The 288,358-nt window shown below is 48.2% G+C and overlaps 2 protein-coding genes across 4 annotated transcripts; both read left to right on the forward strand.

The window, feature by feature from the left end:
* The first annotated feature begins 14,950 nt into the window (after positions 1 to 14,950).
* si:ch211-276f18.2 (glucose-fructose oxidoreductase domain-containing protein 1) lies at positions 14,951 to 150,906 on the forward strand. Of its 3 annotated transcripts, none has more exons than XM_038797092.1 (2): positions 14,951 to 15,680; positions 147,280 to 150,906. In XM_038797092.1, exons 1-2 carry the CDS (start codon positions 15,428 to 15,430, stop codon positions 148,197 to 148,199), a joined length of 1,173 nt encoding a protein of 390 aa, XP_038653020.1. In that variant the 5' UTR covers positions 14,951 to 15,427; the 3' UTR covers positions 148,200 to 150,906. The 3 variants fall into 3 exon arrangements, with proteins under 3 accessions (XP_038653020.1, XP_038653023.1, XP_038653024.1); XM_038797095.1 differs by lacking the exon at positions 14,951 to 15,680 and adding an exon at positions 31,207 to 31,327; XM_038797096.1 differs by lacking the exon at positions 14,951 to 15,680 and adding an exon at positions 52,674 to 52,722.
* A 47,105-nt stretch (positions 150,907 to 198,011) lies between these two features.
* Positions 198,012 to 250,904, forward strand: smim13 (small integral membrane protein 13). Its single transcript, XM_038797097.1, has 2 exons — positions 198,012 to 198,328; positions 246,281 to 250,904. Exons 1-2 carry the CDS (start codon positions 198,253 to 198,255, stop codon positions 246,472 to 246,474), a joined length of 270 nt encoding a protein of 89 aa, XP_038653025.1. The 5' UTR covers positions 198,012 to 198,252; the 3' UTR covers positions 246,475 to 250,904.
* The last annotated feature ends 37,454 nt before the right edge of the window (positions 250,905 to 288,358 follow it).

Raw genomic sequence — 288,358 nt, forward strand, 5'->3', positions numbered from 1 at the left:
CTGGATGTTAGCGTACTTGAGATCATGGGGCTATGTGGCGGTCACCCTGAACTTTCGCCAACGGGCCCTTCCAGGTGCCGAGTGGGATCTCCCAAACTGTCGTGCACAGGTGCAGCCGCACCATGACAGATCCCCTCTATGCCCGGGCAGCACAGTAGATCACCTTCAATATGGACCCAGCCCACAAGTTTACCCAGGCAGGAGGATTTGCCACCATCACTGGCATGCCCAAGGTTCAGGGGGTGATTGACAGGGCACCTGTCCCTGATATGAGCACTGGCGCATGAGTGAGTGTCCTTCATCAATAGGAAGGGATTCCACTAGTGTGTGAGCACTTGATGCACATTATATAGATCTGCGCCCGCTTTTCAGGCAGCGTGCACGACGCCTTGGCCCTGGCACACTGACAGCTTCGAAGGGCTCCTTCGGATGATGGGTTACAGGGGTTATCTGCTGCCTGGTGGCTGATGACACCTATCTGGAGGCCCCATTCTGACACGGAGAACAGCTGTAATGACGCCCATACAGTAACCAGAGGCACCATTGAGCGATGCATCAATGGCTGGAGGTGCGATTCAGGTGCGTGGACCGCTCTGGATGGGCCCTCCAATACACCCCTAGGAGGGTCTCCCGCATAGTGGTGGCCTGCTGTGTCCTGCATGACATTGCGGAGAAGAGGGGCGGCATACTGAAGGAGGGGGTGGAGGAATGCCATGCCTCGTCCAATGAGAAGGGGGCCAGGATGGGCACGACATGGGCCCAGGGAGGCATAGGAGGCCATACGATGTGTGCATCAGGGCTGCCGCGCATGGGACAACCTGATCTCCAGGTTCGCCAACTAGGGGGCCTGGCTACCGGCAGCTCTACTGCCCTGCCCAGCCCCCCACCCCCCCCCCCCCCCCCCCCTCCCCCCCCGCCCACTTCCCAAACGTCCTGCACTCCATCTCCCCCACTCCAGGCTCTGACAAGTCAAAAAGCAGGTGTTTCAAAAGCGTAACACTGAGGGAGCATACATGAGGAAAGGGAAAGTGTTATTGGCTTGATTCTTCACTGAACTGTCTGGCCTGCTCCATCTGAGATGGCACTAACATTTAAACAGGTCAGACCAGGTTGAAGACCTTGAGCAGAGGGCCGTCTGAGATCATCATGCCAAGAATGATATTCAGATTGTCCAGGACTGGATAGGAAAGTTCAGACATGGGTCCCCTGTTTCGAGGGAGGATCCTGGGGTAAACCCCTTACCCACAGCCTGAGCTACCCAACCTCTACTTCCCTTGATGGCCCCTTCCTCTGCAGCCTGGCATTGGTAGTGGGGTACATGAGCAATAGGCTGACCTCCTTGACCCCACTTGGGGTCCATAGCGCAAGGCCATGGAGTCACTGTCAGGATGTCAGTACCACAGTGCCAGGATGCCAGGGAGTGAACCGTTGGCAATACCAGAGGGCGGGAACAGAAGTGGGTACTGAATGAGGACTAAAGGGGGTTGGCTGAAGGGTTGGCTCAAGGGAGCGCTGAAGTGGGGACTGGGGAGTCTGAGAGGGGCTGGGGGATGCTGAGGTGGGTTGAGGGGGTGGGTGGGGGTGTCAGGTCACCCTCATGTGTGTGTAGTGTGGAGGAGGATTGACCCGTTATTCCTGTGGTGGGGGGAGGGGAAGGATGCCCCTCCTTGATGAGGGATTGGGGGTGTTTGAATTGTCAGTGGTGGGGGGGGGGGGGGGGCAACATTTGCATTGTGGGAAGAAGGGGGCATGTTCCTGGACTCTGGGATTGTGGCATCTTTTCAAAATGGTGGCCCAATCCCAGTAACTGCAGGGAAACCAGCATGTTTGGTGCTTTATGTATTTGTGGTGAAAGTATTGCAGTAACCATTCACCATGTATGGAACTGTACCACGCTGCTGCCCATGAGGGCTCCACCTATGGACCATTGTAAGGTATTACCTGTGATGTATCATGTGGATGCCTTTGTGGGCTCCGCCCCTGGCTCCTCCCCTTGAGGGGTGGTATAAAGAGCAGTATCCCTGTAGGCAGCTCTCAGTAGCAGAGCAGTCGCAGGCAGGCACTGTTCTAGTTGATTAAAGCCACAGTTTACATCTACCCTCTGTTTCGCGAGAATTGATGGTCGCATCAGTATTTTTGCGTAGTCAAACCATGAGAAACCCACCCCGGTGATGCTTCGAGCACCAGCAGGACACAGTCCCCATTCTCCGTTGGCGGGAGAACTTAGAATCGGGAATGGAGAATCCCGGCATACATAGAACATAGAACAGTACAGCACAGAACAGGCCCTTCGGCCCTCAATGTTGTGCCGAGCCATGATCACCCTACTCAAACCCACGTATCCACCCTATACCCGTAACCCAACAACCCCCCCCATTAACCTTACTTTTTTAGGACACTACGGGCAATTTAGCATGGCCAATCCACCTAACCCGCACATCTTTGGACTGTGGGAGGAAACCGGAGCACCCGGAGGAAACCCACGCACACAGGGGGAGGACGTGCAGACTCCACACAGACAGTGACCTAGCCGGGAATCGAACCTGGGACCCTGGAGCTGTGAAGCATTTATGCTAACCACCATGCTACCCTGCTGCCCTGTTTTCTCTGTTTTCTCTGCATGGATCAAAATTACCTCAGGCATTGCTTGCCACTCCAAGCCACACATCTATTATAACCGCCCCCCCCCCCCCCCCCCACCCCCCCCAAAGGAAGGAGTCCCCATCGGGTTGCAGGATAAACAGAAGGTTTATTAAAGTTTGTTACAGAGACTTTCGTACAAGCTACACCTGCGAGTAAGTGCCGGCCGGTTCTGAGCCAGCCGACTTAATACCGATGTCCTCGGAAGCTCTGCCCCCTTTCAGCAAGGGCTTCTGGGAAAACCAGATCCCGACTCCGTATGGACCATTGTAAGGTATTACCTGTGATGTATCATGTGGATGCCTTTGTGGGCTCCGCCCCTGGCTCCTCCCCTTGAGGGGTGGTATAAAGAGCAGTATCCCTGTAGGCAGCTCTCAGTAGCAGAGCAGTCGCAGGCAGGCACTGTTCTAGTTGATTAAAGCCACAGTTTACATCTACCCTCTGTTTCGCGAGAATTGATGGTCGCATCAGTATATTTGCGTAGTCAAACCATGAGAAACCAACCCACCTCAGCATCCCCCAGCCCCTCTCAGACTCCCCAGTCCCCACTTCAGCGCTCCCTTGAGCCACCCCTTCAGCCAACACCCTTTAGTCCTCATTCAGTACCCAGTATATGACAATGCCATCCTGACTTGGAAATAAATCACTGTTTCTTCACTGTCGCTGGGGTAAAATCCTGGAAATCCCTCTCTAACAGCACTGTGAGGGAGTACCTACACCACATGTACAACAGCGGTTCAAGAAGGCAGCTTACCACCATATTCTCGAAGGCAATAGTGGTGGGAAATAAATGCTGGCCCAGCCAGCGATGCCCACATCCCATCAATGAATTTCAAAAATGTAAGTCAGTCGGTACTACAGATACAGTGAGTTAATGTCCTGGCCCCTGCGGCAGAATGAGACAAGGATAATCTTCATGGCTGGACTTCAATTTAAATTCTGCCGACTGTTGACCCCCGCCCCCTCCTACACACACACATATACACACACCCTGGGCAATACTTGGATGGGAAATGGTCGTCCACCAAGAGTGAGTAATTGGTGGGATTAGTTGCTGAGCTGTCCCATGCATGTGCTCTGTGTTCAAATGGGGCGGGATTGAAGCAGAGGAGGTCTATGCTCTCCTTCTGAGGCTCAGAGGATGCTCCACTGGGGTCCACAAGGAAAGTAAAATACAATTTAGAACCGTACCATTTTTAGCATCTTTTGGTCCCATTGACTTCAGTGTTGCTTTGTCTAACGGGGTCCACCATGCTGCTTCTCACAAAGTCTTAACTGTTAATGGAGTATTATTATTGTACATCTTCTTATTGAAATCAATTGATGATGTCATCAAAACGTGCTGTGACATCATCAGTTGTTGTTGCCTGTCTATATTCGTATTTAACTGCTGTTACTTCTGATTCGTTTCAATTACTGTTATTTCGATGTTTAGCTGCTCCCGTTTTTGAGTCTGTACGGTATTTTAAACTTTGTTATTTTATATATTAAAGAAAATTAACTTTATTTATTCACTTTATTATGTGTTTTCGACGACTTTTTTGTGGTCAAGTTACCACAAGGTCCCAAAGGTCAAAGGTTAAAAAAGTATTACACTGGCTTTGGGCAGGTGGCCTTGAACAGCTTAAAACTACTATATGTTGGTTCCCAGCATCTTCAGGCAGCAACATAGCTTGCACAACCTTTCAGTGTGTTTTCGGTGATGTCAGACTTTGCCAGTATCTGTCTTCTGCGTCTGACACCGTCTCTGTGTCAGTATTTGTTAGCGTCAGGTTCTGTCTGGGTCTGTGTGTCTGTGATAGTCACTATTTCTGTCAGTGTTTCTGTACGGGTCTCTGTCTATCTGTATTTGACACTGTCTCTATTGTCAGTACCTCCGTGTTGATCTCTGTCAGTGTTTGTCAGCATCTATATGTCAGCGTCTCTGTGCTCATGTCTGCTGCTGTTTCTGTCACTGTTTCCATGCCAGTGTCTGTGATTATTTCTTTGTCAATATCTGTCACAGTCTCTGTCAGTGACCCGTCTGTGACAGGACAGAAAATTAACGCATATTGACGTCACCCGGACTATTCAGTGAAAAACATCATTTTATTTTTTTGTAAATGGACAAGGTTTTCCAAGGTTAGCCATGACTCATAACAGAGGAATTTCAAACCATTAGAGACTCAGTATCTGTAAGGAGGTGCTAATGCCTTCTGTGGCTGGTGACAATCAAATTCGACAGAAACGCATCCAGCCAAACGCATTTCTAAAACAGGATTTTAGGCCTGGAGACAGGCGTCGGGACTTTTCTGCTTCTGTTCTCCTTGGACAGGTTTCGTGACGGGAGCGGAAAATCTCAGAAGAAGTCGAAATTGTGTTTCACGTCAACGTAAACATGTGACACGGCTGTTCCCTGCCCCCACCACTGACGTGGCATGGTTTATTTCCATGCATTAGCGTATAACTATCAGGGCCTACACCTGAATCATCGCCGCCGTAAGAAAGTCCATTCACCTTGGCGTGAGGGCAGACCGGCACAAAACCCAATTAGTCTCCCAAGGCATGCTCCTGGGGAGCAGACCTCCCAGAGGAGCTCAGGTAAATGCACCCATGGTGAAGGGGGGGGGGGGGGGGGGGGGGGGGGGAGTCATGCCCGGGCAATGCCAGGAGGCAGTGCCGGGGAAATGGACCGGGCAGTGCTGGGGGTGGGGGTTCCTGGTGATCTATTGTGCACTGGAGTGGCCTGTAAAAAACACACCCCTGTCTTCAAGAGACTAAGTTGTTGGTGGGGCCGGCTCAATCAGAACATTATATCATGGGATCTTCCCTTTGAGGTTTTTGAGTTGAAGTTCCAAACGATACGGGGGAGAAAGCCGCCATTGCTATCAGTGTCTTCAAAGCTACTTTTCCCACCAGCCTTTGCTGGTTTCCAGGAAAATTTAGTCCATTGTGTCTGTTCTAGCCAGCTATGGACAAAGGCAGTTACTTGTGACACCTAAAATCTCAATGGCTTAACCATTACCTGCTCCAAAACACAATGGCATTCAACCTTGTTAGTTACCCAAAAACATAATGCAACACGACTGGGACTTTAGCTGTCTGTATTATTTTAATTAATAAGCTGTTGGAGGTTACCTTCAGTTATTGTTTGACCTCCGCAGAGAACAGGCCACCAGGCAACAGCCAGGGGCAGCAGGGTAGCATGGTGGTTAGCATAAATGCTTCACAGCTCCAGGGTTCCAGGTTCGATTCCCGGCTGGGTCACTGTCTGTGTGGAGTCTGCACGTCCTCCCCCTGTGTGCGTGGGTTTCCTCCGGGTGCTCCGGTTTCCTCCCACAGTCCAAAGATGTGCGGGTTAGGTGGATTGGCCATGCTAAATTGCCCGTAGTGTCCTAATAAAAGTAAGGTTAAGGGGGGGGTTGTTGGGTTACGGGTATAGGGTGGATACGTGGGTTTGAGTAGGGTGATCATGGCTCGGCACAACATTGAGGGCCGAAGGGCCTGTTCTGTGCTGTACTGTTCTATGTTCTATGTTCTATAACCTACGCTGTCTACCAACTTACCATTGAACAGGTAGCAGTGAAAGAACTCTGGCCAGGTACAATTGCCTGGCTCTCTACAGTGAGAACTACTGGAATATTGGAATTGGTGCCTTCACATGTCTTCCTCCCCTTGTTGAATTCTCACTTCTGGAAAGATGGATTGGCCTGCGAGAGTCAACTGACCTACCCTCGGGGGTAACCCTCCAGTAGACTTTTGATTCTGGTTCTGGACTCACGTAAAACCATAACGTGTATTTTATTGTTGTCTGACCCTGTACCCCTTTCATTCCCTTATCCCTCTTTTATTGTATGAGTGAAAAAAGGGGCTGACGGTTCCCGCGCTTTGTGTATGTGTGAAATAAACCAACCCTTTTATTTGATCTTATCTCGAGTTTGGGGATTGGAGTTTGGAGCTAGAAGATTGGAACACTCTGAATGCAAGGTATGGGGAAGGTACCCCACCACTTATCCAGGGGGAAATCAAAAACAAAACTACCTTCTTGTTTATGGACGGGTAGTGAGGAGAAATCAGGGCAGGCATGTTACTGCCTCTGTGTCAGTACCTGTTACTGTCTCTGTGTCAGTACTTGTCACTCTCACTGTGGCAGTGTCTGTCACTGTCTCTGTGTTAGCATCTCTCTGTGTCAGTTTTGGTCACTGTCTGTGTGTCACTGTCTGCCACCATCTCTGTGCCAGCATCTTTCACTACCTCCGTGCTCGTAGCTGTCTCTGCCCCATGTCAGTGTCTGTCACTATCTCTGTGCCAGTGTCTGGTATTGATTCTGTTTCAGTGTTGCTGATAATGTCAGTCTATGGGGCTGCATGGTGGCACAGTGGTTAGCACTTCTGCCTCACAGTACCAGGGATCCGGGTTCAATTCTGGGTGCTCCGGTTTCCTCCCACAATACAAACACGTTTAGGTTAAGTGGATCAGCCATGCTAAATTGTCCCTTAGTGCCCAAAAATGTTAGGTGGGGTTATGGAGATAGGGAGGAGGCGTGGCCGTAGATAGTGTGCTCTTTTGGTCCACGTTTGTATCGACCAGTACTAAACGGCACCTGCTCGAGGAATCTCTGGGAAGGCCTTTAGCTCCCAGGCACCGGGAGAATCTGGCGCAGACATATTTAAATGAGCCATGTGATGTCTTGGGAGGATATGTTGAATCGCGTGAGGTGTCTAAAGCATCACAAATCTCGCGAGATTTAAAGGACTTGTCACATTACCAAGTCGGGCGCAATGATAAATCACGTGCTATGTATCAGTATCTGTCATTGTATTTCTGTCAGTGTCTGTTACTGTCTCTGTGTCAGTCTTTATCTCGCTCACCGTGTTCGTTACTGTCATTGTCTCTGCGTCAGTGTCTGTCATTGCCAGTGTTTGTCACAGTCTCTTTGCCAATGTCTGTCTCTGTCTCAGTGTCTGTGAATCAGTGTGGGGTTATTGTTTTATTTAAATAATAATAATCTTTATTGTCACAAGTAGGCTTACATTAACACTGCAATGAAGTTACTGTGAAAATCCCCTAGTAACCACATTCCGGCGCCTGTTCGGGTACACTGAGGGAGAATTCAGAATGTTCAAATTACCTAACAAGCGCGTCTTTCGGGACTTTGGGAGGAAACCGGAGCACCCGGAAGAAACCGACGCAGACACGGGGAGAACGTGCAGACTCCTCACAGACAGTGACCCAGCGGGGAATCGAACCTGGGACCCTGGAGCAGTGAAGAAACAGTGCTAAACACTGTGCTGACCATAAAACTTCACTGTCGCTGTGTCATTGTCTGTCACTGTTTCTGTGCCAGTGTCCGTCACTGACTCTTTCTGTCATTCTCTCTTTGCCAGTGTCTCTGTGCAAGTGTCTGCCTTAGTGTCTGTCACTGTTTCTCTGCCAGTGTCTTGTCACTATCTCTTTGCCAGTGTCTCTGTGCGAATCTCTGTTTCAGTCTCTGTCACTGTTTCTCTGCCAGTGTCTGTCACTGTTTCTCTGCCAGTGTCTGTCACTGTCTGCTTGCCAGTGTCTGCCATTGTTTCTGTGTCAGTGTCTGTGTATCAGTGTGGGATTATTGTTTTTTCACGACGCCAATAGTCTCTGTGTCAGTATCTGTCACTGCCTCTGCGCGAATCTCTGTCTGTGTCTGTCACTGTCTGTGCGTCAGTCTCTATGCCAGTGTCTGTCACTGCTTCTGTGTCATTATCTGTCACTCTCTGCGAGTCTCTGTCTCAGTGTCTGTCACTGTCTCTGCGCGAATCTCTGTCTCAGTGTCTGTCACTGTCTGTGCGTCAGTCTCTATGCCAGTGTCTGTCACTGTTTCTGTGCCACGGTCTATCAGAGTCTCTGTCTCAGTGTCAGTCTCTCTCCCTACGCCAGTGTCTGTCACTGTCTGTGCGTCAGTCTCTATGCCAGCGTCTGTCACTGTTTCTGTGCCACGGTCCATCAGAGTCTCTGTCTCAGTGTCAGTCTCTCTCCCTACTCCCTACACTGTCTCTGTGAGTCTCTGTCTCAGTGTCTGTCACTGTCTCTACACTAGTGTCTGTCACTGTCTCTTTGCCAGTGTCTGTCACTGTCTCTATACTAGTGTCTGTCACTGTCACTTTGTCAGTGTCTGTCACTATAACGTTGCCAGTGTCTGTCACTATCCCTGTGTCAGTGACTGTCACTATCTCTGTGTCAGTGTCTGTCACTGTCCCTTGCCTGTCCCAGTCTCTGTCCCTGTCCCAGTCTCTGTCCCTGTCCCTGCCCCAGCCTCTGTCCCAGCCTCTGTCCCTGTCTCTGTCCCTGTCCCAGTCTCTGCCCCAGTCCCTGTCCCAGTCTCTGTCCCAGTCTCTGTCCCAGTCTCTGTCCCTGTCCCAGCCTCTGTCCCTGTCCCAGTCTCAGTCCCAGTCTCTGTCCCAGTCTCTGTCCCAGTCCCAGTCTCTGTCCCAGTCCCAGTCTCTGTCCCAGTCCCTGCCCCAGTCTCTGTCCCAGTCTCTGTCCCTGTCCCAGTCTCTGTCCCTGTCCCAGTCTCTGTCCCAGTCTCTGTCCCAGTCTCAGTCCCAGTCTCTGTCCCAGTCTCTGTCCCAGTCTCTGTCCCAGTCCCTGCCCCAGTCTCGGTCCCAGTCTCTATCCCGGTCCCAGTCTCTGTCCCTGTCCCAGTCTCAGTCCCTGTCCCAGTCTCAGTCCCTGTCCCAGTCTCAGTCCCAGTCTCTGTCCCAGTCTCTGTCCCTGTCCCAGTCTCAGTCCCAGTCTCAGTCCCAGTCTCTGTCCCAGTCTCTGTCCCAGTCTCTGTCCCAGTCTCTGTCCCTGTCCCAGCCTCTGTCCCTGTCCCAGTCTCAGTCCCAGTCTCTGTCCCTGTCCCAGTCCCTGTCCCAGTCTCTGTCCCTGTCCCAGTCCCTGTCCCAGTCCCTGTCCCAGTCTCTGTCCCTGTCCCAGTCTCTGTCCCAGTCTCTGTCCCAGTCCCTGTCCCAGTCTCAGTCCCTGTCTCTGTCCCAGTCTCTGTCCCAGTCTCTGGCCCAGTCCCTGTCCCAGTCTCAGTCCCTGTCTCAGTCCCAGTCTCTGTCCCTGTCCCTGTCCCAGTCTCTGTCCCTGTCCCAGTCCCTGTCCCAGTCTCTGTCCCTGTCTCTGTACCAGTCCCTGTCCCAGTCTCAGTCCCTGTCCCCGTCTCAGTCCCTGTCTCAGTCTCAGTCCCAGTCTCAGTCCCTGTCCCAGTCTCTGTCCCAGTCCTTGTCCCAGTCCCAGTCTCTGTCCCAGTCTCTGTCCCTGTCCCAGTCTCTGTCCCAGTCTCTGTCCCAGTCCCTGTCCCAGTCTCTATCCCAGTCCCAGTCTCTGTCCCAGTCCCAGTCCCATTCCCAGTCCCAGTCTCTGTCCCTGTCCCAGTATCTGTCTCGGTCCCAGTCTCTGTCCCAGTCCCTGTCCCTGTCCCAGTCTCTGTCCCAGTCCCAGTATCTGTCCCAGTCCCTGTCCCTGTCCCAGTCTCTGTCCCAGTCCCAGTCTCTGTCCCAGTCCCAGTCTCTGTCCCAGTCCCTGCTTCAGTCCCTGTCCCAGTCTCTGTCCCTGTCCCAGTCTCTGACCCAGTCTCAGTCCCTGTCCCAGTCTCTGTCCCTGTCCCAGTCTCTGTCCCTGTCCCAGTCTCTGTCCCAGTCCCTGTCCCAGTCTCTGTCCCAGTCCCTGTCCCAGTCTCTGTCCCAGTCCCTGTCCCAGTCTCTGTCCCTGTCCCAGTCTCTGTCCCAGTCTCTGTCCCTGTCCCAGTCTCTGTCCCTGTCCCAGTCTCTGTCCCATTCCCAGTCTCTGTCCCAGTCCCTGTCCCAGTCTCTGTCCCAGTCCCTGTCCCAGTCTCTGTCCCAGTCTCTGTCTCTGCCCCAGTCTCTGTCCCAGTCTCTGTCCCTGTCCCAGTCTCTGTCCCAGTCCCTGTCCCAGTCTCTGTCCCTGTCCCAGTCTCTGTCCCAGTCTCTGTCCCAGTCTCTGTCCCATTCCCAGTCTCTGTCCCAGTCCCTGTCCCAGTCTCTGTCCCAGTCCCTGTCCCAGTCTCTGTCCCAGTCTCTGTCTCTGCCCCAGTCTCTGTCCCAGTCTCTGTCCCTGTCCCAGTCTCTGTCCCAGTCTCTGTCTCAGTCCCAGTCTCTGTCCCAGTCCCAGTCTCTGTCCCAGTCCCAGTCTCTGTTCCAGTCCCTATCCCAGTCTCTGTCCCAGTCCCAGTCTCTGTCCCAGTCTCTGTCCCTGTCCCAGTCTCTGTCCCAGTCCCAGTCTCTGTCCCAGTCCCAGTCCCAGTCCCAGTCTCTGTCCCAGTCCCTGTCCCAGTCTCTGTCCCAGTCCCTGTCCCAGTCTCTGTCCCTGTCCCAGTCTCTGTCCCAGTCTCTGTCCCTGTCCCAGTCTCTGTCCCTGTCCCAGTCTCTGTCCCATTCCCAGTCTCTGTCCCAGTCCCTGTCCCAGTCTCTGTCCCAGTCCCTGTCCCAGTCTCTGTCCCAGTCTCTGTCTCTGCCCCAGTCTCTGTCCCAGTCTCTGTCCCTGTCCCAGTCTCTGTCCCAGTCCCTGTCCCAGTCTCTGTCCCTGTCCCAGTCTCTGTCCCAGTCTCTGTCCCAGTCTCTGTCCCATTCCCAGTCTCTGTCCCAGTCCCTGTCCCAGTCTCTGTCCCAGTCCCTGTCCCAGTCTCTGTCCCAGTCTCTGTCTCTGCCCCAGTCTCTGTCCCAGTCTCTGTCCCTGTCCCAGTCTCTGTCCCAGTCTCTGTCTCAGTCCCAGTCTCTGTCCCAGTCCCAGTCTCTGTCCCAGTCCCAGTCTCTGTTCCAGTCCCTATCCCAGTCTCTGTCCCAGTCCCAGTCTCTGTCCCAGTCTCTGTCCCTGTCCCAGTCTCTGTCCCAGTCCCAGTCTCTGTCCCAGTCCCAGTCCCAGTCCCAGTCTCTGTCCCAGTCCCTGTCCCAGTCTCTGTCCCTGCCCCAGTCTCTGTCCCAGTCCCTGTCCCAGTCTCTGTCCCAGTCTCTGTCCCAGTCCCTGTCCCAGTCTCTGTCCCAGTCTCTGTCCCAGTCTCTGTCCCAGTCTCTGTCCCTGTCTCTGTCCCTGTCTCCGTCTCTGTCCCAGTCTCTGTCCCTGTCCCAGTCTCTGTCCCAGTCTCTGTCCCAGTCTCTGTCCCAGTCCCTGCCCCAGTCCCAGTCCCTGTCCCAGTCTCTGTCCCTGTCCCAGTCTCTGTCCCAGTCTCTGTCCCAGTCTCTGTCCCTGCCCCAGTCTCTGTCCCAGTCCGTGTCCCAGTCCCAATCTCTGTCCCAGTCCCTGTCCCAGTCCCTGTCCCAGTCCCAGTCTCTGTCCCAGTCTCTGTCCGTGTCCCAGTCCCAGTCTCTGTCCCTGTCCCAGTCCCTGTCCCAGTCCCAGTCCCAGTCTCTGTCCCATTCCCAGATCCAGTCTCTGTCCCATTCCCAGTCCCAGTCCCTGTCCCAGTCCCAGTCTCTGTCCCAGTCCCAGTCTCTGTCCCAGTCCGTGTCCCAGTCCCAATCTCTGTCCCAGTCCCAGTCTCTGTCCCAGTCCCTGTCCCAGTCCCAGTCTCTGTCCCAGTCTCTGTCCCTGCCCCAGTCTCTGCCCCAGTCTCTGTCCCAGTCCGTGTCCCAGTCCCAGTCTCTGTCCCTGTCCCAGTCCCTGTCCCAGTCTCTGTCCCTGTCCCTGTCCCAGTCTCTGTCCCAGTCTTTGTCCCAGTCTCTGTCCCTGTCCCAGTCTCAGTCCCTGTCCCAGTCTCAGTCCCTGTCTCAGTCTCAGTCTCAGTCCCTGTCCCAGTCTCTGTCCCAGTCCCTGTCCCAGTCTCTGTCCCAGTCTCTGTCCCAGTCTCTGTCCCAGTCTCTGTCCCTGTCCCAGTCTCTGTCCCAGTCCCAGTCTCTGTCCCAGTCCCTGTCCCAGTCTCTATCCCAGTCCCAGTCTCTGTCCCAGTCCCAGTCTCTGTCCCAGTCCCAGTCCCATTCCCAGTCCCAGTCTCTGTCCCTGTCCCAGTATCTGTCTCGGTCCCAGTCTCTGTCCCAGTCCCTGTCCCTGTCCCAGTCTCTGTCCCAGTCCGTGTCCCAGTCCCAGTCTCTGTCCCTGTCCCAGTCCCAGTCCCAGTCTCTGTCCCATTGCCAGATCCAGTCTCTGTCCCATTCCCAGTCCCTGTCCCAGTCCCAGTCTCTGTCCCAGTCCCAGTCTCTGTCCCAGTCCGTGTCCCAGTCCCAATCTCTGTCCCAGTCCCAGTCTCTGTCCCAGTCCCTGTCCCAGTCCCAGTCTCTGTCCCAGTCTCTGTCCCTGCCCCAGTCTCTGCCCCAGTCTCTGTCCCAGTCCGTGTCCCAGTCCCAGTCTCTGTCCCTGTCCCAGTCCCTGTCCCAGTCTCTGTCCCTGTCCCTGTCCCAGTCTCTGTCCCAGTCTCTGTCCCTGTCCCAGTCTCAGTCCCTGTCCCAGTCTCAGTCCCTGTCCCAGTCTCAGTCCCTGTCTCAGTCCCAGTCTCAGTCTCAGTCCCTGTCCCAGTCTCTGTCCCAGTCCCTGTCCCAGTCTCTGTCCCAGTCCCAGTCTCTGTCCCAGTCTCTGTCCCAGTCCCAGTCTCTGTCCCAGTCCCAGTCCCATTCCCAGTCCCAGTCTCTGTCCCTGTCCCAGTATCTGTCTCGGTCCCAGTCTCTGTCCCAGTCCCTGTCCCAGTCTCTGTCCCAGTCCCAGTATCTGTCCCAGTCCCTGTCCCAGTCTCTGTCCCAGTCCCAGTCTCTGTCCCAGTCCCAGTCCCTGTTTCAGTCCCTGTCCCAGTCTCTGTCCCAGTCTCTGACCCAGTCTCAGTCCCAGTCTCTGTCCCTGTCCCTGTCCCTGTCCCAGTCTCTGTCCCTGTCCCAGTCTCTGTCCCAGTCCCTGTCCCAGTCTCTGTCCCAGTCCCTGTCCCAGTCTCTGTCCCAGTCTCTGTCCCTGTCCCAGTCTCTGTCCCAGTCTCTGTCCCTGTCCCTGTCCCAGTCTCTGTCCCATTCCCAGTCTCTGTCCCAGTCCCTGTCCCAGTCTCTGTCCCAGTCCCTGTCCCAGTCTCTGTCCCAGTCTCTGTCTCTGCCCCAGTCTCTGTCCCTGTCCCAGTCCCTGTCCCAGTCCCTGTCCCAGTCTCTGTCCCAGTCTCTGTCCCTGTCCCAGTCTCTGTCCCAGTCTCTGTCCCAGTCTCTGTCCCAGTCTCTGTCCCATTCCCAGTCTCTGTCCCAGTCCCTGTCCCAGTCTCTGTCCCAGTCCCTGTCCCAGTCCCTGTCCCAGTCTCTGTCCCAGTCTCTGTCTCTGCCCCAGTCTCTGCCCCAGTCTCTGTCCCAGTCTCTGTCCCAGTCTCTGTCCCTGTCCCAGTCTCTGTCCCAGTCTCTGTCTCTGCCCCAGCCTCTGTCCCAGTCCCAGTCTCTGTCCCAGTCCCTATCCCAGTCTCTGTCCCAGTCCCAGTCTCTGTCCCAGTCTCTGTCCCTGTCCCAGTCCCAGTCTCTGTCCCAGTCCCAGTCTCTGTCCCAGTCCCAGTCTCTGTCCCAGTCCCTGCCCCAGTCTCTGTCCCAGTCCCTGTCCCAGTCCCTGTCCCAGTCTCTGTCTCTGTCCCAGTCTCTGTACCAGTCTCTGTACCAGTCTCTGTCCCTGTCTCTGTCCCTGTCTCTGTCCCTGTCTCCGTCTCTGTCCCAGTCTCTGTCCCTGTCCCAGTCTCTGTCCCAGTCTCTGTCCCAGTCCCTGCCCCAGTTCCTGTCCCAGTCTCTGTCCCTGTCCCAGTCTCTGTCCCTGTCCCAGTCTCTGTCCCAGTCTCTGTCCCTGCCCCAGTCTCTGTCCCAGTCCGTGTCCCTGTCCCAATCTCTGTCCCAGTCCCAGTCTCTGTCCCTGTCCCAGTCCCTGTCCCAGTCCCAGTCTCTGTCCCAGTCTCTGTCCCTGCCCCAGTCTCTGTCCCAGTCCGTGTCCCAGTCTCTGTCCCTGTCCCAGTCCCAGTCTCTGTCCCATTCCCAGATCCAGTCTCTGTCCCATTCCCAGTCCCAGTCCCTGTCCCAGTCTCTGTCCCAGTCCCAGTCTCTGTCCCAGTCCGTGTCCCAGTCCCAATCTCTGTCCCAGTCCCAGTCTCTGTCCCAGTCCCTGTCCCAGTCCCAGTCTCTGTCCCTGCCCCAGTCTCTGCCCCAGTCTCTGTCCCAGTCCGTGTCCCAGTCCCAGTCTCTGTCCCAGTCCCAGTCTCTGTCCCAGTCCCAGTCTCTGTCCCTGTTATTCCCCAGGCAGCAGTTCCCCACTCTCCCGCCATGGCAGGTTGTGCTCTGCCTGCGCTCGGATGGTTGGAGAGGGCGGGGAGACTGGCCCGGCAGCCGGGGAGGTTGGCCCGTGAGCCGGGGAGGCTGGCCCGGGAGCCGGGGGGCTTCCGATGGGTAGTCTGGGCAACAGCAGGCAGCTGGAAACCATGGCTTAGCCTTGGGCTCGGCAGACTGCTGCCCGGCTGCCGGGCGCGCCGGCTCCCCGCCAACACACAGCCTCTGGTACCCCTCCCCCCAATGAGAAGCGCTGCAGCAATCAGCAGCTCGCAGGCCCGGCCACTGGGTCTAGAGGGCGTTGCAGGAACAGCAGAAGGTGGCAAGCCTGTGACCAGCACTGCGAGTTCTCACACACACACACACACACAGTGCCGGCAGGAAGTGTGTGCCGGAACACAACTGCAACTTGTTGGCTTTCACCTGCATTTGGCAGGATCGGACCCCCCCCTCACCCTGTGAGACAAGGAGATGGGAGAGGTGGCTGAGGGCTAGCTCAGCTCTTCAAGCAGGCTGGCCTGCCTCAATGATGTTGCACTAGGTGCAGAGTGAGGGCTCCTTCTCAAGTCACCATGCTGCCGGGGGTCGGTGTGTTTGGCACCAGCTTGACGACCAGGGTCATCATCCCTCTGCTCCAGAACCAAGGCTTCCCGGTGAAAGCCCTGTGGGGCAGGACGCCCGAAGAAGCGGAGGAACTGGCCAAGGAGATGGATGTCCCCTTTTATACTAACAGGATCGACGATGTCTTGCTGCACCAGGATGTCGACCTGGTCTGCATCAACCTGCCGCCTCCGCTGACTCGCCAGATCGCTGTCAAGACCCTGGGTAAGTTGCAGCAGATAGTTTTGTTTTCGACCAAGGTTGTTTGTTCCATTTAAGAAGCTGGGCAGAGAGGGCGAGGCGAATCCGTGGTTGTTATCGAGCATTCCTCCTCGGCAGTTCATTTATCTGTCTTAATTTGTTCCTTTCCAAGATCGAATAGTGTAGGGGAGGGGATGTCTGTATCTGCTCGATTGTTATGGTGGTAAATAATGAGCATAAATATATTTGGGTAAATTAATTTGTCACCTACATCCCCAACACGCGCATATACAGAACCCCAGGAAGAATTCCTTGGTATATTTAGGGCAAGGTATTCTTCTGTGCTACTCTGTTGCCCTGGTTTCCAACCTGATTGTTCACTGTAGTGGCACATTAAGCACAAAGTAATGGGCAAGTCTAAGGAAGATTATTGATTTTTACTTGATGGCTGAGAAAGACCCCCAGAAGTCTCAAGGGACGTGGCTCATCATGTTAAATAGCCCTTTCTCACGAGCTAAGTAAACAGAGAATGTGTCACAGCCAGAAGCAGGATGCAATGTATTTTTTTTTGCCAAAATTGGCACTTAGATATAATCATGGGGGACAAAGCCACAAGTGAGTTATGATCCAGCTGATAGCGGGTATATATCCACTGGCTGTAACTTATTCTCTTCCTACAGTAGAATACCTAAATTAATTTATGTTTTGGCAACTAACTGTAGAGATAAGAAAATAGATTCACAGTTTGCAGGAACGTACATGGTCCAGGAAGTGATGTGTCACTTCCTCCACCTTATATTCAGTATATTTGTGTGACCACTTCAATGTAGTATAGATCATTTTATAGAAATCTATTTTAAATGATCACTAAAATGAGCAAATATTAATACGTTTATTTTACAGGGCCGTGACAAGAGCTATGCTAACATTTCCTTGTACATTTTAGTCAACCAGGAGTCTGTCTTGTATGGAAACACCACCATACCTAAGAATACCCAGATCGAACTATTGAGGCATAAGTAGATTTTCAGTTTGCCAACTTCCCGTATTCTACCTAAGTCCAGAGAATGTTAACACGAGTGGGCAGGAACAAAAGCTTAAGGGTCCTCAAAATGGCATGGATGCACTTCCTCCAAACAGAACTAAAACCCCATAACATAGAACATAGAACAGTACAGCACAGAACAGGCCCTTCGGCCCTCGATGTTGTGCCGAGCAATGATCACCCTACTCAAACCCACGTATCCACCCGTAACCCAACAACCCCCCCCCCCCCCCCCCCTTAACATTACTTTTTAGGACACTACGGGCAATTTAGCATGGCCAATCCACCTAACCCGCACATCTTTGGACTGTGGGAGGAAACCGGAGCACCCGGAGGAAACCCACGCGCACACGGGGAGGACGTGCAGACTCCGCACAAAACAGTGACCCAGCCGGGAATCGAACCTGGGACCCTGGAGCTGTGAAGCATTTATGCTAACCACCATGCTACCGTGTAGCAATTAATATTTGCTCATTTTAGTGATCATTTAAAATAGATTTCTATAAAATGATCTATACTACATTGTAAAGTTTTAGTAAACTTCCTGCCAGTTGACCATTTAGGACCATCCTGACTATGAAGGCTTTGACTTGCGTTGAAACTGACTGGAAAGAATCCTTAAGCTTCTTCACTGCAGGCTCTATTATTGAGGCAAGACGGCTGATGGCTGGTCTATCACCAACAGTCAGTAGGAGAACCACAGACATGATATTGACAGTCTGTCGTAAAGGATCAACATTCTGGAGCCACCTTGACCCACCTTATATGTAAAGTGAGAATGTCAACTGAAATTTTGAATGATTAATTCAAGACATGATGATAAAAGGCTGATAGCATGTTCTATTTTTTTTAATTCCACCGTTATATCGCAAAGGAACAGTTTCATTGTATACAGAGTACTGAATGTTTTTAACCTTGAGCACAAAAAGGAATATAAGGTGCCCTGACTACAATGCATTATCATTGAAAAGACAGACATGTTGCTGAAGTTTTTTGTCTTGCACTCAACAGGACAAAGACAAGAATGGCTCACCCTAATGTGCAGTTTCCCGAGCATCCGAGGTGTTGGGATCTATCCCCTTTTGCCTCAGAGAGCTCGCGCTGTTCAGTACTGGTCCCCACAAATGGGAACCAGACAGAACTGCACTTGTGGTGGTCTCCCAGAGGATCGGAGGCCCCCAGGCGCATGTCCTTTAGGCAGGGTGGTACCCTGGCACTGCCACGGTGCTCAGGTCACACTGCCAAAGTACCAAGCTAGCATTTTTTGCATGGTAGCAAACAAGCCAGGGGTCGCCTTTGTGTATGTTAGGGGAGGTGCGCGGGAGCCTGGCGACCCCCTCATAGTGAGTTGGGGATTGGGGGAGATTGTGGGTTGTGTCGGTGGCTCCAGAGATTAGGAAGCCATTTAAAAATGGAATCCCGATCTCTCAGTACACTGAGGAGTACCGGCGAGCGTCGCTCCTCAGTGCAGGAAATGGGGTTACATGCAGCCTTGGGTGTGCGTTTTCCTGCTGAGGCCTCCTATCTAACCCGAATGACGTTTTATTGTGCTGTGTTTCTTGGCGCTGTGAGTGCTGGGAAACACAGCGCTAAACGCGCTTGCCATGGGACTTTGTTCGCATTCAGTTAAATTGCACTCAACGTTTCTCAAATGTGTGGTAGGCAGAACTCCCTTTGGTCCATTTTATTTGGGGCTTTTTGTGGCAACCCGTATTTGGTGGGGGCTTACCGGCAGGAGCTTGTGAATGTTTGTGCTAATTTTATTAAGGTTTTGGATTTCTCCAGCTTTGTTCCCATGGTTTTTGCCTCGTCCATGTCTTTCCAATATACAGCGGTTATAAATGTATTCACAGAGATAAAACAGTGAAACATCCGGTGGGCCTTGCTGACAGTGCAGGACTGTTCACTGTATAAACATAAGTTGGGAAATTGGGTTCGTAGAATTTGAAACCTTTCAAACGGATTCTTCCCACTGCGATTTCCTAGTCTACGAAAATTGTCAGTCTAGATGGCCAATGCCGCCGCAAAAGTTCTTTTGTCAAGGCACAAAATAAAACATTTAGTGCAGCCGTTTCTTAAGTTTCTCACTCGGAATGTGCAAGATGTTTGCGATGCCATTGTAAAACAGACACTGGGAGGAAGACATGTTCAGGCAAATGAAATGGCACATTTCATTTGAATCATAAAATCGTGGAACGGTTACAGCGCAAAAGGGAACCCTTTCATCTGTCCTGTCCATGCTGACTCTCTGCAAGATGAATTCCACTAATCCCACTCCCCCACCTTTCCCCTGTATCCCAGCAACTCTTTCTGTTCAGATCATTATCCAATTACCTTTTGAAAGCCAAGATTGAATCTGCCTCCACAACCTCGTTTAACCACTTGCTGAGTAAAAATATATTTCTCAATGTCATTTTTAATTCTCTTGCCAATCATCTCTAATCAGGGTCCTCTGGTTCTTGACCTTTCCACCAATGGAAACAGTGTGCGGAGTTCTCCAATCTCCCAATCCCGTGTTTTGCTGGCGGCTGGATTCTCTGGTCCTGCCGTTGTCAGTGGGAATTCCCACTGATGACACCACATGCTGCCGAGAAGCCACCCGGAGATGGCGGTACTGGAGAATCCCGCTCCGGCGAACGGCTGGAAAATTCCAAACCAGTTTCTCCCCATCAACACTGTCCAGACCCCTCAAGTTGTTGAAAGCCTCCATCAAATCTCCTCTCAACCTTTCCTTAAAGAGAACAGACCTATCCTTTTTATCTGAGGGAGGCGGTGGCATTGTGGTATGGTGACTGGATTAGTAAGCCAGAGGCCCAGCTAATGTTGTAGGGACATTGGCGTAAAGTTGGGTACTGTTTGGTAGGTCTTAATGAAGTCCTTGCAGTTTAAAGTAGTCTAACAGTATTTATTTATTAACAATGAGAGCTATATAAATCTGCACAGTAAGGGGTTCAAGCTAGGAGTTGTCGCTCCAACACTAGACTGACCCCTAGGTGGAGGGTCATGAGTTCTTTCATATCACTGTGTGGGCTGTACTGTACCCAGTATCGTGTTAACCCCACATGTGCCAGGCCCTTATCCTACACACATGACTTTCAATCCTACCATGTCAGCTAGTGGAATTTAAATTCAATTAATTAATGTGAAGTATAAATCTAACTTCAGTAATGGCGACCATGACAATTATTATTGAAAAATTGATTATTGTAAAAAAAACCTACCTGGTTCAAAAATCTCCTTTAGAGACGAAAATCTGTCATCCTTACATGGCCTGGCCTACTTATGACTCCAGACTCCAGCCAAAGGGATGGGGCAATAAGTGAAACCACCTCCTTGCCAGCAATGCCCACACCTCATGAAAGAATAAAATTATCTATCCACATAACTGAGGTCCCTCATCCTTGGAACCATTTTCGTAAATATCAAAGAATATGGGGGGAAGACGGGATCAGGGTATTGAACTTGATGATCAGCCAAGATCATAATGAATGGTGTAGCAGGCTCATAGGGCTGAATGGCCTCCTCCTGCTTCTGTTTTCTATGTATATTTCTATGTAAATCTGTTCTGCAGTGCCTCCAATGTCTTCACATCCTTCCTAAAGTGCAGTGCGCAGAATTACTTTTTCAAATTCATTCATGGGATTCATGGGTATCACTGGTTAGACCAGCATTTATTGCCCATCCCTAATTACCCTTGAAACGTTGGTGGTGAGCTGCCTTCTTTAACCTCTGCAGTCTATGTGGTGTAGGTAACCCACTGTGCTGTTGGGGGGGAGTTCCATCATTTTGACCCAGCGACAGTGAAGGAACCATGATATATTTCCAAGTCAGGATGGTGCTCCCAGGATCTGCTGCCCTTGTCCTTTTAAATGGTAGTGGTCGTGGGTTTGGAAGGTGCTGCCTAAGGAGCCTTAATGAGTTACTGCAATGTATCTTGCAGATGGTACACATGGCTGCCACTGTGCATTGGTGGTGAAGTGAGTAAATATTTGTGGAAAGGGTGCCAATTAAGTGGGCTGCTTTGTCCTGGATAGTGTTGAGCTTCTTGAGTGTTGTTGGGGCTGTACTCATTCAGGTAAGTGGAGAGTATTCCATTACACTTCTGACTTGTGCCTTGTAAATAGTGGACAGGCTTTAGGGAGCCAAGAAGTGAGTTACTCATCGTACTATTCCTAGCCTCTGACCTGCTCTTGTAGCCACAGTATTTATATGGCATTTGAGCACAGTACTTGTGATGAAGCTGATCTAGAGATTTATAAACATCCACCATAAACTCCATGGGCAGAATTTTCTCCCAAAGTGGCAAGTGTCATGTTCAGACAGAAAACTAGCGTATTTCTCCCCAGAGAAACAGACAGGTTTCCTGATGAGATCTTCCCACATTTTGCCATTTTTTGAACAGGTTTTGCACTGTCAGTGGGGTGGGGGCCTAATTACACCGGCAAGCCTGGCTTCACAGTAATCAAAAGGGTACCTCGAACCAAAGTGAAATTAAAGAACTCCTCTCTCCCATGGACATTGGGACCCCCCCCCCTCTATTGATGGCATATTTTCCCCTCCCCACCCCGAACATTGATAGTCGGCCTGATACCCCCCAATTGGCCGTCCTTCATGCTCCTCGCATCAGGCCCTGCCCCTTCAAACCCCACCCCTTGAGGTCCAGTCCCTAGTCATTGCCCCCTGACAGTGCCAGGTTAGCACTGCCGAGGTGCCATGTTCCCAACCACCCAGGGGCTACAATGGCCTCTGAGTCCCCCCTCCCGGCATGGTCATCACATCTGATCTCTGTTTGTGGAGACCAGTCGTGATTCCCGCTGGCGCCACGTCATGCTGACAGATGGAAACGTAGTATGTTCCTGTAAGATTCGGTGTCAGGCCGGCTTTGCATATTAAAATTTATTCAAATGGATGGTAATCAGGTTCACGCCCTTGCTGGGTGGGAGCGTGATTACGTCGGCTGTGATGGCCAGGAACATTCCGAACTATTTGGCACCTGGCACAAATCCTGTTTCTGGGCTCTGGGTATTTTCCTGATATAATAACAATAATAATAATTGCTTATTGTCACAAGTCGGCTTCAATGAAGTTACTGTGAAAAGCCCCAAGTCACCACATTCTGGCGCCTATCCAGGGAGACCGGTACAGGAATTGAACCCGTGCTGCTGGCCTTGTTCTGCATTACAAGCCAGCTGTTTAGCCCACTGTGCTAAACCAGCCCCTATATAGCGGGATTTGCGCTGGGTGAAACGTGGCTGCAAAATTACCCTCCATGCTTTTATATTCTATGCCTCTATTTATACAGCCCAGGATCTCATATGCCTTATTAACAGCTTTTGCAATCAATTTTGCCACCTTCAACGAATGGTGCACATATAACCCCAGGGCCCTCTGTCTTGTATCCTTTTTCGAACTGTATCCTTTTTATATTGCCTATTTTGGATCTTCCTGTCAAAATGCCAAATCACTTTACATTTCTCAGTCACATGCCCGCCTATTCCAACAGCCTGTGTAGGTCCTCTTTAAATCTATCACTATCTTCCTCACAGTTCACAGTACTTCCAAGTGTTGTGTGATTTGCAAATTTTAAAATAGTGCCCTGCACACCCAAGTAAATGTCATTAACTAGATCAGGAAAAGCAGTGGTCTTAATACTGACCCCATGGACCTTCACTATAAATCTTCCTCCAGTTTGGAAAGCACCTATTCACCACTACTCTCTGTTACCTGCCACTCAGCCAAATTTGAACCCAGGCTGCCACTGTCCCTTAGACCAGTGCATCTCAAACTATCTGATGTGACGTACCGGCAGTTTTTTTTTTCAATGTGCCAGGGACTGGTGAGCGAAACAAGCCAATCCAGGATTACTGTCTCTTTCTTTTATGGAAACACTCCAAGTACCGGCAGACGATGGCTCGCGTACCGGCACCGGTACGCGTACCACACTTTGAGAAGCACTGCCTTAGACTACATCAACTGAATTACTCTGATCACTCATTAAAATATTCAGTCAGGTTTGCCTTGAACAAATCTGTGCTGGGTTTCCTTATTTAACAGGTTCAAGTGACTATTAATTTTGTCCTGTATTGTCGTTTCTAAAAGCTTTCCCATCCATTAGGTTCCACTGACTGGCCTGCTGACTTATCCTCTGTACTCTTTCTTAAACAGGAGTATAATATTTGCAACCCTCTCGTCTTCCATCACCACCCATGTAACTAAGGAAGGTTGTGGCCAGTGCCTCCAAAATTTCCACCATTACTTCACTCAGTATCCTCGGATAGATCAAATCCAATCCTGTTGACTCATCAACCAGCCTTTCTAACACTCCTTACGAATTTCTAGCCTACCCAGAATCTCATTGAAGTCGCAACAGGACTGGGTGAGGAGCTATCATTTCTCATAACACCTGCATCTGAAAATTGGCCGAAACCAATTTCTCTTGCAGAAAGTACAACTATCAGAAAAGAAGGAACAGGCTAAGGCCCTTTTCTCCAGAAAAACGGAAAGCTGAAAGATGACCTGATGAAGATCTTTAAAATTATTAACGGGTTTGATGATACAGGTGCAAAGAAGATGCTTCAACTTGTGGGGGTCCAAAACCAGGGGACGTATATATAGGATAGTCGCCAATGCTTCTACTGAAGAATTCAGGAGAAATGTCTTTGCCCTGATTTGTGAGAGGGTGAGACTCACTAGGATGTTCCATTTTGAATGGTTACAGCACAGGAGGCCATCTGGTCCATCCAGCCCATGCTGGCTCTTTGCAAAAGCATTACTCTGCCCATTCCTGCAGCCCAGCAATTCTTCCCCTTCATGAACTTACCTAATTAGTTTTTGAAATGCTGGATTGAATGTGTCTCCACCACCCTCAGGCAGTGCTGTCAAGATTGGAACCTCTTTCTGCATCAAATTGTTTTCCTCCGGTTGCTTTTGTTATTTTTTTGTGAATCACCTCAAATCTGTGTCCTCTGGTTCTCGGCCCTTCCACCAATTGGAAGTTTTTTTCTATCTACTCTGTCCAGACCCCTCATAACTCTGAACACATCGACTCAATCTTCTCTCAACTTTCTCCGCTCTGAGGAGAACACCATCAGTACAATCTATTCATCTATCTGAAGACCCTCAACCTGGAACCATCTCAGTAAATCCCTTCTGCGCCTTCTGGCACGCCTTCATTTCCTTCCTAATACCTGGGGCAGGATTCTCCGATACTGGGGCTAAGTGTTGACGCCGTCGTAAATGCCAGAGCATTTTACTCTGGCGTCATCTGGCCCCTAGGATCAGTGATCTTGCGCCACACAGGGGGCCAGCACGGCACTGGAGAGCCTCACGCTGCTCCAGCTGCCGATACGGGCATTAGCACAGGTGGCGCGGGTCTGCGCATGCGTGCCACAGCCGGTGCGAGTTCCCGCATGCGCGTGGGTTGCCGTCTCCGCCCTGGCCCCAACGCAACATGGCGGAGACCTACAGGGTCCCAGTGCGGAGGAACATAGGCCCCCACCGGGATAAGCCGCCTGTCGATCGGTAGGGCCTGATCACGGGCCAGGCCACCGTGGAGGCCCCCCGGTGTCGGATCCCTCCCCCCCGCTCCCCGGCAGCCAGAATGCCGAGGTCCCGCCAGGTAGGACCACACGAGAACAACACCGGCGGGACTCGGTCGAACTTGGCGGCCACTCAGCCCATCGTGCAGCCCATCCTCCTCCACCACGTCCAGTACGTCGCCATGTTGCTGTGCCAGGTTGTGGAGGACACAGAAGACCACCACAAAGCGGGCAACCCTCTGGGCGCTGTACTGCAGTGCACCACCAGAGCGGTCGAGGCATTGGAACTGCATTTCAGCAGAATCGCCAGGGGGGTCGCGGTAGCGCCTTTGGCTCCGATTCTCCGGTCACCGGAGAATTGGTGGACTGGCGTTGGAGCGGCGTCACGTGATTCGCGCCCCCCCCCCCCCGGGTGATTCTCCGATCCAAGAGATCATGGATGCCCTGTTTGCCCGGGCAGTTGATGATATGAACTTTGACATGGACCAAGCCCAACAGGATGGCCAGGCAGCAGGATTCTCCGCCATTGACTGGATGCCCCAGGTCCAGGGACGATTGATGGCACACATGTCGCCTTCTGCTCACTGGGCCATTTGGGAGTGCTCAGGAAGAGGTTCCATTCCCTGAACGTCCAGCTCATGAGCAACCACCACCTCAAAAGCACTGTTCCCAGGAAATGTGCACAACAGCTATATCCTGGGGCAGTCTGACATCCCCGTCCTCTTCGAGGATCACCTCAGGATGGCTGGTTGGCTCTTGGGGGATAACGGGTACCCACTGAGAACCAGGCTAAGGACGCTGATACGGAGACCCAGTACAATGAGGCCCATGCAGCCAATTTGTTATTGAACGGTGCATTGGGCTGCTGAAAATGCAGTTCCAATGCCTCGACCGCTCTGGTGGTGCACTGCAGTACAGCGCCCAGAGGGTTGCCCGCTTTGTGGTGGTCTTCTGTGTCCTCCACAACCTGGCACAGCAACATGGCGACGTACTGGACGTGGTGGAGGAGGGATATGTGGCCACCTCCGAGGGTGCCCTCTGGGGGCTCTGGGACTGGAGGACCCCTGCGCACTTGCCAGCGGCACATGCACAGACGTTCCACCCTGCTTGGGTGCTGACTGTGAGACGTGGCGTCATCAGAGGGGTAATACTCCGGGGAGCTGGTGGCCACCGTAGTCACTCCATAGGATGGGTCTGGATTAGCACCCAGTCCCCCCTCCTCCCAGTCGGTGCCCACAGGGCCCTGGGGTTCACTCGAGATGGAGTGGCAGCTGGACCGAGCCCCGGCTACCCCTACGTCACCTGGCTTTGCCAGCCCTGGCGGCTTCCCAATGTCTGCAGAACAGTGTCGATGCCCTCAGCGATGCTCCTCTGCAGCGCCCCAGCAATGCCCATCTGCGAGTGGGACAAGCTCTGCAGCACCTTGGCTATACCCATCTGAGACTACGACATGCCCCGCAACACCTCGGCTACGCCGACTTGAGACCGGGACATGTCCGAAACATCTCATCAAGGTCTGCCTGGTACTGGGTCAAGTCCCCAGCGAGTTGGACATTCTGCTGAGGTCCTCAGCCATGGTTGTCACTGACTGAGCCACACCTTGGACCTCTCCACTCATGCTGCTGACATCGTACACCAGGCTCTCCACTGTGGTCGCCACCTTAGCAGTGTTGGCCTTGGTGCCATGCATTGCTGGCACTATCTCCTGTGCTTGTAGCCTCTGGGACTCCCCCAATCGGCTATGGACCTGCTGGAGGGTTACTGACATCCCCCTCTGAATATCATGGCTGCACCTTATCGTCTCCATCAGCTCCGGGTAAACCTGGTCCAGAGGCATGGTGCTGAGCCATCCCAGATGGGACGGCGCTGTCGGCTGGAGGTACTGTGAGAGAATGGACATGTGGTCAATGGGAGGGATGGATCATTCTGTATGGCATTAACAGCTCATGTTTGCAGATCATCTGGGTGGGGCTGAGTTGACCTCACCTCTGCATCGACCTGCACATTGGTGGCCTCTCTGCCCAACTCCTCCAGGGCCTATTCCTCGAAGGTGGTGAAGATCCTGATGTCCGACACCCCACTGCCCGTCTGGGCCCTCTCTCGATGGTTGTGGGACAACTTGCCCTACGGGGACCCAGAGAGGGCATCGTTAGCCACATGCGTGGTTCACCGTGGGTGGCAGGAGTGGCTTGGGGGTTGGGGAAGGGGGCTTGGGGTCAGGGGGATGGGTTATGGTTCACGGGGGAGGGGGTGGAAAGTTTTTTTTGGGGCGGGGTCGGCGTGAGCGGCATGGATGGGCCAGGGCATGGTGCTGGCCGGGGATGTTGCCAGGCGCATTCCTGTGGTGGTGGGTCGGGGGGGGGGGGGTCAGGTGCCAACTCACTCGTGTGGTCGGTGTAGGTCGTTGACCTTCTTGCAGCAATGGGTGCCGGTCCTCTTGGTCACGTTGCCTGAATGGATGGCTGCTGCCACTTCCTCCCAGGTGGCACTGGCTGCCCTGTGGCTGACCCTCCAGGACCCTCGGGGGAACAGGACATCCCTTCTGTCCTCCACCGCTTCTAGGAGCCTCCCCAGGTCTGCAGCCCCGAATCATGGGGCCAATCGTCTCGGCCCCATGGCTGTGAGCTGAGTGGGGTTGGCTGTGCAAGAGCAGTTTAAGTGCTGCTCTATCTTGTTAGCGGGGGACTGGCGAGTGCGGTCCTGGCGAATAGGTTGGTGAGCCTTGATTTGCGGTGTGACGCCCGTAGGGCCTCCTTAAGTGGACCAATTAACGCTGGATTGCCGTAACAGTCTCAGTGGGCCGAGCGCCGGGAAGATCGCAGCAGTTCTCAGTCACTACCACACTGAGAAACATTTTGATTGAATTGCACCCACCTTTTAAGCCTTATTTAGTGAGATATACTTTACAGACATGCACCTCTTTACCCAACCACCACAGCTTCAGTCTGTTTCTGATTATAGGAGCCCAAGTTAATCCCTGCATACAATTAAAGAAAGTTAAATTACGGTCAGTGGGGCCCCTTTAAATAAAAATTACGTGTTAGATATGCAAGCAAAATTTCAAAGCAAATTTAATCAAAACTTTAATATTCTGTGCACAGCGTGACATGTTTCTGGGATCCCAGCCAATTTCTTCATTCATCAATTTATTTATCTAAAACAATCTTATAGTTGATGACATGCGTCCACCCATTTAGTTTTAAAGATTTTCTTTCTCTCTAGCATCTGCAAGGTCAATCTTCAACCTTTTGCCACTCACATATTTCTTGGAAGGTACTTTACCCACAAGGAACCATTAGGGCTTTTCTCACTGGAGCGAAGAAGGAAGAGAGGTGACTTGGTCGAGGTGTACAAGGTGATGAGAGGCATGGATAGAGTGGATAGCAGAGACTTTTCCCCAGGGCGGAAATAGCTGTCACGAGGTGATTGGAGGAAGGTGTAGGGGAGATGTCAGAGGTAGATTGTTTCACAGAGGGTGGTGGGTGTGTGGAATGCACTGCCAGCGGGGGTGGTGGAGTCAGAGTCATTAGGGACTTTTAAGCGACTCTCAGACAGACACAGGGACAGCAGTAAATTGAAGAGGTGTAGGTTAGGTTGATCTTAGATTAGATTAGATTAGGCAGCAGGGTAGCATGGTGGTTAGCATAAATGCTTCACAGCTCCAGGGTCCCAGGTTCGATTCCCGGCTGGGTCACTGTCTGTGTGGAGTCTGCACGTCCTCCCCCTGTGTGCGTGGGTTTCCTCCGGGTGCTCCGGTTTCCTCCCACAGTCCAAAGATGTGTAGGTTAGGTGGATTGGCCATGCTAAATTGTCCGTAGTGTCCTAATAAAAGGAAGGTTAAGGGGGGGGTTGTTGGGTTACGGGTATAGGGTGGATACGTGGGTTTGAGTAGGGTGATCATGGCTCGGCACAACATTGAGGGCCGAAGGGCCTGTTCTGTGCTGTACTGTTCTATGTCCTATAAGTGGTCGGCACAACATCCTGGGCCAAAGGGCCTGTACTGTGCTGTACTGTTCTATGTTCTATCCAATATAACATTCAATGAGCAAGCTAACTTCTGTGTGCCCACCTCACTTGGGAGGCAGTAGCTTTGTGGTATTATCATTTGACTAATAATTCAGCAACCCAGGATAATCCTCAGGGAACCTGGGTTCGAATCCCACCAAGGCAGAAGATGAAATTTGAAATCTGTAATTAAAAGTCTGATCACACCCATGACCCCATTGTTATAAAAACCCATCTGGTTTCCGTTCGGGAAAGAAATCTGCCATCATTACCTGGTCTGACCTACATGCGGCTCCACATCCCTGAAACAACTAAAAAAAACCAACAGATAGAATCCCATATCCACTGCCTCTACAAGATCCAATGTTTTGGCAGCCAGAGTATTTTGAATAATTATTTTTATTTTCTTAGCTTCCTCAACGAAAGGACAGCATGTTCCATTCTCACGCATCAGAAATATTACAAAAACAGCGGCATTACAATTCCAGTTAGGAAGATTAGCATGTGAAGCATCACTGAAAATGACCAGTTTCATGATTATTGGATCTCCAAAGCATTGCATTTCTCCAAATTTAAGTTTCTGAATGTTTTATTTGTCCTTAAACCATTGCCCACTATCGAATTTTTCATTGCCATACTTAACTCCAATACATCCAACAATGGAGTCTGCACATCCTCCCCGTGTGTGCGTGGGTTTCCTCCGGGTGCCCCGGTTACCTCCCACAGTCCAAAGATGTGCAGGTTAGGTGGATTGGCCATGCTAAATTGCCCTTAGTGTCCAAAATTGTCCTTAGTGTTGGGTGGGGTTACTGGGTTATGGGGATAGGGTGGAGGTGTTGACCTTGGGTAGGGTGCACTTTCCAAGAGCCAGTGCAGACTCGATGGGCTGAATGGCCTCCTTCTGCACTGTAAATTCTATGAAACATCAAAGCATGCACCTGTCCTAGTCTGAGTGCACAGCCAGTTTATCTGACCAATCAGGCTTTCCAATTGCTCTGTCTCTCTTTTAGATACAGAATCCCTACAGTACAGAAGGAGGCCATTTGGCCCATCGAGACTGCCAGCCCTTGGAAAAAGCACCCTACTTAAGGCCACACCTCAACCCTAGAACATAGAACATAGAACATTACAGCGCAGTACGGGCCCTTCGGCCCTCGATGTTGCGCCGACCCATGAAACCATCTGAAGCCTATCTGACCTACACTATTCTATTTTCATCCATATGTCTATCCAGTGACCACTTAAATGTCCTTAAAGTTGGTGAGTCTACTACTGTTGCAGGCAGGGCGTTCCACACCCCTACTACTCTCTGAGTAAAGAAACTGCCTCTGACATCTGTCCTATATCTACCACCCCTCAATTTAAAGCTATGTCCCCTCGTGTTGGTCATCACCATCCGAGGAAAGAGACTCTCACTGTCCACCCTATCTAACCTTCTGACTATCTTATATGTCTCTATTAAGTCACCTCTCAACCTTCTCCTCTCTAACGAAAACAACCCTATCCCCATAAACCAGTAATCCCACTGTTTTTGGATACTAAGGGCAATTTATCATGGCCAATCAACCTAACCTGCACATCTTTGGACTGTGGGAAGAAACCGGAGGAAACCCACGCAAACATGGGGAGAAAGTGCAAACTGCACACAATCACCGGAGGCCGGAATGGAAACGGAAACCCTGGAGCTGTGAGGCAACAGTGCTAACCACTGTGAGACCATGCCACCCCATATAACACAAACTTTCTGTGATGACCTAGCACAATTAACCAGGGCGGGAGCAGCACTTTCTGAATAAGATTTAAAGTTATTCCAGACATACTTGCTGAATTTCTAAACCAATATAATTAAAATCCTCACAAGCCTACTCTAATCTTATTAATAATACATTTCTCAAATTCCACAGTATCACCTATCAAGAAATCATCACTATGCATCATGAAGATTGTTGAAAATTTTATTTTATGATGCCGATAAAATATTGTGATATCTGTCTTCAGTTGAACACAACGTATTTTCAGCAAAGCAGATCTCACCGAAGAGTACCGTACCCTGGACAACATCCAGCCCGGATCACTGTGGAGTTTGCACATTCTCCCCGTGTCTGCGGGGGTCTCACCCCCACAACCCAAAGGTGTGCAGGGTAGCTGGATTGACCACGCTAAATTGCCCCTTAATTGGATTTTTTTCAAAAAGAATATGCGACCAACAGACCAACAATAAATAAGTTTATTTTTCTGGCTGTGGGACAATGGAATCTGTATCACCCAGTTAATCTTTAAAACACCTAGCAACTAGTCTCGATTTGCATGGATGTTTCAGCTACAAGCCCACCTGTGACAAAGATGGTTGACCCTTATCAGATACTTCAGAATAAACTGTCTTCAACTATCTAACGCCCTTTGTCGGCTCTTTTATTAGTCTATCCTCAAGTTCATTGTCAACCACTAAAACGTAATGTTCATGACAACTTCTGCTTCTAGATCTGTGACTAAAACTGTTTTTGGTTTCTATCTTATTGTCTAATCTATTCAAGATATGACCTCTATTTCCACTTCTGTATCGGTAGGGACTTATACTGTGAGATCTTCCTCTCTGTTCAAGCTGATTCAAGAGCCACTTCCACACTCACTATCAGTAATTGCATTCCGCTTTTCTACTTTCAACTCTTTCACCTTATTATGCATGGAACTTCTTATTGGCCATCATCCTGAACATTCAACCAATATTTGAACTTGCCATTAGCTTTTCCTGCACATCCCATAATATTCCACAGCCAGTTTTTATCTGGGAGAGGGTAGTGTGCCCACACAGCGTGCGACAAGAAGCAGGAGCTGGGTGTCCTGGAAAGGCCAACAACTAAAGGTTATCAACCCACTGGTGTGGCTAGATAAATACACACAGTTTGGGATGAAATTGGTCAATGGATTTCGAATCAATGAACATATAATGCTTTCTGATCAGCAGGTTTATGATGCGGATTGGGATAATGCTCATTTTTGGAGCATGGCCCAACCTGGAAACCACGGGTTAATTAAAACTGCCTCGGTTAATGGATAATGGATACGAGAACAGATGCTGTGAGGTGAATGGATTTTTATCTTTTTAATGTTCTAAGGCAAGACTTTCAAGATGTGTGCATCCTCCCTACTTTCCTGGAAGTGTGGGCCCTTGTGTCAGGAAACAATTCAGGTTTGGGATGTGTAAGTAGCAGTAGAATACTTTCTTTTTTTTTTAATATAATTTTTATTGGAATTTTTTACAGAAAATATAAAACGTAACGACAAACAATGAAATGCAACAAAATAACCCATAATAACTGTAACACCCCCAGACCGTATTGACGCATGTATCCCATCCCCCACCCCCCCAACCCCAATGAACAACAGAAGAACTTAAAAATAAATTTAAATTAAATAAACAAACATAGTCATCGTTCCCCCCCCCCCCCCCCACACCTTTTCCCTCCCCCTTCCCCGCCCACCCCCCCGGGTTGCTGCTGCTACTGTCCCCGTACCCTATCGTTGAGCCAGAAAGTCGTCCGAATGCCTTGCCTGCCTTTCCATAGCTAACCTAAATCTTATGATACTATGGTCTGTGTCCTGCAATGTTCCCTTTCTGATAATTGACCCATTGACCATCCTCATTCCCCAGACCAGGTCCAACAATGCCTCCTTCCTAGTTGGATCAGAAACATACTGATCAAGAAATTTTTTATCAACACACTTCAGAAATCTATTCTCCTCTCTGTCTTTGCTCTAATACTATCCCAGACTATATCAAGATAATTTAAGTTGCCCATTATTACCAGTACTCTACATCTTCGCAACTCTCTGATAATTTCCCTTCACATTTGCTCCTTTATGTCTTTCCTCCTAGTTAGTACACCAGTAGTGTAATGCACCTCTACAGTTTCTTAACTCTAACCAAATAGATTCTGTCCTTGACTCCTTTAGGACATCCACTCTCTCCAACATTGTAATATTCTCCTTAATCAATATTGACATCGCTCCTCCATTCCTCCCCATCTTTCCTGAGTATCCTATGTCCAGGAATATTCAATACTCAATCCTGTCCTCAAGCCAGATCTCCACTCTTGCTACAATATCACATTCCTGTGTGTTTTTTTTTGTACTTGCCACTCACCTACCGTATTTTGTGCATTTACATACATGAAAACCTATCTTTGACCATCTTTTATTTTCTCTCAGTCTGAGTCCATGAAATGCAATTTCTTACGCTACTGCTATCAATGCTTTGTGTATCATTGTTCCCCTTTCTAATGCTACAGCCTGGTACGTAGCCTCTTGTCGAATTAATTTAAACTCTGCTGCCATGGAAACAATGACCCTCCTCTCGAGGTCATTGGTCTGGCTGTATTAAGGTGCAACCCGTCCGGCATGTACAGATCCCACCTACCCCTCAACCGGTCCAAATGCCCCATCTACATCAAATGCTCTATCTTCCTACCTCTGTACTCACTGATGCATGGCACCAGGTACTATTTCAGATTGTTACCTTTGAGGCCCTATTCCCTGCAATCTGCCTACAAGACGTTTTCCTCATGCTATTGGTACTGATATAGAACCATGACCTCTATCTATTCACTCTGGACCCTTTGGAATGTTTTGCAGCTTTTCAGTGACATCCTAGATCCCACCACTAGGGAGGCAACATACCATCATGGAATCATGTTGTAGAAAAGTGCCTGTCTGTTCCCTATTGATTCTTTTATCACTATTGTGGTCTCGATCTACCTGCTCCCTCCTCACCCATAATGCCTTGGATATGGCTCAGTCTTTGTGACGATTAAGTCCTACCTTCACATTGGCTGAGATAGATAGATTCTTGTTCAGCAAGGGAGTTAAGGGTTATGGGGAAAGGGCAGGAAAGTGGACATGAGGAATGTTGGATTAGCCATATCCTATTGATGGTGTAGCAGGCTCAAGGGGCCGAATGGGCTACTTCTGTTCCTATTCTTATGGACGCCCAAATCCCATGAAAGAATAAAAAAATCTTTAGCTTATTTTTACCTCGCCTGCTGATATTTGCAGATGTTCCCGATTCTATGTTGCTGCACCCCAAAACTCTTTCAGCTCAGTGCTCCGTTCTAATGGACTCTCTAATTGAGGCCTATTTCCAGGGCCTCGCTCTTTATCCTCTGCTGCATCCCGTACTCCTTCAGCTTTGTGCTGACTAGCACAGAGGCATTTTAAGGGCATGCCAGTTAGGTACATGAGTAGAATAAAAGAAAGAAATAGAAGGATCTGTTTATGAGGTGAGATGAATTAAAGTGGGAGTAGGGGAGCATAAAAATTGTGTGGAGTATTAAACCTGCCTAGAGCTGCTGACCTTTTTCTGTGTTTGACTTTGTAATGACTAAAATCATTTAAAAGATTTAAATCAAATTATGTATATCAATTAGTTTGTGGGAAAATTGTCACACACTGCTAAATAGAGTCAACATTTTATGTCACTGCTGGTAGTTTGTTCTGCACCTGTACAAGAACAGTAAAATTTAATCCAGTTATTTGGTCAGCTGATCTATTGGACACAGTTGCTGTCTTCCGTGCTGCTGCTTAATTAGAAATATAGGGCGGAAATTTCCAGTCCTCCTGGCGGTGGGTTTATTGAGGCGTGGGGGGGGGGGGGGGGGGGGGGGGAAGCACAGTGTAGCGGGAGCTGAAAAATTGGTTTTCCACTTGCTTAAAATGATGAGAGGAAATTCCGCTCCCACCCGTCATGGTGATTTGCCACTGGCAGAGGCAGGTACAAAACCATTTTGCATCCACGGACGTGATTCAACGACACTTTGCTGTTTTTTGGCCTCGGTGAGGAATGGCCCATCGAGGTCACACTTAGTAATTTCCTGCATTGATGAGCTCAGTTTGCAGGAAGATGATTCGAGGATCGGGTAGTAGGAGTAATAGAGAAACTATCTGGTCCAGGAATACAGTTTATCTTGGGTAATGATGTAGCTGGAGCACAGGTGGGAGTGCTGCTTACTGTAGTTGATAAGCCAGTGGAAAACCAGACAACTGAAGTGTTGAAGGACGAATATCCTGGGATTTTCCCGGATTGTGTAGTAACAAGTTCGTAAAGTCACAGGTTAAGACAAGAGGAGAAATCAAAGAGTGAAGATGAAGTTGAAGTGCAATTATCAGAAACGATTTTTGATCAGATGGTTGAAAAAGAACAAGAACAGGTGGAGGATGAGGCGGATACTTTTAGTTCAGGAAAATTGGCGGAGTTACAACAGAAAGATATAGAAATAAACCGGATGATTCAGAAAGCATACACAGAAGAGAAATCTGCATGCATACCAGAGTGTTATTACCATAAAAGTGATGTCTTGATGAGAAAATGGAGACCTTTACATATTCAGGTGGATGAAAAGTGGGCAGAAGTTCATCAAGCAGTATTGCCGGTAAGGTATAGAAAGGGGATGTTGCGAGTTGTACATGAGGTACCAGTGGGAGGTCATTTGGGAATAAGGAAAACTCAAGCTAAAATCCAGAAACATTTTTATTGGCCTGGACTACATAATGATGTAGTTAAATTTTGTCAATCATGTCACACATGTCAAGTGGTAGGGAAATCTCAAGCAGTGATGAAACCAACACCCTTAACACCCATTCCAGCATTTGTGGAACCTTTTACAAGGGCCCTAATTGATAGTGTAGGACCGCTTCCTAAAACGAAAAGTGGGAATCAATACCTTTTGACGATATTGGATGTGTCTACTAGGTTTCCAGAGGCCATTCCAGTACGTAATATTACAGCTAAAAAGATTGTGGAGGAGTTACATAAATTCTTTACTAGATATGGACTACCGACAGAAATACAATCGGATCAAGGATCAAATGTTACCTCGAGGTTATTCAAAGAAGTTATGGAATGAAACAATTTACATCAACTGTGTACCATCCAGAATCGTAGGGAGCGTTAGAAAGGTGGCATCAGACATTAAAGACAATGTTGAGGGCTTATTGTCACGATTATCCAGGGGATTGGGATAAAAGAATTCCATTCCATGTTTGCAATTAGGGATGCACCTAATGAGTCAACCAAATTTAGTCCTTTTGAACTAATTTTTGGTCATGATGTAACAGGACAACTTACATTGATTAAGGAAAAATTGGTGAGTGAGAAATCGGAACTTACATTATTGGATTACGTGTCAAATTTTAGGGAATGATTAAATAGAGCAGGTGAATTGGCTAGACAGCATTTAAAAGGTGCACAACATGTGATGGAACGGGTAGCGGACAAGAAATCCAAAGTTTGGAGTTTTGCCTGTGGAGATAAAGTTTCAGTATTGTTACCAGTGGTAGGTGAGCCTTTAAAAGCAAGGTTTTGTGGACATTATCAGATTGAAAGGAAATTAAGTGAGGTGAATTTTGTGGTAAAAACACCAGATAGAAGGAAGACTCACCGAGTGTGTCATGTGAATATGCTTAAAAGGTACTTTGAAAGGGAAGGGGAGAAAAAGGAAGTTTTAATGATTCTAACTCAAAGGGACAAACCGAATCCAGATGACTGTGATTTTGACATACCTCAAATTAAATTGGAAAATGAGGATGTTCTTAAAAGTTGGGATAAATTGTTGAGTTACCTTCCAGAGGAAAAACAAACTGACCTGAAAGAGTTATTGATATCACGTGGGCAAGTTTGTAGAGATAAATTGGGAAGTAATAAAATGGCTATACATGATGTAGATGTGGGAAATGCTGTTCCAATCAAACAACATCCATACAGACTTTACCCTTTAAAATTGGCACAGGTTAACAAAGAGATTGAGAGTATGCTTAAAAATGGCATAATTAAAGTTGGTTGGAGCCAATGGAGCTCACCCATAGTGATGGTACCAAAACCAGACGGTACCCGACGGTTGTGTGTGGACTAGAGAAAGGTTAATGCAGTCACAAGGACGGACTCTTATCCTATTCCACATTTGGAGGATTGCATTGAGAAAGTGGGACAATCAGCTTTTATTTCCAAACTGGATTTACTTAAAGGTTACTGGCAGGTACCTTTATCCGAAAGGGCGAAGGAGATTTCAGCTTTTGTGACTCCAGATGGTATATACCAATTCAAAGTTATGCCATGTGGCATGAAAAATGCTCCACCACAGTTCAACGGTTAACTAACAAAGTTGTTTCAGGATTACCCAATTGTGCGGTATACATTGACGATCTGGTAATTTTCAGCCAGACATGGAAAGAACATTTGAAACATCTGATGGAGTTATTTGATCGACTTCAGGAGGCGGGTTTGGTGATAAACCTAGCCAAAAGTGAATTTGGGAAGGCCCAAGTCACTTTCCTTGACCATACAATACAGGGTCGAATGGTCACAGGGGATGTGAAACCAACAATTGTTGAGGAGTTTCCAATACCCTCGACACATTGGGGAATAATGCAATTTCTTAGCATGAGTGGATTTGATCGAACATTTGTGAAAAAGTTTTGTAGCGTGATGGCTCCACTGATGGACCTGCTGAAGAAACGTCGCAAATTTCAGTGGACAGCGGAGTTTCAACAGGCATTTGACTGCCTGAAAGCTGTGATAATCAAAGCTCTGTGTTGGAGAATTACAAGGGACTCTGCGATCAGATTGAACTAAAACAGTATCTGACTTGAAAGAGAAATGCCAAGGCAAAGAGAGATGGACGGATCATGCAGAGACCTTCTTGTTCAAAGAGACTATTAATCGAGAAGGATTTCATTTGGAGGAAGAAGAACAAAAAAAAATGGACGATATTATTATACTGGTTTGCGTGTGTTGTTTTTTTAAACGAAAAAGTATATTTACTGTGTGCATTTCCTAAAGTGTAGTGAAAAGATGAAAAATGAAACCATCTTGAAGTTGATGGTTTATTTTTTTTCTTGGGGGGAGGTGTCATGTGAGAGGACCTTTAAGAAATGGGTGTTTATCAGTGATGTCAGAGTGTGGGTGGAGCTGGGCTGTCTATCAGCTTTTTACTTTTGTTTTAAGCTGTTTTCTGCAGGGTGTGTTTTAGTTTTGTTTTCAGAGCTGGATAGCTGCAGTCACAGCCAGGTGTATTAGAGTCTCTCTCTGTAATGTAAAGCCTGTAAATCGATCCTTTGGTGATTTAAAACTAATAACTACTCTCAGTAGTGACTTTAACCTGATGTGCTTCTGTTTAAAGGTTTTTTTAAAAGCATTATGAATGTTAAAAGGACAGCTTAAATATTACTTAATGTTGTATTCTTTGAGGGTTGTATTTGAATTAATGGTTGCTTAAATGTTCACTGTATGTTTTAAAAAGGTTAACTTGAGTTCATAGAATAAACATTGCTTTGCTTTAAAAAATACTTTTCCATTTCTGCTGTACCACACCTGCAGAGTGGGCCGTGTGCTCCCCATACCGCAATCTATTAAAAGTTGTGGGTCAGGTGAACTCCATGATACACTTTGGGGTTCTCTAAATCCTGGCCCATAATACCTCCCTCAGCAGCCTCCAGAGCCCCCCACTGCACCCAAGCTACCTATTACGGGGTCCTCGTGCCCCCAACAATGTCCAGAGCCCGACCGCCTAGGGGTCTCTAATGGCCTGGGCAACCTCCTGCAGGTCCTGTTACAACTGTTCCACGTTTGTGGAATCCAGTACTAAACGGCGCTCTGGCGAGGTATCCCAGGTTCGGCCATTAGATGCCGGGTGCTGGGAGAATCTGGCACAGACATATTTAAATGAGATGCTTCGAACGCCGTGAATGTGCGAGATGCCTCCCGCGAGATTCAAAGGCCTCATCGTGTCACCAAGTTGGGCTCGACAAGGGAGGTAAATCGCGCCCCACATTTCTGATTCACTCTCACTGATTGCAATATTTACTCCTAGCTTTCATTCAGGGCTGCAGGCAGGCTTCAGAAAGATTAAAAAGTTGGGGATTGCCTTCATAATTAGGATTTTGATGTGAATTAAAGTCCAGTAAGCATGAGTTGTTCGCCTTTCTGACCATGGCTGGAAAGCTGCTGTGATTTGGATCCAGGGCCAAAACAGGCCCAGAAAAGTGATGTTTTGGGACTGAATTTTACTTTCAGGGCATGCCCGAAGTAGATGCAGGTGGGAGTGGATGTGAAAGCTGCCCACGCCCGAGATCATGTTATTAACCCGATAGTACGCTGGCTGACCAATTAATAGAAATCCAGAGTGAAACGTGCACTGTGAAAGGCCAGAGGAAGGCAGGTAGAGGGTGGGAGCTGAGAACAGGGAGTATGCAGGCTGCTGCTTCTAATATGCTCCCTAAGGGGGACAGCTGCTGCGGAGCTGTCTGAGGGAGCTGCTGACCCATTAAAAAGAAAGTCAGCGTGAAAACTATACCTCCAGTTTCTAGGCAGCACTCTCTTCCACAGACCTCAGTCCCCAGACACATTTGTTAATTTTATCTGAGCCTTGACTTTCATCCTGTCCTGGATCGAGGTTGTAGTGTCAACGTAAAGGCTGCCTTGCCAATGAGTCTATCCACCAACTATGAAGGCAGAGGCCAATTTAAAGTCCCAGTCAATGCTTAATTAATTTAAATTGTGCTTCTTGATTGATGGAGGACTTGCTTCTGTCTTTGCGCGTCAGGAGAAGCAGGAGAACTCCTCTGCATAGGCCCCAGAAGGAATTCTTGGCTTTCCTCTCCTCTTCCTGCAGCCACAATCCGATCATTCCCCTCTTGTCACCCATCTTGCCGCAGACTGTTATGACTGGCTTACTGACATGTAATTTTCTGCACCTGCCCATCGATCATTGTTCCCGCCAAGGTTTGAAAAATTAAAGTAGGTCTGGGAATTAAAATGGTCCTATCCTCCCTCTCTGCAGCTATCCGAATTTCCAACTGTTGCCTTTCCCATAGCTTCCGGCCTCAAGCTATCCTCAAGCACTGCAGCAAAAGGCCCTCTGAGATCTTGTGGTGACCTGAGTCCACTGTAATTCCACCAGAGGATGGCTCTTAATCTCCCTCTGCCGGTATGTGTCCCTTTGAATTAATCTCCTTGAAACATTTGCTGAGTCTCCAATAATGTATCACAGCTTCATTCATTGAAGATCACCAATGTGTCAACTTTATTACTTCATCCACCAAATATCCTTGAGCTGAATTCCATTGCCAATAAATGTCAAATTTGGAACAGTTTTGGGCTGCTGGTTAATGTCCTCCAAGAATGAAATTGGGGCTGATCTGAATTTGAATCTTGACCCCAAAGGTGATTGGCCATTGTTTAGCAGAAGATACATATGCTGATAGTTTGAATATGCAATAATGTTTTCTGTCTTCAATAATGGAACAGTTATTTATTTGTGGATGAAAGTCTAAATACATTTCCATTGAAGGGAACTATTAAAAACAGAATCAAAGAGGTGAATGGAACTATTAAACATTGATTAAATCCTTGAGTTAATTCCCCAAATGGTCTTCTCATAGAACTAATGATTGGGCTCTGCAATGGTCAGTCAGATTTAATTCCAATTGATCTTTCATGAAACTTATTTCAGATTTCCTGACACGCTGGCCCAGGCTGATAAATGGGACAGGATTTTACCGCAGGCTTCAAGACTCTAATGTCGGACTCAAACATTAAAATTCATTCACAGGATGTGGCATTACTGGCTCGGCCAGCATTTAATACCCATCCCTAGTTGCCCTTCAGAACGTGGTGGTGAGCTGTCTTCTTAAACCGCCACTGTTGCTGAGACATAGGTACACCCACAGTGTTGTTAGGGAGGGAATTCCAGGATTTTGACCCAGTGACAGCAAAGAAATGGCGACATATTTTCAGGTCAGGATGGTGAGTGACTTGGGGGGAACCTCCAGGTGGTGGTGTTCCCAGGTGTCTTCTGCTCTTGTCCTTCTAAATGGTCCAGAGGTTAGAACCAAGAATCTTGAACCTGTTGGGCAAGGGCAGGGGCTGAGTCTCCAGCAGTGCTACCTCTTGGATCTTTCTACATACCTCACTTGTAGTTACACCATTCTGTGCCTGACCACTGAACACATTCAAGGTAGTTAATCTAAGGTGTGTGAGTGTCTCCTGAAACACAGCATCCAGGTAACTCTCCTCCTCCCTGATACGTCGCAATGTATGAACCTCAGACCCCAGCTCATGAACTCTAAGCCGAAGTTCCTCAAACAACCAACATTTGCTACAGATGTGGTCACTATGAACCACAATGGGGTCCACCAGTTCCCACCTACTGCAGCTACAACACATCACCTGGCTCTGCATCCCTACTGATATTGGTCATTGATGAAGCAGCTGAAGATGGTTGGGCCATGATGGAGGGGCTGGTTTAGCTCACCAGGCTAAATCGCTGGCTTTTCAAGCAGGCCAGCAGCACGGTTCGATTCCCGTACCAGCCTCCCCGGACAGGCGCCAGAATGTGGCGACTAGGGGCTTTTCACAGTAACTTCATTGAAGCCTACTCGTGACAGTAAGCGATTTTCATTTCATTTCAAGGCACTACATCAGGTGCCACTGCAGGCTTCCCTGAGGAACTCCTGCAGTGATGCCCCGGAGCTGAGATAATTGAACTCCAACAACCATAATCATCTACCTTTACGGCAGGTATGACTCCAGCCAACTGAGGGTTTCTCCCCTGATTCCCATGGGGGTTTTGAGCAAGCACTTGCTGGCAATGTGACCAATCTTCCCCGAGGTGGCCGTCTAATTTGCTGCTTCACACTCACCACCCAATTAAGCATGGCGGGCGAGATGCTGTCCCATTCAGAGACAAGGTTTGTTCCCGCACAGAGTGATCCGGGAACAGAGTGCTTCATGCACTGAGTAAGTATTTCTGAAGTTCTAATTTAATTAGATCATGTTTGCCAATGCACAGAGTGGTCCGGGAACTGAGTGCTTTGTAAACCGAGTGCTACGTCAGGAATTTGCAGAGGGAGGAAGGAGTTGCTGCCTTTTGATTCTATTTGTTTTACCTCCAGTAGCTGGTGAGTGTTCTTTTGTCCCCAAACTAAGAGACAATCATTTGCTAATACTTGACTAAATTAGTAACTAGTTAACTAAAACAAATAAATAAGGTTAATTAGACATTGTGGGGGCAGTTGTTGTGCCGCGCTACTACAACATGTGGGAGTTTGTGCAATGCATTACAGTGCTAGGCAACCACATCTGTTGTGTCTGCAGCTTTTGTAAGCTGTTATGTTCTTGAACTGCCGCCCGGACAGCAGACAGTTTGGGGCATTGGAGTAGAGGAGAGTTATCTGGAATACTTCCAGGAGGCAGTTACACCTCATAGGAACTTAGTAGAACTTTAGAGTTGGTCAATGGTCAGGTGCAGAAGGTTGCAGCTGCAAGTCAGGGAGCAATGGGGATCCAGCAGGCAGTGTTGGAGGACCCACAGCTGTTGCCTTTAACCAACAGGTACAAAGTACTTGCTACCTGTGTGGATGAGAACAAGGCCTGTGATGGAATAGTCTCCACTTGGCTGGAGTCCCAATGGCATTCAGGAAACCCAACACCATCCAGGACAAAGCGGTTTGCTTGATCAGCACCACTTAAACTTTCACGGCCTCCACCACCAAATGACCTTTCTGTGTCCTTGTCCCACCCAGACCTTGGTAAAAACCTCTTACAGTTCTGATGAAAGGTCATCGACCTGAAAGACAAACGCTGTTTCTCTCTGCACAGATGTAAAGGAGATGAGTCTAATTTAAGATCACAGCTATAAGTGACTGTTATATCAATAATCATAAAATTCTGGGACAAGGTTGCTTGCCCCAGAAAAAGGTAGAAGAAAACCTAGCAAACCAAAAACAATTGCCAGCAAAGTTTGCTATTTAATTTCATCATGCATATCCTAAAAGCATCACTATGCCACAGATTCTTCAGTCTCAAACCAGATCTGAGTGAACAAAGGCACACAGCAAAATATGCTTCTAATTCAGCAAAAGCAGTTAGTACTCTGATGCAAGTGGGCATACAGCATGAATGGTGTAAAGTTATAGCCACTCTGCAGGGGACACATTGGGACTTAATAGAAGGAGCTTTACCCTGCATCTCATATCTCACCGAATGCTGTCTCGTACCTGACCTCAGAGAGCTTGATGCCTGGAATGAAAACCCTTCATTTTGAAAGAACAAAATTAGTATGTTTGGTAGCAAAAATATATGAAGAATGAATTGGTTAGGAAAGGGAAAAATTATTCATGTATAAAGGGAACACTATAGTCTTCAATATTTTCATTTTGCAGTTTACCTATTTTGACACTTGGAATACCTGTTTTATTGACCAGCACAATGTGCCACAGCACAGGCTTGGGGGCAGAGAGACGGAGTGAGGCCGAGACAGAATTCTGTAATATATTAAAGAGGAAGGAAAGCCAGTAACATGCAACATGCACAGCCTCTGTTTGCAGACAGTCCACTTTCAGGTAATCAAACAGTGATTCTGAGAAATGAAACCTTGTCGGCAAAACTCCAAGGGCGAGATTTCCGTCCAGCGATGCCCGAATGGTAAAGCACGTTTGGGCAGAGAATTGTGCGTCAGCCAAAAATCGGGCTGGTGCCCGGCACCGCACAGAATGCCGTGCTCCGGTGCCCCGACATCGGCGTTAATGTACGCCGGTGTGGGCATGCAAATTGTACAGTAAACGCTGTTGGCATATTAACGGACCCGCCCCGGCATTCTCCGGGCCCCCAATGATGCTCCGCCTCTGCCAGTCCCTCTGGGACTGTGTCACTGCCTGTGACATGGCCGCCCTGTCCTGTGCCTTGGCCACCACCCGCACAGGCGCTGGACATCCTGACCCATTCTCGTTACCGTTGCTCCCAAGGCCTCCTCTGCGGATGGCATCTGTGCGATGTTGGCCTGGGTGGCACGCATGGTCGGCACCCCGCAACCTGCCCCTGCACATGGTTGGACTCCTCCAACTGCACCTGTAAGTGCTGGGTGCTTGCCGACAGCCCCTCAGCAGGGAAGCTAACATCAGAGGGTAAAGGTGGACCTTTCCTTACCCCTTCTCCCCTTTACTTCCCCTTTCCCCTCCCCACATTTACATCTGTCACAGTTTACCCGCTGATGTTAGTTCCCCTGGTCTTTGGCCTTTCACACCTTTTGTTCTCTCTGGGGACTGCCATTAGCACTCTTTCCCCTTGGTTTCTGTGGCTATTAGCACCCCCTTTCCCTGGGTTTCTGTGGCCCTGACTCATCTTTCATTCTCATTCCACAGAATAAATATTTCCCACTTTCTCTGTCATCTGGACGCAAAACATTAGCTCTTTTCTCTCCCTACAGGTGCCAGACCTGCTGAGATTTTCCAGCATTTTCTCTTTGGTTTCATAGTCAATATGAATCTCTGAAACGCAGGCAGATTATTGAAGGACTGAATGGCAGCACTAGACCAGCGAGCATTTCACACATTCTTCAGCCTGACCGGACAACAGTTCTTCCGCCGCTTCTCATTGTACAGATTTACCGAGTCACTCCATACCTCTCCTCGAGTTCTTGTTTTTTGCCATATTATTTTCTAGGGCCGTGCTGGTGATTTGCTCCTCGTTGTACCAAACTCCCTGAATGCATGTTCAGATTTCTCCAAACTCAGAGCGATAACTCTCTGTAGGCCATCGATGTCATTACCAGTCGGAACAATAACAGTTGCGTCAAACCGACTTCCCACACTGACGGAACAATCATTGCCAGTTTGTCCTGTGTGATATTATGCTTCTTCCGATTGTGGTGTTTTGGCACTCTTCTCAGTCAGAAAAGAAATGGTTTATGCATAATCCCCATTACTCCCCTGTAAAGCTCATTGCAATAATTGGATGTTATTGGTGTTAGTGACCTCCCTGAGTGCGTTCAGTAGTGTCTGATGATGCTTCTGTAAGTGGTGGTGCAGAACATTTTGTTCAGCCATCACGGCTGATGCATGGAGCTGTTGTCTGTGTCTCAGTTGGTAACACTCTGGGTTCTGAGGGGCGAAGCTCTGGGTTCAAATCCCACTACAGGCCCGCCTGGATGGCCCGTTAGGGCTGTAGGATTGCCCTTCCTTGCCTGGAGCATGGTGTCTCAGGCTCCAGTGGTTCCTCCAGATGGCTGCAAAGGTGCTGCCTTCATACAGCTGGAGACCTCCTTATGCAGCAAAGGGGGTCTCCCAGCTGTTGGAAAAATCCTATGGCCGGGGAAAATTGCTCTTAATGGGGCATTTAATTATTTAAATTGCCGACTGCTTACTCCCAGCAGGCAGACGATCTATGTCCGGTCCCCCACCACGTTCCTGCAACACCCCTCCCCACACCCTCCCCCAACTGTTTCCCATTCCACCACCTTAGCGCTGAGAAAATCCTGCCCATGGAGTTCTCAAATCAGAACAGGCATCACTTTTAGTGAATTACTTATTGAGTGGCAAATGGAAGCGTTATGAGACTGTTGCAACGGAACATTTTTCTCATTGGATCTTTAAAGAGAACATATTAAAGCCTTTGGATTCAAGGACAGCTCGCTGGTCATAGGTGGAGGAACAAATTGATGTTACAAAACTAGCAAATTGCTCTGGTTAAACAGCTCTGCAGAAGGCAAAATGCATTGAAAACTTATAGCTGAATTGAATTCATAGATCATAGAATTTACAGTGCAGAAGTGAATTGAATCCTTACAAATTCAAATATGATATGGGAATATATGTGTCATCTATGTATTTTTCCTTCTTATGCACAGCACTTTACAATTTGCAATGCATTGTTCACCCTACTTGTATATTTAGACCAACTCTTCTGTAATTTCTGAGCTCCGTCCTCCATACAAACATATGGCCTCGGAACTGGAGCAGGCCACTCGGCTTCTCGAGCCCACTCCGCCATTCAATCGGATGATGGCTGATCTGATTATAACCTTAACTCCACATTCCTACTCCTGATAATGTTTCACCCCCTTCCTTATCAAGAGTTGATGTAGTTCTGCCTGAAAAATGTTCAAAACTGCTTCCAATGCCTTTTGGGGAAGAGTTCACAGACTCAAGACCCTCTCAAAGAAAAAAAAAATCCTCATTGCTGTCCGAAATGAGAGACCCGGGGCTGGATTCTGCGCCGTCGGGATGCTCCGGTTTGCTGGCAGCCCGGGGGTTTGCCGACGGCGTGGGGCGCCCCACAATGGGAACCCCATTGACCGGCCGGCGAAACGGAGAATCCTGCCGGCGTGCTGAACCAGAAATCTGGCGCTGCGGGACAGAGAATCCAGCCCCTCATATTTTGAAACAGTGGCCACCCTAGTCCAAGATGTTCCGACAAGTGGAAATGTCCTCTCCACATCCACCCTGTCATGACCCCTCAGTCCAAAGTGGACTTTGGGGGCTCGTGCTCGCCATCTTTGCGGGGCCCAACTTCAGAACCCGCTCCCTGGTGGCATGGTGCCCTGCCACCAATGATGTTGAGCCCCACCCCCAATGACATCAATGCCTTCCTGACCCTTCCCACTCCCAGCTCACACAATGCAAAGGTCAGAAATTCAAAACCACTATTTGACAGACTGGCTGCTTCACGCTCTTTAACTTACGAGAACAAGCCTGTACTATAATTACTAAATTAAGGTGCACAATATGCAAGGCACAGGGTACAGAAACCCCAATCACTGCTTTACAGACTGCCGTTGTGCCCTTAACTTATGACAACAACAAGCCGGTACTGTAATTGATAAATTGGAAACCAAGCCTGTTGTCAGCATGACGGTAGAGATGGTCAATATTGCAATCTGTGTGTCTTGAGGCAAGCAAACATGAACTGGCTGATAAGCTATGGAGAAATCAGCCAATTATATGACTGAAGCACAGAAGGCCAGTGCAGGACAGAATGAGCCAGAAAAAGTCCAGTGCATGAGCAAATACCCCAATGAAGTGGGATATCCAGTCCAAGTGTAATATCAATGGCTTTGCTGGCAATTGTCTGACAGGATTCTGTTCTTTAATTGTCCAGAAGTGTAAGAAGAAACTGACTGAAAGCTAGTAAAGAGCGATATATAGATACATAAAAGATAGGAGCAGGAGGAGGCCTTTTGGCCCTTCGAGCCTGCTCCGCCATTTATCACGATTATGGCTGATCATCCAACTCCTCAATAGCATAATCCTCCTTTCTCCCCATAGCCTTTGATCCCATTCTCCCCAAGTGCTATATCTATTGAATATATTCAATGTTTTAGCATCGATTACTTCAGCGGTAATGAATTCCAAAGACTCACCACTCTTTGGGTGAAGAAATATCTCCTCATCTCTGTCCGAACAGTGAGAACAATCCCAACCTAGTCAATCTCTCATATGGCGGTTACTCATCTGTTGTAACTGTCTGCATGTGACCACCAGTCATTATATGAGACCAGCATATGTTCCATCTTGAAGAACAGAATTTAGACTAGAGGAAATGGTAGAGGGACAGATTTTTTAGATACTCTTGGTTAGTCAGTTGTTTGCAATCCATGGCAATTTAAATGACTTTTCTTCTGCATTACTCTTCACAAAATCATCAATCACATCATCATAGATAAAGTCTTGCGAGGATGTATTTTCAATTATCAGTATTGCTGAACTTGTCAAATGTTCCTGACTCATCATAGATGTCATAGAATTTACAGTGCAGAAGGAGGCCATTCGGCCCATCGAGTCTGCACCAGCTCTTGAAAAGAGCACCCTACCCAAGGTCAACACCTCCACCTCATCCCCATAACCCAGTAACCCCACCCAACACTAAGGGCAATTTTGGACACTAAGGGCAATTTAGCACAGCCAATCCACTTAACCTGCACATCTTTGGACTGTGGGAGGAAACCGGAGCACCCGGCGGAAACCCACGCACACACGGGGAGAACGTACAGACTCCGCACAGACAGACTGCCAACACTGGGCTGGTCAAGTGTTTCTTCGGCACCGCCAGAAGCAGAGCCGTTAGCAACGATCTCAGGCTTGCCCCCTCCCAGACTCTGTTCCCATCCGGACCCTCAGCTCCTTCGATCCCAGCACCACTCGAGCACTTTTTTAGCATTTGCCGCCAATAACAATATTAAAAATTTGGCAAGGCCTAGCCCATACTCCTGATCCTCGGGCCTTTACCCACCCAAATTAACCCAGTCACCAGCTGGTCGATCTCTCTGAAGAACACCTTAGGCAGGAACACCGGGAGGCCCTGAAATAAAAGTAAAAATCGCGGCAACATCTTCATCTTAACCGATTGCACTCGACCTGCCAGGGGTAGTGGGAGACCATCCCACCTTTGCAGGTCTGCTTTAACCATTCCTATCAGACTTGTGTAGTTCAATCCTTGGAGTTTCTCCCAGTCCCTGGCTATCTGGACCCCAAATACTGAAAATGACATCCTGCTAGCTGTAACGGCAATCCACCTCTCTGCCCCGGTGCCCCAACACCAAGGATTCACACATTCCTACATTTAGCTTACAGCCAGAAAAGGCTCAAAATGCTGCAAGATCCCCATAATGTTTCCCACTGACGCCTCCGGATTCCTAACGTATAACAGCAAATTATCGGCATATAGCGAGATCTATGCTCCACCCCTCCTCTCACTATTCCCTCTCAAGCTTTTAAAGTCCTCAGCACCATGGAAACAACAAAGGGGGCATTGGACATCCCTGCCTGGTGCCCCTGTGTAGACAAAAGGCCTCTGAAGTCACTTTGTTCGTGCAAACACGCAACTGGGGCCGCATACAACAGCCACACTTACGTTACAGGTCCAGTCCAAACCCAAATTTCTCTTGTATCGCACCCACTCTACCCGGTCGAACACTTTCTCTGCATAAAGTGAAATTATAATCTCTGGAACCCGGCCCTCCCCCGAAGTATGTACCATGTTCAACAGCCGCCTTATGTTTGCCGTCAACCACCACCCCTTTACAAACCCCATTCGGTCTTTCCCCAGCACCTTCGGGAGACAAGTCTTACCGCCAGCACCTTTGCTCTACGTTTCGCATCCACATTTAACAGGGAGGTAAGACGATATGACTGTGGGGGTCTTTGTCCTTCTTCAGGAGCAGGGAAATCGATGCCTGCCCCAAAGTCTGTGGCAGAACACCTTTCTCCAAGGATTCCCTAAACCATGCCCAACAATAAAGGGACCAGATGGTCTACAAATTCCACCGGGAATTCCCAGTGCTTTCCTCGACTGCATCAATTTCAGTGCCTCCTTGATCTCTTCCAACTCCAATGGAGCTTCTAGTTCTTCCTGTAACTACTCCATCCCCACCTTGGGAAACTCCTCCAGGAACTCCACCATATACCTTCCACCCACAGCCGTTCGGATCTGTATAACCTTTTGTAGAAGGCACTAAATACCTCATTCATCTTCTACTGAGCCGATGCCAGACCCCTTCCCGCACTCTAATCTATACAATCTCCCTTTCTGCCTCCCATTTCCTCAGTTGATATGCCAGGAGCCGACTTGCCTTCTCCCCATACTCGTAGATTGCCCCTTTAGCTCGCCTCAACTGTCACACCGCCTCATCTGTAGAGATTAAATTGAACTGTATTTGCTGCTTTTTTCTCTCCACTAATAGCTCCGGGGATGAACTGTGCAAATACCCGTGATCAGCTTCTATAATATCGTCCACCAGTTTTTCCAACTCCTTCCTTGCCTCCACATCTACATGTGCCTTGAAAGATACAATTGATCCCCTAATTACTACCCTCAGTGCCTCCCACAGTATCAAGGTTGAGACATCCCCATTGTTATTGTTCAAAATGTAATCCTGGATAGCCCTTGCACAGAACCCCAGGTCGGCAAATGGACCTACATCTTACTGCCAACGCTAGCAACACCCCAGGCCTACCTCCAACTCCAAGTCCAAGTGGGACATGGTCAGAAATGACCACTGCCGAGTACTCAGGCTTCTTCACCCCACCAACAACCCACATCTCATGACAAAGTAATTAATCCTGGAAAACGGCGCCAGTTCAGTGCCGATGTCTTGGTAAATTCGTACCATGTTACTATCCCAGACAATGCTCCGTCATCTTTTGGCCCACTCCAGGACCTGCTCTTTCCTCTGGAAACTGAATGATCAATGCACGGTGTGGCTCATTTGGTCGCAGCTTCTGTCTCAAGGCCCGGTGTGCCCTGTCCAGCTCTGGTTCAGCAAACACCTTGTCGCTGCTTATCAGCTGAGAGAACTTTGCAGAAACCCACTTGGGGTCACTGTCCATGCGGAGTTTGCACATTCTCCCCGTGTCTGCGTGGGTCTCACCCCCACAACCCAAAAGGATGTGCAGGGTAGGTGGATTGGGCATGTTAAATTGCCCCTTAATTGGAACAAAAGAATTAGGTATTCTAAATTTATACAACCAAATTCAAAAAATGTTTTAAAACAGAAAAGTACTCGCTCGGCCTTGAGCCTTCGACTCCCTCCGGCAGATCAACCAGCCTCAGGTTCATGCGCCCGGACCTGTCTCCATATTATCATGTTTCGCTTGAGGCCCTTATTTCTGTCGCCGACCATTGCCATTTCAGCTTCCAACGACATGAGTCGGTCGTTGTGCTGAGACAAGGCCTCCTCCATGCCTTTCAACTTCTCAGCCTGCCCGCCTATCGTCTTAGCCGTCTTGCCCAGCTGGCCTTTGACCGGGCCCAAAGCCTCCTCCAGCATAACTTTAAATGATACTCTCATCTCCTGGCCATGCCTCAGGAATCACTCGTCCATCTCCCCACCGAACGTCTCCAGCTCTTTCGCCATCACCCGCACCAGCGCATTGTGGGGGTTAGGCACGGCCACTGTCCCCGCCACCTTTGTTGACTCATTGGGCTCAACTGCTCCCGTGTTGAAACAACAGTCTCTTTAAACTGCATTGTGAAATCAAGCTCTATGATGTTGAAAGAAATAATTTTCTGGGCAAGTAGTTGAGGGAAACACTTACCAGATATAAAAATACATTTTATGATGAGCTTAGTCCAAATAATTACTAGTCCAGACATGTTTTCACTCAGAGATGAAAAGATTGGTTAATAGTAGGAATGGACAATTCACATTGATGCAAAAGGTTGCTCTTTATGGTTAGGAGCTAAGTAAATGCCGTTCGGCAGAATGACGTTGTTGGGGCAAATTAGAGGGAGTTAAATTTGTAAACATCTGCACTATATTTGAACTTTATCTGAAGAATATTCCTTTCTGACAAGGAAGAAAAGCAGGAATTATCTCAGAAAGAGGTTTGATGTATTTGTTCCAAAATGCTATTAATATTGAGACTTCTCCCGGTATATTTTATCGTCACTGAGGACTATTACATAGAATTTACAGTGCAGAAGGAGGCCATTCGGCCCATCGAGTCTGCACCGGCTCTTGGAAAGAGCACCCTACCCAAGGTCAACACCTCCACCCTATCTCCATAACCCAGTAACCCCACCCAACACTAAGGGCAATTTTGGTCACTAATGGCAATTTATCATGGCCAATCCACCTAACCTGCACATCTTTGGACTGTGGGAGGAAACCGGAGCACCCAGAGGAAACCCACGCACACACGGGGAGGATGTGCAGACTCCGCACAGACAGTGACCCAAGCCGGAATCGAACCTGGGACCCTGGAGCTGTGAAGCGATTGTGCTATCCACAGTGCTACCGCGCTGACTAAAGGTGTAGCTATCTAAAATTCCAGAACTATGTCCTCTAGATGAAGCATCAATTTGCTTTGATTTGTAATCTGCAGTTAAATCAAAGTGCATCTGGTTTTAGGTTTAAAAAGTGTGCCTAATTTGGATATTGCTCAACTGTGTCGAAGCTTGACGCTTGAAGAAGAGGTTGGTCGCTGTCTACATGAAAGACCTCCTCATGGAAGCATGTGGAAATTCACCTTTGGACAGCCAATAGCTTCGCTCTTCAGAAACCAACTAGAACATAGAACAGTACAGCACAGAACAGGCCCTTCGGCCCTCAATGTTGTGCCGAGCCATGATCACCCTACTCAAACCCGCGTATCCACCCTATACCCGTAACCCAACAACCCCCCCTTAACCTTACTTTTATTAGGACACTACGGGCAATTTAGCATGGCCAATCCACCTAACCCGCACATCTTTGGACTGTGGGAGGAAACCGGAGCACCCGGAGGAAACCCACGCACACAGGGGGAGGACGTGCAGACTCCACACAGACAGTGACCCAGCCGGGGATCGGACCTGGGACCCTGGAGCTGTGAAGCATTTATGCTAACCACCATGCTACCCTGCTGCCCCAAACTGTTGACACTTTGTTCCTAACTTGTCATACAACACGGTAAAGAGCTGTGAGCTAACTGAAAATGATTTCAGGAAGTTCACTATTTTAACTACAGGTGACGTGCCAACAGGGTTCCATTCGCATCTCGCTGGCTGCAGTGGCTGCTCAGTGAGTGAGTCATGTGGTGTATTTAACTGTCACAGAAATGACCGTATGCAGCCTTGTCACATGGCTATTGCGCTCTGTGTCATGGGGCAGACTACTTGGCGGGAAATTCCAAAAGGAGCTAAAAGTGTGACCTTGGTTCAGTTGATTACACTCTTGCTTACGAGTCAAAGGAATGTTGACCCGGCTCTGGACATAAATACACATTCAAGCCTGACATTTCAGTATAATACTGAGTGAGTGCTAAATTCATAAAAGTGCCATCTTTCATACAATATGATAAACTGAGGCCATATTTGAATAGTTGGGTGAATAAAACAGTTATAATGTGGTAACCACAGCTGTACAGCATTCAGCTGTGGTCACCACATTATGAAGGATGTGGTCACACTAGAGAAAAAGAAAGAAAGACTTGCACCCTTCATGACCACCGGACCTTTTCAAGTGCTTTACAGCCAATGAAGTATAGTTAAGTCCCCATTTGAAGTTGCCCTATTTTCAGTTATTCTGCTTGAACGTGATGGATATAACGGTATGTGTACTTAGTGTAGACCAGGGTTTTTCAAACTCAGGTTCGCAACCTGAGGGTTACAGGCGGGTGTGGGGAGGGTCACGGAACAATCAGTTATGCCGCTCCTGATCGCGGGAAGAAGTCCCCAATCACCGCGACCGGTTGTAAAGATTGCCGGCCGCGGGCAGTCCCCAATTGGTTGCTGCGTTTGAGGGGGCGGGTGGCGCGAGGCTGGGCTGTGCAATGGTCACCGTGCACGGGGGGCCGGGGGGAGGGGGGGGGGGGGGGTGTCGGGGACTGGGATTGACGGGTGTCCATCAGGGCGCGCGATGCTAACAGTGATGGCCCCAGCTTGGAGCTCCGCTCTGGTACTCGACTTCTGCGACCTGCGGCTCCGAGGTCAAGCTGCTGAACAGCAGCGCAATATCCACTTGCACTTCCACAATGTGATGCACTGATTGGGAAGTGGTCAGCAGTCTGTCACTGGGGTGAATGCAGCTACTGTACAGTGAGAGGGAAGCCAGGCCAGGTTTGTTAGCCAGGAATACCGATCAAACGAGGCCAGTCAATATGGCTGACACATTTCCACACTGGAACAAGCCGATACAGTCATCATTTTGTGTCTCCACTCGCTGGAAACCAGGAAGTAAGTGCTTTTGGTAAGAATGGAGAAGGAGATGACTTGGATGTTTGGATAGTGTTATGCAATGGAACCAGTAAGAAACATTGTGACATTGCGTGTATTTGACAAGTTACATCATCTCGTCTAAAGTCATAGTTTGTAAAGTAAAAACAAGATTGTACTTTTTTCTATACTTGTTTAAATTTCAAAAGAAATGGATAATAAGAATAACATATATATTTAAAACAAAGTTTGTGTGTGAATTTAAGGATGCGCATCTTCAACTCAAATTGTTTAATTTTCAGTAGTAAAAAGTCATAAACTTGAAAAATCAGGTATTGGAAATAAAGGGTGGTATTGATCCCGGGAAGTCTTGAATCCCGCCCGCCGCTCCGATGCCGGCTGCCGTATTCTCCGGCGCTGGTTTTTGGCCGGGGGCGGGGATCATGCCGCGCCAGTTGGGGGCCGTCGGCAGGGGCCCCCCCCAGCAATTCTCCGGGCCCCAATGGTCCAAACAGCCGTCGGTTTTTGGCCAGTCCTGCCGGCGTGAAATCGGCATGGTTCCACACGGCAGGACCTGGCTGGTAGGCCGGCTGGTGTGGTCCTCGGGGGGGGGGGATCCAGCCCCGGGGGTCCCCCACGGTGGCCTGGCCCACGATCAGGGCCCACCAATATGCGGGCGGGCATGTGCCGTGTGGGCACTCCTTCCTTTTGCGCGGCCTCTATAGGGCTCCGCCATGACCGGCAAGGAGAAGATACCCCCCTGCGCTAACTTGTGCCAGCCCTTCGCCGGCGGTTGGCGCGGCACCAACACCTCTGGTGCCGGCCTAGGAAGTGTAGAGGATTCCACAACTTCCGGTTGGTCCGACGCCGGAGTGGTTCGCACCATTTTTTCTACACCAGCGCCGGGCTATCGGGATTGGGGAGAATTCCGCCCGATGTTTCAAGTAAAAAAAAAAGAATGCTGGCTGTAACCGTCCTTTAAATATGAACGATGGAGTCTCTCCACCAAAAACAGCGTGAAGAACTGAAGATGGATTATTTTGCAATAAGAAAGAAAGGGCCAGAGATACACACAGGCCAGGATCGCACAATTGAATCTGCCGGAGAGAGCTTTCAGGAGAGTCCATGGCAGGCCAAAACAGTGCTGGTGTGAGCTGTATCCAGAGCTCCAGGGCCTCTGTTGAACAAACAATAAAGAAGAAACTGAAATCGGGAACAAAGTAGTATAAAGATGATTTCTTGAGGTATGGCTTTAATTGTGCCAATGCAAATCAGGATGCAAAGCCCATGTGCGCCATATGAAGCGAAGTTCTGGCAAATTAAAGTTTAAAACCCTCAAATCTTCAAAGGCATTTTAAGACGAAGCATTGCAAGTTCTTGGACAAACCTCTTGATTTGCAGCAAAAACTTAAATCGTCAGCTAAAGTCCTTAAGAAAATGTAACATTGAATGACAAAGCTAGTGAGATTGTGGGGACCAAGCAGGCTCACCTGTAGCATCAAAAGGTAAATGATAACGGTGTGTCTCGAAGGTCGGCCGGCGTAGGTCATGGGTGGCGAATGTCAGCTCGCATGGGTCCACTGGTTGGTAAACGTGGATCCTGGGAAAAGAAGTTTAACAAACACTGGTGTAGACCGAGCAGTGACATGATGATGCGGCTACAAAAAGGGCCAAGTGTCGGGAGCGCAGGCGTTTCCCCCAGCACATGGGCAGAGTACAAGCATGGAGTAGCTACTCAGCTAGTGAATAAACTACTGTATGTTACAAGTCCTTCATGTCAGTGTTTGGGAACCCAGCATTTTTATATGGTACCAGGTTTTGGCAGTATTGCACAAGAACTTCGCTACACCGACCTGCTCGTGTTCGACAAAAATATTGCGGACAGTTGGGACAAGTTTGAGAAGGAGTGGCATGGTTACCATGGTGCTGCATTATCTGACAATTCAAAAAAAGGTACAAGTTTACACCTTACTCAGCTTAGTGGGTCCTGAGGCTGACTAGAAATTTGAGTCGTTTGTTTTCCAAATGGAGGAGGAGAAAGAGAACCCCGAAATAATTCTGAAACTGTTGAAGAACATTTGACTTCCAGTAAAAAATTTAATGCTTAACAGGCACGCGTTTAATTCAACAAACCAAAGAGCAGATTAATTAATGCAATCTTATACGGCAAACTAGAAAACCTTTGTGAAGAAATGTGCATTTGGCACCCTTACTGATAAGTTAGTCAGGGACCGAGCAGTCTGCGAGCTTCACAGCTGTCTTGTCCGTAAGCAGCTGTTTCGAGAGAAAGATCTAACACTACAAACAGCCATCAGAGTCTGCATGTGAAACGAACAATGAGAAAATAGCAGCAGAGATTTTAGGTGGGAAAAAGAGGGCGGGATTCTCTCAGCCCAGGCCGGGCCGGAGAATCACCGGGACGGGCGCGAATCGTGCAATGGAGAGCGGACAATCGGCGTCATTGGCGGCGGCCGGTTCTACGCGGCCTCCCCCAGCGATTCCCCGCCCGGGATGGGCCGAGTGGCCACGCAGAAAATCCGAGTCCCTCCGGCGCCGTCCACGTGTGGTCTTACCCGGCGGGTCCTCGCCGTGCATGGATCTGGGGGCGGCCTGGTAGGGGGGAGGGAGTTCCTACCCTGGGGGGGCCTCCGCTGTGGCCTGGACCGTGATCGGAGCCTACCGATTGGCGGGCTGGCCTCTCGGGCTGGGGGCCTCTTTTGTTCCACACCCGCCCCTGTAGCCCTACGCCATGTTGCGTCGGGGCCGGCGCGGAGACGGGAGCCACCACGCATGCGCACAATCGTACTGGTCCCACTGCGCATGCACGCATTGCCGTCGGTCCCACTGTGCATGCACAGACCCGTGACGCCCATCTGATGCCGGGATCGGCTGCTGGAGAGGCGTATGTTGCTCCAGTGCCGTGCTGGCCCCCTGTAGGGGTCAGAATCGCTGTTCCTGAGGCCATGTTGACGCCGTTGAGAAACGCGAGGCTCAGGATCAGAGAATCCCGCCCAGACGTTTTCTCAGTCAGTGCCCCAACTACAGTGGCCATCATCCTAAGAACAGAGCCGCACGTTTGGCATATGGTAAATGCTGCAATAAATGTGGCAACTGGAATCATTTCGCAAAGTGCTGCAGATTGAAACTACAGCAGCCTTTTCTTGCCCCCAGCCACGTTGCAGCCGGCCAGACCACCAAGGGTAGGAGCATCAGCATGGTGAATGAACTGGTGCTCAGTCAGAGCAACCAAACCGCTGAACTTCCAACAACACCCTATTGCAAGAATGTCAACACTTCCACAGGAAAGAGTGAGATCTTCAACAGCCTCAACATGATTTGCAGCAACGCAAGATAGAAGGTAAAGATTAACACTGGAGCAAAGTGTAATTTATTGCCAAAGCGGCGTGTCCTCACTTGGGAGGCTTGTGAGGTAATGCCCACATGTGTGGAGGGTGACATTGCCCGTGGTTGGGGGCTGTGGGGGACCCTCAAGCCCTCCTGTGGATTGGACCACAGTTTCAAAATGGTGGCCCCATATCTGAGGAGCCGGTGTGGTAGGCGAGTTCAGCTCCCCAGTGATGAAAATAGTTCTCAGGGCGCGTTCTACCCGAATAAGGACAGAGCCTTGCAGCATGCGAGATTAGCCGAGTGTTTCCCGGAACTCGGAATGCCGAGAAACACCCCGCTATCTAATGTCCATCCAGGTAGATCCAGGTAGTTTCAGTGGGGAACTCCCCGACAAGGCCGCACTTAGCCCCGTTTTTTGCGCTGTGGTGGTCTGCTCGCTTGAACTCCCCGGTGCAGCGAGATTGGCATTCCGATCTCTAGAGCCCCCACGCGACCTCCAAATCCCCACCCACAGCGCCAACTCACTATAAGGAGGCCCCTATGCCTCCCTGCACCCACCACACTGGTGTATGGCGCACCCTGGCCCGATCACCTCCGTGCAGAAAATGCCAGCTTGGCACCTTGGCAGTGCCAGCCTGGCATCCTGGAAGTGCCAAGGTACCCAGGTGGCACCAGCAGTGCCAGGGTACTACCCTGCACAAAGAGCATGCCTCTGGGGGCCTCCAATCCCTTGGGAGACCCCCATGACTGTGACAAAAAGGGTCATGTGTCGGGAGCAAGGGAGTTCTCCCCGGAGCGCTGGCAGAGTATCGGCTCAGCTAGTGAGTATTGTTTGTTACAAGTCCTTGTCGGTGTTTGGGAACGCAGCACTTGTACACTTAGCATAGGAGTTTCTATTTTAGCATTATTTAACGTCAGGCCGACGTAGCACGCGTGACCCAGCCAGTACCATTTTGGTTTGGCCTCTCCCACTGGCAAACCCTCCTACTTGATATCTCTTTCCTGCTCCCTGATCCTCTGCTCCCGACCTTCCTGCTCACTGATCCTTCTCCTCGCTGACTCCTGCTCACTGACCCTCCTGCTCCCTGACCCTCCTGCTCGCTGACCCTCCTGCTCGCTGACCCTCCTGTTCGCTGACCCTCCTGCTCGCTGACTCTCCTGCTCGCTGACCTTCCTGCTCGCTGACTCTCCTGCTCGCTGACCCTCCTGCTCCCGACCTTCCTGCTCGCTGACCCTCCTGCTCCCGACCTTCCTGCTCGCTGGCCCTCCTGCTCCAGACCTTCCTGCTCGCTGACCCTCCTGCACCCGACCTTCCTGCTCGCTGGCCCTCCTGCTCCAGACCTTCCTGCTCGCTGACTCTCCTGCTCGCTGACTCTCCTGCTCCCTGACCCTCCTGCTCGCTGACTCTCCTGCTCGCTGACTCTCCTGCTCGCTGACCCTCCTGCTCCAGACCTTCCTGGTCGCTGACCCTCCTGCTCCAGACCTTCCTGCTCGCTGGCCCTCCTGCTCGCTGACCCTCCTGCTCCCTGACCCTCCTGCTCGCTGACCCTCCTGCTCGCTGACTCTCCTGCTCGCTGGCCCTCCTGCTCCAGACCCTCCTGCTCGCTGACCCTCCTGCTCCCGACCCTCCTGCTCCAGACCTTCCTGCTCACTGACCCTCCTGCTCGCTGACCCTCCTGCTCCAGACCTTCCTGCTCGCTGACCCTCCTGCTCGCTGACCCTCCTGCTCGCTGACCCTCCTGCTCGCTGACCCTCCTGCTCGCTGACCCTCCTGCTCGCAGGCCCTCCTGCTCGCTGACCCTCCTGCTCGCTGACCTCCTGCTCGCTGACTCCTGCTCGCTGACCCTCCTGCTCGCTGACCCTCCTGCTCGCTGACCCTCCTGCTCGCTGACCCTCCTGCTCGCAGGCCCTCCTGCTCTCTGACCCTCCTGCTCCCGACCTTCCTGCTCGCTGACCCTCCTGCTCCCTGACCCTCCTGCTCGCTGACCCTCCTGCTCGCTGACCCTCCTGCTCGCTGACCCTCCTGCTCGCTGACCCTCCTGCTCCCTGACCCTCCTGCTCCCTGACCCTCCTGCTCCCTGACCCTCCTGCTCGCTGACCCTCCTGCTCGCTGACCCTCCTGCTCGCTGACCCTCCTGCTCCCTGACCCTCCTGCTCCCTGACCCTCCTGCTCGCTGACCCTCCTGCTCGCTGACCCTCCTGCTCGCTGACCCTCCTGCTCGTTGACCCTCCTGCTCGCTGACCCTCCTGCTCGCTGACCCTCCTGCTCGCTGACCCTCCTGATCACCGACTCTTGTTGTCGATTTATCTCTAATACTAGGTCTTATATGTGGCTCTGTTCCAATTAGGGCAATCAGTGAATTTGCCTTCTTTCTATATTGTCTATGTCCGAATGCTTAGAGTCACCAGGTATCGAATGATACCACCACAAGTTTCAACCGGCTATCGATCAAAGAGCCAAACACCAGTTAGTTAGTGCAAGGTCAAGGGTACTTTATTCACAGACATTCAATTAAGCAACATAAACACTCCTAGTTAACTCCACCTATTACTAAGACAACCTGTGCTTAACTTTGGGCACCCGGCTTAGGTCGGGAAACTGGCCGCTGTTCAATTCTGGATTCCTTGGTTTTGAAGTGGTAACTGCTGCCCAGCCGGGCTCATCTGTCTGGTAGTGGACGTTGAACTCGAACTTGCTTCTGGTGTTGCTGCAGTTGTCGATGGCAGTGACTGGGGTACCAAGGCCAAAAGAGAGCGAGCATATGGCGGACTCTTCCTTTATACTCGGGGGGGGGGGGGGGGGGGGGGGGGGCTTTCGTACTTTTTTGGGGGGTGCTTCGATTTGGGCCTTACTAATTGGGTGATCCCTGATCACTCCGTTCAATTCCTTAGCCAATAAGTGGGCGGGGTTCTGGATGACTGGGCGTGTCTCAAGTGGTCGTTGACCCCGTTGTTTGCGTTTCCTCTGGACAGGGAGTGGCGGCGAAATGTCTGGGACTGTCCCGTTTGCTGGAGTACCAGTCCTTTGTGTTGGGGCAGATGGGCCATCACCTGCTAATCGGCCTGACTAACATGCCAATGGGACGGGGTTTCGATACCGTCTGGAATTTGCTGACAAATATGCATTTCAGGCTCTGAGCCTGCCTGACTCTTGGCTTGTCCATTTTACCCATCAGTCTTTGCGAGTTGCTCTGTACCTAGTTGGAAGTGGCCATCCCAGATGGCTCCACTCCATCCTCTTGATCCACAACATGAATCGTGAAGGATCACAATACTGGGTCTTCTTCATTCTTTGGGGATGCCGGATACAATCCATAAACTTATGTTACAGTACGAAAAATATTCGATAGCAGCATCGCATTTCTTCCTATCGCTGACACTTACATACACAGAAAAATAAACTTTATTCAGAAAACAACAACCGCGGAATTTATTAAACAAAAGGTTCAGAAAGAGTTTGGGGTTAGCTGGAGTCCGAGGAATTGGGCTCCGAATGTATATACTGGGGGTCGGGAGGCTCTCCGTCTCCATTTCCGAATCTAATTGTCTGAATGATACTGTACTATATGGTTATTACTAGTAAGGCTTCCACTGTGTAGGACACTGAATACCACTTGATGAGGTTCTCACACCATGTGGGGGTATCAGTCGTTGGGTGTGTGTGCGGTGTAGTGTCCGGACTGGGGGTGTTGTGTTGGGTGGTCATGTTCGGGGCCTGTGTGGTGAGGGGGGTAGAAGTGGGTAACGCGTGCAACTGGACTATTCCAGCGACAATCATGATGCCGATTATCAGGGTCGTCTTCATCTTGGTTTGGTTTTCGTACCTCTCTAAGGGAACAAGCGTAGTATCGGTTATCATTGTGTTGTTTAACATCTCGTATTTCCGTCTGTGTCTCCTTAACGTCAATTCTCCCATTATAATCCTCACCATATGTGACTCCCTAATTTTTTGTTTAAACAATCATTTACGGAGACAAGACATCCCCAAAAAAATTCTGTGTCACAGCGCGAGCACTCTCGCAGCCTGTGGTCGATGAGCTGAGTGGGCGGACAATTTCTCCGTCCTCTGCAAACTTGTTTCTCCAACCAAGTGTTTCTTACGTGTAAATAGTATGTGGAGGAATAGCGACCGAAGGGTTGCCGGGAAGGGCAAAAGTAGTGGGAAAGAGCATTCTTTAAACCACAGGACTCAATAAAACAGAAAAAGAGTTTTGAAACCAAGTAGTTGAATGGGGTGGTGCATATGATCAGCGGCAGGGCAAGAATGGGTGGGATCCCCGGGTAGAGCGGTGATCAATGCCGTTGCTCCACTACCCGAGCTTGGCTGACCAAATGTATAGGGGGTCCCCAGGCAGGGCGGGGATCAGTGCCGTTACTCCACTGCCTGAGCGACCTTCCAAGAGCGGAACAAATTTGTAACTATCTGGGTTGCTGAAAAACATGTTTCACTAATTGCCATGTGGCGTCAGACGAGTAATTATGGCTGCATCAAGAATTTGGTGTGAGACCAAAAGAAGAAACTGTATCAAGAAATTCAGTGAGATCGACGCGAGTATTCGCACAAATAAACAAACATTCAACATTTAAAAATAACAAATTAAAGAGAAAAAAAAACGGGCAGGCTCCATTGGTTCCTGACTCTCATAATCTGGTCACCTCAAGATTCCATTTCAAAAAGATTTGCAAAGGGGTTACCATAGTGGGAGTCAGACTCGTAGCTGTCTCCATCTCCCAGGTGCCAAACTCTTTCATGGAGTTTGCGTGCTAATGCGGTGTGTGCCGATGTGGGATTCATTTTGTCATTTCTCATCAACCGACATGAATTGTCACGGTGCCAGTGCTTCATGGTCCGTAGGGAGATTGTCAAGGGGGTGTCGCTATCGTCGAGTGACGGGTCAGGTTCCGGATTGGGGCAGATAAATTGTTTCAGAGGGGCTGAGTGTATCGTCATCGGGTGTTTAGGCCTGTAGTGACTGCGGCCTGGTTCGAGGGATCTTTGTTCGGGTCTCTCAGGGGCTGTCGCTGTCGCTAGCAGCCAAATCGAGCGTCAGGGTGAAATTTGATCCTGGGGGCGTGGTCAAGGTCTTGTCTGTGAATGTGCTGCTGCTTCTGGGGGAGGGGGAACTCGGGTTGTCAGTGGGCGGGTCCTCAATGTCTGCCATCGCCAATGAGAGATGGTGCGAGTGGCTGCACTGCGTTCCATAAACCTTAAGCTGATTTACATGGAACCATCCTGATTTTCCGTTTGGAAACATGATTTTGTAAACCATGGGGCTTGCCTTGTCTTAAATTGAATAGGGTCCTGAAAATTTAGGGGAGAGGAACGAACTAGGGTTGTACAAAGTGATCATTACCTGCTGTCTAACTGTGTATTCTGTTGGGTGTACTGTTTTGTCAAAGTAGGCCTTACTCTGCTTTCGTTTAGCTCTATCGCGTATGGGGAGTGGGGATCAGGGGCTTGCAAAGCAGGGGCTGTGCTCAGGGCGGGTTTCAATGCATCCACGGCATCCATGTGCTGTGGAAACCATTTCCATGGTGCCTGTTTCTTTAGTAAATCGGAGAGCGGGGCTGCCTTTGTGGTGAATCCGTTGATATGGTCTGACAATAGCCAACCAGTCCTAAAAATGACCGGAGGGCTGTAACGTTTTGGGGCAAGGGCAAATTTACGATGGAATCAATCCTTTTGAGTTCTATTTCATGCTTCCCATGCGTGATGACTGTACCTAAATACGTGACCTTTTCCCGAAGAATTTGGGCTTTCTTGGGTTAATTTTGCATCCAATTGTTGTAAGGAGTTCGAATAATTCCAAAAGAAGCGAGATGTGCTCTTCCTTGGTTTCAGTCTGTCGGAGCAAGTCGTCCACATACTGGGCATACAAGGCATTCAGGGCGGGAAAATTTAGAAAAGCCGTTTGCCAATTGTCTGTGAAAAATGGAGGGGGAATTGTGGAAGCCTTGTGGAAGGCACGTCCACATGCACTGCTCTTCCTGGAAAGTGAACGCAAATTTATACTGGCATGCTTTGTCCAGTGGTATGGACCAAAAGTCGTTACTGATGTCTAATACCGAAAAAGATTTCGACTGGTGTCCCTGTCTCAACATGGTCTCGGGACTTGTGGCAATGGTGGGGGCTGCTAGGGGAGTTACATTGTTCAATTCTCTGTAGTCGATGGTCAGTCGCCATTATCCATTGGATTTTCTTACGGCCCAAATCTTACGGGGCATTATTTGTCGATGCAACGGGTTGAATCACGCCTTGCGTCAATAAGCTTTGAATTACCTTGGCTGTCTCTCCCTCGGCTTGCTGGGGGAAGCCGTACTGTTTCTGGGGCTTGGGATTGGGACCTATAATGTTTACAACCCCTGGGATTTTACCGCAGTTGTGCTTGTGCTGGGCAAATGCTGTCTGGTGTCTCTTCAAGACCTCTGCTTTGTCTGTGGTAATGGTTTGTGGATCAAACCAGCACTCCCCTACTGAGCTGATTCTATGAGCATAATCTCCTACTATGAGCGTGGTGGGGGCTCGTGCTGCTCTAGCTACTTTCCATATGCATCGGTTAACTGGGTCGAATGAAAGGTTGTGTGCACTCATGAAATCAATATCTAGAATGTGTTCTGCTGCCTGGGGTAAGTCTACTAAAACAACCAAATGTTTTGTCCTAATATTACCGAGCTTTACACCCACAGGCGCTGTGATGTGTCCCTGCAGGAGGTGACCTGTAAAGCTACTAAGGGTAATGCTATCCATAGTGGGCCATATCTCTTTCTGGTACATGATGGTTCGGGACCCTTCTGTGTCCCAAAAGAACTCTACGGGGTGTCCCTGGACTGTGCCTGCGACTACCGGTCTTCCAGACTTATCCCAAAGGGTATCGCAGACCCAAGTTGGAGAGCCCAAACACCGTCAATCTGTGCCATTTATGGCCGAATTATCTGGTCGGGCGCTAACGCTGTGAATGGGTTGGGTATTGTTTCAAGGGGGGGGGGGGCGTTTGGGTGGTGATTCCTTTGCTGCTTCAGGGGGGCATTGCACTCTCGGGCATAATGTCCTTCATGTCCGCAATTGTAGTATTCCTGTCTCTTGGGGTGCTGCGTTGTACCTCCATCTTCATTTACCCATGCGGGGTCTTGGTGTGCCCTTACTGGGTTCATGGTGGCGTCTACTCTCTCATGCTGTCTTTTTCTGTACAGACTGTTCCCAAGCTCTGGACAAATGTTTCAGAACCCACACTTCATTGTACGCTGGGTCTGAGGGGTCATAATTGGCGCAAGCCTTCTGTCCTGCCTCTGTGGCGTGGGACACTCACATACGGGTCCATTTGGCCGTATTGTCTGCTGATAAATGGGTGCGGGCTAACTCACCGAATACCGCAGTGAAATAGATCCAAAGGCATCCAGCAAACGCTGTTGGATGCTCTCCCTTTTTCTGCCCGCACCGGTTGAGTCCATCTACCGGATCTCCTCTGTTATATCCTATGGCGTCTAAGATGGCCATTTTCATTTCTTGGAGGCTACCTCCTCCTACATTTTGTGGGTCGGGAAGGGCTGAAATAACTGAGGGGTGTAGGCACATAACTATGAGCTTAACCTGCTCCGGATCGTCTAAACCATATATAAGGGTTTGTTGTTTTACTAACTCGAAAAAGTGATGTGGGTCCGATGTGGGGTGGAAAGTATCTATCTTCTCTCGGGCATCTTGTAACTGGGTGATCGATAATGGTCACCCTGCGCTGTGTGGTGATGGGGATCATTGGGTTGGGTGCTGCCTGTGCAGTTGGTGGGGTGGGTGCCTTTCTTTTCGGGGCCTGAGGGACTCCATTTTGATTCTCGGTCTCGCTTACGTACCGCTGGGCCGTTTCACTGAGTTCCTGCCAATCAGGGCCGTCTTCCTGGTCTAGCTGTGGGCCAAAGGTGTTTCTAAACCTATTTTGAACTGATAGTAGGGATTGCAACCTTGCAATTTGCTGCCTGCATTTGGCATGGTCCACCAAACTCTGCCTCTGTTCCGTGGTGGAACTGTGGAGTGCTCAGAGGGCTGCTTTTAAATCATCGCGTTGTATCTTTAAGATCTGTACCTGATTCTCGGTCTCTTCTCGTACCAGTACAGTACCCTGTGTGTCCTGGTAGGCTTTATCATATTGGATTTGGAAGCTGCTATGGTGGGCGAGACAGCATTGATGTGCCCTCTTGACATCATCCATTTCCTTGTCCTTCGTTGCTAACTGCTCCCGGAGCTGTACATTTAATTTTTGGCACTCATTTAAATCTCCCTCTCTACTTTTCTTTCTCCTCTAGCTGCTTACGCAGCGTCTTTACGACCTCCTCTGTGCCTTGCAATTGTGCCGGACAGGACACGATTGCCATCAGCTTATGAACCTTAGTCAAACTCTTTTTATGGATCTCGGTCAGGCTGTCCCACCAAGTCTGTCTTCTGCTGCCAGGACCTGTCTCTTCATTCGCGCAAAAGTCAGACCATAGGGACCATCCTTTCCCCTTTAGATACTTCCTGATCTCTTCTTCCCATACGGGACACTGTTCTGATCTATTGGTCGCTGCGACCTCGGGCTGTTGTGGATGCATAAGGCGTTCCATTGTCTTCATGGCCTTCCCTACAAATACTCTTCTGTCTCTTAACGGAAATTCGGAACAAGGGGGAATAAAGCGGTGCTGCAAACACGGGTATGGCTTACGCTATTTTCTGGTTTACGCAACTCCCAAAAGTTTCACGCAACAAAATCTATCGAATTTACCTTATATCCCTTTGTTAGTATGCATGCAAATTACACACTTCCAAATTCTGGATGTTTGATCGATACTGGTTTCGCTTGTGGTTTCTTTACTTTGCCAATTTGGATTCTAATTCAAATGCTTTGGTGGGTTCTCTCGGAGTGACACGGTCACTTCTGGGTCGAATCCCGCCAGAGTCGCCAATAACTGGTGTCGATTTATCTCAACTACTCGGTCTTATATGTGGCTCTGTTCCAATTAGGGAAATCAGTGAATTTGCCTTCTTTCTATATTGTCTATGTCCGAATGCTTAGAGTTGCCAGGTATCGAATGATACCACCACAAGTTTCAACCGGCTATCGATCAAAGAGCCAAACACCAGTTAGTTAGTTCAAGGTCAAGGGTACTTTATTCACAGACATTCAATTATGCAACATAAACACTCCTAGTTAACTCCACCTATTACTAAGACAACCTGTGCTTAACTTTGGGCACCCGGCTTAGGTCGGGAAACTGGCCGCTGTTCAATTCTGGATTCCTTGGGTTTGAAGTGGTAACTGCTGCCCAGCCGGGCTCATCTGTCTGGTAGTGGACATTGAACTCGAACTTGCTTCTGGTGTTGCTGCAGTTGCCGATGGCCGTGACCGGGGTACCAAGGCCAAAAGAGAGCGAACATATGGCGAACTCTTCCTTTATACTCGGGGGGGGGGGGGGGGGCTTTCGTACTCTTTTGGACGGTCCTTCGATTCAGGCTTTACTAATTAGGTGATCCCTGACACTCCGTTCGATTCCTTAGCCAATAAGTGGGCGGGGATCTGGATGACTGGGCGTGTCCCAAGCAGTCATTGACCCCGTTGTTTGCATTTCCTTTGGACAGGGAGTGGCGCTGAAATGCCTGGGACTGTCCCGATTGCTGGAGTACCAGTCGTTTGTGTTGGCGGAGATGGGCCATCACCTGCTAATCAGCCTGATTAAAATGCTAATTGAACGGAGTTGCGATGCCGTCTGGACTTTGCTGAAATGCAGAGCATGTCAGGCTCTGAGCCTGCCTGACTCTTGGCTTGTCCATTTTACCCATCAGTCTTTGTGAGTTGCACTGTACCTAGTTGGAAGTGGCCATCCCAGATGGCTACACTCTCCCATTCCCCAACCTTCTCATTCTCCTCAATTTTGGTACCCAGCCTTTTATATGATACTTTATCAAAGGCATTCTTGAACTCCATATAAACACCATCCATTGCATTCTCTTCATCAATCTTCTCTGCTACTCCATCCAAAAATACAATTAGATTAGTTAAGTGCCACCTGCCTTTTATAAATCCATGCTGAATGTCCTTAATTAACTTAAACCTCTCCAAGTACCGACTGTTTTATTCCCCTGATTATTGTTTTCAAGGCCTACCCAGTGATGTTAAACTGACTGGTTACTAGGAATGTCCTTATACCCTTTCTTTAATAAGGCTTGTCGCATTTGCCACTTTTCAATCCTCTGGCACCTCAACTGTATCTAGGGAAGAATGGAAATTTATGGAACGCCTGCTGCTACCTCATATCCCACTTCTTCTAGCAACCTAGGATGCAAGACACATAGGCCAGGTGCCTTATCCACTCTAACAACAGTCAACCCTCCTGGCACATCGTTCATTTCAATTTTCTGTTTAATTTTAGAATATCCAATTTTTTTTCAATTAAGGAGCAATTTAGCGTGGCCAATCCACCTACCCTGCACATCTTTTTTGGGTTTTGGGTACGAGACCCACACAGACACGGGGAGAATGTGCAAACTCCACACTTGACAGTGACCCAGGGCTGGGATCGAATCCGGGTCCTCGGCGGTGTGAGGCGGCAGTGCTAACCACTGTGCCACCGTGCCGTCCAAACCATTGTTTTATAGAGGTTCATCATTTTGGAAGTTCTACTTTAGGTTGTTCCTTGCTTTTCTCCATTTCTAATCTGAATTTATTGATGTAATGATAACTCTTACCCATGTCTTTCCCCATGGCGACTTGGTCCACTTGGCTCACCTTATTCCCCAGCACCAGATCCAACAATGCCTCTTTCCTAGTTCTACTGAGGACATACTGGTCAAGCAAGTTCTCTTGAACATATGCGAGAAATTCCTCCCCCCAATCTTTTCCTTTACTCTAACACGATCCCAATTGACATTGAGGTCATTAAAGTCCCCCAATATCACCACTCTATGGTTCCTTCACATCTCTGTGAATTCTCTGTAGAATTGTTTTTATCTCTCTCACTGTTTGGAGGCCTATCACCTACCAGCAGTTGCATGATCATCCCCTTTTGTTTCCCAACTCTAACCAAATAGATTCTGTCACTGCCCCTTTCAGGGACACCTTCTCTTTCCAATACAACAGTATCTTTCCTAATGAGTACTGCTATGCCACCTCTCTTTTTTTTCTTTTCCTATCTTTTCTGAACACTTTGTATCCTTGAATATTAAGCACACACTCTTCACCATTTTTCAGCCATGTTTCTGATATTGCCATTAGACCATATTCCCACACAGTTATTTGTGTTTACAAATCTGTCTTTGTATTCCTTGTGGTCCTTTCTGTCCTGCTACTATCTAACTAGGCCCTACTTCCTTCACTAGTATGACAACAATCCCACTCCTTTATGCACCTTACTGCTCTGTTCTAGCTATGATGCCCATCCTCCCACCAATTTAGTTGACCCCTCCCCAGCCAACTAGTGACCCTCCCTGTGAAGACATTGGTGCAAGTCCTCTTGAGGTGAACCTAGCCCTTTTGGACAGATGCCTCCTGCTTTCCTCCTGCACTATGCCTCAAGCTGTGAAGTGATCCTGGGAACATTCCACCCAATGTGTACAATTCATAATTTGCAGCCCTAAATTAATGCGGTAGATGACTCATCTCTGATTTTTCCTGCAGTTGAGCAGACAGAAGAATCTTAATGACGCAGTTATACAGGAGAACTATTTTAGAAAACCACAGTGAGGTGTTGATCTTTCACTTCTGGGACATGCATTGAATTCCAGCGTAGTTTAAGTGGATGGATGCCTCTTCTTTCTGATGTGAAAGCTTGAGAAGACTGAATCCAGCTCCCAGAGGCACAGGCCCAGCAGGAAACTGCTGCTAATTTGCCTCTGATTGAGAATTTTATTCAGCAAGGCCTCGGTATGAAGGTGCAGCAAATGGAAAACAAAGGCCACACTAGTGCCGGATAGAATCCTTTTCTGAGGTTGGGGCTGAGACACCGGGGCCGGGAATCCCCCTACCCGGTGGGGCGGGGGGTCCCGTCGTGTTGGAGTGGCTGGATCATGCTCGGATTACTGAGGTGGCCCCTGCACAGAGGCAGCTGACCCCAAATGTGCCATACCTGAGGAGTCAGACCATGGCCATCTAATGCACCAGACCAAGAAAGGCAACAACCTGCCTCCACCTCCACGTCAACATGAGGCACAGGAAGAGTACTCTGTATACAAGGACTATGTACCCTGCGTTCTCTGAATATTATTATTTTGTAACATGAAAATTTGTGTGATGAAACAACAGGGGCGGGATCGGGGTCCACCCATCTGCGGGCAGGCTTGTTCTTTGGGGGCACTCTTTTCTTCCGCGCCGCCGGTCCCTGTAGGGCTCCACCATGGCATGCGCTGAAACACGCCGGCCGGTCTGCGCATGCGTGGAATCACAGCGGCCGTCCCTTCGCCACCAGCTGTAGTGGCGCCAACACCTCCGGTCTCCAATTAGCTCCCGAAAATGCAGAGAGTGGTTGGCGCCGGTTCTACCGCCGGCGTGGGGATTTAGCCCCAGAAGTGAGAATCTTGGCCAAGGTTGTTGAAATGCAATCTATAAGAATCGTGGGCTGGATTCTCTGCACCCCGACGCCGAAATCGTGTTCGGCGACGGGGCGGAGAATCCAGTTTCACACATGAAATCGGGACCGTCGCCGGTTCCGCGATTCTCAGCCCCCCTGAAAAGCGCCATACCTGGCGAATACGCCGCGCCAAGTATCCACCATCTGAGGCCATTGCCTGAGGCCCGCCCTCCAACCCCGACCGGCCAAATTGGCCGCACCGGTGGTGTGGATCTAATCTGGTCCTGTGTTCGGGAAACTTGTGTGGCGGCTGCAGACTCAGCCCGTGGCCACCACAGTCGGGGGCGGGCCGATCGGAGGGTGGGGGGGACTCATTCGGGACTGGCTTTTTTTTTGTGCGGGCAGTCCTGGTCGGTCGAGTGGACGATCGAGGGGCTATTTCCTCAGCCCAGGTCCGCGGGCTGAGTCTGCCATGCACCACTGGTGGCCGCCGCTGTGCACATGTACAGCCTCTGACCTGGAGGTCTGGGGGGGCCGTATTTTTCTGCCGTAAAAGACCACGGGCTGGATTCTCCGTTTCAGGGATTATGTCCCCACGCCATCAAGGAAACTGTGGCCTTTCACGCCAGAAGAACTGCCGTCAAAAGGCCACATATTCACAGTCCTGCAGGGGGGTAGCAGGGGCCTGTTGTGAAGCTCGCAGTTCCAGCTGCAGATACGGGCCCCTGCACGTCCGGGTCAGAGGCTGCGCATGTGCATGGCGGACAGCCTCCAGTGGCCGCGCTGTGCTCCATGGCGGACTCAGACCGTGGAGCTGGACCGTGCAAATAGTGCCCCATATCGGCCGTGCGCCTGACCCAGACTGCCCGCCCCAAAATATCCTGGTCCCATATGAGGCCCCCCTGCCCTCTGATCGGCCCGCTCCGACCATGGCAGAAGCGGACTGAGTCCACAGCCGCCACACGACTATCCCGACCCGCAGGACGAGATTAGATCTACGCCGTCGGGACCTCAGCCCGTCTGGGGCGGAGAAAGCAGGGCAGGCCTCTGGCAATGGCCACAGGTGGGTGATACGCGACGCGTTTTGGAGGCCAGAGAATCAAGGAACCGGCGCCGGTCCTGATTCCATGTGTGGAAATAGATTCTCCGCCCTGGCGCCAGATGCGATTTTGGCGTCGGGATGTGGAGAATCCAGCCCCACAGTTTTCACGACGGCGTGCGGACATAGTCCCGGAAATGGAAAATCCAGCCGCGTAAATTTAGTTCATTGCAACAGTAGATGTGAACCAAATGTTAAATCAGTGACTGCCTGGTCTGTAAAGGCGAGTGGCTTAAGCATCTGTTTTGATAAAGGCCTTTGTACATAGTGGTCATGGACACACAGAGATGCTGAGAATCTCTGCTGACTAGTCAGGAACTATAGCCACACGTAAAAACATCTACTGACCGGAGGGTTGCAAATCTCCGTGAAGCATATGTCAGTGTGCTGTGACTTCCACCCTGGTATCACCACATCAACTTGTACCTGTGTAGGTGCCTCATGATCATCCTCCTCCTCTGAGGATGTGGATCATTCAGTATCTTCCCCTGGTTTCAGTGCAATGTGCAGCAGACAATGATGCAGGATACTCTGTCTTGAGGGTGTGTATTGCACTCCCCTAGATTTATGGAGGGATCTAAACCTGATCTTCAGATGATGGTGGTTTTTATAGTATATAGCAGTGGCAGTATACATCCTCTGCCTGTGTGTTGGGATTACATAAAGGGGTCAGAAGCCATTACTGCAGTGGATACGCCTCGTTTACCAGGATTCAGCCACAAAGGCCTGAAAAGCTGAGGCAATTAATTCAGAGTATTTACAGACAACTTGAACATTGAGAAAGTGGAACCTCTTCCTATTCACAGAGGTATCTATTGTTCTGGGGAGCCTTGCTGGCCAATTGAGAACAATCAATGATCCACTGCACCTGGGGAAACCCAAGCATGGCCTCAAAACTAACTGACCTCTTGGCCTGACTGACCTGATCAGTTGTGAACTTCATGGGCGGGATTCTCCAAAAATGGAGCTGTGTCCCCACGCCGGCGGGAAAACCAGCGCCAACCACTCCGGCGTCAACAGCCCCTGAAAGTGAGGAATTCTCCTATCTTTCGGGGGCTAAGTTGATGCCGGAGTGGTTGCCGCTGCTCCAGCTGGCGCTGAAGGGCCGGCGCGAGTTTGCGCATGCGCGGAACGGCCAGCGTGATCTCGCACTGTGCGGAACGGCCGGCATATTTCCACACATGCGTGGGGGTTCCCTTCTCCGCGCCGGCCCCAGGTGGAGCTCTACAGGGGCCTGGCGCGGAGGAAAGAAGTCCCCCCACGGAACAAGCCTGCCCAGACATTGGTAGGCCCTGATCGCCGGCCAGACCACCGTGGGGCCATCCCCCGGAGTCGGATCCCCCCGCACCACCCCCCAGGACCACCCCGCCCACTTAACCTGCCAGGTCCCACCGTGCGTGAGGTGAGTAATTCACGCCAGCGGGACTGGCCAAAACTTGCCCGTGACCGGTGTGGCGGGAATCCCGCCAGCCCCCGAAAAATGCCGCCGGAGAATAGGGCAGCCGGCATTGGGGTGGGGAGGGCGGGATCACGCCTCCCCCTGGGTATTCTCCGACCCAGTGGGGTTCGGAGAATCCCGGCCCATGTATTGGCCAGCTGGATGATACATGGCGCTTGTGCCCTCCTTTACACAGTGATGGGTTTATGACTCATACGACGATCTCCAGATGCTTCTTGGAATGATCGCTGGTGAAAATGTTGAGTGTAAACCTCAGCTTTAAGGTGGCTGGCAGTAACTTCCCAGTGGTCCCCATTATTCCCAGTGGCAGTAACTTCCCAGTGGTTCCCATTATTCCCAGTGGCAGTAACTTCCCAGTGGCCTCCATTATTCCCAGTGGCAGTAACTTCCCAGTGGTCCCCATTATTCCCAGTGGCAGTAACTTCCCAGTGGTCTCCATTATTCCCAGTGGCAGTAACTTCCCAGTGGTCTCCATTATTCCCAGTGGCAGTAACTTCCCAGTGGTCTCCATTATTTCCAGTGGCAGTAACTTCCCAGTGGCCTCCATTATTCCCAGTGGCAGTAGCTTCCCAGTGGTCTTATCATTCCAAATAGCTATGCCACCACCTCCCTGGAAAGGTGCCGTCTGCTTCGGCATTGATGTTCGGACATCCCGATCAAGCTGAGCCTCTGCCAGTATACCAACTGAGCTGAGTAGGTCCTTCCCCTGCCAGGCTGCCCTCATTGCCCCATGCGCCCTTCTCCTCAATATCTAATGGCTTCTTTCAGCTGGAGGAGTCAGAATCTGAAAACACGAACTATATCACCAGGCAAAGAACCTACTGCTTTGAGCCTCTGAGAAATCCAGTGGCTAATTAGGACCTGGAAGACATCTTTGCAGCAGCAGCAACTCACTTCAGCATCACCCTCTGCAGAGCCTCCAAATGCGACAGCTCAGCTTGTTTGAGGGCACATGCTGCATGCAGACAGCTTCACAGACCAGCCATGACTCTCTGCAACTCTGCCGGCGCTGATAGCTCGCCCGGCTGCACCAAGGCCAGTCTCTGAGTTGCTGGGATTCCCGTGCGCCGCTAGTAAGATTAGAATCACCTGGGAAAACCCTGGTCTATTGGGTCCTTAAGCATGGCAAGTATCTGCCGGCCTCTGATCAGTCAGCTGGTGATTTGCCGCATCCAGCCGCTTTTAGAAAAATGATCCTATGGTGGGAAGACACTGGGGCACTGGCTCAAACCAGGCACATGTTCTACCTGCAGCCCCACCCACCTCCGCGGGGCCAGTGAAAATCTGCTCCAAGACCCAGGGCAAGAATGGATCCGGCAGTTTCAGTTTATATAGAGAAATACAGCACAGAACAGGCCCTTCGGCCCACAATGTTGCGCCGAACTTTTGTCCTAGGTTAATCATAGAATTTTGGACAATTTTTCATGGCCAATCCACCCAACCTGCACATCTTTGGACTGTGGGAGGAAACCGGAGTACCCGGAGGAAACCCACGCAGTCACGGGGAGGATGTGCAGACTCCACACAGACAGTGACCCAAGTCGAAATCGAACTTGGGACCCTGGAGCTGTGAAGCAATTGTGCTATCCACAATGCTACCGTGCTGCCCTTAAGAAGTTAACCTACACTCCCTTATTCTACCCTAATCCAAGTACCTATCCAATAGCCGCTTGAAGGTCCATAAATTTTCCGACTCAACTACTACCACAGGCAGTGCATTCCATGCCCCCACTACTCTCTGGGTGAAGAACCTACCTCTGACATCCCCTCTATATCTTCCACCATTTATCTTAAATTTATGTCCCCTTGTAATGGTGTGTTCCACCCGGGGAAAAAGTCTCTGACTGTCTACTCTATCTATTCCCCTGATCATCTTATAAACCTCTATCAAGTCGCCCCTCATCCTTCTCCGTTCTAATGAGAAAAGGCCTAGCACCCTCAACCTTTCCTCGTATGACCTACTCTCCATTCCAGGCAACATCCTGGTAAATCTCCTTTGCACCTTTTCCAAAGCTTCCACATCCTTCCGAAAATGAGGTGACCAGAACTGCACACAGTACTCCAAATGTGGCCTGACCAAGGTTTTGTACAGCTGCATCATCACCTCACGGCTCTTAAATTCAATCCCTCTGCTAATGAACGCTAGCACACCATAGGCCTTCTTCACAGCTCTATCCACTTGAGTGGCAACTTTCAAAGAACTATGAACATAGACCCCAAGATCTCTCTGCTCCTCCACATTGCCAAGAACCCTACCATTAACCCTGTATTCCGCATTCAGATTTGTCCTTCCAAAATGGACAACCTCACACTTGTCAGGGTTAAACTCCATCTGCCACTTCTCAGCCCAGCTCTGCATTCTATCTATGTCTCTTTGAAGCCGACAACAGCCCTCCTCACTATCCACAACTCCACCAATCTTCGTATCATCTGCAAATTTACTGACCCACCCTTCAACTCCCTCATCCAAGTTGTTAATGAAAATCACAAACAGCAGAGGACCCAGAACTGATCCCTGCGGTACGCCACTGATAACTGGGCTCCAGGCTGAATATTTGCCATCCACCACAACTCTCTGTCTTCTATCGGTTAGCCAGTTTGTTATCCAACTGGCCAAATTTCCCACTATCCCATGCCTCCTTACTTTCTGCATAAGCCTACCATGGGGAACCTTATCAAATGCCTTACTAAAATCCATGTACACTACATCCACTGCTTTACCTTCATCCACATGCTTGGTCACCTCCTCAAAGAATTCAATAAGACTTGTAAGGCAAGACCTACCCCTCACAAATCCGTGCTGACTATCCCTAATCAAGCAATGCCTTTCCAGATGCTCAGAAATCCTATCCCTCAGTACCCTTTCCATTACTTTGCCTACCACCGAAGTAAGACTAACTGGCCTGTAATTCCCAGGGTTATCCCTATTCCCTTTTTTGAACAGGGGCACGACATTCGCCACTCTCCAATCCTCTGGTACCACCCCTGTTGACAGCGAGGATGAAAAGATCATTGCCAATGGCTCTGCAATTTAATTTCTTGCTTCCCATAGAATCCTTGGATATATCCCGTCAGGCCCGGGGGACTTGTCTATCCTCAGGTTTTTCAAAACGCGCAACACATCTTCCTTCCTGACAAGTATCTCCTCAAGCTTATCAGTCTGCTTCACGCTGTCCTCTCCAACAATATGGCCCCTCTCGTTTGTAAATACTGAAGAAAAATACTTGTTCAAGACCTCTCCTATCTCTTCAGACTCAATACACAATCTCCCGCTACTGTCCTTAATCGGACCTACCCTCGCTCTAGTCATTCTCATATTTCTCACATATGTGTAAAAGGCCTTGGGGTTTTCCTTGATCCTACCCGCCAAAGATTTTTCATGCCCTCTCTTAGCTCTCCTAATCCCTTTCTTCAGTTCCCTCCTGGCTATCATGTATCCCTCCAGCGCCCTGTCTGAACCTTGTTTCTTCAGCCTTACATAAGTCTCCTTCTTCCTCTTAACAAGACATTCAACCTCTCTTGTCAACCATGGTTCCCTCACTCGACCATCTCTTCCCTGCCTGACAGGGACATACATATCAAAGACACGCAGTACCTGTTCCTTGAACAAGTTCCACATTTCACTTGTGTCCTTCCCTGACAGCCTATGTTCCCAACTTCTGCACTTCAATTCTTGTCTGACAGCATTGTATTTACCCTTCCCCCAATTATAAACCTTGCCCTGTTGCTCGCACCTATCCCTCTCCATTACTAAAGTGAAAGTCACAGAATTGTGGTCACTACCTCCAAAATGCTCCCCCACTAACAAATCTATCACCTGCCCTGGTTCATTACCAAGTACTAAATCCAATATGACCTCCCCTCTGGTCGGACAATCTACATACAGTTTCATTCGGCTGCCTGCAGGCTTCAGTGGCAAAGACTAATATGATGTGTCAGCTTGATAGTACTCTGCATCAGACAGTTGTGGCTTCAAGCCGCACCTCAGAATCTGAGCTCATAATCTGCACTGTAGCACAAAGGGAGCGTTGTATTGGTCATCGTGTCATCTTCCAGGTGAAATCTGAAATACAAGAAGCTCTATCGACTTGATATGGTGGACATGGATCATGAAGAGGATTATCATAGTATCCTAGCTAACATTGTTTCCTCAATCAACATTGTTGTAAACAGCTTATTCGGTCATTCAAGCATTTGATGTGGAATCTTTAATGTCTGTAAATCGGTTTCTTCCAACTAACATAATAATCATATTTTAGCATTAAGCCAGTGGGGGTCCTGAAAAGAGTTATGTAAATATAACTTAATTCTTTCACAGAGGTTGCAAACATTATTTGTCACACTTTCTAGAATTTACTAAAAGGCTAAATCAGTGCTAATGATGTCAATTCTTTTTTTATGAATAAATGGAAATTGTGTGACAAATGGTATTGTTCAATAAGCTGAATCACTGAAAGAATGATCCAAGTTGCTAACCTAGGTCAACGGCTTCTTCCTGTTTAGTGCAAAAATTTCCAACAGCTGAGGTTAACCCTCATAAGATTGTATTTTCCACTGAACATAAAGTTTAACAAAAAAAAGTAGACTTGAGCAAAACCAAAAATGCTTGTTTGAATGTGGAGCGCAGGAGTCCTCCGTTGGTACTGGCACTGACTATCTTGTTCCCTTGTTGAAATATTTTCAGCAGTTAGGATTCAAAAAACTCATTAAGAATTATAGGGCGACAAGGTGGTGCAGTGGTTAGCCCTGCTGCCTCACAGCACTGAGAACCCGGGTTCGACCTCAGCCCCAGGTCACTGTCTGTGTGGAGTTTGCACATTCTCCCTGTGCCCCCACAACCCAAAGACGTGCAAATTGGCCACTCTAAATTGTCCTTGAATTGGTAAAAAAAAAGAATTGGGTACATTAAAAAATGTTTTTAAATGATAAATTTAAGGGCAATCAAGAGAAACTCATGCAGGCTTTTGTTCAGGAATTGGGGGTGGGAGAGAATAAAACCCCAAGAACTAAGTTAATCCTTCAGTCCTTCCTGGAGTTAACATTAAGAAGAGACAAATTACAGTTTCAAAAGGGCATGGAAATGACTAAACGTACTGAATCACTTTGCAAGGCTTTATTCCCAGTGTGAACCCACCCTAAATGGAAGCACCAATATAGAATCACTCACATCCGCACAACATTCCTCTTTAGATTAACAAGATTTTCATTTCACAGTAGCCACCATCTCATTATGCAACAGGAATTCCAGGGAGTTGGCCTGGGAGCATACGATAGCACACAACTCACAGTGAGAGTTACATCAGTGTTATGACCCCCTAGGGGACCAGAACCTACATTTTATCCGGTTCCCCTCCTATACCCTGAAGTACGAACTCCCCAGGTGATTGGGGTAGGCTGAACCCTTTGTTTGGAGGATCCCCACAGGATATAAACCCCGACCTGGGAGGAGAATTGAGTGATCAGTGTATCAATAGTTGCAAATGAACCGAGTTGTATCTTGCCTACCTGGTCTCGTGTGGAGTCCTTGCCTTCGGTCCTAACAATCAGAAAGTGCAGCAGGGTCAATACCTGGGTATGCCGGATGCACAGTAGCTGATCATGCTTAGGTTCATCAGGGAGGCTGCGAGTAAGGTGTGATACAGCATCTGCCAGTGATAAGTAGAAGTATCCGCTGACCTGAATGTTTACTCTTTAGGGACCTTCCAGGCATCCAGAAGAGCTGAGTGAAAGTTTTCCCTTTTGCTAGTTTTGCTTTTGGACATCTGCACAAGAAATTTAAAAAAAAAGGCAAATACATTAAAAGTGAAATTGTTTTATTTGGTAGATAAACGTTTGAACACATATGATGGGCCTTACTCCCTCATTCGGTGTTTCCAGTCAGGATTGGCGTTTGCAGGGACCATTACTCGGAAAGTCACAGACATACAACCCGATTTTTGATCTTTTAACTGAACTGGATGAAATCCAGTTCTTTCTTCCTGTGATTTCTTGACCAGCTCTCTTGGAACTGGGAGTGCCCAAAGCGGGAAACAGCCTTTCTGAATCTCCAGTGTGTTTTACAAAGTGCTTTACATTATCCCTTATGAGTGTTGTACTTATGCATATTTCTTGTTCTTGTGCTGTTCACCTGAATGTTCCCCTGAGGACGTACCTGTGGTGGATGAATACTGGGTCAACTTGCAAACTATCTGTGATTCGTAGGTCCAACTGCCTGAGTTCCTTACACCAGCACCAATTGCCTGAGTGCATTTCACTGAAGGTCTTGGATCTTTATTCCTTTCTGACACCATGCTCACAGCTGGTTGCACAGGACTGTATGGTGACTTTGCATTGTAACTGACATAACTTTCCATCAACTTTATTGTATTTTACAATGGTCACTGAGAATGGAATATTGCCATTGATGTTTTTCTGTTAACGCTGTTCAAGTGAGTCTTCACTGCTTCTTGGATCTTGGATGCCAAATTGTCCATAGCAGCAGTGTGTTGCATTTATTACAATGAGTGAGTTTTTCACAAGACCATAATGTTGAGGTTGCTGCATGCACCTTGGCCTGGATATTTGGTTCCGAGGTGGGTGGGTGTGTAGTGTTGGGAAATTTTTCAGCTTGCCTCACTCACCTTGGGAAAAAGTGCCCTGAACGACAGGATCTTCATTACTTGGTGGCGTGGGGTGTGGGTGCAGGCTGGAGTTGGGCCTGCCACCCCCAAATGAAGATCAGGGGCAGGATTCTCCGTCCCCCGAGATTCAGCGGGGGCGGGAATCGTGCCGCGCCGGTCGGCGGGCCCCCCGCGGCGATTCTCCGGCCCGCGATGCGCTGAAGTCCCAGCGCTGACAGGCCTTTCCCGCCGGTGTGGTTTAAAGCACCTTCCTGACCGGCGGGATTGGCGGCACGGGCGGGCTCCGGGGTCCTGAGGGAGGGGGGGGCGGAGCAATCTGACCCCGGGGGGGTGCCCCAACGGTGGCCTGGCCCACGATTGGGGCCCACCGATTGGTGGGAGGGCCTGTGCCATGGGGGCACTCTTTTTCTTCCGCCTTCGCCATGGTCTTCACCATGGCGGAGACGGAAGAGACCCCCTCCCCTGCGCATGCGCCGGTACGACATCAGCAGCCGCTGACGCTCCAGCGCATGCGCGGACGTACGCCGGCCGGGCTGGCGTGGCGCCAAAGGCCGTTCACGCTAGCCGGCGGAGTGGGAACCACTCCGGCGCGGGCCTAGCCCCTCAATGTGAGGGCTTGGCCCCCAAAGGTGCGGAGAATTCCTCACTCACCCTGAACGGCAGGACCTTCATAACTTGGCGGGGTGTGAGAATTCCGCACCTTTGGGGCAGCCCGACGCCGGAGTGGTTCACGCCACTTCAACACGCCGGTACCCCACACCCCGCCGGGTAGGGGAGAATCCCGGCCCAGGTGACCACAAACACTCGCTTTTGGAGCACTGCTCCTTCCTCGGGTGCTCAGCAGTGCTTCGAAAGCTAGAGTTTGAAACAAACCTGTTGGACTTTAACCTGGTGTTGTAAGGCTTCTTACTGTGCTCACCCCAGTCCAACGCCAGCATCTCCACATTAAAAAGGCATGACTGGGTAGAGAAGCCATCAGAGGTTGGAACTGACAAATAACTTCTGAGCTTTCTCGCCCACTCTTACTCGATGAAAAACCTCTACAATAGGAAGCTGACAATTGATTTTAGGCATTCACATAAACGCCTAATGATCATAGTATAGACATGAATAAACATTTCAGCTTTTTTGCCAATTACTGTGTTAACCAACTTCTATTACTAACCCCCAATTGCATCGTAAACAGCTGCAACTTCACTTGTCAAGGTTCTTAATTTGGCAACACTACCTGATTAGATGACTTACTTTTGTGACCTACTTAACACTGGGCTCATTATTTATACAGGACACGTGATATAGAGCGTTCCCTCCTTCAGTCTTGGGCATCAGGCAACAGATCATAAAGGACAAATATCTATTTTTTTCAAATGTTCTTTAATATTTCTGGCCAATTTCCTTCCTTCATTTCATTGATGTGCTGGGGTTGACGTTGTGGTATCTCTTCCAAATCATTATTATTGGGAACATAGACATGAACACTGTTCAGGCTGTTGTTCAACTAACGCCTGTTCTCCCTTTCCACACATTCGGGAATGAGAAAGTTGAAGGGCTAGTCTTTAGCCAAGCCTTTTTTGGCAAATATTTATTTATGCTTGTCCCTTGAATTCTAACATGTATAGATAAGCATATTAAAGAAGATGTTAATTGATATTGCTGCGAAAGTGAACTCAGCCCAATTCTGGCACAAACTGTCGGGATTCCAGCTTGTTGAGTTGTATGTTTGCTGAAATCATCGATCATTAATGCAATTGCACTTGGTTGGAACCAGCTGGTTATTTCTGGAAAGGCATCGTGATACTGGATAAGCCACTTCAAAGAGCAGCTCCTCCACCTTCAGGAACAACTAAGTTCTGCTCCTATTCTCAGAAATCATTGCAGAAGTGTGCACTTCATTTTCAGTCCTTGTTATTTTATCAATCAAAACTATTTAGATATCTTTAAAAAAAAAACTAACTCTGTCCCTTGGACTTTATTGTGTGGAACAATCATCCCTGGGCGGGATCCTCTAATCCTGCAGCAGAGTGTCCACGCTGTCGTGAACGCCGTCCAGCTCACGCCGATCCAGCTGCTGATCCAGGGGCGAACTGGGCGCCGGCGGCAACGCACGCATGCGCAGTGGCTTCCTTCAATGCGCCGGCCCCGACGCAACATGGCGCAGGACTACAGGAAAGGAGGCCCCCAGCCAGAGAGGCCGGCCCGCCGATCGGTGGGCCCCAATCACGGGCCAGGTGACATTGGAGGCCCCCCCCCCCACCACAGGCCGCGTCCTGACCCTTCCACGCCAAGGTACCGCCGGCTGAGAGCAGATGTGGACGGCGCCGGCGGGACTCGGCTTTATCACGACGGCTGCTCGGCCCAACCCGGGCCGAGAATTGGTGGGCCGGTCACATAGAGTGGCCCACGCCTGGCACCGCCCCAACCACGCCGGCGCCAATGGCGCCGATTCTCCGCTCTGTGGAGAATCGCATGCCGGCGCCGGGGTGGCGTGGCGCGATTCGGGCCGGTTGTGGGGATTATCCAGCCCGGCCCCGGGCTGAGAGAATCTGCCCCCTGTGTGGGGTCAGTAAATCACGTTTGATAAGTATGAGAAATGCTAGTTTTTATCATTGAGCAAAGGGTTGATACCTGTCTGCCTCTTCAGTTATCATTCACAACTAACTGTCTGCTGCTAAATTGAAATAATACTAATTTACTTTATTCACAATTATTGACAAATAATTTTGTTAACCATGTGTAGCTTATGGGAACAAATAGATGGTAATGAGTAGAAAGGAACAGTTAATATCAATGACAGAACAACAAAACTCACATTTTTATAGCACCTTTAAAGTCGGAAAATGCTGCAAGGTAGAATATTGATCTTTCTGGAACCTGGGCATATTGGACCACCGATTTATAGAAAGAAAATAGGACATGCCAGTGATATCTGAGTAGCAAAGTGACGAGCTGAAGCAATTAAAAACACAACAAAGTCGGCACGATAGCATGGATTCCTGGGAATGTAAATGTGGAGATGGATCAAAAAAAAGATTGGCAATTTTAATGGTGGCCCACAATAAATAGCTGAAACAGACTACGGCACCATTTGGCACTGGCATTGGAGAATTAATTTTAAGGTTTGGAAAAAGTGGAACTGCATGCTGTTCAGATTCTGGTGAATGATTAGGTCCTGTTGTTTAATTGTATAGGAAGAACAATCCTGGTGGGAATTTTTCCACTTTGCGCTCCTGGAAGGAAATCCCACCTGCTGGGAGCACAGAATTGACCTTAAATAGTTGAGAAATCCTGCACGGTGTGCGCTTGAAGTTCCAGTACGTCCACCTGGTGGAAGAGGTTTCCTCCTGGGAGTATGAAGTGGAAAAATGATTGCAGCTAATTTAATATGGATGACAGTATAGCACTCTGAATAACTAACTGCATCATATATTTAAAGTTAATTTGCTCTTTGGTTTCTCAGCTCTTCTAAGTTTTAAAGCTGTTATTATACAGGATATTATTTTTAAAATTCTGCCCATATAATGACAAAAAGTCACATTTTGCTCATTCTCATTTTCACATCCTTACAGATTCTTGCACATACACTGGCTTAAGCTAGACTTAGTTCCTCTGGTCCCATGGGGGACATTGGGCAGCAAGACTTCATCACTAGCCAATCTCTTTCACTTCAGCCTTGGTGTTACCGGCTCTTTCAGATCCTCCTTAAGTGTACTTTTCCAGGTCTTCTTTGGCTTACCCCGTCTTCTTCTTCCATCTGGCAGACCATCCGAAGTTAGTGATTTAAATCGCTTTTCGGATGGTTCCAAGCCCAGGGTTCCAGGGGAAGTTAGCACCTCTGAACAATTGCCCAGTAAACCCGTACCTGGGAACTTCTGAAAGGGATTCCCTGGCGCATCGTTGGGGTACCCCCCTCGAAATGCGATGCTGGGGAGCCAGGAAACTATGGCCCAAGAAAACTTTCTGTGATAACATTGCTGCTGCACAAAAGTGGTGTGGATCAGACAGATTTTCTGGTGCCCCAGGGGCCACTCTGCTTCCAGCCTCAGTGAGCTGAAAATCTACCCCAATGTGATATCTAGGATCACGTAATTTTGTGACTCTAAAATGTGGATCGATGTCTGGCTTTTTCCAAATATTATCAGTCCAATTATTCAGCTACCTTTTACATCAGTTACACACTGGTATTGTTGACTCAGAAACTGCTGTAAAACTGCACAGCACACTAAAGTACCAAATGAGATTAAGGTGCTTTAATTTATTTCCCGATATGACAATCACGTTCAATTAGCTTCTCATCCAAGTGTGAACATAGTTCTTTCATTAAGAACGGCTCCCAGTGTCCACCAGTTTTGTGAAGTGCTGACCTCCTGGCCTCAGCAAAACTAGTGAAAAAAATGATATTCCTCATATTGGGACCCTTGAGATGCTCATGGCTAGTGATTGCTGTCCCTCAGTTGCTACCAACATGGTAGCACAGTGATTAGCACGTCTGCTTCACAGCGTCTGGGACCTGGGTTCGATTCCCGGCTTGGGCCTCCTCGAACAGGTGCCAGAATGTGGCGACTAGGGGCTTTTCACAGTAACTTCATTGCAGTGTTAATGTAAGCCTACTTGTGACAAGAATAAAGATTATTGTTATTATTATAAAGATCGTACTCGAGAGAGAGAGAAATGAATCTGTTCATTTTCTATGAATGGTGCTTAATTGGATGCAGCTGGTTGGCGTTAACTGAGATTCACTTGTGTTCCAAAAAAAAACAGGAACAGAGATTGCTTCTCGGCCTTTTGGCGAAGATCAAGTTTCAGATCAAACCCGAGATCAGGGACGTGATTCTCCATGCCGCGCGTCCAGCCCCAGAGCCATGTTGTGTCGGGGCCGGCGCGTTCGGTAAAGCTACCGCGCATGCACGAGTTGGCGTGTCACCACTGCACATGCGCAGGTTGGTGCCGCCCCCAGGTGCGCGCCAGGAAGTGAGGCTGGAGCGTGAACCGCTCTGGCCCCCTGTGGGGACAGAATCGCTAGTACCCGCGCCTGTTTCGCGCCGTCGTGAAACGTGAGGGCGTTCACGAAGGCGTGGACACTCTACCCGCGATCGGAGAATCGCGCTCCAGTTGGAATGCCTGTTTTTGTCAGCTTGGATCTAGCATGTTAACTTTGTAGAGACCATGGGCGGATTCTCCGACCCCCCCATCGGGTGGGAGAATCGCCGAGGGTCGGCGTGAATTCCGCCCCCGCCTTCCTCCCAATTCTCCCGCCCCCCCCCCCCCTCAGTAACCAGCCCGGCGTGGGTCGTGCCGCCCGCCTCGGACAATGGCGGGGTCCGACACGACTCAATGGGCGCCAGGACCACCCGAATTCTCCGGCCCGCGATGGGCCGAAGTCCCGCCTTCCTGTAGCCGGTCCCACCGGCATAAATCAGAGTACAAAGAACAAAGAAATTACAGCACAGGTACAGGCCCTTCGGCTCTCCCAGCCTGCGCCGATCCAGATCCTTTATCTAAACCTGTCGCCTATTTTCCAAGGTCTACTTCCCTCTGTTGCCGCCCGTTCATATACCTGTCTAGATGCCTCTTAAATGATGCTATCGTGCCCGCCTCTACCACCTCCGCTGGTAAAGCGTTCCAGGCACCCTCTGCGTAAAAACATTCCACGCACATCTCCCTTAAACTTTCCCCCTTTCACCTTGAAATCGTGACCCCTTGTAACTGACACCCCCACTCTTGGAAAAAGCTTGTTGCTATCCACCCTGTCCATACCTCTCATAATTTTGTATACCTCAATCAGGTCCCCCCTCAACCTCCGTCTTTCCAACAAAAACAATCCTAATCTACTCAACCTTTCTTCATAGCTAGCACCCTCCATACCAGGCAACATCCTGGTGAACCTCCTCTGCACTCTCTCCAAAGCATCCACATCCTTCTGGTAATGTGGCGACCAGAACTGCACGCAGTATTCCAAATGTGGTCTCACCAAAGTCCTATACAACTGTAACATGACCTGCCTACTCTTGTACTCAGTACCCCGTCCGATGAAGGCAAGCATGCTGTATGCCTTCTTGACCACTCTATCAACCTGCGTTGCCACCTTCAGGGTACAATGGAGCTGAACTCCCAGATCTCTCTGTACATCAATTTTCCCCAGGACCCTTCCATTGACCATATAGTCCGCTCTTGAATTTGATCTTCCAAAATGCATCACCTCGCATTTGCCTGGATTGAACTCCATCTGCCATTTCTCTGCCCAACTCTCCAATCTATCTATAGTTTGTTGTATTCTCAGACAGTCCTCCTCGCTATCTGCAACTCCACCAATCTTAGTATCATCTGCAAACTTGCTAATCAGACCACCTATACCTTCCTCCAGGTCATTTATGTAGATCACAAACAACAGTGGTCCGAGCACGGATCCCTGTGGAACACCACTAGTCACCCTTCTCCATTTTGAGACACACCCTTCCACCACTACTCTCTGTCTCCTGCTGCCCAGCCAGTTCTTTATCCATCTAACTAGTACACCCTGAACCCCATGCGACTTCACTTTTGCTATCAATCTGCCATGGGAAACCTTATCAAACGCCTTACTAAAGTCCATGTATATGACATCTACAGCCCTTTCCTCATCAATTAACTTTGTCACTTCCTCAAAGAATTCTATTAGGTTTGTAAGACATGATCTTCCTTGCACAAAACCATGCTGCCTATCACTGATAAGTCTATTTTCTTCCAGATGTGAATAGATCCTATCCCTCAGTATCTTCTCCAACAGTTTGCCTACCACTGACGTCAAGCTCACAGGTCTGTAATTCCCTGGATTTTCCCTGCTACACTTCTTAAACAAAGGGACAACATTAGCAATTCTCCAGTCCTCCGGGACCTCACCCGTGCTCAAGGATGCTGCAAAGACATCTGTTAAGGCCCCAGCTTACCAGCGGGACCTGGTGGCACGGGCGGGCTCCGGGGTTCCTGGTGGGTCACGGGGGGCTCTTGTCCCGGGAGGTGCCTCCACGGTGGCCTGACCCATGGTCAGGGCCCACGAATATGAGGGCGGGCCTGTGCCTTGGGGGCATTCTATTCCTTCCACATCGGCCGTTGTGGTCCTCCGCGATGGCCGATGCGGAAGTGAATCCCTGTGCACATGCACGGGGATGATGCCAGCACGCGTTGGCGCTCCCGCGCATGCGCCGACTCGCGCCGGCCGGCGGAGGCCCTTCGGCGCCGGTTGGCGTGGCGCCAGGCCCCTATCCCACCGGCCGGTGGGGCGCTCGTCCCTCGTCGCCACATTCCAGCACCTGTTCGGGTACACTGAGGGAGAATTCAGAATGTCCAATTCACCTAACAAGCACGTCTTTTGGGACTTGTGGGAGGAAACCGGAGCACCCGGAGGAAACCCACGCATACATGGGGAGAACATGCAGACTCTGTACAGACAGTGACCCAAGCAGGGAATCGAACCTGGGACCCAGGCCCTGTGAAGCCATAGTGCTAACCACTAGAGGATATATGGTTGGTAGGCTAGTTTTAGGTTGAATTGAAGACCAATATTGTGAACAGTTTAGTTGAGACGAGACATGCTGCAAAGGGGAAAAGGTATAAATTTGGGGTCGGAGCTGAAGAGAATGGCTTCAGTATGTCCAGTGCATAACTGGTTTGTCCATGACTGAATATAAGATAGAACAACATTACCCTGGCAGTCCAATGATTGAGAGAGGTGGTGGAGCGGGAGAGGTACATATTGACAGCATATCTATGGAAGTTGACCCAATGGGCGCGATTCTGCGGAAAAATTTCAAAGTGCGGTAACGAGGGCGAATTGCCACGAGCCTCCCGGTGCTCGTCCTAGCAAAACCGGTAACGCAATTCAACATTAATTGGTATAACCTAACGAGGCCACACGGGCTTCTCGCCGCAAATAATGTGTTGCCAGGACCCCCCCTAACAAGGTCGAGCAGCACTTAAACTGTACTTGCTAAACCATCCCCAGCCAGCTCGCAATAACGGCGCTGAAGAGACCAGCCCCAAGATTTCTGGGATGCTGACCTGGGGAAGCTCCTGGATGCGGTGGACACCAGAAGGTACGTCCTGTTCCCCCGGGTGTCCCGGAGGGTGAGCCACAAGGCTGCCAATGGGATGAGGTGGCGGCAGTCGTTAGTTCGAACAGTATAACCAAGAGAATGGCCAGCAGTGCAGGAAGAAGGTCAATGACATACACCGGGCAGCACGAGTGAGTAGACACCAATGCCCCGCTATCCCCACCCCTAAGGGAGCATCCACCCCTCCAACTCTCCAAGTGACCCCCAGCCCTCCCTCCCCCCTAACCCTGCCTTCACACCCACTCTCCCGCCACTAAACCACGCATGTGGCTAACACCCTTGCTTGTGATATAGTTCATGGAAGTATAGGGTAAGAAACCACATGTAGTAATCCACGGGAGGCAGGAGTTCCGTCACCACACCAATATTTATTTACAATAACGATGTTACAGGAGCAGCTACAAACAGTGCTGCTAGCAGTCCAGTCAACTTAAGACTGGCTCACAAAGCCTACACGGTGCTTATATGGGCCCCCTCAATGAGCTATCATTGAGGGAGCTCATACTCCAATTGGCCAACCAATAAAGCCAATTGGAGTTCATTACACCACAGAAGATGGCAAAGTTGAAGGCGTGATCATGGATTAAAAAAGGATTTTGCTCCAATGATCAACTCATTTCAAAGAGCAGGACAATCAAGTGCATTACCATCTAAATAGCATTTGAGCAGTTGATCAAAATATAGTAAACTGAAGAAAAGTCTCGCCCATACCAATAAAAAACACTCATCACCACCTTCTCACGGGCAATTGGAAATGGCAATTAATGCTGGCCTTGCCAGAGATGTTCACATCTCATGAACAAATTAAAAAAACATTAATCTTTTGTCCTTATTCTTACCTTTTCATTAATAATTCCTATACTGGCAGAGTATTTTCACAGAAGTTCAGGATTGCAAATCTCTGAGAATCCCGGAAGAATGGATGCACGTTGAAGCTCGTGTAGCTGTCAGAAAATTCACAACTGTGAAATTTTCATGAATTTTAATGAGGCTCTTTCATTCTGATATGAATGTGCCAAAGCCGAGATCAGCATTAATTATAATGTGCCAGCCAGAACAATAATAACTACAATTTATTTTCCTCTAAACAGTGTTTTTATTGAGTTTCACAAGATATGATAATGCGATCGCTACAAAAGAACTGCAGTAAGGAAATGGATTATTCTTCAAAGTAACAATCAACATCACATTTTCTTTCCTGCAATTAAACACCAATAATTTAATATCTTGATATGGTGGCTGATTGAAAATTTATCCAGACATTCTTTAACAACTTAAAGGAAATATCTTAATGAATTCCTGATCTATGGTTCCAGAAAACAATGCTTCCTGCTGGGAGTGCAAACTCGAGGGAATTTCAACGCTCCCCAGTTGGCAGTGAGGAAGTGGGGGAGCAGGGGCTCCATTTCCCACTCTGCATCTTCTCTTCTATGATTTTAATGTCATTGGCAGGAAATGAGCCAGGCCAGCAGCACGGTTCAATTCCCGTACCAGCCTCCCCGAACAGGTGCCGGAATGTGGTGACTAGGGGCTTTTCACAGTAACTTCATTTGAAGCCTACTTGTGACAATAAGCGATTTTCATTTTCATTTCATTAATAAATGGTAATGGGGAGCCCATTGTGGCTATCCCACCAAGGTAAACCTCTCAGACTGATGAAGGTAAGTTTAAAAAAAACTTTCCCTAGTTGAGCGGGTACAATTTTGTCTTTTAAAAAAGCATTTAGACAGTTATATGGAAAAGCTGGGTACAGAGAGATATGGGCCAAATGCGGGCAATTGGGACGAGCTTAGTGGTTAAAAACTGGGCGGCATGGACAAGTTGGGCCGAAGGGCCTGTTTTCATGCTATAAACCTCTGTGACTCTATAAGTGTAAAAGAGTGATATCTGCTGCTCCAGGGTCCCCACCCCCAGCCCACTATACCCCCACCCCCAATCGCGACATCTTTGGAGAATGATTTTCCTGCACCCCTTTTCTTTTTTTTTATTTCTTTTTTTCCAATTAAGGGGCAATTTAGCATGGCCAATCCACCTACCCTGCACATCAGTGGGTTGTGGAAGTGAGACCCGCGCAGACCCAGGGAGAATGCGCAAACTCCAAACAGGGCCGGGATTGAACCCAGGTTCTTGGCGCCGTGAGGCAGCAGTGCTAACTACTGCGTCACCGTGCTATGGCCTTCCGTACCCCTTTTAAGACTTATCTTACTATGAGTAGCCTTCTGATGGTTTCAGATCTTAGTCCTCCTCCATTGGCCTGTTGCTGAAAATGGATAAGGAGCCGACAGGTGATAAGATAGTGTGACCCTGTAGTTAAATTCATCTGGGCTTCCATATCATACCCTCACACAGGATTACCATCTCCTCATGCAAATTCCTGCCAGGAATTAAATCTAGTCCTTCAAAACTGTACCTTCATTCCTTTAAATGAGAGACAGTAGTTCTTACCAACGTTTTGATCACACTGACAGGAGATTGATTCTGGATGCATGTTTGCTTTTGTTTTCAGTTCTGAAATTCCTTTTCAAGGAAACTACACAATTTGAGATACGCCATTAATTGGTTGAGTGTGCATAGTTCCATGGGGATATTTGAATGTTTCTGGGCCTCCCTCCAAGTCTGTAAAGCCTATATCAGCAGAGGATAAGATTAATTTCTGTAGCCAGCCAACAAGGTAGGCAAAATCCAGGACAGGCAATTTGTCATGTGTTTCTGCATTTATAAGCTGCATTTGCATTTCAGGATAGAGTGAGGGGAAAGAGGAACATTTTGTTCAGTATTTGTAAATAATCTTTCAGATGTGGCAGGGCTTAGCTCTTAGTTTTTCAACAGGATATGTTGCTCAAATATATTCTGAAATGTCTGTTCAGTTACTTATTGAAATTTGATTATATCAAACAGCAAATTGTATAGAGGTAATTTGGGGCTGTCCAGAGGGCCGAATCATAATAAGTGAGGAACACAACATTGAGCTGAAACTCTCTGTCAGGTGACAGTGCAACTAACAAGTCCAAAATTAAATTTGTTGTAAAATGATACAAATTAAAGGGAAGCATGCTCCTCCGTAGAGATCAAGTTCTAATAGCATTGAGCATGTGGGCCGGATTCTCCGAAATCCCGGTCAAGTGTTGATGCCGGAGTCAAAACCCGCGCGAGCGACACCGGCGTCGGAGGCCCAGTCATTCTCCCCTTCCCCAGGGGTTAGTTTTAATAACATCCAGTTGTTATAACATCCAATCAATGATCCAGGGTTCAAAGGTCTCTAAGTGTCAAGATAATTATCCGCCATCAAACTTATTGGGCGAGATTCTCCCAAAACGGGAGAAATCGTAAAGCTGCCGTAAAACCCGGGCGGGTTTTACGGCAGCGCGCCCCTTCCCGACCGGGGACCGATTCTGGTCCCCGGTCGGGGCTAGCAGCCCGACGCCGTAGGCTCCGGCAAGACGGGCTTAACGAAAATCGTTAAGCCCGCTTGCCGGAGTTAGCGCCGGCTGACGCGTCATATGACGTCAGCCGCGCATGCGCAGTTTGGAAGACTCCAACCCGCGCATGCGCGGGTGACGTCATCGCGTTTTTGCGCGAAACCCGCGCATGCGCGGTCCGGGTTGCCCCTCAGCCGCCCCGCGAATGGATACTGCGGGGCGGCGGAAGGACAAGTAGTGCGCGGGCATCGGGCCCGCTGCCCGCGATCGGTGCCCACCGATCGCGGGCCCATGGCACCCTTGGCACGGCCGTGGTACTGCCGTGCCAATCGGTGCCATGGTTATAAAAAGCGAGTTTGTGACGCCGTTTTTACGAACGGCAAGACCAGGTGTGTTTGCCGTTCGTAAAAACGGCGGAAAGGGCTGGGACTTCGGCCCATCTAACAGCTGAGAATCGCTGCCGGCCGTAAAAAAAACGGCGGCAGCGATTCGGGTCGGGACTTCGGCGGGGGGGTGGGAGAATAGCGGGAGGGCGGCAAAAATGTCGGGAAGGCCCTCCCGCTATTCTCCCACCCGTCGTGGGGGGCGGAGAATTTCGCCCATTGTTTTTTTTCTGATTCCTGGCACATTGGGACCAGTTCTGGGGGAGGTGGGACCTGTTTAAACTGGATGGGTTACACCTTGGTAGGACCAGGAATGATATCCTTGGGGAGGAGGGAGGGGTATTTTCTAGAGAGGTTGGGAAGGGTTTAAACTAATATAGCAGGTGATGGGAATCTATGGAAGGATTCAGAGCAGGGGATATCAAGGACAAGAGAAAAAGACAGCAAGGAGAATAAGAAAAATGATAGGCAGAGAAATCAAGGCCAGAATCAGATAAGGACACAGTAAAAGATAGTAGAAAAGGGACCAAGGAACATTAAAAGGGAAAGCCTCACAGGTGCTTTGGGAGGGTTAAGGAATCACGTTGGTGGGTCTTGAGATTAGGGGCGGAATTCTCCGATCCCCCTGGCGGTTGATGAATCGCCCGTGGCCGGAGTCAATCCCGCCCTTACCGTGTCCCGAATTGTCCGCCCCTGGAGATTCGGCGGGGATGGGAATCGTGCCGCGCTGGTCGGCGGGCCCCCCGTGGCGATTTTCCAGCCCGCGATGGACCGAAGTCCTGCCGCTGACAGGCCTCTCCTGCCGGCGTGGTTTAAACCATCTACCTGACCGGCGGGACCAGGCTGGCGGGCTCCGGTGTCCTGGGGGGGGCGCGGGACGATCTGACACCGGGGGGTGCCCCCACAGTGACCTGGCCCATGATCGGGGCCCACCGATCGGTGGTCAGGCCTGTGCTGTGGGGGCACTCTTTTTCTTCCGCCTTCGCCATGGTCTTCACCATGGAGGAGGCGGAAGTGACCCCCTCCCCTGTGCATGCGCCGGTATGACGTCAGCAGCCGCTGACACTCCGGCGCATTCGCAGGGATTTTCGCACCTTTGGGGCGGCCTGACGCCGGAGTGGTTCACGCCACCCCAATACGCCGGGACCCCCCCCACCCTGCCAGGTAGGGGAGAGTCCCAGCCCGGAGCGCTATTTTAAATGGCGCCCCGATCTCTTCCTGCACTGGTGAGTGGAGCCCGGGATGCCATACAAAAATCGCTCCAAACATTTCCGATCTTCCACCGGTATTCTCCGGTCCCCCGGCCGCATGTTTCTCGGTCGCAAGCCTTTCGCTGCTGTTGAGATTCTATCCTCCCGCCACTTGTCAGTGAAACCACCCCATGTCATTACGAAACCCGCTGACAGGGGTGTGCTGCCAGCGAGAAAAGTTAATCCTGACGACTGGAGAATTCCATCGTTCTGCTAATTTTGAAATGATGCCCATCTAAGTCATTAACGTATATCAGAAAGAGCAATGATCCCAAAATTGATCCTTGGTAGCTCCACTATAAATCTTCCTCCAGTCTGAAAAACAACCATTTATCACTATGCTCTGTTTCAGTCACTCAGACAATTTCTTATCCGAGTGCCTACTTGCCATTTTATTCCATGAGCTACAATTTTTCTCACAACTCTGGAGTGTGGCACCTAATCAAATATCTTTTGCAAATCCATACATACCACATGTATAGTGTTGCCCTTATATACTTTATCTGTGACATCCTTAAAAGACTCCAGCAAGTTAGCTAAATATTATACCAAAAAGAAAATGCTGGAAAATCTCAGCAGGTCTGGCAGCATCTGCAGGCAGAGAAAAGAGCTAACGTTTCGAGTCCAATGACTCTTTGTCAAAGCTATAGTTAAATATTATATTACTTTAAAAATCCACGCAGGCTTTCCATAATTAACACGCACTTTCCTAAATGACAATTGATTATGTCCCAAACTATAATTTCCAGAAGTTTCCCTACCACTGAAGTGAAACTGACTGATCTGCAGGTGCTGGCCTTACGCTTGCACCACTTTTTGAACAAGGGTGGAACATTCGCAATTCCCCAAACCTCTGGCACCAAAGCTGTATCAAAGGAAGACTGGAAAATGATAACCAGTGCCAATAATCAATAAACCGAACCCCATCACTCACCGACCGATAATCAATACACCAAACCCCATCACTCACCGACCGATAATCAATACACCGAACCCCATCACTCAACTACTGATAATCAATACACCAAACACCATCACTCACCCACTGATAATCAATACACCAAACCCCATCACTCACCCACCAATAATCAATACACCAAACCCCATCACTCACCCACCGATAATCAATGCAACAAACCCCATCACTCACCGACCGATAATCAATACACCAAACCCCATCACTCACCCACCAATAATCAATACACCAAACCCCATCACTCACCCACCGATAATCAATACACCAAACCCCATCACTCACCGACCAATAATCAAGACACCAAACCCCATCACTCACCGACCGATAATCAATACACCAAACCCCATCACTCTCCGACCGATAATCAATACACCAAACCCCATCACTCACCGACCGATAATCAATACACCAAACCCCATCACTCACCGACCGATAATCAATACATCAAACCCCATCACTCACTGACCGATAATCAATACACCGAACCCCATCACTCAACTACTGATAATCAATACACCAAAAACCATCACTCACCCACCGATAATCAATACACCAAACCCCATCACTCACCCACCGGTAATCAATACACCAAACCCCATCACTCACTGACCAATAATCAAGACACCAAACCCCATCACTCACCGACCAAAATCAATACACCAAACCCCATCACTCACCGACCGATAATCAATACACCAAACCCCATCACTCTCCGACCGATAATCAATACACCAAACCCCATCACTCACCGACCGATAATCAATACACCAAACCCCATCACTCACCGACCGATAATCAATGCACCAAACCCCATCACTCACCGACCGATAATCAATACACCAAACCCCATCACTCACCCACCGATAATCAATACACCAAACCCCATCACTCACCCACCAATAATCAATACACCAAACCCCATCACTCACCCACCGATAATCAATACACCAAACCCCATCACTCACCGACCAATAATCAACACACCAAACCCCATCACTCACCGACCGATAATCAATACACCAAACCCCATCACTCTCCGACCGATAATCAATACACCAAACCCCATCACTCACCGACCGATAATCAATACACCAAACCCCATCACTCACCGACCGATAATCAATACATCAAACCCCATCACTCACTGACCGATAATCAATACACCGAACCCCATCACTCAACTACTGATAATCAATACACCAAAAACCATCACTCACCCACCGATAATCAATACACCAAACCCCATCACTCACCCACCGGTAATCAATACACCAAACCCCATCACTCACCGACCGATAATCAAGACACCAAACCCCATCACTCACCGACCGAAATCAATACACCAAACCCCATCACTCACCGACCGATAATCAATGCACCAAACCCCATCACTCACCGACCGATAATCAATGCACCAAACCCCATCACTCACCGACCGATAATCAATGCACCAAACCCCATCACTCACCGACCGATAATCAATACACCAAACCCCATCACTCACCGACCGATAATCAATACACCAAACCCCATCACTCACCGACCGATAATCAATACACCAAACCCCATCACTCACCGACCAATAATCAATACACCAAACGCCATCACTCACCGACCGATAATCAATACACCAAACCCCATCACTCACCGACCGATAATCAATACACCAAACCCCATCACTCACCGACCGATAATCAATACACCGAACCCCATCACTCACCGACCGATAATCAATACACCAAACCCCATCACTCACCGACCGATAATCAATACACCAAACCCCATCACTCTCCGACCGATAATCAATACACCAAACCCCATCACTCACCGACCGGTAATCAATACACCGAACCCCATCACTCACCGACCGATAATCAATACACCAAACCCCATCACTCACCGACCGGCAATCAATAAACCGAACCCCATCACTCACCGACCGATAACCAATACACCAAACCCCATCACTCACCGACCGATAATCAATACACCAAACCCCATCACTCACCGACCGATAATCAATGCACCAAACCCCATCACTCTCCGACCGATAATCAATACACCAAACCCCATCACTCACCGGCTGATAATCAATACACCAAACCCCATCACTCACCGACCGATAATCAATACACCGAACCCCATCACTCACCGACCGATAATCAATACACCAAACCCCATCACTCACCCACCGATAATCAATACACCAAACCCCATCACTCACTGACCGATAATCAATACACCAAACCCCATCACTCACCGACCGATAATCAATACATCAAACCCCATCACTCACTGACCGATAATCAATACACCAAACGCCATCACTCACCGACCGATAATCAATACACCAAACCCCATCACTCACCGACCGATAATCAATACACCAAACCCCATCACTCACCGACCGATAATCAATACACCGAACCCCATCACTCACCGACCGATAATCAATACACCAAACCCCATCACTCACCGACCGATAATCAATACACCAAACCCCATCACTCACCGGCTGATAATCAATACACCAAACCCCATCACTCACCGACCGGTAATCAATACACCAAACCCCATCACTCAGCTACTAATAAACAATACACCAAACCCCATCACTCAGCTACCAATAAACAATACACCAAACCCCATCACTCAGCTGCCAATAATCAATACACCAAACCCCATTGCTCACCTACCGATAATCAATACACCAAACCCCATCACTCAGCTGCCAATAATCAATATACCAAACCCCATCACTCAGCTACCAATAATTACCATCAATTCTGATGCATATTTCACCTTCAAAGTTTTACCCTTCTTCACACTCGTTGCAGGTACAACTGCAAGTCTTAGCCACATCCCAAAGCTTGCTCACACTGCCAATTATTTAACCACGACAACCACATTACCTAAGCACATTGCACCACACTCACAGACCTTGTGCCTTTTACCAGAAAATGGCACATAACCAAATGCAGCAACACCAAACTGGTGAGTGTGTGACAGATATGACTACAGATGGAGGAGTCTGTACTCACCATGACTGGAGTCACCCTAACTGAGGTCTCATCAAATGCATATGGACAGGTTACTTTACATCCAATTTTACAGCATAGGAATAGGCCTCTGAGCACTAATGGCCTCTGTCTGTTTTAGGCCCTCAAATTCCCTGGCAATATATCCTTCAATTGCTTCCTCCATCGTACTCATGTATTAATCTCCATCATCTCGCCATTCTCCGAGTAAAGAAGATTCTCCTGAATTCTTCATAGGTTTCATTAATGACTGTCGTAAATAAATTGCCTCTCGCTTTGGACTCTGCTTTAAGTATGTGTGAGGTGGGGAAAAATGACACAAATAAATTGTCCCTGTTTTAGTTTTCTGGAAGGAGATTGAAAAAGAAAAGAAAACTGTTCAAACTCATGATGTTGTAAAAATTAATTTTAATTGATGGCTGCTTGAACCCTCTATTGCATACAGAAATACGAAAGGTCAAAAAACAGTCAACTGATATCAAAAGACTTTCTGCTATTCTGAATTCACAAGTCCTTTTTCTTTTTTCATTTTTAAACAAGTTCCTGCCATTTTTGTCTGCTGCTTTCTTGTTTTTAAACTGGAAGCTGGAAGCTGAGGTTTACTTGTGAAGTCTGTTGACAGCAGTGTTAGGTCATAATACCTTCTGGCTACATTACACAACTCTGCTGTGATTGGATAACAGGAAACTCAGTGACATGAAGTTGCTCGGTAACATGGCTCTGTCTCTGTCTCCTGCGATTGGTCTGAAGTGACATCATGGACTAAGTTTAGGTTAGGATGGTGTTCTGTACGTGTAACAGTATTTATTGTGAATAACGGCCAATATCTATAAAGCCCCTCAATTGAGAACAGTGCGGGATTCTCCGGATGTTGTCAGCCCAGTGACTGGAGAATCCCACCCGAGGTCAATGGAGTTCTCCATTGTACGCAGCTCGCCTGTGGCGTTCTTGCGGCGGGCGGGGTGGGGGAATCCAGCCCATATGTGTATAATGAGAATCTAGAGCTTTCTATTGCGCATAACAGTAATTGTATGATATAGAATCATAGAATAGAATAGAATCCCAATCAGTCCGCACCGACCCTTTGAATGAGCACTTAAGCTATTTCCATTCTCAAGTCCACCCATATTTATTCAACTTTTTAATTAAATTGATCCAATCATTTTACTTTTGATGTGTTGATTTCAAAATAGACTCATTTGGAAGATCATGGGCGGGATTCTCCGAGCCTGCGCCGGGTCGGAGAATCGTCGGGGGGGGGGGTGCGGGAATCCCACCATGCCGCTCCGACGCCGGGGGCAACCAGTCGGCAGGCGCACTCATTCCGAGGGGGGGGGCCTATGTTCCTCTTCCCCTGGCCCCTTACGGTCCGCCATGTTGCCCGGGGGCCAACGCGGAGATGCATGTGCGGACCCGCGCCGACTGTAACGGGCTGCCTTTTGGCGCTGGAGCAACGCACAGCACTCCGGCGCCGTGCTAGCCCCTGAGGAAGGGGAGAATGACTGGGCTTGGAGGCCCGTTGATGCCGGCATCGCTCGCGCCGGTTTTCGACACGATCTGCGGGACTTTCACTCGGCACCGGTGCTAGCCCCTCACCAGCGTCAACAGCGCCGGCGTCAACAATTGGCCGGGATTTCAGAGAATCCCGGCCCACATGCATTGCATAGTATGGCTTCAAACCTATATACTGAATGCAAAAGACTCACTTACCCCAAATTTGATTTAAAGTGGGGTAAAAGTCCTGCATAGCATGCAGGACACTACGCGGCATCCCGCATGCTCCTGTTTAAAATGGGTGTTTCAAAAAAGGTGAGGGTAAAAATATATTACGTTACTCGGTAGCTTCCTGTTCAGCTTCAGGCCTCCAACACTCAATCAATGCACTGTGGGCAAATATCTTCTGTGGAAAAGATTTTAAAAAGGGAATGCTTTAAGAACGGATAATTAATTAAATTTTGAACAGTTGGTGGTGGCAATAACCGGTGAACCTGGCATTATCTCAGGGCGTTGTATACCATGCTGCCAGCACCTCTGAATATGTTAAGTAGACGACCCTACATTATGGGATACTACCAGCAACTCACTGTGGGACTAGGAAGGTGTTCATCCCCATTTTCTAATTCAATCATGAACTTTAAAAAAAAACATACTTTGCAATAGAGTGTTTCCCTTAAAACTTCCCCTGTTATACAGCAGAAACTGGGCAGTACAACAGTGAACAATGAGGGGAAAGGCAGCCTTACCATGCACCCCACACGACCCTATCTGAAAATGGTGCCATAAATCCGATCCTCTCCCCCAAGTCAGGGACTCCAACTCCATAATTCTTGAATACTCCAATGGTGGCAGGAGTGATACCAGGAAAACAGGCCAATTTTCCTGACTACTAATTGAAATATTGCCAACCCCAAGTTATGTCAGGGAAGCTTAGGTGACAATGGGAAGGTGCTTAAGGTCCTGGTGGGAGGATAAGTTCAGCTAGTGGCTGCATCTCCCTATTCTGTCCCCATAGCTGCATCAAAAGTGGCCGTGGCTCATTCAGAGCCTTTCCTAAACTTTTTGAAGTGCTTCCACTGCCTTTACTCATGCCTCCTTCCCTGTGATGTTGCTGTGAGTGCTGCTGATTTGTGCCACTCCACAGTGATGATGTCCTTTTGTGTTGCAGAAATCCCACTGTGAGCCTTCCTCCCGCTATAATCAGACTCACCAGAATGAACTGCGTTCTTGGCACGTTTGAGTGGTGGGCAGTAGTTACGCCTCACATCTCTCGTATGAAACTGCCTCGGAGGAGAATTTAGCTTCTAAAGCACAACTGGAGCTGACAGGATATTTTTGCAAGTTGGCAGTCCTAACATGGGGCTTTGTTCAGTGGAATGCCAACATCCCTGATTTATAGCGCCCAGTATTCCAGTCATTAAACTTAATAATGACAAGTCTGGAAGGGATGCAAACTTGGTGCGTCACTCTTGCACCTGACTTTCCTACCAGCCCTGCCACCAACTGAAGCTTTGCATTGACCATATAACCTTGAAAAAAGAATGATGGACTGATCCATTTTGTAAGTAACTTTCCCGTTTCAACTCTTTCTAACGATAGAATTATGAGGAAGCAGCAAATATGAGTATGACCTAGTCAAGAGGTTCTATACAAATATGAATAGCATTGTGCATCATGATCCTGTCTGAATAGGATCATCGGTGTGTCTGCCAGTAGAGAGTATCGTTGTTATTTCACTTGGTTGGTCTTCCTGTTGCTGTCAGTACTATGGGCTGGATTTTCCGTTCCGGAGACTTAATGCTGATGCCAGCGAAGTAGGTGTGGACTTTCATGTCAGGAAATTTGGCGGCATCCCCTCACCGATTCCAATACTGGTGAGGGGCTAGCACCGGTGCCGAGTGAAAGTCCCGCAGATCGTGTCGAAATTAGCCGCCCCACCGGCCAACAGCATGGATCTCGGCCGAGTCTGGCTGGACACTGTCCGCAGCTAGAACGCCGGGTTCCCGCACGATCGGGACCACACGTGTCCGTACCATCGGGAACTTGGCCCATCGGGGCGGTGCATCGTTGGTGGGCCGGCCGATGACGCGGTAACGGCGCTAGAATGGCAAAATGGCGCATGCCACGGTGATGCCATTTTGGAGGGGGGCATGCGCATGATGTGGAAACAGCCAGATGAGGCCATTGAGGGAGGTGCCCACTTGTCACCCCAGAGGCCCATGCAGGGTGACTTTCCAGCTTCCCCTTGCCCTGAATGCCTCAGGCCAGCCTCAATATTGAGACCGGATGGGGAATGATCCTTAAGTGGGTGTGGATGGGGATGGCCTTTAAGTGGCCATTAATTTCCCACTTAAGAGCCTCATTTGGGACAAGGATGAGTGGGGTTGGCCGAAGAATCGCCCACCCTAGTAAAATAGTGGACAGGTTGTGGTGGGCAGGAGGGCAGTGGGAAGGCCTCCCCTGCCTGCAAACCCACTGGTGCTGACTATAAAATTCTACTAACATGTTAATCAACAATGAGAAAAGAAAAGACAGGTTAATATTTTGAATACATACATGTGAAAAAACGTGGAAGTCGAATGAAGCGTAATAACGGAAATTTTAGCTGATCTTTTCTGAGATAATACGGATACTAAACTATTATCAAATATTGCTGAAATATATCTTTCCCACTAAATTAGCAGATAACTGCTAGGAAGCAGCTGATTGCTTGAATCTATAAGCTTCTATGACAATGCATTTCATTTAGCTTATGGTAAGTGCCAGTTCCCCAGTGACGCGAGGAATTTGGTTGCTTTTAGTAGGCCCCAGAATTGTTGCAGTAGGAACAATTCTAGAACCACATCAAAATAAAGAAATTGCATTTCTAAAGCACCTTTCAAGACACCTCAGAGTGTCTCAAAGTGCTTTATGGCCAAATTAAGTAGATTTTCAAATATTTGTCACTGTTGTAATGTTAAAAAATGTGGTGGTCAATCTGCGCAAAGCAAACTCCACTAACAACGGATAATGACCAGAAAATCTCCTTTGTAGTGACGTTGGTTGAGGGATAAATATTGGGCTGGATTCTCCGATTTGAAGACTAAGTGCTGACGTCGGCGTGGGAACAGTGGCGTTTTATGCCTGAAAAAATGGCGCAAAATCTGCACCGATTCTCTATTTGGTTGGGGGTTAGCAGGCACGCAACCTAAAGCCTTACCTGCATATATGGCTGGAGAATTTCCGGGTCTGTGGCCACGCATGTGCAGCCTGCCAAAAACTGCCCCCCTGCAACCAGCCTCGCCACCCCTGGACCACCCCCTCCAGCTCCCAATGAAGGCCCCCCTGCCAGTAGAACGGCTCTACCCACAGTCCGCAGGTGCCATGCCGGGTTCACGAAAATAAAAAGGATAAGTGTTCCACGCCATCGGGAAGTCGGCCCATTGGGGGCGGAGCATTACGGGAGGGCCTCAGGTAACATCCTCTGTGAGTACACTGTTTTCGAGGGGATGGAGCATTGCAAAAGCGGAGCTGCCCCCAATTTCAGCGCAAACGGGGATTCTCCGGCCAATCGTCGAACGCGATCTCGGTGTCGGCAACTGGAGAACCCCGCCCAGAGTCTCACCTGTGAGATGGCACCTCGGAGTACAGCACTCCCCCAGTGTTTTACTAGGATATATGCTCAAGTCTTTGACGTGGGACTTGATTCCATAACTTTCAGGCTGGGGAATCTACCACTGAGCCTCAGGTGTCACCTTCAGCAGCTGGCATCCCGGCAGAGTTAAATGTGGAAAATGGAAGAAGGTAGAAGAAAATGGAAGACATATTATGCAAATAAAATCATGACCAAAAAGCAAGTGAGGAAAGAACAATAAAAAATACTCTGTCATCACATAAAAAGGCTGCTCTGAAAAGCTGATAACAAAAGACCAGTTTCATAATGATGAGACAATTATGATTTACCTTGCGATTTCTTTTTAAACTGTTTTGGGTATTCTGATAAAGAATGCTCAATTTACATGCCACAACTGGACTTGCCTTCAGAGAGAGCTGGGAGGGACGCAGAAAGCAAGGGCATGCCCCACCACCTTCCCACCCACCCCCCGGGCTCACCCCATAATCCTGAAAACACTGAAATCAGCAACTCGCCATCCATATGTGAATAGATAATCATGGGTCAATTAGGCTTTTTAGCAATAACACACTGCCAGTCTGTAACATGTTTGGTGTTGGCAACAGCCCAACGTTTTAAATAACATTCTTTCAAGGGCGAGAAGGAAGGGAGGGTTCTGTTTTCGGGGGCCACCCTTTGTAGAATGGGAGGGGGGGATGCATCCCCCTTAAAATAAAACACCCACTTTCCTCTTACCGCCTGCAGCATTACATGGTGAAAAATAATCGCCATTGTATTTCCGGGCTCCCAACAGCAGAAACATGCCCCACACCTTAGGCTGGACTTCTAATACAGGGTTGTGCTCCCAATGCCTACATTATTTCTGAGTCCTGACCCCACCTTACAATGCAATTTTAATATGCCCCTAGTTGGGCCAGAGGTGAGTTTGCCACCCTGTTGGTGTCACCGAGCACTCCCTGGATGTGGGCACTAGCTCTGGTGTACCTTGTTGAAAGACAAAGGCTGGCCATTGTCTGGTCTCGCTATTATCTGGGCTCGCTATTGTCTGGGCTCGCTATTGTCTGGGCTTGCTATTGTCTGGGCTCGCTATTGCCTGGGCTTGCTATTGTTTGGGCTCGCTATTGTCTGGGCTTGCTATTGTCTGGGCTCGCTATTGTCTGGGCTCGCTATTGTCTGGGCTCGCTATTGTTTGGACTCACTATTGTCTGAGCTCGCTATAGTCTGAGTTTGCTATTGTCTGGGCTCGCTATTGTCTGGTCTCGCTATTGTTTACGCTCGCTATTGTCTGGGCTTGCTATTGTCTTGGCTCGCTATTGTTTGGGCTCGCTATTGTTTGGGCTCGCTATTGTTTGGGCTCGCTATTGTCTGGGCTCGCTATTGTTTGGACTCGCTATTGTCTGGGCTCGCTATTGTTTGGGCTCGCTATTGTCTGGGCTCGCTATTGTCTGGGCTCGCTATTGTCTGGACTCGCTATTGTCTGGGCTTGCCATTGTCTGGGTTTGCTATTGTCTGGGCTTGTTATTGTCTGAGCTTGCTATTGTCTGGGCTCGCTATTGTCTGAGCTTGCTATTGTCTGGGCTCGCTATTGTCTGAGCTCGCTATTGTCTGGGCTTGCCATTGTCTGGGTTTGCTATTGTCTGGGCTTGTTATTGTCTGAGCTTGCTATTGTCTGGGCTCGCTATTGTCTGGGCTCGCTATTGTCTGGGCTCGCTATTGTCTGGGCTCGCTATTGTCTGGGCTCTCTATTGTCTGGGCTCGCTATTGTCTGGGCTCGCTATTGTCTGGGCTCGCTATTGTCTGGGCTCGCTATTGTCTGGGCTCGCTATCGTCTGGGCTCGCTATTGTCTGGGCTTGTTATTGTCTGGGCTTGCTATTGTCTGGGTTTGCTATTGTCTGGGCTTGCTATTGTCTGGATTTGCTATTGTCTGGGCTCGCTATTGTCTGAGCTTGTTATTGTCTGGGCTTGCTATTGTTTGGGCTCGCTATTGTCTGGACTCGCTATTGTCTGGACTCGCTATTGTCTGAGCTTGCTATTGTCTGGGCTCGCTATTGTCTGGGCTCGCTATTGTCTGGGCTCGCTATTGTCTGGTCTCGCTATTGTTTGGGCTTGCTATTGTCTGGGCTCGCTATTGTCTGGGTTTGCTATTGTCTGGGCTCGCTATTGTCTGGGCTCGCTATTGTCTGGGCTTGTTATTGTCCGGCTGTCTCTCTCTCCCACCATTCCATCCTTACTTTGAACATTGCAGCATGTATGGAAAACTGAGATGGCATCGGAGTGCTATTTTCAAAGGATGCTCGCATTCAAACTCGCCAGTAATGGGCATTCAAAAACACAGCCCCTCCATCTCCTCATTTCCTCAGCATTAGTGTTGGGGTCATTGGGTCAACAAAAACACCTTTCACCTCCTCGAACTACAACTGAATACATCACAAACAGACAAAAATGGGTCTGAACTCAGAGAACAATATTTTATTTAATTTCCCAGAATTTGCTGCATGCCACTGCCTGTAGCTTCTGCCAGGAATCTCTGCTGCTGTATTGGAACTTATACATTCACATTGTGAACAAGAATTAGTCTTAACTCAACTCTTGCCAAACCTGCGCAAACGTCTTCAAAACCTGTTCTCCTTCAACTTGTGAATACATAAACATACTCAACTAGTCTGCATGACTCATTTCATAAACTACAAACATGGATAAGGGCCGTGGAATGCAAAAATCCATGCAAGCTTCAAGCTGCCTGCTTGTTCCAATGATTGTGGCATGGAGCCTGGCTGCATACTCGACAGCAGCTTGCAGGGCTAGTACAATGCACAGCTAGCTTGCAGGACCCCCTGAAGACAACCTGCTCCTCTGAAGTAGGAGCTGCCACAGGAGCTGCAGCTTCAGGAAGATTGGCTGGGAGGTAAAACCATCATGTTTGCAGATCCCAGTGCTCTCGGAGCATGCAGGCTCTGAGCAGTCCAACAATTTGTCCTCCAACAGATCACTAGGGTTGTGAAAGGACCATCTGGGCTGGGGAGGAGGCAGTAGTTCTAGGAACCTGCAGTTCACCCTGAGGATGACAGCATTCGTCGTCCCACCATAGCCACCCTGCCACTACTGGTGTCAGATAGCGGAGGAGAGTCATGACCCATGTGTATTGTGGGTATCCTTTTTCAAATTGTAGTCAACCTCTGGTTCTTGGTGGGAATCCAAAGAAGTTGGGTACTGCTGCTGCTGCAGGATGAACGTGTCGTGGCTGTTGTCGGGATAGCTGGCATTCGCTATTGTCTGAGCGAATTGCAATCAGCATCGTTTCCCTGCTAACTTGGTAAAGCTTCTTGCTCTCTTCACTTGTTTTTCCCTGTCTGGTCAGTGAGAAACAATGAAGACCCCTCTCCTTGACAGGCCCTCTTTGTCATCTTCCTATTGCATCAACTGACAGCAAGCTGTGAGATGTTTATGTTGCCTGCTTCCACCTGGAACGATTCACTAAATTTAGCGTCATAGTTAATATGACGACAAATGACTGCGGGTCAAATTATAGGTTGTTTAGGTCGTGGCATGTTCAGTCACCACCACCTTGGTGAAGTGCAGGTGGCTCACACAGTGCTCCTGGCTGAGGTGGATGTAGAAGAAGTGGTTCCTAAAGATGCTTGGTGTGTGTGGCCTTCTATTGAGAACCTTCTTCCTTTCCCTCTCTGCACTGCTTCTCCTCCTTGCTGTTTGTGCTCCATTTTCAAATTATGCTGCAGCTCAAGAGGTATATTATAATTGCAAAATGACTGAATCAGACTTTCTCCTGACAGGCCCCTTCAACTTTTGATCTCCTTATCAAAATCCCTGAATCTTGCAAGTCTCTAAAAGTCTTGCAAAACTCAATGACACTGGGTGGAGTTCACTAACCCTGAACATCCCAAAAAAATTCACAGCACCTCACCTGTAATTGGATGCATCCCTCGTGCAGTTGAACATGTGTTCAGCTGGAAGTGGTTCGGAGAGGGTGCTGACTGGATCTACTTGGTCCCAAATGGCAGATGTGTGGGTGGCACGGTAGCACAGTGGTTATCACTGTCGCTTCACAGCGCCAGGGTCCCAGGTTCAATTCCCGGCTTGGAACACTGTGCAGAATCTGCACCTTCTCCCTGTGTCTGCGTGGGTTTCCTCTGGGTGTTCCAGTTTCCTCCCACAAGTCCGGAAAGACGTGTTATTAGGTGAATTGGACATTCAGAATTCTCCCTCTGTACCCGAACAGGCGCCGGAGTCTGGCGACTGGGGGATTTTCACAGTAACTTCATTGCAGTGTTAATGGAAGCCTACTTGTGACAATAAAGATTATTATTATTATTATTTAGAGGATGCTTGATGTCACAATCAGTCCATTCCCTGCACTTCCAGTGTTCATGGAAAAGCCATGCTCACTCTTTCAATGCTGTGCCAGAGGTGGTTGGAAGTAGGCTGGCTGACATTTTTACAGTTTCTGGCTTCCATCGAACCAGCATAAGTAGCACTATGAAACTTAATTTCATGGCCAGATAGCGCAATCAAGCCTATTAGTACAGCATGGTCCACAACACTTACTTTTCTAGGTATTTAAGTGATAAGTGATAAGCATCACTGCCTAAGCTGGGTCTATTTGTCAAATTACCCATGAAGCATGTTACAGCATCAATGGCTGAGTTCAGTTTTGCAATAAACCGTCTTCTCACATTACAGCAAAAGCATTGCATCAGGGATCGAATTTAATGCTGTCTGATGTTATTTGTTACAGAGTATTTTGTCAGTTTCATCATTAAATGTAGAATTGGCCGACAAACAAGCATTGACTTTGCAAGCACTATAACAAAGTTATAAAACTAAAGTAGATTGCAATCTGTTTCAAAAATTCCTTCAGTAGTGCAGCCTTGAAATGAAGCCTGCGTAAAAAGAATTAAGTGTGTTAAGTGCTTATGGGTGGATATTGCCAATCATAAATTCTACTCCGCTTTGTTAACAAAATACTCCGATACGGAGGACCTTTGAGAAGTACTTTGGCAAGGTGGATGGGAAAACAATTAACTTATCTTAAAATACTGAAACATCTATATCAACATGAAACTGGTATCTGAGGATGTTGTCTCATAAATATCCTGATTGTGTCATCCAGTCTTATCTGTGATATGTGGATAGAGTAATTGTTCAGAGTAACTGACTTTCTAAAAGTCAAAATATTTTCAACACATTTGCTTTTGTTCCTCATTTTCAATTGCTATAGGATGATTTAAATATCCCTCAGAATCCCAGCACTAACATTTCCTCGGTAACCTCATTGGCTTGGAAACTTTGCTAATCCCTAAATATGAGATGAAGCATTTTGGTAGATCAAATCAGGGCAGGACCTATTCAGGTAATGGGGGAGAGTTACAGAACAAAGAGATCTAGGGGTAGAGATTCATCGCTCCTTGAACATGAAATGAAATGAATGAAAATCATTTATTGTCACGAGTAGGCTTCAATGAAGTTACTGTGAAAAGCCCCTAGTCACCATATTCCAGCGCCTGTTCGGGGAGGCTGGTACGGGAATTGAACCGTGCTGCTGGCCTGCCTTGGTCTGCTTTAAAAGCCAGTGATTTAGCCCAGTGTGCTAAACCAGCCCCAGATGGAGTTGCAGGTGGACAGGGTGGTGAAGAAGGCATTCAGCATGCTAGGTTTTATTGGTCAGAATATTGAAAACAGGAGTTGGGACGTCTTGTTGAAGTTGTACAAGACATTAAGGGGCTGGTTTAGCACAGTGGGCTAAACAGCTGGCTTATAATACAGAACAAGGCAGCAGCGCGGGTTCAATTCCTGTACTGGCCTCCCCGAACAGCCGCCAGAATGTGGCGACTAGGGGCTTTTCACAGTAACTTCATTGAAGCCTACTTGTGACAATAAGCGATTATTATTATTATTAGTAGTAGTAAGATTACACATGGAATACTGTGTTCAGTTCTGGTCACCTATTATAGGAAGGATATTGTTAAACTATAAAGAGTGCAGAAGAGATTTACGAGGATGCTACCAGGACTTGATGGTCTGAGTTATAAGGAGAGGCTGGATAGGCTGGGACTTTTTTCCCTGGAGCGTAGGAGGCTTAGGGGTGATCTTATAGAGGTCTACAAAATAACGAGGGGCAGAGATAAAGTAGATAGTCAACATCTTTTCCCAAAGGTAGAGGAGTCTAGAACTAGAGGACATAGGTTTACGGTGAGAGGAGAGAGATACAAAAGAGATCAGAGGGGAAATTTCTTCACACCGAGGGTGGAGAGCATCTGGTAGAGGCGGGTACAATTTTTTCCTTTAAACAACAGTTGGACAGTTACATGGGCAGGGTGGATATAGAGGGCTATTGGCCAAAAGCAGGCAAGTGGGATTAGCTTAGTGATAGAAACTGGGCGACATGGACAAGCTGGGCCAAAGGGCCTGTTTTCATGCAGTAAACATCTATGACTCTATGACTCTTTATGGCTAGAGACACGAGAGGAAGCAGTGCTGGACAGTGAATCCCTGTAGGTACATTCTGCATCTGGTTTCTCAGTCGGAACCAATGATGGTTGGTTCAGGTGTGAATTGTCTCACCAGGGTGTGATATATTGACGGTGGGGGGCCTGAGGCATTTATAAAGGGGGATATTTGGAATAGTGAAAATAAAAAAAGGAAGCATTTGTGCTTATCTACAACCCAGAAAGTCATATTATTGCAAAACCCTGACTGTGGTGTAAGTGTGAGACGTTTTAGAGGAGTATGGTGTTGGAACAACCACAATCTGTGATCTGAAGAAACAGAAGGGCAAACTGTTAAAGTTCTATGCTGAAAGCGACGAGCAGAAGCTAATGAAATATAGAAAAACATTGCACAAGGTGAAAAATGAAGAGCTTGATTGTGTATTGAAAGAGTGGATTTGTCAGCGTTGGGAGAACATATGCTGCTTCACGGGAGGCTTAACATGAAACAAGCAAAGATCTATCATGACGAACTTAAAATTGAAGGTGGCGGAATATTCAGCAGGCTGATTGCAGAAATTTAAGAAAAGGCAGCATTACACTTTTAAAGATTTGTGGTGATAAAACTTCTGTTGATCACAAGGCAGCAGAGGAATTCATTGATGAGTTTGCCATGATCATCACTTTGGAAATCGAACAGCAGAACAAATCTACAATGCTGATGAGATATCGTTGTCCCAGGAAGACACTGACTACAGCTGATGAGAATGACTCTACAGGTGTTAAGAATGCCAAGGACAGAATGACTGTGTGGGATGTCCTAATGCAGCAGGTATGCACAAGTGTAAACTTGCTGTGATAGGTAAGAGCATGTGTCCTCACTGTTTTAAAGAATTGAAAACCTTACCAGTCCACTATTACATCAACAAGAGGGCATGGATCACCAGGGGTGATCACAAAGATTTTGTACCAGCAGTTCGTACCTACTGCAGGGAAGATGGACTGGATGTTGACTACAAGATTTTGTTATTCCTTCACAACATCCCCCAGCTGAACTTCTCGTCTGGAATAATGGCCGGGATTCTCTGCGATCGGGTCCGACGCCGGCGACCAGAGAATCGGCGCCAGTCGCACGCGGGATCGACGTGGCGCCAGCCGGGGGCTGTTGAAAGAGGCCCCTGCGGCGATTCTCCGCGGTCGACCGGCCGAGTTCCTGCCGGCGTGGTTCACGTATTGTTCCACCCGGCGGGAGCTTGCCGTCGTGGCTGCGGTGGCCGTCCTTGTGGGGGGGGGGAAATGAGTCTCTGGGGGGGGGGCCTCCACGATGGCCAGGCCCGCGGTCGGGGGCCACCGATCATTGGGCACGCGCATTCTGGGGGGCCTGCCTTCTTCCGCGCTGGCCTGCTGTTTGTGTCCGCGTGGAGCCGGCGCGGAAGCGACCGCCGTGCACATGCGCGGACCCGTGGCCAGTGCAGGGCTGCGAATCGGCAGCCGGAGCTGCGTGGAGTACTCTGGCGCCGTAGTGGCCCCCTGTGGGTCACGGAATCGCTGGGCCAAGAGGCCTGTTGACGCTGGCGCGAAGCACTCCTTTAGTTGACGCCGGCGTCAACACTTAGCCGCTGTTTTGAAGAATCCATGCCTATGTTTATGCCATCTGCTTCATTAATTCAGCCATGTGACCAAGGTATCTTTATCTTTAATGTGTCTTTAATGTAAGAAATTATCCTCAAGTTAATTCACAAATAAGGGAAAGGAAAAGAGATGCTGAACTGGTAGGTGGAGGTTAGGAGGAATGTCCCAAAGCTTGCTATTGGACTTTTAAAGGCGCAGAGTGTGATATTATAATTTAGGGTGATTGGTATGTTTAGTCAATTTGATGGTGTATCTCAAATCCGCATTTTTATGGGTCTTTCAGGAGCTGGCTTACAATGTACAATCAGATCTAGTGAAACAAAGTAAAATTTATTAAGTATGGGTAAATATTCTTCATAAAGTGCCGTGAAGGCTGCACGGATTAACCTTCCGAATGCTAACAGCATAGTCAAATTCTTTCTCTTCATTCTGGTTTCAGCCGTGTCTTCAGGGGAATTGTTACCATAGGAGCGACAATGACGTCCTGATAAGTTTGATATTTATCCTTAATTCTGAAAATCATTGTGCCATGTTTGAACATAGAACATAGAACAGTACAGCACAGAACAGGCCCTTCGGCCCTCAATGTTGTGCCGAGCCATGATCACCCTACTCAAACCCACGTATCCACCCTATACCCGTAACCCAACAACCCCCCCCCACCTTAACCTTACCTTTATTAGGACGCTACGGGCAATTTAGCATGGCCAATCCACCTAACCCGCACATCTTTGGACTGTGGGAGGAAACCGGAGCACCCGGAGGAAACCCACGCACACAGGGGGAGGACGTGCAGACTCCACACAGACAGTGACCCAGCCAGGAATCGAACCTGGGACCCTGGAGCTGTGAAGCATTTATGCTAACCACCATGCTACCCTGCTGCTCCATAGCTTGTATCTTTCAATTGGTTGAAAGTGAGATCACTTGCTTTCTCTTCATGGCTCAAGTCATGCAACCAATAACTGAAAGCAGTTCATCCTTTGTACTCAATGCCATCTCTTGACGTTACGTGAATTAGAAGTACAATTGACATTCCCATAAATTGTCTTGCCGCTTATCACAAAATTTGGCCAGTTGTCTTCTCAAATTGTTTACACACATGCATGGTGATTAGTCATGCACATCCTGAGAGCTGTTCATACCAAGATTAAGCAGTCACATTCAGGGTAAAACAATGACCTGGGATTTTCCGGGACGGACATTGCCAGGAGTGGAACGGGGCCATTTGGATTGGCCACTCCAAATTTTCTTGTACTGCCTGCGATGATGGCAGCTGTTGGCGGGACTGAAAATTCTGTCCTGAATATTTAAACGATCAACATGGTAGAAAACTACTCAACCTCAAAGGTATAAATGTTGATACTGTACGAACGTTTGTCAGTATAGGGAGGAATTAAGGCTGAGAATTCTTAGGAGGTCCTGAGTGTGACTTTAGCACAAAGGACGCTGTCTGTGAACACTCCGGAAAAACAGGCAGGTCAACTCTTATCACCAAGACAGTTCCTCACACTGTACTGATAGCCTTGAGTCTCACAGCTGCAAATTGCTAGCAGTCTGCTTCCTCAGCAGGCAAGAACTGAATAGTCAATTTAAAGTATGGTTAGTTTGAGATCTAAAACTGTTAGTCCTAATTAATATAAAATCCCCAAATTAGTAGATTGTGCCAAAAAGAAAAAGAAAGAAGATGAATGCGTGGCTCGAGAGATGGTGCAAGAGGGAGGGATTCAAATTCAAATTCCTGGGGTATTGGGACCGGTTCTGGGGGAGGTGGGACCAGTACAAACCGGACGGTCTGCACCTGGGCAGGACTGGAACCGATGTCCTAGAGGGGGTGTTTGCTAGAGCTGTTGGGGAGGGTTTCAACTAATGTGGCAGGGGGGTGGGAACCGATGCAGGAAGTTGGAAGGTAGTAAAACGGACAGAAGCAAAAGGAAGTAAGGGGAAAAGTGCAAGGTAGAGAAGACATAGTCAAAAATCAAAAAGGGCGACAGTACAAGCTACAGTGGCTGAGGGGAGCTCAGTGAATAGGCCCAATAATACTAAAAGGAATAAAACTGGAGATATTAAGATTCAAAACAGAGGTTAAAAAAAACATAAGTGTACTTTACCTGAATGCTCGTAGTATTCAGAATAAAGTAAATGAGTTGATGGCGCAAATCATCTTGAATGACTATGATTTAGTGGCCATTACTGCAACATGGTTAAAGGATGGTCACGACTGGGAGTTAAATATCCGAGGGTATCAATCTATTCGGAAGGACAGAGTGGATGGTAAGGGAGGTGGTGTAGCTCTGTTATTTAAGGATGACATCCGGGCAATAATAAGGGATGACATCGGTGCTATGGAGGATAAGGTTGAATCCATTTGGGTGGAAATCAGGAATAGTAAGGCGAAAAAGTCACTGATAGGAGTAGTCTAGCGGCCACCAAATGGTAACGTTATGGTGGGGCAGGCAATAAACAAAGAAATAACTGATGCATGTAGAAATGGTACAGCAGTTATCATGGGGGATTTTAATCTACATGTCGATTGGTTTAACCAGGTCGGTCAAGGCAACCTTGAGGAGGATTTTATAGAATGTATCCGCCATAGTTTCCTAGAACAGTATGTAATGGAACCTACGAGGGAACAAGCGGCCTAGATCTTGTCCTGTGTAATGAGACAGGATTGATTCATGGTCTCATAGTTAGGGATCCTCTCGGAAGGAGCGATCATAATATGGTGGAATTTAAAATACAGATGGAGGGTGAGAAGGTCAAATCAAATACTAGTGTTTTGTGTTTAAACAAAGGAGATTACAATGGGATGAGAGAAGAACTAGCTAAGGTAGACTGGGACTGTACTCATTGGAATTTAGAAGGATGAGGGGGGATCTTATAGAAACATATAAAATTATGAAGGGAATAGATAGGATAGATGCAGGCAGGTTGTTTCCACTGGCGGGTGAATGCAGAACTAGGGGACATAGCCTCAAAATAAGGGGAAGTAGATTTAGGACTTAGTTTAGGAGGAACTTCTTCATCCAAAGGGTAGTGAATCAATGGAATTCCTTGCCCAGTGAAGCAGTTGAGGCTCCTTCATTACATGTTTTTAAGGTAAAGATAGATAGTTTTTTGAAGAATAAAGGGATTAAGGGTTATGGTGTTCAAGCTGGAAAGTGGAGCTGAGTCCACAAAAGATCAGCCATGATCTCATTGAATGGCGGAGCAGGCTCGAGGGGCCAGATGGCCTACTCCTGCTCCTAGTTCTTATGTTCTTATGTATAGAAGGCTAGGGGTTAGAAAAAGACCATTTAGATGGTGATATAACTGGAGGAAATTATAATGGGGCAAGACCATAGAGGGTGCATTACAAATTTTGGTTCTGCTCCAGATATTCCCTCTGATTCACTGCTTCTCATGTAAGATGATCCACATGCCTTATGGTCAGGAATTCCTCATTACTTCCTGAAACTTTAGCCATGTGTTGGTGTGATCGTGGGTCAGAACATTAAAACCTCATGGTCAGGACTTTTAGGATGGTTGGCGGGGTCCACCCTTTGCCTCCCTACATAGTAGTTCACGTTCTTGCACTGTCAAGTGCCACCTCAAAGGAAGAAGTACCATGTCTGTGAGCATGATGAATGGACTGCAACTGTTGATGCCAGAACAGTGTGTCTGAACTCCAGGAGTAATAGCACCATAGAGGCAGCTGCCAACAATCAAGCACTAAAGAACAAGGCTTCATGACTAAGGACACTCTCGCGGACAAAGGGCAAGTGTCTGGATGACTGGAGGACAGCTGAGCACAGCCTCCCTAATGTTGCTGGCAGAGGACTGGGGTCTAGGGGTTCCTGATCTGGCTGAGAGTGACCATAACCACTTGAGTATTTCTAGCATTTTCTGCTTTTTTTTTGTAAAAAGATGTGGCTTCAGTCGAATAGCAAGAATGTTTCCCTTCCTCCTGCTATATATAGCTGCATTCCGTACTCTGAAACTGCTACACAAGCAGGTAACCATCACCGGATAAGATCAATAAATCTCTGGGAGATTGCCCTGTGAGTCCTCAATATTGATTCTGGACCCCATGAAGTCTCATGACACCAGGTCAAACATGGGCAAGGAAACCTCCTGCTGATTATAGGTCCACCCTCAGCTGATGAATCAGTACTCCTCCAGGTTGAACACCATTTGGAGGAAGCACTGAAGATGGCAAGGGCACAGAATGTACTCTGGATGGGGGACTTCAATGTCCATCAACAAAAGTAGGTACCACCACAGATCAAACTGACCAGGTCCTAAAGGACAAGCTTCTACATTGGGACTGTGGTAGGTGGTAAGGGAACCAACAAGAGGGAAAGACATCTTTGATTGTGTCTATGTATTTACATTGTGTATTTTGCCCTATTATGTATTTTCTTTTCATGTACAGAATTATCTGTTTGAGCTGCACGCAGAACAATACTTTTCACTGTAGCTCCGTATACATGACAATAAACCAATCCATACTCATCCTCACCAATCTGCCTGCCGCAGATGCATCTGTCCAGAAGTGACCACCGCACAGTCCTTGTGGAAACAAAAGTCCCGTCTTCACATTGAGGATATTTTCCAATGTGTCGTGTGGTATATTGACCGTGCTAAAAGGGATAGACTTCGAACAGTTCTAGCAGCTCAAGACTGGGCATTCATGAGGCAGTGTGGGCCATCAGCAGCAGCAGAGTTGTAGTCAACCACAATTTGTAACCTCATGGCCTGGCGTATCTTACCACCAAATCAGAGGATCAACCCTGGTTCAATAAAGCGTGCAGGAGGGCATGCCAGGAGAAAAACTAGGCATGTCTAAAAATGAAGTGTCAACCTGGTAGAGCTACAACACAGGACTACTTGTGTGCCAAAAAGCATAAGCAACAAGTAATAGAGCTAAACGATTCTACAGCCAACAGATTAGATCTAAGCTCTACAGTCCTGTCATATTCAGCCGTGAATGGTGGTGGACAATTAAACAACTCACTGGAGGAGGAGGCTCCACAAATATCCCCATTCTCAAAGATGGAGCATACCAGCATATCTGTGCAAAAGATAAGGCTGAAGCATTCACAACAATCTTCAGCCAGAAGTGCAGAGTGGATGATCCATCCCAGCCTCCTCCGGAAGACTCCAGCATCACAGATGTCAGTCTTCAACCAATTTCATTCATTCAACATCATGTCAAGAAATGGCTGAAGGCACCGGATACTGCAAAGACCATGGGCCCTGACAATATTCTGGCATTAGTCCTACAGATTTGTGCTCCAGAATGTGCCGCACCCATAGCCATAGCTCCAGTGCAGCTACAACACTGGCATCAACCTGGCAACGTGAAAAATTACCCAAGTATGTCAGGTACACAAAAAGCAGGACAGATGCAACCCGGTCAATTACTGCCCCATCAGTCTACTCTCGATCATCAGCATTCACCTGAGGAAGGAGTAGTGCTCTGAAAGCTAGTGTTTGAAACAAACATGTTGGACTTTAACCTGGTGTTGTAAGACTTCTTACTGTGCTCACCCCAGTCCAACGCCGGCATCTCCACATCACAGAGCAAAATGATGGAAGGTGTTGGCAGCAGTGCTATCAAGCGCACTTACTCAGCAATAACCTGCTCACAGACACTCACTCATTCTGGAGGTGAAGTGAGAATTACTGCCTTGGCACCAAGGCAGCATTTGATCGAGTATGGCATCAAAGAGCCCTAGCAAAACTGGAGTCAATGGGAATCAGAAGAAAACTCTCCGCTGGTTGGAATCACACCTGGCACAAAGGAAGATGGTTGTGGTGGTTGGAGGGCAATCATCTCAGTTCCAGGATATCATTTCAGGAGGTCCTCAGGGTAGCATCCTGGGTCCAACCATCTTGATTCAGCACTGACCTTCCCGCCATCATAAGGTCAGAAGTAGGGATGTTTACAGATGCACAATGCTAGCAACATTCACGACTCCTCAGATACTGAATTGGTTCATGTCCAAATGCAGCAAAACCTGGACAATATCCAGGCCTGGGCTGACAAGTGACAAGTAACATTCGCGCCAAATAAGTGTCAGGCAATGACCATCTGCAACAAGAGAGGATCTAACCATCAGCCCTTGACATTTAATGGCATTACCATTGCTGAATCCCCCACAATCAGCATCCTGGAGGTACCATTGACCAGAAACTGATCTGGACTAACCATATAAATACTGTGACTACCAGAGCAGGTCAAAAGCTAGAACTTCTGCAGCAAGTAACTCACCTCCTGACCTCCCAAAGCCTGTTTACCATCTACCATGCGCAAGTCAGGAATGTAAAGGAATACTCTCCACTTGCCTGGATGAGTGCAGCTCCAACAACACTGAAGAAGCATGACACCATCCAGGACAAAGCAGCTCGCTTGGTTTCTATTCCATCCACAAACATTCAACCCCCCCCACCTCTGATGAACAGTGGCAGCCGTGAAGGGCAGCACGGTGGCGCAGTGGTTAGCACTGGGACTGCGGCGCTGAGGACCCGGGTTTGAATCCCGGCCCTGGCTCACTGTCCATGCAGAGTTTGCACATTCTCCCCGTTTCTGCATGGGTTTCACCCCCACAACCCAAAGATATGCAGGTTAGGTGGATTGGCAATGCTAAATTACCCCTTAATTGGAAATAAATAAATAAAAATAATTGGGTACTCTAAATTAATAAAAAACAAACAATGGCAGCCATGTGTGCCCTCTACAAAATACACTGCAGGAACTCGCCAAAGGTTCCTAGGCAGCACCTTCCAACTTCATGACCACTACCATGTAGAAGGACAAGAGCAACAGATACCTGGGAACTCCACCACCTGGAGGTTCCCCTCCAAGATACTCACCACCCTGACTTGGAAATATATCACCGTTCCCTCAATGTCGCTGGGTTAAATGTCTAGAATACGTCTGAGACAGTGAATGTTGTCAACATCTCGGCATGTAGCGGAATGTGCTGAGGACACAGACTTGGTGGATGTTTTGTTATGCTCTTGACGTAGCATAAGCTGCTTCCTTGATGTGCACTCTGACAAAGGAAGGTTCAGACTTGGAGATAGCTTTAACACATTTATTAAACTGTTAACGATTCTCCTACTTGGATTCGACTCCCCTGTTAATTCTGCTATAGCTACTCAGACTATCTAACCAGTCTGCTACAATCCAGGTGGTGGGTGTGATGTGTTTCAAATCAACCCTGTGTACACACTGAGTGTCTCCACTGGAAAGAGGAAGATCATGTGTGCTGTGTCCTTTTTATATGGGTTGGTGTAATGCCACCCTGTGGTAGTGTCACCTCTGCGTGTGTCGTGAATGCCCATTGTTCATGTCCTATCTTACTGACCTATTGGTTGAATATCTGTGTGTCATGTCTCTGGTACTCCCTCTGGTGTCTAGCTAGTCTATGTGTTTATACATTAACCCCTTGTGTATTTACGGTGATACATATCACCACATCCCCCTTTTTTCATGTTACATATTTTCTGTACAGTGTTAAAAAAAATTGAACAAACTAGGTAGATAAGTGATGCTATGTACAAGTTATGATAACAGTGATCATTAAACAATAAGTCCAAATCATATCTATGAGTCCAAAATTCATTATTCTTATGGTCGAGTGTCTTTCTTGTTTGGTTGGTGAGGTGGTGATGTTGATGGTGGCATTGCTTTGTAAACGCCGTCAGTGTCCCTGTGCATAAGGAACAAAGAAGTGGTCACATCACTTCGTTGTTTGATTTGGAGTCTTTTTTTCTTCCAATGCTTGTGGTAGCGATGTATGCAATCTGTCCTGAAAGCCATGGGACGAGATTCTCCGCACTCCCGACGGTGCGGAGAATAGCGTGGCTCGTAAAATTTTACGGCCACGCTGTTCCGACGCCCTCCTGCTATTCTCCCCCCCCCCACGCCCAACTCCCGCCACGAATCGCTGCCGCCGTTTTTTTACGGCCGGCAGCGATTCACAGCTGATAGATGGGCCGAGTTCCCAGCCCTTTACGGCTGTTTTTACGAACGGCAAACACACCTGGTCTGGCCGTTCGTAAAAACGGCCGTAAACACTTGCATTTTATAACCATGGCACCGATTGCCACGGCAGTACCACGGCCGTGCCAAGGGTGCCATGGGCCCGATGCCCGCGCACTATTTGTCCTTCCGCCGCCCCGCAGTATCCATTCGCGGGGCGGCTGAGGGGCATCCCGGCGGGTTTCACGCAAATACGCGATGACGTCATCCGCGCATGCGCGGTTTGGAGTCTTCCAATCCGCGCATGCGCGGCTGACGTCATATGACGCGTCATCCGGCGCTAACTCGGGCAAGCGGGCTTAACGAAATTCGTTAAGCCCGTGATGCCGGAGCTTACGGCGTCGGGCTGCTAGCCCCGACCGGGGACCAGAATCGGTTCCCGGTCGGGAAGGGGGGGGCTGGCGTCAAACCCGCCCGGATTTGACGCCAGCCTTACGATTTCTCCCCATATGGGAGAATCTCGCCCATGGTGCTTGTTGATAGTGCAGCAAACGTGAATTGGTAAGATGCATCGTCCTGCCATGGTATGTCATTGTACTGAGCTGAGCAGTAACAGTGTCCCGCATTTGCAGAGTTATACCATGTCGTACCAGTCGTTGTTCCATTGTTGTTGTTTCTGTCATGCTTGTTGTCGACATTGTTGCCTTTGGCACGCTTCTTGTTATCGTTTTTGATGTTGTCGTTGTGTTTGGTGGTTCTGTTGTCGTGTTTGCTGCACTCAAGGACCACACTCTGGATAATACGGGTCCTTCACACAGTTGCTCGTGCCAGCGAGCTTTGTGGCATCTGCTGTTTCCTTGAGCGTGCCGTCACTGAGTTTGCGGCGCTCCCCGTCTGGAGTCAAATCCGGCTTACTTGAATCAGCTTTGGCTTGTGGATGCTCCCCGTCTGGAGTCTGGTCTGTTTCACCGGAGTCAGTTTTGGTTTGTCGATGCTTCCCGTCTGGAGTCATTGCAGGTTCACCTGAATCTTCTGAGGTTTCTTGATGCTCCACGTCTGGAGTAAAAACATTCAGGAATGCAGTTGCTTGTGGAGAGGCTCGAGCGAATGAGGTTTGAAGTAACGTGGTGTCACCGGAGTCACCAGTAGTCTCACTGTGATTGTCAAGTGCCTCTACACACTAGCTGATGTCTGTCACATTGCTCATCTTGTATGGGAAGTGGGATGTCATCGTCACTTGTCTCACATACAGTGGGTAGAGCCTCAGTGTCTTCTTGTTCACTTGAGCTGCGTAGACTGTCAGAGTCTTCTTCTGGTGGCTCAAACAATCTGGGTGGACTGTCATAGTCGCTTTGCTGTTCACGTGAGCATGGTAGACTGTCATACAAAGAACAAGAACAAAGAAAAATACAGAACAGGAACAGGCCCTTCGGCCCTCCAAGCCCATGACGACCATGCTGCCCGATCAAACTATAATCTTCTATACTTCCTGGGTCTGTATCCCTCTATTCCATCCTATTTGTGTATTTATCAAGATGCCCCTTAAATGTCACTATCGTCCCTGCTTCCACCACCTCCTCCGGCAGCGAGTTCCAGGCACCCACTACCCTCTGTATAAAAAAACTTGCCTCGTACATCTACTCTAAACCTTGCCCCTCGCACCTTAAACCTATGCCCCCTTGTAATTGACCCCTCTACCCTGGGGAAAAGCCTCTGACGATCCACTCTGTCTATGCCCCTCATAATTTTGTTGACCTCTATCAGGTCGCCCCTCAATCTCCATTGTTCCAGTGAGAACAAACCGAGTTTATTCAACCACTCCTCATAGCTAATGCCCTCCATACGAGGCAACATCCTGGTAAATCTTTTCTGCACCCTCTCTAAATCCTCCACGCCCTTCTGGTAGTGTGGCGACCAGAATTGAACACTATACTCCAAGTGTGGCCTAACTAAGGTACTATACAGCTGCAACATGACTTGCCAATTCTTATACTCAATGCCCCGGCCAATGAAGGCAAGCATGCCGTGTGCCTTCTTGACTTCCTTCTCCACCTGTGTTGCACCTTTCAGTGACCTGTGGACCTGTAACCTAGATCTCTCTGACTTTCAATACTCTTTGGAGTTCTACCATTCACTGTATATTCCTCACCTGCATTAGACCTTCCAAAATGCATGACCTCACATTTGTCCGGATTAAACTCTATCTGCCACCTCTCCGCCCAAGTCTCCAAACGATCAAAATCCTGTTGTATCCTCTGACAGTCCTCATCACTATCCACAATTCCACCAACCTTTGTGTCGTCTGCAAACTTACTAATCAGACCAGTTACATTTTCCTACAAATCATTTATATATACTACGAACAGCAAAGGTCCCAGCACTGATCCCTGTGGAATCCATATTCTTCTTGCTGTGCACTTGAGCATGGCAGACTGTCATAGTCTTTCTGTTGTTCACTTGAGCGTGACAGACCTGCATCGTCTGATGCTGGTTGCTCAGAGGAGGTTGCTAGACCCTCATGGTCTTGTTCATGCAAGGACTGCGCTCTGGAGTCTTGTGTTGCTTCTATCGTGGAGTCTGTCCATGAGTTCGCTTTGGAGGCTTGTGACACTGGAATCACTTCTTGTTCATGCAAGGACTGCGCTCCGGAGTCTTGCGTTTCTTCTATCGTGGAGTCTGTCCACGAGCTCGCTGCGGAGGCTTGTGACACTGGAGTCACTTTCCGTGTGGAGACGTGCAGTTGTCTCGCTGTGGAGTCTTTCATCGCTTTCTGCATGGAGGCTGGGACCCTTCGTGGTGCGTGGACCACTCTCTGTGTGGAGTCGGGGACTCTTTGCAGTGCGTGGGCCACTCTCTGTGTGGCAGCAGGCCACTCTCTCTGGGCTTGTACCGCTCTCTGTCTCTTGGCATCAGGCCGCAGCATAATCCTGCACTCACAAGTCGGGATGTCATATATGCTGGGCTGAAGATTCCGCAATCCGAAGAACTCGTCGTCGGGGTCTTCAATGTACAACACGTCTAGTTGTGGTTCGGATTTGGTACTTGGGTAGCCACCTCCCAAGGTGAAATCTTCATCTGAGTCATTGTCTTCCAAGACCATAGCATCACGTTTTGTGTCGGAGCTGGCATTGGGCTTGCGGTGTCCAAAGAAGAATTCAAGGTCTGAGTTATAGTCTTCAAGGACTGTATCACCTCTTTGGGCAGTGCTAACTGCTTGTTGCAGAGTTCAGCGGATGTTACTTTCAGCTACTGGTCGAATTTCAGGCATTGTGCTGTCGTTTCAGGTGAAAGAATTGGGTTTTATAGCTTTAAAACCTTTTTTTTTCGCATTTTGGGACATTTTCCCTTTTAAGTGGCGTGGTCCGGGGCCTCTGACATCTATGTTCTATGAAGCGTGTGACATAGGTTGTAGGAAGCGATTGGGCATGCGCTGATCGCTGTTCTTTTACTTGGTGCCTTTTTCTCAACTGCACATGTGCAGCTCCTTTTCCAAGATAGCCACCAATCAAAACTGCAGATTTCTTCAATGGAAATCCTACCTCCGCCTCATGGTGAATTGTGGCACGTCTTTTACTCTTTTTTCTTGTATGTTCCTTGCAGAATTCATGGAATTTGTCCAGTACTGCCTGGAAATCTGTCTTGTTTTGCCCCTTTGAGTATGTGAAGATCTGGAAGATTTCAGCTGCTTCTGGACCCACGATGGTAAGTAGAAGCTTTATTTTCTCTGCATCCGCCACGCCATCTAGGTCAGACGCTACCAGGTAGATCTCGAATCTCTGCCTGAACCAAAGCCAGTTTTCACTGAGATTGCCTTGGTACCTGAGCTGCTGTGGAACCGGAATCTTGAACATCATCTTGCCTGGCTACTGTTGCTGGTTGTCACTGTTCGCTGAGTTGTAACTATATGGATTTAAACAGGTCACTCCTGGGTACCATGTTTTGTTATTCTCTTGATGTAGCATAAGCTGCTTCCTTGATGTGCACTCTGACAAAGGAAGGTTCAGACTTGGAGATAGGTTTAACATATTTATTTAAACTGTCAACAATTCTCCTACTTGGATTCAACTCTCCTGTTAATCCTGCTATAGCTGCTCAGGCTGACGAACCAGTCTGCTACAATCCAGGTGGTGGGTATGATGTGTTTTAAATCAACCCTGTGTACACACTGAGTGTCTCCACTGGAAAGAGGAAGATCATGTGTGCTGTGTCCTTTTTATATGGGTTGGTGTAATGCCCCCCTGTGGTAGTGTCACCTCTGCGTGTGTCGTGAATGCCCATTGGTCATGTCCTATCTTACTGACCTATTGGTTGAATATATGTGTGTTACGTCTCTGGTGCTCCCTCTAGTGTCTAGCTAGTCTACATGTATTTACATTAACCCCTTGTGTATTTACAGTGATACATATCACCACAGTAGACTCACAGTTTGATGCTCTCACTAAGGTTTTGACTTTCTTACTCAGCTAGAACATGAGACGCCATCTTGGAAAGTGGGGCTTGTTGTCTTTCCCACTGAACTTTCGGCCACATACAGATCCATTTTTGGGCAGCATGGTGGCACAGTGGTTATCACAGTTACTTCTCAGCTCCAGGGTCCCAGGTGCGGTTCCCAGCTTTTGCCTGTGCGGAGTTTGCACGTTCTCCATGTGTGTGCGTGGGTTTTCTCCGGGTGCTCCGGTTTCCTCCCACAGTCCAAAGACGTGCAGGTTAGGTGGATTGACCATGATAAATTGCCCCTTAGTGTCCAAAAAGGTTAGGCGGGGTTACTGGGTTACGGGGATGGTGTGGGCTTGGGTGGAGTGCTCTTTCCAGGGGCCGGTGCAGACTCGATGGACCAGATGGCCTCCTTCTGCACTGAATTCTATGATAACAGCTGTACCTTTTGAGATGCAAGCGTTGATTTCAGCATCAAGTGAGGGATTGCTGGTAATTATGGAGTCCAAATGTATGAAGCTAACAACAACCTCCAGCGTCACATTGTTAATGTTGATAGATGGCAGTGTGGCAACATCCTGGACCATGACATTTGACATTAATCAGTTGTTGTAAATGGGTTAATCCAGCATTAAAAAATACCAATCTGAAAGCCTAGGATATTATTTTAAATGTCATTCTGCCACGAGAATATAGAAAGCTGTTCCCAGGATTTCACATTGATCTCTCTTCTTTATATTAATTTTCAATTTGTCCTTATGGTACTCAAAACTATCCAAGAAGCAGAAAGTGTATGGATTTATTTAGATTGTGTAGCTTGATTATAGTGTCAATCTTCAAATCGATGGATTAGTTTTATTTTTTGGCGATTGATACAAAATGATCAGTGAAAACCTGTGAGTTAACAGAGCACTGTCATCTGATGTACAATGGCTTTTGTAATGTGCTCTTTTCTAATCTGTGTATGGTGAATAGTTTTCTTTCTGTCCTGAACTACATGTGTACTCCTTGCCAGAGATCTGACATGTCTTCTTTCAACATGGCACAAGAGGACAGACTAAACAGGATGAATGTGGGAATACACCCTTGCCTAACTTTATTAATAATGGACAGAGCATCAGGCATCACCCCATTAGTAATCATTCCATCAAACATGTAGCTGGTGAATGACATTGATGTACCATCGATTGCACGCGAGGCGAGTGATTTACCAAAGTCTGGCTTTAATTAACTAGAACACAGCTCTGCGATCGTCTACAGTGGAAAGGGACGATCGTCAGGCGTTTGAGCATTTATACCTCGTTAATAGAGGCGTGGTTAACTCAGCCTCTCGGCCAATCGGTCGAGAGGCACATGACCGACCAGGGCCAATGGTAAGCCGACGTTCTGGCCCAATGGCAGACGAGTATGCAGATCATATCATCATATCATCACATTCACCCCTTACGGAGAAGGAAGGCGGGGGGGGGGGGGGGGGGGGGGGGGGGGGTTTGAACGAGACCCGGGGGGGGGGGGGGGGGGGAGAACTGATGATATGAGTAGCCGTCGGGAGAATAATTTTCTCTCCGTACCCTTATCGAATTTGGGGCTTGCCACTGGCCCAGACATAACAATATTTACAAAAGAAAGTCCATGGGGCTTAGAACTCTAGAAGGATTCGATCAGTCTTTTGGTGGTCCTTGACCTCCTGGCCGAGCGCCGTAGCGGAGGAGTTGTCGTCGGATCGGCTGATGGTCCTGCTGATGTCCTGGAGTCCGGGAGCAATAGACTTCGAGTAGTCTCCGTCACCTGAGCTGGCCGCGGAGACGCCATGGATAAGGGATGGGGAAGCTGAGTGGGGTGCTGGGGTGAAAAAGGGGAGGGGGGTCTGTGGTGGGGGGGGGCCGCACGCCGGCGGGTGCCAGGTCCCGGAGGGAGACCGTGTCCTGCCGACCGTCGGGGTACTCCACATACGTGTACTGCGGGTTAGCGTGGAGTAACTGGACATGCTCCACCAACGGGTCAGACTTGTGCACCCGCACATGCTTCCGGAGCAAGATGGGCCCGGGGGTGACCAGCCACGTCGGGAGAGGGGATCCGGAGGACGACTTCCTGGGGAAAACAAGAAGACGCTCATGGGGTGTCTGATTAGTTGCAGTACAGAGGAGTGAGCGGATAGAGTGCAGTGCATCGGGGAGCACCTCTTGCCATCGGGAAATAGGGAGATTTCTAGACCGGAGGGCCAGTAGTATGGTCTTCCAGATGGTACCATTCTCCCGCTCGACCTGTCCGTTACCCCGGGGGTTATAGCTGGTCGTCCTGCTAGAGGCGATGCCCCTGTGGAGCAGGAATTGACGCAGCTCGTCGCTCATAAATGGGGACCCCCGATCGCTGTGAATGTACGCGGGGTAGCCGAACAGTGAGAAGATGGAGAGTAGGGCCTTAATGACGGTCGATGTGGTCATGTCAGGCCAGGGAATGGCGAAGGGGAAGCGGGAGTGTTCGTCGATAACCGCCAGGAAGTAAATGTTGCGGTTGTTAGAGGGAAGGGGCCCCTTGAAGTCAATGCTAAGACGTTCGAAGGGGCGGGATGCTTTGATCAGGTGTGCGCGCTCGGGGCGGTAGAAGTGCGGTTTGCACTCGGCGCAGATGTGGCAGTCATGGGTTACTGACCTGACTTCCTCGATGGAGTAGGGCAGGTTGCGGGCCTTAATGAAGTGGTGTAGGCGGGTCACCCCTGGATGGCAGAGGTCTGCGTGGAGGGAGTGGAGGCGGTCTATCTGCGCGCTGGCGCAGGTACCGCGGGACAGGGCACCGGGAGGCTCATTGAGCTTCCAAGGACGATACAAGATATCATAGTTGTACGTGGACAACTCGATCCGCCACCGTAAATCTTGTCATTTTGGATCTTGCCCCTTTGTGCATTATCAAACATGAAGGCTACTGACCGTTGGTCTGTGAGGAGGGTAAACCTCCTGCCGGCCAAATAGTGCCTCCAATGTCGCACGGCTTCGACTATGGCCTGGGCTTCCTTTTCCACAGAGGGGTGGCGGAGTTCGGAAGCCTGGAGAGTTCTGGAGAAGAAGGCCACGGGTCTGCCCGCTTGGTTCAGGGTGGCCGCCAGAGCTACTTCTGATGCGTCGCTCTCGACCTGGAAGGGGAGGGCCTCATCGATGGCGCGCATCGTGGCCTTTGCGATGTCCGCTTTGATGCGGCTAAAGGCCTGGCAGGCCTCCGTCAACGGCGGGAAGGTCGTGGTTTGCATGAGGGGACGGGCCTTGTCCGCGTAGTTGGGAACCCATTGAGCGTAGTATGCGAAAAACCCCAGGCAGCGTTTGAGGGATTTGGGGGTATTGGGGAGAGGGAGTTCCATCAGGGGGCGCATGCGTTCGGGGTCGGGGCCTATCACTCCGTTACGCACTACGTAGCCGAGGATGGCTAGGCGGTCGGTGCTGAACACGCATTTATCCTTATTGTACGTGAGGTTAAGGAGTTTTGCGGTTTGGAGGAATTTCTGGAGGTTGGCGTCATGGTCCTGCTGGTCGTGGCCGCAGATGGTGACATTATCAAGGTACGGGAAGGTAGCCTGTAATCCGTACTTGTCGACCATTCGGTCCATCTCCCGTTGGAAGACCGAGACCCCATTTGTGACACCAAACGGAACCCTAAGGAAGTGGTAGAGGCGCCCATCAGCCTCGAACGCGGTGTACAGTCGGTCACTCGCGCGGATGGGGAGCTGGTGGTAAGCGGACTTAAGGTCCACAGTTGAGAAGACCTTGTATGTCGCGATCTCGTTTACCATGGTAGAAATACGGGGAAGAGGATACGCGTCCAGTTGCGTAAACCGATTGATGGTTGGCTGTAATCGATGACCATCCGGTTTTTCTCCCCCGTCCGGACCACCAGCACTTGGGCTCGCCAGGGACTGTTGCTGGCCTCGATGACCCCTTCCTTCAGCAACCTCTGGACCTCGGACCTGATGAAGGATCGGTCCTGGGCGCTGTACCGTCTGCTCCGTGTGGCGACGGGTTTGCAATCGGGGGTGAGGTTAGCAAACAGGGAGGGAGGGTCCACTTTGAGGGACGCGAGGCTGCAGACAGTGAGGGGGGGTATAGGGCCGCCGAATTGAAAGGTCAAGCTCTGCAGGTTGCACTGGAAGTCCAGTCCTAGGAGTGCCGGTGCGCAAAGGTCAGGGAGGACAAGGAATTTATAATTTTTAAAAACCTTCCCTTGGACCGTGAGGTCCGCGATGCAGCACCCGGTGATGTGGGCGGAGTGCGAACCTGAGGCTAAACCGATTTTGCGTGTTACAGGATGGACAGGGAGCGCACAGCGTCTTACCGTGTCAGGGTGAACGAAGCTTTCCGTGCTCCCGGAGTCCAGCAGGCAGTCCGTCTCGTGGCCGTTGAGGTGGATCAGCGTAGTCGTTTTGGCGAGCGTGCGTGGATGAGACTGGTCGAGTTGAACGGCCGCGAGCCGTGGAGAAAATCCGTCGTCGCCGTCCGAGTCGATGCTGGAGGGACCTTGCGTGGCAGATCTGGAAGTCGGTGGCCAGGATCCACATGTGAGGTCTGTTCCCCAAGATGGCGGCGCCCAGTATCCGCACGTGGGGTCGGGGCCCCAAGATGGCGGCGCCCAGGACCCGCACGTGGGTTCGGCACCCCAAGATGGCTGCGCCCAGGAAGCCCTCGTGGCCGCTGGTGGCAGAGCTAGCGTTGCCGGCGCTGTGAGCGGTGAGGCGCGCAGGCCGGCTCCAGGGGGTGAGTAACATGCATCAGCTGTGGGGATGCGGAAGCCGGCTCCAGGACGCCGGTTAGGTGCATCAGCTGTGGGGACGCGCAGGCCGGCTCCAGGACGCCTGTTAGGTGCATCAGCTGTGGGGATGCGGAAGCTGGCTCCAGGACGCCGGTTAGGTGCATCAGCTGCGGGAGGAGATAAGGCGCGCGGGCCGGGTGCGGGGGGCCGGGGGCGGGGGGGGGGCAGAGTCGCGCTGCGGGCAGGCAGGGACCGGGAGGGTCCGGAGAGGCGGGCCGGTCGGGCGCCGGGGCCCGGGGGCGGGGGGGAGAAACGTGGGCGGCGGGCAGGCAGAGGCCTGGAGGGGCCGAGGAGGTGCGCTTGTTGGCCGGCGGGGCGCGAGTCGGGAGCGGCTGGAGTGGCCCTGGGGGAGAGAGAGAGGCACACAGGCCGTTTGCAGAGGCCTGGGGGAGGGGGGGGGAGAGTGCTGTGCAGCTTCCAGAAGCGCTGCAGCCAGCGTTTTGGCCTGGCAGACCGTGGAGTAGTGGCCCTTCTTCCCGCAGCTCTTACAGAGGGCGGAGCGGGCTGGGCAGCGCGAGCGAGGGTGTTTTGCGTACCCACAAAAGTAGCAGCGGGGCCCCGCGGATTTATCGGGGCGCCCCGTGGCACAAGCCTGAGGGAGGCCGGGAGCGGCGGGTGGCTGGTGGGAAGCGTGTCAGGAGGCGGCCTGGCCAGGGTCATAGGTGCGAGCGCTTAGATCTGCGACCTCCAGGGAGGCGGAGAGAGTCAGCGTCTCCGTTAAACTGAGTTCGTCTCTTTCCAGCATCCGCTGGCGGATCACGGGAGACAGCATCCCAGCCACGTAAGCGTCTCTGATGAGTAGCTCCATGTGCTCTGTAGCGGACACCGCTACACAGGCGCAACCTCTCCCCAGGGAATAGAGGGCCCGGGCGTATTGGTCTAGAGACTCACCGGGGACCTACTTTCTGGTGGCCAGCAGATGTCGAGCGAATACCCTGTTGATCGGTTTGATGAATTGTCCTTTTAGCTTTTGTATAGCGTCATCAAAATCCGTTTCCTCTTTGATTATGGCGTAAGCGTCAATACCCACGCTGGAGTGGAGGACGTGCAGCTTCTGTGCCCCGGTGGGGGGGGGTGGTTGTAGATGCTAGGAACCCTTCAAGGCAAGTCAGCCAGAGTTGGAAAAGTTCTGCAGAGTTCGGAGTTTGCGGGCTGATGCGGAGGCATTCGGGCTTCATGCGGAACTCCATCTTCAAGGCGTAGTTAATTAAATTGATGTACCATCGATTGCACGCGAGGCGAGTGATTTACCAAAGTCTGGCTTTAATTAACTAGAACACAGCTCTGCGATCGTCTACAGTGGAAAGGGACGATCGTCAGGCGTTTGAGCATTTATACCTCGTTAATAGAGGCGTGGTTAACTCAGCCTCTCGGCCAATCGGTCGAGAGGCACATGACCGACCAGGGCCAATGGTAAGCCGACGTTCTGGCCCAATGGCAGACGAGTATGCAGATCATATCATCACAGACATAATAACCTTCACAACAGCCAGCCTTAGCCAAGAGCAACCACAGTCCCTGCTAAAGCCTTGGTTCAATTAATGGCACAAAAGCATCCCAGAGAATGTAACTACTGAGTCAGGGTCAATGAACATCATTAAAAAGGGCGGTACCGATATATTATACTCCTGTTAATTAGAAATTACTTTTTATTTGAAAGAAAGTGCATTATCCAGTAGTTTGAATTAAGAAATGTTAATAAATTGATTTAAATAACTTTGAGGTAAGAGCAATTTGACTTGTAGAGAAGGGAATTAAAATCTATAGATATGTGAATAGTCTGTTTGCTTTATTTTGATGGAAGGTGGGAGATGAAATTTTGTTTTCCTTGTGGACGTTGGGCAAGTCAAAGAGACAATAGTCATGCATGGGTTAGGCTTGGTGACCCAAAATCTAATTTTAGCTGAGGACTTTATGTTGTTACAAAGATGCCCGTCAGTAGAACTCTGTTTTTGATCTTTACGTTTCTGTATTTCCCTTAAAACAAAAATCCTGTCCCACACCATGGGCGGCATTCTCCCCTACCCGGCGTGACGGAGGGTCCTGGGGTCAGTGGGAATTCTCCCCACCTTTGGGGGCCAGCCCCCGCCGGAGCGGTTAGCACCAGAAGACTGGTGCAAAAAACCGGTGCCCCCGGTGCGGGGCTAGCTGAAAGGCTTTCGCCGGTCCGCGCATGCGCCAGCAGTGACGTCAGCGGCAGCTGGCTGCTGACATCACTGCCGGCGCATGCGCGATGCGGGGTTCTCTTCCGCTTCCGCCATGGCGGAGGCCGTGGCGGCGCAGAAGGAGAAAGAGTGCAGCCAGGGCACTGGCCCGCAGTCTGAGCAGGGGGCCCCGATCGCGGGCCAGGCCACCGTGGGGGCACCCCCTGGGGTTCGATCGCCCCCCGCCCCCCCAGGACCCCGGGGGCCTGCTCGCGCCGCTGAGCCCGCCGTTCCAGAGGTGGTTTAAACCTCGGCGGCGGGAGAGGCCTCCCAGCAGCGGGACTTTGGCCCATCCGGGCCAGAGAATCGCCGCAGGGGCCTCTCCGATCGGCGGGGCGAGATTCCTGCCCCCACCACTTCCCGGGTGGCGGAGAATCTCTGCCACGGCGTGGGCGGGATTTTAGGCACCCCCCAGGCGATTCTCCGACCCTGCGTGGGGTTGGAGAATTTTGCCCCTGGTCCCAGGATATTATTAATGATGATCTTGCATTCACTTGAGCGTTGATTGGCAGTGGCTGTAATGATATGTATATAGGCATAACACCTATGTGTTATTACATCTCAGTGTAATGTAAACACTAGAGGGCACCACCAATTCCCAGTATAAATATCAAAGCTCAGAGAATGTTGGGTAGTTTAGTGTTAGCAGAGGAGAGAAATAGATCACAACTCAAGGACTAGTTAGGTTAGAGAGAATTAGCACGTGTACTTCATTAGTTAATATTTAATCATAGATTATTGTTTAACAGACTCAGTATTACTTTATTAACTGTTAAAGCTCAGTAGAGTGTGCAAACTGTATTTACTTTAATCGTTATTCAATAAATCAGTTTTGCTTCAAGTTAAAGATTGGTGGTTTCCTGATTATCACACCATCAGACCATTCTGGATCACAAAGCAAAGAGTAACAACATGTTACCACAAAGTGTAATCTAACAGCTGTGACTTCCATCCTCTCTTGGAATGAAGATTTGCCCATGAGCGCTCTCGGCCAATCGGGTTGGTTGACAGCTCTCCAGCCCTGCCAGGCACAGCGTTTAGATTGAGGCGCCGCCTCCTTTCTGCCGAGTTGGAGAAATGTTTTTTTCTCTGTTTCCCATAATACTCACACCCACTCCTGCCAGCCTAAAATTTGAAATTAAAATTTCCCCCCTGCCTTGGGAGAGCAGAAAATTCTGACCTAGGAGTCTCAGACTGTTTCACATAATGTAATTTTCCATAACGTTGCATTTTCCAGGAACCAGTTAACAACGTTAAGCGATGGCTTCCTGCAGTCCCAAATTATGGACAGCTCTATGCTGTTTACTCAGGCCCATTAGAAATCAGGTAAGCTACCCAAAATAGTTTCCAATAGGACTTCTGTGTTAGGCCAATTTGTCACCCGGCAACCATGACAACATCCTCACATCAAGTGAATTCCTCTGGATATGTTTAATCTATGTTTGTGGGCATTTAGGGAATTTGCATGATAAAATTCATATCCAGACTGACTTTAACTCTAGTCATTCATTCAATTGTTACTAGCAGGCAGGATCTACAATGCAAGCTCCAATTTGAGCTGATTAAAGCATTCTGTGGATTTTTAATCATCTCTGCTCTCCTGCTCCAGAATAAAAGATTCATTGTACCATTTTCAGAGAGCAATATTGCCATAACTGTAGTCCCAGGCAATTAGTGAGTATGTCAAGGACAGTAAAGTCTGATAGTTGTGGGAAGAAATAAAGCTGCAATATATAAACAGTAGGCTTAAAATCAATGCCGGTAATCATTTACCGCATATCTTAAGTTCCATTATCATTTAAATGAACTGGTCATCAGCCAAACTCTCTTCTGCCTGACAGTATGGACGCCAAGCTCTAGGATTGCTACAGCTGAGAAATTGGGGAGCAGTTTCCAGGACTACCTGCATTTAAGAGACTTAAAATACCAAACTTGGAAGTGTGACAGTGAGCATGATACCGTTTAACTGCACAGGACATAGATTGTCTAACAGAATGGGCAAACAAGGGACAGGTGGAATTTAATACAGAGAAGTGTGAGCATCTGCATCTGGGATGAAGGGATAAGGGAGGCAATATAGACTTAATAGGTTGGATTTAATACAGCCATTGTGGCAGGGAACATGGCAGCTGGGCCCACTTATGGGAGAGCCCCCGTGTCAGCCTTCCAGTGGTGGGTTAACCTCCCCGACCAAAGTCGGAAGTTCAAAGGTGCTGACATGGAATTCACAGCCACTGGTGGTGGGATGTCAATTGAGATCATTAATGAGCTAATTGACAGCCATTATCCTTGAGGGAACCACTATTCAGGGGTGTTTCAGTGATTTAATTGGTGCTGCAGGGAGTCCCAATGCCTCAGAAGGCTGAAGCATCGGGGTGGAGGCTGGAGGGGTGGAGTGACACTTAAAGACATTCCCCTACCCTTATCTCCAACTCCTTGGCCCCTTCTCCTGCGACCACTACCTGCCCTCATTCACCTTTGCTTTGGGGTCCCATGGTGTCAGCAGCCACTTGCAGCTGTCGGCCTCTGATTGGCTGGCAGCAGCCACCTATGGGTAGAACGTCCACTGTCGGTGATCTGAATCATAGGGAAGGCCTAATGGTGGCAACGTAAGTACCTCAAACACACATGATTCTGTCAGGCCACTCAATGGAACTGACAGGGGTTCCCATGCTTCTCCAACCTGGTTCCAACCGGTGAATGAGACCCTCTGAGCCTCACAAAATCCAGTCTCATTTCACAATTCTAAATAGTGTGCAGGACCTGGGAGTTACTCTGCCAAGATCTTTGAATGTGGCAGGATTTACTGAGAGAGCAGTTAGGAAACTATATGGGGTCTTGGATCTCCAGGCGAGATTCTCCGGCCATGCCCACCCGGCGATCAGAGAATCCCGCCCGAGGTCAATGGGCTTCTCCATTGTCCGCCTCTCACCTGTGGCGTTCTTGCAGCGGGCGGGCGGAAGAATCTGTAGAGTATAAAAGCAGGGAAGTTATGCTGAACCATTGCAAAGCTGAATGTGAAGCTCAGTCTGCAGGATTACCTGCGTGTGAGAGATTGGGAAGCAATCTCCAAGGTTACAGGTTACAATCTCCAAGACTCCAGGTTCACCTACACCTGATGGATTGGGGATACATCTCCAGGTTTATCAGCACTGGTAAAATATTGTTTGAAAGAGATGCAGAAGCGAAAAGATGGGCAGATTACGTAGGTGAATTGTAAGTTGATTCGCATCAAGGAAGTTCACTAGGTTTAGAGACAAATGAATGACCAAACATTATGATATCAGAGGTACAAAATGCTTTGAAATTTGTAAGTACTGGAAAAAGCTGCAGGCATAGATGAAGCAACAAGACACCCAAAAGCCCTTGCAGAAACACAATTAGAAGTGATAACAGAATTTTTTAATTAAAAAAAACACAAAGATTACATTCCAGGTGACGTGAGACATTATCATTTGTTAAGTTACCTAAGAAACCTAAAGCAGCGGAGTAAAATCATTTTAGAATTAAAGGCTGAATTAATCAACTCATTAAAGTGATCTTTGGGGCAGTACGATGGCGCAGTGGTTACCACTGCTGCCTCGCAGCGCTGTGGACTCGGGTTCCATCTCATCCCTGGTCACTGCCCATGTGGAGTTTGCACATTCTCTGCGTGGATCTCAATCCCACAACCCAAAGATGTGCAGGATAGGTGATTTGGCCACGCTAAGTTGCTCCTTAATTGAAAAAAAGAATTGGCATTTTAAATTTAATAAAAAATTAAAGTGATGTTCAATATCAAAATTGAAAAAATAAGAATAAATTTGAAGCCGAAATTGTGCCTGAATTGGACCAGTAATTGGGCACGGTGGCACAGAGGTTAGCACTGTTGCCTCACAGTGCCAGGTTCAATTCCGGCCTTGAGTAACACTCTGTGTGGAGTTTGTACATTCACGCCGTGTCTGCCTGGGTTTCCTCCGGGTGCTCCGGTTTCCTCCCACATGTGCAGGCTAGATGTATTGGCCATGCTAAAGTTCAGTCCCCACACTGGTTTCTATTTTTCCTATTGTGATATCATGGCATCAACAAAGCGACAGAGATGTGTGGAGAGTCATGATTGGTTACCTTTGGATAACGAAAGAGGGAGAGATATTCAGAAATATTAGCATTATTTTTTGAATTTTGCTCTGTACAATTTGTATGCTTTGACAGCAACTATAAAAGTATATGCCTTCACAGATGCTTTTCCAGTCATTATAATTGTTATTATTATAATTTAGGAGCAAATTTCAAGCACCAGCTTCCATGTGGAAGAAATTTTAAACAATGCTCCTTATCTTACGCCAACAGAACTGCTGTTTTGATGAAAGAAGGAAGTATCACAAAGAAAAATGAATCCGGCAATAATTTCCCAATTGTTGCAGTATATTGAGTTACAATTTTGGGAAATCCCGGGCTGGATTCTCTGTGATTGGGACTATGTCCCCACACTATCCATTGTGGACTTGAACGCCAGAAAAACTGTCATGAAAGGGCCACATATTCCTAGCCCTGCAGGGGGCTAGCAGGGACCCGGCGTGGATCAAGTAGCTTTTGCTGCAGATATGGGCCTCTGCACTTCCGGGTCAGAGGCTGCGCACGGCGGTGACCTCCAGCGGCCATGCCGTGCTCCATAGTGGACTCAGACCACAGAGCAGGACCCTAAAAATAGACCCCCCCGAATCGGCCACACGCTCGACCCGGACCGGCTGCCCCAAACGTTCCCGGCCGCATATAAGGACCCTCTGCCCTTCGATCGGCCCGCCCCCAACCAGGGCGGCCGCAGACTGAGTCCGCAGCTGCCATGCAGATATCCCGACCATCTGGAGCACATTAGATCCACGCCGTCGGGACTTTGGCCAGTTGGAGGCAGCAGGGTAGCATGGTGGTTAGCATAAATGCTTCACAGCTCCAGGGTCCCAGGTTCGATTCCCAGCTGGGTCACTGTCTGTGTGGAGTCTGCACGTCCTCCCCCTGTGTGCGTGGGTTTCCTCCGGGTGCTCCGGTTTCCTCCCACAGTCCAAAGATGTGCGGGTTAGGTGGATTGGCCATGCTAAATTGCCCGTAGTGTCCTAATAAAAGTAAGGTTAAGGGGGGGGTTGTTGGGTTACGGGTATAGGGTGGATACGTGGGTTTGAGTAGGGCGATCATGGCTCGGCACAACACTGAGGGCCGAAGGGCCTGTTCTGTGCTGTACTGTTCTATGTTCTAATGGAGGGCGGGAGTCTAGCAATGGTCTCAGGTAAGGGGATGTGCGGCTTTTCCGGCCCCGGAGAATCAGGGAACCAACGCCGGTTCCAATTCCATGCGGGGAACTGGATCACCCACCCCCAACCCCCCCCCCCCCCCCACCCCCCCCCCCCCCCCCCCCCCCCCCCCCCCCCCCCCCCCCCCCCCCGGCGTCGGCCGCGATTTCGGCGTCGGGGTTTGGAGAATCCAGCCCCCCATCTCTTCAGTTACTTGTGATGTATTAGATTGGACGTAAGGGGGCACGAGCAGGGTCTGGGTAGGCCCGTGTGTTTGAATGAGCAACTTTGTTCTCGGTGTTGCAGAATTCTTTGACGCTAAGCAAGCCAATACTTTAAGGTCACAACTTTGAAAATAAAATATTTCTGAAAAATATTGTTACAATCCCCAAAAAGGCCAATAACTTTAAAAAAGATACATTTCCCAGCGACTGACCAAAATAACCAAATGTTTTGACTGTGACAAACTAAAATCAACATATATCAAACATTACGGCCGGAATTCTCCAGCAGTCCGCTGGCACCTGACCCCTGCCCCTGGGTTTTCTGGCAGAGTGGGATGCCTTCAATGGGAATTCCTATTGACAGCAACGGGAGCAGAGAATCCTACCGCCATGCTGCCAGTAACTTATAATAATAATCTTTATTGTCACAAGTAGGTTTACATTAACACTGCAATGAAGTTACTGTGAAAAGCCCCTGGTTGCCAAACTCCAGCGCCTGTTTGGGTACACTGAGGGAGAATTCAGAATGTCCAATTCACCGAACAGCACGTCTTTCATGACTTGTGGGAGGAAACCGGAGCACCCGGAGGAAACCCACGCCGACACAGGGAGAACGTGCAGTCTCCTCAAAGACAGTGACCCAAGCCGGGAATCGAACCTGGGACCCTGGCTCTGAGAAACAACAGTGCTAACCACTGTGCTACCTTGCCACCCTTGCCACTGAGAAACATGTGGCTGGGAGGCTAGAGAATTCCGCCTACATAACAGACAACTAATACAGTGAACTAAAGAAAGGTTACTGTTGCACTAACTAATGAATGCAACCAAAATATATCTTACAAAACTCTTTCACTGTTCACCGTACTTCTGGCTGATATGTAGCATTACAGCAACAATCCCACAGTTACCCCCTGCACTCCAGCAGGTTGTGCTTTCCCTGCCACACCAGGTTGAAACTTTCATTGTCTTTTCCAGATCCAATTATCACCAGCAAGGCGCAGCTCGCCCTGCTTCCTAAATGTTCAGGTGATTGTTCTGTTCATCTTCCTTTTCAACAGAAACCGAGCCCTCAGAAGCATCCTGCTTGATGGTTAACAGAAAACCGTTCACCTGCTTCCCCACAGAAGTAACGTCTTTGTCTCATCATCCCAATCAAAGAACAAATATCAAAGAAAAGTACATGACAGGAACAGGCCCTTCGGCCATCCAAGCCTGCGCCGACCATGTTGCCCCTGTACCTAAAACCTTCTCCACTTCTGGGGCCCGTATTCCTCTATTCATATTCTATTTTTGTCAAGACGCCCCTTAAGCATCACTATCGTACCTGCTTCTGCCATCTCCTCTGGCAGCGAGTTCTAGTCACCCACTCACCTTTGTCTTAAAAGCTTTCCTCGCACATCTCCTCTAAACTTTCCACTAATCAGTAGCTGTCTTTTCTGTGAGATGCTGTGAAAAGGTGCTAAATTGGCACCCGACTCTTCCCTTGGCAATCGGATCACATGGAACATTTCTCCAAACTGAGTTGTCTGTCATGACTTCACCATCCCCCTTGTCAGAATGTTCTTGTTTCACCTTAAGTTAAAGGTGATGTTCGTTCTGTATGGCTCAAGAATTGAATTCATGTTACAAGTCTTAAAGAAAAAGTAAAAGTACATTGTTTATTTATTTTAATCCTGTCTCTTAACATTTTCTCTTAATCCTGCCTTTCTTTCCCTCCATTTATTTCACTTTCTGTACATGATTTACAAATAAATAATTTAACAGAATTTTCCAAGAATTTGTCAGAGTATCATGCTCTGGTATCTCTCCAGATGCATAGCCAAGTTTTCAGACCAGACTCCCCACCACAAAGCTATATCGGACGCTCTCCCTCGCCCTGCCACCATGAAGGTATCGGGGGTCCTCCACCCCCATCCAACTGCACAGGTATTGGCACTATATCAGGACAGTGCCAACTTGTGCCAAAGGGCAGTGTCAGGGGACAGCAAGGGACGGGGAAAGTCGAGAAACGGGGAGAATCCCATTCCCCAACTCTCGTGGGATTGTGCGCCCGGGCCGCTGTTTAGGCACCGCCGCAAAATTGCCCCCATGCTTTCTGATATACTCCCTGGTTTAGTTAGTGTTACGCAGTGAGGGTTCTCAAATCTAATTGGTAAGTTGCAAGTTCACGCACTCTGCTGATCTATTGTGGTTGTGTTGGTTGAGGGATGAACATTTCTCAGAGTATGAGAACTGCACGCCTTCTTTGAATAGTGCCATGAGATCTTTAGTTTGCTCGAAGTGGAACTTTGGTTTAACACTTCACAGAAGGAAAACACCACCAATAATACAATACTCATTCAGTTCTACCTAGAGTGTCAACCTCAATAATGTGGTCATGACCCAGAGTGGAGTTGGAACTTCCAACTCAGAGGGCTTTTAAAAAAAATTCAGAGCTTAGAGCAATTGAGCCAAGCTTAGCCACAAGGCTTATAGTTTATGGTGCAAAATATATTAGATTTATTTTCTATATTTATCTTATGCTGGTGTTTTTAATGCTTTCTGAATTATAGACTGCATGTCCATACATATATTATATATTTGCCATTTCTAAAATAGCATTTATTGGAACTATGAAAATAATACTAGAAGAATCTGTCCATTTTCACATGGACAGTCGGTATTTTACTGTTAGTGAATGCTTATCTGTTTTTATTTATGAAAATCTATGTTGTGCCACATAACCCAAATCCAGCTCCTATTCAAAGCTACCGCAGTTTTGTAGAATGCAACTCTACTGCACCCTTTGGGTACAAATTCTTATGACGGTTTTGTCAGATAAATTCCAAAGTCCAGTGTACAACAGAGTTCTATCCCATAGAGCAGCTTTAACTTCAGATAGGAGTCAGAAATCATGGTGACGAATGACAGTACTAGGTTACCAGCTTAACCTAGGGAGTTGGGGGTGGTAGTGCTGAAGGTAGAAAATGGTGTTGTGAATGCAACAGATAATACAAAGAATAGTGCCACTATGAATTGAGAAGAAGAGGAAAGAGAGTGACAACTTAAATTGATGGCGTGATCTGGGATGAGATGCACTGAGGTGTTCGGGGGTCCCTGGGAGGGGTCCTTTAGTTAGGGGGTCTCTGGGGGTTTCTTTAGTTAGGGGGCCCCTGTGGGGGAATCTCCCTATTTAGGGCGTCCCTGTGTGGGGGTGGGGGGGGGGGCGGGGCCTTTAGTTAGCGGTCTCTGTGGGGGGTTCCCTTTTTCGGGTTCCCTGTTGGGAGTGGGGGGGTAGGGGGCTGCTTTGCAATGCGGGAGGGGGGTGTTGGAGGAATCATTTATGTTGCAGGAGGGCTGGCCTCGAGACTTGGCTATTGGGCTACCCACTCAAAATGGCGGCCCGATAACACGGCCCCCACGGAAATCCTTCTTATTGCCGCCATGCATAAATTTGAATGGTGAGGGATGCTAAATTGCTTTGTTGGGAGCGCAAACCAGTAGCAATTCTCCGGCGGAAGAACGCTTCCCCAGCCGCTTGTTTCTCGGCGGTGCGCCATTGTTGGCAGCGGGATGCTCCGTTCCCGTTGTCATAATATCCACTCATGTATATAATGAGATGTAGACAGGCAGTGATTGACACATAGGATGTCCAATGAACACACAACACAGAACAACCAATCACCAGACAAGACACCACCACTATAAAGCTCACAGGGCATTAAGACTCCCGCTCTTTTCGGGACCCCGACACTGAGACAGTCAGAGTGCACAAGTCAGTGGACATTATTGCCATGTGGTAGCTAGTACGTCTGGTCGAGCCAGTAAGAGGTCGTCAGTAGGATTAGTAGAGTGTCAACCCACAGCTGAACATGTACAGCCGTTCTTAGTTTAAATAAAACCGTGTTGGATCATCTCCGGTGTTCGACATTTGTTTCTAGCTTCTCTGCATCCAGTTGCAGTCAACGTCAAACCAACCCGCCTAACACATCATGGTACCAGAGTGCTATTAATCCTGCCGAACCTACCTCGAGTAACTCTGCAATGACCAGAAAGCGGCCATCCAGCGAAATGGAAAACATCCAGCCTCCTCCGCAGCTCTGCATCTCCGACAACCTCGCTGCCAATTGGGAGATCTTCAAGCGAAAGTTCCTCCTGTATATCGAGGCCTCCGACTGTGAGGCAGCATCGGATGCCAGGAAGATCGCGCAATTTCTCTCGACCGCGGGGGATCACGGCATCCATATCTACAACTCGCTTACTTTTGCCGATGGCGAAGACAAGGCGAAGTTTAAAACGGTCCTGCTAAAATTCGACAGCCACTGCGACATTGAAGTGAATGAGAGCTTTGAACGTTACATCTTCCAACAAAGACTTCAGGGTCAGGATGAACCTTTTCAGTCCTTCCTGACCCAGCTCCGCATCCTGGCGCAGTCATGTAATTACAGCTCGGCGGCTGATTCCATGATCCAGGAACTGGTTGTTTTCGGGGTCCGCTCCGATTCTCTGTGGCAGAAGCTCCTCAAAATAAAACAGTTAACTCTCTCCGTCGCTATTGAGACGTGCGTGGTCCATGAGCATGCCAAGAATCGTTACTCCCACATCAGGGCGGCGGAAACTGCAAAGCTGGCCTCCCACGAGGCAGAACGGGTGCAGGCCATTGAAAAAATGCAAGGCCTGAGCATCGAGGAGAGTGGCCGTTTTGCGCGCTTTTCCCGGGTCCTGGGTGGACGACGAGGCCGAGAACCCTCATGCGCAGGTGCGTACGTCGGCCGACCGCACTGCGCATGCGCGTTGGTGCACGGAATGCGCTGACGTCAGCGTTATGACGTGTCCGAATTGTGGCTCCGCCCATTTAAAGCGGCAAAGTCCAGCCAAAGGACGGCGATGCCTACAGTGTGGGAAGCCTGGCCATTACGCGGCCTGCTGCAGGTCCCAGACACTGAGACAGTCAGAGTGCACAAGTCAGTGGACATTATTGCCATGTGGTAGCCATTAAGTTTGGTCGAGCCAGTAAGAGGTCATCAGTAGGATTAGTAGAGTGTCAACCCACAGCTGAACATGTACAGCCGTTCATAGTTTAAATAAAACCGTGTTGGATCATCTCCGGTGTTAGACATTTGTTTCTAGCTTCCCTGCATCCAGTTGCAGTCAATGTCAAACCAACCTGCCAAACACATCACCCGTCGCTGCCCAATGGCATTTCCCAGGCGATGGTGTGCTGCCAGCAGAATGGAGAATCCTGCCAACAGAGAATTAACCCCATAATCTCCCAAACAGAATCTCACCCTTGTCTGCTGGGCTATTTTTAAATTGAATCACTGATAAATTACAAATTTTTAGCTGATGGATCACTTTTAGGAAACATCTTCACATGGTCATGACAGTTACAGTGACAAAAGTAAACATCCCTTGTCCTTTTTGACTATTCTGCAGCCTTTGACATGGTTGATTACACAATCCTTATCCAACACCTTTCCACTATTGTCCAGCAAGGTGACACTGTACCCATGTAGTTCCATTCTCATCTAACTAATCATAAGAGTATCACTTCCAATGGCTTCCTGTGCCACATCCTGCATCATTGGGTGGGATCTACCGGTCGCACTGCGCCCAAAAAGCAGCGTGACACAATGCGACCGGTAGATGCCGGGAAATCCAATTGTGCGTGCGATCATTTTCTGGAAAATCTGCATATTAGAGTAAGTCTCACTCTAATATGCGTTCCCGTGACCTAATCAAGATGTGGGATCTAACTCCCTTGTCTTGGAGACCTTGGGAAAGTGCCATTCAGTGTGGGTCTCCACAAATGCGGACCAGCAGGAACGACACTTGTGGGGGGAGTCTTCCAGAGGATTGGAAGTCCCCAGGTGCATGTCTTCTGGGCAGGTTGATACCTTGGCAGTTCTGACGTCACCTAGGCACCCTGGCAGTGCCACCTGGACGCTCTGGAAGTGCCAGGCTGGCACCCTGGCAGTGCCACCAGGGTGCCAGTCTGGCACTACCCAGGTGGCCCTGTCAGCTGGCAGGGCCAAGCTGGCATTTTTTGCACGGCATGAAGCCAGGTGTTGAGTGACCCTCCAGAGGTGATTGGCATTTTATTTGCTGCTAATGTTATCAAGCATGAGTGACAACTCAATTTAATTGTATGAGGCTGTGTCACCTCTGATACTGCTACTTGCATCACTGCCATTGAACACCATGGAACCTTAAGGGTTGGTATCCTCCAGTCGTGCATTGGGCTCCATTCATTGAATGGCCCCCTAGCTGTAACATTAACTGATCCTGTCCCTGAGTTTTCAGCCCTCTTAAGGAACAAGCTGCTTTAGGAACACCACATTGCCATTAAGCTCAGAAGACTTAAGAACCACAGCAAGAACCCGGAAGCAGAGAAGGCAGTTGGAGCTTGTGCTGTAATGGAGGTTGATACATTGGCCATCAGATGTTGAATAATGGTTGGGTTCACATGTGCTGCCATAAAGATGGACACCATTCCCACACTGGAAAGCATCGGCTCCAAGCTCTACGCCAAATTAGTACTGGACTTCTCCATGCTACTTAACATTACACACAAGCTTTCTGGAAGGTTTTCCAATGCAACAAGCATTGTGCTGTGCATGCCTATCAACCTTCTTCTGTAATACAAAACAAAAATGCTGGAAATTCTCAGGAAGTGGAAAGAGAAACAGTTAATGACCTTTCATCAGAACTTCTGTGGTGTGCTTCATCAAAGAGATTATAGGGCAGCATGGTGGCGCAATGGTTAGCATTGCTACCTCACGGCGCTGAGGTCCCAAGTCCAGAGAAATAGAGTGAGAGAACGAGAGAGAGAAAGTAGATGTATCTCACCAACCCATGCAAAATTGAAGCCTGAGATGAAAGGTAATATCCAACTGCTGCTCCCCATTTGGTGGTTTGACTTTATTCTATTTTGAGTCATATTTTAACATTAAATGACAGGACGGCACGATGGTGCAGTGGTTAGCACTGCTGCCTCATGGCGCCAAGGACCAGGGTTCAATCCCAGCCCTGGATCACTGTCCATGTGGAATTTGCACATTCTCCCCCTTTTTGCGTAGGTTTCACCCCCACAATCCAAAAGATGGGCAGGGTAGATGGATTGGCCATGCTAAATTGCCCCTTAATTTGAATAAATGAATTGAGTACTCTAAATTTATTTATGTTTTAAATCAAAGAGATGATATGGACCCTCTACAGCAGAACTCGTATGTGACCTTATGCTTCAAGAAGTAGGCACCTGTACTTGTATTGTCCCAAGCCATGGCTACAGACTACCTATGTCACCATGTGCACATTTGCCTCTAAGCTATTCTCTAAAGTAAAAATAGAGTTTGGCTGCAAGATTGAGTTTGAATGATGGAGTCTCTTTAACATTCCTGCAATCTTGCTCTTCCATCTGTTACTCTTCCATGACAGCCTGGCCACGTTGCAGGTTTTGGCAATCTGAAAGGAGAAAAGCACCAAAGTAGAGTTGTGAAGAGGGGACTGGTTGAAAATATTATGTAGATAAGAGGTAAATGGTTACACCATCTGCTGCTTGTAAATCAGAAGAGAATTTGGATGAGGTTATGTGAGATATGAGAAGGAGAATTATGTATGAAGATCTAGGGCGGCATGTGGCACAGTGGTTAGCACTGGGACTGCGGTGCTGAGGACCCGGGTTCCCGGCCCTGGGTCACTGACCGTGTGGGGTTTGCACGTTCTCCCCATGTCTGCGTGGGTTTCACCCCCACAACCCAAAGATGTGCAGGTTAGATGGCCACACTAAATTGCCCCTTAATTGGAAAAAAAATAATTGGGTACTCTAAATTTTTTTTAAAATGAAAAACTCTAATAAAAATATATGAAGATCTTCTATCATCCTCTGTTGTTTCAGTGCCACCTTGCCTCAGCAATGGCTGATCCATAGAACACAAGCATTGTGCCTCTTTGGGGGTCAGGGCATTCTGACATGACTGTCCCCTGCCAGTTAGGACCTGCTAGCTCTTGTTGCTGTATAAATGTGAGGGAAGTGTTTCAATGAGTGTGATACAATGTGTTTGGGTGATATGCATGCCACAATTGAATAGCCTTGACTAGACAGATATGCGTTTGAATTGCATCAATTGATCTTGACATCTCCTTTGGGGTCAATGAACGTTTTGCAGCACTGATTCCAATTTACCAGGCTTGACTCATGGTAATGACCAAAATGGCCACATAGTCCCAGTAGCTTCTTATGGTTTGTTTATTGGACCTTCCTCTGAAAACCGTAGAAACACGCTTTGATTTCCCATTTCAGTTATTCTGACAACTTCTCTGAGTGAAGTTTTCAATTTAGTGCCAACAACTATTCAGTTATGGGTAGCTTTCTGCTGTGAGCCCATTCCCACAAAGAGAGAAATAGTACTGCCTGTGTTCATTGAATTTGGAATATGGCAACTAGTATGGAGAGACAGAGAAAGAGACAGGCAGATAAAGAGAAAGAGCATAAGAGAACGAGAGAGAGAAAGTAGATGTATCTCACCAACACATGCAAATTTGAAGCCTGAGATGAAAGGTAATATCCAACTGCTGCTCCCCATTTGGTGGTTTGACTTTATTCTATTTTGAATCAGATTTTAACATTAAACGACAGGACTGCACGGTGGGGCAGTGGTTAGCACTGCTGCCTCACGGCGCCAAGGCCGGGATTCAATCCTGGTCCTGGGTCACTGTCCGTGTGGAGTTTGCACATTCTCCCCCTGTCTGCATGGGTCTCACTCCCACAACCCAAAAGATGTGCAAGGTTGGTGGATTGGCCCTTAATTGGAAAAAAATAATAATTGGATACTCTAAGTTTATTAAAGATAAACATTAATTTTTTTTTCTTTTAAATTTAGAGTATCCAATTACTTTTATTTTTCCACTTAAGGGGCAATTTAGCGTAGCCAATCCACCTAACCTGCACATCTTTGAGTTGTGGGGGTGAAACCCACGCAGACACGGGGAGAATGTGCAAACTCCACACGGACAGTGACCCAGGGCCGGGATTCGAACCCGGGTCCTCAGCGCCGCAGTCCCAGTTCTAACCACTGCACCACATGCCACCCTTAAAAAAGACAATAAATGACATTAACCCATTTCATCTTCAATTTATTGTGGTGATAATCCCAGTTTATAGCTCCACAATCACTTTTGTCATAAAGTGTAATACCCAAGAATCTTTACTGGCAGATGCTAGGGAGTTGATGAACATGTTAGAAAACAAGAATAAGCAGCAAAAATAACTTTGTGGGAGTTTAGTAGATGTGATTGTAAATAAAACACAACAGTGATTGATGGCAAAATTGGAGTAGCAGATTTGGGTTGCTGCTTAAAAATGCAAACACACAAAAAAAAATATTCAAAGTTCTATCCTTGACGTCATCTTAATCTAATTTGGCAAATTCTTTCTTTATGCGGGAATATAAATCAATTTAAAACAATATTTTTCTAAGCTGTTTAATGTAGTCTCTTTTTTTCTCATGACTTTTAATGATGTAGTCCCAAAGAGCCACATTAAAGGAAAAATGAAAAACAAATTGACCAGTACAACAGGTTCACAAAACAAAAATGCTTAGTTCATAATCCAGCATTAAAATAGGCCTTTGTAGTGTTATACTTCAATTCATACTGAGAACAGAATAGCTGAATAGCAGCATCTGAGGTGGACTAGACAAATTTAAATAGGATTACCTTGGATTAAAAAAAAATAATTCATGGATGCCAACGCCACTGACTGGGCCAGCATTTATTGCACATCCCTCATTGTCCTTGAACTGAGTGGCTTGCTTAGCTATTTCAGAGGGCATTTTAATAGTCAACCACATTGCTGTGGATCTGGAGCCACATGTAGGCCAGATAAGGATGGCAAATTTTCTTCCTTACATGCATTAGTGAACCAGATGGGTTTTTACAACAATCAACAATCATTTGATCATTAAACTTTTCATTCCAGATTTTTATTGAATTCCAATTTCACCGTCTTCCCTGGCGGGATTTGAACCTGGGCCCCCAGACCCTGCGTCTCTGGATTATTAGTCCAATAACAATACCACTGCCTCCCCAAATATACAGCACAGAAACAAGCCATCTCACCCAACCATAAATGCCAACATTTATGTTCAACTTGAGCTTCCTCCCATCTTTCCCCATCCAAATGTAGCATTGTTTTCCTCTATTCCTTTCTCCTTCATTTGCTTGTCTAACTTTCTCTTAAACGCGTCTATACCATTCATTTCAACCACTCTCCATGGCAGTGAGTTCCATTCTCACAACTCTTTGGGTAAAGAAGTTTCTTCTGAATTCCTGTTGGGTTATCTTATATTGATGGGCTCTTCCCCACAAGAGGAGACCACCTCTCTGTATTAACTCAATTAAACCTTTCATAATTTTAAAGACATCTATTAGTTAATTTCCCCCTCCACCTTTTTCCGAGGGAAAAGAGACCCAGCTAATCAATCCTTTCCTGATGTGTGTGCACACATTTCTGGTATCATCCTTGTGAATCTTCTCTGCACCCTCTCCAGTGTCTCTAGATCCTTTTTATAATATGATGACTAGAATGTTATGCAGTACTCTAAGTGGGTTCTAATTATGGTTCAATACAGGTGTAACAAAACTTCTTTACTGTATTAAACCATGGTCAGACCACATGTAGAGTGCTGCTTAAAATATTATTTATTTATAATTCTATTTCTCATTCCAGAAATAAAGCCTCGTGCTTCACTTGCTTTTTTGCTACCCCACCAAAAATTGCATCTTTCAAGTAATAAGTGACCTCCTAATCTTTCCGACCAACATGTACAATATCGCATTTATCATTTGAAAATGATTTGCCCATTCTGCAAGTTTATTAATGTCCTTCTGTAATTGGTTGCTGTTCTCAGAATTGACTCCCCCCTCCCTGCCAATTTTGCGTAATCAGCAAATTTAGAAATTATGTTTTTGATTTCACATGCCAGAGTGCCAGGCTGATGGTGCCAAGCGGACATTTTGCCCGCACCAGGTATCGGGCCCAGGGTGCCCTGCTAGTATGTGGTGGGATGTGGGGGGGCTAGAGGACCCCCCCAACATGCAAGTTTGGGCATTGGGGGAGGTGTCCAGGGGTCACATAGGTGCCCCGATCTCTTCCTGCATTGAGGTGCTCCGCTGTCGGAGTTACTCAGTGCAGGATATGGGGTGAAGTGCGCTCCACCGAGGCCTCAAATAAAACCCACTGCCTTTTTATAGTGGGGTCATTCCCAGCGCCACACGTGCCGTCCATTTACACCCAGAACAGACTCTATTTTTAAAAATTTAAATCATGCCGTATATTATGGTCACTATGGCCTAGATGCTCCCTCCCTTCTTCTCCTATTTACTCTGGTTCCTTCCCTGTTACTGGATCCAATAACCAATCTTCCCTTTAGCCTAAATTTAGCCTAATATTACAGAGTAATTATTTGTTACTTAGAAAGCAGTGATGCAAGGTGCTTTGAATATAATTAATATTGGAATTTTAGACTGTTACCCTACGCCAAATAATCGGTGTTCCAGACCATGATCAGTTGTTCCACATTGACTACAGGTTATTTCCTTAAGTTTTGTTAACATCTGAAATTATTTTTCCATATATTTCCCTTTATTCAAACACAGGTAGTACATTATTTACACTGTAAGAAGTCTTACAACACCAGGTTAAAGTCCAACAGGTTTGTTTCAAATCACTAGCTTTCGGAGCGCAGCTCCTTCCTCAGGTGAACGAAGAGGTAGGTTCCAGAAACATATATATAGGCAAAGTCAAAGATGCAAGACGATACTTTGAATGTGAGCATTTGCAGGTAATTAAGTCTTTACAGATCCAGTAAGTACTTAAGGGTAATAGGAAGGAGTAATAAGCTCAGCGAACCATGGATGACCAGAGATATTCAGGATACAATGAGAAGGAAGTGTGAGGCTTTTAATAAGTACAAGGGGGCAAATCAACAGAGGCATTAGTGGAGTACAGGAAGTTCAGGATGCTTAGGAAAGCAATTAGGAGAGCAAAGAGGGAATATGAGAAATCTCCAGCTGGTAGAAGTAGGGAAATTCCAATATATTCTATAAGTATATCAATGGGAAGAGGATAGCTAGGGAAAAAGTAGGGCCCATTAGGGACTAAGGTGGGAAATTTGTGGGTGGAGCCAGAGGATATTGGTAGTGTGTTAAATGAATATTTCACATCTGCCTTCACCCAAGAGAGGCGGGTGCTCTACGCTGCTCGGCTGCTAGCCCCCAGCCAAACGGAGGATCGGTGGCCGTTTTACACCCTATTTTCGGGCGTAAAACGCCACCGTTCCCATGCCGGCGTGAGGACATAGCCTCAAAATTGGAGAATCCAGCCCATCGGCCTTCAGTCAGAACCTAACACTTTGCTATTTTTTGAATAATTCCACCCACTATACGCATACATTGGTAGAATATAATGTATCTGTATACAAGGACTGCAATTTGTATATACACAGACTTCGGACATACTGTACACATGCAATACCTGTTCCTATTTTCACCGTTCTTACAAAAGCAACTTTTATGATATTTTATTCCTGTTGAATAAATTGTAGTGTGCTATTTTCAAAGCGCTTTCAGAAGTTAAATGCATTCATGTATACATTTTCTGCAGATTCATGCAGCCGTCTCAATAAAACGTCTTAATTTGGGATATTTACAAACCAGCCCTAAAGGGGCAATTGCTGAATCTATGAATAAGAGAACTTTGTGAAACCTAATGCATACCTTTCCACTATTTCAACATTTAACTGCCTCTGATCTGCATTTCAAGTCTACAAATAGCACTATTACATTGAAGCAAGAGAAGAAAATGTCATACGTTGTCAATTTTGCAGGAAAGTATGTACACAAATATTGTAACTGATTCGAACCAACTAACCATGATGAGAAGCCCTTTGATCTGCACTGCCTAAGATAATAAACATCAATACTGTAGCTCAAAAGTTTGTATTTGGATTTTTAAAAATCCCTTTATTACAGCGAGGAAAATGTGAACCAATGATTTCCTGCTCAGCTTGAAATTGGGTGTTTATCTCAGCTTTGCTGTGTATTTAGTACTTGATAGTACTTAGCAAATTGTTGGAATTGTGGGTTGACAGACTCCGGGTCCTGATGGATTTAAAAAGGTTTTAAAAGAAGGGACTAGTGAGATAATTGAGGTGTTGGTTTTAATTTTTCAAAATTTACAAGATTCAGGACAGGTTCCATTAGATTGAAAAAACTAAGGTAACTTCTTTATTAAAAAGGGAGGGACATTGGGAAAACCTTAGAAGCTATGATTAAAGACGTTATAGACAGAGTTAACATGATTTTGTGAAAGGGAAATCATGTTTAACCAATTTATTAGAGTTCTTTCAAGAAGTAACATGTGCAATGAAAACCGGTGGATATAGTGTACTTTAATTTCTAGAAGACATTTGAAAAGGTTCCATTTCAAAGTTTATTGCAGAAAATAAAAAATCATGGTGCAGAGGATAACATTTTGGTATGCATTGAAGATTGGCCAGGAAACAGAGATCGTGTAATTGGGTCATTTTCTGGTTAGAAGATAGTAATCAGTGCTGAGGCCTCAACGTTTAACAATTTCTATAAATGACTTGGATGAAGGGGTCGAAGGTTAGGTTGTTAAATTTGCTGACGACACAAAGATAGGTAGGAAAATAAGTTGTAAAGAGAACATATGGAGGCTATAAGTGGACATGGGTAGGTTAGGTGAGTGGGCAAAGATCTGGCAAATTGAGTATGATGTGGGAACATGTGAGACTGTCCATTTTGAACTGGGGGGAGGTTCATGGTAAAGGAGGAACGGACATGGGTGACTGGGGGGGGGGGGGGGGGGGGGGGGGGAAGGGGGGGCAGCACGCCCAACTTATGGCTATATACTCAATCCTATTGAGACTGATTTGCATTTTTGTACTGCCCTGTTTATGCCTAAAAATCAAATCAGCACCAAATGATAAAGTTAAAGTCCCCAACTTCATTTTCATCTCTCTCTAGTTTTACAACCTGCCTAAAACGTCCGTCGGTAGTACAAGTCAGAAAGCGATCATTTCCAATCAAACTTAAAGGCTGCAGTAATAGAATTATAGAGGCAGGTCTAGAACTCATCTTTACTGCAGTAATTTGAGCCTTCCAATTTCTCCACTGTGATTGAATTAGAGAAATCAATTGTTATCTGCTTGTGGTTAAACACTGTTGTTGTCAGTAGGCATAAGTACTTGTGACTGCATTGCTGATGTATTTTCTTTTCATTTTCAACTAGGAATTGGGAAAAACGTCATCTGCGACAGAGCTGCGACCCCTCTGGATGCGTTTAGGATGATGTCAGCAGCACATTATTATCCCAAACTAATGAGTATAATGGGTAACGTTCTCCGATTCCTCCCTGCTTTTGTTAAGATGAAGCAAATGATTCAAGAGGGCTACGTGGGGGACTTATTGATCTGTGAGGTTCAGGTTCACAGTGGGAGTCTTCTGGGTAAGAAATACAACTGGAGCTGTGATGACCTGATGGGGGGTGGAGGGCTACATTCCGTGGGAAGCTACATCATTGACCTTTTAACTTTTCTGACCAGCCAAAAAGCTGCCAAAGTCCATGGCTTCCTGAAAACATTTGTGAAGCAGACCGAGCATATCAGAGGGATACGTCAGATCACCAGCGATGACTTCTGCACCTTTCAGATGGTTTTAGAAGGTGGTGTGTGCTGTACTGTGACTTTGAATTTCAATGTCCCTGGGGATTTTAAACAAGAAATCATCGTGGTGGGGTCCACTGGCCGATTAATGGTAAATGGCTGCGACTTGTATGGACAAAGAAATAGTGCATCTCAAAAGGAATTGATTTTAGAAGACTCAACACCTGTATGTAACGCCCTTCTCCCAGAAAAAGCATTCAGGGATATCCCATCCCCATTTCTCAGGGGTACTATCATGATGGTTCAAGCCATTCGGCAAGCATTTCAAGACCAAGAAGATCGACGAACCTGGGATGGGAGACCACTAACTATGGCAGCAACATTTGAGGATTGTTTGTATGCACTGTGTGTTGTGGACACCATTAAAAAATCAAATGAGACTGGTGAATGGCAGAACATTGTGATTATGACAGAAGAGCCTGAGATTAGCCCTGCATATTTGATTAGTGAGGCTATGCGCCGCAGCCGAATGTCACTGTTATACTAACTGCTTTTAACAACTTCTTATGACAAGTAGACTCAGAATGTAAAAGGAATTAATACTTTTGGATGCTAATGCCACATCTCTGGGACTTCCTGGTTTCAATAAATATTGACACAGCTACAGAGTTCATTAGCAACATACCAAGTAAGCTTGAAGTGGTGTCTGGTAACAAAAATGTTATTAAAGCAAACAAGTGTTAATAACTACGGAGGACCATCCCATTTTCACTCCAGGCACAGAACGTTACAGAACTGGAGCACCTGTCCGTGAACTCGGAGATCTATTAATTTTAATTGACAGAAAATCCAGCCAGCCACAGGTGTGAACCTCTATGCATGAACACCTTCTGTGCATTGCCATTGTGCAAAGACCTGTGTGAGGAGTGCAAAATCATAAAAGTTACCTCTCAAAGATAAGTCTTTAAAAATAATCGTAACATTTTGCAGCCAGTCAGCTCCAGGTCTGACTTAGCAGTTCACTATGCAATGCATTTGCAATCTTAATTGCTTTTGCAGTGACGTGGCGGAATAGATTCCTGTAATGGGAAGCATGTAGATTCTTTATTGATTGGTCGAGGAGCATTATTGGTGAACAGTTGAAAGTGGGTTTCCAGGTTACCTGTTCAAAAGGTGCTTATTATGAGGGGACTCAAAGAAGGAAAGAATAAAGTGGGGAATTAAAAATTTAAAAATGCATTTTGAAAAACAAAATTGTTAAATAATATATGCTGTTGTGGTTATGTTACTGAACTAGTAATCCAAAGGCCCGGACTGATAAACCAGAGAATGTGAGCTCAAGCCACACATTGGTAGCTTGAAAATGTACTTTAAAGCAAATTCTAGAAACATGAAAGAAAGCAATGCAGGAAGCTGTCCAATTGTCAAAAAAAAAAACACATAGTTCACCAATATTGTACACAGAAAGGAATCTGGCTGAAATGTGACTCCTGTCCTACATCAGTGTGAGTAACGTTTAACAGCCACGCAGTTGGGCTACCGGAAGTTCAAGAAAAGTGTCTACCACCTTCTGTGGGCCACCGGGTATCGACAATTCCGAGAATGAATGACAAGAATCTGTTGCTGCTTTCCCAAGTATATGCTGTATAATTTCTCAAGCTGAAACACAAATATTACACAAGGCTAGGGTATGTATACAGAGATCACAAGTAGGCAAGGCTGATTGGTGTGTAAACTATCATAAACTGACCGACTATTTCAATCAACATAAATAACCAAGTAAACAAAATCAAATTAACTGATGGACAAATTGAAGGGGCAGTCCCTTCATTAACATTTGCATTTAGATTTCCCCAGGTGATAAATTGTTGGTCTCAATGGGGCTATTAGGAAAACCATTGAGCAATTGAGAAGGTGTGAGTCAAAAATAATCAGCAAGCATGGGTTCTGCTCAGGTCCATTCTCATCACTTCTTGTACTTGCAGCAGTGAGTTTTTAAAATAAATTTAGAGTACCCAATTCTTTTTTTCCAATTAAGGGGGAAATTTAGCGTGGCCAATTCGTCCTACCCCACACATCTTTTTGGGTTGTGGGACGATACCCACGCAAACGCGGGGAGAATGTGCAAACTCCACACGGACAGTGACCCAGACCTGGATCCTGGGCGCCGTGAGGCAGCACTTACAGCATTGATTAAGGTTTTTTCTTTATTTTTTCATGGGATTTGAGCATCGTTGGCAAGGCCAGCAATTGTTGCCCATCCTTGATGGATCTTGAGTAGGTGACAGCGAGTGAGTTGTGGCAATGCTGATAACTCACTTGATTATCCCTCCTGCCAAAGTCCACGGTGCAGCAAAAGAGGATAAAATCTCAAAGTTTAAATATATAACATAAATAAAAATTGTTAGGAGATTTAAGAGCAGAACTTTTAAAATCCAATTCCTCTATCCCTTGTCCACAAAAGCTTTTAATGCTGTTATATAAAGAATGCTAATGAGGTAATGGTTGTGATAGTTTGCATGACAGAAGATATCTTCCTTCCTTCTAAAGGAAACTTTTAAAAAAATCTTACGTTTCAGATATTTGGAACATATATAGTGAAATTTAATTTGAGTTTACAAGGTAGGGCTACTAGTATATTAGAATATGTTCAATGTATCCCCTCCCCTCCAGAATGTGTAGCCTTCCGCCCAGATACTGTGAGGAAAGCATGTAACTCTCCCTCCAATTTCCAAACCCAACCCCTACGAACCCTCCTTCACAGAGAAGATGCAGCTGCCAATCAACAGGAAGCATGTGTGAATAGGTGCCAGGGGAATAGGTGCCAGGGAACATTAGGCCGAATGACACTGAATATTTCTCCATGAGTCCAATCAAATTAGGAAAAAGGATTCATGCAACCTTGCTTCACCAGGAGGAAAAAATGGATGTAAATGAAATCAATACCACTGCAGTGCAGAAGTCAGTAAAGCAGACTGGTTTTACTTTTTTAAAAGTACATTTGAAATGCTTTCAGCCCTTAGCAGGACCTCTCAAATGATCCCTATTTTCAAAAAAATAAGGCCTACAATGTCAACAGAAGCAGATCCTGTCAAGTTGCAATACTTATTCCTATCCCACTCTTGACATTCTCCTTTCCCAGTCTCGGTGGCGCAATTGGTCTGTGCGTTTCGTTCCATGGTGAAACTATTGCTTAACATTCTACAAATCATGTGAAGTAAATTTCATCCTTAAAGTTGTCTTGCGTTGAAAAATAACAGGTATGTATGCTGAAACGAAAGGTAAAGGGAAAATGCTGGAAAATCTCAGCAAGTCTGGCAGCATCTGTAGGGAGAGAAAAGAGCTAACGTTTCGAGTCCGATGACTCTTTGTCAAAGCCGGACTCGAAACTAGCTGCCAGACTTGCTGAGATTTTCCAGCATTTTCCCTTTCGTTTCAGATTCCACCATCCACAGTAATTTGCTTTTATTAAGTATGTGTGCTGACCCTATCATTTGGAAATTCAGGTTTATTTTTTGAGGGATTTCTGTGCAGTCACAGAGGAAATCGCTAATCTTTCTGCTTTGCTAGAAGATGAAAAAATACAAACGTCATGATCTTTTCTCTAAGGCTTCGAATTTGTGATAGCACAAAAAGGCCAAAATGATATCCATGTTATTTCACCCGCCCGTTAGCACTGGTGCATTTGGAATGTACACGTAGGAGTAATTTTCATAATCTGTGCACCCACCATAGAGTTTCACCCCTCATTAACATATATCAACAAGTTGATTTGATTTATTGTCACATGTACCGAAGTGCAGTGAAAAGTATTTTTCTGCGGCCGAGGGAACGTACACAGTAAGTACATAGTAGAGAAAAGAATAATCAACAGAGAACATTGACAAATGGTGCATCGACAAACAGTGATTGGTTACAGTGCGGAACAAGGGGCCAAACAAAGCAAACAAAGCAAATGCATGAGCAAGAGCAGCATAGGGCGTCATGAATAGTGTTCTTACAGGGAATAGATCAGTCCGAGGGAAAGTCGTTGAGGAGTCTTGTAGCTGTGGGGAAGAAGAAGTTCCTATGTCTGGATATGCGAGTCTTCAGACTTCTGTACCTTCTGCTTGATGGAAGGGTGGTAAGAAGGCATGCCTGGGTGGGAGGGGTCTCTGAAAATGCTGCCTGCCTTCCTGAGACAGCGGGAGGTGTATACAGAATCAATGTGGGGGTGGCAAGCTTGTGTGATGCGTTGGGCTGAGTTCACCACACTCTGCAATTTCTTGCGATCTTGGAACGAGCAGTTGCCATACCAAGCTGTGATGCAGCCAGATAGGATGCTCTCTATCGCACATCAGTAGGCGTTTGTGAGAGTCGATGCATACATGCCAAATTTCTTTAGCTTCCATAGGAAGTAGAGACGCTGTTGGGCTTTCTTGACTGTTGCATCAATGTGAGTGGACAGGGACAGACTGTTGGTGATGGTGACCCCCAGGAACTTAAAGCTATTGACCATCTCCACTTTGGAGCCATTGATGCAGACGGGAAGGTGTGTCATGCTGCGCTTCCTGAAGTCGATGATCAGTTTCTTTGTCTTTCCAACATTTAGAGAGAGGTTATTTTAGGTACACATGCAACCAAGTGATTTATCTCCCTCCTGTAGTCTGATTTGTCGTTGTTTGAGATACGGCCCACCACAGTCGTATCATCTGCAAACTTATGGATGAAGTTGGAGTTAAATTTTGTCACACAGTCATGTGTGTATAGGGAGTACAGTAGAGGACTGAGCACACATCCTTGTGGGGCCACGGTGTTGAGGACTATTGTGGACGAGGTGCTGTTGCCTATCCTTACAGATTGCGGTGTGTTGGTGATGAAGTCAAGGATCCAGCTGCAAAGGGGGGGGGGTCAAGTCCAAGATTGCGGAGTTTGGCTATTAGTCTTGTTGGGATAATGGTGTTGAAGGCGGAGCTGTAGTCTATGGACAGCAGTATTATATAGGTGTCCTTGTTATCGAGGTGTTCTAGTGTTGATTTCAGGGCCAGTGAGATAGCATCTGCTGTGGACCGGTTGTGGTGATGGGCAAACTGCAGTGGATCGAGACCGTCTGGGAGGCTGGCAGTGATCCGTCTCATGACTAGCCGCTCAAAGCATTTCATGATAACAGACATTAGGGCCACCCGGTTGGTAGTCGTTGAGGCACGCTACCTTGTTCTTCTTTGGTACTGGTATTATGGTGGTCTTCTTGAAGGAAGTTCAGAGCGGAGGAGTGAGGTGGTGAAGATATCTGCAAATACCCTCGGCAGCTGGTCTGCGCAGGCTCTGAGTCAGCATAGAAAATTATGGGGAAGGGCCCAAATTCTTTCCGTTTGCTCCCAATTGGGAGTAAAAATTGCCCCACCATTCTAAAATGAATTAGAGCTAAAATTGCTTTCTTTGGCCATTCCGTACACCAAAGGCACATACAATCAAAGGCCAAAAAGAGCCATAAAGTAGGTAGGTATCCTCTAAATATTTATTTTCGTTTGAAGAGCAATGTAGAAAATAATCTGATTTGCATCCAATAATGGATTCTCAAAACGTCGGGCCAAAACTGGCATCATGGCAGAGGAAACCACTTCTCTATAGGAGAGTCACTGGGAGCTGCAATAGGAGGTAACTGAAAAAAGTTAAGAACAATTTATTTTGAAATATGACAGTACTTTTTGCCACAAAACTTAATTTGAGTACGATAATATAGCTTTGTGCAATGGACTCTTGAGGCGGAAAACACAAATAACTGGGTTGGAATTGCTGCTAAAAAGAAGTTACATCTCTCTGGGATGTTGTCGATGAGAAAAACATTGATGTAAGTGATTGGTAAAAGGCCCAGAGGAAAATCTCTTTTATGCAGTGAGTGCTTGGGATTTGGAATGGACTGTCTGAAAAGATGGTGGATACAGATACAGAAGGAAATTGGATAAATAATCAAAGGAAAATAAATTGCAAGGATTATGGCGAAGAATTGAGGATTGGGACTAATTGGATTGCTCTTTGAAAGCGCTAACATTCATTTGATGGGCTGATTGGCCTCCTGTGCTGTACTATTGTATTCTGTGGAAATTGTGTAATGATAAGCAATACTTAAAGGTGTGCAATAATTTAAAAAAACATATATGTTGGGGTGACAGCAACACAGTATTACATGCCACCCCTACTTAGATTTGGCTGGCTTTTACTCAGAGTTAGTATAAAAGGACACATTGATACTTAGTACCAGAATTATTAATCTAAGCAATGCAAATTGAGTAGAACAAAGCCAACCCCTTTCCCTCTTTGCATCTCACATGAATTAATCCAAAATATATTTGATCTGGATTCACTGTGGTAGGATCAAAACATAAATCCCAATTGAAGCTGTGTCATTTGTTTCTAAGACGAGATCCATTTTCTGACACATACAGGTCTGTACTATTTACAATACACAAAAACAAAAAAGATTTGTAAAACAAGCAATCTATGATAAATCAATGGCGAAATTAGGACATTAGATAAAAGTGTTTCCAGTTTTTTAAAACATCTTTTAGTTGGGAGTGAACAAAAAATAATATGCTCACTCAGACTGTTGTCTGCAATTGTACTTGAAATTAATTGTTGCTGATAAGATGTGAATCAATAATTATTACTAAATGTGTTCTTTTAATGTTTTTGAATGGTAGATATATGTACAGAGGAGACTTGTCTGTCAATTATTTGTGTTATTTATGGTAATGTATTTTTAGCATGAATATCTGTATATATACGCAGAAAAATATTTATCAAGGTAAAAATTCAAGTACTATAAACTATACAAAGTTTATATTTTATATAATAGATAGGACAGACAAAAACATACTTGATTTGTTAAAATAAATGTTCTTATTTGAAATATGCACAAAACAATTGGACTTTAAGATCCTAGTACTGTGAAGAGGGTTAAAGAGGTTTACTGTAAGCTTGATGTTTATGTTTGTTGGTCTCATGCCTGTTAGACGTAGCTTGTGTTGTTTATTTGGAATACTAAATGAATGTTGCGCTTGTTTGTCTGAGCTTTCTGGTATGTGCAACTTGTAATATGCAAATGATTGAGTGTGCACTGTCATTGTTCTGTTACTGCTTTTACAGTTTGTCCAACTGAGTTCATCTGTTTTTCTAATGCTACATGCCCTCAATTGCAACATAAGGAATAGCGCTCATTAAAAGGATTACCAGAAATTGTGTTATGTATTTCTGAAGAGGGTGCAATAATTGTATTGAAATCTATCTATTTTTACTGTAAATTGTACAAGCTGTTTATATCTCTCGGACATTAATTGCCTTATGGAAAATAGTTACAGACAAGATGTAGCTATAGACAAATTCTAGTAAAATGAGCACAATTTCATTGATTGCCTATTAATAGTTTATTATACTATAGGAGCTAAGAGAGTATCAGCAACTAAATAGGCTATATGTATACTATATAGATGTGTACTTTTTAAAAAGTAGTCCTAGTTGTGCAATGCGTAATATTCCTTTTTGTAATGACAGCATGAAGCATTACTTGGTCATATATTGTGTGATCAGTGATAAAGTTGGAACAATACGTTCTCCTCTGATAATAAAAGGAATTAAAACTTTTACTTCAAGCAAATTTATGTGGTCCTTTTAAAATATTAAGTTATGGCGATTTCGCCAATTCTCCTTCATTCGTTTCAAAACTTGACACTCTTGAGATGTTTGTGGGTCACACTGTGTCTATTCAGCTTTTCAATAATGGGTTCCAGCAGGACATACAAATCTTGGTTACTGCATCTAAATCTATTGATATTTCAACCAGCCGTTTTGAATAACAGCGGTTGCTGTTTAAATATGGTGCCCAAAGAGAGGTGCCAGTGAGCTCACAGCAGGACAGACATTTCAGAGACCACCCGACGTTTTTTCCTATGTGTGCATAATTAATGAGACGGCTAGCAGATGATACGGCGTTAAAACCCACCACTGTGGCTGGTGGGACTGATTTTCACATCCGCCACATGATTTAGAGTACCCAATTAATTTTTTCCAGTTAAGGGGCAATTTTGTGTGGCCAATCTACTTACCCTGCACATCTTTGGGTTGTGGGGGCGAAACCCATGTAAACACAGGGGGAATGTGCAAACTTCACACGGACAGTGATCCAGAGCCGGGATCGAACTTGGGACCTCGGCGCTGTGAGGCAGCAATGCTAACCACTGCACTACCGTGCTGCCCACCAGGGGGCATAGATTTAAGGTCAGGTGCAGGAGGTTTAGAGGGGATGTGAAGAAAAACTATTTACCCAAAGGGTGGTGGGAGTCTGGAACTCACTGCCTGAAAGGGTGGTGGAGGCGGGAACCCTCATAACATTTAAGAAGTATTTATATGTGTGCTGGCGATCCCAAGGCATACAAGGCCTTGGGATATATGGACCAAGAGCTGAGAAATGGGATTAGAATAGTTAGTTGGTTGTTTTTGACTGGTGCAAATTTGATGGGTTGAAGGGCCTTTTCATCGAATTTACAGTGCAGAAGGAGGCCATTCGGCCCATCGAATCTGCACTGGCTCTTGGAAAGAGCACCCTACCCAAGGTCAACACCTCCACCCTATCCCCACAACCCCACCGAACACTAAGGGGCAATTTGGACCCTGAGGGCAATTTATCATGGTCAATCCACCTAACCTGCACATCTTTGGACTGTGGGAGGAAACCGGAGCACCCGGAGGAACCCACGCACACACGGGGAGAACGTGCAGACTCCACACAGACAGTGACCCAGCGGGGAATCGAACCTGGGACCCTGGCGCTGTGAAGCATTTGTGCTATCCACAATGCTACCGTGCTGTGTGACACTCTGACTCTAAAGTCAGCCAAAACCATGTTAACTGGAACTAATACACGTAAAATGTGGCAGGTATTAACATGGGCAGCACGGTAGTATAGTGGTTAGCACAGTTGTTTCAGAGCTCCCGGGTCCTAGGTTCGATTCCCGACAGGGTCACTGTCTGTGCGGAGTTTGCACGTTCTCCCCGTGTCTGCGTATGTTTGCTCCGGTTGGTCCGGTTTCCTCCCACAGTCCAAAGATCAGGTGGATTGGCCATGCTAAATTACCCTTAGTGTCCAAAAAATGTTAAGTGGGGGTTACTGGGTTACGGGGATGGGGTGGATGCGTGGGCTTCAGTAGGGTGCTCTTTGTAGGGGCTGGTGCAGACTTGATGGGCCGAACGGCCTCCTTCTGCACTGTAAATTCTATGAGAGAAAAGTGTCATCTACAACAAAAGATTTGAATTCTGAATGACAACAAAGTATAATTGCACTGTGGCAAAGTGGTTAACACTGATGCCTCATAGCGCCAGGGACACGGGATCAATTCCGACATCGGGTGACTGTCTGTGTGGAGTTTGCACATTCTCGCCGTGTCTGCGTGGGTTTCCTCCGGATGCTCCGAGTTTCCTTCCACGGTCCAAGAGGTGCAGGTTAGGTCGATTGGCCATGCTAAATTGCCCCTTAGCATCCAGAATTTGGATGGGGTTATGGGGTTGAGGCAGGGGGGGGGGGGGGGGGGTGGACAAAGTGGGGTGCCCTTTCAGAGGGTCGGTGCAGACTCAAAGGGCCGAATGACCTTCTTCTGCACTGTAGGGTTACTATGAAAATGAAGATTAGCTGCATGTATTCTCTCGGCTATTTTTTTTTAAATAAACCTTTTATTGAGGTATTTATGGTTGTCTAACAACAGAAGAAACAATGTACATACATATATAAACATAGTGCAAAAACTGTCTTCCTCCCTCACAGATCCCACCTTTTCTAACACCCTACTCGAAACTAAACTAAACCCCAGCCTCCCCCCCCCCCCCCACCTCCCCGCCCCCCCCTTCTGCTGACGGTTATTTTTCCCCAAAGTCAACGAATGGCTGCCACCTCCGGACGAACCCGAACATTGACCCCCTCAGGGTGAACTTGATTTTCTCCAGAGAAAGCTAACTGTCAGTTAGCCAGGCCTCCAACTTCGGGGGCTTTGAGTCCGTCCAAGATAATAATATCCGCCTCCGGGCTACCAGAGAGGCAAAGGCCAGAACGTTTGCCTCTTTCTCCTTCTGGATACCTGGGTCATCCGACACTCCGAAAATCGCCACCCCTGGACTCGGTGCCACCCTTGTTTTCAGCACCTTGGACATGACCTCCGCAAACCGCTGCCAGAATCCCCTAAGCTTCGGGCATGTCCAGAACATATGGACATGGTTCGCTGATCCTCCCGCACACCTTCTAACCCAAAGAATCTGCTCATCTGGGCCACTGTCATATGAGCCCGGTGAACAACATTGAACTGTATCAGGCTGAGCCTGACAACACATGTTGTGGACGCGTTCACTCTGCTCAATGCATCTGCCCAGAGACCATCCTCTATCTCTTCTAACTCCTCTTCCCATTTGTGTTTCAGCTCCTCGATCTGTGTTTCCTCTGACCCCATGAGTTCTTTATAAAGTCCAAAACCCTCCCTTCTCCCACCCACATTCTGGAAACTACCCTGTCCTGTATCCTCCTTGGTGGTAGGAGTGGGAAGGTTGAGACCTGCCTGCAGGTACCTAAACTCGTTCCCTCCCGTCAATTCAAATTTCTCCTCCAGTTCCCTCAGGCTGCGAAAGCCCCCCTCTATAAACATATCTCCCATCCTCTCGATCCCTGCTCTCTGCCATCTCCGGAACCCTCCATCTAGCCTCCCCGGGGCAAACCAGTGATTGGAGACCAGACCGATGCTCCCTCTGCTCCCACATGTCTCCTCCATTACCTACAGATTCTCAGGGCCACTACCACCACGGGTCCGGTGGAGTACTGTGACGGCGGGAATGGCAGGGGCACCGTTACCAATGCCCCCAAACTAATGCCCTTGCATAATCCCGCCTCTACCCGCTCCCACACCAACCCCCCTCCCCCGCACCACCCACTTCCTGATCATGGCTATATTCACTGCCCAATAATAATTACTAAAGTTCGGCAGCGCCAGCCCGCCCTCCTCTAAGCTATTTCTAACCCACAAAAGTGAATTAAGATATAGTACGTGATTTTCCCATCCTGTTGTGCCTGGCGCCAATTCCGTTGCGCCGGGAGACTAGCAGGAGAGGCCAAAGTTGGGATGACCAAGAGTGGCTGGAGGACAAGCTCAAGGAGGAGCTGAGGATGCAGGACAGATGGCAGCAAGGGTCCAACATGCAAGGAGGACCAGGGAGATTCTCATGAGATGAGGATGTCCCCGTCAGTTCAACATCCCCACATCACACTTCCCCTTCCCCAACCTGCTCCCCCCCCTCCATGTCTATGTATCCATACTCCAGGGTGATGGGCAATGTCAGCGGGAATGATGATCACTTGTGAAGAACGCTCTGGTGCTCCTCAGGTTCCGATTAAGTCTCACTCCTGTCTTTGTGCTGACAGTGTGCTCACACCCATCCTCATGATGGAGTCTGCATCACTACATCGGGGGCTTTTGATCTTGGACCAGTGTGCCGAGGGGGACGGCGGGGTGGGGGGGGGGGAACAAGTGTTAGGGGTGTGGGTCGACCCCCGTGAAGATTAAAGTGACAGAGGCTTTGCATATATCAAGTGTGAGACGTTTTAATGGTGAACGTTTTACTGTGACATATTTCCATTCCCCTTAGCTACGGGATAGTGACCTCAGCAGTGCCAACTCAGTGCTCCTCACTCTTCCTGATCCACCGTGGTCTAGTGCTACGTCTAGGTGTGTCCCCAAGATGCACATCAGAGCCCTGTAGCCTTTGATGCCCTTGGCCTTCATCCTCTGCAGGATCTGCAGCCGGAATATCTCGCCTCTGCCAGTGTCACAGGCATTGCCTTGCTACCCTGTTCCACCTGCTGCCCTTGAAATTCACTGGTGTGAGGAGGGGGGATTCAGGAGAACTGAAGACCACCTTTGCCTCCTTGCTGTAAGGCCCTGGAAGAGCTCCAGCGCTTCATCCTCCCTGAAGGTGCCCGTAGAGCCCTGGGTGACTCCATAGAACAGAGGGACAGCTGGAATGAGCTCCAGATCCTTTGAGTCATTTGGCGCTGCCAGTTCTGGAAGCTCCACATTGTCTGCACCATGGTGTTGACAGCCTTAGCGATGACCCTCAATAACTGGGCAGTGCTCTGCAGGGCCGTGATGTGTTGGGTAAGCTGGGTCTGCGAGGACTGCGTTTACTGCAGTGGTGAGAGAGACAGGCTTCCAACACTTGAAGAAATTCAACTCGATTTTATTGAACTCTTAACTATCATACATGCTTTAACTGTGGGTTGACACTATGCTGACTTGACTGGAAACCTGAGGCTATCTTACTACCAGACTATCTTACTACCACATGGTGTATGTTCTAGTTGCTGCTCACGAGCTCTGACTGCCTCAGAGGCTGGATCCCGCGAGAGCAGGAAAACTAGTGCCCTCTGGCTTTATAGTGGTTGTGTCCTGTCTGGTGATTGGCTGCTCTGTTCTGTGTGTTCGCTGGTCATCCTGTGTGTCAATCACTGCCTGTCTACACACCATCATATACCTGTATGTATATTATGTCAGGCCTCAGCAATGTTCACCTGTGTCTGGGTCATGTCCCTCAGTGAATGCTCCTTAGCCATGGTCATCACAGACTGAGCAACCCCGTGGACACCACCACTCAAGGGATGGATGTCATGTTCCAGGTTTTCCACTGTGATTGCCACCCTTGGAGTGTAGGCCTAGGTGCCACCTAATGCCAGTACCATCTCTTGTATCAGAAGACTTTAGGACTCCTCCAAAAGGCCTTGAAGTCACTGGAATGTCACTGGCACCCCCCCCTCCTAAATGTCACAGCTGTATCCTATCATCTGCATCAGCTCTGGGAAAACATTGTTCAGAGGCTCGACATCTGGCTGGGACCCAGCTGAGTCCAGGCATCCAGCAGATCTCCGACTGCTATCTCCATTGGATGCTCCTGCCTCTATCTGATGTGTATCAGCAGCTGTGTGGTGCTCACCAGATTGTGCCCCAGAAGCTTGTGCACTAATGTTGCCCACTGAGGTGTGTGCCTCTGTGTTGGTGGAAGGTGCAGGTGATAGCTGTGAGGCCTCGCCGCTGTTCTCTTCAGAGCTCTCCTCCAAGGTGTTCTATTAGGTGGTGGGAGGGAACAGCTCTGGATGGCCCGGCCTCATCAGATGAAGATCTTGCAAGATAATGGACATGGGTTCAGTGAAAGAGAAGGATAATTGTGTGGAACATCAACAACTCATTTGAGACAGGTCATCTGGGCAGTGGATCCTCACCTCTCGGACTCAGGCCAACCTCGCTGTCAGTAACTGCTCTCTCCTCGGCCGACTCCATGATCTCCAGTGCCCGTTCCTCATTAGAGGTGAGGACTCGGATTTCTGAGGTTCCACATATCTCATCTTGCCCATTCCCTCTTATTATGGACTATATTCTCCTGCGGGGACAAAGCGAGGACTTTGTGAGCCGCACGCTTGATGGGTCAGGGGGGGTCTATAGTAGGTGGCATGTGTGGGCACTGCACCTAAACATGATGGGATTGTGATAATGGATGGCAGGGAGTTCTGAGGAACAAGCTTGCAGGTTGGATGGTAAGAGGTGTCAGCCAGTTGTTGGGAATTTGAAGGGTGGCAGGTGGGACTAATACCAGCAGAGAGGTGGTAATATATCCTTGCAGATTGTTGGTCACTCATCTTCTTCCAACATTGAACAGCGGTCCTCCTGGTCATGCTGCATGCACTCACGGCAGCTGCCACTGCCTCCCATGCGGCATTGCTGACTGTGCTGTGAGTTTTCTGACCCTCTCGGGTGGACAGGATGTTCTAGCTGTCATCCACGGCGCGAGCAGCCTGGCCAGGTCAGCCTCCCCAAAGCAAGGAGCAGATCTCCGCGCTGACATCCTTGTGTGTTGACTAGGAGTGAGTACTGAGGGAGCATTTAAAAGCAGCTCCCCTTTGTTAGCGACGAGCTGTTGTGGTACCGGTCGGACGAATCAAACGGTGAGGGAGTCAGGCATGGCGAGATTCACGTGGGGGCCCGTTTTTTGTACTAAATGCAGGTGAATTCAGGTCATGATCTTGCCAGTACAGCTGATGCAAAACACCTTGCCGTACTCGCCCATAGTCATTTTTTGGGTGAATCGTGCCAATAAACTCTGCTGCTATTGTTTCGAGTTTTGTCAAAGTTTCAAGTGTTCTGTAGTCTTGTAGCATGCTTCAATCTATGCAGTGAATGTTAAGCATAACAATCAGCATGATTTAAATTCAGTACAATTTACAATGGCATATGGCAGGAAATACCACTTAAGTAATGACACATTTTTAAGTTGTATTTGCAAACAGATAATGCAGGTGCAACCCTACAAAGTTTGTGGAGACCTGACTGGGAAGAAAATAATTAAGTAAATTATGTAATCCATTCAAAACCATTAGCAAGATTTACTGCCTAAATGAATCAGGGTTTCAGCAGTTTTCTGTGGATAGGCTGGGAGACAGGAAAGCTGGTAAAATGTTGATGGCAGGAGTAACAAGGCCACCCCAACATATTTCTGCCACATCAGAGTATTATGAAATACATTGGGTGGAATTTTTATTTTCAAATTGTTGTCTCTGGCAGAGGGAAAAGCAGAGGGTAAACCAATAGAATGACTGGTAGGGTATTATGCACCAGTTCAACAGCAGCATCTCTGTGCAATTGGCAATATTATTTTTCACACATAAGTTGGCATCTTGTTGTGTGTGCGTGTGTGGGGGGGGGGGGGAAGAGAACTGGGGAGGTAGATATACATTTGGGTGCCGGAGAAACAATAACAGGGGGTAATACGCGAGTGGGTCTGGTGCCAGTGTTGTCACTTGCTTCTCCCGGATGGATTTCGCTGCCATTATCGTCTCGCGCTCACCTCTGCTTCAGCCGTTCGTCCCGTCTTTCACTCAATTTCCTTGTGCTCTGTTCCTGTAGATGCCAAGTATTTTATCGTATCCCGTGCCCTCCTTCTGGTTATCATTCCCCTGCCTCCCCCCCTCCACCTCTCTGGTTCTCCTCTATTGTTCCCTGTCTCCTCACTCTCCCCCTCCCCCCCACTTCTCCCCCCCCCCCCCCCCCCCCCCCCCCCCCCGTCCTGTGGTTCACCTTTCTTTCCTCTTAGGTTTAGCTGTCGTTCCCCCCCCCGATCTATCCTTTCTACCAGTCGGTCATACATGTCTCTGCAGTTTCCTTTATCTAGTATGCATGCATCCAGTAACTCTTCCAGTAATGTCTGTCATGGTGGTTGTGGGTACGTCCTTGTCTCCTTTCGTAGGAAGTGTTTGAGTTGCAGGTACCTTAGTTTGTTCTCCCTGGCTAGCTGGAATTTCTCTGTCAGTTCGTCCAGTTTCCTTTGTCGGGTTTTCTTGCTGTATATTCAGACACTTCGGGAAAAAAATGGAAGCGGCAGGTCCCAGGATGTCATGCTGGCAGGATGCCAGCAACGCCGGCTCCTGAAAGATCGGGAAAAGGGCACCCCCATGAAAAAATAATTTTAAAAAGGAACAACCCCATTGACACAGGACCTCTCACGAGGGAACCCCCCACCCCTCACTTCACGGACATGGCCACCAATGAGGGAATCACCCCACCCTCCCCATTGACATCGAAACCTCCCCCCCCCCCCCCCCCCCCCCCCGGACATGGGACCCAGCTGTTGCACCCGGAAGGAAGCTCCTCCTCTGCCCTAAGGCAGTGCCGGGGGTGGGGGGCACCAGGGTAGGTGGAAGTGGGTGGTCAATTAAGATAATTGCTAGTTTATTAATTGCTGTTTTTAATCCAATTAATCTTTTTAACCTTTATTATTGTCACAAGTAGGCTTACATTAACACTGTAATGAAGTTACTGTGAAAATCCCCCAGTCGCCACATTCTGGCGCCTGTTCGGGTACACTGAGGGAGAATTCAGAATGTCCAACTCACCTAACAGCAAGTCTTTAAGGCTTGTGGGAGGAATCTGGAGCACCCGGAGGAAACCCACGCACAACGGGGAGAACATGCAGACTCCACACAGAGACCCAGCCAGGAATCAAACCTGGGACCCTGGTGCTGTGAAGCAAAAGTGCTAACCACTGTGTTTTATACTCTCATTGCTATTTTTGTGGTGTCAGAACTCTGCTTGAGGACTGTAGTTTCCCAATTGCTTCCCAGAAAAAGGTGGGAGTGGGTGCTTTGGGGCTTGCTTGTCTGACACCTAGTACTGGAAGAGGAGATTTTTTTTCCAATCAAAAACCATTGCTTTTGGTTCTGAACATAATTTTAGTTTCATACCCACCAATCCATCCCTCTCCTGACATCCTTGGTCTCATATTTGACCGTGAGATGACCTTCCAACCACACGTCCATGCTATTGTTCCTGCTGGACCTCAAATTCGTGCTGTCAGTAAGACCACCTATTTTCAGCTCTGTTACATCGCCTGACTTTGTCTTGTCTCAGTTCACCTAGTACTGAAACTCTCATTCATGCTTTTGTTACTTCTAGACATGACAATTCAATACACTCCCAGCTGGTCTCCCAAATTCTATCCACATAAACTTAAAGTAATAGAAAACTCTGCTGTTCATGTCCTAACTTCCATCAAATCCGATTCACCCCTGTGTTCACTGGCCTTCAGTTGCCGAGGTTCTTAGCTCTGGGGATTTAGCTCACCCTACATAGCACGGTGGCACAGTGGTTAGCACTGCTGCCGCACAGCGCCAGAGAACTGGGTTCAATTCTGACATGGATAGGTTGAGGGCATCGGCCTAGGTAGGGTGCTCTTTCAGAGGTTCAATGCAGACTCGATGGGCCGAATGGCCTCCTTCTGACTGTAGTGATTCTATGATTCAATACTGCTTTGTCTTTCCTTCTTGTTTTGCAAAACTAAGGTTTTGCTTATCTATCCTAATATCTCTTTATGTGGCTTGGTCTCAAAATTTGCTTGATAAAATTCCTGTAAAGTGCCTGGGGACATTTTATGGCATTAAAAGAGCTATGTAGGAGTTGCTGTTTTTGCATTACTAACTACATTACCCAATATGGAATTGAGTCATTTAAGCAAGAAAGTCACAATCCTTCGTCGGTGCTGAGTTAAGATGCCCTCTTTCTTCGAGTCTCAGAGCCAGAGAGAGAATAAACAAAACCTCAAGATACCCTCTGGATCCTATTTAACCACTCGTCTTAGAAAAGATGTGGTAAGGGCAGCACGGTGGCTTAGTGGTTAGCACAACTGCCTCACGGCGCTGAGGTCCCAGGTTCAATCCCGGCTCTGGGTCACTGTCCGTGTGGGGTTTGCACATTCTCCCCGTGTCTGCGTGGGTTTCGCCCCCACAACCCAAAAACGTGCAAGCTAGGTGGATTGGCCACCCTAAATTGCCCCTTAATTGGAAAAATGATTGGGTACACTAAATTTATAAAAAAAAAGAAAAGATGTGGTACTGGGTAAGGCAGAATCAGTCTGTGCTAGGATGATCCCTACAGCTGAAGAGCCTATTGACATTCACCAAAACAATACACAAAATAATTCTGTAATTTGTTTGTGGATTGTATTTGAAACACAATGCTTACTGGGGGTTGGATGCCAAATTCTTGTACAACGTTTGTTTAATACAGTGTTTGGTGTTTAGCCTGGAGCTAGATGCTTATTCTATTTTAATCGGCATAAATCTGCAGGGTAATGTCTAAAAAAAGGATCTGGTGTATGTAGAGCTGCAAGCAACCTTACATCTGAGAGTGTAGAGGTGACCTAGTTTTAATATTTGGATCTTGTATTCAAAATTCTGTGCCCTAGATTGATTATGTTCTGTTCTACACCTTCAAATTTTCAATCCAGAGCAGTTAGCAACACAATAATTTCGTTGCAGTTAAAAAGGAAAGTGATTTTACCTGAACAAGCAACAGACATTATTAAGGAGTGAAATGTTGGGCTAAATTGTGTGCTTCCGCCACCGGTAGCCAAGTTCCCTGCGAGGCGGATAATCCAGCGATGGAGAGAAAATGGGATTGGCACTGGGTGCTAATTTGTATCTGGCCCGCCGGCGCAGTATCAAAGATCGGGCCTGTGCATCAGCAGGAGGATGCAAATGGCTCATTAAGACTTAGTGGGCCGGGCACCATATTCTCCAGGCCCGTGTGATTCTCTGGTTCTCTGGGCGGGGGAATCACGTGGGGCGAGAATTACTACAGGTATGGACGAGCATGACCCTGACGTAATGAACATCGCAGTAAGGAGGTACGTCCTTTTTTTTAAAAAAAATAATTTTTATTCAAATTTTCACATTTTCACAAAATAAAACAATAACAGAAAATACGAAGAACATACTATATACAAAAGAGAAAAAATAAGTTAACGCCCGTCATTGGCAAAGAACAAATATTCAACCCAAAACAAAACAAAGAGACAACCCCCCGCCCCTCCCCCTAGATGCTGCTGCTGCTGACCTCTTTTTTTTATCGTTCTGCCAGGAGATCTAGGAATGGTTGCCATTTCCTGAAAAACCCCTGAACTGATCCCCTTAGGGCAAATTTCACCCTCTCCAATTTAATAAACCCCGCCATATCGTTGACCCAGGCCTCCACGCTTGGGGGCCTCGCATCCTTCCACTGAAGAAGAATCCTCCACCGGGCTACTAGGGACGCAAAGGCCAGAACGCCGGCCTCTTTCGCCTCCTGCACTCCCGGCTCGTCTGCTACCCCAAATATTGCAAGTCCCCAGCCTGGATTGACCCTGGATCCTACCACCCTCGATACCGTCCTTGCTACACCCTTCCAAAATTCCCCCAGAGCTGGGCATGCCCAAAACATATGGACATGGTTTGCTGGGCTCCCTGAGCAGCTAATACACATGTCCTCGCTCCCAAAAAACTGGCTCATCCTTGTCCCAGTCGTAGGGGTACGTCCTTAAGTGTTGCCAAAGTCCATCCGAGGGCCATCCTTCCCCTCCACAATGCAATATCAACCTTTTTATTTTAACAGACAATTTTATTGAGGTATTTTTTGGATTTGTAAACAGTAACAATATGCATTAGTGTGCAAATACCATTTACAAAAACATAGTGCAAATAACAGTTCCTCTCTCACAAATAGACCCGCCTATTCTTCCCCCCTACTTTACACTATTCCAAGACTCTCCCCTCTCCTACCTCACCTCTGGAAATTACCCTGTCCTAGATCTAGATCTAGATCTAGATCCGTGGGCAGCACGGTAGCATGGTGGTTAGCATAAATGCTTCACAGCTCCAGGGTCCCAGGTTCGATTCCCGGCTGGGTCACTGTCTGTGCGGAGTCTGCACGTCCTCCCCATGTGTGCGTGGGTTTCCTCCGGGTGCTCCGGTTTCCTCCCACAGTCCAAAGATGTGCGGATTAGGTGGATTGGCCATGCTAAATTGCCCGTAGTGTCCTAAAAAGTAAGGTTAAGGGGGGATTGTTGGGTTACAGGTATAGGGTGGATACGTGGGTTTGAGTAGGGTGATCATTGCTCGGCACAACATCGAGGGCCGAAGGGCCTGTTCTGTGCTGTACTGTTCAATGTTCTATGTTCTATCTCCCTTGGTGGAAGGCGTGGAAAGGACGGGACCTGTCTATGTACGAAATCCCTCACCTGCAAGTACATAAAGTCATTCCCCCTCGCCAGCCTGAACTTCTCCTCCAGCGCCCTTATGTTTGCGAAGCTCCCTTCCAGGAACAAGTCACCCATCCTTCCCACCCCCGCCCTTCGCCACGCTCGAAACCCGCCGTCCATCCTCTCCGGGACAAATCGGTGGTTGCCACATATTGGGGACCAGACCGACGCTCCCACTTCCCCCGCATGCTTCCTCCATTGGCCCCAAATCCGCAAAGCCGCCACCACTATAGGGCTGATGGAGTACCTGGCCGGCGGGAGTGGCAGAGGAGCCGTGACCAGGGCTGCCAAGCTGGTGCCCCTGCACGAAGCAGCCTCCCCCCGTGTGGTAGTATGACGAGGGGTATTACGGTACCTTAGAAGTGAGCTGCTATTGGTGTAGAGGACTCGCTGCCCATTGGCCCGGGTAAGTCATGTGCCTCTCAGCCAATTGGCTGAGAGGTAGGTAGCTCCGCCTACAAGGCGGGATATAAGAACCCGTGCTTCTCGGCAGTCGGCCATTCTTCTGTACGTCTGCTGCCGAGCACACATCTTGTGCATTAAAGCCTTTTGTTTGGATCTGATCTTCGTCTCGTGTCCATCAATTTAATGCACAAGTTTTAAAAGATGGAGCTTCGTATCAAGCCGGAGTGCCTTCGACTCAGCCGGCACGCAGCAAATGCAACAGCTGCACTTAAAAACTGGCTGGCGTGTTTCAATAGTTACTTGAGCACAGCCGTAAACCGCCCGACGAGGGAACAAAAACTGCATATCCTCCACTCGTGAGTTGGCACCACCGTGTACACGCTCATAGAGGACACATCAGACTATGGACTTGCTAAAAGGACATTTCATCCGGCCGGTGAACCAGGTCTACGCACGGCACTTGCTGGCCATGAGACAGCAATCCCCTGGTGAGTCTTTAGAGGAATTCTACCAGACTCTCCTTATTCTGGGGAGAAACTGCGCCTGCCCACAAGTTTCTGTGGCCGAGCACACCGAACTTTTAATTAGTGACGCTTTCGTTGCGGGTATTCAATCTTCCCAGATCCGCCAGAGACTCTTGGAGAAAGAAACTTTAAGCCTCACTGAGGCACGGGCCCCCGCCTCCTCTCTAGATGCCGCTAATCGCAATGCCCACACGTATGGTCCCAACCGCATGGCGGCCCCCTGGGCAGCATGGAACGCGACCCCCCTCACCTCCGCAGACTCGACACCCCCTCAGGCCTGTGTCGCTACTTTTGCGGCCAAGCCAAGAACCCCCGCCAGTGCTGCCCGGCCCGTACCACAACCTGTAAAAGCTGCGGCAAAAAGTGCCATTTTGCGGCCGTTTGCCAGTCAAAGGCGGTCGCTGCAGTCCCGAGCAGTGACCGCGGGTCTCCCTCCGCGCTCCTCACGTGCCCCGCATGGCCCGCGGACCTCGCTGCTCCCACCCCCCACCGCCACGAGTGATCACTGGGCGCCGCCATTTTGGGCCCCCAACACCATGTGCGATTCCTGGGCGCCGCCATTTTGGGCCCCCGACTCCACATGCGATCCTCGGGCGCCGCTATTTTGTTCACCCCCCACCACGTGCGGCCGATGGGCGCCGCCTTCTTGGATCGGCACCGAGGGCCCCGCAAATGACCACTCGCTGCCGGATGACGACTCAAGTTCCTGCCACGACTCGCCTCAGTAACATTGGATCAGTCACGGCCCCGCACGCTTTCCACGGCGACCACGAAGATCCTCCTCAACGGCCACGAGACAAGCTGCCTGTTGGACTCCGGGAGCACGGAAAGTTTTGTCCACCCCGCCATGGTAAGACGCTGCGCACTTCCCGTTTACCCGGTAAAACAAAGAATCGCTCTGCCCTCCGGTTCGCACTCGGTCCAGATCACAGGGTGCTGCATAGCGGACCTCACGGTCCAGGGGAGGAAGTTTAAAAACGATAAGATCTTTGTCCTTCCCCACCTCTGCGCGGCAGCACTCCTGGGGTTAGATTTCCAGTGCAACCTCCAGACTTAACATTCAAATTCGGCAGCGCTATGCCCCCCCCCTTACTGTCTGCAGCCTCGCATCACTCAAGGTCGATCCCCCTCACCCGGGATTGCAAACCCGTCGCCACCAGGAGCAGACGGTACAGTGCCCAGGACCGGACCTTTATCAGGTCCGAAGTCCAAAGGCTTCTGAAGGAAGGGGTTATCGAGGCTAGCAACAGCCCCATGCGAGCACAAGTGCTGGTGGTTAAGACCAGGGAGAAAAATAGGATGGTCATAGACTACAGTCAGACCATCAACAGGTTTACGCAGCTGGACGCGTATCCCCTCCCACGTATCTCCGACCTGGTCAACAGGATCGCGCAGTACAAGGTTTTTTTCCACGGTGGGCCTTAAGTCCGCCTACCATCAGCTCCCCATCCGCACGAGTGACCGAAAGTACACTGCGTTCGAAGCGGATGGGCGACTCTACCACTTTTTAAGAGTTCCTTTCGGTGTCACAAATGGGGTCTCGGTCTTCCAAAGGGAGATGGACCGAATGGTTGACCAACACGGTTTACGGGCAACCTTCCCGTATCTCAACAATGTCACCATCTGCGGCCACGACCAGCAAGACCACGACACCAACCTCCACAAATTCCTCTGTACCACAAAACTACAATAAGGATAAGTGCGTGTTTAGCACCGACCGTCTAGCCATCCTCGGCTACGTAGTGCGTAACGGAGTGATAGGCCCCGATCCCGAACTTATGCGCCCCCTGATGGAGCTCCCCCTCCCCCTCAAAGCCCTCAAGCGCTGTTTGGGCTTCTTTTCATATTACGCCCAGTGGGTCCCCAATTACACCGACAAAGCCCGCCCACTCATCCAGTCCACCACGTTTCCCCTGTCGATGGAGGCCCGCCAGGCCTTTAGCCGCATCAAAGCAGACATTGCAAAGGCCACGATGCACGCTATTGATGAGTCCCTCCCCTTTCAAGTCGAGAGCGATGCGTCTGATGTTGCTCTGGCGGCCACCCTCAATCAAGCGGGCAGACCCATGGCCTTCTTCTCCCGTACCCTCCACGCTTCCGAAATCCGCCATTCCTCGGTCGAGAAGGAAGCACAGGCCATAGTTGAAGCTGTGCGACATTGGAGGCACTATCTGGCTGGCAGGAGGTTTACCCTCCTCACAGACCAACGGTCAGTGGCTTTCATGTTTGATAATGCACAGAGGGGCAAGATAAAGAACGATAAGATCTTGCGGTGGAGGATTGAGTTGTCCACGTACAACTACGACATCTTGTATCGTCCTGGGAAGCTAAACAAGCCTCCCGATGCCCTGTCCCGCGGCACCTGTGCCAACGCAAAAGTGGACCGCCTCCGAACCCTCCACGTGGACCTCTGCCACCCGGGGGTCACCCGCTTTTTCCATTTCATAAAGACCCGCAACCTGCCCTACTCCATCGAGGAGGTCAGGACAGTGACCAGGGACTGCCACATCTGCGCGGCGTGCTAGCCGCACTTCTACCGCCCTGAACAAACGCATCTGATAAAGGCTTCCCGCCCCTTTGAACGTCTCAGCATGGACTTCAAAGGTCCCCTCCCCTTCAACAACCGCAACACGTACTTCCTCAACGTGATTGACGAGTACTCCCGCTTTCCGGTCGCCATCCCCTGCCCCGACATGACCACAACCACCATCATCAAAGCCCTCCACAGCATCTTCTCCCTGTTCGGTTACCCCGCATACATTCATAGCGATCGGGGGTCCTCATTTATGAGTGACGAGCTGCGTCAATTCCTGCTCAGCAGGGGCATTGCCTCCAGCAGGACAACAAGTTACAACCCCAGGGTAACGGACAAGTCGAGAGGGAGAACGGTACTGTCTGGAAGACCGTCCTGTTGGCCCTACGGTCCAGAAATCTCCCACTGGCAAGAGGTCCTCCCAGACGCCCTCCACTCAATCCGGTCACTTCTCTGTACCGCCACTAACCAAACGCCTCATGAACGTCTTCTTGTTTTTCCCAGGAAGTCTTCCTCAGGGACTCCGCTCCCGACCTGGCTGGCTACTCTCGGGCCCATTCTGCTCCGGAAACACGTGCTGGTGCACAAGTCAGACCCGTTGGTCGAAAGAGTCCAGCACTCCACATGAATCCGCAATACGCACATGTGGAGTATCCCGACGGACGACAGGACACGGTCTCCCTCCGGGACCTGGCACCCGCCGGATCTCGGCCACACCCCCCAACACCAGCCCCCCCCCCCAGCACCGACGCACCCACAGCTCAGCGGACAGGGACCCCCTTCCCCGGCCTGGCCCCCACTAACTCCAACCAGGGGTATGGACACAGAAACAAGATCATCGCACCCGGAATCACGGATGACCACCGCTCTGACGTCGCCGGCACCACTACGCAGGTCAAGCAGGACATCGAAGGCGCCCATTCGACTGATTGAATTGATTTGACCTACGGGTGGACTTCTGCCTGCGGATGGACTCTTGTTATTTTCTTTTGTTCTTTACCTGTTCACCCATTCCCCCCCCCCCCCCCCCCCCTGATTATGCACACTGTACATAGTTGTTGTTTTTCCCTTTTGCACATAAGTTACGGGTCAGTGGGAAGCTATCGATGCAACGGTACAGCCTAAACATCTCTAGTCATACTACCAGTCTCACGTACTCACGGGACACCACCCACCCTCATGCCCGTGATTTCCCCCCCCCCCCCCCCCGCTTCTTTTTCAACAAGGGGTGAATGTGGTAGTATGACTAGGGGTATTACGGTACCTTAGAAGTGAGCTGCTATTGGTGCAGAGGACTTGCTGCCCATTGGCCCATGTAGGTCATGTGCCTCTCAGCCGATTGGCTGAGGTAGGTAGCTCCGCCTACAAGGCGAGATATAAGAACCTGTGCTTCCCAGCAGTCGGCCATTCTTCTCAACGTCTGCTGCCGGGCACACACCTTGTGCATTAAAGCCTTTTGTTTAGATCTCATCTTCGTCTCATGTCCAATTGATGGTGCATCAACCCGCTCCCAAACCAACCCCGTACCCACCATCCATTTCCTTATCATGGCTATGTTAGCCGCCCAGTAGTAGTTGCTGAGGTATGGCAACGCCAGTCCCCACTCGCTACGGTTCCATTCCAGCATCCCCCTCTTTACCCGCGGGGACTTCCCCGCCCAAACAAATCCCAGGATGATTTTATTGATTCTTTTAAAGAAGGACTGCGGAATGAAAATAGGGAGACACTGAAAAATAAACAGGAATCTCGGGAGGATCGTCATCTTCACAGTCTGTACTCTCCCCACTAGCGACAGCGGGAGCGCATCCCACCTCCGAAACTCACTCCTCATTTGCTCCACCAGCCTAGACAAGTTCAATTTATGCATCTTGCCCCAGTCACGCGCCACTTGTATCCCTAAATACCTAAAACTTTCCCCAACCAGCCGAAACGGTAGCTCCCTCAGCCTATTCTCCTGACCCCTCACCTGGACCACAAACATCTCTCTTTTTGCCATGTTCAACTTGTAGCCTGAAAACCGGCCAAATTCCCCTAGGATTTCCATAATCCCGTCCATCCCTGCCGCTGGATCCGACAGGTACAAAAGCAGGTCATCCGCGTAAACCGAGACCTTGTGTTCTATTCTATCCCCCTCCCCCCGACCATTCCCTTCCATCCCCTTGCCGCTCTCAGAGCAATTACCAGGGGTTCTATGGCCATCGCAAACAGCAATGGAGAGAGGGGGCATCCCTGTCCTGTCCCGCGGTATAGTCTAAAATACTCAGATGTCATCCTGTTCGTCCTTACACGAGCCTCGGGGGCCTGATATAGCAGTCTAACCCTGTCCACAAAGCCTTCCCCAAACCCATACCATCCCAGCACCTCCCATAAATAGTCCCACTCCACCCGGTCAAAAGCCTTTTCGGCATCCATTGCCATCACTACCTCCACGTCTCTGCCCTCCGGGGGCATCATAATCACATTGAGTAGCCTTCTTAGATTGGCTACCAGCTGCCTGCCCTTTACAAACCCCGTCTGGTCCTCCACAATCACGTCCGGTACCCAGTCTTCGATTCTGGACGCCAGGATCTTGGCCAGCAGTTTAGCGTCCACATTGATCAGGGAGATTGGCCTATAGGACCTACAAGCTTCCGGATCGTTATCCCATTTTTATATCAGCGAGATGGTGGCTTGTGACATCGTCGGGCGTAGCACCCCATTGTCCCTTGCCTCGTTAAACACCCTAACCCGCACCGGCCCCACTATCCCCGAGAGCATTTTGTAGAACTCCACTGGATACCCATCCGGCCCCGGGGCTTTACCCGACTGCATGGCCTTCAGGCCCCCCATTACTTCTTCAGCTCTAATCGGGGCCATCAGCCCCTCTACCATCCCCCTGCCCACCTTTGGGAAGGTCAGCCCATCTAAGAAGCGCCTCATCCCCTCCGGCTCCGTGGGGGGTTCTAAGGTATACAGCTTGCTGTAAAAGTCCCTGAATACCCTGTTCAATCCTGCCGGGTCTCCAACCCGGTTCCCTGACCCGTCCACTACCGTCCCTATTTCCCTGGCCGCCTCCCTCTTCCTACGTTGCTGTGCAAGCATTCTGCTGCCTCTCTCCCCATACTCATACACTGCGCCCCTGGCCTTTCTGAGCTGCTCTACATCCTTCCCAGTGGATAGCGCCCCCAGCTCCGCCTGCAGTCTCCGTTGTTCCCTACGTAGCTCTGCCCTCGGGGACTCCGCATATTCACTATCCGTCCGTATCATATCCTGCACCAGTCTGTCCATCTCCGCCCTATCCGTTCTGTCCCTATGGACTCAGATTGAGATCAGTTCCCCTCTCACCACCGCCTTCAGCGCCTCACAGAACACCACTGCTGAGACTTCCCCTGTATCGTTGACCTGCAGGTAATCCTGCATGCATTTCCCCACTCTCTCACACACTCTTTCCTCTGCCAACAATCCCACCTCTAACCTCCATTGTGGGCGCTGGTAACTTTCTTTGCAGACCTGCAGGTCGACCCAATGTGGAGCATGGTCCGAAATAGTGATCACCGAGTATTCTGTATCCCTAATCCCCTCCAAAAAGTCCCTACTCATAATAAAGAAGTCAATACGAGAATAAACCTTGTGAACATGTGAACAGCACGAGAACTCCTTCCCCGTCGGCCGGCTGATTCTCCAGGGGTCTACCCCCCCATTTGTTCCATGAACCCTCTCAGTTCCCTTGCCATTGCCGGGACCCTGCCCGTTCTGGGGCACGACCGGTTCAGGTCGGGGTCGAGGACTGTATTAAAGTCCCCATTCATAATCAACTTGTGCGAATCCAAGTTGGGAATTTTCCCCAGCAGCCTTTTGATGAAATCTACATCATCCCAGTTTAGAGCGTAAACATTCACTAGGACCACCCTCACCCCCTCAAGCTTGTCCCGGACCATGAGAAATCTACCCCCCCCGATCCGCTACTGTGCTGTCCCCTCAAATTTAACCCGTTTGTTAATCATGATCACGACCCCTCTGGTCTTAGCGTCAAGCCCCGAATGGAAGACCTGGCTAACCCGGCCCTTCCGTAATCTAATCTGGTCCACCACTTTCAAATGTGTCTCCTGCAGCAACATTACATCCGCCTTCAGAGCCAGTAAGTGCGTGAACACACGTGCCCGCTTGACCGGCCCGTTTAACCCTCTAACATTCCAGGTGATCAGCCTAGTTGGAGGGCACCCTGCACCCCCCCCCCCCCCCGTCCCCGTCCCCCTCCCTACGCCAATCAGCCATCCCCCTTCTTGGGACCACCCTCTGCCCATGTGCCGTGCCTCCCCTGGTCCGCCTCTTGGCAGCTCCCACCCCCGACCTCTTCCCTGTTACCTGGTTCAGTTCCCTTCCTCGTCAGCAGATCATCTCCTAACCCCTGCCATATACTGGCTGTATACACACCACCCACCTCGCTCCCGTTGACTAGCTCAAAGCAGGCAACATCAGTCTTTGATTGACAGCTCCTGGTCCACTTCAAACACTCCAATCACCTCCCTTCACCTTTGAGTGATTTTTGAAGTGTCAACTGAACATTTAGAGCACTTAACTCTGTTTGATGTTCATAAACATTGTGGTTGGAGCACTTCTGAATTACTCAACCATGAAGGAAGATGAATGGAGCAAAGCTCACAGCTGTTTGTGTATGGAAGCTGTCAATCATAGCCTAATCGGGGAATTTAATGACTGGCTTGCAGCTCAAGGGTCTGAGGAGTTAAAACACATTCTCTTCCCAGGAATTGACATGTGGTGCTTCCTGTGTCTGAGCCAGCAGGTGTATTGCCCAGGTGAGTGTTACAACAGTAATATTTTCATTGGCTGTGTCTGGACTACTCTCTAGCTTCCAAACAGGGGTCTCTTTACTGGAGGGCTTCTTGACAGGGGTCTCTTCTTTATTTAGGGGGTTTCTGTGTGGGGCTCTTTATTTAGGGTGGGTCTTTATTCAGGGTGGGTCTCTAAAATCCAGGTGTGAGGGCCTAATTGTAATGCGGGGTGGGGGCTTGGCCAGCCGCGGTGCCTCGCTCCACTCAAATGGGCAGCCCGATGGCAAGATAACTTCGGGAATCCCTCCTAATTTGGCTCCTAAGTCTTATGGTCTTATGGGTTAAGAGGAGAAGGCAGGAGAATGGGGATGAAAAAAATATCAACCATGAATGAATAGCAGAGCAGACTTGATTGGCCAAGTGGTCTAATTCGGCTCCTATGTCTTATGGTCTAATGGCAATCCTTGCAGTGCATAAATTTGCATGGCAAAGGATTGGAAATCACTTCCTGATCTGGACTCCCAGTGGGAGCACAAATCAGGTGCAATCAGCTCTGGTGGGAGAACATTGTTTCCCTTTTTCCCCGTTATTTACTCTCCTACTGATTGATTTGATTTATTGTCACACGCACCGAGGTACAGTGAAAAGTATTGTTCTGCGTACAGTCCAGATCATTCCATACATGAAAATCAAAATGTAGGCCATACATAAATACACAATGTAAATACATAGACACAGGCATCGGGTGAAGCATACGGAGTGCAGTACTAGTCAGTATAAAAGATGGGTGAAGAGATTGGATCAGTCCATAAAAGGGTAATTCAGGAGTCTGGGTAACAGCAGGGAAGAAGCCGTTTTTGAATCTGCTAGTGCGCGTTCTCTTCTGACCTGCAAGTGGACATAAAAGAGAAAGGTTAGAAACAGTGCTAGTGTTAGAATTACATTTTAAAATGTTAGTACGGTTATTAGGGATGTAGAAAGAGGATCTGTGTGAGAGAGCTCGCAGAGAGACTCCACCCTCTGGCGCCATCTTGAGTCCGACGCCACCTCTCGCACTCCTTCTTGTTACTGTGCATATTTCTACATTGTCATGACATGTTACTGAATTTCAAACATCTTTCAATGTTTGGGCAGAGAATATAGAAACATAAGAACTGAAGTAGGCTTCACATCCCCCAAGCCCATTTACCATTCAATTAGAACATGGTAATTCCACCTACCTTCTAGGTTCAATGTCCTGTAAAATCCCTGCCTAAATACAATCTATTACAGAATTAATACAGTGCAGAAGGAGGCTATTCTACACCATCGTATCCGCACCGGCTTGTTCTTGAAAATACAGAAAAATGTGTCATTTGAAACATGGAAGTCTGGCAATATCTGGTTTGAGAGGATACAGGGAAAGATCCCACAAAAGGTTAATAGCAGCTGCAAAGAGCAGGATTGTAAAATGCAGATTATCAAACACACAGGTTTCATGTGGTAAGCTAAAACAATGGCTCACACCTTCATGGAATGTAACTATCTCAGGAAGCATCTGAAAAAGCATGGATGAGAGTTTCAATTGCATTAAGTGACGAATGTTTAAAACAGGCAAGTCTTTCAAGTCATAACCAAGTTAAATTTTAGCATACAGCTAAAAGCAAAGTTTCACACCTTAATTGAAATAAACTCTCTTAGTAAACAGCTGGAAAGGATGGAAGATGCTCAGTCGAATTTGGTGTCGAATTTGGTGTCAATTCTAAAGTGTAAAATTCTATGAACATCAAGACAATTAAAAGAAAATTGGAGACGACCTGTCTACGAGAAACATAATTTAAGTCAAAATCAAAGGCAAAGTTATGAGCTGGGGACAATTGGAAAATTAAACGATTCGAAATCACAGAAATAAAAGTTAACTATTGAAACCAAAGCATTGTTTAATCAGATCTGAGAGGAGACGATATGCCCAAAATGAATAATTAGTTGTAGTAAAATGTTTACATCAAAGATACTTTTAAATATCAAAGTGAAACAAGCCCATTTACAATAAAGTCGTTAAAACTTAATAACTCTCAGAAAGAGAATATAAACCCAGGGAGCAGCAGCAACAGGACAGAGGAAACCAGCAACAGGAGAGAAGGGGAGGAGAACTCAGAGAGAGAGAGAGAGAGAGAGCTCGGTCATGGGAAAGACAAGGCAAGCAGCCGAGTTTAAACAGTTATACATCTAAGGAAGACTAGAATTTAAACAGGAGCCAGAGCCAGCTCTCACAGCTCGGTACATGGGAAGGACAGGACACAGCAACCGAGTTCACCAGCGAATACAACTCAAGAAGACCAGATTTTAAGAAGATCGATTGTCAAGGTGGGCCTGAAGGTCTGTACAACCAACCAGCAGCAGCCAGAAGCAAGATCTTTTTTCCTTTCTGTAAAGAAAGTGTTTGCAGCTTTTAAAAGAAAAAATATAATAATAAAAATAACTTAACCTGAAAAAGTGGTTATTAGCTTACTTCACTTCCTTAATAACGCAGGACCCAGGACATCAATGCTATTAAGGGGTAAGTAGGTTAAATTCTTCGGTGAAGGTATGGGTTATACCGGGGGATAACTTGAAAAGATAGTTTGACCTGAATAGCACCCACAGAAGCCTGCATCGGAGTCAGGGAGTGAGAATCCCTGTTCACCATTTAGAATATCGACCTTTATTTTGGTATAGGGGGAATTCTAAGAATAGTGGTGAGTTTTAACTTCATGGCGCCCAACGTGGAGCCTAGAATATTAGAAGTTTCTAGGTAAAGCGAGCCTAGAATATTAGAAGTTTCTAGGTAAAGCGAGGCTAGAATATTAGACGTTTCTAGTTAAGCAGAGTAGGGGCTGGAATATTAGAAGTTTCTAGTTCCCAAGAAACGGTTGGAATATTAGAAGTTTCTAACCGGCACAAAGGCTAGAATATTAGAAGTTTCTAGTCTATGTGTGAGTCAAACTTTACCTGCCGAGTTTAGTTTGGAAAGTCATGTGTGATTGGCTTTTGTAAGGATATTCTGTGGATCGAGGGGACTGAAGCTCAGGTTGGGTGTGAAAATCAGTAGACTAGAAGATACTGACCCTGAGAAAAAGTCTGCAAGACATTTTGGTGATAGCACTAAAATCTTGCATCCATTACTGGTAAAAGAGGCCAAAGAATAAATCATCCTCAGAGAAAGGCAGATTGTGCGGACATTTTCTGGAAAATAGGGATGCTTAGAATCTTCAGAGACCAATAACCAATCGACCCTTAACTAAAACAGGAAGATAGTGCCTTAGTCAGCCTTGGATAGGGCCCAGAAAGGGTACTTATCCTTAATTTCAGAGTGCAACTGAAAGGGACAACCAGGAACAGAACTTGAATTCCGAAAAATGGCAATGAGAATAATCCTCTTGCACTGAAACATGGTCAAGAGAGTTGAAACAATGAAACAAGAGTGGAAAAGCTTAACAGAGGCAAAAAAACTCCTGCAGAAGTGAAACTTATCAGCATGGAGGGGTCTCAATTTTGTTAAGAGTAACTAAAACCCTACAGAATAGAGGTCCAAGATCTCAGTGGATAAATGTGTGTTTAATAAGGATTTGTGAAATCCTACAGAGTAGAGATCCAAGATCTGAGTGGATGAATGAGCGTGTGTATGTCTAATAAGGAATTGTGAATTTCTTTAAATGTTTGTACTTTTAAAAAATGTTGTGTTTTACAAAACCGATTTTCACATAAATTGGAAGTTATAAATGGCAGGTAGAAATGTGATCAGTATTATGAGTAAATCAGTATGTTCAGAACTAAATTGGTCTCAGAATAAACAGATAAAGAGTTTGTGCTGGGCAGCAGTCAGCTGCTGCAGACTTTGAAATTGCTGCGTTGAAATTGACACTGCATGGCTCCGCAGGGTCCTAGTGCCCGCTTATCATAAACAGTCACTAGCAGAGATAATGATGTTTAGAATGTTAAATACATTGAAGAAGGAGCTTTAGAGAATAAAGATATTGGACCAGAAGTTAGATTAGGAGAATTGATTGCAGTACCAGGAAATTAGTATCTGATTGCAGGAAAAGATTTAATACAAATTGATGCAGAAAAATTAAGATATTAAAACCAATTGATAATAGAGGAAATTTGGGTGAAGCTACCAATTAAAACTGCAGGAAAAATAATCCGTGAAGTTATAAAATGTAAAGACAAGGTTGTTCAGATTCTGGGTACACATACAGTTGAATTAGAGAAGCATGGTGTCTGGAGCAAAAGAAATTGTATCACAATTAAAACACATGGAAGACAGTAAATTAAAACCTGTTAGCAGCATTGATTGGACAGATGATAAAGTTCAAATGTCATGTTTGGATCTTACTTTCATAAAAATCTGGTTATAATCAAAATAAAGTAGTTAAAGTAAATATAGTAGCAATATCAGGAAAGTATCAGGGTAAGGTTTTGACCAGATTGGATCACAGGGTGAGCAAAAGAGGAGGAGTTTGAGATTCTTCGAATCTCACTCAGGGGTGCAATGACAGAAGGAGGCTTAACAGGCCTTAATTGTATGATGTACATCAAGAAATGGAAAATAAACTAGTTAAAAAAGAAATGGTGGCAAAAGAAATCCGGAAGTCCTGGAGAGGGCACTTCTGGGATAATCCAAATGAAAATAGAAAGTACAAATTAAAGAATAGGGCCCTCTCCACCCTTGATCTGTTCATTTGATTTTTCAGATAAATAACAAACCAGTTCACAAGAAGGAAGAGAACTACGCTCCAGAGAAGAATCTTTTAGACAGGATTGGGGGGAAACTAATGATACAATTGGCTACATATTTGAGGGAATTAAATGACAGAACCCGGAGGAAAACATTACGGGTTAGAAACAAATCAAAATATCAAATTATTACTGGACAGTGAAACCTCCGGTCAGACATCTCTAACTGGACATTAGCTGATGGATGATCTGTGGTCTCCATGGGGTATGTACTACACGGTGGAGTTATTAAGGGTCTCGGCAGACAGCAGCGGCTGACGAGGAACCCCAACATGATAAATGACAATCATTTAAGAATTTTTGTAGCTTGATACCACGGCGGGAAAATTGTTACCAATGCAGCAAAACAATATTGCATTGAAGAGCTGTAATCGTTATTAAAACAAAAAAAAAAATTCATGTAAATTGATAGGGACTGTTATATATATATATGATAAGGGGGGTAGGTGTGCCGTTAAAGAACTTGATCCGCATTTCTAAACTGTGTGAATGTTTTAATGGAGGGGTAGTTTAGTGTGTTTTCTTGATTTAATTACATAGAACATTACAAATAATATTGATGTTGTTTATATGCCATATTTAGTATGTAATGACTATTGGTCCCAAAGCCAAGAAGGGATGTTTCAATATTGTACTTTATTTCTAGTATTAAAATTGTGATAACAGTTGAAAATATGTAAATTTGTAACACACAGTCTATTTGTGTGGTTAGGTAATGAGTAATGTGTTAAGATAAGACTTATTTTTTGTTACTATGTATTTAACAATAGGGAGAATTTATTTGGAAAAGTGACAGTTCAATGTGGTTTTACAAATGCTGTAATGGAAAATATACACTTTCATGTTGTAAGGGAAATGATGACAGATGAAAGGGATTGGAAGGAAATTTGTCAGAAAGATATTCTCTCATGTAAACCAGGCAGACATACATGGTTCACGACAATGTTAGACATTAATGGGGAAGTTAGGAATACAAGCAGGATCAATTGAACCTTTTAAATTAATGAAACAAGGGAATCAGTGGGTGGTACATGATATCATAATTTACCATTCCAATCAGAAATGGAAAAGCAATTTGGATGACGGAAAAATGGGACACGTAACAGCCAGTGATGGACAAAAGACCTTTGTGGTTACTGATGGACTGAGTTGTGTGCTGTTTCTAAGGGACATGAGGAAGCTTCTACGGTGCTGCTATCCCAAGGAAGTAAAATGCTTTGGAGGTAGTGGAACACACGGAAAGCGATTATGTTACCTTCCTGAGCGGCTATGGCTATGGTTCACGGTAATTGGACTTGAGGGAAAAAAAAAGACTCTTATCGACACTGGTCTGAGATATGGATGCATTTACGTGTTGATTTTGGTGCACAATTTGAAATTCCAACACATGCATACAAATGACAAAGATCGGGGATATATGTTAGTACAATTGGATGGGGGGGCAATTAACCAAATTATATAGTTATGTTTCAAATGTCAAGACGGGGTGTTCTTGAAAATACAGAAAAATATGTCATTTGAAACATGGAAGACTGGCAATATCTGGTTTGAGAGGATACAGGGAAAGATCCCACAAAAGGTTAATAGCAGCTGCAAAGAGCAGGATTGTAAAATGCAGATTATCAAACACACAGGTTTCATGTGGTAAGCTAAAACAATGGCTCACACCTTCATGGAATGTAACTATCTCAGGAAGCATCTGAAAAAGCATGGATGAGAGTTTCAATTGCATTAAGTGATGAATGTTTAAAACAGGCAAGTCTTTCAAGTCATAACCAAGTTAAATTTTAGCATACAGCTAAAAGCAAAGTTTCACACCTTAATTGAAATAAACTCTCTTAGTAAACAGCTGGAAAGGATGGAAGATGCTCAGTCGAATTTGGTGTGAATTCTAAAGTGTAAAATTCTATGAACATCAAGACAATTAAAAGAAAATTGGAGACGACCTGTCTACGAGAAACATAATTTAAGTCAAAATCAAAGGCAAAGTTATGAGCTGGGGACAATTGGAAAATTAAACGATTCGAAATCACAGAAATAAAAGTTAACTATTGAAACCAAAGCATTGTTTAATCAGATCTGAGAGGAGACGATATGCCCAAAATGAATAATTAGTTGGAGTAAAATGTTTACATCAAAGATACTTTTAACTATCAAAGTGAAACAAGCCCATTTACAATAAAGTCGTTAAAACTTAATAACTCTCAGAAAGAGAATATAAACCCAGGGAGCAGCAGCAACAAGGACAGAGGAAACCAGCAACAGGAGAGAAGGGGAGGAGAACTCAGAGAGAGAGAGAGAGAGAGCGAGCTCGGTCATGGGAAAGACAAGGCAAGCAGCCGAGTTTAAACAGTTATACATCTAAGGAAGACTAGAATTTAAACAGGAGCCAGAGCCAGCTCTCACAGCTCGGTACATGGGAAGGACAGGACACAGCAACCGAGTTCACCAGCGAATACAACTCAAGAAGACCAGATTTTAAGAAGATCGATTGTCAAGGTGGGCCTGAAGGTCTGTACAACCAACCAGCAGCCAGAAGCAAGATCTTTTTTCCTTTCTGTAAAGAAAGTGTTTGCAGCTTTTAAAAGAAAAAATATAATAATAAAAATAACTTAACCTGAAAAAGTGGTTATTAGCTTACTTCACTCCCTTAATAACGCAGGACCCAGGACATCAATGCTATTAAGGGGTAAGTAGGTAAAATTATTCGGTGAAGGTATGGGTTATACCGGGGGATAACTTGAAAAGATAGTTTGACCTGAATAGCACCCACAGAAGCCTGCATCGGAGTCAGGGAGTGAGAATCCCTGTTCACCATTTAGAATATCGACCTTTATTTTGGTATAGGGGGAATTCTAAGAATAGTGGTGAGTTTTAACTTCAGGCTCTCCTCATCAGCAATTCATTTAGTGCCATTCTCCTGCTTTTTCCCCATAACCTTGCACATTACTCTTTTTAATTAGTGGGGAAACTTTGACTAACTTGCTAGAATTTTTCCAAGTGGTTTCAGAGTGGATTGATGAGGGCAATATTTTTGATGTGGTGTACATGGACTTCCAAAAGGCATTTTATACAATACTGCACAACAGACTTGTGAGGAAAGTTATAGCTCATGGAATAAAAGGGACAGTAGCAGCATGGATACAAAATTGGCCGAGTGACTGATAACAGAGTGATGGTCAATGGAGGTTTTTCAGTCTGAAGGAACGTGGAGTGCTCCGGGATCGGTAATGGGAGCCTTGCTTTTCCTTTCTCTTTTATAAATTTAGAGTGACCAATTATTTATTTATTTATTCCAATTAAGGGGCAATTTAGCGTGGCCAATTCACCTAACGTGCACATCTTTTGGGTTGTGGGGGTGAAACCCACGCAAACACGGGGAGAATGTGTAAACTCCACACGGACAGTGACCCGGGGCTGGGATCGAACCCGGGTCCTCAGCGCTGTATGCAGCAGTGCTAACCACTGCGCCACCGTGCCACCCTGCTTATACATTAATACTCATGCCACAGTTACAGGGTCTTTCAAGTGGAAATATCATCAAATTATTACTATTTACTTTCTTTGACCCTGGTCCTTATTAAAGCCACAAAATAGGCCAGGATATTTTGGGTTGCAGAGGGTTTCCCTACTCACCATCTGAGGAATTGGCAGCAAATACATCACCTGGTTTAGCTCACTGGGTTAAATCGCTGGCTTTTAAAGCAGACCAAGCAGGCCAGCAGCACGGTTCGATTCCCGTACCAGCCTCCCCGGACAGGCGGTGGAATGTGGCGACTAGGGGCTTTTCACAGTAACTTCATTGAAGCCTACTCGTGACAATAAGCGATTTTCATTTCATTTCACCCCCCACTCCGGCTGCCCTGCATGCTCCAATGAGCCCCTCAGTCAGGAGGAAGCTCTGCCTCAGAGAGCTGCCGGCCAACCAGATTGGCTGACAGATTTCTCATCCTTGCAACGCTAGAACTGGCAGAGAACAGCATCTAGACTTCAAGCAGTCACCAGAGACTATTGTTATGGGAGAGGTGTTTTCAGAACCCCAAAATGTACCATGAAGTTCAACCAACCCCACCTTTAATGGATTGTTGCTTTTGAAGCACACGGCTGGTTCCCCAGGTGTAGTATTACAATTATGGACACGTGGTTTTTAAAAAACAATGTTTATTCCATGAACTCAAATTAACCTTTCAAATAAACATTGGATCTCTTAACACCCCTTACTTCAAAGATAAGCACAAAAATAATACAACACTACCCAATCCTGCAAACTGTTCCTTTACACATCCAAAAGACTTAACAAATCCTTCAAACAGAAGCACATTGGATTTGTATTCAATACTGAGACCTTTTTACAATTCCGAATTCATCAAAGGATTATGAGATAGTCCTTTATGGCAGAGATCACCAACATTGTAGCTCACCGCCACACCCAAGCTTTCTTCAAACTAAAACTAAAACTCCCAAAAAGCAGAAGTGAGCTCAGCTCCCCCCTGTGACATCACTTCAGTAATATGATCAGCTTCATTTTTTAAAGGTACATTTCTTAAACATCCAATTCTTAAAGGCACTCTCACATGACACTATGTCCTGGGCATCCAGGACCAGGTGGGTTTTGAGGGTCTCAGGGCAGGGACGATAGTTGAGGCCTGTGGAGGGGACGGGGGACGAGGGGGGGGGGGGGGGGAGAAGACACAGGGGATTTGGGATATTAGAACACAGAACATAGAACATACAATGCAGAAGGAGGCCATTCGGCCAATCGAGACTGCAATGACCCATTTAAGCCCTCACTTCCACCCTATCCCTGTAATCCAATAACCCCTCCTAACCTTTTTGGTTGCTAAGGGCAATTTATCATGGCCAATCCACCTAACCTGCACATCTTTGGACTGTGGGAGGAAACCCACGCAGACACGGGGAGAACGTGCAGACTCCACACAGACAGTGACCCAGTGGGGAATCGAACCTACAAGGGAGGGAGCCCCCGTAGGGGTAAGACCTTTTGTCGGAGGACAAAGGGCGCTCTATCTTAAAAGGAAGTTGCTGCTGGAGCCCACCCCACCCCTTCACCGCCTATGGCTTGAACAGGATTAATTTTCAGGCATCCTTCATGCCCCTGAATTCTTCCTGCCAGCCAGAAAATTCTGGCTGGGTGGGAAACAGCTCTTAAGTGGTCAGTAATAGGCCACTTTTTTTTTAAAAATAATTTTTATTGGAATTTTTTTCAACAGAAAATATAAAATATAACGACAAACAATGAAATGCAACAAAATAACCCATAATAACTGTAACACCCCCCAGACCGTATCAGCGCATGTATCACATCCCCCCCCCCCCACCCCCCCCCCCCCCCCCCCCCACCCCCCCAACCCCAATGAACAACAAGAGAACTTAAAAATAAATTAAAATTAAATAAACAAACATAGTCATCGTCCCCCCCGGGTTGCTGCTGCTACTGTCCCCGTACCCTATCATTGAGCCAGAAAGTCGAGGAAAGGTTGCCACCGCCTAAAGAACCCTTGTACCGATCCTCTCAGGGCGAATTTGACCTTCTCTAGCTTAATGAAACCCGCCATGTCATTGATCCAGGTCTCCACGCTTGGGGGCCTCACATCCTTCCTTTGTAGCAAGATCCTTCGCCGGGCTACTAGGGACGCAAAGGCCAGCACACCGGCCTCTTTCGCCTCCTGCACTCCCGGCTCCACCCCAACCCCAAAAATCGCGAGTCCCCATCCTGGCTTGACCCTGGATCCCACCACCCTCGACACTGTCCTCGCCACCCCCTTCCAGAACTCCTCCAGTGCCGGGCATGCCCAGAACATATGGGCATGGTTCGCTGGACTCCCCGAGCACCTGTCACACCTGTCTTCACCCCCAAAGAACCTACTCATCCTCGTCCCAGTCATGTGGGCCCGGTGCAGCACCTTGAATTGGATGAGGCTAAGCCGCGCACACGAGGAGGAAGAATTAACCCTCTCCAGTGCATCAGCCCATGTCCCGTCTTCGATCTGTTCCCCCAGTTCCCCCTCCCACTTAGCTTTCACCTCCTCTACTGACGCCTCCTCCCCCTCCTGCATAACCTTGTATATATCAGATATCTTCCCCTCTCCGACCCAGACCCCCGAAAGCACCCTGTCACTCACCTCCCTCGCGGGAAGCGAAGGGAATCCCTCCACCTGCCATCTAGCAAATGCCTTTACCTGCAGATACCTGAACATGTTTCCCAGGGGAGCTCAAATTTCTCCTCCAACTCCCCCAGGCTCGCAAACCTCCCATCAATAAACAGGTCCCTCAGCTGTCTGATGCCCGCTCTGTGCCAACCCTGAAATCCCCCATCAATGTTCCCCGGGACGAACCTATGGTTCCCCCTTAACGGAGTCTCCATCGAGCCCCCCACTTCTCCCCTATGTCGCCTCCACTGCCCCCAAATCTTGAGGGTGGCCGCCACCACCGGACTCGTGGTATACCTCATAGGAGGGAGCGGCCACGGTGCTGTTACCAGGGCCCCCAGGCTTGTATCTCCACAGGACGCCCTCTCCATCCGTTTCCATGCTGCCCCCTCCCCCTCCATCACCCACTTGCGCACCACCGACACATTGGCCGCCCAATAATACCCCGAGACATTGGGTAACGCCAGCCCCCCCCAATCTCTACCCCGCTCCAAGAAGACCTTCTTCACCCTCGGAGTCCCATGCGCCCAAACAAAGCTCATGATGCTACTAGTCACCTTTCTAAAAAAGGCCCTAGGGATAAAGATGGGCAAACACTGAAAAAGGAACAAGAACCTCGGGAGAACCGTCATTTTGACGGACTGCACTCTACCCGCCAACGATAGCGGCACCATGTCCCACCTTTTAAATTCCTCCTCCATCTGCTCCACCAGCGTGGTAAAATTAAGCTTATGGAGAGTCCCCCAACTCCTGGCCACCTGCACCCCCAGGTATCTGAAACTCTTCACTGCCCTCTTAAACGGGAGTCTCCCAATTCCCTCCTCCTGAGGCCCACAATTGTTCACAATTTACATTGGTGATTTGGAGTTGGGGACCAAGGGCAATGTGTCCAAGTTTGCAGATGACACTAAGATGAGTGGTAAAGCGAAAAGTGCAGAGGATACTGGAAGTCTGCAGAGGGATTTGGATAGGTTAAGTGAATGGGCTCGGGTCTGGCAGATGGAATACAATGTTGACAAATGTGAGGTTATCCATTTTGGTAGGAATAACAGCAAACGGGATTATTATTTAAACGATAAAATATTAAAGCATGCCGCTGTTCAGAGAGACTTGGGTGTGCTAGTGCATGAGTCACAGAAGGTTGGTTTACAAGTGCAACAGGTGATTAAGAAGGCAAATGGAATTTTGTCCTTCATTGCTAGAGGGATGGAGTTTAAGACTAGGGAGGTTATGTTGTAATTGTATAAGGTGTTAGTGCGGCCACACCTGGAGTATTGTGTTCAGTTTTGGTCTCCTTACTTGAGAAAGGACGTACTGGCGCTGGAGGGTGTGCAGAGGAGATTCACTAGGTTAATCCCAGAGCTGAAGGGGTTGGATTATGAGGAGAGGTTGAGTAGACTGGGACTGTACTCGTTGGAATTTAGAAGGATGAGGGGGGATCTTACAGAAACATTTAAAATTATGAAGGGAATAGATAGGATAGATGCGGGCAGGTTGTTTCCACTGGCGGGTGACAGCAGAACTAGGGGGCATAGCCTCAAAATAAGGGGAAGTAGATTTAGGACTGAGTTTAGGAGGAACTTCTTCACCCAAAGGGTTGTGAATCTATGGAATTCCTTGCCCAGTGAAGCAGTTGAGGCTCCTTCATTACATGTTTTTAAGGTAAAGATAGATAGTTTTTTGAAGAATAAAGGGATTAAGGGTTATGGTGTTCGGGCCGGAAAGTGGAGCTGTGTCCACAAAAGATCAGCCATGATCTAATTGAATGGCGGAGCAGGCTCGAGGGGCCAGATGGCCTACTCCTGCTCCTAGTTCTTATGTTCTTATGTTCTTATGATCACCCGAGTGTACTACAAATACCTCGCTCTTGCCTAAATTTAACTTATAGCCGGAGAAGCCCCCAAATTCCGCTAACAGCTCCATCACCCCCGGCATTCCCCCTTCTGGATCCGCCACATACAACAGCAGGTCGTCCGCATACAGCGATACACAATGTTCCTCCCCACCCCGCACCAGACCCCTCCATCTCCCTGACTCCCTCAACGCCATAGCCAAAGGTTCAATCGCCAGTGCAAAGAGCAAGGGGGACAGGGGGCACCCCTGCCTGGTCCCACGGTAGAGCCTAAAGTACCCCGATCTCCTTCCATTGGTAACTACACTTGCCATCGGAGCCACGTAGAGCAGCCTCACCCATTTGATGGATCCCTCCCCGAATCCGAACCGCTCCAGCACCTCCCACAGGTACCCCCACTCAACTCTATCAAACGCTTTCTCTGCATCCAGCGCCACCACTATCTCCGCCTCCCCCTCCACTGCCGGCATCATGATAACATTTAGCAGTCTCCGCACATTCGTGTTGAGCTGCCGTCCCTTGACAAATCCTGTCTGATCCTCGTGTATCACCCCTGGCACACAGTCCTCTATCCTGGTGGCCAGGATCTTCGCCAGCAACTTAGCGTCAACATTGAGGAGTGAGATAGGCCTGTATGATCCACACTGCAAGGGGTCCTTATCCCGCTTCAGGATCAGAGAGATCAGTGCCCATGACATCGTCGGGGGCAAAGCCCCCCCCCCTCCCATGCCTCATTGAAGGCTCGCACCAACAGGGGGCCCACCAGATCCGCATACTTTTTATAAAATTCCACCGGGAACCCGTCCGGCCCCGGCGCCTTACCTGACTGCATTTGTCCAATCCCCCTGAGTAGCTCCTCCAACTTTATCGGCGCCCCCAGCCCCTCTACCAGCTCCTCTTGAACCCTTGGGAAACATAGCCTGTTCATGAAGCTCTCCATCCCCCCTCTCCCCATCGGAGGTTCTGACCGGTGCAGTTCCTCGTAGAAGTCCCTAAAGACCCCATTTACTTCTGTCCCCTTCTGCACTACATTCCCACCCTTTTCCGTTACTCCACCAATTTCCCTAGCCGCATCTCGCTTACGGAGCTGATGCGCCAACATCCTGCTCGCGTTCTCCCCATACTCATATACCGCGCCCTGCGCCCTCCTCCACTGTGTCTCCGCCTTTCTGGTGGTCAACAAGTCAAATTTGGCCTGCAAACTACGCCGTTCCCCCAGCAACCCCTCCCCCGGTGCCTCCGCGTATCTCCTGTCCACATCCAGGAGCTCCCCCACCAGTCTCTCCCTCTCCTTCCTCTCCCTACTTTCCCTATGGGTCTGGAAGGAGATCAGCTCCCCCCGGATCACTGCTTTCAGAGCCTCCCAGACCATCCCCACCCGGACCTCCCCCGTGTCGTTGGTATCAAGATACCCCTCAATACTTCCCCGGACCCTCCTACACACCTCCTCATCAGCCAGCATCCCCACATCCAGGCGCCAGAGCGGGCGCTGGTCCCGCGCCTCCCCCATCTCCAGATCAACCCAGTGCAGAGCATGGTCTGAAATCGCTATGGCCGAATACTCGGCATCCTGCACCTTCGGGATCAATCCCCTGCTCAGGACGAAAAAATCTATTCGGGAATAAACCCTATGGACATGGGAGAAAAAGGAATACTCCCGTGCTCTCGGCCTCCCAAACCTCCAGGGATCCACCCCTCCCATCTGGTCCAGAAACCCCCTCAGCACTTTGGCCGCCGCCGGTCTCCTACCCGTCCTTGAACTGGACCGGTCCAGTGGGGGATCCAGCACTGTGTTAAAGTCTCCCCCCATGATCAGGCCCCCTGCCTCCAAGTCCGGAATGCGGCCCAACAAGCGCCTCATGAAGCCAGCATCATCCCAATTCGGGGCATATACATTAACCAGCACCACCTTCTCTCCCTGCAGCCTACCCTTCACCATAATATATCTGCCCTCCTTGTCCGACACCACCTCAGCCGCCTCGAACGCCACCCTCTTCCCCACCATAATCGCCACCCCCCTGTTCTTCGCGTCCAATCCTGATTTAAAAACCTGCCCCACCCACCCCTTCCTCAGACGAACCTGGTCCGCCACCTTCAAGTGGGTCTCCTGGAGCATAGCCACGTCCGCCTTCAGCCCCTTCAGATGAGAAAATACCCTAGTTTTCTTAACCGGCCCATTCAGCCCCCTCACGTTCCAGGTAATCAGCCGGATCAGAGGGCAACCCGCCCCCCTCCCCCGCCGGCTAGCCATAGCTTATTAACTGCTCGCCCCAGGCCAGCTCGCCCCGCCTGACCCGTTCCCCATGGTGATAACGCCTCTCCTCTACCCCCCCGGCCCACACCAGCTCCTTCCTGGCCATTCCAGCAGCAATCCGGTATCCCCCCCCCCCCCCCCCCCCCCCCCCCCCCACCCCCCAGGCTAGGACCCCTCCTAGCCGCGACGCACCCTCCATGGTACTTCCGTGAGTCAGCTGACTTCTGCTGACCCTGGCAGCTCCCGCCAAAACCCATCCCCTCCCGGCATGGGGTCATCCCCCTCTTGCCACACCTCCTTGGCACCGCTTCAGCGCGGGAAAGAAAACCAGAAGAGGCCACGCCCCCACCTCCAGCTCCGCCCCCCCCGCCCCGCAGCGCGGGAAACCAGAGGAAAGCCGGCGCTTTCACACTGCCACACCCCACCCTTCTGACGCAGCTCCCCAAAATCCAGTTTCACCCCAACCCCCAACCCCCAGCCCCGTACAGAAGAGAACATATAATACACAAACCCCCAACATTCCCCACATACCCCACACCCATACCCAACATACAGGCCCACCCGGAAACAGAGCAAAAAGAAAACCAGCATAAAAAACACGTGTCAAAATTGAAGAACAGCAACAGCGAAAACAGCAACGGCCATAGTGTGTCCCCAGACCCTAGTTCGAGTCCAGCTTCTCCACCTGTACAAAGGCCCATGCCTCCTCCAGGGACTCGAAGTAGTGGTGCCGGTCCTTATATGTCACCCACAGACGCGCAGGCTGCAGCATTCCAAATCTGACCTGCTTGGCATGCAGCACCGCCTTCGTCCGGTTGAACCCGGCCCGCCGCTTTGCCACCTCCGCACTCCAGTCCTGGTAGATTCGCACTACCGAATTCTCCCACTTGCTGCTCCTCTCTTTCTTGGCCCAGCGCAGTACACACTCCCGGTCACTGAATCGATGGAACCGCACCAGCACCACCCGCGGGGGTTCATTTGCCTTAGGCCTCCTGGCCAGCACTCTGTGAGCTCCCTCAAGCTCCAGGGGCAAATGGAAGGACCCCGCTCCCATCAACGAGCTCAACATCGTGGTCACATACGACGGGAGATCCGACCCCTCCAGCCCCTCCGCCAGGCCCAGGATCCTCAAATTCTTTCGCCTCGTGCGAACGTCCAGCTCCTCCAAGCGGTCTTGCCACTTTTTGTGAAGTGCCTCGTGCAACTCCACTATCCCCACGAGGACCACGGCCTCCTCCTCCCGCTCAGCGGCCTGATGCTGCAACTCCCGAATGGACACCTCCTGGGCTGCCTGGGTCCCAAGCAGCTTGTTGGTAGTCGCATTCAGGGAGTCCAGCAACTCAGCCTTCAGCTCCGCAAAACAGCGCAGAAGAGAGGCTTGTTGCTCCTGCGCCCACTTCCACCAGTCCTCGGGTGTTCCGCCGGCCGCCATTTTGTCCTTCTTCCCCCGCTTTTCTTGGGGAGCTGCTGCAGCTTTTTCCTTTGCCCCACAGGTGAGCACCATAAATTATGGGGGCTGCTCCTCTAGACACCTTCCCCCACCGGGATTCGTCGAGACAGCGCCGTTTGGGGCCCTCAAATCGGCCCAAAAGTCCTCAAGTAGCGGGAGCTGCCAAACGTGCGGCTTAGCTCCGCATAGCCGCAACCGGAAGTCCAGTAATAGGCCACTTAAAGGCCTCAATTGAGGAAAGGATGGGGAGCCGGCATAGGCCTTCCTCAACCCAACATAAAATTGTGGAGAGGTCAGGGCAGGCTCCAGTGGAAGGCCTTCCGAAAATTGTTACGGTCACCTGGTGCACCTCCCTGCAATACCATTTCTGGCCACTGCAGCGCTATGCTTGGCCAAGTTGAAGAGCAGTCGGCCAATCAGATTGGTTGACAGTTCTCAAGGGCAGGACCTCCTTCCAAGGGCGGATAGAAGTCCCGCCTACTGCCAATCAATTCTCAAGTGAGCATGAAATGGCAATGGGTTCACCTCACCGAGGACCCGGGTTCGATCCCGGCCCCAGGTCACTGTCTGTGTGGAGTTTGCACATTCTCCCCGAGTCTGCATGGGTCTCACCCACACAACCCAAAATAATGTACAGGATAGGTGAATTGGCCACGCTAAATTGCCCCTTAATTGGGTAATCTAAATATATTTTTTAAAAATAGTAATGGGAGTTAGAAAATCTCCAACTGCATGTTAGGAGCCATTCCTTGGGATGGCGAGCACCGATCATTAGGCAGCCTCAAAATTCTACCTTGGGGGATATAATGTGCTGATCAAGTAATGTTGGAATGGGCTTGAAGGGCTAAATTATCTACTCCTGTTCCTATGTTCTCACCTCATTACAACCTCCATTTATCAACATTCTGGCAAGCCTCACCAGTGACAACAGCAGAACAAATATTGGAGTAATCCCTCAAAAAGCAACAAAATCTGAATTTTTTGCCTTACAACCTGTATGCATTAATGTCTACCTTTAATAGGGGACCGGTTTAGCACAATTGGCCAGGCAGCTGGTTTGTGGTGCAGAGCAAGGCGAGCAGCGCGGGCTCAATTCCTGTACCGGCTGAGATTATTCATGAAGGCCCGCTTTCTCAACCTTACCCCTCGCCTGAGGTGTGGTGATACAGGTTTACATTAACACTGCAATGAAGTTACTGTGTAAATCCCTTAGTCGCCACGCTCCAGTAGGTAGAGGAGTCTAGAACTAGAGGGCATAGGTTTCAGGTGAGAGGGGAGAGATACAAAAGAAACCAGAGGGGAAATTTCTTCACACAGAGGGTGGTGAGCATCTGAAACGAGCTGCCAGAGGCAGTGGTAGAGGCAGGTACAATTTTGTCTTTTAAAAAACAGAAAGTTACATAGACAGGATGGGTATAGAGGGATACGGGCCAAATGCGGGCAAGTGGGACTAGCTTAGTGATAGAAACTGGGCGACATGAACAAGCTGGGCCAAAGGGCTTGTTTCCATACAGTAAACATCTATGACTCTATGACACGCAGGTTAAATCACGACCAATCAATTCTCTCCCTCAAAGGACAGTCTATCGACATCTGGGATGATTGCAACATTACTTACACCTTTAAACTACATCTTTGTGACAGGAGCTGGTTACTTGTTGTACTTCCCTCCCCCCCCCCCCCCCCCCATCCCCCCCACCACATATTTTTGTTCACCTTGTTAAGAGATGTGCTTTACAATATTTTCTGTTTTGATTATTATTATGCATTCAATTACTGCCTGCAGTTATTGCAGCATAAAGCTCTATTTAAACGAGCAAATTCAGTTTGTATTAGTTTGGTCATACATACAGACCGGAAGACAAGATGTGGGCAGCACAAAGTAAAGTATAAGCAGCATTGGTTACTTTGGGTCTGCTGGAAAACTAAAATAATTCTCATTTTAATGGCTGTTGCCTCCAGGTTAGATGGAAACTAAATATCTTGCTGGTACTATTGTGAATTTTAAGCATTCAAGTGCTCCTGCTGGTTACGACACTAGGGGTTACCAAATTATCATAAGCGCAATCAGCATTCCTGGATCAGAAGCTTTAAGATCAAAACTGTGCTCATGGATATTGCTTCCTTAAGGGTACTTTCTTACCGGGCATCTAGCACACCAACTCTTTCCTGATTAGAATTTATATTTCTCCGCTCCTGAAAATAGCAACTTGTGCTGGGATCCTATCTAATTTAAAATTAAAATCTGGGTTCAGTACTGTAGAGATATGTATATATGAAAATATATAAAGGGTTAATGACTACATAATAGTGTAAGACAACCACTAGCTGGCAGCACTAGATTCATGTATATATGTGGACTCAAAGGATCTTGGTCTCTTTGAATCAGGAGTGACTAGACAGCAGAGTGTGAGAGAGATATAGCATAGTTAGCATGCGTAGTTAAATATAGTTGATACTTATTCTCAACTTTTCACCAGTTATAGTTCTGTAAGAGTGAACAAACCCAACTCAACATTATTTAATTTGTTATTCAATTAAACCTATTTGCTTTAAGATGAAGATTGGTAGTTTCTTTTGAATCTAACCATCAGACCATTCTGGAAGTGTAAAGCAAAGAATAACAGCATATTACAAACAAGTAATATAACAAGTACCTGCATTAGTGATACTGCAAATATATTCACATTTTACTGATCAGCAGGAATGCATATATCAAATACGATTAGATATATTGCTTTTAAATTCATAATGACATTTACAGCATTGTTACTTGACACTGTGTATAGTACTAATAACTAATGAAATGAAAATGAAATGAAAATTGCTTATTGTCACGAGTAGGCTTCAATGAAGTTACTGTGAAAAGCCCCTAGTCGCCACATTCCGGCGCCTGTCCGGGGAGGCTGGTACGGGAATCGAACCGTGTTGCTGGCCTGCTTGGTCTGCTTTATAAGCCAGCGATTTAGCCTTGTGAGCTAAACCAGCCCCTATATGTACTGGTGATTTCAATATGAGGAAAGAAGTTGAGCATTACACTCAACACAACTGTTATTAAATGCAGTAATACTCCCCCCCCCCCCCCCCCGCTCCCCCCCAGTGGAAAAAATGCCCTTGCAAGTAGGACAAAGAAAAGCTTGGGGTGGAATTGTCCCTCCTGCCATCAGCGGCAGAAGGTCTGCTGGGGCAAAAGATCAGTTTCCCAACTATGGTAAATCAGGCCAGGAACATCCCCTCCGAAAGTTTGTGGAGGATTGATAGCAGGTCGGGTTTCCTGCTGAAGCTCGGCAGGAACCCAATTTGCACCTCATGCATGCTTATTAAAACCCCAATATGCCCTTGTCAAACCTTACAGAAATTTCCGCAGTTCTTGTACACGACTGCAGATTTGTGGGATGCACCCTGTGGCAAAGAATCTTAAAGCACTCACAATCAGTTGAAGCTGGCTGCACCACTGGAGCTGACCGCAGGTATGGTGCAGGTAAAGACAAAAAGGTGGGCGAGGCTTGGGAGAGATGAAGGAGGTGGTGCAAGACCTGAAGTGGGGGTGGGGGGAGGGGAAAGGTGGAAGAAAAGGCATGGGATGGAAGACATGAAGGAGGGCTGTTGTCCAAAAGCGGGGAGGGGTGGGTAGATGAGGAGGGGCGGGGTGTGTGGGTGGGGTGGAGAACAAAAGTATGAAGGGGATAAGGGACAGAAGAAGGAGGGAAGAGGGACCGAGGGGGATGGTGTGGGGCAAGAGTGTTTCAGTTCAGTCGTTGTTGGAATCATAGAATCCTTACAGTGTAGAAGGAGACCATTCGGCCTATTGAATCTACACCGACCCTCTGAAAGAACACCCTACACAGGCCCACTGCCCTGCCCTAATAATAATAATCTTTCTTAGTGTCTCAAGTAGGCTTACATTAACAGTGCAATGAAGTTACTGTGAAAATCCTCTAGTCACAACACTCCATGCCTGCTCAGGTGCACTGAGGTAGAATTCAGAATGTTCAATTCACCTAACAAGCACATCTTTTGGGACTTGTGGGAGGAAACCAGAGCGGCCGGAGAAAACCCACGCAGACAAGGGAAGAACATGCAGACTCCACACAGGCAGTGACCCAAGCCGGGAATAGAACATGGGATTCTGGCGCTGTGGAGCAACAGTGCCAACCACTGTGCTGCCATAGTATCCTGTAACTCCATAATCCGCCTAATCTTCGTACACTAAGGAACAATTTAAACTGGCCAATCCACCAAACCTTTGGACTGTGGGAGGAAACCGAAGCAACTGGAGAAAACACACCCACACAGACATAGGGAGAATGGGCAAACCCGACACAGTCACACAAGGCCAGATTTGAACCCGGGTCTCTGGTGCTGTGAGACAATAGTGCTAATCACTGTATTACCGTGCCACCCTGGGGAAATAATTGGGGTTGTTGGTGATAGGAGGAGATGGTGACTGTGAGAGGGCAAGCGAGTAGTGGTTGGATCTGGGTTCAGTTATGGTTTTCATCTGATGGGGTCATAGGCAGAAGGAATTGGGAATGACTAGGCACACATGGAGTACCCTGGATGGATGCCCCTGGAGTGCACAACTGATGCTCCTCCACCTTTTAGGTGCCCATGGGCTTCTCCCTGAGTCCTCGAGTAGAAGGTACACCTGGACATAGACATAGACATAGAACAGTACAGCACAGAACAGGCCCTTCAGCCCTCGATGTTGTGCCGAGCAATGATCACCCTACTCAAACCCACGTATCCACCCTATACCCGTAACCCAACAATCCCCCCATTAACCTTACACTACGGGCAATTTAGCATGGCCAATCCACCTAACCCGCACATCTTTGGACAAGAGAGGTCAAGGTTCCCCGTTCCTCTCTTTTACAGTGCCAAATTTGCTTGGTTTCCTGATGGAGTCTGACGTAGGAGTCCTTGTTGTCAAGATGCTCCAGGGATGTGTAGGGCCAGGGAGGTAGCGTCTGCTGTGGATCGGTTGTGGCGGTATGCAAATTGCTGTGGATTAAGGCATCTGGGAGTTTGGAGTTGATGTGTCTCATGACCAACCACTTTATAATGAAAGATATCAAGTGCATCGGACGGTAGTCATGGAGGCATGTTGCTTGGTTCTTCTTTGGCACTAGTATGATGGTGGTCTTCTTGAAGCCGGTGGGAACCTTAGAACGGAGTAGGGAGAGATTAAAGATGTCCGTGATCAAACCCACCAGTTGTACCATGCAGGATCTGAGTGCACGGCCAGGGACTCCGTCAGGAGCCGTTGCTTTCAGAGGGTTCATTTTCAAGAAGGTCGATCTGCCTTCGGAGTTGTGACTGTAGGTATTGGTGTGTGAGGCTGCTGGGGCAGTTGACAATGGTTTGACGGTGTCCTACTCAAAACAAATATAGAATGCATTGAGTTCATCGGGGAGGGGTGCGCTGCTGGAGATTCTAATCTGAAACTACATAGCCTTGCCTTTTAACCTTTCTGATGCGGGGCGACTTGTTTGCATTACCAGCTACTGTCATTTTAGATTTCCATGTGGCATTTGCAACTTTTCTTTATTTTTTCCCCTTAATTTACTCGTCCTTGATTTTTGAGTTGCAGATTGAGCGAAATAGGCAACACATTGTCCATACTTTTTAAAGGGCTGAAGAGTAAACTTCAGCCGTACTTGCTGGCACCCACCTCTCTCTAGTCTCATTGCTGGGACACTCTCCACCAAGGCTTCTGTTACTGGCATCACCTAGCAACCGGGCAACATTGAAAAAAAGCAGATCAGAGAAAGAAGACCGTACATAAAAGACAATTCAGTATTCAAGTATTGAGTAAACAAGTGTTATTTGTGAACTGGGGAAATCACACCGTGTGTAAATATAAATAATTCTGAATTTAAGGATTAGCTTTGATTTTTTTTCCTCTGGTCTTCAGGCCGGAAGGAGCTGCATGCTGGGAGTTGTAGTCTCCGCCCCGCCCGGCCGGGCCCCGCCCCGCCAGCCCGCTGCAAAACTACAACCACCGGCATGCCCCGGGCGGCGCAGGCGCAGGCCGCGGGAGGCGCAGAGCGGCTGTCAATGTGCTCGCAAAGATTGCGGACGACCGCGGTGGGAACCGGCAGGCTCCGTTAGTCAGTGTGTGGCCCCATCGCCGGGTCCCGGAAAGCGGGCCGGGTTGGCAGCGCAGGCCTCTTGCCACCCCGACGCCGATGTTGGGCCTAGTGGTGTCGCTGAGTGAGTCCTGCAGCTGTCACTGACACCCGCCCCCAGGCGCGCAATGTTACAGAGCATCGGTCTGACCCTGCTGGTCTTGGTCGCCACTCTCTTGTGCGTCCTCCTGTTCATGCTTTTCGGTGAGTAAGAAACTCGCGGCCAAGAGTGGGGGAGGACTAAAACCATCGGCTGGGGGTAATAACACCTCACCTTCGAGACAAACTAAAATATCAAGAGATTTGCTGCAAAAGAAAAGTCATGATTCCAAGTACAACCCAATATATCAACCCACAGTTGGTTGACGAACGTCAATCATGGCTTATTCACAATCTCTAAATAGTGAAGAGTGCTTCACAAACACATTTTAAAAACATTTAGAGTACTCAATTAATTTTTTCCAATTAAGAGGCAATTTAGCGTGGCTAATCCCCCTACCCTGCACATATTTGGATTGTGCGGGCGAAACCCATGCAAACATGGTGAGAATGTGCAAACTCCACATGGACAGTTAATCCCAGAGTTGAAGGGGTTGGATTATGAGGAGAGGTTGAGTAGACTGGGACTGTACTCGTTGGAATTTAGAAGGATGAGGGGGGGTCTTATAGAAACATTAAAAATTATGAAGGGAATAGATAGGATAGATGTGGGCAGGTTGTTTCCACTGGCGGGTGAAAGCAGAACTAGGGGACATAGCCTCAAAATAAGGGGAAGTAGATTTAGGACTGAGTTCAGGAGGAACTTCTTCACCCAAAGGGTTGTGAATCTATGGAATTCCTTGCCCAGTGAAGCAGTTGAGGCTCCTTCATTACATGTTTTTAAGGTAAAGATAGATAGTTTTTTGAAGAATAAAGGGATTAAGGGTTATGGTGTTCGGGCCGGAAAGTGGAGCTGAGTCCACAAAAGATCAGCCATGATCTCATTAAATGGCGGAGCAGGCTCGAGGGGCCAGATGGCCTAATCCTGCTCCTAGTTCTTATGCTCTTATGACAGTGATCTCGAACCTGGGATCTCGGTGCTGTGAGGCAGCAGTGCTATCCACTGTGCCACCGTGCTGCCCCTACAATCCCACGTGTTTCTCTGGGTGTGATCGTGGCCCCACCTGAGTCGTCGAGGCTGATACCTGCAGCTAAATGCACCACGTGCGGAATTCAGGCCTCGGGTGTGTTGAATGACGGGCAGAGAATGGGGAGGATAAAAGCACGTGGATGCTGGAGTATGAAACATAAACAGAAAATGCCGGATAATCTCAGCAGGTCTAACAGCATATGTGGAGAGAGAAGGGAGGTAACGTACGCAGCACGGTAGCATGGTGGTTAGCATAAATGCTTCACAGCTCCAGGATCCCAGGTTCGATTCCCAGCTGGGTCACTGTGTGGAGTCTGCACGTCCTCCCCGTGTGTGCGTGGGTTTCCTCCGGGTGCTCCGGTTTCCTCCCACAGTCCAAAGATGTGCGGGTTAGGTGGATTGGCCATGCTAAATTGCCCGTAGTGTCCTAATAGTAAGGTTAAGGGGGGGAGTTGTTGGGTTACGGGTATGGGGTGGATACGTGGGTTTGAGTAGGGTGATCATTGCTCGGCACAACATCGAGGGCTGAAGGGCCTGTTCTGTGCTGTACTGTTCTATGTTCTATGTTTCGAGTCTGGATGGCTCTTTGTCAAAGCAAACAGCTGAGATTGTCCAGTATTTTCAGAGAATAGAGAGGGTTCATCAGCGTCATCATCGTGTTAAAGCATCCAAATGTATCTGTTAGATCGATGTATCTTTTTATGCTTAAATTAGTTGCACTGTAAATATTTTTAATGTCTCTGAGAGCTCTTGGGTTAATTATTGCTGTATCAATCTCAGTGCTGTTTATAAATGTCTTTATTTATGTGTTTTGGTCAGAGTATTTCTGTAATTGTGTGACATTTCAATCCATAATCATTTCCAGTTTAAACATATCTCATGGTTTGCCCCCTATCCTATTTGCTATCCTTTCTTTCCATATTGCTACTCTCCTTTGTAACTTATTGAAATTAGCCCCAGTAAGATATAAGATTGTTCCCTTTCCTTTTCAGTTTTTATACCAAATTTAAATAGGTTCTGGGTCCCCAGAAAATGCTGTGAATTCTGATTCATCTTAAAGCGATTTAATGGTAATGTTGTGTACAGTAGGTGACAAGTACAAATACTTAAATACCTAGTGGCGTCCTGTCCACGCAGCACTGATTACAGATCAGCCACCTCCTTCGGCTCCCTGCCAGTCACACAGCTGCGCTCATCCACTTTTGCCTCCATTTCAGTAACTTGAAGTTATTGTTTTTTCTTGTACATGGAATGAAATTAAATGAAAATTGCTTATTGTCACAAATAGGCTTCAAATGAAGTTACTGTGAAAAGCCCCTAGTCGCCACATTCCGGCGCCTGTTCGGGGAGGCTGATACGGGAATTGAACCGTGCTGCTGGCCTGCCTTGGTCTGCTTTCAAAGCCAGCGATTCAGCCCTGTGCTAAACAGCCCCTTGCAAGTATCACTAGCAAAGCCTGTGTTTCTGGCCCATCTCTAATTTTTCTTGGAGATATGGTGGTGGCCATCTTCTTGAACCGTTGTAATAAATGTGGTGTAGGTACACCAATAGTAAAACTTCAACCTTGTCGCAGGGAGTTCCATGATTTTGACCTTGTGACAGTGAAGGAACGGTGATTTACTTCCAAGTCAGGAAGCTGTGTGGAGCTTGGCGGAGAAGTTGCAAGTTGTGATGCTCACATGCATCGACTGCCCATGTTCTAGGTGGCAGAGGTCGTAGATTTGCTGTTGGGCAGCACGGTGGTGCAGTGGGTTATCCCTGCTGCCTCACGGCGCCGAGGTCAGTATTACAGTGGCAGAAAGGATGCAAGATGGGGACTCTTGCAAGATGGGGACTACCTTCCGAGGTAGTATGGGCTGAGGTTAGAAACAGGAAAGGAGAGGTCACACTGCTGGGAGTTTTCTATAGGCCACCTAATAGTTCTAGAGATGTAGAGGAAAGGATGGCGAAGATGATTCTGGAAAAGAGCGAAAGTAACAGGGTAGTTGTTATGGGAGACTTTAACTTTCCTAATATTGACTGGAAAAGATATAGTTCGAGTACATTGGATGGGTCGTTCTTTGTACAATGTGTGCAGGAGGGTTTTCTGACACAATATGTTGACAGGCCAACAAGAGGTGAGGCCACTTTGGATTTGGTTTTGGGTAATGAACCAGGCCAGGTGTTCGATCTGGAGGTAGGTGAACACTTTGGAGACAGTGACCACAATTCGGTGACCTTTACATTAGTGATGGAAAGGGATAAGTATACCCCGCAGGGCAAAAGTTATAGCTGGGGGAAGGGCAATTATGATGCCATTAGACATGACTTAGGATGTGTAGGTTGGAGAAGTAGGCTGCAAGGGTTGGGCACACTGGATATGTGGAGCTTGTTCAAGGAACAGCTATTGCGTGTTCTTGATCAGTACGTACCAGTCAGACAGGGAGGAAAGGGTAGAGCGAGGGAACCGTGGTTTACCAAAGAAGTGGAATCTCTTGTTAAGAGGAAAAAGGAGGCCTATGTGAAGATGAGGCGTGAAGTCTCAGTTGGGGCGCTTGATAGTTACAGGGAAGCGAGGAAGGATCTAAAGAGAGAGCTAAGACGAGCAAGGAGGGGACATGAGAAGTCTTTGGCAGGTAGGATCAAGGAAAACCCAAAAGCTTTCTATAGGTATGTCAGGAATAAAAGAATGACTAGGGTAAGAGTAGGGCCAGTCAAGGACAGTGGTGGGAAGTTGTGTGTGGAGGCTGAGGAGATAAGCGAGATACTAAATGAATACTTTTCGTCAGTAGTCACTCAGGAAAAAGATAATATTGTGGAGGAGAATGCTGAGACCCAGGCTATTAGAATAGATGGCATTGAGGTGCGTAGGGAAGAAGTGTTGGCAATTCTGGACAAGGTGAAAATAGATAAGTCCCCGGGACCTGATGGGATTTATCCTAGGATTCTCTGGGAAGCCAGGGAAGAGATTGCTGAGCCTTTGGCTTTGATTTTTAGGTCATCATTGGCTACAGGAATAGTGCCAGAGGACTGGAGGATAGCAAATGTGGTCCCTTTGTTCAAGAAGGGGAGTAGAGATAACCCCGGTAACTATAGGCCGGTGAGCCTAACATCTGTGGTGGGTAAAGTCTTGGAGAGGATTATAAAAGATACGATTTATAATCATCTAGATAGGAATAATATGAATAGGGATACTCAGCATGGTTTTGTGAAGGGTAGGTCATGCCTCACAAACCTTATCGAGTTCTTTGAGAAGGTGACTGAACAGGTGGACGAGGGTAAAGCAGTTGATGTGGTGTATATGGATTTCAGTAAAGCGTTTGATAATGTTCCCCACGGTCGGCTATTGCAGAAAATACAGAGGCTGGGGATTGAGGGTGATTTAGAGATGTGGATCAGAAATTGGCTAGTTGAAAGAAGACAGAGAGTGGTGGTCGATGGGAAATGTTCAGAATGGAGTTCAGTTACGAGTGGCGTACCACAAGGATCTGTTCTGGGGCCGTTGCTGCTTGTCATTTTTATAAATGTCCTAGAGGAGGGCGCAGAAGGATGGGTAAGTAAATTTGCAGACGACACTAAAGTCGGTGGAGTTGTAGACAGTGCGGAAGGATGTTGCAGGTTACAGAGGGACATAGATAAGCTGCAGAGCTGGGCTGAGAGGTGGCAAATGGAGTTTAATGTGGAGAAGTGTGAGGTGATTCACTTTGGAAAGAATAACAGGAATAAGGAATATTTGGCTAATGGTAAAATTCTTGGTAGTGTGGATGAGCAGAGGGATCTCGGTGTCCATGTACATAGATCCCTGAAAGTTGCCACCCAGGTTGATAGGGTTGTGAAGAAGGCCTATGGTGTGATGGCCTTTATTGGTAGAGGGATTGAGTTCCGGAGCCATGAGGTCATGTTGCAATTGTACAAAACTCTAGTACGGCCGCATTTGGAGTATTGCGTACAGTTCTGGTCGCCTCATTATAGGGGACGTGGAAGCTTTGGAACGGGTGCAGAGGAGATTTACCAGGATGTTGCCTGGTATGGAGGGAAAATCTTATGAGGAAAGGCTGATGGACTTGAGGTTGTTTTCGTTAGAGAGAAGAAGGTTAAGAGGTGACTTAATAGAGGCATACAAAATGATCAGAGGGTTAGATAGGGTGGACAGCGAGAGCCTTCTCCCGCGGATGGAGGTGGCTAGCACGAGGGGACATAGCCTTAAATTGAGGGGTAATAGATATAGGACAGAGGTCAGAGGTGGGTTTTTTACGCAAAGAGTGGTGAGGCCGTGGAATGCCCTAGCTGCAACAGTAGTGAACTCGCCAACATTGAGAGCATTAAAAAGTTTATTGGATAAGCATATGGATGATAAGGGCATAGGTTAGATGGCCTTTAGTTTTTTCCATGTCGGTGCAACATTGAGGGCCGAAGGGCCTGTACTGCGCTGTATCGTTCTATGTTCTATGTTCGATCCCGGCTCTGGATCACTGTCGGTGTTTGCACATTCTCCCCGTGTTTGTGTTGGTTTCACCCCCACAACCCAAAGATGTGCAGGGTAGGTGGATTGGCCATGCTAAATTGCCCCTCAATTGGAAAAAATGAATTGGGTACTCTAATAAATTTTTTAAAAAATCTTTTAAAAAGATTTGCTGTTCAAATGAGCTTTGACAAACTACTGCAGTGCATTTTCTATGTTCTATATTCTTGGAAGGAATAACAGGAAGACAGAGTACTGAGCTATTGGTAGTGTGGACGAGCAGAGAGATCTCGGTATCCATGTCCATAGATCCCTGAAAGTTGCCACCCAGGTTGAGAGGGTTGTTAAGAAGGCGTACGGTGTGTTAGCTTTTATTGGCAGAGGAATTGAGTTTCAGAGCCATGAGGTCATGTTGCAGTTGTACAAAACTCTGGTGCGGCCGCATTTGGAGTATTACATGCAGTTCTGGTCGCCACATTATAGGAAGGATGTGGAAGCATTGGAAACGGTACAGAGGAGATTTACCCTTTATAATTGATCACCATCTGTGACTCCCTCTTTTTTTAAAAACCGAATTTCTGGACAAGACATTCTGGAAAAATACTGACATAGTGCGAGCCGTCTCGCAGCCTGTGCAATTTACCATCCCAGTGTTTGAGTATGTAAATAGCATGAGGAAAGCAACCAAAGGGGCCTGTGAAACAAAACAAAAATCTTTTGAAATAAAAAGAGCCAAAATGAGGTGCGTATGTGCCACGGCGGGTAAGAATTGGATGGAATCTCTGGGTAGGATGGTATGTGCTCTACCCGAGCTTAGCTGACCAGAGGGGGGTCCTCAGGCAGGGCGGGGATAAGTGCTGTTTCTCCACTGCCTGAGCAACCGGCAAGAAAGGGTACAAATGCGGTCGTCGTGGGGGGCTGCAGTAATGCTTCTACCGTGAAATCCGAAGAACAGTTATGAACCGGTGTCTGGGCAAGCTCTCAGAGGTTTCTGCTGATAAACTAGGCGGTTGTCCGTGGGCAAACTTGTTCCATTAACTGCCAGGGGGTGTTAAAGGAGTGGTGGCGTGGGGCTGTGAAAAGCTGTTAATGCTAAACATTGAACACTTAACAAACACATACAAACAAACATGGTGCAGGTTCCATCAGAAAGGACACCGTATCTCTCTAGCGGTTCCTTTTTAACCATCATGTGGACCATCAGTAGCGAACAGAGTCACAAAGGGATTCATTTGGTGGGAGTCAGACTCAATGTCGTCATCTTCTCCCGGCTGCATTACTCTCGATTGTAGTAACTTTGCCAAAGTGACTCTGGGGTCCATCTCATCATTCCGGATGAGCCTGAATTGTCTCGGTGCCAGAATCGTGTGTCTAGGTTGGAGCTACTGGGGTTTAATCCGTAATCGTCGGGCGGTGGGTCTGGGTCAGGGGCTTTGATGTATGTGATTTCAGAGGGATCACTTGAATTGTACTCGGAATCACTGGGAGTGGGGCCTGGTGCAGGGGGATAGTTGTAACGTGGTGTGCTGTGGCTGTCGTCAGTGCTCTTGCAGTCACTGTCGCTGCTGTTTGGGGGCGGAGTCGAAGTTGAGTCTGAGGACGGGCTGGACTGGCTGGGGGAGGGTAGGAACGCGTCATCTGTGTGCGGGACTTGGTCGTCTGCTGCTGCGAGCAGGATGTGGTGTGTGTGGTTGTGCTGCGAGCCATAAGTCTTGAGCTGGTTTATGTGAAACCACGCAGACTTTCCATTAGGGTATTTGATTTTGACACAGAGAGGCTACCTTGTCCGAAATGGAGTATGGACCTGAGTATTTTGCTGAAAGGAATGTGCTCGGGTTGTATAGGGAAAGCATCACTTGCTGCCCTACTTCAAACTCAGTGGCATGCACTGTTTTATCGAAACAAGCCTTGCTCGGTTGCTTCCTTGTTCCCAGTCTCACAGCTGCTGCGAGTTGGACCGCTTTCACGTTTGCTATTAACTGCTGCACAGCGTTTTTCTGTGTGAGGGCTGTCACTGCAGGGCTGATCAAATCTAAACCTAATAAATATTCTGTCCCTTTCATGGGGTGTCCGGTCATGAGAGTGTGAGGGGTGTATACTGTGGACGTGGATACCGTGTTCCGTAAAAACATTAAGGCAAATGGGAGAACTGAATCCCAGGTGCTATTATTCTGCTGAACCATCTTTCTGAGGGTGGCTTTTAGTGTCCCATTCATGCGTTCGGCGATACCTCTCGACTGGGGGTGGTATGCGATATGAAACCTCTGTGTTATTCCGAAAATTGTGAGGATGTTTTTCATAACTCGTCCTGTAAAATGGGAGCCTTGATCGGACTCTATACTGCGGGGGAGTCCCCATCTCGTAAAGATGTGGTGGGTCAGGATTTTTGCCGTGGTCTTTGCCGTATTTGTGCGTGATGGAAAAGCTTCCACCCATTTCGTGAAGGTGTCGATGACCACCAACACATACTTATATCTGTTTCTGCATGGGGGTAGAGGTCCTATGAAGTCTATCTGGAGATTAGTCCAGGGGACATTAACGGGGCAGGTATGGCTAAATTGGGCCGCCTTTGCGTATCTGTCCGGATTGTTCTGGGCACAGATTAAGCAATTCTCTACGTAGTGTGTCACATCGGCATTTAAATTTGGCCACCAGCATAGCGGTCTGAGGTGGGCTAAAGTGGGTTCAATTCCCTGATGTCCGTGATTGTCATGGAACTGACAAATGAGTTGGTTCCTATCCTGCTCTGGAACTATGTAAAGGCTGTCTTTTAAAATCACAACATCATGTGTGGTCATGGAATTCTTGAATTTGTCATAAGGGGCTGGGAAGGTTCCCTTTAAAACCTCCCTGCGTTTCTCATCCTGTTTCTGTGCCTGTGCTAAATCCTGGATGTTGGTCTGTGAGACCTGAACTGCGTGTACTGGGGCGCTTTTGGGGGCTCCAAAAATAACCATGTCTAGAACCTGCCTTTGCTAGGGTGTCTGCTTTAACATTACCAGGGGGGTGGGAGGGAAAAAAAGAAGAGGACTTTTATTTTAAAAAGAACACTGTTAAAGAGAAAGAGGGAGGGATATATATATTATTTTCTCTCTTTCTACACCCACTCCCATCAAAGTAAGCCCACCTGAGGGGAGTTGCATAAAAGGGGGGGGGGGAGAAAATAATTAATAAACAAATAAATAAAATAAAAATCGGGCACGGAAAAAGGGAGAACAGAAAAACAAGGGGAGAAGAAAAGATGAAAGGGAAGGGGGAGAAAAAAACGCCAGAAGGGAGCCAAGGGAAAGGGGGCACCAAAAGCAGACGGGACAAAGGGCAAGCCAGCTCACGCGAGCGGATTAGCACACGAAGCGGCGGGACGGATGTATCGCCGCATCAAAAAGAGCCGGACAGACAGGTACCCTCTCCCCCGGGGCTAGAGGGGGGCTGGAATTGGAAGGAAGCCTTTACTGAGGTGGTGAGGGAGCAGCTGCAGGCAATCAAGGCAGAGTTGAAAGCAGACGCGGAAGCCGCAGCACAGGCAGCAGTGGCCAAGGCCATGTCAGGGATGCAGCAGGCTCTGACCAGATTGGAGGAGAAAGTGGATGCCCAAGGGAAGAAACTGGAAGCTCAAGGGGGGAAACTGGAAGCCCATGAGGCAACCATTGAGGAGCTAGAGAAAGCAGCGACAGACATGAGCGACCGGGTCACGGCCCTGGAGAGAGAAGTGGCGAGACTGGGCGCAACACAGGGGAGCCTGAAGGGCAGGGTAGAAGACCAAGAAAACAGCTCGAGAAGGCAAAATGTTAGGATAGTGGGCCTGCCAGAGGGGACCGAGGGTGGAAACCCCACAGCATACGTGGCTGCAATGCTGGGCAACTTAGTGGGGAGGAAAGCTTTCCCCACCCCACCGGATTTGGACAGAGCACATCGGTCGCTGCGCCCGAAGCCCAAGGCAGGGGAACAACCGAGAGCAGTCATAGCCAAACTGCACCGGTACCGGGATAGGGAGACAATCCTGCGCTGGGCCAAGGAAAATAGAGCCAGCAAATGGGACGGGCACACCATCCGAATATATGAAGATCTTGGAGTGGATATATCTAAGAAACGGGCTGAGTTTAACAGAGCGAAAGCAGCTCTCTACAGGAACAAAGTGCGTTTTGGTATGCTGTACCCAGCGAAACTCTGGGTCACATACCAAAACAAGGAATATTTCTTTACAGCCCCTGCTGAGGCGAATAGGTTCGTCGAGGAGCACGGGCTGGAAGAACAGCAGGGGAGGTAGGGACGAGGGGCCCCTGGCAAGGAGCAACGACACGCCAATGGGTAGGATGGGGAAGAGCGGGCAGAAAACCGTAGAGGCCAGGTAGAGGAGAAGCGAGACAACAACTTCCGAGAGGGGAGCCACCGTAATAGCAGGAAAGCTAGCGCCGGGGGCACGCAACAAAGCAGGGCCGCAGCGCACCCCCAACAGGGGGGAAGGCGCCAGGCAGGGGAGGGGGGAGATCACCCACCAAAGTCGGGAGAGCAAACGGGGACAGGAATAGGGTATAGAGGAGCAAAGGAGGGGTATACAGGGGAGGAGGGTAGAGGGAGAGACCGGGGGGGGGGGGGGGGGCACACAGGGAGCGAGAGACCAGGGAGGGGAAAGGTAGGGACAAAGGGACAAAAGTGGCCAGAAAAGGAACAGGGCTACAAAGTACCACAACCAAGGGCTCGGAACAAGGAACCGCTGCAAGCACCCATCCAGTACGGTCTGTGGGCAAAGGGACCCCCCAGAGTGCAGGGGACTACCCGCGTGGCGGACACACAGTGGACGGCCATGGCGGGTGCCCCCAGGACAAGGGGAAACCCCGGAGCGCAGAGACCCGACCGCATGGGGAAAGCAGTGGTAGCAGCCATCCTGGACGGCCCCCTAACAAAGGGAAACCCCGGAGGGCAGGGGCTCGTCCACCAGACAAACATGGTTAATCCCAAAGGAACGAGGGGGCAGAAGCCCCCCACCAGGATAATCACCTGGAACGTAAGGGGACTTAACGGCCCAGTGAAGAGATCTAGAGTCCTCACCCACCTCAGAAACATGAGGGCCGACATAGTCTTCCTCCAAGAGACGCATCTGAGGGAGCAGGACCAACTGCGGGTAAGAAAGGGTTGGGTGGGACAAACCTACCATTCCTGCTATGGGACAAGGGCCAGGGGGGTGGCGATACTGATCGGCAAGAGGACAATGTTTAGGGCGACAAAGACGGTTATAGACCCAGGGGGGCGGTATGTCGTGGTCAGCGGGGCCGTGGATGGGGGGCCGGTAGTCCTAGTCAACGTGTACGCGCCCAACTGGGACGACACGAGCTTCATCCAAAAGACCATGGCAGAAATCCCGGACATAGCGACGCATCGACTAATCATGGGGGGGGGACTTCAACTATGTACAGGACCCAAAGACGGACAGATCAAACCCCAAAATGGGGAAAACCTCAAACATGGCAAGGGAACTCGGTCACTTTATGGAGCAGATGGGAGCTGTGGACCCCTGGAGGTTCGCCCACCCGGGGGAGAAAGAATTCTCCTTCTTCTCCCCAGTACACAACGTGTTCACCAGAATTGACTTCTTTGTGGTGGGGAAAACGGTGCTTCCAGGGATAGACAAAGTGGAATACTCCGCAATTGTGATATCAGACCACGCCCCACACTACATGGACATGCGGCTGGAGACGGGAAGGGCCCAGCGCCCCACATGGAGGTTGGACGGTGCCTTACTAGCTGACAAGGCCTTCAGCGAAAGGATAGCACGGGCCATAGCGGAGTACACGGCGAACAACCAAAACGGGGAGGTATCATCCTCCACGTTCTGGGAAGCGCTTAAGGCTGTACTAAGAGGGGAAATCATTGCCTTCAAAGCGCAAAGAGATAGGGAGGAAAGGGTGGCTGGGCAGAAGCTGGTCGACTCCATACTGGAGGTAGACCGTAAATACTCCGAGGCCCCGACCGTAGAGCTCCTGGCGGAGAGAAAAGAACTACAAAGGAACTTTGACCTGCTCTCCACCAGGAAAGCAGTGCACCAACTCCGCCAGGTGCGCGGGACCCTGTACGAACACGGAGACAAAGCCAGCTGCCTGTTGGCACACCAGCTGAGAAAGCAGGCAGCCACCAGAGAAATTGCGCAAATCGGAGTACCAGAGGCATGTTGGAAACAGAACCAGAGAGGATTAACAAAACCTTCAAGGCCTTCTACCAAGAGCTGTACACATCAGAGCCCCCAACGGGGAAGGCTGGGATGAACCGGTTCCTTGATGGACTGGACATACCAGTCGTGGGAGAGGGCAGGAAACGGGACCTGGAAGTACCACTAGCACTGGGAGAGATCATGGACAGCATTAGCTCCATGCAGACGGGGAAGGCGCCGGGACCGGACGAATTCCCGGCGGACTTCTACAAAAAATTTGCGACAGCGCTGGCCCCGCACCTGCGGGAGATGTTCACAGACTCGCTAGCTAGGGGCACACTGCCACCCACGTTAGCACAGGCCTCAATCTCGCTGATACCTAAGAAAGACAAAGACCCAACGGAATGTGGGTCATACAGACCCATATCTCTGCTGAACGCAGACGCCAAAATACTGGCCAAAATCCTAGCCAAAAGGCTAGAAGACTGTGTACCTAAGGTGGTCACAGAGGACCAGACGGGCTTCGTCAAAGGTAGACAGCTCACCTCGAACATCAGGCGCCTGCTGAACGTGATAATGACCCCCTCCGGGGAGAGAACACAAGAGGTGATCGTCTCCCTGGACGCAGAAAAGGCCTTCGACAGAGTCGAATGGAAATACCTCATAGAGGTACTGGAGCGGTTCGGGCTTGGAACAGGGTTCACCGCGTGGGTAAAGCTCCTATACAACGCCCCCATGGCGAGTGTATGGACCAACAATACCAACTCCCAATACTTCCAGCTGCACAGGGGCACCAGACAAGGATGCCCATTGTCCCCGCTGCTGTTTGCACTAGCAATCGAACCGCTAGCGATTGCGCTCAGGGCAGCAAAAAATTGGAGGGGGATCCGAAGGGGAGGCAGAGAGCACAGAGTCTCACTCTATGCAGATGATCTGCTCCTCTACATCTCGGACCCACAAAGCAGCATGGACGGAATCATCGCGCTCCTGAAAGAGTTTGGAGCCTTCTCGGGCTACAAACTCAACATGAGCAAAAGCGAGATCTTCCCAGTACACCAGCAAGGGGGGGGGGGGCAGCACTAAAGGGGCTGCCGTTCAAACAAGCCCGACATAAATTCCGCTACCTGGGGATCCAAATAGCCCATGACTGGAAAGGGATCCACAAATGGAACCTCACCAGCCTGGCGGAGGAAGTAAAAAAGGACCTGCAAAGATGGAACACACTCCCACTCTCCCTCGCGGGGAGAGTCCAGACGATCAAAATGAACGTATTGCCCAGGTTCCTCTTCCTGTTTAGATCCATTCCGATCTACATCCCCAAGGCCTTCTTCAAAGCGCTGGACAAACTTATCATGGCGTTCGTATGGGGGGGTAAAAATGCTAGGATCCCAAAGAAGGTCCTACAGAAAACAAAATCCAGGGGGGGGCTAGCCCTCCCGAATCTATAATTCTACCACTGGGCGGCAACAGCCGAGCGAGTAAGGGGATGGATCCAGGAGCCAGAAGCCGAGTGGGTGCGTGCGGAGGAGGCCTCCTGCATGGGGACCTCCCTCCGGGCCCTCGGCACGGCAGCACTCCCATCCCCACCCAAAAAACACTCCAGCAGCCCAGTGGTGACAGCCACCCTCCAATCCTGGAACCAACTGCGGCAGCAATTTGGCCTGAACAAAATGTCGGACAAGGCTCCCATCTGCAACAACCATAGGTTCAAACCAGCACTGACTGACGCCACCTTCTAAAGGTGGAGGCAGGACGGGGGGACACTGACAGTCAGGGACCTATACACGGACGACAGGATCGCAACACTGGACGAACTGACAGAGAAATTTCGGCTAGCTGGGGGGAACGAGCTATGGTACCTGCAGCTCAAAAACTTCCTACGAAAGGAGACAAGGACGTACCCACAACCGCCACGACAGACACTACTGGAAGACCTACTGGACGCAAGTATCCTAGAGAAAGGGAACTGTAGCGACATGTATGACCGACTGGTAGAAAGGGACGACACCGTACTGGACGCAACAAGAAGGAAATGGGAGGACGACCTGGGGATGGAGATAGGGTGGGGACTCTTGAGCGAAGCACTGCATAGGGTCAACTCCACCTCCACGTGCGCAAGGCTCAGCCTGACGCAACTAAAAGTGGTACATAGTCGGGGGAAGGTAGCCGGGGGCGGGGGGGCTACGGGTTCGTTACGGGGGTTTGATAGCTAGCTAAGGCCCAAAACCAATCTAAATAAATGCCAATAAACATGTTGGGGAATGTAAAATATGTATGCCGGCTAAAGGGGGGAGGCCACAGTTATTACTACGAAGATGCTTACCTGTAAATATATATGTTAATTTTTGCGTTTTTTTTTTCTCTCTCTCTAACAATTTGTAATTTGTTCAATATAAAACATGAAAACTGAATAAAAAACATTTATAAAAAAACATTACCGGGGGGGAAGAATGGTGGTGACTGCGGACTTTAACAATTCCGTATTTCCTATCCTTTGCTTTAAAATATGGCGGAGTAATGGGGCTGATGGTAGGGGTTTTCTGTCTGCGGAAACAAATCCTCTTGTTTCCCACAGGGGTAGGAATTCCGTCAAACTATTGCAGACATATAGGCTGTCTGAATAGCTGTCTGTTGGGGTGGGGAACGAGTTGGGGTGGTCTACTATGTACGCGATTGCTGCTAGTTCTTCTGCCTGTGAGCCTAAGTGTCCTGCAAACTTTAGGAAGATCTCTCCCAGGGTGCGTCCCTGTGCGTCCTCTACATAAATGCCGCAACCTGTTATACGCTTGCCGTCTAACACTGTGGAGGAGCCATCCACATAGATTTTCAGGGGTGCACACGTGTCTGTGGGCTGGGGTCTCTGGGGTGAACTACATATCTTCCTGAGAGGTGTCTTCGGAATGAATGGGCCTGTGTTGTGCTGTGTGGAGATAGTCTCACATTCATGAGGGGTGCCTGGGCATTGTAAATTGTCTGCAAGGAAAGTGTATGTCTTTGTGCGTTTTACTGTGATGTCCCGTCCCTGTAAAAGAAGGGCCCAACGGGCTGCTCGGATTTGGCTGACTGTGCCATCTTTAAGTCGGCCGTCTAACAATAGCTGTGTTGGGGTGTGTTCGGTGAGGATGGTGATGGGGTTGAGTCCTGTGATGTATGAGAAGTACTGTACTGCCCAAAAAACTGCGAGCAGGTGCCTTTCACAGGCAGAAAATCCTTGCTCGACAGGGTCTAACACTCGTGAGGCGTATGCCACGGGTCTTAACTGGTCATGGCGTTCCTGGAGGAGCACGGCCGAAAGGGTTCGGTTGGTGCTTGCTACTTCGATAGCGTACGGGGAAAGTGGGTCTGGGACCTGTAGTGCGGGGGCTGTGCTGAGTGCTCTTTTTAAAGCATCCACAGCATCTGTATGCTGTGGAAGCCATTCCCAAGGTGCCTTTTTCTTGAGAAGGTCGGATAGGGGCGCTGCTTTCGTGGCGAAACCATCGATATGGTTTCGGCAGTAGCCAACCAGTCCTAAAAATGACCGGAGGGCTGAGACATTGTGGGGAAGGGGCAATTTGACAATCGAGTCAATCCTTTTTTGCTCGATCTCGCGTTTACCATGTGTGATAACTGTTCCCAAGTACATCACTTTTTCTTCCAAAATCTAGGCCTTTTTGGGATTAACCTTACCGCCAATTTCTTTTAGGAGTCCTAGGAGTTCTGCTAGAAGCAAAATGTGCTCTGCTTTTGTGTCTGTCTGTAGTAGCAGGTCGTCTACATACTGGAGCAGACATTCGGGGCGGGAATTCAATGCACATTTATTTACACACACACAGTCAATTATTACTCATGCACAAACTCTACTCACTAAACTACAACTACTACTAAAAGCCTATACTTGGCTTCGGGCACCCACTCAGTCAGAGGAACAATGGCCATTGTCCGGTTCTGATACTGCTGGCTACGAACTGGTATAGAATAGTAGCTAGGAGCGCCTATCTCGTAGCGTGCGTTGACCTTAGACTTACTTGGCTGGTGCTTGGCGGGCCTCTCGTCGCTGAGAGCCAAAAGCCAAGGTGAAGAATAAGAGAGCGCTCTGACCTTGGGGACTCTTCTTTATACCCCAAAGGGTTTTGCGCCCTTCTGGGTGGTTCCTGACTTGGCCCTAATTAATTGGACCATGTCCCAATGGTTTGTATTGATCCTCTCCAATAAAGGGGTCGTTCCTTGATCACTGGGCGGGACCTAGGTAACTGTTGGCCTGCCTTTGTTTTAGTATCCACTGGCGCCGGGGAGTCTGCCCTGGTACCGATTGCTTAAATGTTTCTCTTTTGTCCCCGGAGATAGCTCATTACTCTGCTAATGTCTTGTAGTATCTGTTCTGTCTGGGATCTGCAAGTTCCAATCCACAGGCAAACCTTGCACCTGCTTGTTTTCCTAGTACTGTCCAATTTTCCCTGTACTCTTTGCGCTGTCCATTTTGGAATCGGGACGTGGCCACCCCAGGTGGCTACAGAAGTGGAAGGTGGGTTAGTAAGTTTGCTGATGACAGAAAGGTTGGTGGAGTTGTAGATAGTGTTGAGGGTTGTTGCAGGTTACAACAGGACATTGACAGGATGCAGAGCTGGGCTGAGAAGAGGCAGATGGAGTTCAGCCTTTATAAATGTGAAGTGATTCATTTTGGAAGGTTGAATTTGAATGCTGAATACAGGGTTAAAGGCAGGATTCTTGGAAGTATGGAGGAATAGAGGGATCTTGGGGTCCACGTACATAGATCTCTCAGAGTTGCCACCCAGGTTGATAGGGTTGCGAAGAAGGCGTTTGGTGGGTTGGCTTTCATTAACAGGGGGATGGAGTTTAAGAGCTGCAAGGTTTTGCTGCAGCTTTATAAAACTCTAGTTAGACCACACTTGGAATATTGTGCCCAGTTCTGGTCGCCTCATTATAGGAAGGATGTGGAGAGCGTACAGAGGAGATTTACCAGGATGCTGCCCGGATTGGAGGATATGTCCTATGAAGAAAGGCTGAGGGAGCTCGGGCTTTTCTCACTTGAGCGAGAAAGGCAGAGCGGTGACTTGATAGAGGTGTACAAGGTGATGAGAGGCATGGATAGAGTGGATAGCCAAAGACTTTTCCCCAGGGTGGAAATGGCTGTCACGAGAGGACATAATTTTAAGGTGATTGGAGGAAGGTATAGGGGAGATGTCAGAGGTAGGTTCTTTAAACAGAGGGTGGTGGGTGTGTGGAATGCACTGCCAGCAGAGGTGGTGGAGTCAGAGTCATTAGGGACATTTAAGCGACTCTTAGAAAGGCACATGGACAACAGTAAATTGAAGGGATGTAGGTTAGATTGATCTTAGATTAGAATAAATGGTCGACACAATATCGTGGGCTGAAGGGCCTGTACTGTGCTGTATGTTCTAAGTGCGGGATAGGGAATGGACACAGTTGAGGACTGTTGTAAACTGCAGTGAAGGGGAATTCGTCGTTGAGGAAATTGAATGATATATTGGAAACACTATATGTAAGGTGGCGAGTCAGAATACATGCAACAGAAAAACTGGTGTAAGGAAGGAAGTGCAGTCAGGGTAACGATGGGCTTATAGAAGATAGTGGTCGATAGTTTATCCACAGAAATGAAGACAGCAAAGTCGAAGAAAAAAAAGGGAAAGTCGGAGATGAGCAAAGAGTGGGAATTTGAAGTTGAGTCAAAGGAGAAGTTGTTCAATGTGAGGCAGTCTAGGATGGTGATGGGTGGGGACTGGCTGGTCTCTCCATTCAAGGAGGGAACCCTCAGGCCGTCCTGGTCAGGGGTGGAGATCTGAAGGGTTGGGATAGCCATGGTGAAAGGGAAATTGCGTGAGCTAGGAAACTGAAAGTTGTTACAAGTGGCAAAGAGAAGAGGGTGGCATGGTGGCACAGTAGTTAGCACTGCTGCCTCACAGGTCCCAGGTTCGATCCCAGCTCTGGGACACTGTCCGTGTGGAGTTTGCAAATTCTCCCCGTGTTTGTGTGGGTTTTGCCCCCACAACCCAAAGATGTACATAGAACATAGAACAGTACAGCACGGAACAGGCCCTTCGGCCCTCAATGTTGTGCCGAGCAATGATCACCCTACTCAAGATAGGTGGATTGGCCATACTAAATTGACCCTTAATTGGAAAAAATGAATGAGATATTCTTTAAAAAAATAATTTTTTTTGAAGTGACAAAGAGCCATGAATGTGGTTGGGAGGAGACTGTACAAAAGGGAGAAAAAATGGAGATAGAAAGAAATCAGTTATTCAGAACAAGAACCGGTTGAAACGGTGGGTTTACCAGGCTGTGTGGGATCAGGGAATTGAAGTTGGACGTCCTGGATGGAAGATCTCCAATGAAGGTGAGGTCACTGACAGTCTTCAAAACAATGACTTGCTGTTTGGTGGAGGGGCAATGGTCCAGAGGGGAGGTAGTAGGGAATAGGAAGAGTTGAGAGTGGTTGGTTCGCCAAAGATCAGTGACACCCTGGTCAGCACATTTATGAAATGAAATGAAAATCGCTTATTGTCACGAGTAGGCTTCAATGAAGTTACTGTGAAAAGCCCCGAGTCGCCACATTCCGGCGCCTGTCCGGGGAGGCTGATACGGGAATCGAACCGTGCTGCTGGCCTGCTTTAAAAGCCAGCGATTTAGCTCAGTGAGCTAAACCAGCCCCTAGTGAGCTAAACCAGCCCCTGGTTTATCACATTTAATGATAAGGTTAAGATTGGACCTGAGAAAATGGAGCCCTGCAAGTTTGAATTGAGATTGGTTAGAATGAGTGAGGAGAGCAGAGAAATGGAGATGGCTAATGTCATGCTAGCTATGCTCAATAAAAAGATTTAGAGAGGGTAAGAGGCCAAAAGGAGGCCTCCTGTGGAATGCAAATTTGAAAATCAAAGAAAGGGTCCAATGTACAGGGAGGAAGAAGACCAAAGAAGTGGGCCCCGAGGTGAAGGTGATGGAAGGATGAGCTCAGCGCATGCTGTCCTCATAATTCACAAAGGTGTGGGTGGAAGCAGAAGAAGCTGAGGCCTTTGCTGAGGTTTGAAGATTTGAAGCATCTGCAGTATTTTGTTTCTGTGTATTTTTATTCAATGTTATTTTACTGTATCTGTGTGTTTGTGTCTTCAGCGTATTTGTTTACTGACAAGTTTGATTTTAAAAACATATTCCATTAAAATAATTTTTAAGATACTTCAAAGAAATGTAATAAAAAAGTAGACACCAGCCAAAGAAAATAATAAGTGGAAAGCTTGGGAAAAGTGGTTGGTTTGAAGGAGCATCTTAAATGACGAGAGGGAGGTAGAAAGACTGAGGGGTTTATGGAGGAAATTTCAAAGCTTAAGGCCTAGGTAATTGAAGACATGGCCACTAATAAACAAGAGGCTAGAACTGTAGGAAAACAGAATTCCGGGAGGTTGGCAAAGGTTAGAAAGATAGGAATGGGTGAGGCCATAAGACAATTTGAACATCAGGTTGAGAATTTTTAATTTGAGTTCAGAGTCAATATCGGTCAGTAAAAGATGAGTATTTTTTATATTCGTTCAAGGGATGTGGGCATCGCTGGTTGGGCCAGAATTTATTGCCCATCCCTGAGGGCATTTGAGAGTCAACCACATTACTGTGTGTCTGGGGTCACATGTAGGCCAGACCAGGTAAGCATGACCAGATTTTTGTCTCTAAAGTTCATTAGTGAACGAGATGGCTTTTCCCGACAATCGACATGGTTTCATGGTCATCTTTAGACTTTAAAAATTTTTTAGATTACCCACTTTTTTTTCCAATTAAGTGGCAATTTAGCGTGGCCAATCCACCTAACCTGCACATCTTTGGGTTGTGGGGGTGAAACCCATGCAGACACGGGGAGAATGTGCAAACTTCACACAAACAGTGACCCAGGGCCGGGATCAAACCCGGGTCCTCAACGCTGCAGGCAGCAGCGTTAACCACTGCGCCACCGTGCCGCCCTATCTTTAGACTTTTAATTCCTAATGTTTATTGAACTCAAATTTCACCACCTGCCATGGCGGGATTTGAACCCAAGTCCCCAGAGCATGACTCTGGGTCTCTGGTCCAGCGACAATACCAGACTGCCATCATCTGTGGATAAGAATTTTGGATGGTGAAGTTGTAGGTTTGGAGGTTATCCAAGGGGGCATTGGAATAGTTACGTCTGGAGGTAATAAAGACATGGATCAGGTTTACACCTGAATCGGGATTTCAATAACATAGAGCATAAGTGATTCAACCACTATTAAATATGCAAAAATGAAGGCAGGTGAGATGATTATACTTTCTGATTCTGACAGTGAGATATCCATTTTTATTTGAAATAAAGACTAAATAGATCGTGGAGCAGTGGTGGACAATGTGGCCCATCAGGATTCTGAGTGCGGCCTGCAAGAGATTTTGTTGATTGTTTCCCACACTCAGGGTTGCCAGATTCTGTTGGTTTCCATCCTAGCTTTTTACCTTCCGGCATTACTAAAGTGATATTAAAGCCAGGGCATGTGAAGTAATGTCCTTGCTGATCACACACAATGACTGTGAGAATTATGTGCTCCCTCTGCGTCCAAAGCACTGCTACAGTTCAATCGGTACACCCTGCAAATTATAGTACGCAAGCACATTGAGCAGATTTACCCTTTCCTGGGCGACCATCTTGGTTACGGCATTGATGGACGTTGCTTTTTTTTAATGTTACTATTGTAACTTAAGTAAGGTAAGCATAAATATTTATTTTGCTTTTACTGTTTGAAGTTGATAGTTCTATTAATGAATGATTAAGCATGTCCTGTAATTCCTGATGAAATATTCTGCATGTGTTAAATGTATTTAATCATGGTTAGTGCAAATGCCTGATTTTGATTTTGTGGCTCACTGTGATGAAGGGGGGCAACTCATGCCCACTAGCCTAGGTGCCCATCACTGTTGTGGAGTCACAAATTGAAACCATTTATTTCTTTGAGAACTAGATGCAGGATACAACACTAGTAGTAGAGGACTCAAAAGAAATGGGGAAATAGAGTTGAGTCATCGTACAAATGGCAGTTGATCTAATGTCTACAAATTATCCCACTATGCATGTGGAGGAGGAAGCCAAGGACAGATTCTTGGAGTATTCTAAAGGTAGAGCAGTTAATAAAAGTGATGCTCTAGCTGATAATGAACAGGTAAAGTTAGACGAATTGAGAACAGTCGACAGAGCTAAAAGAGGGGTTTGGAGGGAGATGTCATGGTCAGTTGTGTCTCATTGGGTATCATTCATGACTTTGGTTAGGTCGGCTATGTAGTAGGGGAGATTGAAAAGATACAGATAGAGCAGGGGTGGGCAAACTACGGCCCGCGGGCCGCATGCGGCCCGCCAAAGGTATTTCTGCGGCCCACCAAGTCATTAAAAAAAAAAAAAAAAAAAAATTTTCTAAAAAAAAGTTTTTTTTTTTTAAATTTTTTTTTTTAAAGGTTAATGGGTGGGGGGGCTGTTGGATTACTTACTGGCTTAGGGTGGATACGTTGACTTGAGTAGGGTGATCATTGCTTGGCACAACATCGAGGGCCGAAGGGCCTGTTCTGTGCTGTACTGTTCTATGTTCTATATGAGGCGCCCAGAATCATAACCGGGTGAAGTAATTATTTTACTTAATATACTATGCGGCCCTTTGTGAATTGTGAATTTCTGAATGCGGCCCTTGCACGGAAAAGTTTGCCCACCCCTGAGATAGAGAGTACTGGGATGGATGAATATGGATTTGGGAGGTGACAACATGTTTAAGGACTTTGGCATGGAAAAGAGAGTTTGGATGCTGGTGATAGTTCACAAGTAGTGAGGTGTCATCTGTGGAAAATAAATCTTTTCCAGTGCTAACTGGCAAGGGAAGTTGGATGACCAACAATTTAGTGTGATTGGAGTCAAAGGGAATAAGAGATTTGTTTCGGTCTATATACTTTTAGATATCCTGTAACATTATTTAAGATACTTTTGTATATAGGAAATTGGTATTGGAATTGCATTATTTGAATCTGGTGCGGTAATGGTTTTAAAAGCCTGTGTCAGGTTATGTATATATCTGCACGGTAATATTTTAAAAATAACTCTGGTTTAGAAGAAATACTTTGTGGCTGCAAAAGGTGCAATTAAAATATCGTAAAAATGAGATCATCATTCTTTCTAAACATGTTTACATTACAAGGAGAGGCCTAATGGGTTTTGTTATTGTTTCTGGGGGTAGATAATTAAAGACTGGATAAAAACAAATTACTGCGGATGCTGGAATCTGAAACCAAAGAGAAAATGCTGGGAAATCTCAGCAGGTCTGGCAGCACCTGTAGAGAGAGAAAAGAGCTAACGTTTCGAGTCCAGATGACCCTTTGTCAAAGCTAAAGACAGAGAAAGTGGGAAATATTTATACTGAGGAGTGAGAATGAAAGATGAGTCATAGCCACAGAAACCCATAGAAGCAGGGTACTAATAGCCACAGAAACCAAGAGGAAAGAGTGCTAATGGCAGTCCCCAGAGAGAACAAAAGGTGTGAAAGGCCAAACTGCAGAGAAACTGATATCAGAGGGTTAATTAGAGACATTGTGTTTCAATTTAAGTGACTTGGTAATGGGATTTGAGTGGGATAAAAATGATGCAGCGATGGGAGGAGCCTGGGGCGAAATTCTCTGGTGACCGTCGCAATGACCGGGACCCGCCGCCAAAAATGGTGCTGATGACTCTGGTGTCGGGCCCCGCGAAACATCGCGTATTCTCCGGGCCCGAATGGGCCAGCAGCGGCATTACGCCATTCACGTCGGCGTCACTCGCTGGCGTCGGGCGGCATAATCAACACCTCCCGGCGTGACTACACAAAAGAGGCCCCCCCCCCAACCCACCGGCACCTGTGATCTCTCTCTCCCTCTCCCTCCAACCCACCGGCACTCGCACTCTGTGATCTCTCTCTCTCCTCTCTCTCTCTCTCGCTCTCTCTCTCTCCCCTCTCCCCAAACCCACCGGCACCCGCACTCTGTGATCTCTCTGCCCCCCAACCCACCGGCACCCGCACTCTGTGATCTCTCTCTCCCTCTCCCCCCAACCCACCCGCACTCGCACTCTGTGTTCTCCCCCAAACCCACCGCGCACTCTGTGATCTCTCTCTGTCCCTCTCACCCCCTAAACCACCGGCACCCGCACTCTGTGATCTCTCTCTCCCTCTCCCTCCCCCACCCCACCGGCACCCGCACTCTGTGAGCTCTCTCTCTCTTCCCCCCCCCCCCCCCCCCCAAAAACCCACCGGCACTCGCACTCTGTGATCTCTCTCCCCCCCCCCCCATCCAACCCAACCCACCGGCACTCGCACTCTGTGATCTCCCCCCACGATGAACGGCGTCAGCCAGCAGCACTGGTTGACGCCGTTAAATACCTGTTGTGATTAACGGGACTTCGGCCCATCCGGGCCGGAGAATAACGGCAGCACAGAAACCCGTAGCCTCCCGCCGGCCCCGCCATTCTCCGAGGTGGGCGGCGGGATTGGCGGCACGCCAATTTTTTGCAGGTGGGAGAATTCTGGACACGGTAGCAAGGTAGCATGGTGGTTAGCATAAATGCTTCACAGCTCCAGGGTCCCAGGTTCGATTCCCGGCTGGGTCACTGTCTGTGCGGAGTCTGCACGACCTCCCCGTGTGTGCGTGGGTTTCCTCCGGGTGCTCCGGTTTCCTCCCACAGTCCAAAGATGTGCGGGTTAGGTGGATTGGCCATGCTAAATTGCCCGTAGTGTCCTAAAAAGTAAGGTTAAGGGAGGGGGGGGGGGGGGGAGTTGTTGGGTTGCGGGTATAGGGCGGATACGTGGGTTTGAGTGGGGTGATCATGGCTCGGCACAACATCGAGGGCCGAGGGGCCTGTTCTGTGCTGTACTATTCTATGTTCTATGGCGGGGCGGGATTTTCGGCGGCCCCGGGCGATTCTCCGACCCTGCTGGGGGTCGGAGAATTTCGCCCCAGGTCTGTGGCAACCTGTTTTTCAATTAGTTTCTGGAAGCTGTGTTATGAACAATAGCTTTTGCAGAAGGCTGTCCGATTCAGCATTAACCTGATCGACAGGGTTTTGCAAGTTTTTTACTGAAAGGATCTCTCTCTCTCTCTTCAAGCAGTCTTTTAAAAGAACTCTCTTTCCAGAGGCCAGCAAATAATTCCGTGTTTGCCAACTTAATTTAAGTGTTTTTTTCACCTATGATGGGTTGTGCTTGATTTGAAAATAAAGTGTTTTATTTTATTATTGAGCATTGTTTAACTGGTACTTGGAAGCTACATTTCTTTAATGTTAAAATTTGTTAATAAAATTTGTTTCAATACACCATATCCCAATTTGTGCGTGGAATCACTCTTGGAGCCAAGTATCCGTTACTCACAGTTTTATAATTTTTTTAAAAAGTGATTGGTTTCCTGTCCGATATCTTAGCAAATGTTGGGTTCTGATCTGGAATCATAATTTCTGTTTGTATTTTGTCTGTTTCATTGTTATTTTGAGCCGGTTCTTTCTTAATGTCTCTTGATTTCTGTTCTTGTATCTTTGTTGTTTCTGTTTGTATTGTCTCACTTCTTGTTACTTAGTACTTCCCTCTCTCCTCACACTACTAGAACATAGAACATTACAGCGCAGTACAGGCCCTTCGGCCCTCGATGTTGCACCGACCTGTGAAACCACTCTAAAGCCCATCTACACTATTCCCTTATCATCCATATGTCTATCCAATGACCATTTGAATGCCCTTAGTGTTGGCGAGTCCATTACTGATGCAGGCAGGGCATTCCACACCCTTACTACTCTCTGAGTAACGAACCTACCTCTGACATCTGTCCTATATCTATCTCCCCTCAATTTAAAGCTATGTCCCCTCATGCTAGACATCACCATCCGAGGAAAAAGGCTCTCACTGTCCACCCTATCTAATCCTCTGATCATCTTGCACGCCTCAATTAAGTCACCTCTTAACCTTCTTCTCTCTAACGAAAACAGCCTCAAGTCCCTCAGCCTTCCCTCATAAGATCTTCCCTCCATACCAAGCAACATTCTGGTAAATCTCCTCTGCACCCTTTCCACTACATCTTTCCTATAATGCGGCGACCAGAATTGCACGCAATACTCCAAATGCGGCCGCACCAGAGTTTTGTACAGCTGCAACATGACCTCATGGCTCCGAAACTCAATCCCTCTACCAATAAAAGCTAACACACTGTACACCTTCTTAACAACCCTCTCAACCTGGGTGGCAACTTTCAGGGATCTATGTACATGGACACCAAGATCTCTCTGCTCATCCACACTAAAGAATCTTATCATTAGCCCAGTACTCTGTCTTCCTGTTATTCCTTCCAAAATGAATCACCTCACACTTTTCTGCAATAAACTCCATTTGCCACCTCTCAGCCCAGCTCTGCAGCTTATCTATGTCCCTCTGTAACTTGTAACATCCTTCTGCACTGTCCACAACTCCACCGACTTTAGTGTCATCTGCAAATTTAGTCACCCATCCTTCTACGCACTCCTCCAGGTCATTTATAAAAATGACAAACAGCAGTAGCCCCAAAACAGATCCTTGTGGTACACCACTAGTAACTGGACTCCAGTCTGAACATTTCCCATCAACCACCACCCTCTGTCTTCTTCCAGCAAGCCAATTTCTGATCCAAACTGCTAAATCACCCTGAATCCCATGTCTGCATATTTTCTACAATAGCCTACTGTGGGGAACCTTATCAAACGCTTTACTGAAATCCATGTACACCACATGAACTGCTTTACCCTCATCCACCTGTTTGGTCACCTTCTCAAAGAACTCAATAAGGTTTGTGAGGCACGACCTACCCTCAGAAAACCGTGTTGACCATCTCTAATCAAATTATTCCTTTCCAGATGATTATACATCATATCTCTTATAAACCTTTCCAAGACTTTGCCCTCAACAGAAGTAAGGCTCACTGGTCTATAGTTACCGGAGTTGTCTCTACTCCCCTTCTTGAACAAGGGGACAACATTTGCTAACCTCCAGTCTTCTGGCATTATTCCTGTAGACAAAGATGACTTAAAGATCAAAGCCAAAGGCTCAGCAATCTCCTCCCTAGCTTCCCATAGAATCCTAGGATAAATCCCATCCGGCCCAGGGGACTTATCTATTTTCACACTTTCCAGAATTGCTAACACCTCATCCTTATGAACCTCAAGCCCCTCTAGTCTAGTAGCCTGTATCTCAGTAGTCTCCTCGACCACATTGTCTTTTTCCTGTGTGAATACTGACGAAAAATATTCATTTAACACCTCTCCTATCTCCTCGGACTTCACGCACAACTTCTCACTACTGTCCTTGACTGGCCCTACTCTTACCCTAGTCATTCTTTTATTCCTGACATATCTATAGAAAGCTTTAGGGTTATCCTTGATCCTACCTGCCAAAGGCTTCTCATGTCCCCTCCTGGCTCTTCTTGGCTCTCTGTTTAGGTCCTTCCTAGCTAACTTGTAACTCTTGAGTGCCCTAACTGAACCTTCACGTCTCATCTTTACATAAGCCTCCTTCTTCCTCTTGACAAGTGTTCCAACTACTTTGGTAAACCACAGTTCCCTTGCTCGACCACTTCCTCCCTGTCTGCCAGGTACATACTTATCAAGGACACGCAGTAGCTCCACATTTCCATTGTGCCCAACCCCTGCAGTTTCCCTCCCCATCCGATGCATCCGAACTCTTGCCTCATTGCATCATAATTGCCTTTCCCCCAATAGCTCTTGCCCTGCATTATATACCTATCTTGCGGTATATACCTATCCCTTTCCATCACTAAATTAAACGTAATCGAATTGTGGTCACTATCACCAAAGTGCTCACCTACCTCCAAATCTAACACCTGTCCTGGTTCATTACCCAGTACCAAATCCAATATGGCCTCGCCTCTCGTTGGCCTATCTACATACTGTGTCAGGAAACTGTCCTGCACACATTGGACAAAAACGGACCCATCTAAAGTACTCTAACTATAGCGTTTCCAGTCAATATTTGGAAAGTTAAAGTCCCCCATAACAACTACCCTGTTACTTTCGCTCCTATCGAGAATCATCTTTGCAATCCTTTCCTCTGCGTCTCTGGAACTTTTCGGAGGCCTATAGAAAATCCCTAACAGGGTGACCTCTCCTTTCCTGTTTCTAACCTCAGCCCATACTACCTCAGTGGACGAGTCCTCATCAAACGTCCTTTCTGCCACTGTAATACTGTCCTTGACTAACAATGCCACCCCTTCCCCTCTTTTACCACCTTCCCTGAGCTTACTGAAATATCTAAACCCTGGCACCTGCAACAACCATTCCTGACCCTGCTCTATCCATGTCACCGAAATGGCCACAACATCGAAGTCCCAGGTACCAACCCATGCCGCAAGTTCACCCACCTTATTCCAGATGCTCCTGGCATTGAAGTAGACATACTTTAAACCACCTTCCTGCCTGCCGGTACACTCCTGCAACTTTGAAACGTTACTCATGACCTCACTACTCTCAACCTCCTGTATACTGGAGCTCCAATTCAGGTTCCCAGTCCCCTGCTGAACTAGTTTAAACCCTCCGGAAGAGCATTGGCAAATTTCCCCCCCAGGATATTGGTTACCCCTCTGGTCCAGGTGTAGGCCATCCCGTTTGTAGAGGTCCCACCTACCCCAGAATGAGCCCCAATTATCCAGGAATCTGTAACCCTCCCTCCTGCACCATCCCTGTAGCCACGTGTTCAACTGCTCTCTCTCCCTATTCCTCGTCTCGCTAGCATGTGGCACGGGTAACAACCCAGAGATAATAACTCTGTTTGTCCTAGATCTAAGTTTCCACCCTAGCTCCCTGAATTCCTGCCTTACATCCCTATCCCTTTTCCTACCTATGTCGTTGGTACCTGTGTGGACCACGACTTGGGGCTGCTCCCCTCCGCCTTAAGGATCGCAAAGACACGATCCAAGACATCGCGGACCCTGGCATCTGGAAGGCAACACGCCAACCGCGAGTCTCTCTCCTTCCCACAGAATCTCCTATCTATCGCCCTAACTATGGAGTCTCCAATGACTAATGCTCTACTCCTCTCCCCCTTTCCTTCTGAGCAACAGGGACAGACTCTGTGCCAGAAACCTGTACCTCATGGCTTACCCCAGGTAAGTCTCCCCCCCCCCCCCCCCCCCCCCCCCCTCAAACAGTATCCAAAGCAGTATACTTGTTAGTAAGGGGAACGACCACAGGGGATCCCTGTACTGACTGCTTCCTCCCAGCCCCTCTCACCGTCACCCATCTATCTTTATTCTTCAGAGTAACTACATCCCTGAAGCTTCTATCTATGACCACCTCTGCCTCCCGAATGATCCGAAGTTCATCCAGCTCCAGATCCCTAACACAGTTTCTGAGGAGCTGGGGATGGGTGCATGTCCCAGAGATGAAATCAGTAGGGACACTGACGGCGTCCCTCACCTCAAACATTCTGCAGGAGGAACATTGTACTGCCTTCCCTGCCATCCCCTCTAGATAAAACAAGATAAAGAAAGGAAGAGCTTACCTGATATTCACTCAACCCCTTAGGTTAGAGGAGGTGGAAGGGTGGGGGACACTACAAGTGTAATATCTCGGGTTTGGCAACCGCCCAACTTATATACAGGTACTAACAAATCTTCCCAGAAATCCCCACGGCCGACTTCCTGCAGCTTTAAAGGTAAGTTTTTAAAGAGGTAAACTTGCCTTCCCGACAGGCCCCTGGACACTGCTCCCGCCAAAATCTGAAGGCCGCTTTCTTCTGCAAGGTAAGTTTTTAAAGTTAAACTTACCTTCCCAACACTGCTCCCGCCGAAATTTGCCTATTATTACAAAACTCTGTTGCATTGAAAATTGTCCATGTATGGGTTGTTAAGTTTGCTGAGCATCATGTAAGTGGGTTACAGTGTGTGGGGAGTGACTGAATGTGAGCAGCTTGTGAGCGGAATTTGAGAAGGGATCAACAAGTGGGAAATGGGAGCAGTGGCGAACAGTGGAGCCACCACAGAAGTGGGCAAGTTAAGGTCTCTTTCTGAGTAGAGGCTGGGACATGACCAAACACTGCAGGATAGAATATGAAGAAATAAAGACAGGCCAAAGGGCTCAAAAATTGAATTGAGAGCTGTAAGCCTGCAAAGGCACTGAGATGTTAGTGAGCTCTTAACCAACAAACCAGGGCAGGAACCCGTAGGCAAGAGGACAAAAAGAACAAGCAACTAAATAAATGCAATTAAATAATATAAAATCCCTGTGTCTGCGTGGGTCTCACCCCCACAACCCAAAAGATGTGCAGGGTAGATGGATTGGCCTCTTAATTGGGAACAAAATGCTTAGGTACTCTAAATTTATTAAAAAATATATATAAAAACATAAAATAATATTAAACATACAGATTAAAAATAAACTGGTAGTTTACAGTGTCTACAGAAAAGCAAGCAAGCACTGAGTGTTGAAGAACACTTCAAAAAAACTTGATCTCAGAGGCCACCTAATGGTCAGAGCATGCAGTTACTTTTATGAGATTCGGATTGGAAAGTTCAATAGGAAATGAAGACGTAGAAAAAATTACTTGCATTTATATAATGGTGTGATTCTCTGACTTACCGCAAGATGTTGGCTGGCAGTGGGATCTTATGGTCCAGCTGCTGTCAATTGGATTTCCTATTTAATCCATCCCACACAGCCGGGAGACCGGGGGACTGGAAGATCCCGTCAGCATGAACAGCTGGAAGAACTCACCCAATGCCTTTAATAATAATAATCTTTATTGTCACAAATAGGCTTACATTAATACTGCAATACGGTTACTGTGAAAGCCCCTAGTCGCCACATTCCGGAGCCTGTTTGGGTACACAGAGGGAGAATTCAGAATGTCCAAATGACCTAACACCGCGAACGCGATCCCCCACTCCCGACGCGGTCTGGGAGAATCGTGGGAGGGCCCCTGACATTTTTTACGCGCCCCCCCCCCCCCGGCTTGGAAAAATTGCCGCTCGGAGTCCGATGGGCCGAGCGGCCGACCCTTCACGCCCGTTTCAAAACGGCAGCAACCACACCTGGTCGCTGCATTCGTGAAACGGGCGCCAGGTGCCCGATTGGGACGGGAGCACCACGACTGTGCTCGGGAGGGGACAGGCCCGCGATCGGTGTGCACCGATCGTCGGGCCAGCGTCCAAAACGGACGCACTCTTTCTCCTCCGCTGCCCGGCAAGATCAAGCCGCCACGTCTTGCCGGGCGGCTGAGGAGAAAGACGGCCACCGCGCATGCGCGGGCTCGTGCCGTCCGCGCGATGAAGTCATCTGCGCATGTGCGGGTTGGAACCGGGCAACCCGCGCATGCACGGATGACTTCACATTCTCGGCGTGACGAGGTCGCTGCCGAGAAAGACGGAGGCCCGTTCCTAGCCCCCCGGGTGGGGGTGAATTAGGTGCGGGGAGCGGGCTCCGAGGCAGTCGTGAACCTCGGGCGAGTTCACGACGACCTTCACGAATTCGGCCCCCCTGCGGAGAATTCCGCCCCACATCTTTCGGGACATCTTTCGGGAGTAAACTGGAGCACCTGGAGGAAACCCATGCAGACACAGGGAGAACGTGCAGACTCCGCACAGGCTGTGACTCAAGCCGGGATATCGAACCTGGAACCCCGGCGCTGTGAGGCAGCAGTGTCAACCACTGTGCTACCGTGCCTTACTTCACCCAGGGTGACCCAGAGCCGGTGAGTGCTTTTGAAGGCACTTGTAATGTTGGAACTATGGGAGTCAATTTGTGCACAGCAACGTCCCATGCACATCAAGTACCCACGAAATTCAACATGATAACTATCAAATGTTCTATATTTAGATGTTGTCTGAAGGATAACTATTAGGAATGTATAATGGGAAAAATTGACAAGCTGAAGTGACAACAGGAAGCAATGTTTGTAAACAGGAAATGGGTGCAGACAGAGTTTTAATGTGCATAGATAGTTGCCTGATTACATCTATATGTTATCATATTTGTATCTTATTTGTTATATGTCTTGATGGCTGTACTGAAATCTTTCTCCGCATTACCCTGGGAATTGGAGGATATGTTGCTTGATAAGTATAGGGATGTATTTTTTTGTGGTCTTATCCTAGATTATTTTAGCTCTTGTATTTTAGACCACTCCCATGACTGAGTCCAAACTCTCCGCACTTTTCAGCAATTCTATCCTTGGGCGGGATTCTCCCCTACCCGGCAGGGCGGGGGTCCCGGCGTAGCGGAGTGGCGCCAACCACTCAGGCGTCTGGCCTCCCCAAAGGTGTGGAATTCTCCGCACCTTTGGGGGCTAGACCCGCGCCGGAGCAGTTGGCACACGCCGACTGGCGCCAAAATCGGCACCAACGGCCTTTGACGCCCGCCGCCCGGGCTGGCCGAAAGGCCTTGGCCGGTTCGCGCATGCGCCGGTGCTGACTGCCGCCGACGTCACCACGGCGCATGCGGGCTGGGGGATTCCCTTCCGCTTCCGCCATGGTGTAGATCAGGGCCCACACCGATTGGGGGGCGGGCCAGGCCACCGTGGGGGCACCCCCCGGGGTCCGATCACCCCCGCGCCCCCCCCCCCCCCCCCCCCAGGACCCCGGGGGCCCGCTCGCGCCGCCGATCCCGCCGACACCAGAGGTGGTTCAAACCTCGGCGGCGGGAGAGGCCTCCCAGCGGCGGGACTTCGGGCCATGCTATCCATCGCGGGCCGGAGAATAACGGCAGCACAGATACCCGTAGCCTCCCGCCGGCCCCCGCCATTCTCCGAGGCGGGCGGTGGGATTGGCGGCACGCCGACTTTTTGCGGGTGGGAGAATTCTGGACATGGCGGGGACGGGATTTACGGCGGCCCCGGGTGATTCTCCGACCCTGCTGGGGGTCGGAGAATTTCGCCCCTTGCCTCTGGATAACATGCATGGATAATGAAACAGGAAATTCTGTCTGTGGATTGTCTTTAGCTGCGCTAAATATTAGCTGACGTCACCACGGCGCATGTGCGACCGCTTCCGCCATGGTGTAGGCCGTGGCGGCGGCGGAACAGAAAGAGTGCCCCCACGGCACTGGCCCTCCCCCCGATCGGTGGGCCCCGATCGCAGGCCTGGCCACCGCCCGGGGTCCGAACACCCCCCCCCCCCCCCCCCGGGGGCCCGCTCGTGCCGCCGATCCCACTCGGCAAAAGTAGTAGATCATCCGATTAGATTTAATTTTAAGTTTAAAATATCAAGTAGATTTGTTGTACCAAAGGTGAAACAGCACACAAGTAATATCCCGGACACTGTTTGTTTCAAACTGATCCTATCAAACTTGGCTTCCCAAAAAATATTCTTAGATTTGAATAAAGCAGCTTCTTTGTATTCTGGAATTTTGAATATCCCACTGTTTTTTAAATTCATTTATGGGGTGTCGATGCACTGGTTAGGCCAGCATTTATTGCTCGTCCCAAGTTGCCCTTCAGACGGTCGTGTTGAGTTGCCTTCTTGAACTGCTGTCATCGCTGAGGTGTAGGTACACCCACTGTGCTGTTCGGGAGGGAGGTCCGGGATTTTGCCACAGCAACAGTGAAGGAACGGTGATATGTTTCCAAGTTAGCGTGGTGAGTGACTTGAAGGGAAACCTCCAGGTGGTGGGGTTCCTCGGTATGTACTGGTCTTGTTCTTCTAGGTGGTAGTGGCCCTGGGTTTGGAAGGTGCTGTCTAAGGAATCTCGGCGATTACTGCAGTGCATCTTGTAGATGGTATACATGACTCCCACTGTTCATCGGTGGTAGGAGGGTTTGAATGTTTGTGGAGAGGGGAGCAATCAAGCAGGCTGCTTTGTCCTGGATGATATCATAGAATTTACAGTGCATAAGGAGGCCATTCGGCCCATCGAGTCTGCACCGGCTCCTGGAAAGTGCACCCTACCCAGGGTTAACACCTCCACCCTATCCCCATAACCTGGCAACCCCACCCAACACTAGGGCAATTTTGGACACACTAAGGGCAATTTGTCATGGCCAATCCACCTAACCTGCACATCTTTGGACTGTGGGAGGAAACCGGAGCACCCGGAGGAAACCCACGCACACACTGGGAGAATGTGCAGACTCCACACAGACAGTGACCCAAGCCGGAATCGAACCTGGGACCCTGGACCTGTGAAGCGATTGTGCTATCCACAATGCTACCGTGCTGCGTGTTGTTGGAGCTGTACTCACCCAGGCAAGTGGAGAGTATTCCATTACACTCCTGACTTGTGCCTTGTAGATGGTGGACAGGCTTTGGGGGGGGGGGGGGGGGGGGGGGGTCAGGAGATAAGTTACTCACTGAAGGCTTTGACCTGCCCTGGTAGCCACAGTAACAATATGGCTAGTGCAGTTCAGTTTCTGATCAATGGGAACCACCAGGATGTTGATTGTGGCGGATTCAGTGATGGTAATACTATTGAATGTCAAGGGGCGATGGTCAGATTCTCTCTTGTAGGAGATGGTCATTGCCTGGATCTAAATGACAGTGAGAAGTCTTACAACACCAGGTTAAAGTCCAACATGTTTGTTTCAAACATTAGCTTTCGGAGCACTGCTCCTTCCTCAGGTGAAGGAAGAGGTATATTCCAGAAACATATATATAGACAAATTGAAAGATGCCAGACAATGCTTAGAATGCAAGCATTTGCATGTAATTGAATCTTTACAGATCCAGAGTTAGGGGTAACCCCAGGTTAAAGAGGTGTGAATTGTCTCAAGCCAGGAAGTTGGTAGGATTTCGCAGGCCCAGGCCAGATGGTGGGGGATGAATGTAATGCAACATGAATCCCAGGTCCCAGTTAAGGCCGTACTCGTGTGCGGAACTTGGCTGTAAATTTCTGCTCAGCAATTCTGCGATGACGCACGTCCTGAAGGCCGCCTTGGAGAATGAGTACCCGGAGATCAGAGGCTGAATGCCCTTGACTGCTGAAGTGTTCCCCGACCGGAAGGGAACATTCCTGCCTGATGATTGTCGCGCGATGTCCGTTCATTCGTTGTCGCAATGTCTGCATGGTCTCGCCAATGTACCACGCTTCGGGACATCCTTTCCTGCAGCGTATGAGGTAGACAAGGTTGGCCGAGTCGCACGAGTATGTACTGCGTACCTGGTGGGTGGTGTTCTCGCATGTAATGGTGGTATCCATGTCAATGATCTTGCACGTCTTGCAGAGAGGGTTGTGTGGTGTCGTGGTCGCTGTTCTGAAGGCTGGGTAGTTTGCTGCAAACAATGGTTGGTTTGTAGTTGCGCGGTTGTTTGAAGGCAACTAGTGGGGGTGACCTTGGCAAGATGTTCATCTTCATCGATGACGTGAGCGACGAAGAAGATGTCATAGTTTCTCCGCTCCGGGAAAGTACTGGACGACGAAGGGTACTCTGTCGGTTGTGTCCTGTGTTTGTCTTCTGAGAAGGTCAGTGTAGTTTTTTGCTGTGGCGCGTTGGATTGTCGATCGATGAGTTGAGCGCCATATCCCGTTCGTACGAGGGCATCTTTCAGTGTCTGTAGATGTCTGATACGCTCCTCCTCGTCGGAGCAGATTCTGTGTATATGGAGAGCTTGTCCATAGGGGATGGCTTCTTTAATGTGTTTAGGGTGGAAGCTGGAGAAGTGGAGCATCATGAGGTTATCCGCAGGCTTGCAGTAAAGCAAAGTGCTGAGGTGACCGTCCTTGATGGAAACGAGTATGTCCAAGAATGCAACTGATTTTGGTGAGTAGTCCATGCTGAGTCTGATGGTGGGATGGAACTTATTGATGTCATCGTGTAGTAATTTCAGTGATTCTTTGCCGTGGGTCCAAAGGAAAAAAATGTCATCAATGTATCTGGTGTATAACGTCGGTTGAAGGTCCTGTGCGGTGAGGAGGTCTTGTTCAAACTTGTGCATGAAGATGTTGGTGTATTGAGGTGCGAATTTGGTCCCATGGCTGTTCCAATTCTGAATGTCCAAATTACCTAACAAGCATGTGTTTCGGGACTTGTGGGAGGAAATCGGAGCAGCCGATGGAAACCCAAGCAGACATAGGGAGGACATGTTGACTCCGCACAGACAGTGACCCAGCTGGGAATTGAACCTGGGACCCAGGTGCTGTGACACAACTGTGCTAACCACTGTGCCATCATGACACACATTGGTAAAAGACTCTGGATCTCTTTACTGGACCGTTAAGTCCCCTAAGGTTCCAGGTGACTATCCTGATGGGGAGTTCTTGTCCCCCCCCCCCCCGTTCCTGTGGGACCAACCATACTTATCTTGTAGATGCGCCCCCACTCCTGGGTATCCCTTGGTCCAAGATGGGGAGATGTTCTCCCCATGAGGCTAGGTTCCCACGCACCGGGGTTTCCCTTTGCCTCGGGGCGATCCAACATGGCCGCCAACTGTGAGAATGCCATGTCTGTGAGCCCCTGCACTCCGGAGTCTCCCTTTGTTCAGGGACACTCCAAAGTGTTGCTTGCCGTGCCTTTTTGTTCCAAGTCACCATGAGTTTCCTGTTGTAACCAGCCTAATCCCCTCATTCTCTTTTTACCTGTCTCTCCCTTGTGGTATTTTATTCCCCCACCCCATTCACTTTCTCCCCCCCCACCCTCCCCCCATCCTGTAGCTGCCCCTCCCCTCCTTACCACGCTTTTCCCCTTGCGGGAGATGCACCGCGCGCCTCTCTCCTGCACGCTTCCCGGTGCTAGCTACTTCAATCGTTTGTTGGACCTCTGCCGTGGCTGGTTAAGTGTCCTCCCATCGCCCGATCCTTGAGCTTCTTGTTCGTCATTCCCCTCACCTTCTCCTACGCCTTGCTGCACTTGGTCCTACCGTCTTCTGTTTCCTCTTTTGACCCAGTCGAGTCAGTACAATCCTGCGCAAAGTGGTCGATATGGTGATGGTTCACAGTTGGCAGTGCAGAATGTAAAAAGTAGACATTAAGCATAAGAGTCTCTTCCTGTCAAGGGCAGCACGGTTACGCAGTGGTTAGCTCTGCTGCTTCACGGCGACGAGGTCCCAGGTTCGATCCTGGCTCTGGGTCACTATCCGTGTAGAGTTTGCACGCTCTCCCGGTGTTTGTGTGGGATTAGCCCCCACAACCCAAAGATGCGCAGGCTAGGTGGATTTGCCACGCTAAATTGCTCCTTAATTGGAAAAAAATAATTGGGTACTGTAAATTTATATAAAAAAAGAGTCTCTTCCTGTGGGCTCTTCATTGCTGACCCTGCTGTCACTTCTCTAGTCCATTCTCCGAGATGAACTTGTCCGCGTCCGCAGAGGGCCTGAAGAAATGCTCCCTGCCTTGGAACGTGACCCAGAGCTTGGCTGGTACAGCATCCCAAACCGTACGCCGTTATTGTACAGCGTGGCCGTCGCCCTATTAAATTCGACCCGACGTTGGCCAGGTCGGCTCCAATATCCTGATAAATCCGAATCTGGTGGCCTTCCCAGTTACAGTTTTTGGTTTGCCTTGCACAGCACAGGGTTCATTCTCTGCCCTGGTATGCGTGCACCTTGGCGATTATCGCCCTCGACTGTTTCCCGGTTTTGGGCTTTGGGCGAAGTGACCGGTGCGCTCTGTCGATTTCTGGTGGGTTGGGGAAGTTCCACCTTCCCACCAGGTTGCCCAACATTTGGGCCACCTAGTCTGTGGAGTTCCTACCTTTGATCCCCTCCGGTAGGCTCATGATTCGTAGGTTTTGATGCCTTGACCGGTTCTCCTGGTCCTTGATTTTTCCCTTTCAAAGTCCCCTGTGTTGCGACCAGCCTTGCCACCTCCTTCTCCAGGGTGATGATCCTGTCGCCCTGGTTTGTTGCAGCTTTTTCCAGCTCCTTGATTATTTCCCCCTGGGCTTCCAGTTGGCTTTCCCCCTTATCCAGGGCCACCTGCATGGTTGCCAGAGCTTTGGCAACCGCACCCTACACCGCAGCTGGAAAGTCTGACTTTGCCTCTTCCGGATGGTCTCTCAATCCTCTACCCATCCCCTGGTGTGTGTGTCTGTGGTTCCTCTTGCTCTGGCGAAGCCCGAGCTTCGCCGCCTCATGTGTATGCCAGCTGCTTTGTCCCGCTCCTGGTTTCCACCCGTCTTCTGGAGTAGCATTTTTCTCTCCTCGCGTGGTCGTGATTTGTGAATGTTTTTTGCTATTAGCGGGCACTTTTCGGGCAAAAAAGCCTATTTTGAATTTGCGTGGGAGGAGAGCCACCTGATGTGCCACTTCTCAGCACACCTCCATCACCGGCCATCACAATTAGCATAAATAAGGACTGACTGAAAACGAAGATTAATTATGCTAAGCAGTAACCTTTGGTTGAATGCACATTGACTGGCAAAGAACAATTTTAAATACACAGTTTTAAAAAGTAGGGCCCCGATCTACCAGCCGCATCCTGATCGTAAATGCTGGAAGAGGCCTCCTCACGGGCTTCCCGACAGCCGTTGCACCTCTAATCTCGCAAGGTATCGTGGGCTGGACTCAGTCTCGCCTTGCTAAGTGGGTTTAAGAGCACACTTAACTGCCAAGCCCAGATCTAACTGGCTCCCGGCATCTATCGGCCTGCCCAGGAAGACCCCAGCCGGGCGCCGATTAGTACTGGTCCACGAAAACCAGGGTTCCCCTGGGTGGTCTGGTAGAGGGCACAATGGAACTCTGGTGCTTTTCTGGCACCTTGGCACTGCCAGGCAGGCACCCAGGTACTGTCATGACATTCTGCCAGGGCCATTCAACTCCTGATTACATTACAGCCTTGGTCCAAACATGGACAAAAGGGCTGACCTCCAAAAGTGAGGTAAGAATGACTACTCTTGACATTATGGCAACATTTGACTCAGTGCAGCATGAAGGAGCAAGACAGGAATTGGGCAACACTGGCCTGGTTGGCGACTCATCAAGGCTCTTTAGACAGCACCTTCCAAACCTGCAATGTTTTTAAAAAATCTTTATTGAACTATATATGGTTTTATAACAATAACAGAAGAAACAATGTACATACAAATATAAACATAGTGCAAAGGCCCTCTTCTCCCTCACAGGTCCCACCCCCCTAATTTTCCTCGAAGAAGTCGACAAACGGCTACCGCCTCTGACCGAACCCTAACATTGACCCTCGCAGGGTGAACTTAAGTTTTTTCCAGACCGAGAAAGCTAGCCATGTCAGTTAGCCAGGTCTCCGACTTCGGGGGCTTTGAGTCGCTCCAAGCTAATAGTTTTCTTCTCCGGGCTACGAGGGTGGCAAAGGCCAGAACGGCTGCCTCTTTCTCCTCCTGGATTCCCGGATCCGCATAGCTCTGGGTCCTTATCCCGCTTCAGGATCAGTGAGATCGTGGCCTGTGACATCGTCGGGGGAAGCGTCCCTTGCTCCCTTACCTTATTAAATGTCCTCATCAACAGCGACCCCAGTATCCCAGAGAACTTTTTATAAAACTCCACTGGGTACCTGCCCAGTCCCGGGGCTTCACCCGACTGCTTGGCCTTCAGCCCTACTGCCATTACTTCCATCCCGATCAGGGCCCCCAAGCCCTTCTACCAGCCCTTCGTCCACCTCCGGGAATGTCAGCCCTCCTAGGAATTGCCTCATCCCCTCTGGCCCAGCTGGGGGTTCCATCTCATACAGTCTGCTATAAAACTCCTTAAATGCCTTATTAACCCCTGCTGTATCTCCGACCAGGTTCCCATCCCTCTCCCTTACTCCCAATCTCCCTGGCTGCCTCCCACTTTCTAAGCTGCTGCGCAAGCATTCTGCTTGCCTTCTCTCCATATTCATAAATCGTCCCCCTCGCCTTCCTTAGCTGCTCCACCGCCTTCCCTGTAGTTAACAAGCCAAACTCCGCCTGTAGCCTCCGTCATTCCCTTAAAAGCCCTGCCTCTGGGGTCTCCGCATATCTCCTGTCGACCTGAAGTATCAGTCGGTCCTTCTCTGCTCTGTCTGCCTTCTCCCTGTGGGCCCGCATCAAGATCAGCTCCCCTCTAACCATCGCCTTCCGCGCCTCCCAGACCATTGCAGCTGAGACTTCCCCCGTATCATTAACTTCCAGATAGGTCTGGAAACATTTCCTCACCCACCCCGCACACCTCCCCATCCGCTAACAGTCCGACATCCAATCTCCAATGTGGGCATTGGCCACCCTCCTTGCTCACCTATACGTTCACCCAGTGCAGGGCATGATCTGAGACCGTGATCACTGAATACTCAGTGTCCACTACCCCCGCCAGTAAAGCCCTCTTCAAGATAAAAAAAAAGTCAATCTGGGAGTACACTTTAGGCACGTGTGAGTAAAAGGAGAATTCCTTCACTGTCGGCCACTCAAATCTCTATGGCCCCCCTCAATCTGCTCCATAAACCCCTTTAGCTCCTTTGCCATTGCTGGCACCCTGCCTGTCCTTGAGCTCGACCGTTCTAGCCTTTGGTCAATGACTGTGTTGAAGTTCCCCGACCCCCCCCCCCCCCATGACCAACTTGTGCGAATCCAGGTCCGGCATCTTCCCCAACATCCTCCTCATGGACTCCACATCATCCCAATTTGGCCCCGAGTACCACGGCAGCCCTTTCAGCTTCCCACTAACCATGATGTAGCGGCCTCCCACATCCACAACTATTCTACCCGCCTCGAATGACACTCGCTTATTAATCAGGATCGCGACCCCTCTAGTCTTAGAGTCCAGTCCCGAGTGAAAAACCTGTCTGACCCATCCCTTCCTTAATCTAATCTGGTCGGTTACTCTAAAGTGCATCTCCTGCAACATTGCCACGCCCGCCTTCAATCCCCTCAAATGCGCGAACACGCGTGTCCTCTTAACCGGCCCATTTAGCCCTCTTATGTTCCATGTGATCAGCTTGGTTGGGGGGGCTTCTCACCCCCTCCCCTCCGCCGATCAGCCATCACCTTTCTTGGCCCAGTCTCCAGCCCGCACCCCACGCATCCACAGGCCCACCCCCAGGCAGCTTCCGTCCCCGACCTCCCTCTTGTCCCCCAGCAAAAGTCTCTCCCCCGTCAGCAGTTCTCCCCCCCCCCCCCCACCCTCCCCTCCCTCAAAGGCACAGTGCTATGCAAACCGCTCCCTTCAACAAGCATTACATCTGCTCACCTCCCACTGCGCTTCCGTGAGCCAGCCCGCCCAGCTAGCTTGGTAGCCCCCACCCATGGTGACAGACATTTTCCCACCTATTGTTCTATTGTTCCCCCCTTCTCCCGCTCGGGCACACATATGCAAAAGAAAACAATTCCAACCCAATTGCCTGAAAGAAACACAAAGAAAATTTTTTAAAACACATCTAAAATTCACACCTCCATCCCCCATCAGTACAAATGCAAATTTTAACTCGCACAAATATGCGGCAGGCCCCAAATCAATACAGAAGGCATTACAGGTAACGTCCAAAGACAATTTTTTTTAACGTGAATGCTGCAGCAAAGTTCATACACCTCAGTCCGCTGCCAGCCCTTTCCCTCTAGCAAAATCCATCGCTTCCTCGGGTGACTCAAAAGTAAAAATGTTGCTCCTCATAAGTGACTCAAAGACAGGCCAGATACAGCAGTCCAAACTTCACCTTCTCCTTGAAAGGGTCGACTTTATTTGGTTGATCCCTACTCTTTTCCTGGCTACGTTAGTGCTCACATCGTGGTATAGATGCAGGATGCTGTTCTCCCACTTACAGCTCCGTGTCTGCTTGGCCCACCGTAAAATACACTCCATGTCCAGGTATCTGTGGAATCTTACCACCATCGCCCTCGGGGGGGGGGGGGGGGATGGGGGGGTGGGGGGGGGGGGATGGGGGGGGGTGGGGGGGGGGGATGGGGGGGTGGGGGGGGGATGGGGGGGGTGGGGGGGGGGGGATGGGGGATTGGGGGGGGATGGGGGGGATGGGGGGGATGGGGATGGTCCCCCACACGAGGCTTCCTCGTTAGCGCTCTATGAACCCTGTCCACCTCCAAGTGTCGGGTGAACATCCCATCCCCCAGTAACGTCTCGAACATGCCCGCTGTATATGCCCCTGCGTCCGCTCCTTCAGACCATTCCGGGAGACCAACGATTCTCATGTATTCTCTAGATCCTCCACCTTCTCCTGGAGCCTTTTATGCTGGTCTCTCAACATCCCCACCTCCAACTCCACTGCTGTTTAATGTTCCTCCCACTCAGTCAGTACCTTCTCCATTATCTGGATAACCCAATGATGAGCCTCCAGTCTGTGTTCCAGCTGCCTAATCGGGTCCAAGCATTCCTGTTTCTGCTTGGCGAAGCCCTCTTGTATGAATTGCATCAGTTGCTCCGTCGACTGCTGGGTTGTCGAGCCAGGACTTCGGTCGTCCGCCATGCTTCCTCCCGCAACAGCTTCAGCCCAAGCCTTCTCTGTTCGCCTATTTCTTCCTTTGCGAGCACTCCTGGTCCGCCTCTCGATGCACTGATGTAGGATTCCCCTTCACAATTCCATCCACCATCAGTTTTCTAAATCAAATCCGACAAAAACTGGGGGGAAAAGGTCCAAAGGTCTGACCCGAGCAGGTCCCACCAAATGTGTGACCTACTCCTTCATAGTCGCCACCGGAAGTCCCAAACCTGCAATGTTAATCACTAGAAGGACAATACCAGCAGATTTGTGGGAACTCTACCACCTACAGGTTCCCCTCCAAGCCCCACACAATCCTGACTTGGAACTATATTACCGTTCCTTTACTTTCATTTTAAAAAAACATTTAGAGTACCCAATTATTATTTTTTTACAATTAAGAGGCAATTTAGCAAGGCCAATCCACCTAACCTACACATCATTGGGTTGTAGAGGTGAAACCCACGCAGACACGGGGAAAATGTGCAAACTCCACATGGACAGTGACCCAGGGTGGGTTCGAACCCGGGTCCTCCGCGCCGTAGGCTGCAGTGCTGACCACTGTGCCACATGCTGCCCTTCCTTTACTTTCTTTGGATCAAAATCATGGAACTTTCCATCCAACACCATGTGGACTGCAGCGATTCCAGAAGGGAGCTCACCACCACCTCAAAGGAAATCAAGGATGAGGAATAAATGTTGGCCTTGTCAGCAACATCCGCATCCCATGAAATTATTAAATTTGGGTTTTCCTGGGCCTACCCAGGGTTGTCTGATTATCTGGAATGCCTTTAAAGAGTGTGTGCTGGTTCCTGTCAAAACCCAAATCCAGCATTCCCAACTAGACCAGCTCCATTGCGGAGATTTTTCAAAAAAAATAAATTTGGAGCACTCAAATTGTTTTTGCCAATTAAGGGGCAATTTAGTTTGGCCAACCACCTACCATCACATGGTTTTGTGATTTGGCCTCCACTGCCTTCTGCGGCAAAGAGCTCCACAGATTCACCACCCTCTGGCTGAAGAAATTCCTCATCATCTCTGTTTTGTGATTGTGTCCTCTGGTTCTAGTTTTTCCTACAAGTGGAAACACCCTCTCCACGTCCACTCTGTCTTGGCCTCGCAGTATCCTGTCAGTTTCAATAAGATCCCTCCTTATCCTTCTAAACTCCAACGTGTACAGACCCAAAGTCCTCAACCGTTTCTCATGCAACAAGCTCTTCATTCCAGGGATCATTCTTCTGAACTTATCACTCCAGCCAGATGAGTGTTTTCCTCCTGATTCCCATTGACTCCAGTTTAGCTAGAGTCCCTTGATGCCATACTCAGTCAAATGCTGCTTTAATGTCAAATGCAGTCACTCTCACCTCACCCCTGGCATTCAGCTCTTTGTCCATGTTTGAGCCAAGGCTGTAATGAGGTCAGGAGCTCAAACAAACACATCAGACCTAAGTTCAACAGTCCTGCCACATCCAGCTGTGAATGGTGGTGGACAATTAAACAACTCAGTGGAGAAAGAGGCTCCACAAACATCCCCATTCTCAGTGACGAAGCGTTCCGCACATCTGTGCAAAAGACATGGCTGTGGCATTCGCAACAATCTTCAGCCAGAAGTGCCGAGTGGATGATCCATCTTGGTCTCCTCTGGAGGTACCCAGCATCACAGATATCAGTCTTCAACCAGTACGATTCACTCCACATGATATCAAGAAATGGCTGAAGGCACTGGATACTGCAAAGACTATGGGACCTGACAATATTCCGACAAAAGTACTGAAGACTTGTGCTCCAAAATTTGCCGGCCCCTAGCCAAGCTGTTCCAGAATAACTACAGCAATGGCATCTACCCAGCAATGTGGCTAATTGCCCAGGTATGTCCTGTACACAAGAAACAGGACAAATCCAACCCAATCCAGTCTACTCTCCATCGTCAGTAAAGTAATGGAAGGAGGGCAGCACGATAGCACAGGGGTAGCATGGTGGTTAGCATAAATGCTTCACAGCTCCAGGGTCCCAGGTTCGATTCCCGGCTGGGTCACTGTCTGTGTGGAGTCTGCACGTCCTCCCCCTGTGTGCGTGTGTTTCCTCCGGGTGCTCCGGTTTCCTCCCACAGTCCAAAGATGTGCGGGTTAGGTGGATTGGCCATGCTAAATTGCCCGTAGTGTCCTAATAAAAGTAAGGTTAAGGGGGGGTTGTTGGGTTACGGGTATAGGGTGGATACGTGGGTTTGAGTAGGGTGATCATGGCTCGGCACAACATTGAGGGCCGAAGGGCCTGTTCTGTGCTGTACTGTTCTATGTTCTACAAGTGGATAACACTGTAGCTTCACAGCGCCAGGGTCCCAGGTTCGATTCCCTGCTGGGTCTAGGTGGATTGTCCATGATAAATTGCCCTTAGTGACCAAAAACGTTAGGAGGGGTTATTGGGTTGCGGGGATGGGGTGGAGGTGGGGGCTTACGTGGGTCGGTGCAGTTTTGATGGGCCGAGTGGCCTCCTTCTGCACTGTATGTTCTATATGCGTCATCAACAGTACTATCAAGTGGCACTTATTCAGCAATAACTTGCTCAGCAATCACAGACACTCAGTTGGGTTCCACCAGGGTGGTTAAGTTAGGTTGAGTGTCTTGGGTTACAGGAGGATATAGACGGGATGGTTAAATGGGCAGAAAAGTGGCAGATGGAATTTAACCCTGAAAAGTGTGAGGTGATGCAGTTTGGAAGGAGTAATTTGACAAGGAAGTATTGAATGAATGGCCTGACAATGGGAAGTTCTGAGGAACCTATTTGTCCATAGGTCCCTGAAGGCGGAAGGGCAGGTTAATAGGGTGGTGAAAAGGACATATGGGATACTTGCCTTTACCAATCGAGGCATAGATTACAAAAGAAGGGAGGTCATGTTGGAGTTGTATAGAGCTCTGGTGAGGCCACAGCTGAAGTCTGTATGCAATTCTAGTCGCCACATTATAGGAATGATGTGATTGCACTGGAGGGAGTGCAGAGGCGATTCACCAGGATATTGCCTGGGATGGAACATTTAAGTTACAAAGAGAGGTTGGATAGGCTTGGGTTGTTTTCGCTGGAGCAGAGAAGATGGAGGGGTGACTTGATCGAGGTGTACAAGAGTATGAGGGGCATGGACAGAGTGGATAGGGTGAAGCTGTTCCCCTTAGTTGAAGGATCAGTTACAAGGGGACACAAGGTCAAGATGAGGGGCAGGAGGTTTGCGGGATTTGAGGAAAATCATTTTTACCCAAAAGGTGGTGACTGTTTGGAATGCATTGCCTGGGAGTGCGGTATAGACAGGTTGCCTCACAACCTTTAAAAAGTACCTGGATGAGTACTTGGCATATCATACATAACATTCAAGACTATGGACCAAGTGCTGGCAAATGGGATTAGGTAGGGAGGCAGGTCAGGTATTTTTCATTCGTCAGTGCATACTCGAAGGGCCTCTTGTACACTGATTCTGTGATACCCTTCACACAGGTGCACCCGCACCCATTTCATAAGCCTCCTCCAAGACACTTCGAGCCACCTCATGTCCTGTACCCAACTATCATGGTCCATCATACCCTCTATGCTACTTCATGCACCTCCACTTGCTCACCATGGTCCCCATGTACTTCATACCAACCAGTGCCCTTCTACACCCCCCCTCCCAGGTAGTCTCCATGACCCCTCCCAATACCCTTTGCCCATACGCCCTCCATGCCAACTGATCCAGTATTCACCACGGCTGACCTTGGGTTGTGATATAACGAGATAAAAAAGTTTTAAGTATCTATTACACACCACCATATTTTTTTTTAAAACATAAACGATAAATCCCTCAAGTAAATTATCCTACTATGAAAACAAACATTTGTATTCCTAGCCTTACACCAAAGGCAGCTAATCCCTTTGTGACAATTTGGACCTGTCAGTCAAACTGTACTTACAGGCCTCCCATTAATAATAGGTTGTGGAAGCAGCCAAGCAGTACAAATCCTATAATGATGACCCCCCTGGCTTCGTTCAACACATTGAAATTGCAAGCACTGATTTCTTTTTTTCAAATGGGAGTCACAGTAGGCTGTTTATTTTTTTCAAAATCTGAAGGACAGGAGATTTAAATAGCTTGACTGTTCCACAGAGCTTATTCATCCTTTAAGCAGATTTATGTCTATGTTTGCCAGTCCCAAAAGGGACCAGAAACTCTCCAAAAGAGTACCTGACCTCTTCTCAAGATTGTCAGTCGGGTTAGAACTTTTCCTCACATTTGTAAATCCCAAGAGTCGTATTTCAGAAAACTGGATGACGAAAATTGATTCTGATTAAGGACAGCTGAACTTTTAAATGTGCTGGTGCCTCCAAGAGCTGCAAATGTGTGAAATATCTTGTTCTCCTCACAGCAAAATGGTGTGTGCTGTGTTCTGGGATGGGATTTCTGGAATTGGGCTCACGCCCAATTTTGATTAAGACACGGAGCCCTTCCATCTCTGAAAGCTTGGGCCTAGTTCAATAAAAGCTTGTGTAGCTGGGAGATGAAGTTGAATGGGGAGAAAAACTACAGGCTTGAGGCTGGCCATTTAGTTGCATTCTAGTGGTGTGGTGTAAAACCAAGACCTGATTTTGAGCAGGAGGGGGAATAAAAATACATTAAAATTTGAAAATATTATGTTAATTGTATTCAAATGAAAGGTTCCTTAAATCAGACGAAACACAAAATAACCCACAGTTCTAGGCAAATCAGCGCTCGTGGCTGAAGCTCCTAGCAAAAAACTATCACAAAGTGAGGCTACGTTTGGACACGGATGCCAGGCGATGGCTTTCTCGAACAAGAGAGAATCTATCCATCTTCTCTTGATGTTCTGTGACACCGCCATCAGCGACTCCCCCAACATCGATATCCTGCCACCATTGACTAGAAACCTAACTGAGCAGCCAATAAACTACTATGGCTACAAGAATATGTGAGAGGCTGGGAATGCTGCAGGGAGTGACTCATCTCCTGTTTCTCCAACATTCCTGTCCCCTATGTACAAGGCACTCCAGAAGTACAAAGGAATACTCCCCACTTTCTTACTCTGGAAGCTTGACACCATTTAGGACAAAACAGCCCAATTGATTGGAACCAACTTCAACATTCATACCCTCCATAGCTCACAGTGGTAGCAATGTCTGCCATCTACAAGATGCACTGCCGCAACTCACCAAGGCTGCTTCGATAGTACCTTCCAAACCCGCTATCATAAAGGAAGGCATCAGTAGATGTTCAAAAAATCCAGGTGGTTCACCGGTGCCTTTTAGGAAATGAAACTCATGCCAGATCGGTCTGGCCTATCTGAGACTCCACCAAAATACTTCACTGTTAACCGCTCTCTGAGAGAGGGGGCAATTTTGAGCCCGCATTTGCCGTCAACGTAAACGACGCCGGTGGTCCAAAATCTCGACCAATGGGAAACGAGATTCGCGCCGGTGAGATCTAGTTCCCTCATTATCCCCACACCCTGACCTGTGACGTAACTGGGTTCCCGGTCAACCTCGTTTCAATAAATGTTATATTTAAATATGGTTGTAGGACTTCCCCGCAATATGTTTTCCCCTCACTGATTATTCATACCTTGCTGACATGACATCATGTCAGTGAGGTTTTCTGCAGGTTTTATAAACTTGAAGCAGTTGAGGGAAACCCATTGGGGTGCAAAGTTAAATCTAGTCCCCGAGGGGAGGAAGGACATGCCAATTTGGCAGTGCTGAGGCGGACCCTCTGGGGATCCCCATTGGGGTGTTCCCCTCATGTGTTGTGGGGGGAACACTCCTTTTGCTGGGGGTGGTTCCTTTTTAGCACAGCTAAGGGTGCCCTTTAAAGATGGTGCCCTGATCTCTGTAGAGCCAGCTAACCAGCGCCATCAGGTCCTGCCGCATCATGACGGTAAAAACCATGGACCCAGATTCTCTGAGCACCAGAGAATCCAGAGAGAAAATGCGGCTATGCAGCTGGAGAGCTATGCGCTGGTTTTCTCACTGAAACTGGCAATGCAAGTAAATATCAAAATATTCGACCTGTGGTTTTGCAAGTCACTCAATTGTGTTAAACTGTTGCCAGAGGTTTAGGAAGATCAACTCACCACCCCCTTGGGTTAACTAGGGAAGGACATTAAATGGTTGCCAGTTACACCCACATCCCAAGAATGAATTGAGGGGAGGGGGGGGGGGGGAAAGAGGTTGGTTCCTTGTTCTGAAGAGCTTCATAGAAAGAGCAGGGCATTTGGCCAGCCCATAATGGGCTATTACTCACTTTACGTGGGGTGGGGGGGGGGGGGGGGGGGGTTTAAGGCCCTGCCTCTGTCCCTCCCAAGTCTAAGGTAAAACACAATCTACTGAAAAAGGTTTTGGGGTGGGGCGGTTGCTGATCTCTGAGGAGCAGGATCTGCCGGTGAATTTGGGCCCCGTCCCTCAAGTACAAGGCAAAATCCGATCCTCTGGGGGGAAAAAAGTTTCAAACTTCCATTGAATGGCACCTGAGCAGCACTCCCAACGCCAGCGGGAAACAGTCACAATTCCCCGCTGCTGGGAATACTTAGGACTCAAAACGGGAGAATTGTGTCCACTGTCTCAATTTCTACCAGACTATCAAAGTGTAGAGTGTGTTTGTGAGTGGATAGAGGGGTGTGATCATCCTCTTTGAACTAATACTTTGAATGGTGGGGTGTCGATAGCTCTGAGGTAAGTTCACAATTTCCCCAGGAAGGGCATGGGAATTGGAGAACAAGTTGTGCCAATTTACGTGCCTCCGATAGCAAATATGGAATTTGAGGGTATCTTAAAGATTCCAAGGTGAGTTTCCGATTAGTGGTTCACAAAGCATTCGCAGTCAAAGATGAAATTATATTGTTCTTTCAAAGTTCGGGCACAAAGAGATGAACAAAGTTCTCCTATGAACTTGAATCATATACTGAAGGCAATTATAAATTTATCCAGTCTCCAGGGCGTAATGACATCTCCAGTTATCCCACAGTTCTGCTGTAATTGGGTTGCAAACACTTATTCTGTAAATTCAGCGTGTGTTATAAATCTTAAGACTGACTAGTTGGATCACTGTCCTGAATAAAGAGTCGTGTTTGATTGCTTTGCAGGTTGGTACGTGGTATGGCAGCTGTTCCTGTCCAAGTTTAAATTCCTTCGTGAACTTGTCGGCGACACCAGCTCACTGCAGGGAGATACTGAACCATCAGAGACTGAAAGTGTAGGGGACTCGCCACCCACACCCCTACGTCACAGACCCAAATCAGCACGTGTACGGAGGGCACCAATTGAAGGAACAACATAGAGAACCAAATTGGAGCTTTGCTCCATTATTTGAAATCACTCACCAGCTTTTAAGCACCATTACAGTCTGTGATTGACTTGCCGTGCTTTATTTGACTGTATGATTGACTTTCTAAAACGGCATTCTCTCGAATTTGAAGAAATTGTAAGCTTTGGGTCATACAGAGGTGCATGGAGCTAATTAATTTACCAGAGTTGCATCATCTAATTTTCTCACAGTGCTGAGAAAACCAATTTGCATATTAGTTAGTAAGTCATTCGATCCTCGATTGCTTAGGTCCTGGATCAAATTGTGCTACCAACTATAATCTAAATGCTATTGAATATGTTTCTGGTTTCTGGATAACTGAACTAAGTACTGAGTTTATGTTGTGAAGTAGCACTTTGTAATATTTTTTATTATTTGAATCTTGCTCATTTTAAAAAACTTGTCGCATAATTATGAAGAAACACATTGAACATGTTTACATTATACTAGGCCATTTTCTACTGCATCTCTCCTGTTCTAACATGTCAATAGAAACAACCTGACTTGCATTCATGTAGATTCTTATACAAGGACTACAAACTTCGCCATATCAAAATAGTGAAGATCTCATGAGAGATTATTTAGAGTTTAATGACAGGACTCTAATTTCTACTACCCTGTAGCTGACATACTTTATAATTAGTTTCCCTCCTGGTTTCACCAATTGCACTATGGCTATTTTTTTATAGATTCTGAAACTTTTGCAATTTTCACCTATTTTTGACAAAACCTGCACTGCCCCACCCACCCACTTCTGAACAAAATGATGTTCCTTGTAACTTGTATAGGGGAGTTTCATAACAATTACGCAGATTCAGGCTGATTGTTTGAATACTGCTTTATTTGGGCAGCACAGTGGATTAAGACACTGTCATTTTCACCTTTGAGAGCAAGGTTCATTCAAATAGCAGCCAGAGTAGTAGGGTGGCAGGCACATCACTGTGTCAGTAACAAAGGTGTTAACTGAAATAATGTTTGGCCATTTCCTGGGAACATGAGCTGCTAGCAGAAATAACTGTTGTGGAAAACAGAAACAGTTTGCACTCTGGTGGAAGTTAAACATCTTTGACGTTGATTCACACTAAACTAGAGTAACAGAGTATTTTATTTGGGTTTAGGCTTTGCAATACTGACTTTGAATGTTTAGTGCTAATTCTGGCTGCCATTAATGGAAATGTTCCATTCCACAACACTGACATTCTTTGTGATGAGTGCAGAGATTCACTTTTTTTCTTTCCCCTTCATGAAATTTCTTCCAGGCATTATAAGGTTGTGCTATTGATTGGACTGCTGTTACAGATCTGTGCATGAAAATAATATTTTAGGACTTCATCTGAAAACTAAAGAATAAAAGGTGGGATCAGGCAGGTGTATGGTGGGTTGGTGCGGAAAGATAATTGGGACTGTTGATTTTAAAATGGCAAAATCAAGCAGGTCTTGCAAAGAGCTGACTTTTCCACTGAGTTTGCAGCAGTCAGTTTGAGTTTCATTTTGTAAATGTCCTTTGGGGCCAGGATATTTGGGTGTTTTTTCTGTTTTTATATACTGTATCGTCTTTCAAACATCTGCAAATTACCTCTGAAGCATCATAGCAGGAAAATAAATGTTTTATTTCTTGAATTGACTCTACCAAAAAATAATGTTGACTTATGTGGCATTTTAATTTTATTCTATCACCAGAAGAATATTGCCATTGCATGGTATCTCAGATGATACAGCAGAAATGTAATTGTAAAGACTAAACGATTAAAAAGAGGGCTTTAATGATGTATATATGTGATCATATACTATTGACGTCTTTAGGCATGCGTCACACATGTAATAAATATATGGTCTCGACTGATCACATTGCACTAACTGTAAAAATGATCTGGCACTTGTCTTTGATATCCAGTGTATTTGTGACCATAGCCTGTTTTCCTTCATCGCAATCTCTCATTGGCACAATCAGTCACTCCATTTGCCTATACAAGTTATTTTCTGTACGTTTTCTGCATTGTATCAGGGTCCCACTTTCCACCATTCTAACACAGCTAATACTTAATCTCCTATGGATCCTGCTCCACCAGCTCACATCCATGGTCACATCCATGTTCTATCTGTTGCACCACTGTATCAAGGCTCCATTCCTACAATTCCAACACTGCAATGATTGCCCCCGCTTTCAGCATTATCTCTAGCTTGTCTAAAGGCTCAATCCCCTGCCACCTTCTATCTTTCATTTAGATGGTGGTTCTTGGTGATCTGTTATCTGTGAACACTGGATTACTCTCATATGTAAAAAGAGGACACCTATCTACAGTCTATAACCCCACAACTGTCATGGCGGTATTCAAAATCAAATGCTCAATTAGCTAAAGTTTTCAACAGCTGAACAGTGTCATAATTATTAAGGCCTTGATAGAATGTAAAGGAAAAGACTATCTTGTCACATTGTGGGAACAGTAACAGTATCTATTGAAATCATTACTAACAGTTTAAGGAGAGAGCTCGAGAAATTTATTTCTGCAGAACATTTTGTTGGAATGTGAAATATTTTCCCACAATGCAGCTGAGGCAGAAACCATTGCATATAATTCATTGGAAGGAGAAAAATATACTGGGCAGTATTCCAACAAAATCTGCTTTGTATTGCCACTGTATAGAGCTGGCAAAGACTCCAAATGACTTCCTTTTGCGTTGTAAACCTCCTGTTCTTCTTCGTTCTAAAAATATATATATATTTTGTAAAGAGTACCCAATTCATTTTTTTTCCAATGAAGGGGCAATTTAGCGTGGCCAGCCCACCTAACCTGCACATCTTTGGGTTATGGGGGTGAGACCCACGCAGACACAGGGAGAACGTGAAAACTCCACATGGACAGTGACCCGGGTCTGGGATTGAACCGGGGCCCTTGACGCCGTGATGCATCAGCGCTAACCAGTGTGTTGCCCTCAGTTCTAAAAATGAGACTTGTTTGGCTTTTACCAGAAACTTTTTTCCCAGTCAGCAATTCCAACCTCCATCCAGCAGTTCACTGTGGGTGAACCTAAACACTCAATCCTCTTTGAACCTCAGAACTGAACTTCAGATCCAACATCCAGGCCATTCACCAACTTTGCCTACTTTACCATTACAGCATCTTTGGTTTACATCTCTAGCTAAAGTGCACCATCACTGAAATCTCCAAATTATTATTAACTTTTCAGCTTGGTTTCTTTAACACCTGCCACATTCCAAACACTTCCATCCTTGTTGATGTGCACTCATGATTTTGCATACCTTCGACTTTAGTTTCGAAAGATATTTGGCCTGATATTTTGCTGAGGGTCATGGGAAAAATCTGGCAAGGCTGGGGATGTGAATCTCTTGCTCAATTTAATGGCAGGGCCTCATTATTATTTTCTTCCATGCCTGCCTGGCACTCGTCAAATTGACAGGCTGGCCATGCCAAACAGGAAGACCATGAGACGATGGCTTTAACCGGAAACTTTTGGAGGGGACAGAATGATGGAATGGATCTGTAGATGAGTGGGTGGAAGGTCGCAAGAGGGAGAAAATTAAACATCGGGCCTTGAAGTGGGGTCTGCGATCACAGCAGTGGGACAAAAGTGGCCACGATCGACCAAGAGGAGGCCAACTTGGGAGTTGGGGGTATCCTTGTCCGCAAGGTGTACTTTAAAAGCCATTTACCTTTTTTGAGCTCCCATCTCCTTCGCCCAGGGAACCGGCAAGGTTCCTGTTAAAGTTAACTCAGATGCCCAATTGTATAATGAGATCCTGATTTGAATATGTTACTGAATTGTCTGGCCTCTTGCATATGCAGTAGGTTGGGGGTGAATTTCTTGCTTTAAAGATTTTAATCCCTTTTCCTCCATCAATTTTGGAGTGGCGTATGGGGTGGGTTCATATCAAGGCCATTGTATCACCAATTGTAATGGGGAAGAGCTGTTTCCTCACCTTGCTGAACCGGAACCTGAATCTGTCGTATCAAATAGGCTACCTCAAACTTTGTAATAGGTAGGTGCTTGTTCTTTCATGGTAATAACTTTATACTCAAAATATGTTTGTCATAAATACAGGGCATTATGCCACTCTTGGATGTTTGCTTTAGGTTGAAAAATATAATGGTTATAATATAAAAATGGATAAATTGTTACAGATTTAATGTTTCTGGTTACTTTTGAACATCCCTTTTACATTAAGTTATTAGAATGCAAGTTGGACTGTTTATTTGACTGAAGAAATCTGAGTACATTAGATTGTATGGTCATGCTCAGATACAGTATTATAGACAAGAGATAAGTGCTGCTTTCACTTAACAGTGCAGTTGAGTGTTATTAAAACCCTTAATATGTTTGCTGGTTCTTAAACTGACTGCTGTGGTTGAGATAATGGAATAAAATTAAAAGTGAGAACACCACTGTGATTGTGCAAGTTTTTATTTGTGCCTTTCTTTCAACTTTCTTTTTACCTCCTTCCTTCCTCCAACACTCCTTACCCATTTTCTAGGATGCATGCTCATTAAGGCAGTGAAACATTTCTTTTTGCACATTTATCAATTCTAAACTCTTTTGTATAATCCTGGTCAGAAACGATCTTGCATCTATGAAAACTATCTGCTAATTTAACTGCACTGATGTGCTCCTAAGCCTGGCTCAGAAGAGAGGTAGGAAAGATGACCACTATTGATCAGGAATCAGCAAATTGCCCAACAGCAATGAAACAAATAGCTAAGATTTTTAACTTTTCTAGTAATGGCTGTTCTTTTTATATAGCCAGCCATGCACATTTAAAGAAAACATTTGTAATAGTACAAAAATGTCAAGTTATTTTTTAAAAACTCAAAGGTAAGTTATTGCAAAAACCTTGTTCAAAATACTTTTTATAAATGTGGAGTCATGTGCCAAAGAGCAAAAGCATCATGGTTACAAATTGAACATTTCTGGTTAACATTAAATGTTAGGTCTGAGTACCATTAGTGCAAAGGGACTGGAATATACAGTCAAAACCAGGAATATTAGTTTGAAGTTTTTCATTTTGTTTGATTTTGACTTTATTAATTATGCTTCTAACATTTGTTAATTTGATTTCTACTGACTACATTTTATTTAGCATGTCATGGAGTTAGGACATTAGATATGTTCTAAAATCTATGTTCACACATAGCTATGTTCACATGTCACAGACGTAAAAGTGACTTTCACTTAACAATGTGTTATTAAAGGGAATGTCATTAAAAACTAATGTCTGGAAACATTTCAGTTTATGAATGGTAAATCTGTGGGACAGATGTACTTGGGAGATGCTTCAAATTCAAATTGGTCAGATTTTCTGAAAATAATGACTGGAAATTGCTGGAAAAATAATGGCAAATTTAACATTAGTTTGCCCCAAAAAAAGTAATTTGTGGCAAAGTGGAACCAGACTATGAATTCTACCTCTTCACAAATTTCTGGATCTTTTATGTCATTCCGGCATTATCCTTGACACGACCCAAAAATCCTTGGTGAAATGAGTTACATGTATGAAATTGCTGGATTTGTTCCACAAATGCCAATTCACCTCAACTCTGCCATTTAAGGCTGGTAATTCAAGTTACAAGGATCCTGTAAGTAACTTCATTTATGATACTTCAACGCGGAGGCCCAGAAAATAAATAACGTTCTGAAGATTCATTCCAGCAGGTAGTAATTGTTCTTGGATGTTCTTTAACCTTTTATTTGTCATGGCAGTATTTTTATGCCAGTCATGCCACCTAAGATCCTGTTATTTTTAGAAAACAACTTTCAGGTTGCAATGCTGTTTGACACTCGGCGAACATCTACTCTAACATTAGCTTATTATTCCATGGACTCTAGGGTGGTGCTAGAAGACTGGAGAAAAGGTGTAAAAATACCCAGCAACTACAAGCCAGCCAATTTGATCTCGGCGATGGGAAAACTTCAAGAGTTTCCAGATATGGGATGCAGCACTTCAGGAAGATAGCTCACCGTCATCTTCTCGAGCATAATTAGGAATGAGCAATAAAATGTTGGTTGAGCCACAGTCGCCAAATGTCCTGCACTGTAGGGATTCCATGATTCTTCCTGAGATGAGAAGTGGGAATTAGTATTTGTTGACCATAATGGGCATGTCTACTAGATTTCTGGAGACCATTCCATTACGAAATATTGCAGCTCAGGGTTGTAGAGAATACCACTTACGGACCACCAAAAGAAATCCAATCATATCGAGAAGCCAATTTTATGTTGAAGTTATTCAGGGAATTTATGGATTGCTTTGAGGTAAAGCAATTTAAATCAACTGCATATCATCCAGAATCACAGGGAGCATTCGAAATGTGACACTAAACTTTAAAGACCATGTGGAGGGCCTATAGTCAGGATTATCCAGAGGATTGGGATAAAGGAATTCCATTTGTAGTATTTGCATTAGGGATGCACCTAATGAATCAACTAAATTCAGTCCATGAAGACCGCTTAAATTAATTAAGGAGAAATTGATGAGTCAACTTTCTGAGGCTACCTTGTTGGACTATATGTCAAACTTTAGGGAGAGATCAAGTAGGGCTGGTGAGTTGGCTAGAAAGAAAATTGTCACAGCATATGATGAAAAAAAGAAGCAGCTAAAAAATCAAAAACTCAATTTTGTTAGTGGGGAGAAAGTATTAATATTACCAGTGGTAGATGAACCATTGAAAGTAAGATTTAATGGGTCTCATAAAATTGAAAGGAAATTGAGTGAGGTAAACTGGCATTTGATAAGAACAGCAGATAGATGGAAAACTCTGCGTCTTGTTAATATGCTCAAAAGGTATTTTGATAGGGAAGGAAAGAAGGTGGATGTATTAATAGTTATAACTCCGGGAAGAGATACTCCTCAACTATTCTGCATTTGACATTCCTCAAATTAGATCAAACAATGAGGAAGTAATAGGAAATTGGGATAAATTATTGAGTTACCTTTCGGTGGAAAATCGAAGTGACCTGAAAGAGTTATTGGTCACAGTGCTATATGTGGGATCAAACGAGGAAGTACAAAGGAAATTAAACAAGATGGAGATGTAGGAAATTCTATTCCAATTAAACAAATGTGTATAGACTTAATCCACTAAAGTTGACCGGTTCAAAAGAAGATTGAAAGCATGCTTAAGAATTTATTGAAGTGAGTTGTAGTAATTGGAGTTCACCTGGTCTAACAGTCTTAATTTTAAAAAAAAATTATTAGCATGGTGGTTAGCATAAATGCTTCACAGCTCCAGGGTCCCAGGTTCGATTCCCGGCTGGGTCACTGTCTGTGTGGAGTCTGCACGTCCTCCCCGTGTGTGCGTGGGTTTCCTCCGGGTGCTCCGGTTTCCTCCCACAGTCCAAAGATGTGCGGGTTAGGTGGATTGGCCATGCTAAATTGCCTGTAGTGTCCTAAAAAGTAAGGTTAAGGGGGGGGGTTGTTGGGTTACGGGTATAGGGTGGATACGTGGGTTTGAGTAGGGTGATAATTGCTCGGCACAACATCGAGGGCCGAAGGGCCTGTTCTGTGCTGTACTGTTCTATGTTCTAATACCCAATTCATTTTTTCCAATGCACATCTCTGGCTTGTGGTGGTGAGACCCACACGGACACGGGGAGAATGTGCAAACTCCACATGGACCACCTAGTGTAACAGTACCAAACCAGATGGAACACAAAGTTTTTGTGTGGCCTATAGGGAACTCAATGCAGTTTGAAATCAGATTAGTATCCTATTCCTCATTTGGAAGACTGTTGAAAATGTTGTACCTTGTAAACCACAGTGTGTCTTTAACCCGTATATGCGATGGACAAATGGCCACAAGTTGTTTAATGCAAGAGTACTTTATTTCATACACAAAGCTTTTTTAAAAATAAATTTTAGAGTGCCCAATTCATATTTTCCAATTGAGGGGCAATTTAGCGTGGCCAATCCACCTACCCTTCACATCTTTGGGTTTTGAGGGCAAAACCCACCCAAACACGGGGTGAATTTGCAAACTCCACATGGACAGTGACCCAGAGCCGGAATCGAACCTGGGACCTCGGTGCCACCGTGCTGTCCTAATACACACAAAGTTAATGTTAATCCATCACACACACATGCAAGTTGAACTCTATGGTAACACTCAAGAAACGCCTTAACTTCCAGGTGACTGGCGAGTATAGAACAGATATGGCCTGAGATCTGTCGCCTGGCAGTGCCGAAAATATGTTACTGGTTGTCTCTGTCCTTGGCTGTGGTCCCTCTGTGGATGGTCTTCATCTTGCTGGTGAAGGGGTCACAGTCGTTGCTGGCTGTCGGAAGCTGCCGTTGAGAGCGAGGGGTGGTCTGCGCAACCCCAAATCACACTTGCCTGAGGAACTGGTGTAGGCAGAGAGTCCACAGGTCAGCGGCAGTCATAAGATTGCTGGAGACCAGGGTGTTGCTGAATCTGAGGCACACAGAGTTGGTGAAATACCTTGAGGAGGTTGTGCATCTTTTTCTGGCACTGTTGCCCGGTCCTCATGGCGGCGCCCACACCACTCACATCCTCTGTCAACTATACCCAGGCCCGGTGACAGCCTCCTTCTCACCCGGGAAACAGGTTGTCCTGCCTCTCCACCATGGAAACCAGCAGTGTCTCTAGCTCTGCATCTGCGAACCTCGGGGCTGCTCTCCGGGGTGTCACCTTCTTGGCTGGATTGAGTGGGCGGGGAACGGCCAGAGCACTGACACTGGGAGAGGTCAGAGCACTGACACTGGGAGAGGTCAGAGCACCGATTGTCGGTGAATGGACAGGCTTTGGGGGGGTCAGGAGGTGAGTTACCACAGGATTCTTAGACTCTGACTAGCTCTTGTAGCCACAGTATTCATATGGCTAGTCCAGTTCAATTTATGATCAATGGTAACCTCCAGGATATGCAAGATAGGTGGATTGAACACGCTAAATTGCCCCTTAATTGGAAAAAATTAATTGGGTACTCTAAATTTATTTAAAAAAAATAATTGAGCCATTTAAGCTTAATACACTAGTTTTAGACTTGCATTTCTCATCCTCAAACTGAGGGTTTGATTTTTGTGAATGAGATGGGTATTGGAAAATTCCCAACTTCCATTCAGGAGGGCCCGGCCCACCATATTTTTACTCTGGGGAGGCACATTCCTTGGAGTTGGGCAGTCCAAAGGTGGGAACATACATATAAAATAGAAGCAGGAGGGGGTCATCTGGCCTTTCAAGTCGGCTCCGCCATTCATTATGATCGTGGCTGATCATTGCGTTCAATGCCCTGATCCTGCCTTTTCCCCATATTCCTTGAGCCCTTTGGCCAAGAACTTTATCCAATTCCTTTTTGAAATCACAGTGTTTTCGCTTCAACTACTTCTTGTGGTAGTGAATTCCACAGATTCACCATTCTCTGGGTGAAGAAATTTCTCCTCACCTCAGTCCTAAAAGGTTTACCCCTGATCCTCAAACTATGACCCTAGTTATGGACTCCCACGCCAATGGGAACATTCTTTCTGAATCTACAGAAGTTTCTGTGAGATCCCTCCTCACTCTTCTAAACTCCAATGAATATTATCCTAACCAATTTAGTCTCTCCTCATTTGGCAATCCCGCCAACCCAGGAAAAAGCCTGGCAAGAGAGATGGACAGATGCCGAGACTAGCAGGTTGGAACACCCACCTCCATTTACTGGGGTATTGGCTTAGTTGTAATGATGTATTTCAGGCTCTGCCCATCACCCACTTGTCCACATGCCACATCATACCCACTCCATGCTCTCTCATATCTTCCATAGCCCTTCAAACCCACCATGCCCTATCCATGCCCTCTCATGACCCTCCAAGGCCCCGTCAATCCCCCTCATATCTTCCATGCCCTTTCCATGTCCCTCTAACTCCCATGCCCCTGGTACTGTATCCCTATTCCTCTTCCATGCCCCCCATGGTTGACTATAACCACTGTCCCAATATCCATTATAAATAAAAACAATGAGCCATTAGCTAGTATTTGAAAGGATCTTGAAACCGATATAGCGGTCGAGGCTTTTTAAAAAATCAGCTTACAGCTTTTTTTAAAAATCAGCTTAGAACTTCTTAAAAGTGACAATCGACCACAGCCATTCATAGTATAAATGTCAGAAGCTTTTATTCACTGCAGATCTCTTAATCCTGTGTAAATAAATACACAGGCAGTGACATAACTATTCAAAGAAATAGAAGGTTATTACAAGATAATAGAGATGTCAATCAACTAAGTTTTCAGCTCTCCGCTTCTGGATAAACATGGCTTGCTGAGCTCTGAATGCCTCCCCATTTTTGGAGCAAAGCCATACTGAGGCCATCTGGTAATTGTATCAACAAAAACAACCTGAATTGTGGGCAATTATTCATGGAATTGTTTATGTAAGTGTTGAATTTATGCTGCTGAATATTTGAACATTTTATTTTTGAATTAATGATTAGCAATATTTTGCCAATTACAGAAACGCAATCTATTATTGGAATTTTGAATAGTATATTAAATTATTGAACCATTATTGAGCTGCTGTTTGTTACTGAGTTATTATTGACCTGCACTGAATGGCAATAAATGTTGTTTAATTATTGATGTGCAGTTTTGTTGAAAGGCATTCCACCAGGTGGTGCTATCGGCTCAGTATGATCTGGTCTTTGAAAAATGTTTAGAAGGCTTTACAAAGTTCTCAGATAACACAGGGAAGAAGTCTCTTTAAAATGTTTTTATTGCACAGAAGCAAAACTCATTACTGTCAATTTAAATTTGCTGCTCTTTCAGAGTCGGTAGTATTAGAACTTGCTGTCATTTTTCATTGAAATCAATTCACTGTGAAACAAGAAGCATTTGGTTGCTATTTTTCAAAGCACCATAACTACAATGCTCCCATGATTCATTTAGGTATCGTTCAAATTCAACAGCGTACATGATGACATTTTAATCTATAAAGTAGCACAAAGGAATGTATGAACAGGACTGAGCAGGAGGAGCCTAAAGCCAGGATTTATAATGGGTGGGGAGAAGTTAAGAAATACATTCAGCAATATGTTGCCATTTGAAGAAGAAATAAACAAGTTAGTGATCATTTATTGGCTTACATTATGCAACAGATGCTGAAAACACATTTCGGGACACGTCCATGTTGTAAATCGAACAATGCAGGATTGATGATATGTTACGCAAGTTAAACTTGTGCAAAAGATCATTGGAGCTCATGACTAATATACTTTACACGCTCATAAAAATATTTCAGTAACACAGTATCAGCACTTGTATTTAAAATAATTAAATTGCTTATGGCACTGCAAGCAAGTAGAATAGGGCGAGATTCTCCAGCCCCTCCAACCAGTGGGATTTTACAGTTCAGCCAAAGCCAATGGATATTCGAATAGCTGGCCACACCCACAGCAGAGGAATCCACTTTGGTGGGGCCGATCATTCAATTAGGAACTCTCTAAGTTTTGAGGTTATTCTGAATCTGTGCAGAAATGATAAAAGTCACATGACCCTCAGTCATGTAAATCTGAAAAAAGAAGGCAGTTCCAGAAAATTCTATTCTGAATACAGTCCATGTTTAAAATTACTGGGCATGTGATAACACAAATTAACCATGCAGGAAAATAATACTTCAAATAAAAATGTACATTTCATTTTACATCGTCGATACAAGATATGCCTTAATTGACCATAAGAATTTGCCTCACTCCTCACAGACATGTGGCACCATATAGCTGCGCAGTTCCACAATATGCTGTTCAGAATTCATGCAAGCGAGATCAGGAGTCCTATCCAACAACAACCAGCTCATTCATATGTCGCTTCCCCAAGGGCTTCTGGAATTTTCTTTTCACTACCTAACAGAAAACCAACTATTATGTAGAGCTTTGCTGCCTTCTCTTCACAAATATTCTGTGTTCCTCTTTCTGTCTCTGTCTGCCTTCTGTATGCTGATCACCTTCAACCTTCAGCTCCTCTGCATGTAGCCCTTCTTTATTTCTACAGCTCTCCTTTGAGTCTGGATTCTTCCTTCCTATTGATACTGCTTCGAGATCAAGGATCATCATGTGACCATGGGGCGGTATTTCATACTATCCAAGAAAATTACATTTGGTCCCTTTACAATTGATGCAAACTCTTATATGTCCTTTTTAACCATTCTTCAAAACAATTCCAGAATCTGCAGATATTTTAAAGAAATTGCATATTTTCCTTACTGTACTGATTCCAGGTCAAATGTCATCACAGTATTGATTGATTGATATTTATTGTCACATGTACCAAAGTACAGTGAAAAGTATTTTTCTGCAGCCAAGGGAATGTACACAGTATGTACATAGTAGACAAAAGAATAATCAACAGAGTACATTGACAATGGTGCATCAACAAATAGAGATTGGTTACAGTGCGGAACAAGGCCAAACAAGAGCAGCACCGGGCGTCGTGAATAGTGTTCTTACAGGGAACAGATCAGTTCAAGGGAGAGTCATTGAGGAGTCTGGCAGCTTTGGGGAAAAAGCTGTCCCTATGTCTGGATATGCAGGTCTTCAGACTTCTGTATCTTCTGCCTGATGGAAGCGTCTGGAAGAAGGCAATGCCTGGGTGTGAGGGGTCTCTGACAATGCTGTCTGCCTTTCTGAGGCAGCGGGAGGTGTATAGAGAATCAATGGGAAGATGGCTTTAAAGAATAGCTTTAAATTGGGGGGGTGGTAGATATAGGACAGATGTCAGAGGCAGTTTCTTTACTCAGAGAGTAGTAGGGGTGTGGAACGCCCTGCCTGCAACAATAGTAGACTTGCCAACTTTAAGGGCATTTAAGTGGTCACTGGATAGACATATGGATGAAAATGGAATAGTGTAGGTCAGATAGGCTTCAGATGGTTTCACAGGTCGGCGCAACATCGAGGGCCGAAGGGCCCGTACTGCGCTGTTATGTTCTATGTTCTATGGCATTATGTGATGCGTTGGGCTGAGTTCACCACACTCTGCAGTTTTTTGCAATCTTTGGCCGAGCAGTTGCCATACCAAACTGTAATGCAGCCGGATAGGATGCTATCTATGGCACATCTGTAGAGGTTTGTGAGAGTCGATGCAGACATGTCAAATTTCTTTAGCTTCCATAATGTGAAGTATGCGTCACATCATTATAAGTTGACATATTGGGTCATAGATAAGGGGCATGATTCTCCGTCCAGCGATGCCGGAATCGCGAAACACGATTGGGCGGAGAATCGCGCGAGGCGAAAATCGTGGCCGATGTTGGACACCTGACAACGCCATGTTCCCTTGACAGTGGTGTCAATGTGTTGTACTCCTCACGTACAGTAAACACCATTGGCATATGGTTAACGGGCCTGACCCAGTATTCTTTGGGGCTTCTTCCAGGACGGCTTAATGACAGTGAGTTTCACTTGTGGTTTTAAAAATCGGGAAACAGGGGCCTTAGCTGCTGAAGGAGAGGGAACAGGTAGGACATGTTCCCTGAGGAGTGACCGTGAGCTGCCAGTCCTGCCGTTGGCAGGGGGGTGATCTGCCAGGACCGGGGGGGGGGGGGGGGGAGTAGCGTGGGGTGACCAGGGAATGGGCCATTGAGTCGGGGTGACCCCCCCTCCCCTCTCGCCCTCCCCTCCCCTTCCCTGGGACCGGGGGCGAGATATGGGCTGCTACCACCATGGCCTGCAGGACAGCCATCGTGCTGCCACTGGTTGCTTTATGTTTGTGTATTATGATACTAAATAAATCAGTGCAAGACAGAACATCTAGTTCAAGACTAGTTATTTAATGTTAAATAAACTGTGGGTAGACTAAACTATTGCTAACCAAACTGTGGAGCTTCTAACTATGCTACTAACAGCTCGTGTAACTCTGATCAGGACTATTTTTTGTCCAGATCCAGTGTCTTGCTCCTCTTGCACGACACCTAGGGTTGGAGGCTATATACACTTGTTATATACACTGTTACGGCATATCATTACATCCCCTTTTCCTTGAGATTTTAAAAACTTATTACACATTATTTCTGCAAACAATACACATGACATGAGTAACAATGTACTTTACACAACTCACAAATGTTATTGTCCAATCACAGATTCAGCCGCTCTGGTTTCTTTATCTTTCTTGTCAATCTTCTCAACCTTGGTATGCTTGGTGAATCTGTGTTACTACTTCTGTCACTGCATCTGATAAGGTTGTGTCACTGTTTTAAACGTCGCTCTGTATATTCAAGTTTGACTCCTCCAATGTTTGTGTTGGTTCAGGTTTATAGAAGTCTTCACTAACACCATCATCTTGCTGTTCTTGAGCAGGTTCTTTTGTTTTTAATAGTGCCCGACGACTTCTTCTCAATATCTGTCCTTATTGATGTATGATCTTGGACCTGCCTCTTGTAGCTTTTCTAGATCATCCATCAGGATCCTCAATCCTTACAACATCTCTTGGTGACAAAAGTTTAAGACTCCTGGTTGTTGTATCATAGTATACCTTCTGTTTTTGCTTCTGTGATTCCAGCTTACGTCTTAACTTTTTGTTTTGCCCTGTCTTTGTGTGGAATGGCAATGAGGTACTTATCTTGCGATTCATCAGTATCTGCAGGTGACAAACCACTGCTTAAAGGTGAAGTTCTATAGCTTAGTGAGCTAGATACGGATTGGTTTTGCTGTCCGTAGTCTTTTTTGGGGCTGGTTTAGCTCACAAAGCTAAATCGTGGCTTTTAAAGCAGACCAAGCAGGCCAGCAGCACGGTTCGATTCCCGTACCAGCCTCCCCGGACAGGCGCCGGAATGTGGCGACTAGGGGCTTTTCACAGTAACTTCATTGAAGCCTACTCGTGACAATAAGCGATTTTCATTTCATAATAGCTGCTTTATTATTTGAACTCCCTTCTCCGCTTTACCATTCGATTGTGGGTATGATGGACTCAAAGTAATGTGTTCAAAATCATATTGCATCGCAAACTCTTGCCATTCTTTGCAATTAAAACATGGAGCATTATCACTCACCACAGTTTTGCAAATGACAATTTTGTCTGCATTATCACACAACTTGCCAAGGAGCTTAACACAAGGGCTATTCCTGGAGAATTCAAATAATAGTCAACAACCATCAGATATTCCTTGCCATTGAGGTAGAATAAATTCATTCCAACGTTTGCCACGGAGCTGATGGTATTTTAGTTATATTCATTGGTTCTTTCGCTTGCTGGTGCTGATACTTTTGACACGTTTCACATTTCTCTATCATGTCTTGGACATCCTTGTTTATACCAGGTCAATACACAGTATTTCTGGCTTTCCATTTGCACTTCTCAATCACGAGGTGACCCTCATGAATTTGTTTTAGCATATTGCTGCATACAGACTACGGAATCACAATTTGTTCTTGCCTTAATAGTAGCCCATTTACTACACTTAGCTCAGATCTGATTTCATGATATTTTGTGCATGAACCTTTAGGCCAACCACTGTTCAGGTTCTGTAGGACCATTTGCAACACGGCATCTTTTGCTGTCTCTTCGACAATTCGTTTCAACTTTGCATCTGATGCTGGCAGTGCATCAGTGATCATGTCAATGTGAGCCTGTTTATCTTCTCCAGTAGAGCTGACATTGTGGGCTGTTGGAGCTCTGGATAACACATCTGCTACCACTATATGTTTGCCAGGCGTGTAGATCAACTCAAAGTCGTATATTTAAAGCTTCATCGTGAGAGCTATATTCGTGGAGACATTTTGCTGAGATTCTTTTTAATGATTGCAACCAGTGGTTGATGATCCGTCTCAACGGTAAATGTGGGTTGGCCATATATATATTGTATGTATATATATATATATATATAGAATTGTTCCAAGCCAACTACCAGTCCTGGCCATTCTTTTTCAATCTGTGCATATCTGCATTCAGACTCCATCATTGACCATGAGGCTTATGCCACAGGTTTCCAGTTCTTTCCATCTTCTTGTTGCAGTAACACTGCACCTATACAATCTTTTGATGCGTCCGTAGATATTTTGGTGTTTCTTGTTGGATCAGAAAACGTCAGCACGGGCCTGGTTGTAAGAGCTTTCTTTAGCTGGAGTCACTCCTGATCATGCTGCTCTGCCCAAGTGAAATCATTCACTTTCCGTAGGAAGCCTCTGAGACTCGCTGCTTTGGCTGAGAGATTGGGAATGAACTTCCCTATGAAGTTGATCATGCCCATTATATAGTATTCCCTTTTTATCCGTGGGTCGGGGCATGTTTAGTATTGCATTAAACTTCATTTCATCTGGCTCTATTCCGTGAACAGAAAGCTTGTCGCCCAGGAATGTAATCTCCTGTACTCTAAACTGGCATTGGGCCTTGTTGAGCCTCAGCCCATTCCGTCTGGTGCTTTGTAAGACCTTGATCAGTCTGTCATTGTGTTCCTCTAAGGTGCAACCCCATACGATGATGTCGTCTACATAGATCCAGACACCCTCAATGCCCTCAATGATATGTTCCATAGCTCTGTGGAATATCGTGTACACAGATATAATGCCAAAGGGCATGCAAAAAAAGCAATATCTGCCAAAAGGAGTAGGAAATGTGCAGAACTTGGTACTTCCTTCATCAGGCTTGAGCTGCCAGAATCCCTGCAATGAATCAAGTTTGGTAAAAGAAATGTTGCATCAGGATCTCGCTTGTGATCTCTCCCTCTTTGGAATTTGATTATTCTCCCTTTTAATGTTTGCGTTCAAATTCTTGGGATCCATACAAATCCTGAGATCGTTATTCTTTTTCACACAAACCATTGAGTTGACCCAATCTATTTCTAGAACTCTTCTATTTTCCTTATGACTCCAAGTTGCATCATCCTGTCTAACACTACCTTGAGACAGTCACGCAATGGTGCCGGAAATCTTCGAGATGTGTGTATCACCGGTTGAGCATCCTCTCTTAATTGTATTTTATATGTGAAAGGCAGGACACCAAAACCCATTAAATATTTCTGCAAAGGCCTGGATAATGTATTCCACTGAGCCACTGTGTGTACTCAGTACACAGTCAGTGTTATAGACTCTTCACACCAATTCCAGTGTTTCACACGCTTAATCACCCCAATAATGATTCATGACTTTGAGCAACAATTGAGAACTTCAACTTGTGCACTTTGTTTTTTTACTTGCACGTCTAATTTGCACTTACCCAAAGTGTCAATCTTCTTACCATTGTAGTCTTTAAGTAAGACCGACTTATTTTGAATTCTCGGTCTTAGCTGCATGATCGTAATATCATTATACTGATTAGGTTTACCTTTGCACCAGTATCTAATTTAACAGTAATTAGCGATCGATTGATAATTAAAGGTACAGTCCATTTGTCCTTTGTTACTGCTGCAATATCATTTTCAGCACTTCTTATGCTTGTGGGCGGCATTTTATTTGGTATAGCTTCTTTTGCTTTGACTTCATCTGACACCAAGCCAATAAAAAATGTGTCACTTAAATTAGTGTAATCGATCACGTTAAACGACTGCCCTGCATTAATTTTCTTATTTAAGAAACAGTGGGCAGAATTCTCCGCTCCCCACACCGGGTGGGAGAATCGCGGGAGGGCCGGGCGACTCACGACATGCCCCCATGGCGCCACCCACGATTCTCCCACCCCCCGCTCGTAAAAATCGCCACTCGCCGTTTTTCATGGCGACCGGCTTTTCTCCGGCCCGGATGGGCCGAGCGGTCTGCCGTTCCCAACCGGTTCACGACGGCGGCAACCACACCTGGTGAACATAGGCGCCAAATGCTGTTTTGAGGCTTGTGGGGGGCGGAGAGGGGAGTGAGCACCACGGCCGTGCTCGGGAGGGGACTGGCCCGCGATCGTGCCCACCGATCGTCAAGCCGGCGTCTCAAAGCGATGCACTCTTTCCCTTCCGCCGCCCAGCAAGATCAAGCCGCCACGTCTTGTGGGGCAGCGGAGGGGAAGACAGCAACCGCGCATGCGCGGGTTTGAGCCGTTAGCCGTCGTGGCGTCAGCCGCGCATGGGCGGGTTGGAGCCGGCCAACCTGCGCATGCGCGGCTGACGTCACTTAGGCGCCGCCTGGTGGCCGAGAGTTACGGAGCGCCGCTCCTAGTTCACGACGACCTTCCTGATTTATCGTGGGAGCAGAGAATTCCGCCCAGTGTTTCACAAAGTGATTCTTCTCTTTGCACTTGGTGCATATTTTGCCAAAAGCTGGGCATTGCCTTGGTAGGTGCTTATAACCACATTGGTCACATGCAATGGCTGTATGTTCAGACCATTTAAAATGGTTGCTGAGACCACATTTATTTTTTAAGTGCATCACAACAACAATGGCGGCTGCATCCCTGACAATATTCGTGCCAAAATGTCTCGCATTCAGTGAATTTACATGTTGCGCAGCTAGTTCGCTAGCATGGCAAGTTTTTATGCCGTCTTCTAATTGGAGCTCATTTTCTCGTAAAAGATGCTCTCGCACATTAGGATCATGCAATCCACAAACAATTTGATCTCTGATCGTGGAGGATTTCACAGTCGCAAAGTTGCATGCCTGGGCTTTCAGTTTAAGGTCAGAAAGAAAACTATTGAATGATTTGCCAAGTCTTCTGTGTGCGCATTTGAAAAATAAACCTTTTATATGTTACATTTTTCTTCGGTGTACAATGCTCGTCAAAGTTTTTAATCACAGCATCAAATTTCTTACTATCTTCATCTTGCTCAAAAGCGAATGTATTATGTATTTCAATCGCCTCCGGCCTGCTATCGTGAGCAGTAATGCAATTTTTCTCTCGACCAGCTGTGACTGCAAACCTATAGCTGAGACATACAACGTGAAGGGCTGCTTAAACACATGCCAATTTCCATCCATATTATCAGTCAGTTGAAGCTGCTCTGGAGCTTTCTGACTTTCCATTTGAAGAATCATGTTTTTCTTGGAGCAATGATTCATCTTTGTTTGATGACTGTGCCATTCAAATCACACCTGGTACCGTGTTATGCTTGTGTACCATGATAATAAACAAATCAGTGTACGTCAGAGCATCTAGTTCAAGGCGAGCTATTTAATGTTGAATAAACTGTGGGGTGACTAAACTATTGCTAACCAAACTGTGGAGCTTCTAACCATGCTGCTAACAGCTCCTGTAACTCTGACCAAGACTGTTTTTGGCCGGATCCAGTGTCCTGTTCCTCTTGCTTGACACCTAGTGGCCAGAGTCTATGTGCACTTGTTATATACACTGTTATATACACTGTTACTGCATATCATTATCGTTGCATCGAGTGACACCGGCCATATGGGTGTCCCACCCCACCAAACTCACACTCCATTTCTCCCCTCCATCCCACCACCCCCCCCCCCCTCCACAACTGGGTAGCCCGGTGGACCTGGTTGGGCACAGGGATATGCACCATGCTAACATGTCTACCTTCCACCCACCCCCTACAGACAATGGCTATCGGAATCTAACCAGGAATGGTGGCCTTCATGCTGACAGCCGCAGCCCAGGGTGATGCACTGAGGCTGACGAGCTTGAGCTGCTCGAGGATGTTGCTGCAGAGTCGCCGCGGGGGGCCCGCCGGCCGGCGCGGCAGAACCTGTCCTGGAGCCAGCCGGTGAGGAAGGAGAATCAGCTGCACAACAGACCGAGGAGGAAGAGGTGGGAAAGAGGTGCCACATGAGGCCTTGCCTGTACCGGCAGCGCCTGTCATTCGCGGACCTCCCGGATCGGGCATGCCGTCGAAGACTCCAGCGGGGAACAGGGTGATGGTACGACATATCTGCTGGATCATGGCACACCAGGAACTGGAGGTATGGGGGCAGACCCGCATTCCCGGTGGCCGTCAAGGTAACAGTCGCCCTAAACGTCTTCGCTACAGGGTCCTTCCAGGTGCTGATTGGGACCCCCCAGGGGGTCGGAGAATCGCCCGGGGCCGGCGTCAATCCCGCCGCCGCCGTGTCCCGAATTCTCCGCGCCCCCCCCCAAGATTCAGCGGGGGCGGGAATCGCGGCGCGCCGGTCGGCGGGCCCCCCGCGGCAATTCTCCAGCCCGCGATGGGCCGAAGTCCCACCGCTGACAGGCCTTTCCCGCTGGCGTGGTTTAAACAACCTCTGGTACCGGCGGGATTGGCAGCGCGGGCGGGCTCTGGGGTCCTGGGTAGGGGCGCGGGGCGATCTGACCCCGGGGGGTGCCCCGACGGTGGCCTGGCCCGCAATCGGGGCCCACTGATCGGCAGGCGGGCCTATGCCATGGGAGCACTCTTTTTCTTCCGCCCCGCCATGGCCTTCACCATGGCGGGGGCGGAAGAGACCCCCTCCCCTGCGCATGCACCGGTATGATGTCAGCAGCCGCTGACGCACCGACGCATGCGCGGACTTCCGCCGGCCGGCGAAGGCCTTTCTGCCCCTGCTGGTGGGGCGGGAGCCACTCTGGTGCGGGCCTAGCCCCTAAAGGGGCGAAGAATTCTGCACCTTTGGGGAGGCCCGACGCCGAAGTGGTTCACGCCATTCCGTCCCGCCGGGACCCCCCGTCCCGCCGGGTAGGGGAGAATCCTGGCCCATGTGCCTGGTTGGCGTAAAATATCAAGTTTATATAATAATAATCTTTATAATAATCTTTATTGTCACAAGTAGGCTTACATTAACACTGCAATGAAGTTACTGTGAAAAGCCCCTTGGCGCCACATTTCGGTGCCTGTTCGGGTACACAGAGGGAGAATTCAGAATGTCCAATTCATCTAACATGCATGTCTTTTGGGACTTGTGGGAGGAAACCGGAGCACCCAGAGGAAACCCACGCAAACACAGGGAGAACGTGCAGACTCCACACAGCCAGTGACCCAAGCCAGGAATCGAACCTGGGATCCTGGAGCAACAATGCTAACCACTGTGCTACCATGCCATCCCAGGCAAGGGTTTGCCGCCATTGCCAGGATACCCCAGGTCCAGGGGGTGATCGACGGGTTGCATGTCCCCCTACAAACACCGACGCATGAGAGACCGGTCTTCAAAAAACTGGAAGGGTTCCACTCAATGAACGTGCAGCTGGTGTGTGACCATGAGCTGCACATCATGTACATCTGTGGCACAGTAGCACAGTGCAGAGTCTGAACGGTCTCCTCATGTCTGCGTGGGTTTCCTCCAGGAGCTCCGGTTTCCTCCAACAGTCCAAAGACTTGCAGGTTAGGTGGATTGGCCATGCTACATTGCCGTTAGTGTTCAAAGGGTTTGGATGAGGTTGCAGGGTTACGGATATGGGGTGGAGGTGTGGGCTTAAGTGCAGTGCTCTTTCCAAGGGCTGGTGCAGACTCGATGGGCCGAATGGCCTCGGTCTGCACTGTAAATTCTATGTCTATGTCTATGCGCCCGATACCAGGGCAATGTGCAAAATGCCTTCACCCGAGCACACTTGAAGGTTCCTGGCACCTTTGAGGTGCACTCCCGGGTGAGGGGTTGGCTCTTGGGCAAGAGGGATTATCCACTGCATGCGTGGTTGATAACATCTATCGCGAGGCAACAGATCGATATGCAGTCCTGCTACAACAATGCCCATGCCGTGACCAGAGCCATGATTGAGTGGTGCTTTGGCATCCTGAAGATGCAGTTCAGGTGCCTGGACATGGCGCACGAGCAGGGACAGGAGGCCTCACAATGTGTACGCCTGGGTCGGTGCGCATGGGACATTGTGATCGCCTCCAGGTTCACTGACTAGGGGGCCTGGCTGACCACGCAGACATCCCATCCCACTCACCCCCTCCTCCTTCCCCCGGCCGACCACCCCCTCCCATGACCACCTGTCTGACACACTCCGCCCAACCCCAGAAATCCCCTCCATCATTCCTACCTGCACATGTGGGCCCTGGGTTGGCAGGAACAGCGGGTTTAGTCCATAGGATGGAGGATGATGGCGATCCACTCTGTGATAAGCTCTGGTGCTCCACATTGTTTGACAACGTCTGACTCCTGCCCACAGTAGCTCATTCCATCCGCTTGGGCAATCACTGCATGTGAGCTGGCCGTTCCATCATATGGTCCTACTGAACCTTTGGGGTGGTGGAGGTAGGGCTGGGGTTGGGGTGAGAGGGAGGAGGAGGATACCGGGGCGATGTGGGGTGTCTGACCAGGGGGCCCCGGCCCGCGACCACCTCCATCTCCCATCTCCGCCTGCCCCCTTGAGCGCCCCCTCTGCACACAGTCCAGCTCAACACAGTCCAGCTCAGCACAGCCCAGCTCAGCCCATCCTCACACTCTTGTGAACGAGCACCGAGGAAGGTAATTACAGGCACTCACCGGCCTGTAATTGCCTGGATTATACCTGTTACCCTTCTCAAACAAAGGAACAACATTGGATATTCTCGAGTCCTCTGGGACCTCGCCTGTAGCCAATGAGGGTACAAAGATTTTTGTGAATGCCTCAGCAATATCCTCCCTTGCCAGCCTCAGTATTCTGGGGTAGATCCTATCAGGCCCTGGGAACTTACTAACCTTAATGTTTTTCAAGACGCCCAACACCTCCTCCTTTTTGATATCAACATGACTCAGACTATCTACACACCCTTCCTTTGACTCATCATCCACCAAGTCTTTCTCTTAGTTGAATACTGATGCAAAGTACTTATTTAATACCGTGCCCATTTCCTCTGGCTCCACGCGTAGATTCCTTCCTCTGTCCTTGAGTGAGCCAACCCTCTCCGTGACTAGCCTCTTGCTCTTTATATACGTATAAAAACCCTTGGTACTCTCCCTAGTCCAGTTTTCCAATAACTTTTCATGACACCCTTTAGCCCTCCTGACTCCTTGCTTAATTTCGTTCTTATTTTCTTTATATTCCTCATTGGCTTCTAGCCCTTATAAAGGCTTCCTTTTTCTTTTTGACTAGGCTCACAATACCCCTCGTTATCCAAGATTCCCGAAATTTACCATAATTATTCTTCATCCTCACAGGAACAACCCCCTCCTACCCCCCCACCCCCAGCACTAAGTGAGTCCCAGTCAATATCGGGGAAGTTAAAATCATCCACGACAACAACCCTGTTGCTTTTACATCTTCGTAAAATCTGTCTACCTATCTGCTCCTCTATCGCCCGCTGGCTGTTGGGTGGCCTGGAGTAGACCCCCAACATTGTGACTCCACCCATCCTATTCCTGAGCTCGATGCATATTGCCTCGCTGTATGAGCCCTCCAAGGTTTCCTCCCGCAGTACAGCTGTGATATTCTCCTTAACCAGTAATGCAACTCCCCCACCCCTTTTACATCTCCCTCTATCCCGCCTGGCATCTAAACCCTGGAACGTTTAGCTGCCAATCCTGTCCCTCCCTCAACCAAGTCTCTGTAATAGCAACAACATCATAGTTCCAAGTAATAATCCACGCTCTAAGTTCACTTGCCTTCCCTGTTATACGTTTCACATTGAAACAATACACTACAGAGCACCAACGCCGCTGTATTCAGCAACATCTCCCTCCCTGTTCTTCCTCTCAGTCTTACTGGCCTTATTCACTAGTTCCCTCTCAGTTATTTCACCTGCTGACCTACTGCTCTGGCTCCCACCCCCCTGCCACACTAGTTTAAAGTCCAAAGTGATGCTAGCAAATCTCCCGGCCAGGATATTTGTACCCCTCCAGTTTAGATGCAACCCGTCCTTCTTGTACAGGTCCCTCTGCTCCAGAAGAGATCCCAATGATCTAGATATCTGAAACCCTCCTTCCTACATTAGTTGTTCCTACAGGTCCTGTTCTTTAACTTTCTTCCGAACTCCCTGAATTCCCCCTGCAGGACCTCATCACTCTTCCTGCCTATGTAGTTAGTACCAATGTTACCACCTCTCTCCTGGCATTAGTTCTGCCAGACACCCCTCAAATTCCCAAACCTCCACTCGCAATTCATTGGCTGACACCTCACACTCTCCCCACATCCGATCTTTGTACTTGTTCCTCAGAACCCCCTGGCACCCAGGAGACCACCTTGGAGGAGAGCTTCAAGGAGACCACCATCGAACAGGCGCCAGAATGTGGCGACTAGGGCTTTTCACAGTAACTTCATTTGAAGCCTACTTGTGACACTAAGTGATTTCTTCTTCAAGGCATCACAGTTATCACCCACACCTTCCATCAGTGGACAGGTACACACCTCAGTGGGCTTCTGGGCACTACCTGGTAAGCACCACACAGTTGCTGATGTACTTCAGGTGGAGGCAGGAACATCCCAAAGGAGACAGCAGTTGGTTGACAGTTAGATACCAGCGCTCAGCTGGGTCCGAGCCTGATGTCGAGCCTCTGGACAAGGTTCTCCCAGAACGGATGCAGCAGATAGGCCAGAGCCATGAGATTCAGGCGGGAAGGGCAGTGACATTCCAGCGACTGCATGGCTGATTGGAGGAGTCCCAAAGGCTGCAGGTACAGCAGATGGTGCCGACAATGCTTGGCACTGAGGCCAACAATGCTAGGTTGATGACCGCAGTGGAGAACCTGGAACACATCGTCCATGACTTGAGTGGTGGTGTCCAAGGCATGACTTACTCTGTGACAACAGTAGCTGAGATCCTTGACATCATGCCCCGACGGATGTGTTCTAGATGCAGATGGACATTGCCACGGCACCGCAGAGCATTGCCCACTGAGCAGCATCGCTGAGGGCGCTGACACCAGGTGGAGACAGTGGGGAGCCTCCAGGATGGCAGCGCCAGATGGCGCATAGGCCTCTGGCCCCGCCACAAAGGAGGCAATGGCAGTCTCCTGTTCTTCTGAATCCAGGTTCGAGCCAGCTTTGGGTCACTGTCAGTGTGGAGTTTGCACATTCTCCCCGTATCTGTGTGGGTTTCACCAGGCTGTGATGCAGCCCGATAAGATGCTTTCTATGGAGCATCTATAAACGTTGGTAACAGTCAATGTGGACATGCCGAATTTCTTTAGTTTCCAGAGGAAGTATAGGCGCTGTTGTGCTTTCTTGGTGGTAGCGTCGACATGGGTGGACCAGGACAGATTTTTGCAGATGTGTACCCCGAAGAATTTGAAACTGCTAACCATCTCCACCTCGGCTCCGTTGATGTTGGCAGGGGTGTGTACAGTATTTTGCTTCCTGAAATTAATGACCAGCTCTTTAGTTTTGCTGGTATTGAGGGATAGATTGTTGTCGCTGCACCACTCCACTAGGTTCTGTATCTCCCTCCTATATTCTGACTCGTCCTTATTCGAGATCCGGCCCACTATGGTCGTATCATCAGCAAACTTGTAGATGGAGTTGGAACCAAATTTTGCCACGCAGTCGTGTGTGTACAGGGAGTAGAGTAGGGGGCTAAGTACGCAGCCTTGCGGGGCCCCGGTATTGAGGACTATTGTGGAGGAGGTGTTGTTGTTCATTCTTACTGATTATGATCTGCAGGTCAGAAAGTCGAGGATCCAGTTGCAGAGTGAGGAGCCAAGTCCTAGGTTTTGGAGCTTTGATATGAGCTTGGCTGGGATTATGGTGTTGAAAGCAGAGCTGTAGTCAATAAATAGGAGTCTGATGGAGGAGTCCTTGTTGTCGAGATGCTCCAGGGATGAGTGTAGTGCCAGGGAGACAGCGTCTGCTGTGGAGGGGTTGCGGCAGTATGCGAATTGCAGTGGATCAAGGCGTTCCGGGTGTATGGAGGTGATGTGCTTCATGACCAACCTCTCGAAGCACTTCATTCGGACTGAAGTCAGGGCCACCGGACAGTAGTCATTGAGGCATGTTGCCTGGTTCTTCTTTGGCACCAGTATGGTGCTGGTCCGCGCAGCTCCGAGTGCATGACCAGGAATCCCATCCGGACCTGTCACCTTCCGAGGGTTCACTTTCAGGAAGGCTGATCTGACTTTGGAAGCTGTGATGGTGGGTATGGGTGTATTGTGGGCTACTGGGGCACTCAACAGCGGATTGTTAGTTTCCAGCTCGAACTGAGCATAGAATGCATTGAGTTCATCGGGGAGGGGTGCGCTGCTGCTGGAGATACTGCGCGGCTTCGCTTTGTAGCCCGTTATATTGTTTAGGCCGTGCCACAACCACCGAGGGTCTGTAGTCTGTGACTCTAGCTTGGTTTGATATTCTCTCTTGACATCTTGGATGGCTTTGCAGAGGTCGTACCTGGATTTCTTGTATAGGTCAGGGTCGCCTGACTTGAACGGCTCAGACCTGTCCTTCAGGAGGGAGTCAATCTCACGATTGAGCCATGGTTTCCGGTTGGGGAACGTACGTACTGCTTTCTTTGGCATGCAGTCATCCACACATTTGCTGATGAAGTCTGTGATGGTGGTGGCATGCTCAGTTAAGTTGGTCACTGAGTTCTTAAATATGGACCAGTCCACTGTCTCTAAGCAGTCACGTACATAGAACATAGAACAGTACAGCACAGAACAGGCCCTTCGGCCCTCAATGTTGTGCCGAGCCATGATCACCCTACTCAAACCCACGCATCCACCCTATACCCGCAACCCAACAACCCCCCCCCTTAACCTTACTTTTATTAGGACACTACGGGCAATTTAGCATGGCCAATCCACCTAACCCACACATCTTTGGACTGTGGGAGGAAACCGGAGCACCCGGAGGAAACCCACGCACACAGGGGGAGGACGTGCAGACTCCACACAGATAGTGACCCAGCCGGGAATCGAACCTGGGACCCTGGAGCTGTGAAGCATTTATGCTAACCACCATGCTACCGTGCTGCCCTAGGAGCTCTTCTGTCTCCTCGGATCAGCACTGCAAGACCTTCTGAACCGGATTCTCCCGCTTGAGTTTCTGCTTGTATGCCGGGAGAAGGAGCACCGTCTTATGGTCTGATTTCCCAAAGTGCGGTCGGGGGATGGAACGGTAGGCGCCCTTGATTTTTGAGTCGCAGTGGTCAAGAGTGTTATCGCCCCTGGTGGGACAGGAGATCAGCTGGTGGAATTTTGAGTACACTCTTGAGGTTGGCCTTGTTGAAGTCTCCGGCCTCAGTGAACAAGGCCTCCGGGGTGTTCTGTTTCATAGTTGTTTATAACTGTGTACAGTTCATCCAGCGCCTTCCTCACATCTGCCTGGGGTGGGTTGTAGGCCGCTGTGATAATGGCTGAAGTGAACTCACGTGGAAGATAGTATGAGCGGCACTTCATGGTCAGGTATTCCAGGTCTGGGGAGCAGTAGGTCGCCAGGGTCGACACATCCAAGCACCAGGAGGAGTTGATGAGGAGGCAAACCTCACCACCCTTTGCTTTGCCTGATGACGCAGTGAGGTCCACCCGATGAATTGAGAAACCTTCAGCTTTCATAGAAATAGAATTTACAGTGCAGAAGGAGGCCATTCAGCCCATCGAGTCTGCACCGGCTCTTGGAAAGAGCACCCTACCCAAGGTCAACACCTCCACCCTATCCCCATAACGCAGTAACCCCACCCAACACTAAGGGCAATTTTGGACACTAAGGGCAATTTAGCATGGCCAATCCACCTATCCACCTGGACTGTGGGAGGAAACCGGAGCACCCGGAGGAAACCCACGCACACACAGGGAGGATGTGCAGACTCCGCACAGACAGTGACCCAAGCCGGAATCGAACCTGGGACCCTGGAGCTGTGAAGCAATTGTGCTATCCACAATGCTACCGTGCTGCCCTAAGGTTATATGGCACAGTCCAGTGAGACAGGTGTGAGCCATGTCTCTGTGAAACAGAGCACACAGCAGTCTCTTACTTCCCTCTGAGAGGTAAGTCTGGCGTTAAGTTCATCCAGCTTGTTTGCGATCGCTTGTATATTTGCCAGGAGTATGTGTTGCTTCAGTCTCATCTGAAGACCGCCGCGATTCCCTCGCTTCCTCAATCGGCGGCTGCGGCTGGATGGTCCCAGGGTCTGATAAGAGAATTCTGCCCTTGTGGAAGGTAGGTGGTTGCGTTTGGGGGGGGGGCTGGGGCGCTGGTTGAGGTAGTGGTGTTGCTGGGGGGGGGGGGGGCATGTTTGCGATCCGGTCGGGTTCCGGCGTTCTGCGAGCACGTGAATACCTTGTGGCGCATTCAGGTCCTCACGCGGGGACTCCGCCGATTCGGGGGTCTTGGGTTGCAGGCTGGGGCTTCCTGCATGCACCCAGGGTAGTGGGCACAATGTGCATGATTCTGAGGCAATGGTTGCACATGATCTGAGCATTCAGGGAGTGGAACCCCATCCTGTCAATACAGGCACTCCCTGATGCCCCATTATCTGGTCGACATACGTGTCATCGATTGCCCCTGGACATGGGGTATCTTGGCGATGTCAGAAAATGCTGCAGCCTGGCCATCCTGGTGGACCTGGTCCAGGTGGAAGGTGATAAACACTGATGCCCAGACATACAGAACATTCGTCATCTCTTGGATGCACCTGTGGGTGGAAGATTGCAATGCGCCACACAGGTCCCTGCATGAGCTTTGGAATGACCCGGTGGAATAAAGGTTTAGGGCTGCAGTGACCTTCACGGTCACTAGGCGTGGGTGTCCTCCTCTACCACGGGGTGCCATATCCGCAGGAATGTGGCACAGGTGCCGCACTGTCTCTCTGCCGAGATGCAGTCTTCTGTGGCACATGATGTCCGTCAGATCATTGAATGACCAATGACGCCTGTACAGCTTGGGCCATCGCTGATCTCCCCTTCTGGGTCCCTCCTCAGCCCAATGGGCAGCTGGATCTTCAAGATGCGCAGTGGTCCCCTGCACATGGGGTGCCACCTCCAGCCTGCATTGTTGCTGCCTTCTACAGAGTTGCCAACCTCAGCAGCCACAAGGAGAGCAAGGGCAGCCTCTGCGGGATCTACTCCAGCAAAGATAGTTTAATCTGGAAGGAATTGGAGAAGGAGAGAAATCAACAATCAGTTGGGGCTAATACTCCCCTACCTTCAAATCCCCCAAGCTTCCCCCACCCTTACCTTCCCACCTTTTCTCTGAGTTCCATCCAACGAACCAGTTGTGTTTGCAAACCTTGCTCTGCACACTCACCCATGGCCACATCAGGAAGCCCTAGACCCCAGACCGGAAACAATAGGGAGGCCGTGCTCAGCTGCCCTCCACTCTTACTCTTTGGTTGAGAGAAGATCCTCAGTGGTGAGTCCCTGCTCTTTAGTGTTTGATTGTTGGCAACTGCCTCTATGGCGCTGACGCTCTTACAGTTCAAGCACACTGTTCAAGTTTGCTGGTCATGCAGTGTACTAATCATCCTCTGAGGCATGGCACCTGTGCCTTTGAGGTGGCACTTGGGTGTTGATGAGCGTGAAGTGCTATCACAGCTAACAAGGCCAATTCCTCTTTGAAATAGCCTTAAGCTGTGAAGCTAGAGGCTGCTCACAGTAAAAGGGAGTGAAATTGAATTTCAGAATAGATGCCACAGCAGGGTTCATAGAATCATAGAATTTACAGTGCAGAAGGAGGCCATTCGGCCCATCGGGTTTGCACCAGCTCTTGGAAAGAGCATCCTACCCAAGACCACATCTCCACCCTATCCCCATAACCCAGTAACCACACCCAACACTAAGGGCAATTTAGGACACTAAGGGGCAATCTATCATGGTCAATCCACCTAACCTGCACATCTTTGGACTGTGGGAGGAAACCGGAGCACCCGGAGGAAACCCACGCACACACGGGGAGGACGTGCAGACTCCGCACAGACAGTGACCCAAGCCAGGAATCGAACCTGGGACCCTGGAGCTGTGAAGCAATTGTGCTAACCACACTGTCCTGGAACAGTTTGGTAAGACAGACAGGCTAAAGCTGTGATTGCCCCTGTCATGGGTCTCCACAATGTTTAAGATAGCTTGAAAGCCTCACAGCCACAAAGACCCTCACCCTCCCCCCGACCCAGCCCAAGGGTGACCACTGTCTGGGAACGCTTCAACCCCCGCTCGAGCCCAACCCCTCTGAAGGATTCCCATCCTCTGAGTAGTAGGGCAGCAGCTCATGTCGGAAAATGGAAATGGCTAGTCATCTCCTCACTACCCCTCAGTAGGCATAGAATCATAGAATCCCAAAAGTGCAGACGGAGGCCACTTGGCTAATCGAGTGTTTTGCGCCCGGTGCTAATCTCTATTTTGCCCTCTCACAAAATCGTGATTTTGCCCTCTCGCAGAAACGTGAATCGTGATTGGGCGGAGAATCGGGCATCCTTCAAAAATCAAGGTTCGCGCCCAGCGACGATGCGGGCTCCATGTTATGGTCCCTCCCTGGTGGCGAAAACAAGGTTTTCAAGTGCTGGTGCGACTGGAAAATTCAGACTGCTGGCCTGACTGGAAAATTCAGACTGCTGGCCTGACTGGAAAATTCAGACTGCTGGCCTGACTGGAAAATCCAGACTGCTGACAGGACTGGAAAATCCCAGACAATGCATTGTTCAGGCCGATGATTTATGGTGGCTGAAAAAAATCAATCACTGTCTCGTACATGGAATTCTGAGAATGTGGCTTGTTTGGGAATGGAATTATGTTAATGTACATTATTCTATAAAATTGTAAATCATGATTATTATAACAGGTCACATCTTCCAGTTCATCAGAGACCGGACATATGACTGAAGAATCCGTGGAAGTCCTGGTACGCAGGCCTACATAAGAATTGCTTGGAAAGTTTAAATTTCCAATGGGGAATTCCTCTGCTCCCCGGGACCCTCCGCAAAAGTCTCTGACTTTGAGTCGGAGAATTAGGACAGTTCCAGAGGACTTCATGGAATAGTTACCGAGGAAATGCTGGACACCTTAAAACCTCGGCTAAAAACAACTAACTCCAAATCACATCACCTGAAGCCTAACTATCTCCTGACCCTAATACCTCTCCAATTACCCAACCAATCCCTGACTAGCCTTGCCCCAACTACCCAACTATCCCCAAAATCAACTAGAATACTCTCTAACATCTCCTACCCCCGTGACTCTTCCCCACCCAAATACCCCTGACATGACTGTCCCCGAGCAGCCGAAAAATCATGGTCTAGTACTGATCCCTGGGGAACCCCCAGTCTGAAAAGTTACCCTTCAATTAAGTTTGAATACTTGTTCAACTTTGCTCTCTGTTTCCTGTCAAAATCAGGAAACTTCATATCCATGCTGCCACTTTCCCATTTTTACCATGGGCTTTAACTTTGCTGAGAATCCTATTGTGAGGTAATTTATCAAATGATGTTTGGAAGCCCACATACACCACAATACCCCATCACCTTTGTTAGCTCGTAAAAATATTTCTATAAAGTTTGTTCAACATTATTTGTCTTTACCAAATGTCTGCTTGTTTTCCTTAATTCAGCCACAGATGTTTGTTAAATTCGGCCCTGATTTCCCATCACCGAGGTTAAACTGACTGGCCTGTAATTACTGGGCTTGTATTACGGCCATTATAGAACAAGGGTGTAACATCTGCAAGTCTCCAATCATGTGACAATACACTTGTATCTAAGGGGGATTGAATGATTAGGGTCAATGCTTCTACAATTCCACTCGCCCTTCGCATCCTGGGATGCTTGCCAGCCAGTCCTGTTCAGAGTAGAAGAGAAGCTGCCTACCTCCAGCACGGACTGCTGCTTTTTTTGATGAATGTGTTATGGTGTTTCCCAGTTTGTGGCTGTATCCAGACCAGGGAGCTCCTTACCTAACAGCACTTCATGTTTACCTACACCACATGGATTGCAGCATTCCATGACGGTGCCTCACCACCATTTTCTCAAGGGCAATTAGGGATGGGCAGTAAGTGCAGCACCCACATTCCACACATGAATTTTTAAAATTAGGCTTCTCATTATATCCACATTTAAAACTTAATTTTATTTTATTCCTGACCCCCATTTTCATTCCATGGATGACCGTTATGTTTTCCTTTTCCCAGTTTCCTCATTAGGGGCTGGTTTAGCTCACTGAGCTAAATCGCTGGCTTTTAAAGCAGGCCAGCAGCACGGTTCGATTCCCGTACCAGCCCCCCCGGACAGGCGCCGGAATGTGGCGACTAGGGGCTTTTCACAGTAACTTCATTGAAGCCTACTCGTGACAATAAGCGATTTTCATTTTCATTTTCATAGTTCTCCAGTCATCCCACTTTCTTTGCTGTTTACAAACCTTTTGTTCTATAAACATATTAAAACGTCTCTCCAGAATTTGGCTGGGATGTCCCAGTCTGTCATTTCCTCTCATTATTCCTCTTTAAGTTTGTCTGTTTCGTATTCTACATATTTTCCCACCTCCCCTTTTCCTGATTATATTAATCTGCCTCCCACTTACCAATTTTGAAGAGGGGACCATACCTAAATCCTGAACTTGTCTTTTTTCTCCATTAAGACTGACTGACCTGCCGTGCACTCCCAGCATTACTGGTTTGGTTTTGGGTAATCTAACAGAATTCCAGGCAGCCCGATTCCCACGGCAATGCCATGATTCCTATTTAGTTCTATCCTTTCATTTTTCCAACCAAAACTATTGTTACTCGATCTTTGTCTAGGTAGACTGGTTTCCTCATTCTTTTCAGTGAGGCGTTTTCCTGAGGACTGCCTTATGAATTGGGATGTCATAAATTGTTCATTCTCTGTCCAACAGACAGGGAAAGGTAAAGTCTGTCAATAATTAGGGACAGGCAGGAAAGACATATCCCATAAAATGAGCCATAAAAATAATAGTGGTCGCCTTGCAACTGTATTAAAGTAGACGGAATCATTTAGTGAAAGGTGAGATGCAATTGAGCTGATCTTAGCAACAGCTGCTAATGAACCACTTGACCTTTGTATTGAGTCTGGTTGACTGTAAACAGGTTATAAAGAGCAGATAATGGTGCTTGACCTCAAGAAAGAAAGAAACAAACCTTTCGCTGAGAATGCCCAGCTTACAAAAATAAACTAGGCCAAGCTTTCCACAGATCCAATTTTGTTATTGCCTGCAACCTCTCTCCGTCAAACCGGTCAAGTGAAGGCAATGCCTCCAAAAAAAGACGTAAGGCTGAAGAAGGGGAAAAAATAGATTAGGATTGGCCCATACTACGAAATCCAAGGCTAAAGACTGTCAGGTTTTTTTTTTATTAAAGCAAACCAGGTTTGATGCCCTGTGCAGTATTATCTAAAACATCTGCCTTGGATAGAATTGTTTACCGTCCTGTTGCCTCTCGGCATTGTAAAGACTAATCGTCCAGGCATCTCCGGGAGAAAAAGTCACTCGGGGAGTTTTGTTTTGTCATTTTCTTTCAATATATTTGTTTACTAGTTATAAAATATTGTAGATTATGAAGCTTTACTGGGCTGAGCAATTGGAGGTGAGAGGTCATGCGATGAAACCACAGAAATACATCCAATGAGAGTTGATAACCCTTGCCTCAGATGGTACGCATAGTATAGTCATCAGGGTCATTAAAAAAAAAATCTTTATTAGTGTTACAAGTAGGCTTACATTGACACTGCACTGAAGTTCCTGTGAAAATCCGCTAGTTGCCACACTCCGGCGCCTGTTCGGTACACAGAGGGGGAATTCAGAATGTCCAATCACCTAACAGCACGTCTTTTGGGACTTGTGGGAGGAAACCGGAGCTCCCGGAGGAAACCCATGGAGACACGGGGAGAATGTGCAGACTCCGAACAGACAGTGACCCAAGCCGGGAATCGAACCTGGGAGCTGGTGCTGTGAAGCAACAGTGCTAACCACTGTGCTACCATGCTGCTCTGCGTTTAATCCAGTATATCTGGCAAGAATGGCGGTGGCGATGTTTGCAGTTGCTGCAATTAATTGATTCAACTTAGAACATAGAACATAGAACAGTACAGCACAGAACAGGCCCTTCGGCCCTCTATGTTCTGCCGAGCCACAATCACCCTACTCAAACCCACGTATCCACCCTATACCCGTAACCCAACAACCCCCCCCCGCCTTAACCTTACTTTTTAGGACACTACGGGCAATTTAGCATGGCCAATCCACCTAACCCGCACATCTTTGGACTGTGGGAGGAAACCGGAGCACCCGGAGGAAACCCACGCACACACGGGGAGGACGTGCAGACTCCGCACAGACAGTGTCCCAGCCGGGAATCGAACCTGGGACCCTGGAGCTGTGAAGCATTTATGCTAACCACCATGCTACCGTGCTGCCCCTATAACTTGCCGTTATAATTGCACCATCCCGGACTTCCGGTGGCAACACGTAGGTGGAGGTGCACCCATTACGGTGGATACGTTGGCCGAGCTGATGACGGTGGAGTTTGAGCAGCAGTTTGCTAAGTATTTTGAGCGGCATGGGAAGGAGTTGATGGGACACTCAAGCAGTCGGTGGAAGACACATTGGCCCCGATAAAGGAGACTCTTGGAAAGACGTCTGGGAGGGTGCGGGAGGATGGAAGAGGGTGGAAGAGGCAGTGGCACAGTGACCTGCTCGCCTCTCTGGAAGAGCTGCTGCTGAAGGTGGAGGAAAGTGATGAAGGGCTGAGAGCCAAAGTGGAGAACCTAGAGAACAGGTCACAGCGGCAGAATCTGTGGATCGTGGGGCAGTCGGAGGGGTTGGAGCACCTGCGACCAACGCAGTACTTTTCAGCGATGTTCGCCAAATTGTTGGGGGAGGAAGTGAATGTTTCCCTCTTTATTCTGAACAGGGCTCATAAGTCGCTATTGCCGAAACCAAAGGCAAATGATCCATCAAGAGCTGTGACAGCCTGTTTTCACAGCTATCAGATGAAGGAGAAGGTCTTGTGATGGGCCAAACGGAATTGGGATGTGAGGTCGGAAGGCAGTGGTATTCATATATACCAAGACCAGAGTCGATGTGATGCTGCTGCAGGAGACCCATCTGAGGGTGAAGGACCAGGTTAGGCTTCGGAAGGGTTAGGTGAGCCAGGTGTTTCACTCGAGCTTTGATAGCAGGGTCCGTTGGGTAGTGATACTGGTGGGTAAAAGATAATAGTTTCAGATGGATAAGGTGGTTGTAGATCAGAGGGGCAGGTACGATATAGTAAAGGCTGCTTTGAAGGGCAGGTTAGTGGTGTTGGTTAGCATGTATTTCCCAAATTGGGATGAAGTAGGGTTTATGAAGAGGATGTTGGTGGCCATCTCGAGCCTGGATACGCATCAGTTAATTTTAGGGGTGGATTTAAACACAGCGTTGCATCCGAAGATGGATCGGTCTAAGCCACACACATTGACTTCTTCGGGGGTGGGGGGAGACGAGACGAAGGTGTTGGCAGCATTCATGAAGGAGATGGGGGAGCGGACCCTTGGCAGTCCTTGCATCCAGGGTGCAGAATGTTCCTTTTTTTTGCCAGTGCGTGATGCATATGCGAGGATTAATTTATTTATTATGGGGAGGTCGCTGTTGTCGGGGGTGAGGAAAGCGGAATACTCGACGATCGTTATTTCAGATCGCGCTCTGCACCTGGTGGATGTCGTCTTGGAGTAGGGATCTGCACAGAGGCCAGCGTGGAGGATGTATGTGGGGCTTCTGGCAGTTCTAGGTTTTTGCGTGAGGATGACAAAGGTGTTTGAAGATTTTGTGGAGTTTAATAAAAATGGGGAGGTCTCACGTCAGTGGTATGGGGGGTGTTGAAGGCGGTGGTAAGGGGTGTGATCTCTCATATAAGATGTGGGGGAATAGGGAGGCAAGAGAGGAGAGGCAGTGGCTGGTAGACACAATTTTAGATGTTGATGGGAAGTATGTGGAAGATCCCACTCCGGGACTTTTGGCCAGTAAAATGGAACAGCAGACACAGTTTGACCTTTTGACCACAGGGAAAGTTGAGGTCGGTAAAGGGTGTGCTGTACGGGTACTGGGAGAAGTCCAGAGCTTGTTGATGGGACTGCTCCGCTGGCAGGAGGCCTCTCGGGAGATTGATCAGGTCCGGGATGGGATGAGGGGGTTGGTAATGCCTCTGGAGCAGGGGAATAGGGTATTTGAGGAGGTTTATAAGAGGTTGTATAGGTCGGAGCTCCTGAGGGATGAGTAGGATATGAGGGAGCTTTTGGAGGGGCTGAAGTATTCCACATTGGAAGAGGAGGGAGGATAGGGCAGGGTTGGAGGAGCCAGTGGGATTGAGGAGGGGATAGGGAAAATGCAAACGGGTAAAGCATTGGTGTCAGATGGGTTCCCAGTGGAATTTTATGATAAGTATTTGGATAGGCTAGCACCCCTGTTGGTGCAGATGTTTGACGATGTGGTATCTAGGGGTGGAGCTTCCGGTGATGATGGGGCAGGCATCTATTTCGTTTTTGTTAAAAAAAGATAAGGACCCAGTGGTGTGGGGTGTTATCGGCCAATATTTCTGCTGAATGTGGATGCCAAGATCCTTGCCAAAGTGTTGCCGCTTAGGCTGGAGGAGTGGCTGGCGAGGATCAGACGGGGTTTGTAAAGGGTAGGCATTAGAAGTTGGGAAGCTCGAGGTGGTGGGGGCACTGGGTGCGGGGAGAGTGGAGCTATTTGTTTGCGGTGTTGCAACTGTTTGGGATTGGGCCTAAGTTTGTGGAGTGGGTCACAGTGTTGTACAAGGAACTGAAGACGAGTGCTCATACGAATGAGGTGACCTCTGGATATTTTCAGCTGCTTAGGAGAATGTGAAGGGTGTCCCATGTCCCCCTTTTTGTTTGCGCTGGCGATAGACCCCTGGTCCATTGCGCGGAGGAGCTCGGATAAATGGAAGGGGATAATGAGTGGGGGTTGGTGCATAGGTGTCCCTGTATGCTGATGATCTTTTGTTGTATATTTCCACGTTGGGGGATATAATGGGGCTGCTCAAGTGATTTGGGGATTTTTGGGAATACCAATTGAATTTGGAGAAGAACGAATACTTTTTGGTTTCCTCTCCGGGGAAGGGAGCTGGCTTGGGGGATTGCCATTTTGTGTGGCGACTTCTCACTTCAGGTACCTGGGGGTAGTGAAGATTTGGAAAACGGTGCTTCAGAGAGGGTGGCTTTGGCTCTGCCAAATCTGATGTACTATTATGGTGTGGTGGATGCCAAGTAGGTGCAGGGTCGGGGTAGGTAGCCGCAGGCAATGTGGGTGAGGATGGAGGCAGGCTCTTGTAGGGGGTCCAGGTTGCAGGCGCTTGGCAATGGCACCTCTCCCGTTTGCTCCAGAAAAATATTTGCATAGTGCGGTGGTGGTGGCCTCACTGAAGTTATGGTGATAATTTCAACAACATTTTAAGTTAGGGGCAGGGTCGAAGTTGATGCCGTTCCAAGAGAATCATTTGTTTGAGCCGGAGATGTTGGATGCCAGGTTTCTGGGCTGGGAGGAGCAGGGAGCGGTGGAAATGAAGGGCTTATTTCTGGAAGGGTGGTTTGCGGGTTTGGAGGGGTTGCCGGAGAAATTTGAGGTTCCACGGTGGGAGGCCTTTAGTTAAATGCAGGTGCGCGATTTTGCAAGGAAGGTTTTCCCGACCTATCCGGTGTTACCGCTTTCCTCATTGTTGGAGGGGGTGTTATTGATGATGGGGTTAGCGGGGAGGCGGGGTCATCTGGGTGAGTTTTGGGAGGATTCTGGTGGAGGTGTTGTTGGAGGGGGTTAAGGCAAAGTGGGAGGAGGAGCTGGAGTGGCGCTGGAGGAGGGGTTGTGGTGTGAGGCGTTGCAGACGGTGAATGCCTCAACCTCGTGTGCAAAGCTGAGGGTAATGCAGTTAAAGGTGGTGCACAGGGTGTACCTGACGAGGTCAAGCATGAGCTGGTTGTTTGAGGGGGTGGAGGACACTTGCGAACGGTGTCAGAGGGGCCCGGCTAACCATGTACATATTTTATTGTCCTGTCAAAAGTTGGAGAGGTTTTAGGGTTCTTTTTTCAGCACCATGTCGGAGATCTTGCACTTGGACTTGGAGCCCAGACCCCTGGAGGCCATATTTGGGCTGTCAGACCTACCGGAGCTGCAGGCTAATGTGGGGGTGGATATTTTAGCCTTCACTGGCGGGTCCTTTTGGTGTGGAGGTCAGCTTCTCCGCCCTGTGCCTCGGTGTGGCTGAGGGAACTGATGGAGTTTCTGTATCTTGAGAAGGTTAAGTTCACTTTGAGGGGCAGCACAGTGGCACAGTGGTTAGCATTGCTGTCTACGGCGCTGAGGACCTGGGTTCGAATCCCGGCCCTGGGTCACTGTCCGTGTGGAGTTGCACATTCTCCCCGTGTCTGCGTGGGTTTCACCCCCATAACCCAAAGATGTGCAGGATAGGCGGATTGGCCACACTAAATTGGAAAAAAATAAATTTATATTTTTTTTAAAAGTTCCCTTTGAGGTGGGCAATTGAGGGATTCTATAAGAGATGGGGTCCGTTTATTCTTCACTTTAAAGAGTTGGTCACCTTCAGCTGTTAAAGGGGGTTGGGGGGCTATTGGAGTCACATATGTATGGGTTGGTAGAGTGGTGGTGTTGTTCTTTATGTTTTGTGTTGTTTAGTTTTATGTATAAAATGTTAAAAAACAAATAAAAATATTTAATAAAATAATTGCACCACCCTTAATTTTTTTAAAATAAACATTTTTATCGAAGTTCACATTTTTACACTGTACAGGAGATGATTGAAACAGTTATAATTTACAATTTACATGTTGACCACCCTTCATTTTGACTGGCCACTTCAATTCGGTGGCTGTGGTGTCTGCTGGAAGCTAGAAGCTGGTGAACGCACAACAGTTGGGATACTATCTTGCAGTTAGAACAGAAGCCTTGCTGAGTGGTAAAGCTGCTGAGTAAATCCTCTGGGGATTTGCTTCAGGTTGATTGGTGTGACGGAAAGCACCAATGGATTTGGATTTTGTTTATTGTCACGTGTACCAAGGTACAGTGAAAAGTATTTTTCTGCGAGCAGCTCAACAGATCATTAAATACATGAAAATAAAAGAAAAGAAAATACATAATAGTGCAGCACAAGGCACACAATGTAGCTATATAAACACCGGCATCGGGTGAAGCATGCAGGGGTGTAGTGTTAATGAGGACAGTCCATAAGAGGGTCGTTTAGGAGTCTGGTAACAGCGGGGAAGAATGAAAGGGATGCTGATGCCACTTTTGGTTAAATAAATACAGAAGATTCTGGAAAACCTCAGCAGGTCTGGCAACATTTGTGGAGAGAGAAACAGGGTTTAACTTTCGAGTCGGTAAAACAGCATGGTGACACAGTGGTGCCTCACAGTTTCAAGGACCTGGATTCGATTCTAGCCTTGATTGACTGTGTGGGGTTTGCACGCTTGCCCTGTGCCTGTGTAGGTTTCTTTCGGATACTCTGGTTTCCTCCCACAGTCCAGATATGTGCAGGTTAGGTAGGGAGTGGGCCTAGGTAGGGTGTTCTTTCAGAGGCTTGGTGCAAACTTGATGGGCCAATAGGCCACATTCTGCACTGTAGCGATTCCATGGATTCTTCGGAGCACTATTTCACCTTCTAGATTTCTGTGGTAGTATGGCTAGAGAGATCATATTACCGGAGAACCAGGCTGCCATTGGTACAGCAGCCTCGCTGCCCATTGGCCCAGGCAAGTCATGTGCCTCTCTGCCAATTGGTTGTGGCTGGTCATGTGACACCCCGCTGATTGGCTGAGAGGTTGGTAGCTCCGCCTACAAGGCGGGGTATAAGAGCTCGTGTTGGCTGGCAGTCGGCCTTTCTCTGTACGACCACTGCCGGGCTCACATCTAGCGTATTAAAGCCTGTTGTTTGGAACTTCACTACGACTCGAGTCCAATTGATGGTGCATCAATTTCCATTTTATTTTTGAGCTTGTTTCTGTACATTTTTTCACCAACTTCATCCTGATTTATGCTGTCACATGTTATCATTTTTTCTGCATTCCTTTTGGTGCAGGAAGAGAAGGAGCAGTCTTACAAGTAGAATGAGGAGCAAATGGACATATTGGATTACTGCAGGTGAGGGGAGTTTCTCGTGGAAAACATCACACAGCCCACAGGGTCAATGGGCTGAAATATTGTTCTGAGTGAGTCTATTTTGTCACTGGTTCAATACTTATTTACACCAGATAAAGAGATGTCATAGATTTCGTAGAATTTACAATGCAGAAGGAGGCCATTCGGCCCATCGAGTCTGCACCGGCTCTTGGAAAGAGCACCCTACCCAAGGTCAACACCTCCACCCTATCGCCTTAACCCAGTAACGGCACCCAAACTAAGGGCAATTTTGGACACTAAGGGCAATTTAGCATGGCCAATCCACCTAACCTGCACATCTTTGGACTGTGGGAGGAAAGCGGAGCACCGGGAGGAAGCCCACGCACACACTGTGAGAACGTGCAGAATCCGCACAGACAGTGACCCAAGCCGGGAATCGAACCTGGGACCCTGGAGCTGTGAAGCAAGTGTGCTAACCATTATGCTACCAGGCTGCAAGTATGTCAAGTACTTGTAGTATCTTGTATCGATACTTTAAAAGTCTGGTTGATTGACGCTTATATAGGGTTTTAGTAACAGCAGTTTTTTTTTTGAAGAAAGTTATTAATGGCTGTTAGCTGGATTGGCCATGCTAAATTGCCCTTAGTGTCCAAAAAGGTTAGGAGGGGTTATTGGGTTAGGGGGATAGGGTTGAAGTGAGGGTTTAAGTGGGTCGGTGCAGACGCGATGGGCCGAATGGCCTCCTTCTGCACTGTATGTTCTATGTTCTACGCTTAGTGCATTTATTCCAACTGGCCAGGCAGCAGAATGTAACAGGTAAGGCAGCAGATGATTTAAGTGTCCAGCTGCCTTCATGAACCACACATGCATGAAAGGTGAACCACCATTTGAAAAAATGGGAAGTGCTGCATTTGGATGCAGAACTTCCGAGTTCTTGGCTCTTCCACCATTTTTGCCATGTTAGAGGTCCTCAATTGTGCTGAAAATCAGGCCTTAGTCAATATCCTGTAGTGGAGCTCATAGAATAGAAGACCCAAGGTAATATTCAGGGCAGCACGGTAGCATTGTGGATAGCACAATTGCTTCACAGCTCCAGGGTCCCAGGTTCGATTCCCGGCTTGGGTCACTGTCTGTGCGGAGTCTGCACGTCCTCCCCGTGTGTGCGTGGGTTTCCTCCGGGTGCTCCGGTTTCCTCCCACAGTCCAAAGATGTGCAGGTTAGGTGGATTGGCCATGATAAATTGTCCTTAGTGTCCTAAATTGCCCTTAGTGTTGGGTGGGGTTACTGGGTTATGGGGATAGGGTGTTGACCTCGGGTAGGGTGCTCTTTCCAAGAGCCAGTGCAGACTCGATGGGCCGAGTGGCCTCCTTCTGCACTGTAAATTCTATGATAATCTATGAAAGAGAATTAGGAGGTGGGGGGATCTTTGCACCAGAACCTGCATCAGAGATAATTCAATCCTGTCCGTACTTATTACATAATATGCTTTATGCAGCTTTATGACAATTTTGGAAGTTGAAAACTAGGGTTGGTTGCAGCATACAAAGTTCTCTGCAATACAGCCTGAAGAACAGAAGATGTAGGTGTTATGGCACCACCGCTGATGTGTTAATTACAACATGAGAGGTTTACTAGGCAGATTCCCTTCTACTGTGGGCGTGACGAATTGCAATGGGAACAGTCAACACCACAAGTGCTCCTGGATGTGACATTTTGATATTTTGTAGAAAGATCATCCAGTAGGCAATATTAGTTCATTAACGATCAATGGGATCCCTTTACCCTCTACGGCAACAGTACCCCACTCCCCTATCCTTTCCTTCAACAGGAAGTGGGAACACTGACTAAGTAAAGTAAAGGTTAAGTCGCCATAGTCCCAGATGACCATAGGCTGCTTTCCCCTTTAAGGGGGAGAGTTGATTGGTGGTGGTTTAACCTTAAGCATCACCACTCCTCAGGCGAGGGGCAAGATTGAGAAGGCCGAGGAACTGTGCAAAACCTCATGAATAACCGAGGAACTGTGCAAAATCAAAGGCATTGAGCATGAGTTGACAGCATTGGTCCTTAAGATATTGTGATGAATTTATAATAAGATCACAGAGGTAGAATTGACTTGAACCCAGCAGC

This window comes from Scyliorhinus canicula, chromosome 5 (assembly GCF_902713615.1).
Source record: "Scyliorhinus canicula chromosome 5, sScyCan1.1, whole genome shotgun sequence".
NCBI lineage: Eukaryota > Metazoa > Chordata > Chondrichthyes > Carcharhiniformes > Scyliorhinidae > Scyliorhinus > Scyliorhinus canicula.

Coding starts and splice junctions, on each gene's coding strand:
- si:ch211-276f18.2 (XM_038797092.1), top strand. CDS start 15,428: ATGCTGCCGGGGGTCGGTGTGTTTGGCACCAGCTTGACGACCAGGGTC. Junction 15,681..147,279: donor GATCGCTGTCAAGACCCTGG/GTAAGTTGCAGC, acceptor ATTTTCAACTAG/GAATTGGGAAAAACGTCATC.
- smim13 (XM_038797097.1), top strand. CDS start 198,253: ATGTTACAGAGCATCGGTCTGACCCTGCTGGTCTTGGTCGCCACTCTC. Junction 198,329..246,280: donor CCTCCTGTTCATGCTTTTCG/GTGAGTAAGAAA, acceptor ATTGCTTTGCAG/GTTGGTACGTGGTATGGCAG.